At 40.7% G+C, this 288,358-nt stretch overlaps 24 protein-coding genes across 29 annotated transcripts in view; 17 read left to right on the top strand and 7 right to left on the bottom strand.

Moving 5' to 3' along the window:
- The window catches only part of vamp8 (vesicle-associated membrane protein 8 (endobrevin)), a 6,745-nt gene extending 6,250 nt beyond the window's left edge, over window positions 1–495 (bottom strand). The window contains exon 1 of the mRNA XM_079269669.1: window positions 330–495. Coding sequence (XP_079125795.1) covers window positions 330–344 — 15 coding nt within the window. The 5' untranslated portion in view covers window positions 345–495. The remainder of the gene's footprint in view (window positions 1–329) is intronic.
- An 859-nt stretch (window positions 496–1,354) lies between these two features.
- ncaph (non-SMC condensin I complex, subunit H) lies at window positions 1,355–13,410 on the bottom strand. Its single transcript, XM_079270071.1, has 18 exons — window positions 13,293–13,410; window positions 12,170–12,392; window positions 11,965–12,055; window positions 11,726–11,818; window positions 11,115–11,232; window positions 10,794–10,930; window positions 9,824–10,013; window positions 9,554–9,636; window positions 8,265–8,452; window positions 7,218–7,363; window positions 6,716–6,822; window positions 5,661–5,780; window positions 5,399–5,506; window positions 4,658–4,801; window positions 4,372–4,482; window positions 4,095–4,171; window positions 2,799–2,874; window positions 1,355–2,458 (listed from the first exon to the last, which is right to left on the bottom strand). The coding sequence occupies exons 2-18, from the start codon at window positions 12,385–12,387 to the stop codon at window positions 2,399–2,401; spliced, it is 2,067 nt and encodes a 688-aa protein (XP_079126197.1). The 5' UTR covers window positions 12,388–12,392; window positions 13,293–13,410; the 3' UTR covers window positions 1,355–2,398.
- A 30,977-nt stretch (window positions 13,411–44,387) lies between these two features.
- On the bottom strand, window positions 44,388–74,267 carry tacr1a (tachykinin receptor 1a; the record flags this gene model as incomplete). The annotated part of the gene is made up of 5 exons (XM_079269632.1): window positions 44,388–44,733; window positions 46,399–46,607; window positions 48,475–48,625; window positions 60,291–60,485; window positions 73,867–74,267. 5 exons carry the CDS (start codon window positions 74,265–74,267, stop codon window positions 44,388–44,390), a joined length of 1,302 nt encoding a protein of 433 aa, XP_079125758.1.
- Window positions 74,268–81,840: 7,573 nt separating this feature from the next.
- On the top strand, window positions 81,841–95,906 carry LOC306778923 (tetraspanin-15). The gene is made up of 8 exons (XM_079270663.1): window positions 81,841–82,148; window positions 88,142–88,327; window positions 89,112–89,186; window positions 89,318–89,413; window positions 90,979–91,095; window positions 92,524–92,574; window positions 94,037–94,153; window positions 94,707–95,906. The coding sequence occupies exons 1-8, from the start codon at window positions 82,050–82,052 to the stop codon at window positions 95,040–95,042; spliced, it is 1,077 nt and encodes a 358-aa protein (XP_079126789.1). The 5' UTR covers window positions 81,841–82,049; the 3' UTR covers window positions 95,043–95,906.
- Window positions 95,907–103,835: 7,929 nt separating this feature from the next.
- Window positions 103,836–118,192, top strand: slc4a5a (solute carrier family 4 member 5a; the record flags this gene model as incomplete). The annotated part of the gene is given in 21 exon segments (XM_079270740.1): window positions 103,836–103,857; window positions 104,868–104,993; window positions 106,063–106,215; window positions 106,683–106,732; window positions 106,736–106,787; window positions 106,970–107,025; window positions 108,284–108,373; window positions 109,349–109,503; window positions 109,844–109,894; window positions 109,896–109,955; window positions 110,684–110,858; window positions 111,779–111,912; window positions 112,275–112,546; window positions 114,273–114,334; window positions 115,130–115,315; window positions 116,157–116,270; window positions 116,889–116,957; window positions 117,301–117,444; window positions 117,448–117,510; window positions 117,607–117,740; window positions 118,177–118,192. Coding segments are annotated over 21 exon segments (2,184 nt in total).
- Window positions 118,193–119,673: 1,481 nt separating this feature from the next.
- On the bottom strand, window positions 119,674–123,325 carry ogfod2 (2-oxoglutarate and iron-dependent oxygenase domain containing 2). The gene is made up of 7 exons (XM_079269941.1): window positions 123,076–123,325; window positions 122,914–122,970; window positions 122,285–122,395; window positions 122,093–122,192; window positions 121,725–121,849; window positions 121,026–121,283; window positions 119,674–120,234 (listed from the first exon to the last, which is right to left on the bottom strand). Exons 1-7 carry the CDS (start codon window positions 123,208–123,210, stop codon window positions 119,968–119,970), a joined length of 1,053 nt encoding a protein of 350 aa, XP_079126067.1. The 5' UTR covers window positions 123,211–123,325; the 3' UTR covers window positions 119,674–119,967.
- Window positions 123,326–123,872: 547 nt separating this feature from the next.
- On the top strand, window positions 123,873–128,118 carry LOC306778501 (gypsy retrotransposon integrase-like protein 1). Its single transcript, XM_079270008.1, has 8 exons — window positions 123,873–124,221; window positions 124,663–124,856; window positions 124,946–125,057; window positions 125,158–125,296; window positions 125,389–125,443; window positions 125,535–125,792; window positions 125,872–125,988; window positions 127,511–128,118. The coding sequence occupies exons 1-8, from the start codon at window positions 124,053–124,055 to the stop codon at window positions 127,766–127,768; spliced, it is 1,302 nt and encodes a 433-aa protein (XP_079126134.1). The 5' UTR covers window positions 123,873–124,052; the 3' UTR covers window positions 127,769–128,118.
- Window positions 128,119–136,521: 8,403 nt separating this feature from the next.
- Window positions 136,522–138,383, top strand: LOC306778873 (uncharacterized protein). Its single transcript, XM_079270597.1, has 2 exons — window positions 136,522–136,751; window positions 136,889–138,383. The coding sequence occupies exons 1-2, from the start codon at window positions 136,580–136,582 to the stop codon at window positions 137,974–137,976; spliced, it is 1,260 nt and encodes a 419-aa protein (XP_079126723.1). The 5' UTR covers window positions 136,522–136,579; the 3' UTR covers window positions 137,977–138,383.
- A 4,999-nt stretch (window positions 138,384–143,382) lies between these two features.
- On the top strand, window positions 143,383–145,304 carry LOC306778874 (uncharacterized protein). The gene is made up of 2 exons (XM_079270598.1): window positions 143,383–143,613; window positions 143,719–145,304. The coding sequence occupies exons 1-2, from the start codon at window positions 143,409–143,411 to the stop codon at window positions 144,675–144,677; spliced, it is 1,164 nt and encodes a 387-aa protein (XP_079126724.1). The 5' UTR covers window positions 143,383–143,408; the 3' UTR covers window positions 144,678–145,304.
- Window positions 145,305–150,874: 5,570 nt separating this feature from the next.
- On the bottom strand, window positions 150,875–153,042 carry LOC306778871 (uncharacterized protein). The gene is made up of 2 exons (XM_079270595.1): window positions 152,820–153,042; window positions 150,875–152,669 (listed from the first exon to the last, which is right to left on the bottom strand). Exons 1-2 carry the CDS (start codon window positions 152,989–152,991, stop codon window positions 151,552–151,554), a joined length of 1,290 nt encoding a protein of 429 aa, XP_079126721.1. The 5' UTR covers window positions 152,992–153,042; the 3' UTR covers window positions 150,875–151,551.
- A 1,269-nt stretch (window positions 153,043–154,311) lies between these two features.
- On the bottom strand, window positions 154,312–156,468 carry LOC306778876 (uncharacterized protein). The gene is made up of 2 exons (XM_079270600.1): window positions 156,229–156,468; window positions 154,312–155,858 (listed from the first exon to the last, which is right to left on the bottom strand). The coding sequence occupies exons 1-2, from the start codon at window positions 156,392–156,394 to the stop codon at window positions 155,050–155,052; spliced, it is 975 nt and encodes a 324-aa protein (XP_079126726.1). The 5' UTR covers window positions 156,395–156,468; the 3' UTR covers window positions 154,312–155,049.
- A 95-nt stretch (window positions 156,469–156,563) lies between these two features.
- cenatac (centrosomal AT-AC splicing factor) lies at window positions 156,564–161,851 on the top strand. Its single transcript, XM_079270599.1, has 11 exons — window positions 156,564–156,792; window positions 157,059–157,225; window positions 157,503–157,601; window positions 157,673–157,739; window positions 157,916–157,978; window positions 158,360–158,427; window positions 158,555–158,669; window positions 158,782–158,809; window positions 159,225–159,320; window positions 159,530–159,662; window positions 160,096–161,851. The coding sequence occupies exons 1-11, from the start codon at window positions 156,676–156,678 to the stop codon at window positions 160,217–160,219; spliced, it is 1,077 nt and encodes a 358-aa protein (XP_079126725.1). The 5' UTR covers window positions 156,564–156,675; the 3' UTR covers window positions 160,220–161,851.
- Window positions 161,852–162,286: 435 nt separating this feature from the next.
- On the top strand, window positions 162,287–186,142 carry atosb (atos homolog b). Of its 6 annotated transcripts, none has more exons than XM_079270589.1 (11): window positions 162,287–162,596; window positions 171,383–171,565; window positions 176,649–176,835; window positions 177,057–177,270; window positions 178,031–179,386; window positions 181,950–182,008; window positions 182,396–182,495; window positions 183,106–183,264; window positions 184,174–184,242; window positions 184,434–184,639; window positions 184,810–186,142. In XM_079270589.1, the coding sequence occupies exons 5-11, from the start codon at window positions 178,199–178,201 to the stop codon at window positions 184,961–184,963; spliced, it is 1,935 nt and encodes a 644-aa protein (XP_079126715.1). In that variant the 5' UTR covers window positions 162,287–162,596; window positions 171,383–171,565; window positions 176,649–176,835; window positions 177,057–177,270; window positions 178,031–178,198; the 3' UTR covers window positions 184,964–186,142. The 6 variants fall into 6 exon arrangements, with proteins under 6 accessions (XP_079126715.1, XP_079126719.1, XP_079126714.1 ...); XM_079270590.1 differs by lacking the exon at window positions 162,287–162,596 and adding an exon at window positions 170,999–171,053; XM_079270593.1 differs by lacking the exon at window positions 171,383–171,565 and having other exon boundaries at window positions 183,106–183,216.
- Window positions 186,143–189,180: 3,038 nt separating this feature from the next.
- naaladl1 (N-acetylated alpha-linked acidic dipeptidase like 1) lies at window positions 189,181–261,328 on the bottom strand (the record flags this gene model as incomplete). Its single annotated transcript, XM_079270594.1, has 19 exons — window positions 189,181–189,358; window positions 190,217–190,309; window positions 190,411–190,498; window positions 190,916–191,089; window positions 191,313–191,394; window positions 193,322–193,415; window positions 193,912–194,003; window positions 194,136–194,203; window positions 194,351–194,414; window positions 194,669–194,754; window positions 194,831–194,950; window positions 195,046–195,131; window positions 195,303–195,407; window positions 195,504–195,597; window positions 195,818–196,010; window positions 258,527–258,646; window positions 259,984–260,105; window positions 260,601–260,773; window positions 261,129–261,328. The coding sequence occupies 19 exons, from the start codon at window positions 261,326–261,328 to the stop codon at window positions 189,181–189,183; spliced, it is 2,232 nt and encodes a 743-aa protein (XP_079126720.1).
- Window positions 197,364–200,042, top strand: LOC306778953 (uncharacterized protein; the record flags this gene model as incomplete). Its single annotated transcript, XM_079270694.1, has 3 exons — window positions 197,364–197,535; window positions 198,136–198,813; window positions 200,011–200,042. 3 exons carry the CDS (start codon window positions 197,364–197,366, stop codon window positions 200,040–200,042), a joined length of 882 nt encoding a protein of 293 aa, XP_079126820.1.
- Window positions 201,129–203,539, top strand: LOC306778952 (uncharacterized protein; the record flags this gene model as incomplete). The annotated part of the gene is made up of 3 exons (XM_079270693.1): window positions 201,129–201,300; window positions 201,801–202,226; window positions 203,508–203,539. The coding sequence occupies 3 exons, from the start codon at window positions 201,129–201,131 to the stop codon at window positions 203,537–203,539; spliced, it is 630 nt and encodes a 209-aa protein (XP_079126819.1).
- On the top strand, window positions 208,263–210,904 carry LOC306778951 (uncharacterized protein; the record flags this gene model as incomplete). The annotated part of the gene is made up of 3 exons (XM_079270692.1): window positions 208,263–208,481; window positions 209,082–209,507; window positions 210,873–210,904. Exons 1-3 carry the CDS (start codon window positions 208,310–208,312, stop codon window positions 210,902–210,904), a joined length of 630 nt encoding a protein of 209 aa, XP_079126818.1. The 5' UTR covers window positions 208,263–208,309.
- Window positions 222,937–225,613, top strand: LOC306778950 (uncharacterized protein; the record flags this gene model as incomplete). Its single annotated transcript, XM_079270691.1, has 3 exons — window positions 222,937–223,108; window positions 223,709–224,134; window positions 225,582–225,613. 3 exons carry the CDS (start codon window positions 222,937–222,939, stop codon window positions 225,611–225,613), a joined length of 630 nt encoding a protein of 209 aa, XP_079126817.1.
- On the top strand, window positions 226,640–229,202 carry LOC306778949 (uncharacterized protein; the record flags this gene model as incomplete). Its single annotated transcript, XM_079270690.1, has 3 exons — window positions 226,640–226,863; window positions 227,464–228,105; window positions 229,171–229,202. Exons 1-3 carry the CDS (start codon window positions 226,692–226,694, stop codon window positions 229,200–229,202), a joined length of 846 nt encoding a protein of 281 aa, XP_079126816.1. The 5' UTR covers window positions 226,640–226,691.
- LOC306778948 (uncharacterized protein) lies at window positions 230,228–231,347 on the top strand (the record flags this gene model as incomplete). Its single annotated transcript, XM_079270689.1, has 2 exons — window positions 230,228–230,446; window positions 230,947–231,347. Exons 1-2 carry the CDS (start codon window positions 230,275–230,277, stop codon window positions 231,345–231,347), a joined length of 573 nt encoding a protein of 190 aa, XP_079126815.1. The 5' UTR covers window positions 230,228–230,274.
- On the top strand, window positions 237,291–239,297 carry LOC306778947 (uncharacterized protein; the record flags this gene model as incomplete). Its single annotated transcript, XM_079270688.1, has 3 exons — window positions 237,291–237,462; window positions 238,063–238,488; window positions 239,266–239,297. 3 exons carry the CDS (start codon window positions 237,291–237,293, stop codon window positions 239,295–239,297), a joined length of 630 nt encoding a protein of 209 aa, XP_079126814.1.
- LOC306778945 (uncharacterized protein) lies at window positions 243,662–245,984 on the top strand (the record flags this gene model as incomplete). Its single annotated transcript, XM_079270687.1, has 3 exons — window positions 243,662–243,878; window positions 244,379–244,804; window positions 245,944–245,984. Exons 1-3 carry the CDS (start codon window positions 243,707–243,709, stop codon window positions 245,982–245,984), a joined length of 639 nt encoding a protein of 212 aa, XP_079126813.1. The 5' UTR covers window positions 243,662–243,706.
- Window positions 253,638–257,233, top strand: LOC306778944 (uncharacterized protein; the record flags this gene model as incomplete). The annotated part of the gene is made up of 3 exons (XM_079270686.1): window positions 253,638–253,854; window positions 254,455–254,880; window positions 257,226–257,233. Exons 1-3 carry the CDS (start codon window positions 253,683–253,685, stop codon window positions 257,231–257,233), a joined length of 606 nt encoding a protein of 201 aa, XP_079126812.1. The 5' UTR covers window positions 253,638–253,682.
- Window positions 261,329–263,617: 2,289 nt separating the features above from the next.
- erap1b (endoplasmic reticulum aminopeptidase 1b) lies at window positions 263,618–272,803 on the top strand. Its single transcript, XM_079269493.1, has 19 exons — window positions 263,618–263,898; window positions 264,327–264,842; window positions 265,295–265,433; window positions 265,665–265,799; window positions 265,951–266,071; window positions 266,595–266,749; window positions 266,982–267,095; window positions 267,414–267,545; window positions 267,736–267,867; window positions 268,166–268,249; window positions 268,565–268,722; window positions 269,093–269,172; window positions 269,288–269,471; window positions 269,600–269,756; window positions 270,790–270,974; window positions 271,142–271,303; window positions 271,418–271,558; window positions 271,870–271,951; window positions 272,331–272,803. The coding sequence occupies exons 2-19, from the start codon at window positions 264,352–264,354 to the stop codon at window positions 272,499–272,501; spliced, it is 2,823 nt and encodes a 940-aa protein (XP_079125619.1). The 5' UTR covers window positions 263,618–263,898; window positions 264,327–264,351; the 3' UTR covers window positions 272,502–272,803.
- Window positions 272,804–288,358: the final 15,555 nt, after the last annotated feature.

Raw genomic sequence — 288,358 nt, 5'->3', positions numbered from 1 at the left:
ATACCTGACGATATTTAACAGCGGATAAAAGTTGAATGTGAAGTATCTGACTTTAGTTTGAAAAAACACGAATCCCACCTGTGACCGTTTGGTTTCTGCAGTGTAATTAGGTCATTTTGTTAGCTCACTCCGGGACTTTTCTTTCTCAACAACAAAAAGTGAATTCATGTCAGTAACGTTAAGACTAGATGCAACAAAGCTACCGGTACTGCATTTGATCCGGATACACACCTGTTGCATGTCGTGTCTGACGTTAAACACGGTGACAACGGAGAGGCTTTCTAAACAATAAAAACAACAAAACACAAGCTTTGACTATCATCTCTTACCGGATCAAACTCCATCTTGTTGGAAACAAAGCCCTTTGACCACAACCCCGATGGATCAACTCTCCTTCAGTTGACGCTGTTATTTAAAAAACCTTAAACGCTTTTAGTAGATTTGAGAGTTAGATGCTCCAACAACACATCGAGTACGTTTCCTCCTCTGCTTAACTTCCTGGTTGTTGTTCAAACTGAATTCCTTCCCTTCGAGTGTCAAGTGGCTCAAATTACAACCAGTATTTTCCCGACCGTGCTTCTCAAAATAAAGCACGTGCCGTAACTTTGCAGTGTGACGACAGTGGTCGTGAAGAAGTTTGAGGTAAAAAGTTAAAAGTGAATACTTTTAAGGACCATATTTGTAAGTTGTTGAACCATATTTAACCGTGATATACAAATATACTGAAAACAGCAATAAATACATTTTTTACAAATATTTGCTTGAAATTTGTATGAAGTCCACAGAATGAAAGCTCTGACGAGTGCCGTTGATTCAGCATGTAAACATGTTATTTTATAATACATTTGTTTGATTATTATTTTAGTTTATAGTATATTTATTAACCTTATGCATTTTCTTACCGTCCACGTTGCACACAAGTTGCACGATGACAACAGTTTACTTTTATTTTGAAGGCCCTGTTGTTGTGCAACCCATGTGACGTCATGATCAGGATGGCGTCAAGGTGTTCATTCAAGGTGCTCATATGTTGGCTGCACATCTGATTACTGAATCATTAAGAGGGACCAATTATATCATCATCAATGTCAATAGTTATGAATCGTCATTGTTAAAAAAACTGAATTAAATTCCTCCGAATCAAATATATTCCTTCATGAACATCAGGTGTGTAGATATTATAGATTATATTACACAACTGGAATTTGAATTGACAGTTTATGGGACAGTGAGGTTTATTTAATAAGTCAGAAGAAATCAGAAGTGGGGATACATTTGTACATTTTAGAAATAAATATTGAAAATGTGAAACCACTCTTTCAATTTGAAACGAATTCACCAATTCAGACTCTATTGCTCCACAAAAATACTTGTTTTGCCACTAAATAACCAGATTTCTCAAAATCCCACGATTTTACAGCATAACTCTTATTTTCCATGGGATATATGCATCAGTGACATGTCTGCCAAATTGCCAGAAACTTGTTTCATCATGCACTCTCAGACCCAAAGTATCCTTTCTTCACAGGAATAGAACATTAAAAACTCTATAACTTCTTAATTGGCTTGTGAAAATCTGTCATTTCTCATGTTGCATTGCTGATGGCAGTTGTGCAACATTAGAATATATTGTAGTCAGACCATCGCAACTAATTCCTTAACACAATAAATCAGTATCGCTACATCAGCAGCATTGTTCCATGTCCCAGATCGCATTTGATTGGATAAAGACACCGCGCTCCACATAAGTAACTCGTAATGGTGATCAGCTGAGTGACTCCTCCCTGTCCTGCAGCTCCTTGACGTGCTGACATCATACCGAGTCCCACCCAGCCACACCAGCACCTGATCAACCGGTTTGGCCTCCATCTAAGGTGACGGCGGTGAGGCTTCAATACTGTTCATTACCTGCTGTCATGTTAAGACAACTATTGCAGGCTGCTCTGAATCACAAGCAGCTAAAATTAACAAAGCCATTAGAGCCATTTTGGGAGAACAATTTGCCTGGCAGGCATTGGCAAGTGTGCCAAAAATACTGTGTGTTGCATTGTTGAAAACACTAATTCTGGGGAGAGAAGGCATAATGACTGGGAATTAACTTCTACAGCATGTTTTAAAAAAATGGCTTTTATGTCATTTGACAATATACATTTGTTCAGTGGTTGAGCAGTGAAATTATCGACACACAGAGTACAGAATAATAGAAGAAGCAAATACTAGTGAAGGAATAGAGGCAGATTTGACTTTTAAACAGTTGCTATAAACCATATTTGCTACAAAATGAATAAAAACATCGCTACATCTAAACAAGCGAGTGATACAACAGTAGAGTAAACGGGACAAACAAGTCGAGAATGGCAGCAATTCTCCAAAGCAACATTTCATCCTGTATTTCTCCTCAGTGGCCTTGTCTGATGATTATATCGGACATGTCATCAACCTTCACCAGCTCCAAGTTCTGCAAAAGACAAAACATTTCCACATTGTACACTACAATAAACAGATATGCATACTTTACATGTTTTTCAAAAGATGGCCACAAGTCAAAAAAAAAGACCATTTCAGTAACTCCAATGTTTGTAAGACGAAGCAAAACTCCAGTGTGAATAAAACATGTACACATTTCCCCTTAAAATGTCACGCTCTCTTTCTACATTCTTAGTTTGAGGTATTTTATGTTACGTCGACAGGAAGAGTATACATTTAGACGGCGATGAACACTACTATGAGCAGCAGAATACACTGTAAACTGTTTCCTTTTTGCCTAATAAACACCAAGTAAAAAAAAATAAACTCACCTTTTCATTGGCAAGATGAAGCAGAGCAACAAAAGCCAGAGGCACCGACAGGTTCTGAGCCATCATGTTTGGCAATCTGGATCACCACAAAGAGAGAGAGCGAGAAAGGATAAAGAAAGACAGACAATACATTTTCCAGTCCATCGATCATGCTGTTCAAATCGAGTGCCTTTAATGAAATGGTACTTTTAAGTTCTGCTGCTAGCTGGTTCACAGTAGGGTTAACGTGATGCATATCCAACCAAGCTAAATGGCAAACCTTTCCCATTTAATCTTAACGGGATTTGAAAACTTTTCCCAGTTGTCATTTTGTGTGGGGCCGAACAACGGCCCTTTGCTGTGATATAGTCACACCATACCACGGCCTGAATGTAGCCATTTCTTTCATGAAGCAGTCATCAAGCATGGCAATAGGAACGATCTACACATATTCCAATTCAAATAGTATTTAAATGAATGAATAATAGGCCCTTGAGTCCCAAAACCTGTAAATGACAGAGCATTGTTGCACTTCTGGAACAGTGGTTGCTTTAGAACGTACACTAGCAGCTAGCATTTTTCCCCCCACCACAGGCTGGCATTACATTGACTTCATTATCGGGCTATTTATGTGTTAGCTGGAGGCGTGTCGCAAGGACAAATTGGCTCCACTTTCTGCGCTCCTCGAGTTTCGGTTACCAATAGCTCTGGAGAGAAGTTTCACACTGGTGACCAGTCGCGGTACTTGTCGGCAGTGGCTAGTGTTTTTCTGCAGAGTTCCTGCATATTCTGGGAAACACTGTCGAACCTCATTTCTACGTGGCGCTGCATTTCTTTCAGCAGGCGGAATGTTGTGTGGACACGGGCGCTGCTCAATCCACTCCTCCAGAGAACGTTTCCATTCTGAAGCCGGTTTGAGCACATTTCATCTGTAACCTGTTCTGTGATGTCGGGAGTGATCCAGTGGACCATGACAACACATTAGTCCAACATTTCTTTTTTTTTTCTCAGACAGGGACGTCACAGCAGTGGTATGCGGTTATGCGATAACGGCTATCGACCAATCAGATTGCTTGATTTGAGCTACCAGTTATATAATTATCAAACAAGTCGATGTAACCCTACAGATGAAAAACTGTCTCAGAATTTAGACACATACAAGATACTGTTTAAATCCACACTTCCATATCTAAGTAGAAGCCCCGATCAACGACATTAAAAATCTGTACACATATTTGCACGGCATTGTCTATTCAGTCATTATCATTGCTCATTAGTACCGCGCCATGACAGGCATGGTAGGTGGTCTGCTGGTACCTTTGAAGCAGCGTCTTTGTGGTCTGACTGAAGACTTTCTCCCCACACACTTCTTGTTTCTCCACAGTATCCTCCTTCTGTAGGGAACATTAAGGCAGAACTAAAAATACAGACTGGTACAAACACATACACACAGCTAAATCTCTGACTGGCTGAATGTCTACACTGCCCACCAAATGTGAGCAATGACCCAAGATTTGAGTTTCAAACCTAAAACTGATGAATTCATCATCGCATAGACCCGCTGACACATGGCCAGTCCATCAGTGTGATTTACCTCCGTAGATTTGTCCAGGCGTTCGGTCAGAAGAGTCCACATGTTGTTTTTGAGTCTCTTCATGTCCATTTTCTTTGCCGTCTTAGCATAGTTGATCTCAATCATGTTGACCTACAAAAGCAAGCAACAATGGAAGTACAAGTGTTTTAACTGCCAAGTTATAAATCGGTCAAATTCATGCGTAGTAAATATTGTTACACAAGCTTTTGAGCAGAGGGATGCTCGCTCTAAAAAAGGCCAAGACCAACCTACAGAATGACCTGCGCTAACATCTTGTGTTGCTCACCCTGTGTGGTTGAGGAACCAGATCATCCTCCCCGTAGGTTGAGATGCGCTCTTGGTCTTGTGAGGGCGGAGGTATACCGTCACCTGAAGGATGTGTATCGTCTGAACCGGCAAACCCTTCGCCATCATCGTCACTGTCGCCACCCTGAAGAGGAACATGACCAAAGACATGCCAGAGGGATAATCATTTGAGATTTATATTTTTTAATGAGAGTTCTCCAACTTTGGTTCCTCAGGAGATTGAAGTCCTCACATTTAGCAGATCCTACAGTACGGTGATAGCGTGCTAGACAGCTTTTTAAAGTCACTGTGAACATATTCAGTTATACTGATAATGGAAATTTACCAAAATAAACTATTTTTTATTGTGATCAGTGATGAAATCCTATAGCGCCCCATCCGTATGTGGGACAGGGGCTGATACATCACAGGGTTGACCACTGTAAACTGTCGTATGCACTAAAGATCCTCCCTGCTCACCAGCTCTTGAGATTAAGTTTGATCAGCTGGACTAGAGTTATTTACACAGATCACATTGCTCCTCCAAAACATCCTGTGAATCCACCAGGTATCTCACACAGACAGAACACACAGCGCCATGCTGTATACATCTTCATATCCTTTATACATCCATCATATTTAATAGCTAAATCACCCCACTGCTACTCTTTAGATAAAGAAAAGGCTAATAACATACAGTCAAATCAAAAAGCCAAAAACGAATCAAATCAAAAGTTCAGACCTGAAGACCTGGACAGAAGTTGGCTGTGTCGTTGGCGTTGTTGTAGTCGTAGTCTCCAATACCTTCTCCGAGCTCTCCAGACAGCCTCTTCTGGCCTTCTTGACTCAACTTGAGGAAAGAAAAAACAAACAAACCCAAACAAAGGATCATCATATATTTACGGATATATGGTGACTGTAGCATGTCTCAATTTAGTGAAAAGCTGATGAGCACAAGTGTTATGTGTATGTTGATAACGTTGAGCCGAGTGGTGCCGGCTCACCGAGCTGGAGGGTTTGAGGCTGAGCTGGGAGAGCATCTCTGGGGGAAACTGGAAGTCCGCTGGCAGAGTGGTTTTCTTATTGCTTGCACTGAGGGCAGACTTGCTGTTGGTGGTGGCAGCCTGCGGTGGGAGAGCACACAATGTTCAGTTCAGATATATTTATATGTTTCCTACACATTTTCAAGCTCTTAATTTGACCGTATTCAGAGATTTTGGTTAGATTTCATCTCAAACCCCTACAGGCAGGGATGCCATCTTTTAGCTGAATATATTATTTGCAGATTTTGTGCCATATTTCACTGACTTTAACTACGAGAGCTAAAACTGTAGTTGCATCATATCTGTTGTGGAGTTGTGTCAAGGCATCATCCAAGTGCCTGCGCTCAGAGAAGCGGACGTAGCCGTTCATGACGGATGATTTGAAACTACCAGAGAACCAGAGAAATTCAAAGATGTTGTCAGGTCCATTTCACAATCTGGTTTCATAGCTACAACTATCCCTACGGCTCCTTTGTCTACATCTACTCAAACAAGCTGGAGTAGTCAAACATCTCAGCTGAACTTGGTTAAGTCTTCCTACTGGTTCACCAACAACTAAGACCAGATTTCCTGAATGTCCGGCTGAGACATAAAAGGCTGAGAGAGCTGGAAACACCAGCTGCATCCAAATTACAACACCAAGAGTTGCCAAACATCTGCCGAAAGGAAACAATATCTGCCGACCGGCACCTCTAAAGCTCCCCAATTAGCACATTATATACGGTTTGTTGAATTGGTACAAAAAAAATATGATAATTAGTGAGATTTTGTTGCTTTTGGACGGAGCCGCCGGCTGTTTCCCAGTTTCCAGGTTCTAAGCCAAGATAAGCCGGCTGCTGGCTCTAGTTTTATATTTACTGTACAGATAGAAGTGGTATGATTCAAACGCTTTAAAAAAATAATAATATTCCTCCACATGTCGCACTATTCCTTTAATACTAAGCAATAAATGTCAGGCAACATTTATACCAGATGACACTCTTTAACTGGGGGAAAAAAGCAAAGAGGGTTCCTACTCTCGTGGTGCGGAAGTAGGTGTCAAAGTTGACATCATCATTGAAGTCGATTTCAAAGGTCTTCTTGGGCTTCCTTTTACGAGTCTCCTTGTCCGGCAAATGGTCCACTGTAGCAGATTTAGGAGATGAAAGCAGACAGATGAGAGGGATCAATGTTGTTGCACACATTCAGCAACCATAAGAACATCATCTGGGCCATTAGAGGAAAGGTGAAAGCCTAATTTATCCCTCAAATCACAAAAAATAACTCTGATGTAGATACATGCAGTCTATTATGCCCAATATAATGGTGCTACATTTATCAAATGAAATACAATAGGCAGACTATTGACCAAAAAAAGAAACAAAGCTCCACATAAAGACAGCAAAATAAGACATTTATTGTGAAATTCTTTCAGCACTAGGTCACAGATAATAATAAGTAACCTGTCTTGCTCATGGGCACTTACTTTGAGACCTCAATTGTCTCCAATTGTGTGTTTAAACCATGGTTTTCACTCACACTTGTGCTTTGGCTTGAACTGCCAGTAGCCGGGTCCAGCCCACGTGGCCATGGTCCTGGGGCTGAAGTAGGAATACTCCCTGGGCTGAGAGGACAGCTGCAGACACATGGTGTTGATGTCTCCCTCTCCGATGGGAATCACATCCCTGTACCACCGTCACACCAGCGTGAGAAACCATTCAAACCAGCGAGCACAGACACAAATCAGCCCTCTGCTAATAGAGCCGGCACGAGTGGGATTTTGACCCATTCAGCATGGCCTAATGAATTAAATACCTGGTGATAACAGGCAATGCAATTACTTCACCCTAGGGGTGTAACGGTACGCGTATTCGTATTGAACTGTTCGGTACGAGGCTCACGGTTCGGTACGCATGACGAAGCGAACAATATGTTTGAATTTAAAAAAAAAACTTTTTTAAACCTTTATTTAACCAGGTAGTCCCATTGAGATAAAAAAATCTCTTTTGCAAGATGTAAGTAACAATACAAGATGTAAGCAAGATGTAAGTAACAATACGACATAGCATTAAGGAGCAGTTTTAGTTTTTTATGCTTATGTGTTGCTAAGAAGACACCCCAGAAGATGGGTCACTCAGGTATAGTTCCATCATTGTTCAAAGTCAAAGAATAACTTCATGATGTTAGTTGTAATGAATAAATATATTTTAAAATCAAGTACATTCCTCTGGCATTTATAGTTTTCTACTGTACCGAAACGTACCGAACCGTGGCTCCACTGTATCGTACCGAACCGAACCGTGGCTCCACTGTATCGAACCGAACCGTGAATTTTGTGAACCGTTACACCCCTACTTAACCCCCATGAATACAATTCAAACTACCAAGCTTAAGTAGACATTCAGCAGCTATATAACCTAATAGAGGATTTTAGCTTATTCTAACACTAGGCGCATTGAAATATTCCAGAAAATAGAGCCATCTGTAGAAACATGAGCCTATAAAAATCATTTCATCAGAAGGTCTATGGTTAAAGGGTGAGTTCCTCTCAGCAGAAGACTGCTCTTCGATGACCCACTGTCTTACCTTCCTTTGCTGGAGCCGGAGGCCTCACAACCGTCCTTGTACTCCTTGGATCTCTCCTCACAGTCACCCACTCCCTCCTCATAGTCGGCATCAAAGTCAGGGCAGTCATCATCTTCAGGCTCGGGCTCAGCATTCACATCAAACACGTGTTCCCCCTGCTTGATTTTCTCCAAGAGCTGATTCATGGTCTGGAAGAAAATGGACAGTCTCCGTCAGCTGGGACCTGACTGTCTCTGTAAATAAGACTCGTGCAGTTGTTTTATGATCATATGGGTGTACGGTAGTGCATCCTAAGCCTAAATCAGTCATCACTTTAGTCTTCAGAGCATGTTGACATGCACATTTTGGTCTTTGTTGACAAACTTCTCCATAGCATGTCAGGGTCCCTGATTATATGTTCGCTCAATTTACCAATAGATCCACATCATACGGTCAAGCAGAGTGGATTTTAAAGAGCACCCTCTGGTGGACCACAAGGCAAACTACAAAGAGCTCGTCACACTTACAGACTGTACATTTTGAGTTGAACAGGTCCTAACAATTAGAATATTTAATTTGAATTCCAAATTGATAGTGACAGCTATCGTATGTACTGAAACAAAGACGTTGCCAAAACTCGTTAAAAAGATGCACCCGTTGTAGCAATAGGTCGACATTAAAAGGCTGTTATTTTGATAATATAACTGGATCAAATATCCAGCTGTAGGTTTCTAACAAGATTTCTGCAGGGTTCACAAGTTAATTTTAAGATGTTTTAAAATTTAGAATTATTTCTATATCACATTTTCAGTACTTAGTACTCAGTATTCGAAGGATATAATTAATTATATGGACGTGGATAAGCAGCATACATGGATGAATGGATAAACCAAATGAAAAATGATTAATTGTAGTCTTTGTTATTACGAGACGATGAGATTCCCAACTACTGTAGCTAGTAATAGACAGTATTTAACGGTCTGATGCTGCTGACTGAATTCCACAAAAAAGGATGGATTACCTCCTGCAGCACAATCCACTGACACAACAATCCACTGTTAGATTATAGGTGTTTAACATCTCCTCATAGTCTGCAAATATTTACATGAACATTTTGGATCCAGATATACATATAAACTGGTAACGTAAAGAGAATATAATAAAGGATCAAACGTTTCTGTATGGTTGGCACTGTTTTTTCCACCTCCAAGATGGCAAACTTTTAGGAGGAATTGATGGTTTTATTACCAATAAATCTGAAAGAATTCCATCAGAGGCATTTATGATATACGGTTCGGTGGTTCTCTGACCTGCTCAGGGTTCCAACTCGTGAAGGAGAAGTCCTGCAGCGAGGGGCAGATGGAGCTTTTCTCCTTGGAACACTGCAGTCCAGCTGGTAGAAACAAATGACAGAAAGATGCTCAGAATGAACAGCCTCAACACCAATAACACAGATAGAAGCCTACAATTTTGCCTACTGACAAATCTAGACTGAACTGTACAATTCAAAGTCAAGTTTGTAAACTACATTTACATTAATAGACATTTTTTGGGGCTGGTAAATTGTTTTGTTTTTTTACCAATGAACGGGGATGCAGGGACTGCCTGGGGAGGTGGAGGAGAGTATGAGGGTGTGGACTGCAGGAGGGTCATGTAGGAGGGAAACAGCAGCTCGCAGCGACTGTTCTCACTGAAGAGAACCGACAGGAAGACTCCGGCCGTGCTGCTCTCATCGAAAGACGAGGCCATCCGCTGAAACATGGGGTCCACCTGGGTGGGTTAGAAGGAAAGTTGATCAAGTTCACAGCCATTGATAACGGCACTAAAAAGATCTAAAATACTTAATGTGCTGAAACAGACTTCAAAGTGAAACGTCCTTTATTTATGGTAATGTCTTTTTGATATCCGAGCAGGAGGATCAGTTGGGAATGGAAATCATCTTCATCTTTAGATAAATATATCACGGCTCTTAAGATGATAGCTCAGTGACCCGTGTCTAATATTTATCTCAGTCATCAACTTATCAGTGAAATATTCAGTGGATATAAGGCGATTATGACATTATTATATTCTGTAACTGCAAGGTTGTTGCCTTGACTTACACTTAAGTGTGCTTTGTACACGAGTGCATACGAAACTTAGAGAGTATAGACCTCAGAAGAAGATAAACTGCCGCTAGTGATTTTTCTTGGGAATGTCGCCACAGACGCACTAATGCAAAGGCTTTCATCGGTGGGCTATATGATCAATCACCATTGTGTTGCATCAGTCAGTTATAGACAGAGACGCAACAGACTTATCAAAATGAAAATCTTCAGGATTATTTCTTGAACGGGAATTAAATGTAGTCCTGAGTTCCTCATAAGGTTCATGTGGATGGAGCAGCTTTCAAGGACATGAACGAATGAGATTTGTTTTTATTGAAATGCAATAGACTTAATGACACAGAAGATAGTAAATATCAATATAATGTTACATCCTGCCCAACAGCACAACTATCGTCCCGGGTGTCCATTGAATGAACACTGTTGTGTAAAGATAACACCATACCTCACACTTTCTCTCAGAATCCCCGCTATTGATGTTGCCAAGGTTCTGCTCTACTGTCCTCTTAGGAGGTCTCTTTCTCTTCGGCTGCTTGGCAGTCACTTCACTGTCATCTCCGTCCTCCTCCTTCGGACCATGGTCTGTATAATCACAAATAAAGAGAAATAAAGAGCAGACAACTTCAAATAGTGGAACAATGTGGGTAGACCACAATTTACAGTCTGTATAACAAAGCTAAAAACCCTTCATCTAGTTCCAGTGTAATCAAATGAAAATCCAACAAGTATGTATAGAAACAAAAAATCACATTGCCGAGGCTCTCACCTTCTCCTGGTTTGGTCTCAGCCCCCAGGCCGCCCAGCACCCTGTAGGCATCGGCATGAACAGCGTCCACCCTCACAGCATAGATCTTTGTACTGGCATCCAAAGTGCCAGCTGCCACCTATCAGAGGACAGACACACACACACACAGAATAGTCAGATCATGTTTATTGACAGTATATAGCCCAATATCGCAAATTTGCCGAAAGGGACAATGAATACATCATAGGCACTGCTGGTGAATTCTGATTATTCCACGGCACGGTTACCTTGAATGACACACTGCTCATATTTTCTTAACTCTATTTATATTTTTAATAATTACAACAATCCCTTCAGCGTTTTGTAACATTATGTCTGCAGCTGTCATTAGGTCAACTCATTTATCAAAATAAGTAAACATATTTTTCAGACAGCTTAGTTTCAGACTTGAATGCGCTACTTCACTGGACTCTGGACCCTTAAAGGGTAACATAAAACCTCTTCATGCCATTTATGTAGATCACTGTTTTTTCAAGGTAAATCACAGATTTAGAGAGAAAATGAATCCAAGATACATTTTTTGTTGAGATGACTACAAAGTCTGTGTGTGATATATAAAAAAAACATCAAACCTTGAAGTTTGTGAGCTCAGAATCCTTCTGTTTGAGAATATCAGCCATGTAATCAATCAGATGCAGACCAAATGCATTTTTGGTGGTGATTTTCTGCCAAAAAGAAGAACAAAAGAATTAGATATTTTCTTTCAGGTCGTAAGACACTCTACATATACACACACACACACACACACACACACACACACACACACACACACACACACACACACACACACACACACACACACAGTACTCACATTCTCAGTGGAGAGTTTTATACAGGTGGAGTAATGCTCTGAGATCTGTGCATTTGACAGCTTGGGCACGGCAGCAGGAGTCCCTCCAGCACTGCATAAAAATACATGATTTTATATATTTAAAGTCTCTCAAACACACCAAACTCTACATGACAGATGGTAATCAAAGTTGTGCTTAAAACACGCACACTTCTCTCCACCTTACCTATGAGATGCAGAGTCATTGAAGGAGGAGTCGGAGGCAGTTTGAAGATCAATGACTCTTGATCTTCTACGCCGACGTCGTTCTTGCTCATCGTCATTGCCGGGGAAGGCTGTCAGCAGTGGGGTGCTGCAGGCTGCAGGGGACAGACCCTTGTTCTTCATGGAGGATGACGTCCATCCTTGACGTATCCGGGAGACCGGTGTGGAGGCTGCACTCATCTTAGCTGGAGACACAGAAACACGATCACAGAGGCTACGTGCTGACACAGGTTTAAAATTCACCGTCAAGAGAACGAGAATCTGCATCTCACTTGTGCTGCATCATTTAGTTTGGAGGTATTAAAAAAGCTGGCATGACAATGCTCATTTTAACATACAAGTTGAGATGTAAATTTAGGATTTTTCAAGAGCAATATACAGTATTTTGAATGTGTGTATAAAATGTCTTGCAGTGAAGACCAGTCAGAAAAAGTGGAAACCATCCTTATTTTTCTGTTTCTATAATTTGACACCCTTCACTCCTCAGTGAGCTCACATACAGTAGTTGGTCATATCATGTAAACAAAAGGATATTGGTGGAAAATACAAAAGAGTCTCACATGAGAGGAATCAACAATGTCCGATGAAAACAGAAGAAATATGTATTTATACCACAGAAATATTATATTTGTTTTTTTTGAGAATTTGTTGTTTTGTGTGATCCATCCAAGTAACGTTACGTTCGCTAAATCCCGTCCTTTCTAAATGTACTTAAGTTACCGTTAGCGACAACTTAACGTTAGCTTGAACGACACACTCTCGCACGTAAACAAAAGGACTTCAGTGAAGTTATGACGTTAACTCGGCTAAACAGTGATTTACGTGAGGGCTAATATACTTTTTAAGAAAGCCAAATGTTGTCTTATCACAGCTAAGCTGTCTAAAACCATGTTCAACACGAACAAAACAACCCAAAAACAAACGTTGCCCAGCTCGATAAGCTGATGCCTACGCTAACTTTACGTGCCTAAACGCTAGCTCAGGTTAGCATTAGCTAGCTGATATGAACGTGTTTTCACCATCATTGTTGGCTAACTGACTTACACAAGCTCTACCACAAAACCTACTTAGTCCACTCAACGTACCTCGAAATGTCTACAATCCAATGTGGCTTTATTGTGGCTCGTTATTATCTGTAATACGGCATTCAGAGAACAGAGCAAGCTGTAGTTTTTCTTCCTGTTCAGCGTTTGAATTTTTGCGCCGAACGGTTTAAGGAACACAACCATACGTCATTACGTTAAACCACGTCATCACTACGCACGAGCTATATATACTTTATGGTGCTCACGAGCCAGAGGGAAAAACATTGTTTTACAAAACAGATACAATCAGAATTAGCACCCTAATAGTTTTGTTATAAGAAAGGTTTTGTAGTATTGTATTACTTTTTTTGCTCTTTGATATTGTGATTTTTGTCTTTTCATTTTATGATTCTGTTTTTTTCAAATTACACACATTTCATCAATCTGAGTTAGATTCTGCTCAGTATTTCGTACCACCCAATGCAATCTTTTTGTTTGCTGAATGTTGTAGCTTATTTGGCTTAAAATAAACACTTGCTTCTGCAGGCAGCGATGCGCATTGTTACTGCAGCTGTACTTACACAATTGGTGACATCAGTCATCGATAGCTCTCATAAACACGTCATGCAGAGATTGTATTTCTATGACACAATGGTGTAATCTGCGTGCACACTTCACCTTTCTTTTTGGCGCTCATGTTTTTGATTGCAATAAACTGGGTCATGATCACTGACAATCACATGAGCCCTGCTGTCTCAATGGTCTGTTCCAACACCAGCACAATTATCAGGACAGTTATGGGGAGTCAATGGGAAAACGTTGCTGAAACAGTGTTCCTTATAATCCTGCAAGATCAAGCAGGATAGTGCACTTGGGTGTGACTTAGTAAAACAAAACTGATATTGTAGTTCACAGTAGAACAAAACAGGCATCCCTTCCACCTCAGTCCCCTTTGTTCCATCAAAAATGCCACCGAGAAAAATAAAAAACACACTAATTCATACATTTCATGAATTATAAAAGAGTGGAAATCTGCAGATCGGATCCTCAAAATTGAGTTGTACAGTTAGTGCTTCTTTAAGTCCATGAAATTATGTTAATGATTATCAAACAAGTATCAGCTCCAGCTTCCCCCCCAGCCTCCGAATAGCCTAAGCTGTTACAGATAATTGATTATTATGCAAGTGGGAAAGATACATTTCTGAACCATGCCGAAATAATTACAGTCTGATATGTCTCGATAAAGCCCCGATTTATCTTGCTAATTAGGAATCAAACCTGATGAAATGTTTTTTCGGCCCATTGTTATACTGTGTATTTGCTCCTGTTTTCCCTGACAATAATTAATTCCATGACAAATATATTTTCCAACTGGAATATATGTTGAAAATAGAACAACGTGGACGAGTTGACAATAAAAGACCAATAGCTGCTCACTAGGTGGCAGTAAAAAACAAGGCTCTATTCTGGAAAGTTACAGTGCAACAGCACTGGTGTGGCATTTGGGTCTGTTGCAAATTCTCTGTTTGCTGTGAATTCAAATTTCATCACCCAGGACAAACTCTCAAATCTGACCCTGCTAATGTTTGCAAAAATAATAACTATCAAACCAAATGTGTTTTGACAGTGGACATCTTTGGGTCTACATTGAACTGCCCACTTCCCAAAGAGACCCGCTTGCTCCAGGTGCCATTATAGTCATTCTTCTTGATGAGCAACATTTTCTGAAGTAATAGAACTGTAAAGTCATTAGTCATGTGACAAAGTCTCAAGTCTCTCAGATCTTCTGTTCAAGTCATGTGTCTTCGCATATTCTACCTGCCATCTACATTTTTTTTGTAAAGTCCAGTACAACCAAGCAAGAGATTGATGAATGGCTCTGTTGAAAGCTCTTGGGCCTGAATTATGTATTCTATGACTAAACCCAAACCTCATTTGTATTCTGACACGAGTGTAAGCTTTACTGTGTATACACCCTGACCAGCAAGAGCAGAAACATATGCCTTTCATGCAGTAATATAGAATATACCATTCCCTCTTTCAATCTCCTGGTGGAAGACTGTTGTAATATTTGGCCATGGTTGTGCTTTTAACTGTAACACAGGCAAACCCTCTGTGGATGTGGATGCGTGCTGTGGAATCTTGCTTCCAAAGAGAAGCACTTCAGTGTGATATATAGTTATGCCATTAAAACCGAAATGAGAGAGTGTGTGTGTGTGATATGTGCAGGCCCTTGATTTAAACCACACATGAACACAAGAAAACGCATGCACATTTTCACGTCAGCGTGCAGCACTGCTAAACAAAGGAAAAGCATTCATCTCTTCAGCAGAAGCCTCCGCTTGTTTTAACCAGCCGTGGCCATGTGATTGATTTTCCCTGCCTGGTCATTGATGGGAGATGATGAGAATTATTAAACGACTCGTCTTTCTCTGCCTTCTCTGTCATCCTAATTCTTTTTACTGTACAGTTGTCAACACTGAATGTTTCTTGCGTGTTGTTTTTTTGAACAATAAATTCATGCCCTGTGGTTATGTCACATATATTTGAGTTGAACTCGTCTTTTCCACAAGCACACCCCCACTCAGTACTGTCACTGACACTGCACTCTTGTTAGCTCAGAGTTCGAGGGCGGGCTGAGGTCCAAGTCATTGAAGCAGATATACTGATATACTGTACCGCTCCAATGCTTTTAACGAAATTACAAAGCGGGGATGTGCTGTGATTGTGAATGGGAACACAGGGTTCTTAAAACAAGGGCAGACTGAAGCAGGAGACTGGGGTCAAAGAACAGAGTGTTGGCTCTTTGTTTTAACATGATGGGGTTGTCAGATGCGCTAGGGCCAGGAGAGGGAGTGTCACGGATAATATGATAATAAAAGCCAGATGGAATTGCAAAATATTTCTTGATTTTACTAAATATTCAGGTATTTGTATTCACTTTCCTCAAGTTTGTGGTAATAAAAGTCCAACTATTTGAACAAAATTCTTTTTTTACAAAGAATGGTGGAAATGGTGGATTTAAACATTGATTTTGATCTAGCAAACAATTTTTTGGAGCAGGGGTCTTGATGAGCCCATCCCTGATTTGTTTGTAATCAATAGTCTTCTTGAACAAGCAAGCAGGCTCCATTCTAGCATCAGCTCAGCTCGATTGGAAAAAGTCCGAGGTGCTACCAACAACTTTTGCTGGCGGAAAACCAAAAAAGAGTGAGTCGACGCTGTGGAAAAGCAGCAAGTGTGAAAGAGGTCGTTGTTAGCGGTAAACCTATGGAGAATTATCACTGTACTCTCCCAGCTCCACAGAGCAGACAGACACAACAGTTAGAGACCAGCTGGTGGACACTGTTGGGCATTTTATAAACAGATATTTCCCTCAGGACTCCAAATGAATGAGAATGCTCTGTGACTGCTGGATTTGTACATTTACTACACACATGTGACAAACTAAACTCAGAGTATTTCAGATGGTCTTCCTAGCACACCCCCACTGTACCATTTTCTCTATTTCACGTGTATTGCACTTAAGAGAGAGGCTGCTGATGCCTCTGGGAACGCTATGGCTCTCTGGGAGAGAGCTGCTCATTCCCTGAACTCCACTGTGTCTGTGGCTTACATTTTGTAACCTTTTCATCCGAAACAGCTGAGGCCCGGGATTGCCGAATAGCCAACTGAGGAAGGTTGGTTGACCTGCGGAGAGATAGAAATATGTGTAACAGAGAATTTTTTTTTTTTGAGCCATCATGTCTGTCACACATACACACTTACAGAGACCCACACTACTGACACATGGACACACATGGACTCAGTCAGATGTGAGGAAACACTCATATCTGTAATATATTTCCACATTAGTATTTATGCAGTGTTTACTTGGGAGGCAGCCTTAGTCCATAAAATATTAAATTACTTCTAGGAAATTCATAACATCCTTCAAATATTTTTTGCTGTATAATGATGGGGAAGTTGAAGACGTATTGAGCACGCGCTGTAATGTAATGACCCCCATAGAGCTTCATCACCAACATTTGAATAACCCAAGAGTGATACCATGAATACTGATGGCTCATATCAGGAAAGCAGGTGGCGGCAGTCAAAATATTGATTTGATTTGCACGATCTACTGATTAAATGTAAAAAGAGCCTTTACTGTCCAACCCATGATGCTGCTTTATGGATTCGCCCGCGGCTGATCACTCAGAACATCCTATCAGATCCTGTCTGACTTTCAGCGCGGTCGATTTTTAAGACTGATCTTTAAACCAGGCCATGCAACTTGGGTTTTATTGATGATATTATTTGTCACACATATTGTTGCACCTCCATCCTCGCTTATGCTTGAAATTGTGCCTGTACTTTGATGTTAACCATGAGAATCAGGCTTGTTCAATTTTTGCCTATAGTCACTCAGAAAACGAGACATTGAAAAAAGCTTCAAACATAAAATAAAATGAAGGCAAATGATATGTCGTATAGAAGTCTTCACATCAATGCAGTGTGTAATAGAGGGGAGGTTTAGTTCCCAGGCAACAGAGCAACATAAATAAAAGACCATTCATTTCCCATCAGAGGAGTAAGGAGGGAGAAGAAGAGGAGCCCCAGCCACTGTCTTGGATGTAATGATGCAGAGGCAGAGAGAGAGCAGTACAACAGCTCTGTGTGCAGCCTCTCACCAAAGGAACTGTTACAAGCCTGCTCAGGACTTTTATACCATTCATCTTTTTTTGCAATTTTCGGACTGGTTTTGTGGATTTCAAACTAGTCATGGTTAAACGTTGTGTAACAGTGATGAAAGGAGATATACGTTTCTAAAACATTACATTTCTACGTAAAAAACCTGTGGAGCTAACATTAGCAGAGTACGTTAGTTAGTACGCTGTTTAACTATGCTGACGTCTATGCTACACCAGGTATACTGAATATATACACATGCTGCTTTTGCTTTTAAATGATTGTAACAGTGAATGAAGACCTAACCAGCTTTATAGGAGCAATGTTGTTCCTTAATTTCATTGTCTTCTGTCTCGATCGCCAGGTGATGTGATGGTTCACCTTCACACTGTGATTTGAAGGCTTTAGCTTCTTCCTTTATACTTTTCTTATTCTGTTTTGCAACAGTTTGACATCCTGGACATTTCCAAAAATTAGATCATGTTTATATAGAGTGTGCGGTTCATGCAGTGTGGGCTACATCTAACTCTAACAGCTTAATGGAGTAGCAGTGGTGGGCGGGGCTTAGCAAAGGGTCAATTGTACAGGTGTGACTCCCAGCATGCTCTTTCCCATCATGGTTGTGATGTGCTAATATTTTGGCCCCTGAGGAACAGAGCAGACATTGTAATTTTCTGACAGATAGGATCGTGGGGAGGTGCTAAACTGCTTGTGTCCCCAGATCACAGCAATTAACTTAATGAATAAAATGTAATCCTAACTGATGGGCAAGATGATCCAGGTTGTAAAAACTTGCAATTTGTCTTTATATTACGACAGACATGGCTAATTTAAACAGATGATTGTTGCCTTCTATGTACCTCCCCAGGATCTCCTTCCCACATCACATCCATGACACATTTACTGTGTGTCCGTAAAAGACTGTATGAACCTCCACCCTGCCGCCTCCGTCAGTGTTTTTAATAGACTTTCCCCCCACTAGTCAGCTGACCTGGCGCTCCATGTGGGCCGCCTCCATCAGTGTTTAATAGGGTTTTTCCCCCACCTGGTCAGCAGACCTGGCGCTCCATGTGGACCCGCAGAGCCTCCTCTCATTAAGCAGAGGCCTGCAGAGCTGTGGCAATTAACTTCAGCATAATGACTGGCAGCGCTTTGGTGACATCTCAATTCGGGGGGTGGTGTGTGTGTGTGTGTGTTTGGAAGTTGTTCACCGCCTGACGCTCTTTGTAATACCCTAACAAGCAAACCGTTGTAGTCATATCCACCGGTGCAGTCAATACCATGGAGAGTAAACGGCACCATGATAACATCACTGGAGGTGTGCGGTGCTTTCTATTCAGCACTGAGATGAGAAATGTAGCTCAAGCGCAAGTTCAGTCAGGAAGACACTCACTAGTAATCTCTGTCTTTCCTCTCCTTGTAATTACTCTATCAGCTGATTGGGGGCGTGCACTTTTAAGTAACCAACCAGTTTCTGCACACCGGTTCCTCAAGCCAATCAGATCGTTGCTGTCAAACGTTAAATAGTGTTCTCCTCTCTGCTGCTGTCAGTTGTCATTTCAGCGAAGCAGATGCAACCCTCCTCCACCCCAGTCGCCTCCAGTCAGCGTCAGTCAGGCTCCTGATTCATCATCAGATTGCTCCTTTCACCACCACCACCAGTGTCTGGACTCCAGGGGGGTTAGGCCTGTTGGACCTCAGTATGCCTACCCTCGGTGATAGGAGTTCAGGATGGAGTCCAATCGCCAAAGACTTTGCACTTTGCATGTTTGATGCTTGTATAATAAATCATTGTTAACTTATGAAACAAGTCTCTCCTGATTGAAATACAGGGGAAAGTGGCTGCTCTGCCCTCCAGAGATCTGCTGAGTTTAAGCAGATGTGACATGTCCTGCAATGACTTGTGTGGTGGCAAAAAACAATTAAATAGTACCGAGTGAGTCCTATAATACTGAATACTGAAACAAGAAACATTGAGGAAAGAAGTTTGTCTTTCAAGCATTTATTCTCTGGCCAGAGAAGGCCTCACCGTCATACTGACTGCAACACAGTCCGCAGAGGATGAGCCAAGAGTTCAGTTTGTTTCCTGCTCTTAAACATCTCAGCAGACAGTAGGGGGGAACATCAGGTATTTACATTATAACAATTGACCCCTCCAGTCACCCCTTCATCTTCTGAGCCTTGTCACCCAAAGAGATCTTTCTTTATTACTATTGATTATCTCTGGGAATCTGCACACCCAAACATTCTCTGTTTAAACTGCAACCCCCATTTGGTTACTTCCCCTTATCAAAGCAAAGACAGAGATACCCCATATGGTCCTGTTACCACTCTAGGTACACAATCATATGTCACACATATAGTTCTGTTTGTGAGTAAGGCACATAAACTAAATCACAGTAGAAATGTACTAGCACAACTACATTTCCTATCACACTTGGCACACCTGGAGGAAAAGTTTCTTAATTTCTGTAAGTTGTTGCAAAGTGTAAACAATCATATTCCACAGCAAGAGGTGGCACAGAGGTTTGGGGTTTTTCACCCACAAGAACTTCCATGAACTTCCATTGATGAAATGTATAAATCAGCAAGCTCCTTCTAAAAACATATCTGAGAAACACCGTGGCAGGAGAGACTGTCTGGGCTGTTGATCCTGAGTACTGAAAATAAACACGTTCACAGTCTGCACTTGAAGTGAGTTGCATACGATTTTGCTCATCGATATGCTTAAATATGTGCGCATGTGTAACAGATACACATACACATATTGTTAAGATGATCGTGTATTTACAATTGATGTCATCTCACTCTGTTTGAGGAACCAATTTAGGAAATGAAAATCATTTTGCCAAGTTTGTGTGCCCCTAGCCCCCCACCCAGCTGCTCTGCTTTCACACTTTGTTTGCTGTTTTACTGATCCGTGGTACATTTGCATGCATTTCATCATCAAAGTGCAGCTGCCATCATTGCCAAGAGAAGAAGCTGGCAACATGCCCTCTGATAAAAAAAAGCAATGAGACATTTCATTAGTTCTATTTTCCTACAACACTCCTAATGTGCTTTCAGCTAACAATGCATACTAATGATGATGTCACAGCATCACCTGGACTTTCCTCTTGGAGTATTGATAGTATTCTGAGCACATGCAAACAGCACAACAGCTCAATGGACCTAAGCCCACCAAATACAGGTGCAATGTTAGGGACTGAATACAATTATCAGAGGGGAGGAGGTTTATACATATTTAATGGGGAATTGATCAATTTAGAACAATAAAGGTAAAAGGAAGCCGTCACCACAATTGATTATAGTGAGATTTTGTGATTATATTTAACTCATTTTTTTTTTGTTGACAAATTAGCTTAATAAAAGCCCACTTAATAGCTTTTGACAGAGCTTTCAACCGCATCTCACGGTTGTCATCAGAGCATGGTCTTGACTCAGTTACCGTCACATGACCGTACAAAACCTTTGTCTGGAATGGCTAAGGAGAACACTAAATTGGTGAAACTGCATGTACCCCGGAGAAGAGACGGAATAGCTGCTGTTTCCTGCACCGCTGAACAAGTGCCGTAACGGCTGAATAAACTGCGCCGGTTAAAGTTGAACTAACTGTCTGATATGTATAATTTCAAAACATATATATGTTCTGGGTCCGGATGCAATTGCGTCTGGGTCCGGACCGCGGTCCGCCAGTTGGGGACCCATGTCTTACATGAACGATTTCATCATCGACAGTCAATCATTATCGTTTTCATTGTGTTAAAAGTTTGTTCATTGCAGCCTGATGAATATTTTACTTTATTAGAATAATAACTTGATTTCAGCATTGCTCACATATTTATAAGCTTGATGGTCTTAGACTGACGCCACCACCGCTGCCAAAGCTCTCTGTAAATCTCATAAATCAGACTAACTGCTTGCAGATTAAATTAAAAGACTAACACGAAGGTCATTTGACTTTTCACATTCATGTATCTATAAATTTGTAAACAAATATTGTGTTTTGGTGGGTGTGCCATTTCTTATGAGAAAGTGTCTCATAATTATGACTTAGTTTCTCATAATTATCAAAGCTTTTCATGACCATGAAATAGCAATTCTTCAACAGTTTTCCATAATCATAATATACCAAAATATAATTATGAGGAAGTATCTCGTAATATATTGGTAATAGATCTGCGAAAAAAGGAGTCTATATTCAGCTATAAGTTACGGGAAGTCCAAAAAACTGGCAGGTAACAGGAAACAATCCAAAAAATGAGGAATGCTAAACACCAGGAGCATAGCTCAAATGTAGAAACAAGCATCTCGAGCAGACAACCACGCCCTAAAGCATAACCCTGATGCATTGTCTATTCTACTATAAATGGGACCATAATTTACAAAATAAACTTCATGTAATATTGAAGAAGACTTGAAACTAGAGATTGAGATCATACCTCGGGAATTTACTTTGAAAACAACGCGTAGACACATCTGCAAAGCAACGACGTAAGCTTTTCTTTAATCCTTTTTCGTCTTTGTTTTTGTAGAACACAATTGTGAGTGACAGGCAGACACAGTATGGAGAGCAGATTGGTCTCTAGCAAATAAACACACACTGACATGACTGAAATGATGCCGGCTAATTGATAGGATATCAATTTTATAAAGTGCTCAGAAGGAGCTCTTCAGCTTTGTTTGGAGCTGGCATGGTGCGCATGTGTGTGTGAGTGTGTGTGTGAGAGAGGGAAGTAGCACCTGCAAATCAAATGTGTAAAGCCACACAAACAAACACATGCTGATGTAAAGATGTAGAGAGATACATTTGCAGAACATAATATGCTCACTCTAATGGGTGGGCGCCTTCCTTGGTGCACATTTATTTTCTTCTCAATTAGCTTAATACATTTGTTTACGACTGAGGAATTTCATCAGTATTCAACTGCAATGTTTTGAAATGGTGAGAATAAGGCTTGTGTTTGCGAGACGTCGCACTCAATACCTTAATAGAAAACAGTTTAATTACTTCTGAACACCTATTGAATTACCATTAGTTGCATTTCTTGATTCATTTGAGTACATTTCCTGGCTGAGAAGACAAGGAAGCTGCAGCTGAGTCACAGCTATCCGAGTCCGGTGATCAATAAATGCAAAGGTTTGTTTACATCTTATATTTGTGAAAAATAAACATTCACCATCTGTTAATCACTTCTCACTTTCTAAATCAACTGAATTAATCCCAACCATCTCATCCATCTCAGTGTATTTCAGAGTGTGGTTCTCAGGGTTTGTTCTGTTTTCACAAAGCACAAAACCCCAAACTCATTTTCTGATAAGATAATATTTGTGTGCTGAAGCAAATCGGCACTTGATGTGTGGCTGATAAAATGGCAATAATAGGCACACAGACAAAAGACATTGGAGGGGCTTTTATCACTGACACTTATTTGATTTGGCAGGTTGAATTCTCATTCAAATCACACAACCAGTGTTGGCTGCCACCAGCAGGAGGGCTGGTCGAATCCATAAATTAACAAAATCATAACACTGAGCAATAACATCCTGTGCTTTGATGACAAAAGAGGTCAATGACTGTGGAAAACTCCTATGGAAAGAACATTCATCTGACTCAATCGTGTTGTCTCATTTTCAGCTGTTTATCTCTGCAACACTAGAAGAAGAATCATGACCGCTCCATTAGCAACAAGATCATTCATCTTACATTTTTACTTTATTTAAGACGGCTCAAAACTCTTTATTTCACAATACAATCGACGAGAGACACAACCTTTTGGCAATACAGATTGGGGCAAATACAATTATGAATATCATTATCATTATGACTTATAAGCACTAAATCTCACAGTGATTTTGGGTGGATTGAAAAAGAGGAAGAAACAAGATGGTACTTTTAAATCAATGCTAGACCTTTCAGATTATTTTTACATTTTTGAACAGTAAAAGCCTCTCATTGTAGAATTGGGACTGACACCTCCTGGTAAAAGAACACTCTGGCAGACAGCAATGCACACCGAATCCACGGAGACTTTAAGTTTGATCAGCATCTTTTCTTATTGGAACACAAAAGTTGCTCACCTCACTAAATGTCTTGTATACCTCCCCCTATCATCCAGTCAGCCAAGATGTGTGAAAATCATTTTTCAATTATTTTGCATGATTAGATCTCTTCTCATGACTGTCTGGGTCTATAAGGATAAAGGGAAGCCTATCATTTTTGACAGCCTCAGCAGCAAAATGAAGGGACCTGCTGAAGCCAAGGATTGGGGGGAAATAACGAGTGCTGTTAATACCGTGTCACCGGAGGGTCGTACTGTCCCTGAAATACAGCAGAAATAGTTCCATATGAAAAACACCTCACCACAGATCGATGACTGCTACAGGAGGGGATCAAAAATGTAAATAGTTTTGCTGTTTGAGATGTTCATATTGCCATTGTAGTGTTATACAATAGCATCAATAGCCTTTTTTAATTAATAGCAATGTCCTTGGCTATGTGAATAGCTGTTATCCTAAATCCCTCGTGCAAGCCACTTAGAAATGAATTGTTCATACAAGTGTTTCGGGCATGAGCTCTAATGTATGCTGTTGGGTTTCAATGGGGTCTTACTGTTCTCCAAAAAAGAACAAAAGTCGACGGGAAGAACTAAATATCTCCAGGAAATGCAGCATTGTAATGAGCTGGCAGGTTGACAAGGAGAGAAAAAGAAGGAGCCAAGCTGGAAGCCAACAACAAATGTGATGGAAAATAGCAATCATATCCTCACAAATTGTTCAGTGGAGCACCTGCTTTGTTCGTGTGGAAAAATAGTTGGGCTGAAAATCTGTCCACAAAAGGAAAATAATCAACAATGAAAAGGAAAATAATCAACAATGACAATGTCCTGCAGACGTCCTCGTCTTCACGTCTTCACGTCATGTGTTTGTGCACATAACTCTACCTTTGTCATACAAATCTGAATTGGGAATTCAGAAATGTGTTGTTTGTCTTCATGTGCTCTATCCTACTGTTAAGAGAGAATCTAGAATTTTTACAACTTCTTTTGTGCAAGATGTTGACATTTGTCACCTGGTGGCAAAATAGTCCGAAGTAACTGAAACAAATGAAACTGCTATAAATGAGAAACAATAAAAATCTTGTGTGTTAACATGGCTTTTTTTATTGTAAAAAGATGGGGATGTGCAAAAACCACAGCAGCTTCTGACAATAGTAAGAAAGAAAGAAAGAAAGAAAGAAAGACAGAGTAACTGCTGTCATGTCGGGCAAGACCCATTCCTGCTTTTTATTCAGAGCTTGTAGATGGAGTATGGAGGGATGCGGAGAAAACAAGGAAATTACATGAAAATGTATGAGTTGGCAGCCATGTGGCTTTCGTCTCCCGATCCCTCCGTTGTTCTTTTTTTTTAAGTTGGCTGCTTTGCTCTCTAAAGCTTAACCACAGACCTTATTTCACGCATCTAACCAAAGAAACATTTTTTAAAAACCATTGACTTCGAGACGAGGGAACCAGATGTACAACAACTGCAGTAAAAAAAACTACTTTCTGTGTTTTAGGATTCAACCCTGCAGCAATCTATGAAATGCCCTTTTGCCTTTGGAAGTACCGCTAGGTTACTAGATAAACAATACGTGGCACTAAGGCCGGCTAAATATGAAGGTGTGGAAGTCTCTTTAACGTCTCAAATATCCAGCAGCTACCAGACATAAACAAAAGAAGAATTTAGTGATGTACGCCTGGATAGTCACTGCTGGATTACTCCAGGCTGACAGTAGCACATTTTCAGCAGCACAGCTAAGTGCTTGTTCCAAGGCCAACGTAAAAATATTTATAACCGGAGATAAACAGCATTCTGTTCGGTTTACATCATAGCCTGGCTGACAAATCATCTGTTGTGGCATTATAATTCACGAACAACGAGAGAAATGTTTTTATGAGTGACACACTGTGAAATGAACGTTGACGCCTGGGCTTAGCTTCTTTTCCCTCCTTGACATGTGCATGATGGAGCCTAGATGTGTCGGTAGGAGGTACATGTGGAGGACGCTTACATGATTACAAAATAAAATTTTGTCTGAACAGAGCTCATCACACATGGACAGAGAGAACATATGGTTACTAACTGTAATAGGTGAAATTGTATGTTTCAGCTCCAAACTTTGAACTTCAAAACACAAAACTCCTGGTCTAACTTCATTCCGCAGACATGCTTTATACCACAGGCATCCCTGTGCCCTAAAAAATAGGTTCATAGAAAGCTAATTTGCATTTAAATTTAGTTTGAATCAACATAACAACAAAATATATATTTTGAACTTATCTGCAGACTGTTCACTGCCACTGCAAAATGCTGTGAATATATCAGTAGCATGATCACTGTCAAGGTGCCGTATTTCATTCGTTTTCTGTTTTCAGCTGCTGGCAGCAGGATTCATTTATTGCCATCTTCAGGCAACTCAATGCACTTTGTTTAGGCGAGAACGGTTGTGCTCTTGTTAAAAAGCCTCAACACCCACACAGGTGTTTTCAATTATTCTGGCTGATTAGAAATCTGTTCAGGTTGAAGGTGAGCCAGAGCTTTGATGGGAAGATCTGAGGTAACTAATTCCCATCGTCGTCTATCTCTAAGAATGACAGCGGTGTAACTTGTTCTGTCCTAACACAATGCTGTGAGGTCAGAGCAGGTTTACAGGTTTAAGGGTAACACACTGTTGGGATCTAAAGGAGCGTGTTTGGGTTATCAGCATTTAATAAACTGAATTCTTGACATCAATAGAATTATTGATGTATGTAACAATTATTAATGATTATTAATATAAACGGGGCACCACCCTGCAAACAGGGACCAATAACCAAACGATAAAACTAAGTCTCATAATTAGTAGTCACTCATAATGTCAATAGTCTGCGTATGACTATACATTCAGTGACAGTGAAGGTTTTTAAGTTCGAGCACAGGCTACTACATACAGTCTTATCAAATACATATGCACAAGTAATCACAGACGACTGCTCCTGAAAGTATAACAGAGTTTATTGAATCAAAATAATAAATGATCAAATCAATTAATATTGCAACCAACAAACGTTATCATACAATTTTATATGCCTAAACTAAAGAATGAATAAAATGGATGAGGGTGTATGTCTGTGTGTGTATGTGTATGTGTGTGTGTGGGTCTGTGGGTGAACAGGAAGGAGTCTTACAGCTACGCTAAAGACTACAAAGATGGCGGCGTCGAGTGACGCTGGCCAAAGGGGAGGGGCCTTAAGAACTACAGCTAGAAACTACAAAGATGGCGGAGTCGAGTGACCCGGACAAAATGGCAGAATGGGGCTGCTGTACGTAATTCACGTGTGCCGATGCAGCACGTGTGTGTGAGGCGCTCGTTTGAACGAGGTTCCCCAGGGGTAGAGCTAGGAGCTGTGTGTGTGTGTTACGTGAGAGGAGGAAAGAGAAAAAGGAGCGAGAACTCGAAGTGAATCACGCTTCGGCGTGCGATGTGGTAGGGAGCCTGCTTGCTGGTTCTATCATGCATAAATATACCGCTGTCGTCTTTGAACTGCCGGTAACTTATGCCGTGATAAACCACGCACCTCAGCTCACTCACCGAGTCGAGTTAATGAAAAGAGAACTTCCACACGGAGTGGAAGACAATGAATGAAAATAATCACAAAGAAACAGTCATAGCAGTTAATACACGAATACAGCGGAGCTTCTCTCGTCCGCGAGGAGTTGCGCCATATCTCAATATCACGCGACAGTAACTTAAAACACACAAAAACACGGGAATATCAACATATGAATGAATGACCTGAATTAAACTTAAGTTAATTTAAGATAAGCTATGCCCAAATGCCAAGAACCTTACTTGTAGATGCTTCGTTGCAACGTTGAAGTGTTCGTGAGCAAAGCGGTCCGTTTTCCTCGTCGGGAAGGGGGACAGGGGGGGAGCTTGCTTGCAGCGCGGCTGGTAGCGGGCGCTGTGTGTCGCACGGCTTTTGCTGGTGCGGCTTCGGTCCGTTGGCGTGGCTCTGGAGCAAACGCAGGTCCGATCTGTACTCGCTGCAGGGAGGACAGTTTAACTTCGGCTGAGACGACGTGGTCCGTAGGTCTCCCGGTAATCATCGGTCAGGAGAGGAGCGAGGCTTCGTCGGGCTCCTCTGTGCCGGTTTGTGCACAAAATAAAAATAAAAGCGGAGAACGGATCGCTGATGCGGGTTCGTCTCGCGGGCTGGTGGAGCCGTACTCAAAGTGGAACACTGTCGTTTCGTCCAGCAAAACGGCTCGTGACCTGACAGGGTTTGAGGGTTTGAGGGCCGTTGTTTCCTCGTGGCCAGCGTTGCGCTGGCGGGGAAAGTTGGTTTCTCTGTGGCCTGGACGGGGGGGGGGGGGTCCGGGCGAAGAGAGCGTGGTGTGCTCCCTGTTCGACGGAGGTCGAAGGGAAAAAGCATAGAAGTGTGAACTAAAAACAGTTTTATAGAACAGTGACTGAACCACAGGGGTCCTGGGGCCTCTTGGCCTTCGGCCAATGCGATTGGACCATAGGTTTTTGGGGGGAGGGGGAATTCACACCTGAGTGTGAGATTTCACCCAGAGGAGGCTTGTTCTCATCAAACTACAAGTCAGGATGAGACCTTTGCTTGAAAAAGCGAAGGCCTGATTCCCTTTGTCCACCGCACATATTGAAGCCATATGGTGAGACCCCAACAACACTTACACGTACACACACGACATTCAATCATTCAATTAATGTATTTTATTTCTGCTAACATTGCAAATAAACCAGCTGTACAGTTGTGGTTGAAATAAGGTCATGGAGGCGGGCAAGATCACCGTCACCAATCTGTCTGTGATCAGCGTCTCTTCTCCTCATCCGTAGACACCTCAAAGTCACATTTGTGCGCCCTCTCCCCCTGAACGCCGGACACCGTTGGTGCCGTTTCACTCGGAAACATATATTCAGTGCACATAATAAAGTATGTAATGAATACATGATGACGCTCAAAAGCCGATCTGTGGCTAAGTTTTCTTTAAGAGATGACAGCAAGCTGATCGTCAACATTGAGCTTTTTCTGCCCCTGGATCACAGAAAAGAAATGTAGCTCTCAGATTGCTGTATGTCTGATGACTTGCTGTGAAATCCTGCTGAAAAATAGAAAATACTGTCTGTGAGGAATCGCAAATACGCAAATATACTTAATGTTTCTCCCCACTCTGTTCCACTTGTGCTGCTCAGTACTTTCTCTGTAGTTAGCCTACAGGGTAGAACTTTCTGTAACACTTGCTGCCTTGGCCATGGCTCTGCCGCACATCTGCTCTAACTCTAGGAATGTGAGAAAAGATGGGATGACAGTAGGATTAACTTTGGCTACAAGGGAATTATTTATACACAAGTGGGACACACTTTTGCTCGCCCACATAATTCACAGGCTGGGTCTTCATCAGAAATCCTGGCATTAACATGGATCCGATCCCAAAGCCTTTTCCTGGATAGGTTTTCACAGCATGTGGACACAATGAAAGACAATTTATCAAACCTAGTTCTCACATCGTCTTCCCCCCACATCGGAGTTCCTCTCCCGAGGAGAGCAAAGGGAGGAGAGGAGGAAGACGGGACTGGAGAACAGCTGAGACCTGCTGGAACCTGTGAAATTACTGGTGATGAAAACCTCATATTTCCTCATTTTGCTGCTTCAAAATAAAAGCTTTTACATAACAAAATAACAGGATTCATTTGAAGAGATAAGGGTCTCAAGTTTAAGCTTGGCCTGCAGATCGTTCCAGAACTAAGGACGGAAGTGGAACATGCTTGTTTTGCCAATCTCTGTACTGATAGGAGGGACATTAAACTGAAGCCATTTGTGCGACCTATAAAAAATAACTGGGTACTTCACTTGTGAAGAATATATAGGAAATACAATAAAATGTGCTTAACCTATTTACTGCAGCTCATTTGACCACGAAATATATCTTATCACTATCCATCAGGCAGGTCGCAGTGACACTCAAATGTGGACACACATATGTGGACACAGCAGAGTTTCCATCTGGCGCATCAAATGACAAACGTCACATTGAAAAGACAAGTGTAACCACAGCAGATAGGACCAGCACATCTTTTTCAGTGATCCCGCCGAAACTGGACGTCAGGGTGTCAGCACCACCACTTCCTCTTGGCAGCTGTCAGGTTTTTTCGACTCAGCACGTCAATCTCCTCTGGTATTCGTGAAATTCCTCCTGTGACACATTCCAGCTGTCTGTCATAGCTGTTAAGAAGAGGATTGATATCTCAAATACACCCCGAAAATCGAGCCTGCACATACTGTACACAATGCCAATATCAGTCGTCTGAGAATTATTATTTTTTGCTGACTTTTTGGGGGTGTAACTACATAAATACAGGAAGAAAACTACATCTGTATCACTTCATTTACTATAAAAAAAAGATTTGATTAACTGTAGATTTAAATCATAAATTAATATCTTTCATTTCTTTGCAAATGAATCGATATAGGATTAGTTCTGTGCATATGCATTGGCTGTACTCAATAGATGTGTAAGTCATGGTTACATGACTGCATGTGTGGAAAGGGGCTGTAGAGCCTGAGAGCAACAGGAATAAAGGGTTTTGTGTGTGTTTTGGATCAGGTCCACTGCTAAAGAGCCTCACGTGTGTGACCTTCACATGCAGCAGAGAGCCAGTCATTGTTCACGATGTCTGCAGTCTGCATCTGCTCATACTGTTACACATAGAGGACTTTATCAAGTTTAACTTCAATACTTTTGCTGTTTGTATGTATAGTAGGTGTAGGTGTTTACATATCATACTCATTTTGGCATAGTTTACATACAGAATACTCATTTCCTTTAATGTCTTCTGTTAGAAAAATGAAGTTTTTTGGAAAATTGTCCAAATGGCCTCTCCTGATTCTCCTGTTGGAAAGGGGTTTCTGAGGATGTGGCAATCTGACAAACACTTTATATGACGCATACGGAGGTCTTGAGAGGCTCTTGTTTGTGCAGATATAAAGTGCATGGCTTTCTGTGTACCAGAGGAGTTTTTAAGTGCAAAAATACACAGTTTATGTTTAGAACGGCAAATGTAAAAGCACTTATGCACTGGCTGGTTGGAGCACTATTTTGTACCATCAACCACTTTGAGTTAGTATTTTCCTGCATCTGCCTGGATCTGGCACAGTATCTGCTGAGAAAAAATACCAACATGCTTGGGGAGTCTTCTTTGTCGTCATTTTCAGGGTGACTAACAAGTCTTGCTACATCAGAGGCCTGCTGTCCAAACTAATGACCACTTATTACCAGAATTACTGTGAGGAATACCCAAAATAAGATTCTCTCTCTCTCTCTCTCTCTCGCTCTCTCTCTCTCTCTCTCTCTCTCTGAGCACCTATTATCTGCTATTGGCTTCATAAACCCAGGCCTGTGCATTTGTCTCATCCCAGCCAGTAATCCCACCGTGTAATCCCTGGAACATGACAGCGGTGGGAGAGGGCCTCCTCTCAGACACTTTCTGCACTGACAACTGTAGTGCTGTGTTGAATTAGTCACAGCGGTAATCTGTCAGTAGGCATGAGCATTTCCATAAATCGACTGAAAGCTTTTGATTAAATTAATTGGCTTGCTTCAGTCACTGCACTTTTATGAATTTATAATTGCATCAAGGGACAGCTGCTGTTTGTCCCATTTCTTTACCAGCTTTTGTCATGGGTGATTTATTGCGTACAGTTGTTTCTATATTGAGGTTTTTAATGTTTGTTGTGTGTGATAAACAATAGATCATTGAGCGGTGCAGTGAGTGACTTCAAGGGTTTAGGTTTGTAAATGGACGGTCGGGACATGTCCCAACCAATATTTGATCTAACTGGTTCAAATTATCTTTTGGATTGAAGACATAGACATTTCTGATGTTTTCTAGCATTTGATTGGCGGTCTGAAATCTCATGTCACTACAAATATCCTACTTACGGGCAGACACAGAAGAGGCGAGAGCTGATCAGTGTGTTTCAGTTATTTTCACCTGTGAAAGGTTTTTAGAGCAGTGTGGCGTCTGTCCTCTGACCGGTGGCTCAGTGTCGCTGTCTCTTCGTCCCCTCTCGCTAATTTGAGCCACTCTTTGCTGTGTTTGGGACTCTCTCTCTATTCCAGGATGCTTCCCACTGAAACACATGGGGAAGGGGCTGTGAGCTGCATTTTATCACAGGTGGTGAAGTTACATTTGTGAAGACTGAGACACATAATGGGGAGATGTTTTATGGCTATATCCATCCATTTGCCCTGCAAAAATAGTAGAGCACATAACCCCCGTGAAACCACATTTCCCCTTGTCTCCAGTCTTTACACTAAGCTAACATAATTGACTGTTGCCTGACATGAGAGTGGTGGCAATCTAAGAATCCAACTCTCAAGAAAGAACACCAACAAGCGTATTTCCCCAAAATGTCGAGCTCTTCCTTTAAAGTCAACTATCCTTGGGTGGTATGAGCCTCACTCTACTTCAAGATGTTTTGCATGTTGCAAAATATGTTTCACTTCAACCGGGGGATTCAACACAAATTCAAAACCATTTCAAAACACTGTCACCAAGCTAGAAAAACTAAACCGGTGACACAATTTCTTTGCCCAACAGTTATGATATTTGGAGTCAGCCCGTTTGTATTGCCACCATGTTAATCACAGATGCTTCAGTAGTGTCAGTGAGCACACAGCAGTTTGTCCTCCTGACATTCAGCTCTATTCTCTATTGGCCCCGTCATCCCTCTCGGGAATTGCCTCTGTTATTTGTCACTATAGGCTCTGTACACTGAGCTGAAACTACTGCCTGCTAAGTTTTCAATGGTTGTCAAATCACAAATTGTTTTTCTTTAATTCCTTGAACAGCAGCAGTATGTAATTTACCCTTCACAGCATGAAAAGACACTGGACCTTCGTTCTAAAGGGAGCAAGGATGGGGGCTGTAAATTGGTAAATCGGTGGCTTGAGCCTTGTTGTGATCACTGGACCAGGGTATCACACCTGCTGCCCATCGGTTGCTGTATACTTAGGGACCTCTAGGGTGGCAGGTCCGGACTAATGTAGATCTCTGGTGCTCATGCTAATGCTGGTCTGTGTGTGATTAACTGAGGCCGGAGGTCAAGGACATCTAAAGCTACTTCTTCTTACGGTAGTGAGAAGAAGTAGCTTCATCGAGTGATACCAGATTAGAGAACGTTGCTATTAAAGAAGGCGTGTATTGTGAGAGTTTGTACGCTGTCACTGCCTGTCGGTGGAGAAAACTGTTAAGGCTTAAGACAGCAGCACAACCAAGAAGGACCCAAATACACAGTCTGATTTAGATGGGCAATGACGATATTTTAACTGAACAAAAGGTTTTACAGGTTCCCAAAGGCAGGCAGATTACAGGGAAGCACAACGCCATTCAGCAATGAAGACAAAGGGAGCACAGAGACAAAATACAAAAGAAAAGGAGGGTAATAAAGAGGGACAGGTGACAGCAGGGATAATTAGGAACAGATGAAACACATAAGGGAGGGAGAGACCATCACAAAGGTGGGAAAACCAGACCTGACAACTGGGGAGAGTGAACCTAAAAAATAAAACAGGAAACAGAAAAGTTCGAGGACTGTAACAAAACGGTCACAAAATCCTATTATACTGCAGGTTGTACAATCCTCCCACAGCAGACTCGAGACCACCAGCAATGTTGCAGTCAATGACCACTTAACCGCAACAGATTCTTGAACAAGACTGAGACCAACTCAAGCCAGTGTGAGACTGTATCAAGACCAAGACAATGCGAGTCCAACACTGACATACGTACGATCAAATGTGGAACATGCAAACCATAGGCACTCCTCAAGTTCATCTGAAGAATCCACATTCCCATAAAATCTTCTTTTTTTTATGAGCAATCACAGTAATGATGTTCACAAGTAAATCAGAAACTGATTAGTGTAGTGACAGCCGCTGGTTGACGGCTGATATCTAATAGAAATATTCATCAGTTGGAGAAATTAGCAAATCTGAACAAACATTTGTTGTAATCCTCCAGGTTGGGAAAAGTGTGCATGTGTGCATCCAGGGGAGCGGGGGTTGATGGTGGTGCTATAGCCTGTATGTGATTATGTCCTTGATGTACGAGGCGGCGATGCGTCTGACAGTGAAGTGAAATGATAGTCCTTCAACTTGTCTATGGAGAGACGCCTTCCAGGATTCAAGACTCCACTCAGCTCTCCACCACCTGCCTCCACTCTTACACACACGAAAGGGACACTCAGTCATGTCAACATACTTAATGCCGGCATTATTGTTGAGACATGCCGAATAATGTCACACATAAATGTGGATTCATATAGCCCACACACTCGCAATTGTAACACTAGTCTTGTGAGGACCGTCATTGACCACATGTGTCACAGTCTGGCACTGTGTCCAGATCCACTCAGACTGTATGTTTTCTGTGTTGGAGGTTTTATGTTTGCTGTCTATTTTCTTCCTGTGCTCCTGCACTGCCTTTGCCTCCTTTGTTCATCTACACACCTCCTCTGATTTATTTCTCTCACTCAAAAACTCGCACACAAAAACACGCAGGATCGCTATTGATCGCTATCGTCCTCCTGTGCACTAAAACCATTGAAGTCCTCTTCTTCAGTGTCTGAATTAAACAGCCTCAGAATTGCTTTGTTCGTGCTTGCAGTCCGTGTTTCGTCTGCACCCTCAAGTGTCACTTTGCTCCCGAGGCAAATCCGCCCTTGAGCTTGCGTTGTCCTCCTCATTGCGCTGTCCTCTTCATCTCGTAGTAGTCCAGCCTTTCGGAACCCGTTGGTGATGGTGGATTCTTTCACACTGCTCCGCGCTGTTAGGATCCACTGGAAGACTTGAGAAAAAGTTGCTCTTCTCATGCAGTGTGTCTACGTTGCTCATAGCTCTGAATAGCATTTACGGCTAACTGGCCAAAACGCAAAGGATGCAAGCGCAAACGCAAAAACGCAAAGGATGATGTGAACTTCAAGAGGCGCTTTCCTTTTATTCTGACGCTCCATTGACTCAATGAGCATTGGCGCCGCACTACAGACGCTCATACAGTTAGCAAACAATGATGACATTCTTAAGTGTGCCCATGCAGTTCGGCAGTGGAAGTACGGCGGAGTGCAACAGCTTGTCGAGGGCTTTAACCACCAGAGATCGTGAAACAAATTGACCTCCCAGATCTGTGTGCCATTTGTGAGTCGGCTAACAGCCCAATATTTGGTGGCCAGATATACACGACTTTGGAGGAGAAACCAAGCGTGTAACGTTACACCAGAGTCAGGAGCATACAGATATGTTATCTGTGGTCATGTACAGAATGTCAAATACCATGACATAGACTATGACATAGAGTTGTCATAGACTATATCCGCAGTGCTGGGCCCGGTGTGTGTGCCAACCAACTAGAAACACACACACACACACACTCACTCACTCCGGGCTGGCGCTGCAGAGCGCTCGTCTGAACAGCTCTTTTGGTTGACATGGGCAGTGAAGCTTCCGGTTAAATTAACATATAAATCAACCGATAGACCGAAATGCTTAACTGGTCAAAATGTTCTGGGTTTGTTGACATCCCATTACAGCCATGCCACCTCCACCCCAACATCCACTTGAGTCTACATTCTCCGTGTGAGGAATTGTATTACAGTATTGTCACTCAGTTTCCTTGTGGGGAGTGAATCTGTGCATCTTCTATATGCACATAATAATCTGTTCCTGACTGCCTTACTTTGCAATGCCATACAACTTAAGGCTGCCTATACTTCGGTGCAAAATTACTGCAGTGCAAAATAGACCAAAGGAGTTTCCACTCATTTTCATTTATTTTAATGATCTTCAGGAAAATGCACAGTAATGTATAACAAATTATTTGCAGTGGTCTCTTTGAATCAAATGGCACTTTTTAAAGACCGGTTGTCTGCATTATGGATTTGTTTAACAAAATCTCATTGTAAAGCTGTCATTTTTCGTCACATGGTTACCCTCTGTCAAACACATTTGACTTTACCTTCATATTACCTTGATTTACAACAGTTATGCTTTGGGTTTTGTACTTGATGTCCCAAAAATCCCCTCCTTCTGAGTAAAGTGTTTTATATGAAAGAAGGATAAAAGAGAAGATATGAAAAGAAGCACAGATGGTGCTACTTGGAGGTTAGGGTTCCTCTGACAGACTTCAGACATTTGCTCGCTGAATTTCTCTCTGCTCGTTTGGAATATGACAGGAACCGGATGTAGTGCACGGCTGAGCTTTCCAAAGGCTGACAGGAGACCTGCTTAATATGACCTTTTATTATAAATCATACATTGGCTGTGGTTTATTTCTCACACTACTGGAGGTCTGCCCTAAATAAAGCCAGTGGTCAGGTGAGGTTATTTCTTTATCATGTGTCTGCCCATCATTTCAGTCCGTAAAACCTGCAATAAAGGATCCTTCACCTTGATGAAATTAACTGCCGGCTTTCAGTGGAGACATTTACTCTCCCTCTGAACTCGGTTCTAGAGGCTTTTCTATGACGATAGCTTTATTCAAGACTAATACCTTTGGGTAAGGAAATGTCCAAATTCACTTATTTCAGCCAATTTACTGCAAATTACATTTATTTAAAATGTTGTAAAGATGCTTTGCATTAGATATTCGATTGTTTTTTTTCTGCTTTTTAGGTTTTCATTATTTTCTGAACCCATTAGATTCAATGTGTTTGAGATGTTTAATCCAGGAAAAGGAAAATTAAGTTATGCATCTATTTTTCTGAAAGTTAAATTATAGAAGTAACTCAGTGTCTTCCAATCGATCTGCTCTTAATTAAGGAATAGTTTCAGATTTTGGAAAATACGTTAATTTGTTTTCTTGCCTATAGTTGGATGAGAAGATGAAAACCGACATCATGTCCATACGGGAAATATGTAGCTGGATCCAGCAGCTTGTTAGCTTAGCTTAGCATTAAGAGTCAAGACTCAAGACGGGGAGGAGGGAGGCTAGCATGGTTCTGTCCAAAGCCAACAAATCCTTTTACCCTGCTTCCACTCTTAATGCTAAGCTAACCGTCTCCTGGCTCCAGCTTGATATTGAGTGTATAGACACCAGAGTGGAATCGATCCTCTCATCTAACTCTCCGCAAGAAAGCAAATATGTCTTTTTCCCAAAATGCCAAGAGTGCATTCATCGAAATATCATACTATTCCCATTAATCCAATTCAATACTTGTTTTTTTCAAATGGCCTTAAGCATTTTTATTCATGTAATTGTTTCATGAAGAGATCAAATATGATGTTGTCTTCACATGACAGGGAGTCTCTTGGTGTTATGACAGAAGGTTCCGATGCATGAAGGCAGCATAGCTGTGGTTTAATATGCATGCAGTGTGATCTCTCTGAAGGTCCAGTGCAGCACAGACCTGTTTTTATCTGACACCAGCAACACACTCAGCCTCTTGTTTTTTTGCCTGTTATCACACATGCACAAACACACACGCACACATGCACACACACACACACACACACACACACACACACCGAGCCTCCTGTCCCCGCTGCTTCTTCCTCGTCCTCCTCTCTCTCATCTCTGTGCACTCGTACCGCGGGTCAGGATACACAAAGGCAGAGTGAGCAGTAGCAGACACATATACAGAGTCAATTGTTGTCCGGTCTATTCTCTCTCTGAACATCATGGGAGCTGTGTGGCACTTTCTGTGCCAGATGCTTGCTTCCATCTTTTAGTCACAACTGTTGTTCATGTGGAGGACAAAAACAAACCACACACTCACTTGTGCTTGAAATAAATACTGTAATTTTCTTTAATCGAAGACATTAAAATTGATACCCAGATTTTGGCAACAATCACAGATAAAAACACCCAGTACAGTAAATGTGACTCCACAAATAGTCATTGACATTAGAGGTGCTAACAGATACACAGTCGACTCAGAGCAGTGAAAAGATACACAAGGTTTTTTTTTCTTTCTTCTTTTCAAATAGCGAAAGCATGATGGAAGTCTTGGAGCAACAGAGCCTTTAAAAATGCTGTCTCAACCTATATTTCTTTGAGGAATAAGTTAGCATGACAGAAACAAGCAAAACAGATACAACACAATATAACTCAGACGGGCACACATGGCTGTGTCTGATAACTACGTGTAGGTTTCAGATTTATATTTCTCACCCATGTACAGTATTCAGTCACCTATAAGATCAGACATTTATAATTTTTCACTTACTGCACAGTAGTCAGCTCTATACCCCTGCACATTGGACTTCAAATGAGAGTTTAAGTGCTGACTTTCAGCTTTAAGAGTATTTGAGGGATTAAAAGATAATCTTCTGGGAACAGTGGGAGTTGTAGCCCTGTACCCTTGGGGGTTAGGCATTCGAAAGGCTACAAGTTCTGCACGGTGGTTTGGATGTCAATGTAGTCTGAAATTAAAGCTGAGAGTCAGCATTTTAAAGGATACGGCTGTGATTAGATTTTTCTCATTGTCATCAAATCTCACAAAGACCAAAATCAACAATGCATTAACCCTTCTTGCAATACTTTCTGACTTCTCTAGAGTCGGTCAGCCCGGAGCCTTTTCACTTCGACTGAAGACATAAATCTTTCAAAAACATTTGGTTTAATTTTTTAAAAAGGCTTTACTAAAACAGTTGGGCACTGTAGCTTTAAGCCAACGTTATCCAAGCAGGAGTAAATAGTCAATGATAATCAACTGCAGATTAAGACAAACTTGGCGCTCTATTGAGTATTTCCAACCCAGTCGCCAGAATAAAATTCTGGCATTGTACGTTTCTGCAAACTACGGATACATTGAATCGCAACATTTCTGAACCAAAAATGTTTAACATCCTCATTTCTACATACCTGTAAATCAACGTTTTAATCGTTGTGCTTTTCGTGCTTCAAGACTGCATTCTTAACTACGTTAAGGTTTAGGCAACAATACACTTTGTTGGCTGTAGTAAAAGTTCATGCTTTGCGTTAAAATAAGTACATTACTTTTGGTTTCACACAGCACACCTGTTGTTTGACGCCTCCATGCACCAGCCCACCCCTCCTTCCCAGACGGACTCACGCGGACTATGACTAGAAATGGATTAGTGATAATAAAAAACAAACCCAATCCGTGAGCAAATACTTTCCTTTGTTAGTAATTGCACGCAGTTTCATGATATGGGAACATAGTGGGGGGCATTGTCATACTACGACGCATACAGGAACAATTCTGGGCTGATAGGTGATTTTGGCTCTGTGGTCACATTCAATATTGAGGGATGATGTAACCCATGTGTTAAACACATTTATCTGAGCACCACAAGCACCAAAAAGATTATTTGTATTATAAGATTTTGATCCATTAGGCATAATTGGAAAAGTCTTGGATCTTGTATAACAAGAACATGATTTCAGGCTGAATGAATAAAAAAATTCAGTCTGCTATCAGGCGAGGGATTTGTTAACAATAAGAAGAATATAGAATCTTGCCAGCCTCATCCTTTAACTTAAAGTCTTCGTTGAATGCACAGGAGTAGGCAAAACAAAACTGTCAGGGCATTTCATTTAAGACCTGACTCTCAACCTTCTGATTACATTTCGGACATAAATATCAAGAAAGCAATATATTAGGTTGGTTCTGTAAAAGCAATGTTATTTAGCTTTCAGACACAGCACGTTGAGAGAGAGGTATACGTCCATTTGTTTTGGAACAGGCACTAGTACTGTAAGAAGATGTCTCTACGTGGCAAACACTCCCATAGGTTAATTCATTTTACAACACAATACAGATACAGATATTTCTATGTCATGATTTAAGTTCTCTTTAAAGTTCATAATCAAAACATCACATTCAACAATGTAGTAGATTCACAGAAGAGACCACTGAAAAGGTTGTAATTTGTGCAAGACGAGGAAAGCGTTTTCACAAAGCAACGACACTGAGCATTCTTTACATTGATTATATATTGCAGAGGCTGTTCTTTGCTGCAGTTTAGTGTGTTTGTACTGGCAGGGTGCAGTTCTTTTGACCCCGCAAAGACAATTTCTCCTAATATACTAACACATATGACGTTATTTACTCTGGCTAAAGCATCACCCATGTGTGTACACAATCTTATAAATAACATTTATTTTCTCAATGAAGAGCACACGTGTGAGTAATATATCAGTACCCACGGCCCTGATGTGGTATTCTGTATATATTTCTCCCCATTTAATAACGAGACTCACATATATATGGGCGTGCGAGGTACGCTTCTGCGTGTTCGGCTGGTTGCCCTCTCCACTTCTATGCGGTAATTAGCATGATTGGAGAGCGAGGAATGGATCGAAACACAGGAAGAGATGGTGCTGATGAGGCTGTTCACCCCGCTGTGTAGCCTGCCTGGCGCCTCTCCTCAGCAACAAGCTGGCATCTTTTGTCTCCATCACTCCAGCTCTCACCAGCCACGGCTGTGTGTGTGTGTGTGTGTGTGTGTTTGAGAGGCAGAGAGCGGGAGCCTGCTGTATGCTCATTTGAAGAGCACTCAAACAAAGTTGATTACACATTCATTAAAGCCACAGGTTCTCATTCGCTCTCCACTTGACCAGTCCAAGTGATGGTAGGATGAGGGGACGTACTCTGCATTCAGGACACGGGGGATTATTCACGGATTGCTGGCTATGATTAGGGTACCGTGGTCAAATGAATAATAGATAAATAAAAAGACAATGAGGTGATATTAAAGTATTTTGGAGTCTAAGTTCACTCCACTTCTATATTCCTCTCACTAACTCAGCCAGCTGACTCTACATTATAATCGATACCACGGATATGTTGTGTCATATTATGTCTGTCATCTGCCCCTGTAATTAAATTTGACAGGCGTCGTTGAGATTCAAATTCAATATGATGTTTTAACATTGCACTGATGAATCACATCAAGATTAATTTCAGCTTGCAAGGTTGGTTTGTGTGACTGAATCAGATCCTCTGCCTTCGGGTTAAAAAACGGAAAGTGGTGCTCTACACTTACAGTAAACACACACACACACACACACACACACCCAAACATATTTGTATCGCTATCCTTGTGAGGATAGTGACACAAATATGAACTAATTTACATGCAGACAAGGAACATGTTATCCAACTCACTGACATCATCCAATCAGGGCAGGAGGCATCAAGGGTGCAGGTCTCGTTCATACTGTAATCGAATAACTCTGTTGTAATAACATCAAGGGCACTGCTCTTGTTCTCTCCCAGCTGACTCTCTTTGCGGCTCTGTGGTTGAATTGTAATGATCCTGAGAAGGTCGGCTGCCTTTGTAGATGCTCATCTAGATATACAATATCATTTTAGGCTGATTTGCATCTTTGGATGCTTCTGCCCAAAGAAGAAGAAGAACAGAGGAAAGCTATTGCTTGAAGGTCAAGTCATAGTGTGTCACTGCTGTTGCCAGGAGAAGCTACAGGTTCTCTTTTCCACACTTTTAAATAAATGAAAATAATTTGTGGTTATTTCGTGAAGAGATTTCTGTATTTTTATATACTTATACTTACTTATGTACTGAAATCAAGTTTTTATGGGCTTTAAACCACCAGTATTCTGTTAATCCACCGAGACGATGTGATGCTGTATATAACAGAAAGAACCAGAGTCATTAAATAGCATCTAATGATGAAACGATATAATCATTCATCATTCACGAATCATCAGGGCAAACCCATTATCTTACTATGTGTATAATAATTGCAGTGAAAGTTCTTATTCCCCAAATCTTCTTCGCTTCAAAGAGGAAGTCCCACACTATCACTCAACATGGTGTATGTTAAATTGTTGGCATGCCGCATCGAAGCCAGAGATCTATCATCCTAATGTTCTCGTCACTGAACTGATGACCCAAAAGCTCTGATGGATGTCTCACTTTCATATTCTAGCCTCTGTGGAAAAGTGGAATGTCATGTTGATGACAGGGCGTTTTCTTTTCATGCCGTCTGTTCTATGTCCATTTTACTTTTGCTCTGAATGTGACCTCCTGTTGTCCCTGCACCATGTTTGTACTTAAGCGTTAGCTGTGTGTCCATGTCGCCGAGACAAAGTTCTGTTAGCGTTATGCTTCGTATATTGTTTAGATTTCATTGCGATTCAAATACATTCATGTTGCTTCTCATGCGCTGCTCAGTTTCATGTCAGCTGACACTGGAATGTATAACAACAGCTTTTGAGAATAGACAAGGAGTCATGAGGTGACTGTAATGTGTGTGTGTGTGTGTGTGTGTCTGAACGTAGAATGATGGGTGACAACTCTCTGGTTGTGTGTGTATATCCATCTTTAAAAAGGGATTGAGTCAATATTTTTCTAAAACATTTCAAGACAAATGTGATTTTTCATTTAAATACTTTGCAAAGAGGGTTGCACCAGCAAGGCTAGATTTAAAAAAATGAATAAATCATGGTTTAGACTTTCAATCGTGTTGCAACTAACTTTAAAACTAGCTAATCTAAACCGTTCTTTTAACGACAGTTTAGTTTTTACTCTAAATTCAGCTGCACCAGAACTTTAATTAATCTCCAATTCAACATTTAATCCAGTATCAACTTTAACTTTACACTTAAAGAGGTTTATGGCTGCCTTTGTCAGATGATTGAGCAAAATAATTTCATCCTCTATTTTTGGCATTATTGCCCCAAACTTTGTAGATTGTTCTGGTAAGCCGAAAAATATTGAATTGCATCAAAATATGTAAATCTTGAGGATTTAGTAATTAAACTCACTCCAGGATATTTGTTGTAAAACTATTCAGGCTTCCATTAAACCGTTACAAACTATGCATGGAACCATGAAGTGATTATCATGATATGAGTTGAAACTAATGCAGCTATTTGCCACTCTAGTACAGAGACAAGCTTCATGTTTTCACTAAAAACCTCATGTCAAGCTTGCCAATTTTGTCAGTAGTCATATGTTTGTGTGTGTACTGATGTGGATGTGTGTATTTTCCACCATAGGAGGTTAAAACAGTTTGTCCTATTGGGCTTCCGTAGCCCCTGTTACCTAACCAACCTCTTCCTGGACCCCTGCAGAGTGTGTGGCGTCTCTGCTACCCTCGCCCTTTTACAGACAATACGCTGCGCAGCAAGGCACATCGCCTCACATTCGAGAGCTATGGCGAACAGGCTGCCTGTGCACATTCTAGGCTGCGACATCCACAAAGCCCTTTAAACCTGATACTAACATGCGTCTCGTGTGACTGGATGGACAGCATATAAAATACGAATATTTAAGAGAGGTGAAGATCTGATCACCTCAACTACGCGCAGAGGAGGTCAGACATGACTGTAGCCACATTACCAAACACAGAAATACCAAGAAAAAGCACACAAATGAAACAGGTGACAAGAAAATGCAATCCAGCCCCATCACATTAAGTCACAGAGTGCATGTTACTGCCAGGTGGAAGGGTAGAGCAGCTAATGAGTTATATGAACATTTCCCAGTTTGAAAGTGTGGCCTTGTATTCAGATCACGAACCAGTGTCATGTGTCTTATAAAGGTGGAGCGAGCAACACAGACAGGGAGCTGAGGCAACACTTCGTGAAACTGTATTGATTCTAATGGAAACTGGAACATTTTGTCTGCTCTCTATTGCAGATCGATCTCTAAGCTACACACCAGTGTTGCTCGGGTGCAGTGGTGTCACAGAAAACAAAATCTGGGATTGAGGTGTGAATGCCTCTTCAGCATTTGGACCTCTACGTTTCAGAGATGATGCTTTCAGTTGTTGAAGTCGATGTTTAGCTCGATGAAAGCTGAGCCAGGTGTTGCCTGCGTTTCAGGTGATTGCTGAACTTTTCAGCACGCCTGCAGGGGATCCTCCATTTCCTCCATTGTAGCGGTCTCCACACCCCGTCTCCTCGCAGAGAACACCTCTGTTAAAACGGAGGAGCCGTTGCGTTCACAGCATGCTGGTCTCATGTCATGGCGCCGCTCCAAAATAGACTATGCGAAGTCACACAGCATGTGTGACTGAGGATGTGTGAACCTTCACTCTGCTCTGAGAGAAGGCTGGTGTGACAAGCAGAGGCTCTGAAGATCGGAGGTGCTAGCTTATGCTTCAGTTTAGCCGTTGAACTGGAATGTGCTCATGTCATCAAAGTGCTCTTCGTCACTTTTTTTTTTGAGCAAACCTTTCTAATTGTTGATCATTGACAGCGAGCAGCATGAGTCCTTTTTACAAGGGTGTTGTGGGTGACGACAGCAATCAGTGAACAGCAACTTGAGAGTCTCACTTGCAAACGACCTAACACGATGTTCCAGTGAAATCACTAGAAATGCATTCATCAAAAACTTCACCACAGTCACTGGCAGACACACACTGTTCTTTTGCATGAACACACACACACAACCAACTCACTCTCTCTCCCTGCTGTCTGGCAAAATGCCACCTGCGTATGAAGTCTATTCCTGCAGGTTGTTACTCGAGTAGAAACTGGACGTCTCCGATACGGTTTTGGAGACGCTCCGGGACGATGACCCATTCGAGGTGAGGTCCATGGAGGAGTTATGTGGTCCGGCTCCCACCACAGCCCCACCCGGCCGTGGAGCCGCTATTGCCTTAACCTTGGGCTGCTCCATGTCATCCCCAACCTGGAGAACAGTGGACACGGTGGTCTCCATCCGGCTGGCCTTGTAAACACTTGACTGGGTCTGAAGGTAGCGAGTGGACTTGAGCTCCAGGCCTTGGTAAGAGCCTCGAGGGACACATGGGCAGAAGCGGAAAGCTTGTTTAAAACCAGCACGAAACCTGAGAAGCAAAGATTAGTCCTATTTAGTTTGGTTTAAGTGCACACAATTCAAAAATGGTATGAATGTAACAGCCTCGCTCCCCTACTGGGATGAAAATACAGAATTACCGACAGTTTGACAAAGGACTGATACAGTGTAGGTCTACAGTGGCTCATAGAGATGTAATGTAAAATCAGGTAAAGAGCAAAGACTGTGTAATTGTTTTGATTAACACTATATGTTGCATGTGACATTTAGTGACATTTATTCAAAGACTCATTTTACCAGCACTTGATGTTTAGCGTGCCATCAACCACAGAATGAAGAGATGATAGAAATAACTATGACTCAAGACGGGGGAAAAAGAAAAATGTCAATCGCTGAGAGCAGGGGAGAGATAAAAAGAGATTGCTTGAGAATGAGAGGAAAGGGCCATCATCGGTTACGCCTGAGAATATAAATCGACTGAGCCGATAGAGACAAAAGCCGGCCGTTATCTTAAACAGGATGATAACTAAACCTCAGCTCACTGCAGTCCAACCCATATATTTTCATTTTTAAATGTATTCATTCATCTGAATTCATTGACATTTTTGTTGACAGGCATTCTGCATATAACGCAACATGTTGACAGTAAATTTAATTCTTACCTTTTGTCTATCATCAGGGTGGTGTCTTACAAATGAATGACGGCTATCCATGTGTATGAAGAGATGGAGGATACTCAGATTTATAGTTAATGTATTACAAATGGAGATTGTTCTCCATTTCTAGATCTAAAGAGTATTTTGAAAAGTTGGTTCTAATGAATTATGCTTTGTATTTATGGTCATTTTTACATGTGTAACATCTGTGCAGGAAGTGTTGAGTTTTATTGAAGTATTGACAGTTTTAAGCAACAGTCTTAAAAGATACAGAAACCATATTAGATGCTTTTATGTCATCATGCCTGGATTACTGTAACAGCCTTTTTAGATGCCGAAATAGCAAAATTGTAGACCGACTTCAGACAGTACAGAACTCAGCTGTCAGGCTTGAACACATCACCCCAGGTTTAGCCTCTTTACACGGGCTTCCAGTACGTTTTGGAATAGTTTGCATGGTTCTTTTAGTTACTTACACAGGCCTTAATGGTCCGTGTCCTACATGTTTATCAAATCTTTCATCCCTGCACAACTATGCTCATGAGATCGTCAGGCAGCGGCCTTCGATCTGTTCCAGTCTCTCTGCTGAAGACTACGGCGGGCAGAGCTTCTGAAATAAGAGCCCCAAGGCACAGAAACACCCTGCAGAGGAAATAACGCAAGTTGAGTCAGTGGCTTCTTTTAAATCGAAGCTCTAAACATACTTTTATCTCACTGCCTTCCATGATTTCACCTGATTCTACTTTGAATCTGTTTTGCTATTTTGATTTGTATGTTGTTGTTTTTTTAACTTATATTCTGTTTTGATGGGTTTTTTATTTGTTTTTATGTGGAGCACTTTGTTACTTAGTTTTCATAAGTGCTCTATAAATAAAGATATTAACAGCAAACGTACAAAGTAATGAATTAGGGAGAACGGTATAATATAAGCCAGGCTCAAATGGAGGCATAGTTCTCTCTGCAGTTGAGGTGAATGTTTTTGAGATTTTCCAGGAAAAGAGTAATATGATACATATTTATGTGTGTAGGTGCTGACTGACCTGTCGTTGAGGCAGCAGTAGATGATGGGGTTGTACATGGTGGAGCTCATAGCCAGCCACATGATAGCCAGGTAAACCTGCTGGATAAACCTTTCCTGCCATGTTTTTTCAAATATGGCAGGAAAGACCTGGTGCAGCAGGAAGAAGACGTGGTAGGGCAGCCAGCAGATGGCAAACGTACACACCACCACGATCATCATCTTCACCACCTGTTGGACACATGACAACAGCGTTTCGTCTTCATTTTTGTTTCCATGTCCACAGCGGATTTCGTCAGTTTCCATGTACTCTTCAGACTAGATCAGAACGGATGAAGGGCCGGAGAGTTACAAGCTGGCCTCAAGTATTATATTATTTTTTTATCGCAAAAAGCCTTATCAAAACACCTCAGTACAATGATACTGTCATAAAAGGTTCAACGGGACACCTGCTCTGTAAATAATTCAAAATACATATAAAACCTGTCCAGGAAAACCATCAAACATAACAAAATTACAGCAGTTTTGGGATGAGGCATGCTGCACTGCATTGATTGTCTCCCCTGAGGACTTCTCTCCTTCTCCTTTCTGTAACGAGCCTCTCTGTTGCCTCCACAAGTGGCAACACATCTGTCAGTCCAGGAAAAGCTTTGAACTCTCTGCCCGTCAAAATGGAAATCGAATACTCACGGGCACATCATTTGCGCTGTCAATAACAGACAGTGCTTACTGGCAATGAATTGAAAATAATGTACATGGACAGACATAAAAGATCTGAGAGGCTGCCTCATTAGGAGGTGGACTGGTGTCCTGCACATGTAACATGATTAAGGGCTTTCTACAATCACAAACGAAGTCTGGAAAGTGTGAGTTATTGTATTTGAAAGACTGTTAAAAGACTAAGATTTCTGCCCACCACAGCGGCTGATAAACCAATCATAAATGTTCTTTCTCCAATGTACAAGTCTCCATCATGTGGTTGTATGGCCAGTAGGCGAGAAGAACACTAGGAGGCTACAGCCATGCAGGCTATGTGAGGCTGTTGGCATAGTGATGCTTTGGCTGCTAACAAGCACACGGTGAACAAGCTAACATAGTGGTGTTAAGCAAATATGTTTACCATGTTCACCTTCTTAGCATAAGCATGTTTTGCATGCAAGCTACACAGAATACAGCAAAGGGTGATGGGAATGTATCGCAGCTTTTTGTTCATAGAAATTAAACTTTTGGCCTGATGATGGTGGGAGATGACAAAAGAGAGGATCACCAAAATTATAATATAATTCATCCTGAGGGGGACATGATGGTTTGTACCAAATTACATGACAATCCGTCCAATAGTTGTTGAGATATTTCACTCAAAGCCACAAATGTCAACCTCATCACCAAAATCACTGGGATACATCCTCTGGGGAATATGCATGTCTGTAGAAAAATGAATTGCAATCCATTCAACAGTTATATTAGATGGATTAGATCTCTCATTCTGGAACAAATGCATACCAACTAGCCGACCCACTTTGCCATCCATAGAACTATGCTGCTAGCTTGGCTAAATTAATCAAAGCCATAAAGTAAAGGAGCGATCCAAAATACAGAAAACTAAAATGAAACAGAATGAAATTAGATACAATGCTCCAAAAATATCTTTCAAACTTAATTTTCACAGACTGACCTGCGGGGTCTGATCTCATCAGTGCAGAAACACAACGTGTGAGAGATTGTCATTTTATTTAGGGTGAGAAAAGCATGTCCCTGCAAGTGTCTTCATTGGAAGAGTATGCTATCAGGAGTAACAACACTGCAACTGTGAACACACCTGACAGGCATGGGCCATGAAAGATGACCGAAAACAGAAGATCAAGAGGCCGCGGTGGGCTGAAAAGACAACAGATAGGGCTGGAAAACCAGCAAAGAAGAGAGGGCTGTGTTTCAGGGTCATGGTGCTGCGATGATAATTTCATCACTGGAAAAATACAGGCAGACATCGACATTGCAGCCATGTCTTGTTGAGGGCTGCAGTGTACAAAAGGGCATATGATGTGGTTGGATTAATCTTATTAAACTAGTTTGTAATCCAAATACTGTGGCGGGTTACCTTGCGCTTGGCGATAAGCTGCTCCTTGTAGCGGTCAGAAGAGTCTCCGGGGATTTCGCTGGCCCAGAGAGTCAGTCCCACCACCAGATAAGCACAACCCATCACCAGCAGTGGAAGGAAATAGATCAGGATGGCCACGCACACATAGTACCTACAACAAGACATACATCCCATATCATAATTATATCAAATGCATATTTTTTGACTAAAGTACAGAGAGACTCAAGTTGAGCCTGCAGAAAAGGAGCCACCGTTACCGTGAATATAGTCCTAAACTGACATTTGAATAGAGCATCAGGCAATTAAAGATGTTCCAATACCATTTCTTACATCCAGATACCGATTACGATTCCTGAACCATAGTGTGTTGCCCGATATCGGGTATAGATCCTTTACCGGTGTGTTGTAAACAAAAACGAAATACATTTTGGAAGATTACATTTGAGCCCATCATGATGGTTTTAGTTTAAATTGTCCTTCCTCCAACACTCTTTTTTTATTGAATAGCGCTTGAACGCATCCTTATGTAACTCAATACATCCCCCGTTAACGTCAGCTGTTAGTTCTGACATTTAGCCAAGCAGGACTGCTGCCCACCGGCTGCTAACAGATAACGTTAACTAGCTGTCCCTATGCCGATTTTAACAGAGATTTGTTGTTCACAATGTAGCATTATCAAATACAAAATAGGGTGTACAAGAGTGTTTAACCACAGCTGCATAGTACTAGTTTGAATATGTGCAGTGCAATTCCGGCAGGACGTACGAATGGAGTAGAAAGTGAGCATAAATGAGCTAATAAATGGTATAACTTGACAAAAGTAGTGCACAGGGAACTTAACAGCTGCATGCTCCTCCAGAAATGATGCTGAGGCAAGCGATGACACTGACCAAAACAGGTGTATGAACTAAAATGTGCTAATTGGTCTGAAGAGCTTAGGGGAACTGCAGTCAAGTGATAATTATCTGTAGGTTGTCACTACGAGTGACCCCTTTCACATCACAAGTAGTTCTTTCATCCATCTTTAATATGAAACTATTTGTTATAGAGCTTTAAGAAAGGGTATGCTGATGTTGAGAATCCCAAAGATAAGTATCAAGGACACTGGTATCACCAGACAAAGGACTCAATAACAAGACCTGATACACGGAGAGGTTTCAATAAAAGGTCTTTCCTTGATGGCAGGGTCTGATACACAGGTACACTTTCCAAAATAAAAAAAAGCTACCAAATGTATCCAAAACAATAGGCAAATGTCAGTCAAAAGACACTGATGAATGATTAAATAAACACTGGGAAATAAATAAGGAATTAAAACAGATACGAGAAACTGGCACTGACAAAGGGGAGCAATGAAACGAGGGTGATAACGAGGGACAGGTGACAGCAGGGCTAACGAGGGACAGGTGAAAACAATCAGGGCGGGGCAGACAGTCACAAGAGCTGGAAACACACAAGGGCAGAAAGTAAAGAATCTGAAACAAGAAAGGTGAGTATACCAAAATAAAACATGAAATGACAACTGGAAATTAGGAAAACATAACCTAAGAGCAGAGCTGGACATGACAGTAAGTCCTGAGGGCAATGCCCAACATTCAGTTTCATGTTTATTTCAATGACGTTCCAGTGGGAGTTAACAGAAGGCTTATAAATTATTTTTTTTAATACCTGCCAATTCCCATTATCTCTAATGCAGCAAGTTTGAAAGGAAAACGTTACTAATTCGAGTCAAGGGAATCAATCATCCTTAGTGTGTTTGCTAAAGGACAGATAAATAGTTTTGCTTTGTGACATGATTAAAGATGTGCGGGGTATCAATTAGACTCCCGCTCTAATAACTGTCCAATGAATTTAAACCCTTATTGAAGTACTTAAATATGACAGGTTCAGTATTTTGCAAATGATTTGGTAATCTAAGACTGACACACCAGTTGATCCTGTTAAATCCTTGTCCAGTATGTGTGCAGGTTAATAGAGGTGTTGTGTTCTGTTTATATACGTGTGCGTGTGTGTGTGCATATTAATGACTGTTAAAATGTGGCAAATTGTATCACATCAGTATTTTAACCGTGTTCAGAGATGGAAGACCCCCTGACTCCAGCATCCACAGAGGGACAATCAGTTTTGCCTCTGCGGACACTGCAGATGAGACTCACGGGCCATTATCTACAATTATGTTAATTCCGTTTAATACCTGGGAACTTTCATCAGAGAAATAATCACACACTGAGAAACATACAGATACACTGTAAAGTAGATATGTTACCTGCTCAAGGGAGAACATAGTGTAGATATCAGAGTAATATCTAATGTCAAGGGTCTCAAGCGCTCCGTCATGTTAAGTCTTTATCTTAAAGACTTTTGATATTTTGATTTTGGAAGACACTAGTCTTACATGTCAAACCAAGCAGTACACTTTTAAAATAAATCATTCAATGCAACGAAAGCCAACGCTAAAATAAGGAGGTCTCCAATAGTTTTGGATTACTATCTGTTTGTGCTGGTGAAGTTACAATAAACACAGTGTGACAAAATAATACCATGGATCAATTTTCAGAAAGAAAATCAACAAATAATATAGCTCTTCAGCCCTCTCAGTGGGAAAGGACCAGTATTTTTGCTTTTTTAAGTATGCTTGCACTCAACACAATCTTTTCTTCTTTCATCCAAATCCAATTGATCTTAAGTGCTTATTAGATTAAGTGCTCTAGGAAGGCTTTGTTTGTCAGCTGAAGGAAAGTGCAATGACACGAATGCTGCGTTCCAGAAAACTCTGAACTCGAAACTGTCCGACCTCCTACGAGAAAAAGTACAATTGACCGCCACAGAATTCCTATGAATTTGGGCAAATTCATTGACCGCGACTTCACAAACAAGCCTTCGTCTGACGTCACACAACAGTAGAAGCGCATGTTGTAAATGGTAAACCATCAACTAAAAGGTAATTTAAAGTATATTTGTCTGTATTTAATGAAAATAATTAATAGCTATCACATAGTATGTTTTAGGAGCCAAGTCTACCACCTGTCTTTCCCAGGAGTGACCTGGTTGTAAGCCTAGGTTACCATACGCTACCTGTTGATATACGTGGTGTTAAGTAGAACTTCTACAGACTCGTTCTTCATTGTAGGATGAGTCCTTTTATTTTGCTTCATCGTGCATGAACGTAAACCAATCAAACACCATTTGGAGAAGGACAGCAAAAACTGTTACCGCAACAGCAGTCAAAACCCTTTGCCCTTCCTGTGTCACACACCTGACGACAACAGGGATTTCTTTACCTAAATACCTGAACCCAGGATATTAGTACAGCGCTACTCACTGTATGCACGGAGAACAACAGTTGATAACAGTTTTTTGGCTCTGACATAGAATGTATTATATGTTCTGCAAATTGATGTCAAAATGTCTTCTCTGCACAAAAAATGTATTGTAAAACATTAAACATGCCAAATAATGGGGAGACCGTCTGTAGAGTAAAATTCCGTGTCCACTAGCTTTCGTGGTCAGCAATGTTTTTTGTTAACGTTTGGTGTCTTGCACCTGGAATGCTTGGAAGTCAAAAGTTGGAAATTTCAACCAGCAAAAGTCCGACCTCCGAATTGTCTGGTACGCAGCATAACAACAGAGTGAGAGAGATGTAACCGTCTGTTCACTCCCACACATTCTTGAGAAGAGGACTAATCAGGGAAACAAAGTGAAACCACCTGTGTGGATGAACCAGGCTGTGCAGGAGCACGGATGATTACACATAAATGGAGAGTTTTTACGGTAATTGCATTGCATATACTCTACTGTTTCCACAGTTAGTATACAAGATATCAGGAACAATTTTTACTCACAGAAAATTATACGATATATGCTCCAATGAACATCAACTAAACTGTGGCTTTGGAATATTCCACTGTCTGCCTGACTCCACTGTTACACGTCACACAAACAAAGGTGTGACTCTATTTAAAAGTATTAACCAAAGCCAACACACACAGCAGCAGGTCACACAAGGAGCTGATAACATTTAGCACAAGGCTGGGGAAACCGGAAGCTGCCGCAATCTAATTAGCAGACACGGGGTTTGTATGCACACAAGTGACCATAGGAGTAATGAGCTTCCAAGAAGACTCTTGAGTAAATCCTTATGTCAATATGTGTGTCTAGAGTATGTGTGTTTGAGGGTGTTTCTCAAGAGTCATGATTGAATGGGATTGACAACATATTGTGCATTACGTCTGTTATTTGCTGAACACAAGCTCCATTTTTTTGGAAATGTTGAAGTAACCAGATTCAATTTAACTGGATTTGTTTGTCAGCGACGTGTTGACTTGGCTAACAGTTGTAACAGCCTGAAGACGGAGGAGAAGTGGAAGGCTTTATTAATATGTCTTGTAAAAACCAAAAGAACACGATGTCTCTCCAATCTGGGACATGTTAGATGAAGAAAAAGAAAAACATCAGCATTTCCAATCCCCTGCTAAAGCATGTGTGTTATTTCTCAGTTCTCAGGTGTCTTATTTTAGTCTAAAGCTGCTGCCATAAGCAAACTACTTCTTTCTTTCTTTGAAAGAAATCAGCCATGCCAGTGTGACTTGCCAGGATCAGGCTAGAGAAGGAGTGCACAGCCTCCCAATGAGTTTCAACCAACACGTCCTCATACCTAAACAACTGATAAGGTTTTTTTGCTAATATGTGTATATATATATACTTTATATATTCAAACATATAGAAATAGCTGACAAAATCAATCAAAACTACTCTGAAACTATGAAGGATAAAAATGACTAACATGACTAAAACTAATCAAAGGTTTTGTCTAAATAGCTGCCAAAATTGACACTGCCGAACAACAAATGTAAATACTTTTTTCCTATAGGTTTTCCTGTGCGGGCAGCTTGGTTTCAACACTTCTGATCAGCAACATCATTGCACACGACATTTCCTCAAACAAAAATGCTGGAAATGATACCAGATGACCATCTAAATGGCATATGCACTCTTTCTGAAGCGCTCGTTCTCATCAGTCCTCCAGACAGTGAATCATGAAAGTGTGAATCAGTCACAGTTGAAGGCTTCGTTTTCAGATCCTGGTGATTTACATGATTAAAGTGGCGTTTGTAGGCGGTAAGATGGTTGGCACCGCATCCAACGTCATATTAAAATAAGCAACCTCTGCTAGGATTTTGGCTCGACTGTGTATCAATTAACAATGGTGCTATAACAAAATCATTTCAGGAGCTAAAATGTGTTATTGAAGAGAGGGATTGGCACGCTTCTGTATCTACAACAAAAACAACTAACAAATATACCCCCCAAAAAATCTTGAGAATACATACAGTATTCCCCCTGGAAGTTTTCATGTTTTATTACTTAACATCTTAATGAATTAAATGTGACAAACAGAAAAAGACTTTAATTCAAACTGAAAATACATCTCTAGAAAGTGAGTAAGTTAATTACTATTAAAAATTCTAAATATGTGTTATTCATACAGAAGTATTCATTGTCTTTAATAGGACACACCTAAATCATCGCTGGTGTCGTCAAATAGTTTTAGAAGTCGCATAATTAGTTAAAAGGTGATCACGTGTGTATTGTTGAGGCATTTCACTTGATTGCATGAATGCAGCTGTGAAGGTTGTTGTTGTGACTAAATCTGCAACAAGCTACTTTGCAAAAAGTTGTACAATTATATCAGTCATTAAAATAGAAAGAGTATGTCCTCAAAAGCTGAGGATGAGTTGAAAAAGAGTCTGTGGTCTGAAGAGACCAGAATGTTGTCCCATCAAACTTAATGCCATATTTTGTGTAATTTATACAAAAATAGCTTAAAAATAACATATCCTCGAGTGGAGAGTTTTCCCCTTGACATTCAGTGGTTCAGAAAAAGCTAAATTAAATCTATTTTAATTATGTTTCATTACAATAACATATAAAAACTAAATAAAAATACTTTTTATATTGTTTTCTTCCAGTGCGTGACAAAATAAGTCAGCGTTCAATCAGTGTTAGTATATCTGGATGACAATGATTCCACAAGCACGAGGCTGCTCAAAGTGTGGTGGTATTTTGAGAACCCCTTTATAGTTTTGAAAATATGTCCTCTATTTCAGAGCAAAAGTAAGCATGGTGTGGAATTCTGACAGCTGAAACAAATGCGGCCAGAGATCCAAACTGTTATTTCCAGACCTCACAGCGACTTCTTAATATGGTTTGGTATTTTTTCACAATTTCACTTGTGTTTTTCATCTGGTGTTGGAGGTTGCTATGTGTGTGCACTACAACTGCAGCAAAATAACTAACAAAACAAAGCCAGTGTCTTGGGATTTTCTTGAGATTGACATTTGTCTGGCTTTAAATTCTCACAGTTGACCAGTTTGTTGGAAAAGATGAAAAACGTGTCTCTGCCAACATTTCTCGACACACATTCCCAAAAGTGTATAGATGTTTACTGTGCAGCTGCTCCAGCCATGAAAAGCTTGTAAAAAGGGAATTGATATTTGCTGATACATAATGCAGTACACAGGGTACTATTGTCTGTTCTTATGGCAGCAGGCATGTGTTTTTAAGTATTAATATTGGGGTTACTGGCAAGAATCTCGCTGCCGCGGTTGAACAGCCTACACACATAATGTAAATGTTCTCGGACTGGTTATGCATAAGCTCCTTTTTATAATTTCAATAAAATGACAAACATTCGCATTGCCTGAATTCTTTCATGTTTTAGAAAACCTAAAGCTGTGCCCGTATGTTTGCACATGTGCAATACCAATCAGGCAAGATGTACGGACTGGGTATTGAGTGACACATGTTTCTATATTGGATTGCATACCGGTACTATTAGTTAATACCCAATACAGCCTGAAATGCTGGATCGGCATTCCCGATATCGGTTTGGGAACAACTCTACTTTAAGGGCATTTTAAATAAAATACATTTTACACACATTGAACAAAATATATTATGTTCACAGTTAAATAGTTTTTTACGGATAAAGTTTTTTTTATTTATGTACATTTTTTGGTCTCCTTATAATGCTGCATGTGAATGAGACTTAAACAATGTGGCCACTAGTGGCAGTATGGAGCACTGCTTTTACACGTGGGTCCCTGTTTTGATTGGGAGTCTCTCATTGGACAGCCAAGACTTGCACGTTTATGTAGTACTACTGCGAGCGAGCTAATCAGATAGCTCAAAGATGTTTTTTCCTCTGCTGGTGTATGTCTGTTTGCATGTGTTTTCTCAATTTGCAGTGTGTTGAGCTCTCCAGGCCACCGTAGTTCTATGCACACAATTTCTTACATTACCAGTTTCTTCATTTCAAACAACTGCAGATGAAGAATTACCTTGTAAGAGTTCTCCCAGCAGACCCTTAGCTCCCACTGATGGATGACGCTTTAGGGAATGGAAGCTGTGTCACCTTTCTGTTACACAAGCTGACTCAATAAAACCTTGTTCAATATACACACTGACAAATTACACGCACAGTAACGCATTTGTGTATTTCTTGTGCTGCTGCCTCTTCTCTCCCCCAGCGGACTAACACGCTTCAAAAGTCTTTATTTCCTGGCTGTTGTGGGCGTGTGAACAAGCAAGTGTGAATATGAATACGAATGCAACAATTAGGAGTTGCTGAATGAGCTCATAAAATTAACTGGATCCAAATCTATTGTAAAGTATATGAGCATTAAAGTGTGGGTTATTTCAAGGAAATGCATAATTCAATTGCTCCTGCTTATTTAAACATGGAGGTGTTTGTGCATAATTAATGAGTGTGTGTGTGTGTGTGTGTGTGTGTGTGTGTGCGTGTGTTGGGAGGAAGGGCAGCTGTTCTGTTGACTTTGCCTGCCAGCCGAGGCAAAAGAATACTCGAGGTAACAGGACGCCTCGCTCCACGCTGCCTTACTGCCACTAATCTCAGGCGCATGTCGTGTGAAGCCCAATTTAGTGGAGAGAGATCAGAGACGAGGTGTGCTCAGACTGAGATTTCCTCTCTCTGCGTGAGTTGGAGTGTGTGTGTCTTTTGTCAGCGTCACATAGATCTATTTTGTGAGGTGTTCTTGTATTTATTTTCTTATGAGAAGTAAATAGTCTCAAGGATGAAAAGATGAGGATGATTCTGCAAATTGAGCACAATTTGTTAATTCTCGCTCATATGGGGTTGTGTGGTGTGTGTTTACTATTTGCAGTAGAACTTGGATCAAGGGTTTACCTTAGTGAAAGGTTAAAGGTTAGGAGGAGAGCACAGGATAAAGCTAAAAAAAAGATTGCCTGTCTATCTACCTTCCTGTCTGCACGCACTCTGCCCATGCACTAATTGCGCGTCCGCAAAGTATTCCACAAGCTGCCAGCTAGACAGCTGTGAGTACTAATGCTTATTATGCTTATTTTGGGGGCGTTGCGTTGGAGGGAGGCCTAAAGGAACGGGTTGTCAGTGTGGCCAACTTGCTGACTTTCTCGCTAGATTCTGAGACTTTTGGAGCTAGTGCTTCTCGCTACTTTCCACAGGAAAGAGTTGGCAACACTGTGCTGTGTTTTTCAATTGGATACTTTTTCAAGCCTAGCATACTTTTGCTAGATCCTTAAGATAAGTTTAGTGGATATTATAATCATGATTGCCAGGTAATTTGCAATGATCCACCTGCATGTTCCTCAAACCATGAGATGATTAATGCACCCCGACAGGAAGCAGAGTCAGAACTAAACATGGAGAAGCAGCGTTCAGTTTTTCTGCTCCACATATCTGGAACAAAGTCCCAGAAAGCTGCAGGTCTGCTGAGACCCTCAGCTCCTTTAAATCAAGATTGAAGACTTTACCGTTTGCTGCTGCCTTTAATTGAACCAGATTCAAGGATATTAATCAATTTCCTGCATTTTACGACTGTATTTTATTTCTTACACTGCTTTTTAGTGTTTTAATGAATGTTCTTAATTGTTTTTAAATCTCCTTTTCTTTTGCCTTATGTGTTGATGCTTTTAATGGCTTTATGTGAAGCACTTTGAATTACCTTGTTGTTGAAATGTGCTATACAAATAAACTTGCCTGGCCTTCAGTATAGAGACAGGTGCAAATGTGGGAGGAGGGCATGGGAGGGTTTCTGATCAGAAGCGTGTGTGTCTCTTTGTGCAGGGGTGATAATGTTATGGTGGTGTGAGTGGTGGCATAATAACAGTTATCTAAATAAGCGTGCATTCACAAACTGTCATCTATTAATACTCTCCCATGACACCTTACTCACTAATTCCCACCGACAGGAAAGGCAGGAAGTCATGCCATCAGACAGGGTGACTAATAGCGGCAGCGGGACAACGCGCGGCAAGAAAGACATGTGGGATCTGACCAGGGGTCAGCCTTAATCAGATGTGTCATTTGCTTCAGCAGCTGAGCTGAATGACTACTGCTTTCTCACTCAGCTCCAATGTGTCCCTTTATTACAGTTTCATTAAAAAAGTAATGACAGCAGCTGGCACCCCTTAATGAACATTGAAATTGCTGTTACGCTGTTCATACCAAACTATATTTCCATGGAGAAATGTGACCGAGGCAGTAGAAGGGGAAGGCAATAGCACGCTGGCAGCAGAGCAGGGTAAACGCTGTTGCTGATGAGATGTTGCCATCAGCAGAGCTGTGATCAGAGCCCTATGCTGTGTGTCTGAGTGCCTGCATATGTGCGTCATTGCGTGGGTGTTTTTCTGTGTTCGCTGAACTCCTCTTGTGTGCACATTTACGGGATGGTACCTGTGTTCGTGCCTTCATGTGTGTGTCGGCTAGTTATGCCAGTGGGATTACAAAAAGACAATATGGAAGAAATTGGAGTTACCGGGGTGGCGCAAAGTGTGAATAAATCACTGTCGTGTTTTTAAAGCAGCTTTAGAACTTTGTCTGGCACAGCAAGGTTTCAGCGTGTGCAAGGAGAAGATTAACGCCAGCATTTGCACAACCATACATTTCTCACGTTCTCTTTGAAAGTAGATCATGGGTGAGGGGAGATGGAATAGGTGCGCTTCGGCAGCAATGACAGCTTTAGCTATTTCCTCTGCACAAGGAAAAGACAGTGTTAAAATGATTTGCCACAAGGACTAGTCACTGGTATGATATGAATATGGATTTGGTTCTATTTTAGCAGCCCAAAGAAAGATGATATCTGGAGGAAAGGTGACCAGTCAACCCTGACTGTCACTGACCAGTCAGACCAGGTTTACATAGTGCCCGTAAATCGTTCTTTGTGCATGTTTTGATCTTCACTAACCTGCTGTATCACAGTACCGTAATTCAAATGGTGTCTGGCAAGCTTCTCGCCAAACCTCCATGGCACTCTGATTTTAAAATGATATGTCCTCAAAGGAGCCCATGGGAAAATGAATACTTAAGAGGCTTCCCGTCAATGTGCGTTAACGCGTTGCCTCCAGTCGTTTCAACGAGGGCAAGGCGGCAGAGGTGAAGCAGTTTCCATCAAGGCAGTACGGGGCATAAAGCGGTTGCCACCCATGTGAACTTGCACAGAGTTCACCAATGCCACAATCTTCTGTTTGTGGCATTGGTCAATCAAGTCAAGTCAAAAGTCAAAATGTGTAGCTTAGTGTAACTTCTGGATGTTTGAGCTTCACTGTGCAGAATAATGTATGTGCAGAATTTGAAACTAAGGCTTTTTATCGGGGGGAAGTTTCTCTGTTCTCACCTTAAATCTCTAAACTGTAAACCAAGGGATACATTGAGCTGTTGAATACACAGTAGATCATCAGACTTTGACCCTGCATGACTCTGGAACAGAAAAACCCTCCGTATGCCTCAGGAGTGACATCCCCTCACTGTCTATTACAGTTTAGAAATAGACTCTGGCTTAACTCACTAATTCTGCAGCAATTCAAAGGACTAACTATAAAATCAGGTCTGTATTCCCGACATACGGGGCTGCTTGAACAGGCTCTTTCTTTGAGAGAATCAAGACAAAGTTGCAAAGTCGCACGGCTGGCTTTCATAAAATCGTGGAATCAAAGGTACGAGTAAACATTCCTCCAAAACCGACCTTGAACTGTTGTGGTTTGATGAACAGCTAGGCCAGCTGGGCAAGCGCTCTGTTCTCAGGCGGCTCCTTTACATAAATCAAATTATGTTTTGGTGTTGGGAGACAAGGTTTGTGTGTTGAATACTGTCTGACTTGAGTTTTTTTATGCAGCTTAAAAGCCATGGATGCATGTTAGTGAGTTAACATGAGTGTGAAAAGCTGAATGCAGTGGGAATCATAGATCTCAGCTTTGACCTGAAGGGCTCTGATTTACAAAGAAGTGAAAAGAAAAGAAAGCACGGCTATATCCACTATTAGCACTAGAAATATACTGAAATCTCAGATTGAAGCTTTTCTGATAAAACGTTGAAAACTAACAGTCTATACAGCCTTTTTATTCCTTAAAGTGGCTTTATATATTAATTATGATTGACTCAATTGTCTATTGTTGTCCTGTTTTCATGTCGTGATATGTTTTGCTTTGTGAAGCACCTGGTAAACGGTTCTTGAAAAGCATGCATGTCTTCCAGTAGAATTACAAATTGAAAATGAATGGTGAAGGCTTCAATACAATCTAATTGTTCTTTTCTCCTTTCCAACTCGACTCGTTTGCCTTTCAGCAAAGGGAGAACACAAATCCCCTCTGATGTGCCTTCAATTTATTCACGACAAAGCACAAAAAGCTTCCGTGCTTTTTCGGCGCGCTCTCTAATTTACACTTAATACGAACAACATCCTCCCACATTTGCTATCAATTCAAAAGCAATTAATGGTGCTTGTTGACGATGTGAATAGCTGTTCCGCAGAGACACTCACATCTTTTTGAAGTCGCACACGGTGTATTCGGGCCAGTCAATGTAGCACACCACCCGGCCGGGGTACTGGTCCGTGTTGGAGTAGTAGTACTGAGGGAATGCCAGGAGCAGAGCCAGCAGCCAGATCACTCCCACCACCACCTTGGTCTCTGTGGAGGACATGCGCTGCTGCAGAGGGTGGATGATGGCCATGTACCTGCAGGGGAGAAGATACAGTGATGCTGAGCAACACCTGAGCCGCTTTTACCTAGTAAACCTCTGACATAACGCAGTTTGGATGATCACTTATTTACTGAATGATTGAGTCGCAGTTCATAGCTTGGCTTTGAAAGTAATATGCTGAACTGATAAAATACAATAATAGTCATCTGACATCTACACGTAGACCGATGAATAAAGCAATAATTTGACATTTTGGGAAATACGCTTATTAGCTGGTTAGCTCAGCCTAGCATAAAGACCAGAGGCAGGGAAAGGTAGCTCTGTCCAAAGAAACATTGCACCCGAACAAGAAATAGTCCTGCAAATAACTCGCCGCAAATCCATAAATGTCAATATGACGCACTGGTTTTTGTATGGATTAAATAAACAAGATATACATTCAGACACACACTGCTTTTGTTACCTTTGGACAGAGCCAGACTAACTATTTCCCCATGTTACCTCTCTTTCTTCTATGCTCAACAAACTAAGCGCTATATTTATCGAACAGACATGAAAGTGGTATTGTCCTTCTCAGCCAGACAACATTTCAAAACTATTGATCCATATGTTTTGGTGCTGTGGTGTAGCACACTGGATTTAACATTGAGTGTAAGGTTAAAGTGATTCAATGATGGTTGAAGGTGTTCACATCCATTTTGCGTGAACAGTTCTAAGATGATGCAGCAGGACCTCGTCTGAACTGAATTCAACATGCTTAACCGAATGAAGATCAGACTTTAAACAAAAATCCCCAAAAACAAGCAAGCGGTGAGGCTGTCTGCAGTGCAGGCCTGGCAGAGCGTTAGCAGTGACGTGTCTGTGACTCAGAGCCCTCAGGCCTTCATGGACTCCAAAGGATTTGACACCAAATATTAAATGTGATGACTTATTTATATTCATAATTACTAATGCAATAACTCTCTGTCCCCTAAAATGAAGGAACTATATATAAAAAGGGCCACAAATGTTACATTAATGTAAAGAACATGTTACGCTTAATAAATCATTTATTATGCACTTGCTTTTCGCAATCATTTGGAATGATTGCTCAGAAAATCTATTAAATGAAAATGTTAGAACTACAAACCATAGCTGCCCGTTGCAAAACATCTCTAACCAAATAAATTAGTTTTGTAGATGGTTGTGTTTGATTGTTTACCTAAAGGCAGACTGGAGGAGAGGATAAAGAGTCGTAGATTCAAATTAGAAAGATCCACTCGTCAGGGGTGTCCCCTCTCTCCAACTCTTTTCGCACTCTACATGGAACCCTTGGCACAAGCAATAAGAGAACGCTGCGATATAAAAGGAATTCTGATAAAAAATAAGGAACATAAGATAGCGTTATACGCTGATGATGTATTACTATACATCCGTGACCCAGATATCTGCCTTCCCAACCTTTTGGAACGCCTTGATAAATTCGGTACATATTCAGGATACAAATTAAATATGCAAAAAATATTACCATTTAATTACAATCCTTCACCTTTTTATAAAGCAAAAGATCCCCATTAACTGGTCACAAAAAGCAATTAAATACCTCGGAATTTGGTTAACTCACTGTACTAGTGATCTGTATAAAAAAAGCTATGAAATTGTAAACAAAAAAATTAAAGAAGATCTGAGTAATTGGTCAACACCGCTATTGAACCTAAGTGCGAGAATTGATATTATAAAGATGTCCATTTTACCTAGACTACTGTATTTATTTATGTCACTACCAGTTAAAATCCCAGCCAGACAATTCCAGGACTGGGACAGACAGATCTCCAGATTCATTTGGAACGGAAGGAAACCAAGGGTTAAATAGAGCACGTTAACCATTAGTAAGGAGGGAGGTGGTATGTCTCTCCCTAACCTTAGAGAGTATTTCCATTCCGCCCAATTAAAAATAATAGTTTTTTGGTGTGATAATGGTTACGAGGCTAAGTGGAAGGAGATGGAAAATGAATGCAAAGGTATTCCAGTACAAGCAATGATCGCAGACCACAAATGAATGGTCATTTATCGCGCCCAACTGAACCCCATTGTCTCATTCACCCTGCACACCTGGTTTGACGTTGTAAAGCAATTCAATTTGTGGACCCAGTTAAGAAAACTTAGATGGCTTGCATATGACACAGAATTTACACCAAATAGTATAGATTCTAGATTCAGGTACTGGACCAAACAAGGTATTCCTGCCTTCTGTACAATAATGGAGAAAAACACATTACACAGCTTCCAGATATTGAAGGAAAAATACAATTTAGAAAATTATGATTTCTTCAGATATTTACAGTTACGGCAGTACTTTTCAAAAGAAATTAAGAGACATGAGGTAAATATGGAACCGAATGAAATAATAAAATGAATAGTACGGGCATACATTGGCAGCTCCAAATCAGTCATTTCAAAACTTTACCAGTGAATCACAAAGGGCAGAGGAACTACCACAACATATATCAAGGAGAGATGGGAGAAAGAACTAGAGGATCAAATATCCAGTCAGCAATGGGAGAATATGTGTGAAACTGTGTTCACTACTTCCTGTTCAATGTATTGGCGTGAATTTAGCTGGAAGAACCTTGTTCGTTTCTTTATTACCCCTAAAATGAAGATATACTTAGCCTCAATAAACCATACATGCTGGAGAAATTGTGGGGAGGGTTGTGCAAATCACCACCATATCTTCTGGTGCTGCTCCAAGATACAAACATTCTGGCAAAACGCTTGGACAATTATGCAGCATATTCTTGGGCAGCAGATTTTATTCACATGCAAGTCACTTTATTTGGGTGATCTACCAGAAGGAATAACAGGAAACGACAGATACCTCCTGAAAATATTAACGGTAGCAGCAATAAAAGCTATTACTCGCAAGTGGCTACAAACCGACCCACCTTCAGTCGAAAATTGGATTGAAATCATGAAAGAAATTCACGATATGGAAAGACTGACTTTCCTACTGAGATTAAGGAAAGACGCATACATAGCAAGATGGACAAAATGGACCAAATATTTGTCAGAATAAGAACTTTGCTGGTGATTTGCCCTCCCTAACCTCACACAGGGTTTTTTTATTTGTTTTTTACTCTGTTCATTGCTGAAGCTGATATCTTTTAAGAAGACAGGTACTCGCTTCAAACAGGATGCTACTTTATCTGTGAAAATCTAGACCTTAACATAAATATTGCTGTGTATAGAACTCTTCCAATATATCATTTTGATATCTGATCCTGAAGTTATGGTTGACACGAGTGACGGACAATGTTGTTGGCATGCCGCATGGTTGTTTTGATGTATTTTGTTTTTTGTTTTTGTTTAATTTAATTATTTGTTTAAATGTATTTCCTCCTGGCCTTTTGCCAGGTGCATGAATTGCTAGTTTTATTTCTTACTTGTTTAGGATGTGTTTTTGTTTTTCTTGGCAAAAAAAAAAAAAACCTTAATAAAATATTGAAGTATAAGATGTATACGTAGAGATGGAGAATTCATTGTTAAGTGTGTGATCACAAGTTATTTAGGTCCTTGATAGGCAAAGTGTGAAAAATGCTCATTTGTGTAATGCTGATTAGAGTCATAAACTGAAAATAGAGTTTGTGAAGGGTAACTCAAACTTCACACTGAAACACAACCTGCAGCACATACACACACACTCGCCCACACACCTATGTCTGAAACATTTAAAAGGAATCGAACAACACAGTAAGCTTTGATTTGTCAAGTCATACTCCACTTTCTGGATAAAAGGTTTTTTTTGTGTGTTTTTTTTTATGGGGATGTGATCACAAACGTGTGCTCTCCTGAGAGTTGCATTGCAAAGAGTGTTATGAAGTATACTTCTACTCAAATGATTACCGTGTGCATTTTAGTAATCGCATCACATGTTCAATCAGACTCCTAATCAGAGAGTGCATGAATAACCTAAAATGACCGAGAACATCATTATCAAAACACTTGCTGGCAGAATCCAGTTCCTCAGTAAATACACAATGATTCAGGGTGTAAGGGGAAAACTAAAATGCATTACCTCTGTTCTTTTTTTAAATTTTTTTAAATCCTCTGCATAGATTTTTGACTGAAGTTTATTGCAGATTTGGTTGAATTGATTTATCTTCATTTAGATCTCTTAAGCATGGTTTGTTCTTCCGAATTACTCAATAACCTGGGAGCTATATTTATCAAGTAAAGTGCTGATTTGATTGAAAACAATTTTGTCAGAGACACATATCTTAATTATGCACTTCATGTGTTAAAAACATTGAAATTAAACATTGTAATGCCTGACTGTATTCAGTCTGGAAGCATGCACGGTATTCATTTCTACAGAGCATTAACATCAGTGTTATTATTTTTTTAAGCAAAGCTCTCGAGTGAAATGTCGGGTCTAATTAAAGGCTTAATTCTACTAATAACCCAAATGAATCTGCTAAATGGACGTCAACTCCCTCTAATTATATCAGAGACAAGAGGAGGCCTTTGAAATCAAACGCTCCCAGCGGTCTGCTGAAAATGGGCGTTCACAGCCGTGGCTTTACTTTGGCTCTGCTTCAAACAGCGCTGGCAGCCATGTGGCTTTTCTTCATGTAGGTGAGTCTTAGTCGGGCTGCTGATGTCAGAATCAAACACACACCTGCAGAGGACAGTACTCTGCTCGCTCCACAAGCTCAAATCAGCATCATCATCACCCCTGCTGGCTTGCAAGCACTGTGCTCAGATCCAATGCAACCTGGACACCTGACCAGACAAGCGTAAAGGTTTAGTTTTTAAAATGAGCAGTCAATCTGGCGTGATTGAAGACTGAAGATTATCAAGAATGACGAAAGAAGCTGGACTGTTCATATGGGTTTCATACGGAACACACCAGTCCGAAACAGACCTGTGCAAAACCTACCAGAACCTACCGGCAACAGCATGAAGTGCTAACAATTGACATGCAGCCACACTAAAGAGCAGAAATATAATAATGTATCAAGATCATTGTTATCCTAAACTAGCCAACTCACAAGCTTTCTGATCGACATCTGCGATGCACATTCAAACCCCATACCAATTATTCATTTTTATGTATTTGCCTGGAGAGACACCTCCAATTATCCACAAATGGCACCTAAATGGCCGTGGCAATGCAACAGTTCAATACAAACACCATGAGGCTGCTACACTGTTTTCCTGAAGAAAAGGAAGTCATTAAGAAGAAAGCTGCTACAGATGAAATTGCCTGCCTTCAAGCCTGCCAGTGATTTCTTTGTCCTTTTTTCCCAAATTGCATTTGAAAGTAGGCTTTGGTAATTTGATCACGAATTTGCTTCATCTGGATTATTGGCCTCTACGTTGTTGTTTTTTTGTTGTTTTGCAGAAGGTTACCTAAAACGTCCATCAGAGGATAAAGGTGGCAGAGCCTGGGGTGTGTGCGTGTGTGTGTGTACATATGTGTGTGGTAGGTAATTTGAAGGATTGTCACTGTTTCTATTATTGTCTACATGCATACATATGAATCCTTCAGCCGCCTCAGTCTCATCAAAAACCGGCAGACACCATGTCCTGTGCAAAACCAACATCCACCTGCATCCCCTCTTCCATGGTTGAGTGTGTATCCTATGTGTGTACGTGCACATAGAAATGCGAAGCAGTATGTGTCCACTGAGGCAGAAGATGAGCTCGCTTGTTGAGGTTAGCCTAATCTAGAAAATCCGATCCTCACAGCACTCGGGGAAACGTGCTGCAAAGTGACAAAAGCACAACCAAATAGAGAAATCACAAATCCAGAATACACAATACTGCAAGTTGCACAGTCATACAACCGGAATGACTATTTGATTAACTGATCATACCATATATTTTTTTTTATGTTTTTGTTTTTTAAGTTCCACCATTCTGATTTCATGACCAGATATGATGCACCACTATGTTAATTGGTAGGCTATTAATAATCAAAAGGCTAACACTAGGTTAACAGCAAATATCTGCAATATCTGAAAGTTGAAAAACTAAATGTGAGCTCATTTTGCATCTAGCGGTTAATTTGGCCTTCGTAACTTTATGACTCACAAATGACAAATATCCCAAACATGTCAATGTTGTCATTGTTGCATGCATACAGTGTATTTTCAAAATAAACTTCCAAATATGTTTACTGAGTTCTTAGGTCTAGTTGGTAACAAAAGCACTTGGTAAGGAAAAGTGCATTTGTTACGTCAAACAACTACTTTACATAACTGGTGTTAATAAAATAAGGAAGTTGCGTCAGTAAACTACGTTAAAATATGTTCATCCATCCATCCTCCCCTCCCGTCTAACCTAAGCAGACTGTCACACACCTTATACGTCAGTTGCGCTGAGCATTTATGCAGATTGGTTTACATTGGAGTTGGTTGAAAGCTTGGTGCGTCTCATCCAGACGGTAAAGGGTGCCCTCTCTCTTTGCAGTGTTTTTTTTGTAAATGCTGCGCCTGCGTTGTTAATTTGACGATGATGTTTGCATCATTTGCTGGTGTTTTACCTCTTTGTATGACACCGTACTTACAAAACAATTAAAACAACAAATAGGAATACCAAATGAAAGATAACATCAATTATAACAAAATCCACCAGCCAGCCAAGTGCCCTAAAGCAAGGCACTAACAGCTTCGAAGGCATCTGTCAAGCTCTAATCGGAGATGATTTTTCAGTGACAGGAGATGACAAGTGTTGATTGGAGTGTTGTTTGTTCACTAAGAGGTGACATAGCTCTGAGGCAGCTGTTCAAAATGATCTAAATGTGTGACGCTGCCTCTGATGGATGTGGATTTATAGAAGCACTGATGCTGTCTTTCAAAATCATCAGATCGGTAATAAACAGTGGGAATGTTTGATGCGTTCATGCTCGCTAGATATCCGAATGCAAAATGTGCTGTGTGTGCAGTGACCTGACCCGCAAATACACCAAAGAGATTCAGCATTAAAATACGAGGGACATTAGACCAGAGATACAGACACAACACAGACTCCACCTTCTACATGTTGATATCTAGCATAATCAAACTGAAACTGAGCTCATAGCCACAGACATCTATTACATATTTAGGAATAAAATGTGTCTTTTCACTCGCTTGTCTCTGTTTTTGCTAAAATATTATCTTAGAGTGCCAGCGAAGTTACCGTTGGTGTAGTGGTTTGATTTATATTCAGTGTTTACTTAATGCACCTTCTCAAACGCATGTTGGTAGTGATGGATTTAGAAGAGTGTGACTGCAGCCTGTAGCTCAGGGTTTAGTTTTGAAAGATGGTCTTTTGTTTTTAAGATTTAAAATATTTAACCATGCTCTCTGGCTGCATGGCTGGCAATGGTCAGTCGGCCTGCCACTTTGGTCCAGAAATATCATCAACATTGAGATGGATTGACATCCAAGGTATCCAGAAGATGTATCCCTCTGACTTTGGTGATCCCCCGACTTTAACACTGGCTCCACTATGACATTCGCAATTATTGTAAGCCATCTGTTATTTCAGCACCATGGACAGCGCCATCGATTTATCAATAGACGACACAATGAGAGCAGCTTCTGGCAGGCGCTGTGGGGCGTCTGGAATCACAAGCATTGTCCAGAGGCAGCTTCTGTATAACCCTAGCAATATGCAGTACACGGCGTAACTGTTTACCAGAGGGAAATCAAATTCCCTCACAGCATTTTGCTAAAATAATCTCAATAAAATAGAAGCTTGGGCAATACAGTACTTTACCTCAGACAGACTGCAAGAGGTAAATTATACCGACTCAATAGGTCAATAGGATTACGGTAGCTGACTCTCTGCATATGCAAATCTATTGAAACCTTTTATTGAAAACGTTTTGCAAATTTGCATCGCTGGCGGTATGAATAATTTTGATATAACATTTTTGCAGCCAAGTATTTAGCATTATCGTATTTGATGTGCACTGTCTCCTATAAATAAATAATAACCAAATCATTCAGACCATAGATCCACAAATAGATCAAACTGAATAAAAATACATGTGCCTATGATTTGTGATATAGGCTTCAGACCGATTAAAAGAGAACCTGAAGGACAACTTCACTCACAGTAATCCAAATCATTAAAATGTCTTCTTTCTCACACCGCTCTAATCCCTGTTTTATAGATGTAAACTTTTATGTAATTAAACTTCATCACAATTGTCATATACATACAGTATACGGCATTTAGGCGCAGAGGGCTGATGTGAAGCACCCAGGGAGCAAGTTGGGGTTCAGTGTCTCGCTCAAGGACACTTGTGATCAAAGGACGACCCACTCTACCCACTGAGCTACACGTAGACACACAACACAGTCCTTTTGAGAAGCGAAAACCTATTGTTCCCACTTTTCATGCTCAGATAACCAGAAAGAGAAAGGTGGGCAGAATAACTTCCCGTGACGATCCCTCTGGGGGGGAAAAAAAGACTTCAGAGGGAGTGGAGGAAGTGGAAATTGGATGAGGAAAGGTGAGAGAGCCGGAGAGGAGGCCACCGTGAGCTGTCGTTAATATGCTGTGCAGTAATGCTGCAATCCATTGTACTCGGAACTCAGATAAAAGTTCAATGGAACGGTAATTTAAGTCTGAATACCAGGTCGAAAATTCAGTTTGCCAACATAAACACACCTGACATCACAGCAACAATTACCTTCTCATCATCTTTTACTGTATGTCCTGTTTTATGGAGTGTTTATGTTGTGACAACATTGTAGCTGCCATTTCCATTTTTTTCAGTGATTTGTGCTTCTTCGCGAGCATGCGGCACCAGCCTCCTCGCGGTTACCACGAATCTTTGAAATTACTTAAATTCGATTTCTATTATTATTCCCCACAGGGTTCATTTAAAGATGGTTACTTTATACTTTTCTCTTTGCTGATGATGGCTGTGGTAATTGATGTAGATGCTTGTGAAGCTCAGAGTTTGCTGTGGGCGTCCATGTTTTCCATGCATGGTCCAGTCTCAAACAATCACTCTTTCATTTCTCAAAGTATTAGCTCCTCAGCTGTGTGAGGGGCAGCACGTAATAGCTCAGAAGCCAGAGGGAAGTGGTTGGCTGGCAGGTTGTGAATGAAAAACATTCTTATTTCTCTAAACAACTCCCACCGAAGTGCCCTTAAAGCACAGAGCACTTATCATTAGTCAGACACTGACAATCGGTGCAAAAAGCCAGATTTACTAAGGTGTTTCCCAGAATGCATTTCAGTAGCAACTTTCAGTTTTCCAGGTTGTGCCTGCTTTATCTTTAGCTGTTTAATTCATCAGGTAGAGCCTCCAATGGAACAGCGGGACATACAATAATAACAATGATTGATGATGACTATGATTATGTTGATGATAATAATAATAATAATCCATTACTATTAATAATTATTATGAATGCTTCATGAAAATGAAAGGAACCGATAATTTTTTTCACATGAACCCTTTCACAATGTACTTATCCTTTTGATTATTTGTTGAAAATATGAATCAGTGCATCATAATCATTTTCTGACACCTTTCACCATTCGGTTTACTACTACAGCAAATACTCCTTGAGCAGCAGCAGAAATACAATGTACATGCATCGTTTTTCTGTGAATCCCCCTTTTTTAGCACCGGAATTGCGGACCCCACCACTACAAATAGAAATAAAACAGAAAAAATGCAGACCATAGATAAAAATGAGGTCTGTTTTCATGAAAATCGTAAGGATTATAGTTTAAATAGTATAAATGAAAGTTTAAAGTTTGGGGCCAATTTTTCCCCTGCTGTCTCATCGAGCAGACTCCTCCAGAGCAGGCTGCCAGACTCTGTGGGTTGCTGCTTTCTTTATCTGTGATTATGTCAGTGTGTTTTATTTTAGCTTTCTTTTATGCTGACGTGTGTAAAATCTGGCATTTTTCAGTAGTTGTATGAGATGACACAACCTTCCCTTTTATGGTGATAAAACTGCAGCACTTTACTTTGTTTAGCTCCATCAAAGCCCCTTTGAAATTAAACAGGTGCCACCAGTGTTGCTGAAAAAAATGGAAATATCTTCAAAGTCTGATCTGATATCTTGTTTTATTATTTATTTTTGGGGGTCACTTGGTAATGTATATTTACAAAGTATTGGTTGGCCACGCCTCGCGAGATCACAAAATGGCGCGAGCCTCTAAAATGGCGAGAGAGATCGCGTTATCGACACGTGTCTGAGCAATTTAACTCCACCCGGAGACACATGTAGCTTAACGCTATATGTGTGTGGGTTAGTAGAAAACGAGAGAAAGCAATCAAAACAAAATAAATCCTCCAAAACAAAAGCAGATCCTCCCCACCGCGGTGGAATACGGAAGATTGCTATCTCATCACAGAAACGCGACTGACGATCTTGGACTCGCCCAACCACGTTTCTGACCTTTGAACCGATGAGACAACAACTTCCGGACCCACTAGCGGTGACTGATCTCAGAACATGATTGCGTAAACTGAGTAAAAGTCAAGTCGTTTGAGGACAAGTGCCAAGTAGAGTTTCTCTGACTTAAGTGGGACTCGAGCCAAAGTGGCAAACTCGCCTGTGGTTCTGACTCAGCACACTGGCATCGGCACCCTGATTGCACTGGTGATCTCTTGGTTGTGTGGCGTTCTTGCACTACACACAACCCACAGATTGCCAGTCCTGAGTGTAGCAATGATGGAGATGAATAAAAGCCTTATCAGCTGCAGCATCTCATCAGGGCTGATGGAGCACTGTGCTGCAAAAAAGTATGTCATGTCTAGCAACTAATGTGAGCTCTTCGGCTCTCACAGGAAGTAGTGATTGCAAATTAAGAATTGAAATACTAACTGCACCCTAAACAGCAGTGAGAGATAGCTCCGAGTATTATATCACAGTCGGTGAATCTTTGTTTTGTTCCTACAACATATTCACAGATGTATGTGCTGGAACGGTAGGAACAGTATCCGTATGTGTCACATGGATGCATTCATATCCAGAAACAGACACACTCACACAATGAATACAGATTAGAGATACACAAGCAAACACACATTGTAAATAAAACAGCATTCATGGCCACAGGTGTACAGGTACACACACACATACAATGTGTACTCGCACACAACCATACAGACAAAGATGCATGCACACGCACGAACACATGAAAATGCAATGGCTCACACCCCCATGCCCAGGCATTCACACATATTAACAAAGCAGCACCGGGTTTTTTATGCATCTAATTTCCATTCACCCTCGCCGACACAAGGAGATGTCACCACTGATCAATAGGGGTCATTCACACGTGAATGTTCATTGGGAGGGTTATTGCATGCACTGAGCTCCACAGAGCTTCCTTCAGCTTGTGACTATAAGAAGATAAAATACCGCCACTCATTCAATCGGTGATTTAGTTTATAACAGCAGTGGTTATGTCAAAGCAAGCGACTAGCATGCCTATTTGGAAATGAGTACTTCCCGCTATGTGTATTTCCCCGCGGTTGCAGCCAGTACTACTTGCTTGAGTGTGTTTTTACCCCGCGAGGAAATTTCCCCGCTGTAAAATTTGATACTAACTTATAAAACGAATAACGTTACCACCAGCAAAATACCTCCGCCGTTTAAATCGCTGCTCTACTTTATAACCACGGCAGTTCTGTCAAAGCAAGCGACTAATACGCCTATTTTGAAATGGCCGCCACCAAGTGTATTTCACCGATGTGTCTGACCGTGAATAACAGCGGTCTGGGTGTGTTTCTCAGGGCCCCAGGCTACCGCTAGCTTTCTTTACTTTCACTCTTTCTCTAACTGGGTTTGAAGGTGTTGGCAATTGTAGGTAAATGTTTCTAAATAATTGTAAAACTATTAATACCGCACAATAAAAGTCCTGCATTCAAATGTTTACTTCGAGTAAATAGTGAAAGAGGATTTGTTAATGCAACGCACTTAAATTGACTTAACTTCTGTTCAAGGTAGAGCTTTCATAATAAATAATGATGCATCATATTATAATTGTTACATTTTGTCAGTCAAATCTAAATCTGCAACATAACCATTTATTAACCAACATTTCTCAGTCAAGTGAATGTAGTAGGAGCAACGACATGGATGTGTGAAGTAACTGGCCACTGTATTAGTCAGTACCCACGGGAGTGCAGTGTTCCCAGTGTTCCCACATATACCACAGGCCAAGCATTCAGCATCTTCTGAACAGGCACGTTTTAATCAGGCACTGCTCTCGTCTTTTCCAAATGAATGAGCTGCGTTCTCACTCAAACTTAACAACACCAAAACTCTGTGTATTAGTATTTTTACATACTGTTGTAAAAGCTGTTATATTTACGTTAAAAAGATTACATAACAGAAAGTAACTTTACATTAGACTGCAATGTGCAACACTCTGGTATATCTAAAAATAAATAAAAATGCATAAATTCGACAGTGAGACACTGAGGTGACCTTAATGACAGACTTGGGCCCAGTGAGGAAAGGGTACATTATTGTAATGTAGGGGAGAGGGTTGTGTTTCATCGTTCTCGTCTCAGAGTGGTTTACGGCCCATCGCAGGATGGAGTCACTTTTAGTTCCACCTTACTCTCCATTCCTCAACCCCACAGAGGAAATCCATCCCAATGGAGGTGGAGAGTTTATGACCAGCCACATGAACAGATAGCTGCATATAATGGACATAACGGTAGAAAATTGCAGGGGTGGATCAGACATGCAAAAAGGTTATGTTGCAAGAGACGGCACACAGAACACTTGAAAAAATGGCCAACAAAATAAGCCCGTTGAATCATTTTGCAGCATTTCTGATTAATTTCTGTGACACATAGTTAGGCTATTGTAAGGTTGCACAATCCATGCCCTTATTCTTGTTGTAATAGGATCTTGGTTTATGCTAAATAAAAAAGAAATAAAAGATACAGATTAAAATGCTTCCTGTTTATCGTTTTTGTGATCATTTTTTAATGACTTACAAACTGTTACTGTTGGGAGAAAAACTGTTATGTTGAGCTGCATGTTGGTAAAGAGAAAAAAACTGCAAGGCAATATATTGGTGCACTTTGAAATAAAAGTTTCCTTTTTTTGTTTTGTTCAAAGAGCAGTTGACCTCAATAACCTTTTACCTAAAAATCGAAATAAATTCACAACCTGTTCCCCACCTGTACGAATTGATAATGAATCCTCCTAGATGTCAGTAGTTTTATTTCTAAAAATATTACTATGGACCTTATAAGATGGGTAAAAGGGAATTAGACAGCGATTTTCACAGCACTTAAATGTTTATTCGTCACCAGTAGAGCAATATTCCTGCATTTTGTTGTCAATCATGTCGGAGAATATGGTGAAGAACTTTGATCAGTCGTGAATTGATAATGTTGTATTTTAAACTAATTTCTTATATACTTTTGCAACACACTCGCAGCTTACCTGTCCAGAGCGATTGCGGTCATTGAGTAAATGCTGGCGAAGACAGCTGCGATCGGAAAGAAGTTGTGAAAGCGGCAGTAGTACAGTCCGAAATACCACTCATTGTGCACTGCGTATGTGAAGTTGATCACCGTGTTGAAGGCGGACATGGAGGCTTCAGCGAACGCCAGGTTCAGAAGAAAATAATTGGTGACGGTCCTCATGCGTTTATGCGCCATAATAATCCAGATCACTGTGATATTGCCTACCACGGACACAATAACTATACTGCTGTACGCAATAGCCCAGAGCACAATTCTCCAGACTGGCTGCACGAACTGGTTCCAGTTCGTGGTCCCGTTGGTTTCGTTGGAGCCGGTGGTCCAATCTGGCGCATTGGTGACATTGAAAAAATGATCCATTTTGCTGTTTAAGACCGAAAGTCACTTTAAAACCCACCAACTGGATACAAACATAACAAGAAAACTCCGGTGGCAAATGCAAAGTGACCAAAGTTTAAGAAAAGCACGACGGCTGCGCGCTCTGTTGAAATGTTCACTTAAAGACTTTTTCTTGGAAATAATAGATTCAGTATAAGTAACACATGTGGACGTTACGATTACACTTGACTATCTATTAGACTGCTGTTACTGTCACTTATCTCTGTGCGTAAAAACACGCAAAAACAATTCTGTGTTCCCTAAACTGGTCGGACATATCTGAGCTCTCTCTGCTCCGTCCTCTCCGCTCTCCGCTCTGTTCTCTGCTGCTTCTCTGCGCAAACTGAGCGGCTGCACACCACTTTTATGCAGCGAGCCGCTGCGCACCCGTCCAATAGGAAGTCTCTGTAATTATGATTATGCTATTTATTCCATCCGACTCAGACCGTACAGGGAAGCCAACAGGATAATCATGCCTAAATACCTCTCATCTGATTAAATTCGCTCATAATTGCTTTGTAGACAATAACAAATCCAACACAAGCAGGAGACTGAATGAACGAATTCGGGCACATGAGTAATAATGTGCCAATATCAATACAAATAGTGTCAAAGTTGTAACAATAATGGTTGTAGTTGTGTGGAGGCATCATTGATGACCATCACTTTGAATGGATTTAATCTCAAAATAAAATTGAAGCAACCCATTTTTTTTTCTGGATGTGGTGCGTAATGTGGTGAGGTGTCACACTGTCCCTGCCTTCCCACTCACCGCCCCCTCTTGTGGTCTCACAGTCTGGATGTGCACTTGGGGATGAGCTGCTTCATAGAACGTGAACATGCTGATGACAAAGATCAATAGTAGTATTGAAACATATACTTCACAGGTTCTTTACATATTTTCACAAACAACAAACGCTTAGTAAAAAATTGATTTTATTGATTCACACTGTAACAGAAATTCTTCATAAGAGGGCCAGTCTGGGATATTTTCTTCAGCAGACAGCACTTGTTCACAATATCAAACTTTATTCCATTTTTCCAGACTGCATTTGCAGGAGTCTTCCCAGAGGAGCAATGTGAGAGGATGAATGAGCTCATTAAGGGCTGCTTCCAGGCTTGCCTGGACTATTGAAGGCACAACAAGACTGGAAAGCAGAAAGTTGAATAGACCGTAACTCACAGCCCTCCGTTTTGTGATCGTGGAGTAGAGGACCTTTTAATCGCTGCAGGTTTTCGTGCTGTGAATCTGAAAGGTGCACATCATTGATATTTTTGCAGGAGGTTATGAATATTATAACCTACTGTTGCATTTTAAGTACCGTCTCACAGAGCCCCTGGCCTGGCTGTTAACGCTCACTCTTGGTGAAGCATATTGTTAACTGAATTACATTAGCAATTATAAGTTATTGGAACTAAACTTGAATTGAATGCATCTTTTTCTAACTACATAATAGAACTTCTGCCAGTTTTAAATTCTTGAAAGTCTGCAGTTTAGATTTACAATTTATTTTGTTGAACAAAAATTGTAATATGCTCTTTGTTTGCTTCAGGAAGATTTCCCCGTGAGGCTACAGCAGGTAGTCACTCACTCTGCAAGAATATCTTCATGTACATGCACGGGCTTCAACCCTATGTGGCTGTATTGCTTTAAGCCTGCTTTAGAAACAACGCAGAAAATAGGATTCTCTGGACATCCGGTGTCTTTCAGATGTGAACGAACTCTATCTATTTAAGCTGCTGATTACCAGAACAATTTTCTCATGAATATATGAATGGAGCTGCTACATTACCAGGTTCCACAACAACCAAGAGATACCATTCAGTTGGAGAGGGTCACGGTAAATTCACGACTGGAAATACAGCAGCCACACAATAATGCCACACAGAATTCATTGTCAGGCTCTTTTGGAATAATATTGGAAAAAGAACAGACAGTTTCTTTGTGATGCACTGAGGCCATCATTCACTGTGTCAAACTCACTAAGCGCAGAAAATCATGCAATTTACATCTTTGATACTTGACTATTTTCTTCCTCTCTCACAATTCCCGTAACTATTGCACTGCAGGCTACTCTTTTCATGCATGTTATTATTATTATTAAGATTTTATTTGTACAGGGACAGTTCACATTAATCGACAGCACACATTAATAAAAACATGACTGTAAATGTGACAGTGTTAGCTAAAAAAGCTAATTTTCAACCGTTGTCCCTGGGCACGGTGTTAGAAGCCGCTAAAAACATTTAAACATTTAAAAACTGTTTAAAAAGACAACAACACAAAAACAAGCAAACAGAGCTGTGCAATACAATCCTGCAGACACAGGATCAAACATGACAGACAAGCAGGCAGGCAGACAGACAGATAGACAGACAGACAGACAGGCAGACAGGCAGACAGGCAGACAGGCAGACAGGCAGACAGGCAGACAGGCAGACAGGCAGACAGGCAGACAGGCAGACAGGCAGGCTACATACGGACATGGCAGGCATGAGACTGTTAGTGCTGACACACCTGGTTGTTAATGAGCCAGGCTTTGAGGTTGTGTGTGAAGAACCTGTATGTGGTGCTCTGTCTTATGTGTGATGGGAGAGTGTTCCAGGTGACGGAAGCTGTGACAGAGTATGATAGCTGGCTGAACTTGCTTCTCCTGCCTGGGACCACTAGGTCCCCGCGAGCTGTTGCTCTGGTTAGTCTGCTATTGGTCTTTTGTGTTATGAAAGTGCTCAACGGGGGAGGTGCAAGGCCATTAAGAATTTTAAAGGTTAAATTTAAGGTTTAAATGTTAGTGCATGCTAGTGCATGCTAGTACCTAGTGTACCTCTTGTATGGGCCTTTTGTAGGTTGCCATCTTGACTAAGGCTCACTGGAAAAAGAAGAAGAAGCAATGCTATGTATTAGTATTGTGATTAAATGAAGGTTAAAAAAAGGCAGATATGCAGTCAGTTAGTTCATTTTTATCTCTGTCCAACACAAACAACTATTGGGTTGCTATGACATGTCAGGATTTTCAAGTCAGAATTACCCCTTAAAACACGTTGGTCTGTGACAACTCTAACAGCTGAATGTCCATGAACGTTTCTGTGAATTCATGGCCCCTAAAGTGACCAACAGATTTTCATATAATGATCAGGGCACAGGATTTATCACCTTTATTACCCCTTACGTTTAAATTTGCATCTGTGTGATAGCTTATTCACCACATTGTGGTTTGTAACAGTGGTTTTATCCTCTAATATCAAAAACTGGCTGGTCAACACATGTTCTCTTCTCTTCTGTAATTGTCTGCAAATGTCTGCTTTTCACATAATGCCTGATCTATGTCCTGCCCAGGTCAACAATTGCCCGATGACCCCAACAACATAATTTACCATAAAATGTTCTCCAAATATAATCCCATTATAGATGGTGTCCGGTTATGGTAATCATGTTCCTCTTGCATGAGGATGTTGCTTTTCTCTTGGGAGAAGCTTCGATCCACTCTGGACTGTCCTCTCCATCACAACTGTCAGAGCTCCATGGTGGAGTCTAAACTGCTTGGAAGGAGAAGCAAAAGAGGAGAGCGACGCCACACACGTTGATGAGATATTCTCCCTCATTTCAGCTGCATCCAAGTTGCAATGCATAGGTCTAGCCATGAAAACATCAGGTCGGTCACAATAACCTGTACGGCTGCTATCCATGCACCACGTGACATTGGGCCTCATGCAAGATGCAACATATGAACACATTTTCTGTTATTTGTGTTCAACGATTGGTTCTTATTTTGTAAATAAATAAATAATTTCTGATTCACGGTTTTCACATTTGTTTTCTCATTATTTCTTGTTTCACAACAATAATATCGATTGGATTGTGGGCAAAATAAATACTGTTGGTACTATTAAAAAAACCCTTTGATGATATCACGTGTGTTCAGCTTCTGAATGGCTTAAGAATTAAGACAAAATATAAGAGACATTTAATAGAATGTCGCTGCATGAGGCCCAATGATCCGCAGAGTCCTCTACATTTGAATTGCAGTGCATTGAAATATCTTACTTATAATTGAATTAGGCTATAAATGAACAGAGATGACTGTAATATAAAATTGAATATTAACTTTCTGACCACATCTCTTTCTGTGTCTAGATGTTTTTCCTCTAATAAAGCATGCATCGTGTCCCTTTTTCTCAAAGCGATTCAGTTTGAACTGTTCGTATATTTAGATTGTTGCTTCAATTCAAGGTAACGTCAAAACAAGACTAGTCTACGGCCATGCGAACGGCTCTGTGAGGCTCTACTTGGGAACAGTGGCACTTTGCCCTAACATCTCCATGCTATCATTCTTACTGTGACAATGCTAACCTGCAGATATCATTTTTACAATGTTTACAATCTAGATTTAGTGTGTAAGCATGCCAAAATCTTGAATTAGCACAAAACACAAAGTACAGCTGAGGCTGATGGGAATGCCAATAGTTTAACAGTTATACAGAAAAACCAAAGTATTGGACACATTTAAATGTTGACATTTTGCTCCTTCTTCAGGTACTGAAACTACTGAAAAAAACATTATAGTTAGTCTATTTTTCAAGTTAGTAAGTCAAATAAAAGCAATTTTCTTGTTACCTTCCAAAAGCTGTCACCACTACTGTGACTGATACTGAGCATCCCCTCATGGCTGCTGCTGGGGCTCTCTCATCAACTGTTGTGATGGGAAAGGGGAGTTGTATGAGTCTCAGGTGATAGCAACAGGCTGTCACATGCAGTGAAAGGGAATCACCACTGTATAGGAGCAGTAAAATATACGGCAGCATGATCAATGACCCTACACGTCAAACTATGATGCTCTAGGTAGCCCTCTGGCATCAATTTCCGCTCGTAACATGCAGACACTTTCTTTCCAGAATAAAAACAAGTAGGAGTAACGTTATACCTGTAAAAGAGTCAACACTGACTTTTTACTTCACACGGGACACACACTGCGCTCCTGGGGGAAAGCTCTGTGTTTGTTTGACGCATACATCGATGGTCACATCGTTCAGGTTCATAAATTATGATTTTACATGTGAACCACTAACAATGCTGCCATATTTGCGAGTTGGGATTGAGAACAGGCTGTTTCAGTTCATGGTCTAACTCTAGACCACCAGGTTGCCCCATGTACAAATAAATAATAACTAAAGACCCATGTATTTCTGAACTCTGGCCTCTACACTTTGAAAGGATTATTGTATTTCACAAATAAACAAGATTCACTGGAGACTTGTTTGCAGTGCTACCTCTGGATGTTTGATCCTAATCTCCTTTTGGTGTAAATTGCAGCAATAGGTTGCTTGATATCTCTTTATTACGGTATGAGCTCACATTTAGCATTCATGCATCATCTAGCTGAACCAAACTATAAGCTGCTAGCTATGTCCAATCTATCAGTATTAATAAACAATCCTAAAACAGGTGGTAGCAAGTTTTGTTCACTCGTCGATCTTATGAAAGGATTTTGTTAACTGGTGTTAACAACCTGCTGTTTTCCATTAAATTAGTCTGACTTCAGTTATTTAAAGACAGGATTGTATGTCAAACTGTTTTGTTTTGTTCGCACATAAAAACACAATTCTAATGACAGGCTCTTTTAGGGCCCTCCCCATGTTGGGGCAATAGTACAATTGACTCTCTATTATCCTCACTACAACATCCCTGACTGGAGACACCAATAAGAGGAAAGTGATTCTCACGGGTCTAACTGATTCTGCCCTGATTCTAGCTTGAATGTACATTCTTGCAACAAAGTGAGCTCTGACCTGTGAGTCCCTGGCACATATTCTTGAATGTATCAGTTGCACGGGTTTCATGAGAGTCAGATCATATATTTGAATAAATCCTTGTCCAGTATGTGTGCAGGTTAATAGAGGTGTTGTGTTCTGTTTATATACGTCTGTGTGTGTGTGTGTGTGTGTGTGTGTGTGTGTGTGTGTGTGTGTGTGTGTGTGTGTGTGTGTGTGTGTGTGTGTGTGTGTGTGTGTGTGTGTGGGTGGGTGGTTTGGAGTATGGAAAGGGGCTGGCAGAGGAAGTGCTGGATTCAGATGACTTAACACAAGAAATGAGCTGGGTTACTGAATTTAAACTCAATTCAGTCCATGCAAACTGTCTCCCCGGCTGACCGATGATCCTGAGGGACTGAGAGACATTAAAACATTTCTGAATTCCAAATGTTATTTCTGACCTTTCGATTGATTGTCTTTCAGTAGCTTGGCCTAAATGTTTCCCTACTTCTCACTGAACATTTAAACTCAATTATGTGTGAAAGATGTGAGACTCTTTGATGAGCTGCTGACAACCTGGCCCTAAAAATGTGCAGGGATGAGAGATATAATTCCTTCAACAAATATCAATGAACATGCTGATGAGTGAGAGAAGCCTTCAGAAAGATTGAGGTTTATGGACTTTGCAGAGCAGTGCATGATCGTTAATTATTTTCTTTGTCCACTTATTCTTGTTGATGATCATGGGACTAGATGCAATCCTCGGATGCACTGGAGTAGCACGACCCCTCCATATCAGGGCAGAGTAGTCCAATAGGCCAGAGGCCGTCAGGTCAGCCACAGAACAGATGACAGGAGACATAATAAGTGAGGATATTTACACAGAAAGAGGATAACGTTGGTTGAAGGACTTCAGTAATTTGTCAACTGCAACCTGATGACTCATGGCTCGTGCTTCTCCCTGTCTACACGATGGAGTGTAGACAGGAGATGAGGTTGCACATCACCTGAAATTTAAACTATGCACCACAGCTATGTCAATGCACCTCTCTCCAGGACTGAGCAAGTCAGGAGGAAGTGAAACTACTGATTCCAATAGAAATTAAAATTAAAAAAAACTTCTAAAGATGGGAAACTCAAACACTGTTGGGACAGTATGGACAGCTTTGCAAGTGTGTAAACCAATTTGTGAATGCATCAGTAATGTCACAAGCATGCCAAATATATCCAACCGGTCTGCAGCAACAACTGATGCAACCTGAAGCAAGGGGGGATTAGCTGTGCACTGAGTCTGTTAATTAATGCATTATAGCTCGTAGTTACTAATTTATCTGCTTGTATTTCTCAAAAACATGTTTTTCTGTCTTTTAGGTATGTTTTAACTTATGCGCATATTCTTGTCACATTCACTTTTTTTCAAGTCGGTTCACATGACGGGTAAAGTAATGCAACAAGGATTGAATTACTTTTAACAAGCCTCATTGATTATATATCTGTAACCATGTTGTTACTAGTATGACCCAGTTTCTTTAGAGTGGTCATTACATTTTCATCCTGTTTCTTAGTTTTTCTGAGGTAAATGAGGTTCTGACCTCAATGTCTTCTTTTTAACATTTTAATTGGTTTATCTTTTTATCATTTTTATATCTCACAAGCAACAAACATTGACAAATATTAACACATTATAGTTTAAACACAAATAATGTTACAAATTAACCGGAGCAGCTAAATCTAATTCAATAACGAGGATGCTTTTACTGCCCCTTTAAGAATGAAGTCAAAACAAAGCGTGTACCCTGGACGCGGCCGTACGGAAGTGGTTTTGTTTCAGTGGCTACAACACTAACTTACGTGAGAAATGAGGGCCGCTACATATATAAAATTCAGTTAGCTCTCTTAAACCCCTTTTTTAAATTTCATTAACGACATTAGATGTTTATTTGTCATTATTTTGATATTGCCTGAAGTAAACGAGGGATAGCTAACGTTTAGCTAGCTCGTTAGCTAGCTTCACTGATGTCAGCAGCCATGCCGTCCTACTCTGAATTGAGGAAAACCAACCACTTCTACTACTTCATCAAATTTACCTTAAATGTCTACTCAATGCTCTTCTCGGTAAGTATCCTGTACATTTATAAACATCCGCATTCTTTGAGTTTGAGCTTGTCTGCTAATTGTAGTGGACGTGAACCACCCACTAGCGTCAGTGAGTCATCGCTCAGAACCTGATGAAAAACACTCGTGTTTAAACGTTATCTGCCCCAGACACATAACACACCTGTTAGAGCATAAACGCAGGCATATTCAGAGTCTATATGATCTGCTGTACAAATCGGCATGTACCCTGAACCAGGATAACGACACATTGGAGAACAATTTCAATCTAAAACACGGATTCACCTAAAATCCTGTCGGACTTCCGCCTATTAACGTTACAGCGTGAAACGGGGTATAACTGGGTTTTTAATGGCATAAATTGCCCTGTGTTGACATTGGCGCATTCCGTATTTACCAGGAGACTATATTGATTAAAACACAAGTCATTCATTTTGTTAACAACATTGTGTTTTTGTTGTTGAGTAACGTCACATAAAGTTGACGTATTTTCTGAAGGGATCTGGTTTGACGTTCTGTGGATGCTAGCTAGCTGGTGAACGATTAGCTTGCAGGATAGACATTAGCGCCACAGAATTACAATCTGTTGACCAAAACGGGATTTTTGGGCAATCCTAATAAACAAGACACTAATATGTAGCATGTGGTATCTATCCACGGCGATCTCTGGCTAGCAAACAGCACGGTGGTGCAGGGCGTTGTATCCACATAAAGCAGGGGAGTCAAACTCATTTTCACTCTGGGCCACATCAGCATCACGGTCGCCCTCAAAGGGCCGGTTGTAACTGTATAACTGTAACTTCTCCTAACATGTTAAATAACTCTCTCTGCATTTGATTATTGTTTATTCAAGTGTAAACATATTGTACATGCAGTTATATAAATGAAAAATGATATTTAAACACATTTCTGTTATTATAACATAAATCATTTTAATTGAGGGTTAAGAAACCCACATGACTCTATCAAAGATCAAACTATTAAAGAAAATAACAAAGACAAATATCAAACACAAGTTATTACATTAACTTTGTTCAAAGCTGTTTGTGTCACCTCTCTGCATCACTAATGTTCCTCCCTGTCGTCGTCCTGTGCATGGCAACTACATCCAAGAGCTCCTCACTGAGAGTCAGGTCTGATGAACATGGATAGATGCTCTGTATCCGTGTTGTCTGTGCTTTCATCAACAGTTCATTAGAAACACAAGTACCTGCTCGTCTCTTAGCTAGCTGTGTTGTTAGATTGCTGCTAGTTCATGAACTCGGTCTGCGATGGTGTTTCTTCACAAACTGACATTTGTAAAAGTCTGTATCTGGTCGGAGCTCTGCTCGCATACCTTTAGCATGCACTGGGCTGTAGCTGTGTAAATATATTCTGCTGTGATTGCAGTCTGCCTTTTAATTCTTGGACAGTTTGATGTTTTTCTTGGAGGCTAAATTTAGCTCCGTGTTTGGTGTCAAAATGCCGACGTGAATTGTATCCTTCATCACCGACACTGCCTCATAACACAGAAGACAGACCCCTTGTTCTCCTTGAAGCACAAACATGTATTCGCTTTCCCAGCTTTCATTACATTTTCTTCCCTCTGCGTCAATTTTTCTCTTCGTGGACATTTTGGGATTATTTGTCGATCTTTTTCAATCGTTGGAAAACCTCTTTTCGGGCTGTTGCCTCTCCTGTCCACCTGTTGTGATCATTTTAATGTCGGTACACAGACAACACGCTATCACATAATTTCAACTTTCTATCTCATAATTTCGACCATGGGGATACTTTCATTTCCAAGTCTAACTTTTAATTATTTTTCCAAAAAATAAATAAAATAAATCTTTTTTTTAAATTTTAATTTTTGTTTTGCAGGTGGATTCGCGGGCCACATAAAATGACGTGGCGGGCCGGATTCGGCCCGCGGGCCTTGAGTTTGACACATGTGACTTAAAGGGACGCTGCTGTGGGTAAATAGTAGTGCCGACAGAAAATAGGAGCGATGTGAAAGTCTCTTTTGTTGCTCATTCAACCAATCCATGTTCATTTAAATAATTTAAAATAAATCATAACAGTAAATAATATATTAATTATTACATACTATGCCTCCCTATTTTAAATGTTATCTTCCTAACCGTGTTGGTAAAGTTAAATTATTCCAAACTCAGTTTAAATATCTGTTCACAGTATTCTGGTTTGTTTGGAATAAGGTCAGCGGACAAACAATCAGTAACTTTTCACAGCTGACCACTGATTTATTTTGATGGTAACACAAGTCTGTGGCAGATGAACAAATCCAAATATATACATTTCAGCTAAATAAGCATCAACCTTTTAGGGTTTCAGTATTTCCCACACGTCATAACACAGTTTTCTTTTATTAATTAAGCCACACTTATCTAAGAATACACAAGTAAATCTATTTGGGTAACTTTGGTTGTGGTTGGAGAGTTTTTCTATGCACCAGGTAGGGTTGAGCAATATAAATATCAAGTTGATATTATGATACGACACTAGATATTGTCTAAGATTTAGAATATCGTAATAAGGTTTAAGTCTTGTCTTTTCCAGGTGTTAAAGGCTGCATTCCAGGAAAGGGATGTTATTCTCTGAACTTCCCGAAGCTGTTCCCACCTTATTCCACTTAGTCATTATGTCCACATAACTGAAATCACATGGTGTAAATATTTTGTCAAAAATATCGGGATATTTGATTTTCTCCATATCGCCCAACCCAGCCACCAGGCACATTGGCAGCTAAATCGATTAGCTGCCCAGAGCCAGAACTTTGATCAATGTGTTTTTTTTTTCTTTATGTGTATTGTTTAATTTAGGGTCCAACAGACGCTACATTGCTGGACAAGCCTTGCCATGCCATTGATAAGTAAAGATGAGTCATCCTCAGCCGTCATGGGCCCACTTAACTCCTTTGTTTTATTCCTCCATCTCACCACTACATCACTTTTATCGCCGGGAAAATTCGCGCAATAATGTTAACTTTGCACCCCCACCAATCAGCCTGACTGCGTGTGTCATATATATATATATATATATATATATATATATATATATATATATATATCTCCATGTCATATATAAAACTCTCCATATGTATATATGTATGTATATATATATATATATATATATATAGCATATAAAAGCAAATTATGAATGTGACTCCAGAACCTCAGTAGTTTGATATCATTAGCACTCCAGAGTCTCTTTAATATGATCTGTCGCTCCCCTCTAATATCTCTGCCGCTTGCTGCTGTGATTCAGGCCAGTGAGGCCCATCTTAATGACCTTAAAGCTGCAGATCCTCATCCAGTGGAACTTGAATAGGTCTGGTTGATGTTATTTTCTCTCTTTTTGTTTTGCTCAAGGTTAGTTACACTCGTACCACATCATACTACAAACACTATTTTTTACGACACATTGTATTCATTTAATGATTACCAGCTCCAAAAGCCATCCTGACTCTAAAGTAGGCTTACGCACTCATAGAAGACCAGCTTCATTGGTCAGTATCTCAAATTAGTTAACAAACTCATGTCTTACACCTCAATGGCAGCTAAAATATTCAGACATAATAATAGATTCCCAACTCACATTTCAAAACACAAGTAAAAAAATAGCTGTCAAAAGAACCTATGCTTTCTTTATTACCATCAACCTGCCACCGACTAAAAATGAGCCTGTATGGCTAAATCTGGCACATTTACACCCATGGATTCAAGTGCTCATGTTGCTTAATGTCTGTTGTTCCCTCTTAAATTTAGCTACATAAACAAACAGGTTTAGGTTTGACTTTTTGCAGTAAATAGAGTTGAAGTAGACAGACCCCACTCTTCAGGCAGATTGCCTCTGCGTCCAAGTGAAAATCAATAGCAGGAAAGCAAGCGCTGTTTGTAACTTCTCTTTTTGTAGCACCTGCATCAGTTGAATTTAAACCGGAGGACAACACTCTCTCCATTTGACTCATTTGTCTACATGTACTCTGATTGTTTACAGTCTTCAGTGTCTTTAGACATACGGCTCATTTTCATGTACGGTAATGCTCTTTACAGCGATTCGCTGTGGGACACTGATCCAGCACACTCACCAGCTAGATCTAAGTACATGTAATCATGTACTTATGTACAACGTTGAGGTTTCTCTATTTTACCTTTCTGCCAGTTCACCGCCTGGACACAACCGAGGTGCTCTTGAGCAAGGCAACTCTTAACCGCTCGGGGGCTTTGCTCTATCTCGCCACCTGCATGTCTACGACTCTTCTTTATCCTTCTACTCCACTCTTTGTACTCTTTACTCAACTGCATTTGTCTGACAGCTATAACTACGTTACTGATGAACATTTCTACATTTAAAACAAACGTATAAAACAATACAATGTTAAAGATTAGACCAGTGATTCAGTCTTTTTCAGATGTCTATGGGCAGCTTCCAGTTCCACCAGAGTGATTCCTCCTCTTAACTTACCAGATGGTTTTGTTTAAATAACTGTTTTAAGGCCCCAAGAGGTCAATTATCTGATATTTCTAAAAAAAAGAAAAGAAGCAAAGATCAGCAAAAGGTCTCCAAAAGATATGAATACATATATATGTGTCGCAGATCTTGATCTCCTCTTTTCTTGCCCCTTTAACCCTCACAACCCCCCAACATTTATCTGCTGACTCGCAATCTTTCTATATTTTGTGCCCTTAATCGTCAAATGTTGCAGCCTTAACCCAACATGATGTGAACACTCTGTACATCTTCAGCACACGCTGGGGTTTGTGTACCAGGAACAAAACATCTCAACCTGTATGTTTAGTAAATACATCTTTTCTGCCTCATACGTCACCTACTTTAGACTTTTCTGTGGAGCACTATGATGTGGCAAGAACGACCCTGGGAGCAACGCTAGACAGGAGCGCATTGGCTGTAACAACAGGGCATGGTCATTCATATCGCATAATGTAGACCCAAATATCTGAACAGAACATTTCCTGACGTGTGTTATGGCTGCAACGATTGAACTGTAATTTAAATTGAATCAAAGAATGACGAATGAAAGTAGGCCAGCTGACGTACGGATGTCATTGCCTTCCTCGTCAGGTTGGTGGTGGTGTTAAACCGAACTGACTATCAATCACTAATTACTGTTGATTTGCTCTTATTTTTCAATAGAACTAGCTAAATCCTCTTGCTGTCTTTAAAGCCTTGTTCTCTGTTACTGCGTCATAGTTTTCTTGCGCATCCAATCGGGTGTTTTGAACTCATCTTGTATGAATTTCCTGCCATGGCCTTTCTTATTTTAATATGACACGTTCAGTATCGGGCTTTGAACTACAGGGCTGGACCCGAATATTTGACTATTCGGATATACGATAGAGGTGTTCGCTTTTCAATTGTGGTATTTGGGTAATCGTCTGGATTACAAAAATGCATAAAATATTCCAAATCTTTTGGAAAATGTTTCTTATTCAACAACGAATACAAATACAAACAACAATACTGTAAAATAACAGAATTGTTTTCCTCCTCTGGTTGCAGAAAGAAGTCTGATTGTATAGAAGTCTGAGAAAACTTCTCACTTGACTTATTAGCTCTGTGAACATGAGTTTATGGTCTGAATCGCTAGTTTCAAGTCTTCGTCAAAACAGCATGATGTTCCTTTCGTAAATCACGGTCCATTTAGAGTAAAAAAGATGTTTCCTCTTAGAACTTTAACCCTTTCACTCTGTGTTTTCAGTTCATGGAAGTTAATCGTAAAATGTTGGTCTCCTAAAAATTTCTTTTTCAGCGTTGCTCGAGTCAACAACCGGACAACCTCTGGTTGTTAAAGAAAACAAAAAACAATTGGCCAAAAACCAAGGTGTCGGCGGCCATAATGTCAAACTTGAGGCTTCAAAACCGCAGTGCACGAGAATGAATAAAGCCCTCTAGTTCAAAAAGCTGAACACTACTTCAAACTGAGGATTGTCACGGTGTTTATCTCATGAACCCCCCCCCCCCTCTCCCTACAGCTGATGGGTCTTTGTGTGCTGTGTGTGGGGTTGTATGCCGAAGTGGAAAGGCAGAAGAATAGAACCCTGGAGGGCCTCTTCCTGGCCCCTGCTGTGGTGCTCATCCTGCTGGGCCTGGTGATGTTCACCGTGTCGGTGGTGGGCATGGTTGGATCGCTCAGGGACAACAAGAACCTGCTGCACATGGTAGGGATGATAGAGGAGGAGGAGGGGATGTGGCCATGAGCACATGTCTTTTAATGTTTGTTGTACATGACATGAGATATATATATATATATATATGTGTGTGTGTGCAAATGTTTATTGGTAGCATTTTAATTGTCAGTTTACAGTTTGCATTGTCAGCTGAGTTACAAAATCAGGGATGTAATGAGGAATAAAATAGGAAATTACACATACAAGGGTACAACTTCAAATGTATGTGTGTAAACATATACGTATTTGTGTACATGTGTATGTAAATATACAAATTGCACACTCAAAGCTGAGACATGTATACTGTGATCAAAGTCTGCCCGGCAGCAGCAGTTCATAAAACATTTAAATCCGTGACCACTTCGAATTCACCTCCAATGCAAAACGCACAGCTGTTGGTTTTCACCAATAATAGAAAAAAGAGCTCAGTGTGCAGGGATATATTATTGTAGTTGCTATGCAACTATCTAATTGGCTTTAGCTAAATAAACTGAACTGAGGAAAGGGGGATTAAAAATTCACCATAGAAAAGGAAGTTAGTGGTGTTTCTACTCAGGCTTTGATGAAGAGGACGAGAAGCGTGTCATACTGAGGAAGCCCTCGAGTTAATGCTCCGCTCTGAGGAACATGGACCTGATGCTCCTTCATGTCTGCTTGTCTTGTTAGCATTTTTAGTGTTTGTCAGCAAAAATCCATAAATAATCCAATAAATCAAACAACCCAATACATATTTCCTGCGGATGCTCTATGAATTAGTTCTTTCCTCTCTCCGCAGTTCCTCTGTGTTCTCTGTGTGCTGCTGCTCCTGCAGGCGATCGGGCTCACCATGGCTCTCATCTTTGAAAACAAGGTAAACGTCACATTCTCTCGCGTGCTGTACATTCTCATGTATTATCAGCCTCTGGCCATAGTGAGGTCACTGCTCCTTCACTGTACTGTCTGACTGGCAGCACCTCTCCTCTGTGTTTCCGCTTCATCTAGACCTCTGCCTTGGTCCAGAGCAGTATACGAGAAGGAATTAAGCACTACTACGATGATCTGGACTTCAAAAACATCTTGGACTACATGCAGGAAAAGGTGGTTTGATATTTTATCGAGAAAGTATGAACAGAATTGCAGTATTGTTCTGAAAAGTGTGGCTTTTTTTGATATTGTTGCAATAAGTAGATGCAGGATAAAAAGATCTCCAGGTTGATTCTCTCACAAGAATTCCTTGTGCATTATTCAGAGCTTTAATAATGATACATTTGTTTCTTAGTAGAAGTCAGATGGTCACACAGCTTTTGTTTTCCTGCATTGTAATCCAGCTGGTTCAGCGCCAAGCTGGTCATTTCATCAAAACACGACATGACTTTCAGTATTGTCTTTATTTTCAGAAAGACTGTGGGAATAGTCGGTCTGCTTTGTCATATTTTTGTGACCATTGCGGCGTGATTCCCATTTGAAAAAGCCTTTAAGCGCGCGCATGCACACACATATACATACACACACACACACACACACACACACACACACACACACACACACACATACACACACACACACACACATACCGGCCCCTTCAAACCCTCCTGGTACTGTTTTGGCAGTTTCTCTAGTGGGCGAACAAGTAACACGACCTACAGTGAGATTATCTGAATCCAGCTACATGAAGCACAACAATGAATCGTTTTTTTTTAAAATAATTATTGTTTTTGCTTTTCTGAAAACAGACTAAAACATCTGAAGGAGTCGTTTAGAGCAGCGAAAAGATAACGGGGTGTTTGTTCGTCTACATTGATGGACGGGGTATTTATTGCAAACAATAGTGGGGGGAAAAATTTGGCAAAGATTTAGTTTGTGGCAGTATGCAGCTATTAAATCGATGAACAAGCGAATAATGGAAAATGCTTCAGTGGGTATTTTAGAAATATCATGTTCTCTCTGAGACACATATTTTATCTGAGCAATAACAGAAGAACTGACATCAGTTTTGGCTCCACTGAAGTGTAAACCGTACGTGCTCCGTTTCTTTGAAACTCTCGACAAATTAATTGGCTGTAATGGACATTTAACCTTTGACTGTGAGCTCAGAAAAGTGTCTCTTGTCTCGCAACTGCCATTCTCACAGTTTGCCTTTCTGTATCCGGGAATACTCGCTGTTCTTTCATCACCTACAGAGAGGGCATCACGTCCCGCTCCCTGCCTTGTGTCCTCCTTTCTTTTGCTTCTTTTCCCACTGCTTGTAAAAATGTCTTATTTGCGCAGCCAGTGTGGTTCCTGGCAGCATGCGGCGGAGGTCAGGCGATGACAGAGATAGAGATGTCCTTCATCGTCTGGGAAAGGTCTCAACACGTTGGACACTTAAACCCAGTACTTCAAAATGATAGCCGTTAATTGATTGTCAGAAACTCTGCAGTCTTCACGTGAGCACCCGTTTAGCACTGCAGACATTTATTTTAATTTGCTGTAGGACTTGGATGTAGAGAGGGATAATGTTGTCTTGATAAGAAGGCAACATTGTGAGGGATCTCCGTGTGGATAGAACCCCAGAAGCTGTAACTCAGCGGGTTGTTTTAGTTTAAGAGATGTTCGAGAACTTTTTGTTTTGATAGCGTGCTTTGTTCCTAATTGCCTTGTCTGAATACTGTGTTGTCTTCCAGTTTTCATGTTGTGGAGGGGATGAGTATAAGGACTGGGGAGTCAACCAGTACCATTTCTGCAACGGTACTGGTCCATTAGCCTGTGGGGTTCCATATACCTGTTGTGTCCGCCGCAAGGTGAGTGCTGGCAACACAAACACACACACACACACCAAACAGACAAAAACACACATAAAATCACATAAAACATCCGCAGCATCTGCTACTTCCTGCTTTCACACCTTTTATTTCAGTACAGTTGGTCCAGATCAAGAAAAAAAAGCGTACGTTTTAGTTCTGCTGTAGTCTGGTTGATGGTCACACCGACTCGATACAAATAAACCGTGAGGATCGACCATAACGTCAGTGACTGACCGGTAACTCACTACTGATTGGTCAGTTTTGACCACTGTCATCTTGCAGCGTTGGCAGAACATAAACCCCCGTTGGGAAATAATAATCCCTGAGACATGCAGCACATTACAGCACCACATGTGTTTATTTGAATTCTCCGGTGTCACAAGGTGCTCCCTAATAAATCATTTATTATGGGCTTGGGAAACCAGGAATCTGATTACCGGCTTTCACACCGGCCTAATTGAAGTGAAGCAAACGGGAAACACGCACCAGAGTTGGTTTAAACTGCACGTTAGGTGAGAAATACCCCAAAAAACTACAATTCAAGCTTGGATACAGTATTTTATAGGAAACTCATGGCGTTGATGCTTCTGGAATGAAACACTGATTATAACACAACATAAACTAAAACTATAATGGACATTTTTTCCACTCGCATGCCGGTAACATGACACGTAATCGGTCATCTGGAATGTTTGGTTGCTTGGAAGACTATACGGTGTTCACGGAATAGACTGTAAATAGACATGATTTCTTTGCTGACGGCACATTTCAGAAGAACCAATTCAGCCACTTGATTAGCAATTATTGATACCATGTCATCTGGTATCAGAGTATCGCTGATGTTGCAGCCATCTTGTTCAATAATCCTCGTCCCTGCTGACAGATGGCACAGATCCAAAAAAACATGCACTGAGTTAGTGAAGTCTCCGGCTTTACCAAGGCATCGTTCACTGTATGAGGAAAGCATCTCTCTCGTATATATGTGGCCTTTAGGAAAGCTCTCTCTTTAAATTCCCCTGTGGCCCCCTCCACCCTCTGTGACCGGTATCACTCCTGTCCCTCGGCTCAAAACACTGATACTGTCTCTGGAAGCAGCGGAGCTGTGCTGCAGAAACTTAATGACAGATTCATCCAATACTCTCTCTCACACTCACACACACACACACACACACACACACACACACACCAGAGAGATAGGAGTTGATTACGGAAGCTGAACACTGGCTAGGTTTCTGCTGTTATCAGTCCCTACCTGTCAGGGCTGCAGCCATTTTGCAAACACTTAAGTTCACGCTCTGGCTGACAGTGGACAGGAACACCTCTTTTTGAGGAGCACAGCTCCCTCTTCTGTCCCCATGGTTTTGTCTCTTGTCCTCTTAGCTCAGTTAAGGTCTCTGACTTTGTCAATCTTCAATCTTTGCACAGGTAGGAGAGGTCGTCAACACTTTATGTGGCTACAAGACTCTGGATAATGAGGTAAGAGTTATTATAGACACATTTTAACATTGGTTGTAAGTATCATGACTCTTAACACGGCATGTCTGGCTCACACTGGACCACTTTAGAAACCGTTTATTTGTTAACATGTCAAAACCACCTTGAAAATGTCTGCTGTCACAATTTTAGTGAAGGTCCCACTTTTCTTTCAACATAGAGCTGCAGCAATTAGTCGGTTAATTGAGGAAATAATTATTTAATCAAATTGAGATGTTGCTGTTTATGGGTTTAGTAATGGGCAAAATGGATCAAATCTAATAATGTGGAAATGATCTTATATTGTTATTTTTAATTCATAAACCCTTTTTAGATCAAGTCACCAGATGGAAATGCATGTTGTTTTGCTAATCCAGTCAGTCGTTGATGAAAAATCCCATAAAAAGTGTCTCATATAAAAAAAGTAATTAAATATATTTATCAATACTCTGGAACTAATATACTTCATGCTGGTCAAATAAAATAAACAAACATTGTTGCTAAACACAAAGAACCCTTGTTAAAGCATAGGAAAGAATTCACTTACCGTATTGGCCAGATGTTTTTCCTGAGATGCCATCAATCCAAGTAGAAGAGTGACCTCATCTCTGAAGCCTTTTCTCTTGTAAAACATGAAATACTTCCATCAAAGCACAACGTAAATCCCCCATTTACAGCTACTCTCTCACACACACACACACACACACACACAAACAAACACACACACTCCGGCTCTTTAAATGGTCATAAGGATTTCTTTCACTCGGTTTTCTGAGCATCATTACATTCTGTGACACTAATTCTTGGCAGCTTTTTTTTTTGTTTTGCAGTAAAGCAGTTGGAGGACGCTTTCCACTCATTATCCACATGCTGTTGGAACGCACTACATACTCAATTTTATGTCGTACATAATATGAATCGTATGTTTAGTATGCGGTTTTGAACAGAGCCTCCGCTGGTACTCTCTCCATTCAACAATAATAGTTGATCACGCGAATACGCAATTGTTTAATATAATACACATCCCTGTAGTATGTCATTTTTTTAAATTCGTGATTGTAAAAGAGTGTACAGGATTTTGGGCAAATTTGATAAAAACAAATTAAGTTCTGCTAGCTTATTGTCTTTTAAGAAGGATTTGCTTTGGGCTCTATGATTTAATTGTATCCCTCTAAGAACTTTATTTTTTAATGTCATGACTTGTCTTTTACAATCATGGTGTGCTGTTTGTTGCAAGCAGTCTGTAATGCTACATTTCTCTGTCTTTCCATCCTCCAGCATCTAGTTTTTACAGCCAACAGCTGAAATTGAAATACCTTCTGCTGTGTGTGACAGCTTTGGAGTGTTAGAACTCCACCGATGCAGCTTGCGAGTTTACTTCCCTTCTTTTAGAGGTAGTGACTGTTCAGTTTTAGCTTGAAACTGAAACTTTCCTCTTGTTGTCTTCCTCTGGTCTGTGCATCAGCGTGAAACCCTGCATGAGGTGATCTATGTGCGGGGCTGCATCCATGCAGTCAACCTCTGGATGAGTGACAACATTGGAATAACTGTTGCACTCTGCTGCGCAATTGGACTTCCCCAGGTAATTTAAAAGTCACAGCACCGACTCGCTGACACTGGAGTTGGTTTGAAGCCCTTTTTCCAACCAAACGCACCGCTTCAAATTAACCATGATATCTGAACTGTAAACTCCTCACTTCCTGTGACATTTAAATATTTCTCACATCAACACGGCCTGGCAAATTCATTCACACACTGCCAGAAGCAAAAGCTGAATTGATTTTGCTTTTCAAAAACTTGCTTCCGTGGCTCATTTTGTTGACAGTTTTATGCCATTTGATGAATTAGAATTTGTCTGCTACACAATGTCTGTAAATCTTCTCATCCATGTATTTAGACTTGTCGCAGCAACCTCAGAGAGAAGTCATTACAACAATTACTCTTCTAGAGCAACTGCATAAATAAATACCATTGGCTCTTTCCTGCTTCGGTATAAATTGTAGCTTATACATTTTGTCTAAAAATAGTTAATAGTGCCCTCACTAGTGAGAAAAATCTATTTATAAAGTTGCTGACTTTATTTTTCCAAACCCCGAGATGCTTTTGTACTAACGAGGTCCAACGTCTCCCTGCAGCTGCTGGGCATCATGCTGAGCTGCGTCTTCTGGAACCTGCTGGTGGACATGAGCGAGTCGACCGACATGGTGGACTTCAAGCTGAAGAAGGCAGAGGTCGAGTACAGCGAGCTGGACCTGGCCGGTGCCGGCTGGTGTATGTGTCTGCCGAGGGACGGCGGCTACCTGCCCGTCCCCGTCGTTGAGCCCGATCTCGACCCCATCGATGTTCACATGCAAAGGCTCAAGAAGCAGGCGCCTCTCACTCACTCTCAGCTCCGAGAACTGCAGCAGTCCAGATCGGCCACCGGGCTGGACGAGGTAGATATCGGCCGGAAGCAGAAAAGGGAACACTAGTTGGTCTTTTTGCCCTTTCTTGCCTTTCGGGTTTGGCCTTTTTGTTTTTCTGTCGTTGTGATCATTGCATTTGTTGAAGTTGTGTTGCACTACTTAATGGTTGAACCTGTCCGTCATTGGATCAAGAGAAAGTCGGTGAGCTAAAGGGATGAAAAGTACTTTGGCACTTTGTTGGTGAATCTGTTTTCCAACAAAACTTGAAGGAACAACATTGGCTTTTTAAAAAAAAAAACACATTTCTTTTGTCTTTGTGGCGGTTGATATTCAATGATTCGTGGTATTATGTTGCATTTAATTTATTAAAATTGTTTAGCCTTTGACATTGAGCTATGTCTCATGTGCTAAAGCTTACCTCAGGCTGTTTTGAAGAATAGCCCAGTGGTCAGAGGACAGTACTATTTGGTGTGTAAATTAATTGTAGCTTGAAAAGATGTTTTTCAGTGTCCGAGGAATAGCCGAGTATGTCTTGCGTGTAGCGTCTGTGACGGATGTGTACAGTTTGTGTATTATTTCTTTTTACTATGGTTTTGATTTGATTTCGTGCAGTCAGTGTACATTGTAAGACTGGTAGTTGTGGAATAACATGGGATGCATGTTTTGTACTGTATATAAAGTGAATTTAAAAAAATTAAAAATTCTCAGTTTACATGTTAGGTGGGGGGGGGGGGCTTCAGTCTATTCCATTTTTAAACTAAACTTTTTATTCCATCTTTTAATGGAACAACTAAAGGGATTATCCAGACTACAAATCCAGTGAAAATCTACTCTTGACGGTTTTTGTACCTGAGTTATGCACTGTTTTGAGCTTCCCCCTAGCTCCTGCCTTGTATCAACACTACTGTTCTTGTCAATAAAGCTGAATTTGTCGACTGATTTTTTTTTTTTAGTGCTGAGTTGCTTTGCATACAAACACGATGAAGCTGCAATAAATTTCAACTGCAAACTGAAACATCTTGTCTCCAGAGAGGATTATATGTCATTCAGTGTTACTCACCAGAACGCATCGTGTGAGGTCAAAAATGTTTTATTTTCTTCCAGCCTGTAGCGGCTTCTCTACAATATAAGCGGGTGATTATTATAACCAAATTTATTTTCTTTATTTAAAATCCAGATTACCTTCCAATTGACATTTGTATATTAAGTAGATGAATGCAGAGCGTTTAAACTGACAGGATGTGATCCAGCTTTGGACTTCACCGTTAATGGTTTGACATTTTGAGAAATGTGTTCATTCGCTTTCTAGACGAGAGTTAGACGAGAAGACTTAAGTTTCTTGACCAGGACCAGTCGCCAGGCAACCAATGGAGATTTTGACTGGCGTTAAATAGTCAAAATTAATTTGTGTTTTCCTGACCACTGTTCTTTGACCTCCATGGAACAACTGCCATAAGCTCACGGAAAGATGTGAAGGAGAATTCATCATTTTGGAGCAGAACCGCGGGCCAGAGATGCAATGGTGAACGTTGTTGACGTGGATTTGGGTAATTAAGCGTCTTCACTAAAACCTTTCTCAGTAAATCATTTTGGAACCTAATTAATGACGTGCATCTTAGCTTCAGCACTGTTCTCTCAAAAAAGGTCAAACGAAGTGGTAAGCAGTGACAAAAATATGTAAAATAAATTAGTTTCTTTGACAAAAGCTGATTTCTCCTTCCTCTTCCCCCCGTTTCACTCACTGCCTCCTTATAGACCTCTATCTGGATGAGACCGGCCATGTTCATTCAATTCACCAACAGCACATGAATGTACGCAGCTCGCTCTCTCTCTCTCTCCTGCAGGTCATCTCTCCTCATTCACTCTTCACCTCTCTTCCTCCCTCATCATGATGATCAAGAGGCAGCAGGTGGATTAATTATGGCAAGGAGAGGAACTGCATCAGCCATAAAAGATAAAAGAAACCACCACTCAACGGCCTGACAGCAGGATGTGCGCACATCCAAACAAGCCGTGATTATGATAAGGTGGACATGAATTGTTGATACAATCAGGAGAGGAGAAAAACACACATCCACACAGTTCCCACACCCTTATCTGTCAGGGAACAGGTTCCAGTATTTGGAGGCGCACTATCCATATTGCTTGCTGCACATATATTGAGCTCAGATAATAACACACAATGTCCAGGATTCTTGTAGATTTGCTGAAATTACAGCACACACAGCAGCACACACTGTCAACAACCTACAGCCATACGGCGGAGAGAGCTGATGAACAGCAGAGCTACAGAGAGATTATATCATTTTGTTTTTGATCATCATAACATTGCTATCATTCAAAGGAGTTGAGCTGTTGTGATGAGAATGTGTTTAAACAATTAAGTATCAAAAATAAAAGAACTGCAAAAAGGGTTAAAGGTTTGAGACAAAAAAGCTCTGTGGCGGTGATCTGACACTCAAAGGAACCACTACATAGAGAGCATACCCAGCTTTATTTCTAATGATGGATTTATTGGTGCTCCGTGGGATGTTCAAAGTGTATTTTATATTCCAACCCTAATGTGAATTTCTCCAGAACTTTGTCCTTGACCTGTTTGGAGCGCTCCTTGGTCTCCGTGGTGCCTCTTGCTTGGTGGTGTTGCGGACTCTGGGAGCTTTAAGAACAGGTGTATACTGAGATCGTCTGATGCCCACAGGTGAACTTTATCGAACTAATTATTTGACTTCTGAAGGTAATTTGTTGCACCAGATTACATTTAGGGTCTTCATATCAAATGGGGTGTATACATTTGCAAGTACCACTTTTCAGTTGTAAAATTATTCAACATTTTTCAAATTTCTTTTTTTCCATTTCACCTCACCAATGTTGATGGTTTTGACTCGGTCCATTACATTAAAAAGCAAACAACAATCCATTTAAATTACAGGTTTTAATAAAACTAAATAGGAAAAAACAACAAGGTGGGTGAATACTATAGCAAGGCACTTCAGTAAATGTACTTAGTTACTTTGCACCGCTGGTTAAAACAGTGCAATGCCTCATAATGGCTACTAGGGGTCAGACTGTGGGGGAACAAATACAGTAATTCAATGAAGGCCTATCAAAGTGACACTCATCAGAGGGTTCTAAAATCTCTTCGATCTCAATTTTGTAATGTGATATGTGAGATTCTGCAAAACATATATATATTTTTTCCCCTAATCCTATTTGAATACCTTTTCTCCTTTTCTGAAACACATATTAATGTCACGAGCATCAATCCCTGGCACGAGGTATCTCCAGCTCTCTCTTTTAACATTTGCAGGATGGACAAGTGTCCACGCCTGTGTGCACCGTTGATTGAATTCCCTACGTATCTGGCAACTGTAACAGGGACAGCTTGACCAAACAATCTGCAGTCAATTTCACACTAAACGCTCCATGTGCTGCAGGCTACCAACACAGATTTGAGACTTTTACCAGAAGCTTCTCCCTCAAGGGTATGAAGACTAAAGATGTAGTGCAAGGTGACACAGGGGCTTCTCATCAGACGTAAACCCTCCGTCTCATCCTCCTACTTTACCGCTTTAGTTTAATCGCTAATCACAGCCGCACCTCTATGGATCTGCAGTCCCACTCCATTACGTTTTAAAAGACTACCTTTAATAGCCTCTCTCTAGTGTTCTCCGCTCTATGATTTTGCACAATGTGAGGAGAAGCAGCGGGTTTATGATCGAAACAATCGACTGAGCAAGCTTCAATTTATTTGTTGCTAAGAGCTGGGAGGGTTTTTGGAGCAAAAGTCATTTGCCATTTTGAAAGAGTAAAGTGTCCCCCTCTCAGTACTAACTCAGTTGGAAATCATCTGTCTCCTGTGTTTGATAGATTCAAGAGTTATGTTGTTATTGTAATTGACTTTCTGTTCGTTGAAGCTATATTTTTACTCAACATGTCCTCTCTCTTCCGCCATTACTGATTTTCTCCCAGACGGCCTTTTGACAACAGAGAGAAAGGGTGTGAGTTGATAGAGTTGAGTATATGACTATATCTTACATTTAAAGCAATGAGCTTGTTTATATTATAATTGTGGCACTACCCTAAGGTTAATACTAGAGCCCAGTATCTCCTGTTTACTAGACAGGAACTTTAACAAACTAAGCTAGCACGTCCATGAATATCTTTTACTCTGATGGTAAAGCTCGAATAACATCAAAGACATGTCTGGTCTGAAATGGTGAGGATGTTAAAGATTGATTAATTAACAATCAGGCACTGTTTGGCATTGAAAATGTTTTTTCGGAAGGAAATGGATTTGTTAAACTCCAACAATTCACACATTGAGTTTTAATCTGTCTGTATCATCGTTTTTTTGTTTACAAGAAAGCTCCACAGGGCATGCTCACAATTTCACCATGCTGCTGCAGTGATGTAGATGTGTACTCCAGGACCCTGTGACATCACTGTTGGGTGTGTTTCGGGCAAACAGCCTTAAAAGAGGATTCACAGAGCCATACCGCATCACATCATCGGGGTACAACACATGCGCGGTAAAAGCACTTGCCGAAAGGATCACTAGTTGGCGCACGATCATAGAACATGAGGATGATTGATTCGTTACACTGGGGCATCTGCATGGAGGGTGTCAATGGAAGCCTTTGGTTGAGAATTGCAATTCATGCTAAAAAACAGGTGGCCCGCGCAGCTGCTCCCAGGCGCTAGGAGACTACAGCCGGGAGGAGAGCAGATGGCCGCTCTGGAGACGGAGATACAAGGGTTTGCACTGGTTGAATTATTGGTTTGTGGCCGTCAGTCCTCTGAGTTCCACATTTTGACCATTACCATCTTGGATTTTGGCCCAGTGACATCTTGTTTTTTTGCAACCAATCAAGTGACCATATTTGGGCTGCGGAGGAGTGACGCTGTGATGGAGATGTTGTATTGGGCTATGACAGCGACCTGTCAATCACAAGGTAGCCACGCCCTTAGGCATATTCTGCTTTATGGTCTATTTTATTCTAAATGGGACCATAATTAACAAAATCGACATCATGCTGTATTGAAGAAGACTTGGAACTAGTGATTGAGACAATAAACTCATAAATGAAAAAAAGAAGATTTTAGATGAAGAGCTCACTATGTGAGATTCTTTTGGACAGATGATGGGCAAATAATGTTACTCGGATATTCATTGATCGTTAGGCACTGCTGGGATTTGAACCCAGGATCCCTTGCTTTCAAAACAGGTGCTTTGAACCACTAAGCCACAGCACCTCATACAGTAGTGCTCCCTATTGCAAGAAGACAAGGAGGCTTTACAGATGTGAAAAAAACTTGAGTTTGCAAATGTAATTTGTGGAAGTAAATGGATTTGACATGTTTGTTAAACTCAAGAATCCACAAACTGAGTTTTAGTGAGTAAAACTGAAAACATAACTTTTGTTGTTCACAGGAAAACCTGGACGCCTTTAAGTTCTCACCATGCTGCAGTGATGTACAGGTGTACTCCAGGACCCCTGACATCACTGCTGGGTGTCGTTTTAGATGCATGTGCTTTGATTTGAAAGCTCAAACCAGATCAAACTGATCTTTCTACAAAGCAAGGAATCTCAGTCAGTATATGTACGTCCTTTGCTTCGCTGGAGAATCATCTGGTTTTTTTCCATGACCCAGAGTGAATTTGACTGCCAGTATCCGCTACTTGGGTGTATTTCACCGGCGTTTCCGACTTTTGGGTGTGTTTTATTTGTTGTAATCACGCATTTTTAGCCAACAAATGCTGAGACCAGATCTCTATAGATATCAGGGTGTGGGATAGATTCAGTCTCAGAACACGGGTATAGTGAGGAATGTGTGCTCACTTATGGATGGATTGAAGACCTGGACCTTGATGCCATCCATAAGTGAACCCACATTCCATGCATTTTTAATGTTTTCTGAGATAGTGTTGGTTCTGCAAATACGTGCTAAATCGTTGCTTCACGTTGTTCTATTCTGATATAGGTCACTGCAAGCCAGGCAGACATTAAGGCACAGCCGATGAATGCAGACACACCCAGTTCTGCTTGGTAAGTATGTGGTTTATCTAATATAGATAGACATACACAAACACAAACACACACACAGCCACAGCAACACCGGCATAAGCACTGTAAAAAGTGGCTCTTTTTAATTCAGCCGTGCTCATCTACTTTCATTGTGGACTGAAAGCTTTTTGGCTTTCTTTAGGTATTTTCATATCCGGTAAATACCAACAGTTCTTATCCAGGAATGTCATTTTTGCAAAAGCTTTGTTACCATCCAACTATGGAGCTGAAAAACGTTTGGAAAAAGCCTGATGTAAAATTTATGATAGGATATTGAAAACGGTGATCCGGTGATCAGATAAAGTCTCACAGTGTGTTTTTACAAGCAACAGCCTGTAATTCTTTATCACTTCTTTCATGCTATATATTAACCTGCTGGTACAGTATTGAGAGTTTTTCCATTGGTGGTTGGTGTCAACCGTATTGTGAAACAACTTTGTGCCCGGAGCCCTCTGCTGAGTCCGAGTTCTGATCATTATTGAACCAGCCATGAGAGAGAGACAGAAATAGAAAGGAGCGTTCCTCTTTGCTGAGTGTGTACCATTCGATAGTTGAAGCTCCAGTGGCATGTTTTCCTTGATGCGACCCAGCGAGCAGCAAAGGCCTTTTCTGCTTTCACTCATTCCAGCTGACAATTAATCCAGGTAGGTTGTCTTACCCTTTTGTCCTATTGTCCCATACTGTTTTGTTATGTTTTGTTTTCCTCTCTCTGCACCATTGATTGCTTGTCTTTCTGAGCTCTCTGGTCTGAGTGGTGCTTTTTCATTTTCTCCGCCTGTTGAGTCGGAGAGGACATTTCAATTCTCAACTTTACCTTCCTTAGCGCTAAATGAAAGTTTCTGTCTGTGATGGAATGGGGAAACAAATATAGACACTTTGGAGAATTGTGGACTCTCGAATATCAACTTCAGACTGATATTCCACTTAAACATATATGTCTGAGGCCTGACTGTGTCAAGTTGAAAGTATCAATCAATTATTTTCATCAATAAGAGTTGGGTGTGATAGTTTAATGTTTGATGGTTTGGTTCCCCTGTTTAAAAACATGCAGTGGCATGTGACCATTCTGTTAAGTTTTTCTGAAACAGTTTCATATGACCACATTGTCTTATGTGGATACAAGTTAATTAAACAGACTTTTAAAAATGCTTTGAGGAGTTGATGAGGCATACAGTAATTTCTTTAAACTTACTGAAGCATTAATGAGCACCACTTAACCTAATAACTGTAATCTCTCTCACTTTATCTCCACATACACACACACACACGCGCGCACACACAAATCCCTCAAAAGTTTTAGGCCTTGTGCAGCTGGTTAAAACTGCTAAGTGCTATCTCTGATGTGTGTGTGTGTGTGTGTGTGTGTGTGTGTGTGTGTGTGTGTGTGTGTGTGTGTGTGTGTGTGTGTGTGTGTGTCTGTGTGTTCACATCTAGAGCGCTGTACGTGTAAGGAGTTCACATACATTTATGCTTGTTTATTGTGCATGAATGTTGTGATTTGCAGAAATCTGGATATGATTGATGTTTCCACGTGTGCATGTTTATGCGTGAGTGCGTGTTAGTGCGTGTGCATATCTCTATCAAGCGGTGTGGGGGTTTTGGAGGCAGGGCGAGCCCATCGATCAGGTCGTGAGAGGGGCTGCCTGCAGCTCTCGCTGCAGCTGCCCACTGGGTGTGAAGGACACTGATGTGACAGCACTAATTACAGAGGCAGGAAGCCAGCGCTACAAACATTCACAGCAGCAGCTCAACCGGGCTCTGCTGGACTAAACCCATCCTCCACCAGTCACTTTGCACATCTCATCCCTCTGGGATGGATTGCATTTTAAGAGAGTCATTGCAAAAAAGAGACAGGCCAAGTGAAAAGAAGCACAGGTTTGACTTATGGGATGTAGAAACCAGAAATACTTACTAAATACAGGGCAAACTCAGTGGTGAGGCTCAAGTGAATTCCTTTGCAATTTTAAAACGGAAGAAACCTCGGTAACAAATACACAGTCAATTTTATTTTATTATGTGGTGTTACTTCTAGTATTGTACAATTTTGGAACCATTTAAGCTCATTAAGTGATTGGGATGGATTTCTCTAGGTATAAAAGTAAATTGTATATTATAACAGCAGATGTTTGTGCACTCCGAGAACTTTCTAGTTCAGTGACGGACCAAGAATGACCACTTCACTTTGCTTTACAGTGCTATATTAAAGCTCATTTAGACTTACAGCCAGAGACACAAAAATACCCCAAATGATGTCTGAAGGCAATTGAATGGAAGCACATTAACCGCACCAGCTTTATAGACGGTCATAATATGTCAGACCTGTCTGTTAGCTTGTGTTGAAGCCCTTTCCACGAGCAGGCAAATTTGTTTTAAAGCTTTAAATATATTCAACACGATTCTCACGTTTCACATCTAAAAGACATATAGGCAAATTCCAAATGGCATTTTGCTTACAATTACAGTAGCGTAGTGTAGATAACGCTGTGAAAGTATGCTCTCTCTAACCTGTCACCAGCAGGAACAGGGTGGCCTTAAACTTTGCTGGTGGCGTTCAATGTGTGAATCGTTTCCACGAGCGATAAGTTACCATCACATTTGTTTTCCATTGATTATGGCCTCTCTTTTAATTATTTCCCCAATGATCTGCACTGTAACGCAACATGCAAACATGCAGGTCATTGAAAAAGAGCTGCTGCTGGAGGGTTCTATGTCAGAAATTGTATTGATGACGCACACACACACACACACACACACATGCAGAAATGACAACACTAATATACAGTGTGACATGAAAATGGAAACACAAGGTGTTGCAGGTAAACACACACATATGAGCATATATTGCCACTGTGCATTCTAGAGCAAACACTCGTGGTTCTCAACCTATTTCGTGTCAAGGACCTCTGATTGATACACATTAGGTCACAGACCCCATTAGATTTCACTTCAGGGACCTCCAACTGAAAAGATTTTGGTTGTTGGATCTGATTAAGACCCGATTTCTAGAGTTGCCAACAACAGTTGAGGAGATAACCTTGGAGGAATGATCAGAATAGTCACTTTTATGACTCTTAGTCACACTGGGCTCACTAGTTAAATCATCTAATAGTGAAAGTAAGCTATTATCTAGTGTGTGTGCACATACTGTATGTGTGTGCCCTCTGTTACAGTAATAGAAACAGGAAATGACGCCATTACGCCCACTTTGTCTCTTATTATTATCATGAGACAGTTGATTCATCACACTAACTTATATAGTTTCGAATTTGTTCTGAGAGTTTGTGTGGGTGAATGCTGTAAATGGACTAAAAATGAGGAGTGAAGATTGACATGAGATTGTGTGGTTTTGTATGAGTCTGTATTTTGGGGGGGTTTGGGAGTTGCATATCCTTGTTTGTGTGTTTTCTGTCTTCCCACTGAACAGCAGGCTCTGTTCTTTTTCCAAACATCCAATACTGGTTTGCGTCTCCCCATTGTTTCGTTATTTCACATGGGGTTTAGTGTGCAATTAGTTTTTAGAGCGACACTCTAATTGCCTGCAGATGATCAAACTCACAGAATCCAGGTTTGTTTTTGCAAAACAGGGATTTTAGGAGCCAAATGGTAAGTCGAAGGAAAGCTGCTGCCCTGAGTGATTCTAAATAGACTTGATTTGCTTTTATCTGTCAATGAGCAGACATGGTGTGAAACATAATACATTCAGAGTTTGTTAAAGTTGTTGACAACACTTCTCTGAGTATGAGGAATGAATGAATGATCTAATTAAACAATCTGCCAGTGTTACTCGCAACTATTTGTATTACAGTGTTATTCGCTACCACCTTAGGAGAAAGGTGGAGTAAACCACACGTGTCCACGCTGTCCCTGCAGAGTCTTTTTGAGCTCAGGACGTGTCTCCAGACAGGAACGGTGCTGCTGGACCTGGAAGGCTACTCACTACCGCAGATAATTGGTGAGACATTCCCCCACTGAGTGGTCATTTTTGGCCAGATACATTTCTGGGCATACACAATGTCAGCTTGTAGCTTAATGTTAGCTAATATCTTGTTGGCAAACCAAACCCTCCCCTAGTTGAGTGGTGAGCTGCACAGAGCCCATGAGTGCAATGTAGCAAGGTGTTGTCTGCTCTGGATTGTACCTCTACAACTACAAGGTCTATTTGAATCATATTGGAACAAAATAAAGGGTCCAATTGTGAGAATTCTGCAGAGGTGCAAGCATATATGTTACTGTATTCTATATGAAACTGTGTTTTACTGCATTCACAACCAATTTAAGGCAAACCCTCATAGCATTCTAATGATAGTTGAATCTAAATAGTAGGTATTAGGTACATGGTTTGCTACTGTATGCATATTCCTCCCATAACAACCTTTTAACTTTGCCTATTGACATTTGCATGACACAGCCGCCAACTCATGCTTTTCCCACTTTCCCCACACTACTCACCACATGCCGGAGTGGAGGCTGCAGATGCATTAGTATGGAGTGGTCAATAAATCAATTCGATAAACAATAGAACATGAAACAATGACAGCAGTTACAGGGTTTCCTAGTTTGCAGCTCCATATAACATATTTGTATATGCATACACATCGATGTTGTTGCTTATACCTCAATTTCCCGTTGACGTTACTCGGTCAAGATCGGTAGATTACCTTTAGACCACCTCCTAAGGTTACCTTTGGCTCTGTAGTCTTGTGGTTAAATCCAGATGCTCAAACTCTTGCAGTCTGATACTATCACAGGATGTTGTATAAGCTGTGTGTATATATTAAAGGACATTTGCATGCCGTTTGCATGTTAAAAGCTTGCACTCAGTTGTGAACTGCTCTACACTGTGTTAAATTAAGGCCAATAACTTACTTTACACAGGACCAGCAGCACTGTATACATGTGTATACTCTCAACATAGACAGAAATGTATGCTATGGAATACAATGTGTGAATGCGTGAAATTGGGAACACTGGATCCCAATGCCAATTTTCCTCATGTGCACTTTGAATGTGTCCATTTCCAGATGACATCATTGAGAGGCAGATAGAGGAAGGCATGATATCTCCTGAACTAAGAGATCAAATCAGCTTTGTCCTGCTGAGGAAACATCGACACCAGACCAAGAAGCCAATCCACCGCGCGCTAGCCGACATTGGCAAGTCCGGCTCCTCCTCCAGTGAGTGTCCAGTTCTATAGCTTTTGGAAATGATCTAACAGAAAGAAATACATTATGGTACCACCATTTCCATGATTGATAATACTAAATACAATGTTGGACAGCATGTACTACAACATGCCATCACATAAAATGACACTGTGTCCCTGATGTATAGCAATTTATTTTCTTTATCAACGATTACTCCACTCTACTCCCATGTAGAATTTTGCAGCCTCTGATACATTTTCTATGCATATATTGGACTCACTTAGCAAATGAATGAATGTACTCCTGCAGTCAACAGGGCTCATATCCTCCACAAGGGATGTATTAATGTTTGATGAGTTAATTACCGCTGTAGCATTTCCTCATCTCATCCGGGCAGGACACCTACTGCTAGACAAATCATAAAGCATCACCCCCCACCCCTCTGTTACTGTTTGTGTCTGTTTCTGTTTCCCTTCTCTTGCCGGATCGTGATGTAGGGCCCCGAGGTGGTGCAGGGACAGGTCCAGGGCCAATAGCTAACTTTAATTGATCCACAGAGGACCTCCGAATGAAACAGCAAGCTGCCAACTATGGCCGCCTGCGTGAGTGTGTGTCTATAAGTTCACAATTTGTGGTTTGCATGCATTCTGTGCATTATGGTTGGATGCATCTCTGTCTCTCTTACTCTGTCTGTTGTTTTTAAGGTTTAACAACATTTGGTTAGGTTTTGATTCATGTAAACACAGGGTTAAATAAAATATATAATTGTTATTTTGAACTCTAGGTCACGCCCAGAGTAGGAGTATGAATGATATTGCAAATACTCCAAGCACAGACGAGGTGAAGACTTTAATCTGCTGTATATACTTCATCAGTTTGTACCATACTAACACATTAGAGAGTGATATTGACTGAGGTAATAAACAATCATTTAGCTTAACAACCTCAAAATCAACATTTCCTCAAAGCAAGTGTGTTTTACATTTGCAGGGTTTTGGCTTTATCATTAAATTCATGTTTTATCGTCTATAATAGCAAAATGTCTATTTGCATCAAAGCTCTGGAGTCTATACTCATTTTCCACTTTGACTGCAGAGATTACCAATCTCATGTCTCAGTAAGGCGTTATGTAATGTTGAATTGATGTTTTACCAGAGTGCCGAGAACCAGCTCAGTCGTAAGTGTCATCAATCTTTCATTGCTGTTGCTGGTGAAGGTGACAGCTAGGGATAGAGGAAGCATGCAAGCACATAACTCACTCATTTGTGGGGCTGATGCAATAATGTGGCTTAAACCCAGTGACACATGCTATGACCGATGCAAGGACGTGCTGTTATTGCTTGGATTAGGCTGCCAAGCTTTTGAACAGACAGGTCAAGACTAAGTGTCCTTCACAGCGATGACTAATGTTCAAAAACGAACGAATGAAAATGTGTTATTTGTTGGTGCAACTATGGCGACGAGCACTGGTTGTCCAGTTCCAAGTAACCCAGTCATGAGTGGTTGTTTGGATGTTCAAATTGTATTTACAGGCCTACAGCAGGTCACATGTGACAATGGACGTGTGTGTGTGTGTGTGTGTGTGTGTGTGTGTGTGTGTGTGTGTGTGTGTGTGTGTGTGTGTGTGTGTGTGTGTGTGTGTGTGTGTGTGTGTGTGTGTGTGTGTGTGTGTGTGTGTGTGCGCGAGCGTCAATATTGAACTGGCACCTGGAAAAACATGGATCTCTTTGTCCAGTCCGCGTGCTTGGGCTTCACATGTAGCCACAGATTTGGGCTGTGTGTTATTGGCAAAGATCTTCATCACTGAGTGTTATTGTGCTGCCATCCAATATCCTGCCACACCTTGACATGCAATCAGACAGGTCAGGTTAGCTTGCCGACCCTCTTTCAGTCTTGTTCTGCCTCTCTGATTAATGCTGTTCAATGCTCGTGAAATATCACAGGGTTGTTGTCTTGCAAATTTCTGCCGATTTAACGACAGAATCCCAGAATCACTGCCAGGTTTAGAGAAACGGTTCGATGATAAAGATGACGCTTTAATGATCAATGTGGGGACAGCCAGTCATTGCAGCCGCTAATATACGGCTGCAACTAATAGTTAATTGTAGCCTACTATCGATTTATTGGCCTATTGTCTTCTTGCGTTTTTTTTTTCGGCCGAGCCATAGCACCCCTAATGGTGGATGACGTAAGTCCATGATATGCCTTATTTATTAGACAGCACATGCTGACACTGTATCTGTCTCACAAAACGTGTTGGACGAGAACGTGTCATTTACTGAACTGGAGGTGAAACTAAAATGTATGTGCCATGTGTTTGAATTGCATCTGGAAGTGATGATGGTTTTTAAGCATCAGTTAGGAGCAGGGCTTCTCTTGGGATAATGAGTCACCCATGGCTTGTTAATGGTAGTCTGTATTTGAATAACAGATGCAAGTAGTAAATAAATAATAGGCTGTTATTTTAGATTGCCACAGTTCTGCACATAAATTGTATGTTTACCTGCCACAATCAAACACCGACTGTAAGGTTAGTGGTTAGGGATCTCGGGTTCATCCCAGTTGTAATCTGGCATCCTAATAGGAGTTCAAATGAACTCGCTAAGCTAAGGACATGGTGTACCTGCTTAACATTGTCATTGGGATCATGTTGGCATGTTGACAGTCGCTTTTAGCTCAATTACAGCCTCACAGAGCCGCCTTTGTTTGTTGCTTTAACATGGACGTACACTAATGCCTCCTCGTCTATCCAATGACAAAATGCCCACTGGGTTTGTTTCTGTGCTTACTTCATCTGTATGTGCCCGCAAAATAGCTAGCTGAAAAAGTGGCAGGAAACCAAAGATTGCAAGACTTTAATTGTAAAAACATTTACCGCATTAAATAGTTTCATTCAGCGCCCACGTAATCATTTAACATACAGTAACACTGACATTGTCTGAATCCCTATGCAGTTATTAGCTTGATTTAAGTCATTCTAGAAACTCAGCAGCAAAGACTCCAACACAAGGTAGCCCCAAGGTACCACATACCACTCTTGGGGGGGGGGGGGAGAATATAACTGTTTTCCTAGTTATTAGAGCAGTCCATAGACAGATTAATATCACCGTGATATAAGCTGAATAAAATGGTGAAGTCCTTTCTCTATCTCTCCATCTCCCAGCTCTTCAGTGATGTAGCTTACAAGGCCAGAGATCGTGAGGACCTCATCGCAGGCATAGATGAGTTTTTGGATGAGGTGATTGTGCTGCCGCCTGGAGAATGGGATCCCAAAATTCAGATTGAGCCGCCCAAGAAAGTCACCTCGGCTGACAAAAGGTTGGAGTTTTTCAATCCACATCCGCAATGCACATTGAGCTCTCAGCTTTTTTGTCTGTCGCACAATGAGCTATATGCTTACAACGTCAAACCTTCACTAAAATCAACTTGTTTTGTCAAAGATTTAGACGGTAGCTAAATATATTGATTCCTGAATGAAGCTTTATGCAGGGTGCAATAACACCTTTGAGTCAGCAAGCACCAGCCAAAGCTTGCAGGGGTGAAAAGCCTCTAAAACAGCACTGATAACATCAGGGAGTAGCCCGTTAATAATCACACATGAATACATTGATACTCTCCATATTTACTCCCATCTGTGTTGTATATATCTTTTCTGCAGAAAGTCAGTGTTTTCCGTAAACGAGCTGGGGCAGGTCAACGGTACAGCTGGAGGAGGAGGAGGAGATGCCACCGCACCATGAGCTCGGAGAGGAGCTGGCATTCACTGGACGGTAGGTAGTTCAGGTCACGTGGTAAGCTGCTGAGAGGTTTGGATTAAGCTTAACCTGACTCTGGCATATGGAAATTCAATTTGAACGTCAATTCATTCAAATTTGGGAAAGTGTAAAAATGATTTGGGTACAAATTCCACTCACCAAAAGAGGCAGATGCTCCTTAATATGCGCTTTTAAAATTTTTAATTTACTTTTATTTAACCAGATAGGTAGAAGCGAACTCAGAGACTATCGTTTTAAATGAGTTCTTGAAGGAGGGTAACGGAATGAGGTTTAGCTTATTTTGCAAACTCGTTCCAGTCGCTTGAAGCAGCAAACTGGAACGAGAAGCGGCTGAAGGCGGTGCAGACTTTTGGAATGACCGTGTTGATTAAGTTGATAGAGTGTAAATTGCCCTTATAGCCCTGAAGGATTGCCAGTGCAATGTGCTTTTGGACGCCTTTGCTTTACGCCAGAGGTGTTTTTGGCGGATCAGCTTAGACAGTTCAGTGATAAACCAGGGGAGGAAGCGGTTCTTGATTCAGATTTGTTTTTTTTGAAGGAGCGTGTCTGTTCAAAATGGATGCAAAGAATAATCTTGGGTCAGTGCAGCAGTGATGGACTACCAGTTTCAGTGCTGTGCCTAAAACAGAACCAATAAACCAAATGTGATTTTATCCGGATCGAATTCAGTGACACTTTTTTATTAAGCATCCTAACCAGTGTGTTTTTTCCATGTACGTTAGCTTCTGTGGTGGTCTGTACCGGGACATAAAGCGGAAATTGCCATGGCTGCCTCATGATATCTATGATGGTTTCCACTATCAGTCCATCTCCGCCGTGTTCTTCATCAACTTGGGCTGCATCACCAACGCCATCACCTTCGGTGGTCTGCTGGGAGATGCTACCGACAACTACCAGGTAAAATAGAACGAGAGCGCCAAACTCAAGAAAGTGATTTATGTAAACTTGGTTTATGGATTCGATTTGCACTTCTGACACAAAGGGTTCTATACACGATGGCAGGCTATGTTTCTAAGGCTTTACATCATAGCATAATTCAGCCAGGCCGGTCATTTCCCTCTGCTTCCAGTTGTTGTGCTAAGCTATTTAGCTGCTCCACAGCTGCATATTTATTGCACCAAGAAAGCAAATAAGCATATTTTACAAAATACTATACACTGCTAGCTTGACATACGTTTTTCTGTTTTAAAATTGTATTTGTGCTGAATTAAAACTATATTTTCAGCATTTCAGTCATCTGAATGTGTTTGCATATTTGAACAAGTGAGAAAAACTACAAGACAATATCATCATTCAATCTAAACTTCTCAGTCATAAAACAGTGATACTGTTGACTCTCTAATATGAACTTCCCCTTGCCAGAGAGTGTCTGGCTTCATAAATATGCCTCAGGCTGCACTGCACTGTGAAGTCAGAGTATTTTTAGCTCATTATGGTTTTGCATCACGTCTCCTTTTTCCTATTCCTGCCTCAATACCTTTGCACCAATACAAGCATTGACAAACTCATGCACACACACACACAGGGATCATTTCAGGTAAGTGCTTTGACTGGCACTCGTTCCCTCCTCTCACTGTCAAGTTGAAATAAACCATCTTGTTTAATGTCTGATGCAATAACACACCGCAGTCACTTCCGCGTCACGTCCTCCAACACACACACACACACCACAACCTTTTTTTTTTTCAAATCAGTCCCAACTCTCCCAGCTATTTTCGGTGGCACTTTCATTTCCCACCAACTTGATCTGTGAGTCTCATTCCACAATAATGTGTATATTAACTCCCCCCGTTCCCTTTGTCTTTCCCTTCCGGCAGGGTGTGATGGAGAGTTTCTTGGGAACAGCTCTGGCTGGCACTGTCTTCTGTCTCTTCAGCGGTCAGCCCCTCATCATCCTCAGTTCCACTGGACCCATCCTCATATTTGAAAAGCTCCTTTTTGAATTCAGCAAGTGAGCTTCTTGAGAGCCAAATGATCTTGCAGTAGACAGACAAAGTGGGAGTACCGTACCTGACACCACTCATATTGTAATTTAGAGGATTATTATATAATCCCATTATGAAGAAAAAACACGACTGAATCTCCTGCTCTACACTATGACCCCTCTTCTTGATAATGATACATATGTACCGGTTTTCAAAGTCTATACACTTGGAATAGGTTGCTGCATTTGTTATATTTTTCCGTATGTTCATGTTACCGATACATATGATATATGTGCAGAAGACTATTGGATATGTTTGTGTTGGTTGTATACATGATTTCCCTTCATCAATGCATTCACCATGCTTCTCTGACCTCTCACTGCCAAAGGAACAACAGCATAGACTACATGGAGCTCCGTCTGTGGATCGGCATGCACTCCTGCCTGCAGTGTTTCATCCTGGTAGCTACAGATGCCAGTTACATCATTAAATACATGACACGCTTCACCGAGGAGGGCTTCTCAAGCCTCATCTCCTTCATCTTCATCTCTGATGCCATCAACAAGATGGTGGGCTCCTTCAAATATTACCCCATCAACGCTGACTTTAAGCCTGACTACGTCACCACCTACAAGTGCGAATGCCTGGCTCCAGACCTGAGTGAGTTCACCCCTTGGCTCAGGGAGGTGCAGGGGGCTTATCCACAAGGTGGCAGTGTGGCTACAAGTGGCTCTTTTTGGGCTCAGTAGACTGATTAACTAATGTATTTGTTTTGTAGGAACCGAGCATGTTATTGAACATCACTATAAAATACAAGATAAAAACCTGCCGGAGTTAGCAAGAATGCTAATTTACATCCGAGGCAGGCAGATTGTAAAGGAGACTAAAAACGCCTGTATTCACTTTACCAAACCTTTGGTTGTGGAGAACGTCTTTCCCACTTTTCATGAGCGACACTTTCTCATCTGAGTATAGAGTCAGAAAGTCCACAAAAGACAGATGGGATGGGAGGATTGGATGGGTCAAACAAACATGGGACTTTCAGTCAGAAGCCCCGTGTGAAACCAAGTCAGTCGAGTTGGGAGTGAGAATGTTTTGTCATGATATTAAAGCCAGTTATCGGAGAGCGTTGAAAAAAACTGTTCATTTTGAAGCTGCACTAAACCGGTTTTTATCTTAAATGTTTATCATATCAGCCTAAGTATGAATGTAGTGCTGCATGTAAGAAGAAAGTCCAGTTCTCATTAGTAAAGGGTGGTAGCCTTCCTTTTCCAAATCAAATGATGCTGCCAATTACGTACTAATTACTACCAACCATTTTCTAGAGCGGTTTGTGAGTTAATGTCCTGCCATACCTCTACACTATAATACTAACTTGAAGAGTAATTTGAGATCCATCACAGTGAGGAAAATTTGCTGCAATGTATATTTTTCCTTTAATTGGGTTGAAACAGCAGAAGCTGCTTTGTAAACTGTCCCTTCGTGTGCATTCGGCAGCAGAACAGCAAACTGTTAACAAAATTGACAAACGTCTTTTTCCCAATTATTCATGTTTACTCATTGCTCTGGATATGAGTACATCATCCAACAGGTGCCTCTTGAATCCATTTTAGGAAGCTAATGGTGATGTCAGATTAAAGAAAAATAGAAATTCATAGTTTTTCTAGTGTAAGTACAACTACATTTTTGCATTTATCTGTTGTTACTGTTGGCCAGGACAATACACTGTATTGACTGCTTTAACTTACACAGATATACAATGTTGTCTTGTATACCGACTAATAAGTAACACAAAATTGCAGTAGAGAAATGTCAAGTATATGTTTAAACTAGTGTAGAAAGAGTTTCCCCATTACAGAGTTTGTCCACCAGAGAACTCTCACTAAGCTTATTTTTCAACTATAAAATGTACCGTTCAGCACATACCTTTAATAACCAAATAGAAGGTGTCCTTTTAAGAAAACATTGTTTATGTGTTTGTGTAAAAAGATACATTCTGAACTTGAACTATTTCTCTTGGGCTTGCGTGGCTTCATGGTAATCTAATTTAAATGAGATTCCTTCATTGTACCAATTCACAGATGTTATGTAATCTGTTGACTGTCTTTGAAAATGGCAGTGATTTGCAGTCATTTTTGCAAACATTGATTTCTGTAACTGACTTGTCTCTTGTTTGTTTTCGTCATGCACAAATAATTTGGCTACCGTCTCTTGGAGGTGAGTACCTCTTTGTTTGTCTGCATGAGCCTCGAGTGCTCTCTGCAATGCCCAGACGCTGGATTCTCATTGTGTTTTGTCTTTTTTTTGTTTCCCTCCTCACCCCGCTTCCTTTGATGTCTCATTACCTCCCTGTTTCTGCCTGTCTCTCTCTCCCATTCATAAAAAGTGGCTGCAATGATCTTCAATGGTTTAGTTCCAAATCCAGATAACAGCTCTAGTGTCTCTGGAGTAAGCACTTGTTTTCATTCCCTTTTCATTTTGTTGGCTCTATATACAACCATGTCTCCTTCAAAAATATGTTCCCATACAACTAAACTGCACCCTCAATTACGAAAACATTTTCTCCTCCACGGAACAGTTGCCGTTTTAAATCGTTTCAAACATGTGGTAAACAAACAATGCAAAACAAAAAAAACATACAAAACTATTTCGTTAGTTTAGTCAAAAAACATCATAGTTTGGCTTAAAATGCTTACTAAGTTTAAACAAAACTAAAAACCGCAACAAAAGTTGGTTATGTTTAGGCAACACAAGTTCTTCATTCACACAGGGCACAAAAGTCTTCTGGGTTAAAGACCGCTGTCTTGTGGTCCATCCATCACTCCGACCTCGTCCTTACTAATTTAAAATGTATTTGTGATTCGTCCAAAATAAACGACAAAATATGTTTCCCTCAAAACGCAAATCACAATGCAGTTTTCCCAGAATGAATTACTGGGGCTGTATTTAAGCCCATATGATAGCAATGTTAGAAAAGACTAAAGAGCTACCTGTTTTGTTTACAGCCAAACCAAGTATTATCAACTGTGTCTGACAAAGAAGTCGCTTTATTCTCCTCTTTCTCGCCTTTGTTTGTTTCTTTCATCGAACCCATCGTCTCGTCTCGCTCTGGATTACAACTTCACATCTATGATGACAATTTTTTACTCCGTCTGTTTCCTTTTTTTCTCTACGTCTGTGTCAAAACACTTCACTCTTCTTCATCCTCTCCTGTCTCCCCACCACTGCCAACCACCACCCCAGTTGAATGTGACAGGTTTGGACCAGCTGAGCAAGAAGGAGTGTCTTAAGTACGGAGGCTCTCTGGTGGGAAAGACCTGCAAGTTCGTCCCTGATCTGGCCCTCATGTCCTTCGTCCTCTTCTTCGGCACCTATTCCATGACTGTCACCCGCAAGAAGTTCAAGTTCAGTCGCTACTTCCCCACCAAGGTGACGATATGATCTGTCAGTCTATCTGTGTATTTTCTAAAATGAATAAAACATATATATATTACAACATATTTGCAGAATAAGTCAGATGAGTCTAGTTTAAATTATACTGGACTCATCGCCTCATCGCACTTGAGTGGAATTGGACTTGAGTGAAATTGGACTCACTAAATCCTCTCAACAAACGGTGTCAGGCTGCCTGTTCCGCTCTATTTGTGGCCAAATTTATTCACAAAAAACTTATCAAAATAAAATTCAGAGCTTCAAGTCCTATTGTCAAAAATCTAGTTTGACTCACCAGACGATGGTAATTGCTTTAATGAAATACAAAAAAGCTAGGGTGCTTTAATCCTCTCCGAGAATGTCAATAAACAAAATCAAGAAATCCAAAATGAAAATAACCATCTAATTTCTCAGTAAACTGGCAAGTCTTCAACCACAAAGCCAGCGCTTCGATCCCCGAGTCCTACCGTCAGAAGGTCTGTCCTTAAGCGAGACACTGAACCTCAGGTTGCTCCCCCAGCACTTCAAAGCAGCCTACTGCTCCTAAAAAGGCGTACGACTCCTAATTGACGAATTGTCCCTTTTGATAGTTCATGTACTGTTGTTGATTGTACAGCCGTGTTGATACAATACCCTCAGACCCAAAATGGCACTGCTGCTGACATCTGTCCTGTTTCTGATCTCTAACAGACAACGGATGGTCAAACAGACAAACACAAGGATGATACTTTGACTCAAGTGAAGCAAGCACCAGCTCAGCTTTTTATATATCAGCCTGTGTCTCTCTGCTAAGAAACGTTTATTTTTCTACTTTTGTTTTTTCTCCGTCTGTTGTCAGTTGAGGAAACTCATCAGTGACTTCTCTATCATCATGGCCATCATGACGTTCGTGGGGCTTGATATGTTGTTGGGACTCAAAACTCCCAAGCTAATCGTCCCCACAGAATTTAAGGTACCTATTTTCAAACTATTTTCAAAATAAGAGTCAATTTGTTGATAAATTAGCTGTATGAATTAGCTGCTCTCACAAAGTTTTTGACAGCACAAACTGAAGCAAATCATTGTCATGTATTTATTTCAGTTAACAAACAAGTGCTTTCCCAGACTGGATGGTGATTAATACCACCAGATCTTATTTTGGGGCTTCATGGCGAAGAGGGTGAATACGTGCTGCCACCAATTTATAGTTTTATATTTTTTAGATATCATCGAAAAAAATTAAATTTCCCTTTACCAATTTTGACAATTTTTTTGTAGGTCTATGACATAAAATCCCCAAAAAAACGTTCAAATTGAAAAACAAATTACTTAGAAAAATGATCCTGGCAAAAGACAACAACAATAACACCTGTTTAATGAATCATGTTTTTTTTAAGGAACTTTGAAATATTATCCCGCAAAATCTTTTTTTTTTCACCTGTTCTTAAGTCATTAACACATGAGAGAAAACAACTTAGTTCAGACTTCTTACTTATGTAACACACATCACTGCCAATCGTGTGAGCAATCTAGAAACCTGTCTGAATCGTGACTGTAATAACATGTGTGCTGGCCTTCTTGCAGCTTGTAGTTCATCCCCATGCCTGTGCTGTACGGTGTCTTCCTCTACATGGGCGTAGCTTCCCTCAGTGGAATCCAGGTAGGCCTACACTGTGTGGCAGCTGTTGATGTTGTTTATCATAATAAATTGAGTTATTGTGGCTGGACATCTCACTTATTGCATTTCTGACAGCAGGCGGGAAGTGGCTTATTAAAGCTGCCAAGTAAACAAACAAGCAGGCAGGCAGACGGGATCCTTGTTGTGTCCTTACACACATCAGAGAAAGCAGAATTACAAGGGCGATGAAAAAAGGATTTGTTTTAAGCTCCCAAATTTTGTAAATGTGCAAATGTGGAATGGATAAAGAAGAGATATCAACCCCTGGGCTGAATACATAAACTGTACCTGTACTCTCAGTGTATCTCTGTGTTGAACCCTTCAGATTCTGGGTCTGTTGGTCGTCCGAAAGATGCTGGACATGGTCTTCTCCCAGCACGACCTGGCTTGGCTAGACGACCTCCTTCCTGGGAAAGAGAAGAAGAAGAAGAAGAAGAAGAAGAAGAAGAAGAAGAAGAAGGATGACGATTAGAAGAAGGGGAAGGGGAAGGACAAGGAGAAGAAGAAGTCCAAACCAGACGACAGTGAGGAGGAGGTGAGGAACAAGAGCTTCTGCTGCCCCCTGCAGTAAGAGATGGATCATGACACAAGTTTCTGATGATTCGGCTCTCTATTTTGTGTTTGCTTGCAGGACAAGTGTCACGTCTCCTCCAACCACTCAGCCAGCCAAGATTCAGACTTGGATCGCAGGTACTGTGTCCTTAAACTGCACATCCCCTACAAAGATCTTGTCTCTCCTGATGTTGCACAGTCTCAGTGGGGAGCGTACTGCCAGGATGCTGCTACACACAGTGGTCTTCAACACACACACACACACGTGTGCAAGGGAAACGTTTGTCATACAGAGTAAATATGCACAGATTAAAGGGTCAGTTCACACAAATTCCCAAAAGAAAAAAAGGTGCACAGTAAATCTAGTTGTAGTTATATCTCAGTCAACCAACTGGCACTAAAAGAGCAATCAGAGCACTGATGATTTGAGTACATTACCATGGTTAAAGGGCTGCTTTAGTGCTTTAGATGAGTGTAGTACGTGAGTCTAGCAGCAATCTCCAGTTGTTGTTTACTTCCAAATCAATCACTTATTTTATGACAAGCCATCTAATAATACAATGCCCTTGTTACTTTCATATTCCTTCATTCATTCTTTGTCTGGTTTTAAGAATACATTTTGTAATTCTTCATTGATGTGTGTTGTTAGTTTTGAAGTTTTCTGAAAGGCAGTGACTTTGAGGTTAAGTATAGTTTGCTCTGTGTCACAAAGCCATTGGTCAGGGTCCTTTTTTTGGATTCACATATATATGAAATTGAATTAGATGAATAAAAATAATGTGTGGTATATTCAGCCTGTTGTGTAGTACATGGAAAGGATTTAGCTTGTCTATGTATATATAATAAATCAGTCTGTGATGCTCACACCTGCATGTGAAATGTAGCCTGTAGCTTTTTTGTTGCTCTCTGAACTACCTTCACCTGGAGCTGCAGCAGTTTCAATGGAGATGTTTGCATTGAAAAAGCAGCTGGTGAGGCTGTTTCTGGCAACTTTTTCTCAATCAGCTGAACATTAACCACAAATACTTAGGCCTAGTTTGACCCTGTTTCTTTCACTTTGTGGGAGATTCTGAATTTCTAAATTGTGCTTTCTGTCTGCATTGCTTAGAAAGAGGCATGGTTTGGATTTGACTGTGTAATTTATTATTGATTCATTTGTTTTGCAAGATGTTGTCAACTGTGGATTAAGATGAAGAAGATGTTGCCATGTGATTCTCTTTTATGCATTTATACTTTGCCGTAAATGCATTTCTTTCACCAAAATCCATCTGTTTTGAAACAGTTTAAAAATAAAACAAAGAAGATATCGCCTTCAAATGAGGTTCTGCATTCAGTCATGTTACAACATGTAGTGACGTAAACAGTGTAAATGGTGTACGGTTGAACACAAATTAACTTAGAGGGAAACTTCAAATTCTTGATGGATGTCAGACTCAAAGTGAAATCTGTAGTTTTGTTTTGTGAACTATTGAAGATTTATATATAAAAAAACAGGATTTGCTCATTTAATAAAGTGTACCGGTAGTCATTTAGTGAAGGTACTGTAGGTTCCATTTTTCTTTTGTCACTATTTACATCACATTGTCTTGATAATATAAGGGTCCATTTACTTTTGGCACCAGAACTTCCTCAGTTCCAGTGTACATAAAGTTCATGAGGTAGAAATGGACTACTAAACTACTCTCAGCTCCATTGCCGTATTAAACGCGTCTCTCTTGTAGTGAAGGTTTACAAAGGGCCACAACAAACGGATTCCCGTGTTCACGGTATAAATTCTTTCCCTGCCTTAAAGTCACCGGTCCCAGTCTTAACCACGCGGTAACCCGTGTCTTGTGGTGTGACGTCACTTTGGCCCTGCGGACACTTGCGAAGCTCACGGATACTGCAAGCATAAATCAAGCTGAAGGAAACGGAGCATTGAGTGTGTAAAGTAGGCCGAACTCAAACATCAATTGAAACTAATTGTCCGAACCCAGCCAGGTCGGGTATCCACACTTTAGTACAGATACAAACAAAACGGGGCCCGATTCTTAAAAACATTGTGAATGCCTCAGCAATCCCTGGCCTCATGTACAGATTTGGGGAGTTTGGTAATGAAAGAGATACATTCAGAGTGGTGTATCCCTAATTTTTAATTCTTTGGCACAACATATAGTACAATCATACTGTTTATAAAGACGGGGGTTTGATAATATTGGAGTAATATTTGAGACAATAAAGTCACAAAATAGGACTCTACACCAAACGTCCGAAACACAGAATTTGAGTACCGTTATTAATAGTACAAATAATAAATGTGATTATTATTATAATTTGGAATACACTCAAAATGTGTAGTTTACTCTACAACGACAAACGTAAATCATTTTCAAAATCGTTGAAAATTTAAAGTGGCTTATTTCCAATCCTACAGCGGCTTCAGTAAAAGCTGATAGCAGCGTCACGTCAACACACATGAAGGGTTCAGCAGAGCATCGGAGTGTTTGGTGAACCCGTCAGCGAAGCCCTCCCCTTCCGCCAGCGTCGGCCTCCGGTTGCACATGGGGCACAGTTTGTTGCGTTCCTGTGAGGCTCTCATCCAGATGATGAGGTTCCAGCGCTGGCCAGAGGAGATGGGCAGGGCCCCGTGCATGTGTTGGCCCCGGTGGAGGAGGCCCTCGGTCACCCTGTGTTGAACCTCTGAACACTCCATCTCACTTAAAGGCACCTGCAGGGGGCATACAACCGCTAACTTTAGACATGATTTAGCTGTTTTGTCATCAAATGACATCAAAAATTGTCCCACCATTACGGCTGTTATAATACATTTAAAATATTAGGTTGTTTAGTTTTAATGAGATGCAATTACAGTAGCTCTAAACTGCCAGAAAACTTTACTCCGGCTTTCTTATCTTAGAGACTACGTTCACAACTTGTCACTACCGTAGGACATACTTCTGTGATCTTTCCAAACATGAACCTTTTCTTAAAGGCAATTCCTCTAAGAGAAAAAACTAAAGGATTCAAAATGCACAAAGAAACAACTTTTGCATCATAATAAAATCTCAACTACAGGAAAATCTTTTCAGAACTCACTGTTGAAAGACTGTCAGTATAATCTTTTAAAGTGTTTGTTGTTGTAATACTCGTTTTGGCCACAAGAGGCCAAGATGCCCCAAAAGCATTCATGTTTTGTTCCAGGTGATTTTAAATTTACATAACTTGCTAACACACAATATCATTAAGTTACTTGTGTTTAGAGTGCATTGAGAAATCAATAAGCATTTTTTTAAGGAACATATAAAGTTTATCCTGCAAAACCTTTCTTCACCTGCTTTTAAATCATAAACACATGAAGAGAAAACTATTAAGATCAGACTTAGAAAATGAAAACCAGAATTTTTTTTTTCTCACTTGCCTTTTAGAGCTTGAGCATAGATAACCTCGTGGTGGTTGTATGTGTGGTAATATCAGTAATAACAGCAGCAGTAGTCATAGTATCATAGTACAGTATTATACCTGTCTCATATCACCAAAATAAAGGTTGCCCTCTGTGAAGACCCTGCCCAGGGAAACATTAAGGGTGACCTCTGCATTGTCGTAATGGTAGCTCAGGTCCAGGTCTTCATTCATGTCATATTTAACAACAAAGGCCTTGTGGCTGTCCAGACAGCGTCCCCCACAGTCCGGGTACAGCAGGGAGGTGAGCGGATGCAGGTAGAGCTCACGGAAGGGTGTGATGAAGCCCTCGTCAAAACCCAGTTCATTCAGGAGGATCTGGAGGAGAGAAAATGAGACGAATATCATGAATATTAGAACCGATAACTTGTTTTATTTCCTGACCTTCTTACGACCACACATATTTAAGTTAGACCTCTTTCATGGCTTCAACTTTTTAGATCTTCCTAATTTAAGGTTTCCGCTGCAACGCTCCATCTTGGCTAAAAAAAGATATAATGCACTGAATATTTAAATGTTACTGTGAAATAACCTTTGAATTTCCCTGAATTATTTAGACAATCTATCAAAAGTTCCTGCAAGTACCTGCTTGGAATACACCTCTCATGTTTTACAGAGTTCTACATATTTCATGGCTGAGGGACCACTATAGGCCAAGGATCCAAATGTCATGGCAGAATAAAGATGAAATGTGAATGACTGAGTGAGGTTAATTGGTACTTTTTCAGGGGTTTCTGCCTGTAGAAACACATACATTACCCCATAATGGTTCATGGTGTTGGGTCTTCCTTTAGGGGCGGAGGACTGCTCAAAGTGCTCCAGCTCCTCCATCAGCTCCTCACAGAAGCGTTTCTCAAACACAGGGAAACGATAAACCCTTGCAGCTTCAACAGACAGACGGGAATCTCTTAAATGTGCACCATGTGGCATTTTAGTACATCAATATATTGTTATCTAACTGGGATGATGTGGTGCAATCAATATAAACAAATGAGAGCAGTCCTCATTGTCCTGAGTCAAAGTTGAGGACCATTCTTACGTCTAATATGAGGTGTCTCTATGGCATTATGGGTACTCTTTGATGTCAACCCAAAACTGAGAGGAAATGAAAACACCCCCCAGCTAACCTGCCTCTTCCTCCAACATGTCTCCGAGACCTTCTTCACTGATGTTGCTGCTTCGACAACACTCAACAATCTGCTTGAACTTTGGTGCGAGGAAGGACTCCTGAGGAGAGGTGGTGTGCAAAGCGTGTCTCAGCAAGGTGTTGTTAACACATTATTAATGAAGCTATTAGCAGTGGCTGATGCAGAAGGTACCTGCAGATGGTAGACATGAGGATGAAGAGGCTGGTACATGTCTTTAATAGCAACGGCTCTCTCAGCAGAAGTCACACTTAGACGCCTCCGCCTGTCCACTTCCTGTGAAATCTAAATGGAGTAGTCATACAGTCAAAGGCAGCGTTGGTAATCTAAAAATGTTCAAAACATTTTTGATATTTGTTTTTTTTTTTTAATTCTCATTAAATCCTGAACTTGTCTTGTTCTGTAAGACCAACAGTAAACAGTCAACCCAGAGATACTAGGTTAAGAAAACAAATCACATTTGACTCACATTGAAGAGACAAAAACGAGAGAATTTAGAGCATTTTATTTAGAAAAATAACTCAAACAATTATTAAGTGTCATCACAAAAAAAGGATGATCAAATATTCAGATGAATTCTCTGTTGATCAATTTATCAATTCATCAAATTGTTGGAGCTCCGTGGGGGCGTTTTTCAAATGTATGTGGGTTAATAAAGTCAGTGAAATGTTTGAGCTTTATTTCACACCTAAAATGAAGCGAACCAACCAAATGTAAATCATGTCAGTACTTTATTAAAAGTTTGTTGGTATTGTTACACACAAACAGACACAGAGTTCAAACACACAAACACTCTTCCTCACCTTGTTGAGCACATCCTCGAACTGTTGGTCCGTCACGCAGCCAAGCCTCCGAAGTATCTGTGCAGCATTAAACGCAACAATACACACAATAGAGTTCACAAACCGGACATTTCACTCACAATATATATTTTTGTTTTAAAAACGTAACTAAAATCCACTCACGGATTGGTAGTCCAGTCTGAACTGCTGCTCGGATGAAAAGCGGACATGGAGCTTGTAGTCCTCCAGGAAAACATTATCAGTGGTGAAACAGTTGCAGGTGTAAAACCGGCGACTTCCGTCTTCCTTGTTTGTCATTACTACCAGTTTGAAAAAGGAAACGCTTCAATCAAACACATAGACGTGTAATAAACGTAGTAATACCATCAAGACAGTCTGTTTACTGACAAGCTACACGGCTGATGCTGTGTTAACGCTAGTTACACAGCAGCAACACACACACATAACACTTCCGGTTCGAAGTCTTTAATGATAAAAGTGTAATTTCCTCAAACCTTAAATTGACTAACGTTGCACACCTTCTTTTTTTTGCTGAATAAATATAGTAGCCATTAACATTGTACTTTGTATTTGTATCTTCCGTGTACTTGTACTGATGTTGGTATTGACAAACTGGCAGCTGCGTTTACAAACTGTGACCACTAGACGGCAGACTCGCACTATTTTTACTATTTTACTATATTTAAAAAAATAAAAGAAAAACGCAACGCAATGAATACACCACGGCAACTTTTGAGGGATTGACGGCAGGTAATCAAAAATACACATTTTCCAAAAAGATACGCATTCCAATGTCCGGTGGCAGTATTCATAATGAGAGATATTTCCCATATAACTTGAAAACTAGACATTTCTTTAATCGACTGGCAGGAAGTACCAGTCGTTGGCCAAAAGGGGGCGCTAGTTATACAAATGGATACCAAACACATAAATACAAACGTAGAAGAAGAGAACGAACACAGGCACAAGCTTTGTCGCTTCATTCCGAGTGTTTTTGTTGAGGATTATTTGCTATTTGTCTTCGATAGGAGTAGCTAGCACTGCTGCTAAATATGCCGATTGGCAGTTAGCATATGTTTTTAGTTTATTGAGAATACAGACGTTGTGCATTGTACTGCTTTGTAAAGTCTAAAGCGGAAATGTTAAGCGTGGAGTCGTTGCAAGTGGCTGAGGAGGAGGTGGTTGAATCCAGCTGCAATAAACTCGGTGATATTTACACTTTTGTGGCGAAAGGCTGCTTTCCTCAGACGATGAATCCCTTACGAAAGAAGAATCTAAAAAGATACGCCCAGAAATTTACGATCGATGGTGAGGTTAATTTTAAAAACCTTAAAAACAATGAGAATGCCCTGCTTTCATCACGCACTTCCATTTTTAAAAACCCTGCAAATTTCAAATCAAGGACATAACTTATAATTGTATCAAATGCATCTGTAGAAATTATTAACTAAAATCTGCACTCATAAACCGGCTCTAGTACTTGTTCGGGTAACTTGTGCTTTGTTGGAAGATAATTTATAGGAATAACAATCGAACTACTTATAAAACACCACATTTTCTGAAGATAAGTGGCGTTTGGTAAATAATGCCAAACTGATAGACTATGTTGTATCTGTATGTCGACCATCAAGATAAGCAAGACAACATTAAATACTAAGTATGGTGGGACGTTGTCTCCATTCTCCACAAGTCAGAATAACACAAGTGATTCACAGCATGTCCCACTTTTAATTCGTTTCTACATTCAAGAGGGAAAGCTGTACTATGTGGGACCGAAGAAAGAAGAGAAGAGGGAGGTGGTGATAGAGGCGGAGAGGAAGAGGCAGGTTTTTCTCGACTGCCACTTCAATGACATCGGTCATCACCTGGGCCAAAAGAAGACCGTCCACAGGATCCAGAGCAAGTACTACTGGCTGGGGATCATCAAGGACGTAGTGGATTGGGTACTCGCATCTTTATGACTGCATTTCTATGCGAACATCAATGAGACGTGATGATAGTAAAGTTGAACCTTCTGCGATAACTGTTTCAGATAAAAGTCTGTGAGACCTGTCAGCACACAGAGAGGAATAAAAACCTGGCAAGGATTGTTCGGCCTATAAAAGTGGACGCACCTTGGGATATTGTTGGGATTGACATAACAGGTTTCAGCCTCAATTCATTTGATCACATTTTTTTTATATTCTGTATCATTTCTTTCCACACGTTGAGACCTGCTGCCTGTTTTTCTCTTCTCTTAACCAGGGCCTTTCCCAGAGACGCAGCAAGGCAACACCAGTGTTACAGTCCTCATTGATTATTTTAGTAAATGGCCAGAAGCTTTTCCAGTGCAAAAGACAGATGCTCTCTCTGTTGCGAAATGTATTTCCAAATGCATATACAGGTAGAAGCATTTCACAAAATCTTCAATATTCATCTTTAGGTTGAAACAAAGTCAACCTGCAATATAACATATTCTGATCTTTGTTCAATCAGGTTTGGTGCCCCTAAAGTAATAGTGTGTACACAGAATGCTGACTTCTGTGATGAGGTGAGATAGAATACACTGATCAATTAAAGGATTAGATATTGTAACACTGTCGTGGACCAGTTTTATCAGTGCCTGTATTGGTGTTTTCTAGGTGACAAAGCTGCTGTGCGGGAGGTGGAGCATTGTGCAGAAGGTGTCTCCTCTGGATCAACCTCAGCTCAACCCGCTCCACGACTGCACGAGTCCTTTACTGAAGGAAGCCATTTTGCAGATGGTAACTGAGAAGCAGGCGGAATGGGATGACTTCCTGGACCCGGTGCTGTTTCTCTTCAGGACGTCCACCAACCCTACGACCAAGTTCAGCCCTTACTCCCTCATGTTCAACAGGAAAGCTAATTTACCAAACGAGGTAGGGCTCCATTGTCAAGAAAAACAAATCTAACTCTGTGGTTTGTTTTTGCATACTAATTTGACTTCCTTTGCTCCAGACTACTTTGAGCCTGCTCGGTTATGACGACCAAGAGCAGGATATGTATTCCACGAAGGAGAAGGCCTCGGCATATATGACCATAATGCAGGAGCAGCAGAACTCTGTGAAGCAGCTGGTAATTGTTTTGTCTTACTCGATTACAATGGATGTTGCTGGTGGAGCTAGTTCTTTGTTTATCTGATTGTCACATGCACATCATCCGCTGCTTTCTGGGTTTTGACACAAAACCCACAAATGGGGGTTGGGGGTATACAGACTGCATGTAACAAGTAAACGTAGTCCCCCATTAGTTTGTGGACTGACGTTTTACAGCCTCGAGTTTGAGATTTTGTCCGTCACCATCTTGATTTTTATCTGTTGCCATCTTGGTTTTTTGCGACCTAAAGTGACACAAGACAGTGGAGCAAAGTACAACTCAACGCTCAATAAAGCATCTATAGGCGTCCAAAACGGTGACATTTTACTTCCATGAATTGAAAACACACAGTGAAAGGCTTAAAGATGAAAGAAGAAAACACAGACAACACCCAGATCAAATAACGCCATGGTAGCGACCTGTCAATCACAAGGTAGTCACGCCCTAAAGTATACCCTGCTTCATTGTCTTATTTTACTCTAAATGGGACCATGAATTACAAAATGAACATCATACTGCATCGAAGAAGACTTGAAACTATAGCGATTTAGGCCATAAACTCAAGTTTACAATATTTACTGAGGTAATATATATCAAATGAGAATTTTCTCATAGATTTCTAAAAATCTCATTTGGCGTGTCTGGGCCTTTAGGTTTGCAGCTGGTGACCTGTCTGAGACCCTTCTGTGAACTGTTGTTGAAGTTCCTTCGAATACATTCTCTAAACTTGCTAAACCTGTATTTAGTCTCTTACAACCTCTCCCTGTCCCCACTCCTGTCATTATTAAATGACTTACATTTATAATTATTATAACTGGTACAAAGTTCATACTGGTTGTTGGAGCTATTTATTTGATATTGTATTTTGTTATTTCATTTATAAGTAGTATTGTTTAATTATTGTAGATGTTTCATATGTTAAGATTATTTTTCTCTTTAATAGTAATTTGTTTGTTTCTATTATTTTTTGGGTAATTACTGTGGGCACCTGTTGCTATTTAAACGAGTAGCAAGGTAGGACCAGCATGCACCGGGGTGGGCGTATAGTTTTTACCAGCTACACAGGACAGGAGAGACAGCACGACAGGAGTTTGTTAATTAGTTTGTTTTCTTGTTTTATTTGCTTTATTTAATAAATACACCAAAATTGAATCCTGCTTGGACATTTGACTCTCTTCTGGCTGCGTAAAGATACCGACCACGGTGCATCAGTGGCGTTTGATTATTATTTGTTTAAGTTTGATTTAGCCGACAAATGGCCACTACACTGGTATTACCCATGTGTTATGCAACAACAAACTTGTCAAAACAATATTTACAAATGAACACATTTATGGGATTCATTTTTAAACTCATAAACATAACTGGCTGTGTGTAGCATATGGTAGATGTGGAGAGAAACGATTCAGCTCAGATGTTTTATATTTATTTTGTCCTTTTTTTTAAACTCGAAAAGACTAACATTCTATTTGGTGTCTGAATGTGTTTCTTCCACTTCCAGGTGATCGCCAATATGAACGCTGCCTACAAACAAGAGAAGAAGAAGAACACCAAGCGGAGAACACATAACATGCGCTCGATGACTTTTAAAATCGCAGATCCTCTTTTCTGTGCAGGAGACTCGCCCTCCCCGAAAAAACTGAAAGACGGTATATATTTATCTTTTCCTGTTGAGACGGTGCTGGCCACCGAGCAAAGCAGCTCGGAGGACATGAAGACTGAGTTAGAATACCACTTAGCTGAGTCTGACGTCCACTGAGGAGGACTGGGAAGAGAATTGTAGAGTGGACAGATCAGTGGAGCATGACGATCACGAGCTGCCTGAAGTCTTGGACACACGATGGAAATCCAGATGTCGGTGAAATGAGTTTGATGCTTATTGCTGCTAACCGAACGTCCGTTGGTTGATATTTCACTGGTGTTTATAACCAGAATACACTGAGCAAAGAAATTGCTGTGAACATTGACACACATTAATTGTTGAGCTTTTACCTGATTTCCCTACAAACATTGTTTCCCATAAAAATGATGTTAACTTATTTATTTTCTATCTGTGTCATACAATAGATTTTTAAGGTGCAATACTTTAAAATAGAAGTATTGTTTGATTGGCGTGGCCTTGGTGTATAGTCATTACCTGATGGGGAATCAGATATTGCTTATGAGGATTTGTTAAATAAATGAGTCGGATGCATTTGCAATAGTGGAGTTTCATTTTCCAAATGTTGGCTAAAATTGTAGTTTCTTTACTTTGGTTTCAATTATTTTTTTGAAAAGTAAAAAAAAAAAAAGTCATAGTGAAGTATGTCCAAAGAAGTCAAAAGAAAAAAATAGTATAACATGTTGAAAATAATTAATTAAAAAGGCATGTTAAACTATGACTTTTTTTTTCTTTTTATAACTTTTTTTAAGACACACCACAGCATATTTAAAGTCATAGTATAATACATTGAAAAAAGTAAATTCATAACATATTATGTTGAAAAAGTTATAAACAAGTCATAGTATAGGTTGTCAAAAAGTCATAGAAGAGAATTTCCCCAAAAAGTTATAGAAAAAAGTCAAAAAGTTCATGGCATAGCATATTGAAAATAAGTCATGAAAGTCATAGTATGTAGAAAAAAGTGTCCTAAAAAAAGTGATCGTATAGTATTGTAAAAAAAAAAGGTGTAAAAGAGTAATCGTCATAAAAAAAGTAAAAGTCATAACATAGTATGTCAGAAAATGCTTCAAATGAGTCACATATGACTGTCGAAAAAAGTCTGTCGAAATAAAGTAATAAAAAAGTCAGCATATCGACTAAAGTCACAGTATTGTACAACAAAAAAAAGTCATGGTATAGCATGTCATTAAAAAGTCAGTTTCGTAGTCAAAAATGTAATCCTATATGTTCAAAAAGGTAATGAAAAATGTATGTACAGGGTATTGAAAAGGGTAATAGAAATGTTTATCTAAAACAGTCAAAGAAATCATACAGTATGTCACAAAAGTCAATGTATTGTAAGTCAAAAGAACTTAGCGCATGTGGAAAAACTTTTAAAAGTCATACTATAACAAAGTCATGATATAGCATATCGAACAAAGTATAGCAAATCGAAAAGAAGAAAAAACATTGCAGTATAGTATGTCAAAACAAAGTCATAGTTTAGTGTCGAAAAAAAGTCATAAAGGGTCATAATAAAGAATGTCGAAAAAAGTCATAATGTAGTATGTTGAAAAAAGTCATTCATATGGAATAATAGGTCTGAAAAGGTCATAGAAGAGTATGTTACAAACTACAATTTATGATTTAGGGTCGCACATAAAAAGTGTATTATGACATTTTTTTATGAAACACTACTAGAAAAAGTTATGAGCTTTTTTCCCCCTCCCCACCAGCGATGAGTCCAATGAGGGTGATGTCATCTACAAACGTCATGAGCTTGAAGAACTGGTGACTGGAGGTGCAGCTGTAGGTGTAGAGGGAGAAGAATGCAGCATTGAGGGGAACCGCGGTGCTGATTATCTGAGAGCGTTTCCCCAGCTTCACGTGCTGCTTCCTGTCGGACCGGTCTGCGTTCCACTTGCAGGTGTAGCACAGACAGGTGCAGCTGGGAGAGCTTGTTCTGCTCAGTGGGGGAAGTGCTTCAATCCACAAAGGAAATGTGGAACTCTTTAACAATATGTTTTTTGTTACTTCGCATATATTGATTTTGCGTTAAATATAATTTAAGAAAAAAGTCGGAAGCAATCAGACTGTTTTAGTAGAAATACCAGTGTAATGGTGTATTCAAAATTATAATTAAAAGAACGTAAGTACAAACAAATGATTAACAAAACGTTTATTCATGAACACATCATAATTTCCCTTTATGTCTCTTGGCATGTAGGGCAGCAACAAAAGTCTTCCACTCAGTTGAGTATTTGAGAAGGTTTGTCAATGAGCTGCTGAAGAAATAGTCAGTTGTTAAAAAAAACATCATCGAATACGAGCAGCGCGGGTTGTTGGATATTGTTTGGAAACCTGAAATAAAGTTACACAGAATAGGTGTGTAAAATATGAATGGCCTTTTATTAACTAACAAGGAGAATATGACTCATAGGATCGATTTAAATACAAATTACTTTTACTAAGCAGCTTTTCTTTTACCCTTTTTACTGCAGAATATCTGTTACTTTTACAGCTTTGTGTGTTGTATGATATAGTACAATGTACTTTTTGTTGTTTTGGGTTTCAGAGGTGCCGCACAAACACAAACTGTAGATGAAGTTCTACATAGTGATCAACAAATCAGCCGAAAATGTCGTGATTGATCAGTGTTCAAATGGACGATGGCAACAAAATGTAGTTTTTTGATCTCATGTTATAAAGCTTAGTAAGGTGATGATTTAAGACGACCAGAATCACTCTGAAGTCTAAACATTTTATGAAATGGTGTTCATCAAGGCTGCAAAAATGCTATTTGCTCATTATAACTTCAGTAACACAGACCTATTGTGCACAGGTACGTTCGCCTTTCACACTTTAAATAACATTTTTGCAAAACCTGCGGAATACGATTGTGTGGAGTGTTTGAATTGGCAAGGCATGAAAGAATGCAGACAAATAGGCTCGTTTTTGAACCCATACAAGTGAGGACCCACATAAATGCAGCACTCATGCTTGAAAAAAACAAAGCATGAACAGGATAAACCACCAACATACTCGCTAAAATGAATACACTTTTGTTACAGCAATTTCTTTGTTTATGAAGTATCTCCCATCAAGAAGAGATCACACTGTCTTTATTTAAGGAAATAGTGCAACCTCCACAAAGACATCAAGTTTTGTTAAACTAACCTTTTTTTAATATCCTGAATATTACTGTTACTCACATTTCTGTTTGCAACAATATGTCTTTGACACAATCATTATCTCCCAAATCTTTCAATAATCGTTGCTGCACAATGAGCTCGTAGTTCCTACAAATGTTAGACCTGTTAAATCAGGGGTCTTCAACGTTTTTCAGGCCAAGGACCCCCAAACTGATAGAGAGATGGAGCAGGGACCCCCGACTATATATATTGTATACAATTGTGTTTTATATTAAATGGGCCAAGTGCCATGTATAAACATACCTCTTTATTGTGCATTCAGTACTAAGCTATTCAAATAATACAGGTTCATATATTCATGTTTTCATTTTAAACAGGTACAGTTGTGGCAAAATGACGAGATGAGATGGCAAACTGGGGTTGCAATCCAGCGGGTAGTGTTTTAATAAGATCAAGCCAACATCAACAAGTTCAGTATATTGAAAATGACTCCCAAGTACTGCTTTTCACAGATCACTCTTACAGTCAAAATTCACGCCCCCTTTTGCTACATTCCACCAATCAAACCTGTCTGTTGAATCAAGGATCAGGACACATCTGGACTCCTAATTAGGGTATGTTCTTATTTTGTTCTGGGCACACAGAACACAGCTCCATGTACGGAAATGTTTTGGTACACTTGAGAGATTAATTACTTTTTGTCTGGCCCTGATAGTCATTTTCCAAAAACGATGCTGAGAACCAGAATAACACGTTATGTAACTTGTGTTCAGTTCAATTCAAAGTTCAATTCAAAGTTCAATTCAAAGTTATATGATGATTTTCTTCTATATAATGAGTAGGGTGGCCGTGCCACTGCCATATATAAACATACCTTGTCAGCTGATACCAATGCCAATATCAACATTGTCTGTCAATTGCATGATAATCATGCACACAAGCTATTCAAATAGATGTTTTCATTTTAAACGTGGAAACGAAAAATGAGTGGTCTATTAGTACCACTGCCATCCATAAAGATACCCGTCATCTTTCATACAATACTGAACTATTAAAATAATGGACAGATTCATGTTTAGAGAATTTTTTTTTCTAATCAACCAAAAATTTCGCGGACCCCCTGTTGAAGACCTCTGTGTTAAATGAATAATAGTTGTAATAAAAATATGTTTGAATACTCAAATGACTGGGTTTTTGGACTGATATTTAGGCTGAGACCCCTCTTTCTACTGTTGTTGGGTCCCTCGTGTTGTTATCCTGTCGAAAAGTATTTTCTTTTACAGCATTGAACTTTATTTTATGTTTCTTATGTATTCTGTGATTGGTTCCATTTGATATGTTTGTTTTGGGTTTTAGAAGTGACACTAACCACAAATTGTAGATGCTATGGTGCTGTGGTGCTCTCAATAAATTTTGCTCACAATAAAAAAAATGGAATTCCAGTCATTCAGACTGGTCTTTCCAAATTGATGGATTGGACGATTATGTTCAGGACAAGCAGCAGGAACCCAAGTGTTAGAAGTGCATCAACAAAATGCTGTCATTTGATCTCCAGTTTGTATACCAGTTTAATAAAAACACGGGGCCATACTATTACAATTCGGCATTTTTTTAACAAACCAATTACAACTACCAACATTCATACTCTCAATGACCTTAATGCATTGTCACATATTGTCAAATAACTAAAAATAAAGGCTAAAAAGGCGAGTTGTGGCAGCTGCCAGCTGAGCTCGCAACAGGAATGCGTCCGCTAGCTGCCACTCCCATTTTGAGCCAGCTCCTCTATCCACGGTAGGAAGATAATTGTGTAACACGTTGCGGATGTAGACAAAATAAGAGCTTGTAGCATTAACCCCACCTCGTATGCATTTAACGTTAGCTGGAGAGGGTGTTGTAGTCAGTCGTTGCGTCGGTAAATATATTTCATTGGTAAACTAAGCAATGATGTCTTCAGTTGAATATTTCAGAGAGTTTATCAACCAGCGACTGTCTGCTGCTGCTGAAGAAATATTCGGAGTTTTTGCAAAAACTATCGTCGAGTACGAGGAAGAGATCAACCGTCAGCGCGGATTGTTGGATATCGCTTTTAAACCTGTAATACCATTACACAGGATAGGTGAGTAACACAAGTATTTAAATAACACACAAAGGGGTATTCGATTGATATATAATCGATCTCGGCGCTACTGCATGTTTGTTTGTTTTGTTCCTTTAACATCAGAATAGTACTCTTCACCTTTTGCTCTCTGTCCCTCCAGAGCTCCCACAGCAACATGTCTGTAAGGAGGAGGAGGTTCTCTCGGACCAGCAGCTCTGTATTCAGGAGAGGAACTCCAGTCTGGACCAAGAGGACCCAGATCCTCCACAGATCAAAGAGGAACAGGAGGAACCCTGCACCAGTCAGGAGGGAGAGCAGCTTGAGCTGAAGCAGGAGTACGAGACCTTCATGTTGACTCCTACTTATGAGGAAAGTGACTACTGTGATGTTGAGACTCAGAGTGTGGTGGGGGACAAGTTTCTGAGTTACATTTCAGTTAAAAGCGCTGTAGAACCTGATCCAAACAATGACCACCAGGTCAGAAATGCAGAGCCAAAACAAAAGGAAAGACATCCCCAAAGCAACAGTTGCACGAACATTGTAGATAATGTGAGAACCCACACAGGTCAGACATCGTCATTGAATGATAATGTAAAAATCAACACAGATGAGAATCCGTATACTTGTGAAATATGTGGGAATGGTTTCAAATGGACCGAGCACCTAACACTCCACATGAAAAAGCACACTGGGGAGAAGCCATACGTTTGCAGGACCTGCGGGATACGATTCAGTGACGTTTCGGTTTTGGAAGGGCACCTGAGACTCCACAGAAGTGAGAAGACGTACACTTGTGAAACATGTGGGAAAGATTTCAGCCGTAACGGTAACTTTAAACTCCACATGAGAACGCACACAGGGGAGAAGCCGTACCATTGCAAGTTCTGCGGGAAAAGATTCAGTGACATGTCTGCTTTGAAAGGGCACGTTAGAATCCACACAGGCGAGAAGCCATATACTTGCGAAACGTGTGGGAAAGGATTCCGTCAGACATCAACGTTGAGGAGCCACATGAGCATCCACACAGGTGAGAAGCCATATACTTGCAAAACCTGTGGCAAGTATTTCAGACTAATTGGTCTCCTGAGATTACACATAAAAAGAATCCACCATGGTGGTAAACTGTGATTAAATGTACACAATTTGTACTGTGGAGAAGAGGTCACATGATCTTAGTGACAATAAGCAGTAGATTGTCAACAATGCCGTATAGTTTTGTTGAACTAACCAGTTTTTTTTGTACTGCATTACTCGTGTTTTTTGTTTGCAACCGTATTTCTTTAAAACACTAATAATATCCCAAATCTTTAAAAAATGTTTTCTGCACAGTGAGTACATATAACAAATATGAAATATATCGTTTTTTAAAGAGAGGAAATATCCCCTCTCTCTATTATTTGGTCACTTACGTCATCATCCTGCCAACTGGAGTATCTTCTTTTCTGACTGCAGTATGTCCGTTCATTTTATATTTATATGTATTTTTTGGAAGAGTTGTTTAACTTGATATGATTTTTGGTTTTTAGGGGCTTTAGAGATGACACACACATTGTATATGGTGCGCTAGATGGCGTTCTGCTGTTATTTGATCTCATGTATGTGTTCTAACAATAAAGCTTTGTGAGGTGAGGACGTAAGAAAACCGGATTAATCCTTATGTCTGAAGTTATAAGCACGTTCTTTACATCAAGGCCGCAGATGTGTGTGAGTGACATCAAAAGAAAAAGGCGTCACAGTGAAGGACAGTTCACTGTGTTATGCAAGAGGCGTTTTTCATTGAAGGAGAAGTATTATTTGACACTGATTAAAGTTAGCATTAAGTTTAATAATCAACACACTTAGGATTCAACAGTTTCACCTGATATTGGTAGGGTTAGCTCACCTCCCAACCCTTGTACATCAATGTATTGATTTTGTTTAAAGTTTTTTTTCTTCAATATGCTGACTTGCCCATATTATTGAAAAGTATCGTAAAAAAATACATCAATTTGGTCTAATGTAGAACACATACTTTGCTTTTAATTGATAATTAATCAATTCTAACGGAGTGCTTCTATCTTTACCGGCACAGCTTTTCCAGCCTTTACGGCACTCGTTCACCGGTCAAGGAAACACACAGACCAATTGCATGCGTTGTAAATCATATACGTGTATTGTATAGGCATCGCAACTCCAGTGACATTTGCACACACACGGGAGAGAACGTGAGTCAGAGAAGTTATTTCACATGGTCTCTAAAGAGAAATGTGAACAAAGAGACCCGAGAGACCAGAGTGACCAGAATCTTAACAATGTACAGACTGGTATATCTTCATTCTAATATATGCCCAGAGACTGGAGTGAGTTTAGAAGCGGTAATGTAAAGTGCCACCATGAGACAAAGCACACATCTTTTGAGCAAACGTACCTACTCAAATGCGAAATGAAGGTACAACAAATAAACCATCTAAGAGCCCAAAATGATCAGAATCCTAGCACATTAATTCACTGCCCAACAATGATGTTGACAGAGAGGAATAGAGCTGAAACAAGTGGTTTCAATAACTACAGATAAAGTCCCTCCACACAAATTTCTCTTTTTAAAAGATCTAAATAATATGGATATCGTGGCTTTTTTGATTGACCACTTCACACCTCACAATTGAAAGCTGCAGGGCAAAGACAATTCAGTTAAATTCATTTTTCTAAAACTAAGTACTTTATTTTAAGAGTCACATTTTTCAAAAGCTTACTGATATGTATTTTATTTTTTAATTCAGCCTACATTTTACTTGAAATAAGACATTTATTTATGATTTGAGTATATATTATTTATAATCAATCCAGTTCAATTTGAAATCTGACAAATATTATTTAGATATTATTCAATTGAACTTTCTTTGTCAGATGTTGACCACATACAGACGTCAATACAACTGTTGGTTACTTCAATATACATGGGACTGAATCATAGAGCACGGTAAGACATTATTTGGTGTTCCCGACCTTTACCTTTGGATGAGGAAATTCTGTCTAACTGAATACCCCTGCTGTATAGCTTTTAGCCCAATTAAGTGTAGGTGCTCAGTAAACTTTGAGGTTTAAGCAACAAACCAATAATTGCATTTATTGAAATCCGGTTTTGTGTGATAATATAACTTTTGGGGGTTTTCTTGAAATGGACAGTGATACAAATAAGATAGTATGTAATTATAGCCCTGACTTGGGCCATTCTAAATAATGATTAATTCAACGTTAGTTTCTTAAAGTATATTTTGTTAATAGCCTAATAATTACTTACTTTTACCGAACTAACATTTTGAATACACTGTTCAAAATGCTTGTTATTTTTACTAAAATAATCATATTGCATATTTATTTTTGTACTAACTTCGAGGAAACAAAAACTCAGCTTTCATTGAAAAGTACCACATTTCATTGTGAATTGAAGCGAGGTAGATGTCCATCATTCCCACTGATGTTAAATGGACGAGTTGTGAATAAAATGCCAACAGTTCAAAGCGGAAGAAAAAGGTCGCGCACTTCGACTGTCGGAGCTTTAACAGTGTGACATCCGGCGGAAGTAAATAACGCAAGAGCCAGCAGCGTGAACTGTTTACGCGTGTGTAACTAGTTAATAAAGGACTCCGTTGAAACCCTGGTGCAGATACTTGTTTCACTTGTACTTAAATAACAATGTTGTCAGTTCAGTATTTGAGAGAGTTTGTCAACGAGCGACTATCTGCTGCTGCTGAAGAAATATTCGGAATTTTTGAAAAAACTATTGTTGAGTACGAGGAAGAGATCGACCGTCAGAGCAGACTGTTGAATATCGTTTGGAAACCGGAGATAAAGTTGCACAGGATAGGTGAGTAAACATGTAATGGTCTTTAATTATTATTATTATTATTACTCAAGAAGGATTCATGTTTATGTCTCTGCTCAGGGGTTCGTTTTTCTGTCATCACAGTCGTATCCTATTTCCTTTGTTCTCTGTCCCTCCAGAGCTCCCACAGCAACATGTCTGTAAGGAGGAGGAGGTTCTCTCTGACCAGCAGCTCTGTATTCAGGAGAGGAACTCCAGTCTGGACCAAGAGGACCCAGATCCTCCACAGATCAAAGAGGAACAGGAGGAACCCTGCACCAGTCAGGAGGGAGAGCAGCTTGAGCTGAAGCAGGAGACTGAGACCTTCATGTTGACTCCTACTTATGAGGAAAGTAACTACACTGAACCAGAACCAACAAGAGACCAAGAGACTCCAAACCTCAATCCTGATGACACCATCAACTTACCTGTTATAAGCTCTGTGGTATCAGGACCAGAAAGTGACCACCAGCTCCTCTCCAACAACTCTCATACAGCTGAGAGCCAAGATCACAAACGAGCCAGAAAGAGAAACTCAAGATTTTTTCAATGTGACTCGTGTGAGAAGGCTTTTCAGTTTAAGTCAAAGTTGCAGAGACACATGATGATACACACAGGTGAAAAGCCATTTACTTGCGACACGTGTGGGAAAAGGTTCACTCGGACAGCATCATTGCATGCTCATCAGAGAATCCACACAGGGGAGAAGCCGTTTTCTTGCAAAACATGCGGGAAAGGTTTTAAATGGCGTAGAAGCTTCAAAATCCACATGAAATGTCACTCGGATGGCAAACCACGGAGGCATACTTTCAAGACCTGTGACAATATATTAATTAAGACATCATCATTGAACGGTCACGTAAGCGTCCACACAGGCGAGAAGCCGTATTCTTGCAACATCTGTGGGAAAATGTTCAGTAATAAATCATTGTTAACAACTCATGTAAGCATCCACACGGGCGAGAAGCTGTTTTCTTGCAAAATATGTGGGCGAGATTTCAGACTCGTTCAGACCTTGAGGGCCCACATTACAATCCACACGGGTGAAAGGCCGCATTCTTGCAACACATGCGGGAAAGGATTCAGTCGGGGATCACAACTGAAGGCCCATATGAGAATTCATACAGGTGAGAAGCCATTTTCTTGCAAAATATGTGGAACACATTTCAGATATGATACTGGCTTGCTGGCCCACAATAAAAGAGTCCACACTGGCGAGAAGTCATAATAACGATGACACCTTTTGGGGAAAGATTCTGCAGCGTCTTTGAATTGCAAAGAGTGCAAACAGGCCCCCATGTAAGTGAGGAGCCACATGAATTAAGCATTTCTGGGAAAGTGTTTCAATATCATTGACTTATTACTGAATAAACACTCGAGTGATGTTGGGCCACTTATGTTTTCATCCTGCTCGCCACTTGTATATACACAAAAAAAAGTATTCCATATTGTTATGTAATTTGTGATTGATTCAACATGATATGTTTTATAAGGTGACAAATTGCAGACCCTGTGCTGTGTGATTGTGAATGTTTTTAATTAATGTCAATGTATTTTATTGTAAAACCTACACTATCAACCAGCTATTTTAACATGAAACAGAGGCAACCATGGAAACTCAGGATCAACTGTAAATGCACAGCGAAAAACAAATAAATAAATACACAAGTATGTTTTTTTTACATGTTGTTTTGCTTATACTTGATTACATTTGATGTGTACTTTTATGTCTATTACATTACCTTCACAGCTATAGTTATTTTGGTGATTGATATTACAAAAAAATCCTAGTTAGCTTATTTGATATGATGCCTTGTTAAAATATCAGTGTTTAAAATTTGATGAGAGCCAAAATCAGAAAGAAGGCAAGTATGAAGAGCTGGAACCAACAGAAATACTCACGCAGGTGAAATGTTTTTCCAATGTGACCCTTTCAAATGTAGGCCCTTATTTCAGAGACACCCCGGACGGTCCCAGTTTGGTTTAGGGGAAGAAAGAGAAGTGATGTTAACTTAAACTAGAAAATGCATTTCCTGCTGAAAATGCGTTGGAATGCTGAAAGCTGAAATTAATCTCAAAAACATTGCTGAAAATAGATATCCAATTTTTAAAAAAATTGCAAAAAGCTGAATAATTCAAAAAGTTGAAAGATTACAAATATGAAGTTATATCACCCCTCTCCTGAAAGAGCTGAACATTTTGATATTCTAACGGTTCCTGTAGCTTAAAAGAATTCCAGTAGTAGTGGAAGTATTATTCGCAGTATAAGTATGAGTAGCATTTGAATAAGTACTAGTTGTAGCAGTAGTGATATTTGTAGTAGCAGAAGTAGTAGAAGTTGTCGTCGAAGTATTTGTAATTAGAAGAAGTAGTAGAAGTAGTAGTATCAGCAGTCGTACTAATAGCTGTAGTAGTATTAGTACTGGTAGTAGCAGGGATAGCAGTATTAGCAGTTGTGGTATCAATAGTAGTGGTAGTGGTAGTAATAGCAGTAGTGGTAGTAATAATATTTATGGTAGCAGTAATAGCAGTAGCAGTAGTAGTAATAGTAGTAATAGTAGCAACAGCAAAAGTTGAAGTAGTAGTAGTAGTAGTAGTAATACTAGAAATATTAGCAGTCGTAGTAGTTGTCGCAGTATTAGTAAGAGCATTCATTTTTTCAACAAAAAATCCTAATTTTGAGTACAATGTTTAAATACAGTTAATCCATGAGGCTTTTATTTTGAAAGGGTGGGGCTGGGTGGGGGAGGGAGGGGGAGAGGAGACATAATCATAATGTTTGACACACACATAAACAGAAGTTATTAAATGACAGGCTTCATCACAAGCAGTTCAGTTAGAATTCACTCTCTGGGGCTTTTATTTTCAAATGGGGTGTGTGTGTGTGGGGGGGGGGGGGTGGGTGGAGGAGGGGGGAAAGACCTCTAAAGATCCCTAAGACCTGAATGACTGTATGAGAGAGAGACACAGAGAGAGAGAGGGAGAGAGAGAGGAGTATATGTGCGCATGTGTCTGTAAGTCTGTGTTTATCAACATCACTAATTGGCTCAATCGCGAACACCTGTGTGCCTGAAGCCATTTCATGGAGATAAAACAGGGAAACACCTCTCAAACAAATCATCAAAACTCCCATAACCGTAGCTCCTATTGCTCCGATATTAATAATTGAGAGGGAGGATGAGTTGAAGAACAGATCCTGTAAAAATGTGTCTGTAGTGTAAAAAATGTGGCTTAACTGGCGATCTAGAAATGGGGTACCGTGTTCTGTGGAAGATGTTTTTGAAGCAAAATTTAACATTGGTCTCTATTAGTGGTGTCACGGATCGATCCGTGATCCGTTCGGATCAGGCCTCACGGTTCGGATCACTCGTGAACCGCGGATCAATCGAGTAATTTTTTTTTTTTTTACAGTGTAATCATCATAGTGTGTAATAAAGTTCTACTGCTGCTGTTCCTTTTCAAGTAACAAGTCCCCGAATATCAATGCAGAGTGTCAGTGAACAGATATAAAGCAGTAGTGTGTTCACGTGAACGGAGCAGCTTAGAAGCATTTAAGGGTATCAACATACCTCATGTTGCACTTAAACTTAACAGAATTCTTGAATGTATTATTTTTATTTATTTATTTCATTTTGTTTCAAATTGAACATCTTCAATATTTTTGTTTTCATGTAAGACTATCGCCCAAAGTTCTTTGCTTTAAGTGTTCTTGAAGTTCTTTCATTAATAAATGGAAAGCAAAGTTATATTTGTTTCCTCCCCTTTTCTTTGTTGACCCGAAAAATGATACGAACCGTGACTCCTGAACCGTGATCCGAACCGAACCGTGAGGTTTGTGATCCGTGACACCCCTGGTCTCTATGGAGCAGAACGTTGGTTTTCCTCTCAATTAACGGCTTAACAGCATTCCAACAATTATACGAGCACTAGGAGAATTCAGCATACAGAACTGCAGAGCAGACTATCTAATGGCCTCTGCTATTTGCTTACAAATAAAGGAATATTATATTTTTGAGTATAGAGCCTAACAGTAAGGTGGATGCAGTTGTATCAGCCTAATGCACACACGACAGGTGTTTAAAGTCCAGATTGTCATCCTTTACAGGCCACAATGTTAAATCCAAGATGTTGCCTGGCATTGCAATTATGTTTACCTGGTCTGTGTGTCATTGATACAATGCTACGATTGTTTTTTGAGAATAACAAAAGGTGTGGTTCCCAAAAAGATGACACACTTTTAGGCGAGCCAGGAAGTTGGCATTCACTGGATCCCTCCCTGCACAAGAAGACAATGGATTTTTACCAGAAAGTAAAACGCCTAAAACGTTTTTAACAAACTACATTCTTGTTGCATGAGTATACACAAGGAAGCGAACTAGTCGGCGTGATGACATTCCTTTGTTTCATTTAGCCACTTGACAGAAACCGCATCTTTAAGACTCAAGAGGCTTCAAAATTCATGAGAAGGGTATTTATTTTATATCATAGAAAAAAAGGGTAGCATTTCTTAAGCTTGTATTAACCAAAGATTTTATTTCATGTAACCAAAAATAGATGAAAACAAAAACACTGACTTTGAGACAAGGGAACTGAAAGTGCATGAAGCCACGAAGGGCTTTTACCCTGCTTCGTCTCACATGATTCAGAAGATCTCTGCAAAGTGATTGTCGCACCCCAGGTTCAGTAAGCTGTGCAATGTCACAGAACACGACGTCTTGTCTGACTTTTGTATTTTAAAATGGGTTGCAGGAACTTGATAGAAGATTTGACTGTGTCTCAACAGCTTGTGCAGTGTTAGTCTTTTTTTTATTAAACAGTGCGAGTCAGAGCTCTCTCTTCTATACTTAATTGATCGATATATTGCTTTAATATCTGATATATTGCTCAACGATGTGTGTCAAATTCAATCATACAGGTATCACTCCGCTGACACACTACTTATTCTGTTAATAAGGTTTACTAACCATTGAATTTGTTGTTTTTTAAAATGCCACCTGTCAAAAAAACTATGCATTATCTTTCCAAATACAAAACAATTTTGTCTCTGTCGATTTTAAAAGTGCACAGAAAGTGTTTGAACTGGTATGAGTCACTATCGGATTCAATAATCGGGAGTCGGGAGTCCTGCTGGTTCTCATCAGGGAGTGATGTACACAAGGTGATCCCAAGGTGAACCCAAACAACTGCAATTAACTGTAATTAACGGTAATTAAGTGAGTGGAAGGACAGAAAACCAGCAGTAGTCAGGGACAGTTTTGAAAGCTGCTTTCTACTCGTTTAATCTCAGAAACAGAAGCTCAGCCGATCCACACAAAAATACAGTTTTATCATCATTGCATTTGTTGCAAACTACAACTTTTAAACCTTAACCCTTTGGATTGATTTTCATCAGACGTTGTTTTGCTGCTTTTTCAATTAGTAGACACATGGCAGGGAAGTGCAGTTTCTTAGTATTGATTTTCTCATCATTTACACAGAATGGATGCTGATACAGACAACAGATTACAATTATACGAGCACTAGGAGAATTCAGCATACAGAACTGCAGAGCAGACTATCTAATGGCCTCTGCTAGTTGCTTACAAATAAAGGAATATTATATTTTTGAGTATAGAGCCTAACAGTAAGGTGGATGCAGTTGTATCAGCCTAATGCACACACGACAGGTGTTTAAAGTCCAGATTGTCATCCTTTACAGGCCACAATGTTAAATCCAAGATGTTGCCTGGCATTGCAATTATGTTTACCTGGTCTGTGTGTCATTGATACAATGCTACGATTGTTTTTTGAGAATAACAAAAGGTGTGGTTCCCAAAAAGATGACACACTTTTAGGCGAGCCAGGAAGTTGGCATCCACTGGATCCCTCCCTGTACAAGAAGACAATGGATTTTTACCAGAAAGTAAAACGCCTAAAACGTTTTTAACAAACTACATTCTTGTTGCATGAGTATACACAAGGAAGCGAACAAATCGGCGTGATGACATTCTTTTGTTTCATTTAGCTTTTATTTTGAAATGGGGTGTGGGGGAGATCCCATTCAAAAATAAAGTTGCTAAAAGCTTAATAATTCAAAAAGTTTAAAGGTTAGAAATAGAAAAAGTCATAGCAGAGATGAGCTGAAGGAGCTGAACATTTTGATAGTTGAACGGTTTCTGTAGCTTAAAAAATGAGAAGAAGAAGCGTTGCGACGAAAAACAGGGGGGGACGGAAGAAATAGAGGAATAAAGAAACAGGATAACAATAGTTGGAATGCTTAACAGCATTCCAACAATAAAGAAACAGGATAACAACAGTTGGAATGCTTAACAGCATTCCAACAATAAAGAAACAGGATAACAACAGTTGGAATGCTTAACAGCATTCCAACAATAAGCAAAACAGGATTGACATAAATATCAGTAATACGTGTTGTAGAGCATGAAGGGAAAGGCAGAGGAGCGAGCTGGATGTTTGACTTTTTTGAGAGACGCACTGGCCTCATAAAAAGGATAAATATGATGTATAATAGAAAGAAAGAAGAGGGCGTAGTAACTGTCTAGTTCCAGCAGGGGGCATCAATACTGTATAGCGGACTCCGTAAAAGCCGGTAAAGACATAGAAGAAGAAAAACAAGGCGGTAAACAACACAACCGCTATTGTTTTTAGCTCTATGGATGTATGGTATTAACTGAGATATGTAACGAAGACACAATGTCTTCAGTTGAGTATTTGAGAGAGTTTGTCAACGACCGACTATCTGCTGCTGCTGAAGAAATATTTGGCGTTTTTAAAAATGCGATCGTTGAGTACGAGGAAGTGATCGACCGTCAGCGCAGAATGTTGGATATCGCTTGGAAACCTGTAATACAGTTAGACAGGATAGGTTTGTACAACAAATAAGATATTCATTGTTTAAATGCTCGTATGTCCCCATTTTCCCTTCACCATCACAGTCGTCTCCTATTCATGTTGCTCTCTGTCCCTCCAGAGCTCCCACAGCAACATGTCTGTAAGGAGGAGGAGGTTCTCTCTGACCAGCAGCTCTGTATTCAGGAGAGGAACTCCAGTCTGGACCAAGAGGACCCAGATCCTCCACAGATCAAAGAGGAACAGGAGGAACTCTGCACCAGTCAGGAGGGAGAGCAGCTTGAGCTGAAGCAGGAGACTGAGACCTTCGCCTTGACTCTTACTTATGAGGACAGTGACCACAGTGAAGATGAGACTCCAAACCTCAACCCTGATGACACTATCGACTTACCCGTTATAAGCTCTGTGGTATCAGGACCAGAAAGTGACCACCAGCTCCTCTCCAACAACTCTCATACAGCTGAGAGCCAAGATCACAAACGAGCCAAGAAGAGAGACTCTGGATCAACTAAACATGCAGAGCCGAAAGTTAAGAAAAGACGTTGCAAAAGGAAAAATCTCACAAAGAGTCAATCTGACCCGACTCCGTCAAAGAGTGACAGTAATACTCACACGGGTAAGACGCTTATTCATTGTGACACGTGTGACAAAGCTTTTAAGTATCAGTCACAATTGCAGAGGCATCTGACCGTACACACGGGGGAAAGGTCTGATTCGTGTAACACTTTAAAATGTCACACATGTGAAAAAGAATTTATCTACCCGTCAAGCTTGATCATTCACCTGAGAACTCACTCGGGTGAGAAACCATTTTGTTGCAGAACGTGTGGGAATAGATTCAGTCACAAATCAGCACTGAACTCTCATCTAACAATCCACACAGGTGAGAAACCGTTTTCTTGTAAGATATGCGGCAGAGCTTTCAGACTTGATGGTAACTTGAGAGTCCACACGAGAATCCACACCGGCGAGAAGGCATTTTCTTGCAACGTCTGTGGGAAGAGATTCAGTAAGTCATTATCATTGAACACACATAAAATAATCCACACAGGTGAGAAGGCACTTTCTCACAAAACATGACGACAAACAAACGAAGCAGATTCCACGAGGCGTAGGTATAGGCCCAGTGGCTGCTTGGTCCACATGAGAAGAGCCCACTGGTGAGAAGCAGTCACCTCTGCAGTGAACGTGTGGGAGACAATTCAGTTCTCGTGGTTCATGATCAAACATGTTTTTTTCCAATTGAAAAGAGGTCACGTGTTGTTATTGTAATGAAGTAGGAGATTATGAACAATGCCATCAAGTTTTGTTGAACTAATCTTGTTTTTTTTCCTTCATATTACTTGTTTTTGTCAGAAACAATACTTCTGTAAAAAGATCTCCCTCATCTTTGTTGCACAATGAGTGCGTAGTTCTTACAAATGTTTGACCTGTTGAATTATTATCTTTTTACAATGTTTATACAGCAGCCCAGCTATATGAGTTGATTGTGAACTCTGTTGAATCTGAGGAAGTCTCTCTCTCTCTTGTGGTGTTGGGTCACTTTATGTTGCCTTCTTGTCAACTAGTCTTTTCTCTTTTTTCGTCTGCAACATGGTAAAGCTCTTTCAACATTCAGTAGCAGAGATAGAAATGATAGAGAGCATACAAATGAGATTCTAAGCAGACATACTGTATCCACAATCAGGGTTTCCACACGTCCTTGAACACCTGAAAATATCTGAAAAAGTTGACCACTTTCCCAGTCATTGAAAATAAAATGTCCTGGAAAATCTTGTGTCTACTGGAAAATTACTTCAACGTTATCTTATGTTCCTTTAGCTGAGAATGAATTACAAGGATATCCATCAGAGCTCCACGAAATGGATAACATTGCCATCTTAAAGAGAAAAGTTACGTTCAGGATCATATTTCAGTTCAAATGGTAGTTTATGGACGAGAGTATTGAACTGGCTGCTCTCGGTTATGTTGTGGAAGCGCTATCAACAACCCCTCAAGTCACACACGAAATAGCACATGCAGGTTGGATTACATTACTATTTAAGTAGCCAGAATAACACATAATCTAGATTACATTATCATTCAAATGTACATATTAGTCACTGCTGGTTTGTAAATGTGGTAGTTTTTTGTTATTATAGTACTCTATGAAAAATGTGTCAGTTTCTGAGCACACAGGAGATGGTTGCATAGAGAAGTTATAGTCATAAACTCCACATATTTTAAATCAGACGTCCACAGAGAGGAACATATTAGGTCACATGAGGAACTATACAGAACTTCATTTATACTTTTACGGTTAAGAATGTTTTTACATAAGAATTATTTTGAAGGCACATGCACCAAGTATTAAAGCACCAAGTTACTGCTCTGTGATTATCTGTCCCTCCGGACAGTCCCAGTTTGTTTAGGGGAAGAAAGAAAAGTGATGTTAACTGAAATAAGCAAAACGGGATTGACAGAAATATCAGTAATAAGTGTTGTAGAGCATGAAGGGAAAAGCAGAGGAGCGAGATGGATGTTTGACTTTTTTGAGAGACGCACTGGCCTCATAAAAAGGATAAATATGATGTATAATAGAAAGAAAGAAGAGGGCGTAGTACCTGACTAGTTCCAGCAGGGGGCAGCAATACAGTATAGCGGACTCAATACAATCCCAGTGAGGAAACAGAAGAAGAAGGAAAACAAGGAGGTAAACGACACATCTGCGATTGTTTTCAGCTCTGTGGATGAATGGTATGAGCTGAGATGTGACATTTCAGTTGCAGTGGTTTTTAACTCAGCAACAATGTCGTCAGTTGACTATTTAAGAGAGTTTGTCAACGAGCGACTATCTGCTGCTGCTGAAGAAATATTCAGAGTTTTTAAAAATGCGATCGTTGAGTACGAGGACGAGATCGACCGTCAGAGCAGACTGTTGGATATCGTTTGGAAACCTGTAATACAGTTACCCAGGATAGGTGAGTACAGCTTGTTGTTTTAACAACACAAAGTATTCACAATTGTTGAAATGCTTGCATATCTGGACTTTTCCTTCATCATCACAGTCGTATCCTATTCATGTTGCTCTCTGTCCCTCCAGAGCTCCCACAGCAACATGTCTGTAAGGAGGAGGAGGTTCTCTCTGACCAGCAGCTCTGTATTCAGGAGAGGAACTCCAGTCTGGACCAAGAGGACCCAGATCCTCCACAGATCAAAGAGGAACAGGAGGAACCCTGCACCAGTCAGGAGGGAGAGCAGCTTGAGCTGAAGCAGGAGACTGAGACCTTCATGTTGACTCCTATTCATGAGGAAAGTGACCAGACTGAAGCTCAGACTCCAAACCTCAACCCTGATGACACTATCAACTTACCCGTTATAAGCTCTGTGGTATCAGGACCAGAAAGTGACCACCAGCTCCTCTCCAACAACTCTCATACAGCTGAGAGCCAAGATCACAAACGAGCCAAGAAGGGAGACTCTGGATCAACTAAACATGCAGAGCCGAAAGTTCAGAAAAGACGTTGCAAAAGGAAGAGTCTCAGTCAATCTGACCCGACTACATCAAAGAGTGACAGTAATACTCACACGGGTAAAAAGACTCTCCAATGTGCCATGTGTAACAAACGGTTTGAGTATCAGTCACATTTGCAGAGGCATCTGATAGTACACACAGGTGAATGGCCTCATTCATGTAAGACTTTTAAATGTGACGCGTGTAAAAAGGAATTTATCTGTCCGTCAAGCTTGATCATTCACCTGAGAACTCACTCGGGTGAGAAACCGTATTCTTGCAAAACGTGTGGTAATAGATTCAGTCAGAAATCATCACTGAACTCTCATATAAGAATCCATACAGGTGAGAAACCACATTCTTGCAAAATATGTGGCAAAGATTTCAGACGTAATGGTGACTTGACAGTCCACATGAGAATCCACACCGGTGAGAAGCCATTTACTTGCCTCTTATGTGGGAAAACGTTCAGACTTAGTGGTGACATGGCAGTACACATGAGAAGACCCCACAACGGTTTAAAGCTGTAACTTTGCAAAATCTGCAGGAAAAAGTATTTTAATGTGTCAGATAAGGGACGAAGACGACAGGCGAGTAGCCTTGTATTTGACCAAGAGCCTTGTATTTAAACCCCCGAGGATCAACAAACAGAAGAAACCATCGACTCCCGTGGAGACGTGTTCACTAACTGAATGAAATACACTTTTGCAATAACTACATCTCTGTAACAATGTAAAATGTTTTAAATAATGTTGAGATGACCATATCTTCATCAAAAGTATCCCTTTATTCAACTATATTACTGACATTTCTGTTAGCAAACAGTGTTTTATTTCAACAATTGTAATCTAAAGCAAGGAAACGTGTTACTTTCACAGTGGTTGCTGTTAATGGTGTGATCTTGTTGGTTGCGATGAATGTCAATTCACGAGGTGTGTCGGTTCACTTAGTGTAATATTCAACAAGAACTCAAGATGCATGTACCTCAAGTAGTGTTTGACAGTTCTATATGAAGCCTCCTACACATTGTTGCAAGAATGGATTATATGAGTGGGTTGTTGACTCTAGTGGTGTTGGGTGACCTGTGTTGTCATCCTGTCAACTAGTATTGTCTTTTCTGTTTGCAGCATGCCATTTTATTTTACATGTTGATATGTTGCTTTTTTTTGCAATTGGTTCAACTTGATATATGTTTTGTTTTAGGGGACTTTAGAGATGACAAACACACAAATTGTCGATGTTGTTCTACATCTGCTGTTATTTGATCTCATGTATGTATTCTAATAAAGTTGCATACGGTGTTGATGTAACAGTACCAGATTCATTGTAGTCGGAACAACAAAAGGACCACAAACAACTTTCTTCATTTGTTAGAAAGATTTGTGTTTTCATGATCAGAACTTCTATTATGGAAACAATAAAAGTCAGAGGGAACTGGAGAGACGAAACACTTATTTATATATATATATATATATATATATATATATATATATATATATATATATATATATATATATATAGAGGGAGAGACGAAACACTTTTTACATCATTTATCACCATTTCATTCAGTCACGTGAAGCTGTTCATTCCTGATTGTCGGGTTTGATGAGTTGTATCATTTGAGAGAAGCAAATCGTATTCTGGGTTATTTAATATCGACGTCACAATCTGAATTTCAAAACGTACAGACGCAAATAATTCATAAATAAGACGATCGCATTCCGCCGGTAGAAATGGATCCTGTGCTTATAAACAGAACACAGGACACCGTTTGTTAACAGACTACAGAGAGAAACACCTCTACAGTAGTGATCACTGTGCGTCTTTATTAGTTATTAGTATTATTAGTTACTATTAAGTACAGTGATCATGTATGACAGTCACACACTTATCAAAAGTCTCTCCAGCTGTTAAAGCCGACTGACAGCTGATCCAGCTGTGATCAGCTGATCCTCCGTCATCAGAAACAGACGTCGCTTCACGTGACGTGAATAAAGTTAAACAGGCTAGGTGAGTAAAACGTATATGGTAAAACAACAACAACAGGGCAATATGACCTGTAAATGAATAAAGGATCCTCATGGTTTAAATACACATTTTTCTAACATCACAGTCTTATCCTATTTATGTTGCTCTCTGTCCATCCAGAGCTCCCACAGCAACATGTCTGTAAGGAGGAGGAGGTTCTCTCTGACCAGCAGCTCTGTATTCAGGAGAGGAACTCTGGACCAAGAGGACCCAGATCCTCCACAGATCAAAGAGGAACTCTGTAACTGCATGTATGATGTGGCAATATCTTATTGTAAAGTTTCCCTTCATGTACAGTACAGCGTGTGAGTTTACAGTCGGGGCTTTCAATGGTTGTGGGTTTTGCCAAATGTCTATTTATGTATGTTGGGATCACTTTTAGTTTAAAGTTTAATATGGTCTTAAAATCGATGTACAGCTTGTAATATTTGATAGTTCTATGAATCCACTTGCACATCTTTGCAAGAGGTCAGATTTATATTTGAGAGTGAATGACGCACTTTTTTATAGGATACGAGATGTCGTGAATGTGCCTTCTTTTTGCTATTTTTATACACTTCCCGTCCATTTAAGACGACCAGAATCACTCTGAAGTCTAAACATTTTATGAAATGGTGTTCATCAAGGCTGCAGATGCGTGTGACTGACAAGGAAAGAAAAAGTAGTCATATGGAAATAAAGTTCACTTTATTTACTTGAGGAAGTAACTTAAGTTACTTTGTTGATTAAGATTTTTCTTACATACAATAACTTGTAGTGAGCTTATTAAATAGTATTCCTTGTTTAGATATCAGTATGTGAACCAAAATGAAATAGGTCCAACTTGACTATTGCAACAAAAATGCTATTTGCTCATTATAACTTCAGTAACACAGACCTATTGTGCACAGGTACGTTCGCCTTTCACACTTTAAATAACATTTTTGCTTAATTACCTGAATGTCATGTCACACAACCCCCTCCAGCACATTCCTCAAACCTGATCACAGACACTCAAACACACTACTTGGTTCAAACTCTTACACGTAAATACACTGTATCACAACATATCCATAATTAGGAGCGCTTTAAAACTTAAACCCCTCACATAATGTTAACTTTAATACTTGAGTAAATACATTTTTCCACTTACACGTTTTAAGCGTAACAATGGGTCATCGGCCCAGGAGGGGCTTATTTGGTTTCAGCCAATCAGATTGAGCTGATCGATATGTAATGTGAGACTTTTCAGAGACTTTGGGGGAAAAAGGAGATGTGAATCCCCAAAGAGACTCAGACGTCCTCGGTAACATGGGGCAGACATACCAGTCTGTCGTGTGGTGCGGACGGAGCCTCACTTTCATTGTGTGTATATATATATGTACATTTTGTTAGTAATAGTGTGTTCAGTTTGCAACTGTTTAGCTTCTGTAGTTATTACATATCTTTTGTTTTGATTATAACCTGCATCAGCTGTCTTTTTTGGCCCTGCCTTGCCGAAGGACGACACAGCACATGGGGCGGGCCGGTCTTTCTCTTTGTTCAAACCCCAACAATTACCAAATAGTCCTTTAGCTTTAGGACCTCCAGCATGATATCCATAAAATGTAAACCCAGACAAATAGTTAACTCTTTTCTTTTTAACACATAGAGCTGCCCTTACAAAGTACGTACCATTGCATCTTGTGTTGACACAAACTTGTGCTTCAGGTCAAGCTTAACATAGATAATTATATAGTAATAACTCAATGAGTCCCAGTTCTACTTACTTGAATATATACATGTATTACAACACAAATCTGGCCAGAAAAGATCTTGGTACAACATGCATAGAAACAGTCATATCAACATCTTTAAGTAACAGGACATTCACACAGCTTTATATCTCACATCATACAGAATATAATCACACATATCTACAAGGTCCTCATATTAGACAACAAGAGCCTGTTCACATAATGCATGCCGAGTGTGAACGACGTAGGCCTTTCACAATACCAAACAGATACATGTTATCATATAAACTTATATGACATTCACATATATTCTTTTTAAAAATTTTCCACAAGTCACCGTATATCAAATAGAACAATCACAATGCATACTGCTACTAACAGCAATATCAGTTATACTATACCATGAAGGAAATTAAAAAAAAATGATGCCGTTGCTGTTAATGTATTACTTAACTAAAATAATTGTTGTGACCCCCTTTTTTCATGTGAAATGTTCTACATAGTTATACAAATTATGCCATTGCAAAAGTGTATTGATTTTACTAAGAGAACACTCAGGCGGAATTGATGGTTTGTCCTGTTTATTGATTGTTTTATCAGGAATGACTTTTCCCTCATGTTCTGCATTAATGTGGCTCTTTGTTTGTGTGGGTTTAAATAGAAGCCTTTCTTTTATGCCTTTTTCAATTCAAACTATATTTCCCCACAGATGTTGCCGTTATGACTTCTCACCTGTATGGACTCTTTTGTGAGTCTTCAGTTGTGATGTCCAACTAAATTTTTCCCCACATGATTTGCAAGAATACGGTTTCTCACCCGTGTGGACTCTTGAATGAGCCTTCAATAGTGTCGTCCAACTGAAACTTTTCCCACATGTGTTGCAAGAATACGGTTTCTCACCTGTGTGGCTTCTTATGTGACTGATCAATAATGATTTCCGATTGAATTTTTTCCCACAGGTTTTGCAAGAATGCGGTTTCTCACCGGTATGGATTCTAAAATGAGAACTCAAAAGTGATGACCGACTGAAGACTTTACCACATGTTTTGCATGAAAACGGTTTCTCACCCGTGTGTATTTTTACATGTCCATTCAATGTTGACATCTGACTGAATACCTTCCCACAGGTGAGGCAAGAATATGGTCTCTCACCTGTGTGTGTTCTCATATGAGAGTTTAACGTTGATGTCCGACTAAATCTTTTTCCACACGTGTTACACGAATGTGGCTTCTCACCTGTGTGGGTGCTCAGGTGTCTCTTCAGTGTTGACTTATACTTAAAATGTTTTCCACATGTGTCGCATTGCAAGAACTCTTTACCTGTGCTTGTATTACAGTTAATTGTTGACATAGTGGGGTTGCGCACATTATTACTTTGACTGTTGCTTTTGTGATGCATTTGTTTAGGCCCTCCATTTTTTGTTGATTCAGAGTCTTCACGTTTGCCTCCTTTCTGATCTTGGCTTTCAGCTTCATGAGAGTTGTGTGAGAGGAGCTGGTGGTCATTGTTTGGTTCCGGTACTACAGCGCTTTCAACTGAAATGTAGCCCAGAGATGTTTCCTGTACCAGACTCTGGGTTTCATCAGTACACAAGTACAGAAATTCATCTTCACTGGGGTTTCTTTCCTCATCAATAGGAGTCAACATGAAGGTCTCAGTCTCCTGCTTCAGCTCAAGCTGCTCTCCCTCCTGACTGGTGCAGGGTTCCTCCTGTTCCTCTTTGATCTGTGGAGGATCTGGGTCCTCTTGGTCCAGACTGGAGTTCCTCTCCTGAATACAGAGCTGCTGGTCAGAGAGAACCTCCTCCTCCTTACAGACATGTTGCTGTGGGAGCTCTGGAGGGAGAGAACAAAAGAAATAGGATAAGACTGTGATGATAGAAAAATGTACTTCTGAATAAATAAATACGTTTCTATTTAAACCACCAGGATCATATATGAGTCACGTTCATTTGTCTTTTGAAGGACCATTTCAATTTAACAAACCTATCCTGTATAACTTAATGTCAGGTTTCCAGACGATATCCAACAGTCTGCGCTGACGCTCGATCTCGTCCTCGTACGCAACGATATTTTTCACAAAAACTCCGAATATTTCTTCAGCAGCAGCAGATAGTCGCTCGTTGACAAACTCTCTGAAATACTCAACTGAAGACATTGTTGTTTAATTACAAATGATATAATTAGCTGCGCAACGACTACGCGCATGTATTGTTTAGTTCCGCTGGATGTTACACTGTCAAGTTCCGGCAGTGGAACGAATGCGTGAACAATCGTTCCGCTTGTAATTGTTGGCCCTTTTAAAGAAAATGTTTTTAGCATTAGCCATGGCTGTAACGAGTTGTTCCAGTATCATCTGTGTTGACATCTGTCATCTCACTGAAGTTAATGTCCGATCAAAACGTGAAAGCTAAAATTACTGGACAATGTGTAAAATACTTGGAATGGAGTCTCAATTTTGAACAGGGCCTAAATGTTGTAGTTTAACAGCAAACGGGAAACCGTTCTGTATTATATGAATATTTAATAGTCTATTTTGTAACCTCTGAACACATTCTAAATGGAATATGTTTACGTTGTTGTACTACAATGTTTAGTTCCGTAGCTGTCCTGGATCCAAATACTTCTGCTGCTGCTGAACCCACTCTTTATTGTCAGTCATGCTCATCTGCACCCGTTTGAAAGAATGTGTTTAACCTGTATGTTCTTGTTGTTCTATGAGTTCTTAATGTGGATTTCAGGCATAAGATGTCCTCCCCTGGGTGGATTCCTGGGTGTGTCTAAATTATAGTACGTTGCAAGTAATTCAGTGAATGTTTTCAGGGTAAGGGTGTGCGTTAGTGTGACTGAGCATGAAGGGTTATCTGTCTAGTCTCTCGATCTGTCCCGGGTGTACGGGTCCCTGCCTTCGCCCAATGTCATCTGGGAACAGCTCCATCCCATAAACCATAACAACTGAGTCCTCTCTCGGGTTTGCGAGTGCAAAGCTACTTGCCTGTATGCATCTTAAATGCCTTGTCAAATGAGACACATGGAATACTCTTCTCTCTAGTGTGGGATAGTGAGAAAGACTTTCAGGTCCCCACACCACTGTGGTCCCGGGTTTTGCAGGTGCACTGCTTCTCACTTGTAATTCTTCTGTGCTTTTTCAAGTCTAGCATCCGACAGTCTCCTTCCCCACATGCGTTGCAGTTATACAGCTTTACACCTGTGTGGGTTCTCATGTGGACTTTCAAGTCACTCTTACACCTGAACTTTATCCCACATACGTTTTTAACTGTGCACATATTCTAGTGAATCTGACATACATTGTTACTGTGACTTTTGTGATGTCTTTCTTTGGTTCTGGCTCTGCATTTCTAGTTGATCCTTAGTTTAGGTGAAATTGTGTGAACAGACCGAATGGAATCTGAAGAAGCAACGGGAGACTCGATGTCTTGGGCAGAAGTTTACTTTTCAAAGAGAATAGAGTCCGGTAACACATTTGATACAGAGAGTGTGGTAACAAGTACATCGACACCCTCAATTCTGAAGCATTTTTCCTGGAGTCTTTAAACTGACGGTTTGTACAAAAATAGGAGGTGCCCAATAAGATGATTTCTACACTAAGTTGCAAGTGTGGGCAGCTGCTGCAATGTTGTAAAATGAAGACGTCAGCATATCTAATCAGTGGTCAGGATGTACAGATCAAAGGCAGAACAGTCAATCCCTGTGTCTGGAGACTCTGTAGAGATGTCTGAGGCGTCTAGCTCCACTTTACTCATATTTGTTACTTTGCTTACGGTACTTGGTATGTCTTGCTGCTGTAACATACAAATTTCCCCCTGGGGATGAATAAAGTACATATCTATCTATCTATATTTTCTGTTTTATAAATAATTAAAACTGTACATTTACTGACAAAAACACAAGATGGTAGACTTGTGAAAACTGGATGTTTATGACATTTGGTAAATGCTCATAGTAGTTACTGTACATGTATCCAATAAAAGCATATGATCAAAGCTGGTTTCATGAACATTAGCATGAGCTTCCTTCCGCTGATATCGAAGACTGTGATTGTTCTGACAAATGCTGTTGCTCCAACATACTTCAATGTTAACACAAAGACATACCTATTGGAAAAGGGTGTAGTTATCTCTATTCTTCAGTTATCAGCTTTATGCTGAACTGAAACAACCTGTTCAATATGTTTCATAGGTAAACACGTTCTCTCCTATATGGGTTTGACTACACCTGAAACCTCTGTGCTGCAGTGATGTAGCTTTTCTCCTGTGTGAGTTTTCATGTGGTCTTTCAAGTTACTACTCGATCGAAAATCTCTCCCACATGTTTTACAAGTGTATGGTTTCTGACCCGAGTGAGTTCTCATGTGGAGTGTTAAGCAATTAGTCCACCTGAAACCTTTCCCACATGTTTTGCAAGTATATGGCTTCTCAGCTGTGTGGACTCTTACATGAGTGTGCAACATGGATGCCTGCTTGAATCTTTTTCCACAGATGCTGCAATAATACGGCTTCTCACCTGTATGGACGCTCTGGTGTCTCTGCAATTTGGACATGCAGTTAAAATCTTTCCCACACGTGTCACATTTTAAAGACTTTTTACCTGTGTGCTTATTACAGTTATTTCTTATTTTGTCTCCATGCTTGCCTCCTTCCGGATGAGCTACGTGAGAGTTACGTTGGAGGATCTGCATGTAGCAGTTTGGTTCTGATACCACAGACTGGTTAATTATGGTGACTGCCGACTGTTTTTCTGCTACATTTAGAGTGTCATCAGGATTCAAGTACAGAGTCTGAGCTTCACCATGGTCACTGTTTTCATAAGTAGGAGTCAACATGAAGGTCTCAGTCTCCTGCTTCAGCTGCTCTCCCTCCTGACTGGTGCAGGGTTCCTCCTGTTCCTCTTTGATCTGTGGAGGATCTGGGTCCTCTTGGTCCAGACTGGAGTTCCTCTCCTGAATACAGAGCTGCTGGTCCGTGAGAACCTCCTCCTCCTTACAGATATTTGGTTGTGGAAACTCTATAGAAATAAATGACATAAGTAGATTACTAATGTAATGTAAAAAGTTGAAACCATTATGAAAACGAATTTGTTCAGACTGCACTTTGGCCCAGAAAACAAAAATAATAAAATATATACTTGCACTTTTCCGGATGGTACCCACATGGTCTAGTGCACTTATTCTAAGTCACGTTGGATAAAAGCGTCAGCTAAATAAATGTAATGTAATGTCTGAACCAATAGAGAAGTTTTGATTTTAATTCATTGAGGATTTACAGACCTATCTACTAGTATGCCTTTATATCTGCAAATTATTAAAACTGGAAGTATATGCATGTATTACTCCTGTTTTGTGTTATTAAAACAATTAAGTTTCAATGTTACACACCTTTCTCGAGTGACGGGGGTTTCCAAACGTTATCCAGCAGTCCGCGCTGACGATCGATCTCTTCCTCATACTCCACTATAGTTTTTTCAAAAACTACGAATATTTCTTCAGCAGCAGCAGTCAGTCGCTCGACGACAAACTTCCTCAAACATTGGATTGTAGACATTTCTAATCAAATAAACTATTCAGATAATTCTTGCTGGAACGCAGCGTAGACCAAACACACCGATAAACACTTTCTCAAATGATTCATTAGCCTGAGAGTCGGAACAGTTTAACAATAGTACCACATCCGGTCTGCTTCCGGGGGGGGGGGGGGGCATTTGAGACGGCATTACTTCCTGTAGCAAGTTAGAAGTGCTTTTTAGTTTTGCCGCTGTAGATGGATTTGGAATGAAGCATCATTTCAGATTAAGCATATTTTAGTTTTTTTTACAAACAGTCTAAATGGGTGCATATTATTGTGCTGTATGCAAGCAAACAACATTCACCGGGAAGGGACATAACTTCGGGAAAAACCACCAAAGCAGACTTAGAGTGGTTCTCCTTAAATTCTTAGAAAAGGTAAGTAACGTTAGTTAGGTTATTGTGAGTTTATTCCTAAGGATATAAAGCTATAACAATTTGAGTATTCGTGCTCATTTATCTTCCACCTTGCTGCACTTGACTTATTAATAACGTGCTAACGTTAGCCCTGAAGCTAACGTTGGACTAACACCGATTCCTAGCTTTTGGTTTTCATGGTTCATAGCTTCTGCTAGCGAACAACATCAATTTTAGTTACTGTAACATGTATGTTTACTGTATTCGTTTCATCCATTGTGTCCTAGGTGAAAGAAGCTCGCCGAACACTTAAAAAACCTCAAGTAGAGAAGTTTGATTGCACCCAGCAGAATAAGACATTCTGGTGCTACTGCTGTGGGCGTGATGTTGAAAGAAATGTGACAGACGGGAACATGACTGTGCTGTATGGAGGCTTGTTGGAACACATGGCCACGTACGTTTTGTTTAAATTACTTTTATTTAGTTTAATTTATTTCTCACTGATGCCCTGCTTCACAGGGCACCCAGGGGTTTAAATAGTATCCTCAGCAAACGGAAGCGCTATATAAGTTGTTTGTTATTGTGACTGCACATGTATCCCACAAATGTTCAAAGTGGGAAAGCTCAGCAAGACATTTACTCATTTATATTGGCTGCCATATTTATTTAAAAAAAAAGTTTGACTTGAGACTTAATGAGTATTTGTGATGAACGCATTTTCTTGATTTTAGCCCAGAACACAGGAAGAATACTCACAAGTTCTGGTGGGAGAATAAGGCAGACCCCAAGTTTAGAGACAAAGTCATCATCACAGAGGAGGAAACTGAGAGGTAGGCTTAGTGCACCACAAATCTATTTTAGTAAAGATTTTTTGCAAGGTTAAGTGTTTGTTTTTGTTTAGGTTTAAAGCTGAGGTGGAGAAAGCATTGGAATCGTTTGTGGAGGAAGAGGATGAATTCTTAAAACAGGTAATGCAAAATCACTCGATTATCACTTTACCGGTAACTTAGTAAGACTAAGAGTTTACTCTCATGCTACGGATAAAAAAAAATATCTAAAGGAGTGTTTTTTTTTTTTTTAACCAGACTGGAAATCTGCCTGTAGTAATCAGTTGTTTGTCTTGTTGTTCTTTTCATGGCTGCAGCAAGCTGATAAAATCCGGTCCCAGGAAAAGCATCGTCAGGAGGTCTTTCAGTCTCTTTTAGAGGTTTGTTTTCCAAGGATGCAGTGGCAGTATCCATCACTGTGACTGTTGTTGTTATGATGAAATGATTTTGAGTAACATCAATGATAGGAAATGGCTAAATTACTGTAACTACCAAGCTAGTTAACCAATGATCCTCTGGGGTTCCTGTTTAACTCTTAACATTGTGGCCGGTGAAAATCTTATTTGGTGGTTTAGAGAGAGAGAAACTTTCCTCATCAGGTTATAGTATAAATCCTAAAAAGCTTTTTATTTCCGAGTTGATGTTAACATTGTGGCCAAAGTAGTGTGTGAGGGTTGTGATGATAAAAGCTGAGATGAAGCATGATTGGTGCTCCGACTTCCTCTGTGAACCACTGTTGGCTTTTCCTGAATCAATATCAGCGTGACGCAGAGCCGGAATTGTTCAACGGACCCAACGGCACAGACGTGTCTGCTGAGGATGCTGTCAGGTAACACTGTGTCCACCTATGACATTTTGTCCTTTTTTTTCCTCTTTTTTTTTGCGTCGTATCATCATCGATAGCACTTGAGATTGCTTTTGTTGTTTTGGAACTCATCTTGTTGTCTCGGGAACAGCTCTCAGTTTACGCCTCAGGGGTCTGACCGTCAGGCCGGGAGCAGCTTTGTCGAGTCAATGGTCAAAGCACCGCGGGCCGCAGCAGGACATGGCCTGACTTTCATAGGCCACCAGGTAGACGGACAGCTCTCATTGCGAAAGTGTTCAAGTTAAATAATGAATTGTTTTTGTTTTTTTTCACACAAATGCAATCACCTCAGTTAATCACTTGGTTTCTCTGTTACAGGATTCAAACACTGGAAATGTACATACAGGTACAGTGATGCATGGATTCATTTAATGGTGAAGTATCTGCAGAATACAGGGGTGGGGGGGTTGACAAATCAACAGGAAATGTATATGAGTTGGGTGATATAACTATTATTATGTATACATATTTATATATAAATATAAATATGTTAGTACTTTTATTTTGTATTTATTTCAACTCTTTATTTTCTTGCGCATTGATATAGACTAAATATTTACTAAATTGAATGAAGTTTAGCTCTAAAAGTTCATTCCATCTGTTTTCCAGATCAGTCTCTCGTCTGGTTTTGTTGGGTTTGTTGGATGTATATTTAGTGTTTATAGAAATATCTCAGCTTGTGTCTCTAACAGTTCTGAGCTCTGTTCACCTGTTGCGTGCGATTTGATGAAGAATAAGCATAAAGCCATTGTGTGTCGTAGGTGCCTTGCCTCCTTGGCTCCAGCAGGATCCTCTGGAGGGAACCTCTGCAGCACATCCAGAGATCGGTCCATCGCTCCAAGAATTCCTCAAACAGAGTAGGAATCACACACGCGCACACATTTCTAAGTGTGTTATTTAAATTGGCTGTCAGCTGAGCAGTTTGCTCAAATAAATGTTCGAGCCTTGATGATGGTTTCTATGAGCAATTATGTATTATTGGTTGTGTATGTACATTAAAGGACAAATCAATAAAACTTTATTAAGTATTGGAGTATAATTCAAATGGCCTCGTATGCTTTGGCAGAGGAGCAAGAGAAGCTGAAGAAACTTCCACCGAACAGAGTGGGCGCCAACTTTGATCACAGCTCACACACAGACGCCAACTGGCTTCCCTCCTTTGGTCGAGTGTGGAACAGTGGCCGGCGCTGGCAGTCCAGGTGAGATCTCGACACACTACACTACACCTGCGACTAATTTGCAACGATTAGAAAGCAAGACTCCTCTCACTCCGTCCCTTTTTACACACATATACGTCTTAAGTTTAGGTTTGATACCCTGTGTCCGAATACATGACTCATTTGCGAGCGGAGATGGGTCAACCTGTTATTCTTAGAATGTAAAATATATTTGTCGAGTAACTACCAGCCACTTTGGTAGGTGATCATCAGTGTGCATATAAATATATTGCAGCAACATGGGGTACGATAGTTAATTCAAAATGACAAAAGTGACGGCGGTTTATGATCTGTAAAGGCTCATTTTCATCTGGTGTCCCTGGCTAAATGTTAAAAAGTCCCATAATGGTCATTTTCCAGCTCAGTAGATAAACTTAACTGGTATTTACATTCAAATGAGACTTCTTTCAAACAGACACCAATTCAGACAGGAGGAAGGACAGACGAACAGACGGAGGAGGAAGAAGAAGGATCACGGCACAGAGGGGGCAAAGAAAGCCAAAACGACTGAACAGCTGACAAATTCTGACAGCACTTAAAACTGATTTTGTTGTGTGAGAACTGAATGAAGGGATGTATATAGTTTACAAGATGTAAATGAGATTTTGTACTGTTTCTGAGGAGTTGCACTCTGTAGAAATGCCCAGGCTGACTAGACACCCTACTGTAGTTCCTAACCAAACAGTAGTGTTTGCTAATGGCACATTGTATGTAACCTTATGTATAACATAATTGGGAAAGTATGCAGTATAGATATTAACTTAGTGTGTCAGGCATTGATGCTTGGATGTATTTCTTAATTGCATTTTGTATAAAAAATGCATGGTCCAACTTCACGACAGATCATTTATCAATTTAAATGTGTACACTCACTCCACACTCAAAGATTTAAACCAAATTGGTGTTCACTCTCAGTTGGTCACTGACGTGCTCCGTTTAATCAGCTTTAAATCAGTGACTCCAATCAAAGGTACGACAGACAGACAGAGAGAGAGAGAGATTTTTATGATTCAGTATTTGTTTATTATGATCAGTAAGTTACTAGTTTGACTACAGCTTTTTGAGACGATAACATGACTGTTCTGCCAAGCGAACAGCAGGGGGCGCCAGCCCCTGGAGTAACAGAGGCTGTGTGATAACACTTTACAAGAAGGCAGGCTGTTGAGGCCAACATTTAGATCACAACTTTGATAATACATTTACTGTTTTTACCATTTGAAGGATATTCGTCCGTATGGGGCAAAGAAAGATGGCATCATTGAATAAGTGTTTTTAGTTTGGTCTCTGCCCCAAATTCTGACCTATCAATGCTACTCTGCAAACAATCCTAAATTGCACTACACATCATTAGAGCAGCAGTTATTGTGTAGTGCTTGTGTTTTAGTTTTGCAGAGAACTTGTACAACCAAATGAAGCGCTTTCATTTCCCCTTTCAGATCATGTCAGAGTATGCAAATGTTTGCCACTTTGAGACAAGATGTGACAGGACAGCGTTAATAAAACTTATTTTGTGTCAATAGAATCAGCGTTGTAGGAGCAGTGCTCTCTAAAAATAGATAGCTCCACCTGTTTTCCAATCCTTCATTATATAAATAAAGAAGTGAGTGTCAGTGGTGTGTAGGGACGCTGACACTCCTCAGGCCATTTCTTGTTGGGTAAAATATTCGTTTAACTTGACGTCTCAAGCTAATTTGAAGTGCCACCTCATAATTTCACCCATGTTACATTGGGCAGTGGCCATATTAAGCCTTACCTTCAAATCCAACTTTGGGCTGCATGCATGCTCTACTACTCTCTTAAATTGATCCATGAATGAATTACTTTTATAATGCAGAATAAGCGATCAAGAATAACAAATACACAGAGGTCCTTTTGCGATGACTATTACTGTTTGCACAGCGTTTTGTATCGCAACAGAGGAACATCAGCACAAAGAGCGAGGTGGCCAAGAGCAGTGAATGTAGTACATATTCCACTCCTGAGCTCACAATCGGCCTTTCTCTCATCAGTTAAGACCTCCTCGTCGCCGTGGTAAGGTATAATCAGGCCCCAGTGTGCTCTGGGTAGATGGGCGTGGAGCTCTGTGCAGCTGCAAGGCAATCTGGGTATACAACGTGTCGCCGATCTATTCTTAGCTATGTGACAACGCGGCTATGGCTGATTCACTACGAACTGAAAATAAATGGGGTTACCATCTGTACGCAATAAACCGTAATTACCAGATGTTGATGTCAGTGCTGTATGACTGTATAAAGTATTTGCTTTGACATCAGATCATGGTTGTATTTTTCTGTAAAATATTAGGATATTTTGACAGTCGGAGCTCCAGAACAACAGTCACCCTTTGCACTAAAGAATGGGAGGTTAGAAAAAAGCACGTGTACTGGGCGTTTCTTGAATTATTTCATAATCCAATCACGGAGCAGCACTTTTGAATATATCTGCATGTTTTAAAGAAGGCATAATCCCTGGATGGTGATTGGTTAAGAAGTAAAATAAGTGTCCAATCGCTTAAATGACAGGCGCTCAGCTGGCCGTGAAGCCCCGCCTCCTATATATTAACCAGCAAACCCCGGAAACGTTGTCGTTTAAAGGGACAGGAGACATTTCAGGCAAAGGTTGAAACAACGAAAACAGCTGCGAGCAACACAAAAAGCCAGAGAGGAAGGGACGTGGTCAGCCAACAAGCGAGCTATGTGGCAAGAAAGAGTGGGAGGGTGAGAATCAATCTGTACGATTATTTTAATACTCCAAGACACCCAGCTAAGGTTGCTAACGGATTTTAGCATCGAAGTCGATTTTTGCTGCCTGGAATGCGACAACGCAGCAGTCAGCACGAGAGATAACAGAAAGGCCGAACTCCCAAACGACTTTGCCAGGCTGTGTTCCTCCTCCGGAGTCTACTTTTATTGTTAGGTGAGTAGGCTTCAAGATCTTGAAATGTGGCTTGCTAGCTTATCTCTTCATCTCCTGCATTGTGTGTACTTTAATGATTAATGGAAATATGGGGGGAAAAGGGTGTCGGTTTGTTTTATGATTCTTGAAGCGTGCAGTTAAATGTCAGCAGCTAGTTAACTCTGAACGTGCAGGTTGTCACAGTCATCAGTAAAGGATGATAGGAATCCAGCCTAATCCAGTTGATGACCTGACAGTAGCTTGCAGGGGGCGTTCCCTGCTTTGTCTGCCTTGCTCAGTCTTTCTTTATGTGTGTGTGTGTGTGCGCGCGCGTGCATGCAGTCTGCGGTGGATAGAGACAAAGTGATAGAGACCTAATGTATTTATGACACCATAGGTTTGTGTGTAATCAAAATGCATGTGTAAATTGATTATTACAAGTGCACACTCATGCCCTCCTGGCACTGTGCATATGGGCTGTGCAACAGGGAGGGATCAACCAGATATATTTATATCTATGTTTAAATATATATCTGTAAGATTGTGTCTATAACTCAGGGGATGAAGGGATGATGATCACTGTTACAGGAGAGGGGATGGCACTGAGTGCAGTGGGCGTAGTTCCCTTGGATTGCATTTGGGAGTTGCATTGCATCAGGCAGTGAAGGGAGCATTGATGTTGGCACTAAAGCCTGGTTACAGTGTATGTCAAATATATAAAGAGTTAGCGTAGAGTCAGTTATTACAGTGTTATTATGCTGATCTGCAGTGCACTGCCTCCCATTATCCCAAGAAGCAGGGCAGGATGGCATTGACATACACATTAGGCACAAGTGTACTCCGTCACACTCACCCTACAGCACACGAGCATATGGGAATCCATTAGTTGTCTCACATGCATGTAAATAGAAGATTTTGTCACACATCCCACACGCATTGCCGCAGCAAATCCATCTGCAATAACTCCACATTTTTCTCTCTCTCTCTTGCTTGTCCTTGCGTTGCTCTGACAGCCACCCCCTGCCTCTCTGTCTGGGAGAAACCAGTGGGCTTTGTCCTCAGCTGAGTGTGACGTCACACAGATCTTTGCTATAATCAACCATGAAGGCGAGGTGCATTATGTTTCGCTGGCCTGGGTCTGGGCTTGTCCCATGAAGGATCACTTTGTGGCTTAAGTTTCCAAATGCCAAAACACACTAGGGAAAACAAAAAAAGAAAAACAAATGAATTCAGTCTATTTGGGTTCGACAAAGAAGCCTAGAAAAGCCTCTCACATCAAAAGAAGGGAGGGAGTGATCAACAATTTATTTTCTGGCATGGAAGGCAAACACCACTAATCCCCAGCCACGACTGGTCTGTTTGCTTACTTCAAAATATAAAACTACTAATATAATCACCCTTCAGCAAATATATTGTGTACTTCTATGCTTCCTGTCCAGCCAGGTACATTGAGTTAAGCAGGAGTGTGGTCATGAGCAGCCGCGTGTTTTCTCATGGTAATATATGGAGCGATGAGTACCTAGTTAGGCTGTTTAGAAGAGTATTATAGTCAACATGACGCTATAACTTGTGGCGTGTAACACTGTAAGAGCCCAGTTTCTTCTGATTCTATGAAAATAGATTAGGCCCAGACTAACAATGTTACAGCCTTTGGCCTGTATTTGGCTCTTCCTACCTTGCTTGTAGTTCAACTAGTCTCCTGTTTTATTTAGTTAATCAGATAACCAGGGACATTGAGGATTTCAAGTTAAGGGACACCATTCAGCCTGTGGTCCTTTGAGCACCGAACCAATGTTTGAAGGGAATATACCTTCCATACCTCTGATGGCTCTCTGACTGAGTGCTTATGGTTCACGGTTGCAATTCTACTTTTTAGTGTCTGTGCTCTGTATGTGTGGAAAGTTGTGGTGGCTATTAAATGCTTTGAGCTGATGAAGGCTTGTTGTCAGCCCTCAAAACGTGTCTCTGCAGGATTTGATGTCCGAGATTACAGATGACTATGTGGGTTAGATCCAGTACTCCACACTGCTCTGGGCTATATTGATCCCTCGTGTGTGTGTGCATGCACGTAATGTACTTGCATCCTCATGAGAGCTAAATTGTCTCTCTTACATAAAGAGCTATTTAGCCATTAAGTGTTCGTTTTAAGGGTAAGATAACAAACAGCAAATCATGACATGTTTTTATTAATTCATAACCTTAACTCATCACAAAGAACCAGTGTTGACTGGTCGACTCACAGACTGTCTCTCCTGTCCTAGAATAAAATAAAACAAAAATGTTTTGCCTCTACTAATGCAGGTTTCCCTTCTATGTATCAATATAAACCTTGTCCATCTACCAGTGTTGCTTAAAAATACGGATCCTCCTATTCACATGCCCCTTTATGTGCTCAATCCATTGTTTGTCGCCCATTTGTTTTAAGATTGTAACGTCCATCACACAGATTAAAGGCAGTATATGGCACTACGAGATGTTTATAAAAGTTTTACATTCCGTCCATAACCTCGTGACCCCCTCAGTGGTCCCGGTCCTGGGTTTGTGGAGTGCCTAAATGGCAGAACTGAAAACAATGAATGACAAAGGAAAGCGTGAGCCACAAACTCATAATTAGAAAATCTATGAATCAACTATTCTACTCTACTATTTCATTTTTCTCATGTTTCATTAATGGTAGAAAATCCAGCATCAACTCTTTTGGGAGACAATCTGGAATTTCCACTTATGTCAAGTGCGCCATCTTTGTTCTGGGTGTTTTGGTGGCTCCATGGATCGGAGCAGCCTGCTCAACTTTATTTAAACACAGCTGACAATACAAGTCCAGGGAGAGAGAGGAGGATGGCAAGGCGACGGTACCACCTGCTGAATAAATCAACATGGTTTGACATTACACCCTGAGAGACAAGGCGCTGTGATGTCCACTTCTGTACAGTGTGGGTATGTGAGTGATTTATCTCTGGCCGTGTTTAACTTCGCCAGCTGGATTTGCTGTACAACCTCAGGATTTGTGAAATGATGACTGGCATTTTTCACTCTGTTCTTTCTGATTAAACAACTAATTGACTATTAAAGAAAATGATTGCCAGCTTAACCGATACTGAAAATGATTGTTAGTTGCAGCCTGAAGGGATTTGTTCAAGCTTCTCAAAAAAAGAGAGGATTAGCATTTTTTTTAACTATTTGATATCATCTTAAAGTGAATATATTTGGATTCAGGACTGCTGGTTGGCAAAATAAACTATTTGAAAAAATCACCTAGGGCTCTGGGAACTTTTGTTTTTCAAATAATTGACAGATTAATCAATGATTTCTTGCAGCCTTAGTTGGAGGCAGTGTCACAGTGACCAAACTGACCTGTGAGCCATTTGTCTGTTGAAATGGTTTCCATACAACCCCAAAATCAATTAGTAGAAGGCAGATGTATTTCTGTGCATCATATAGGTCAACACAGAGCTTATCGAGCTAAGATCTGTTCCCTCTCTGCCCCTCTGCCACTCTCTCTCTCGTCCTTGTCTTGTCCCCCTGTCCGTTACTCTCCAGTGCGTTGTCATTACTCTCATTTCCCTCGCCGAACATCAAAGCCCTCTCATCTATTTCTGCTGCTTTTATTCACTCCGTCTTGTAGAAGCTGAGTATGTGTGACAGGCCCGGGCCTTTGCATTTGTCACTTAAATTGACTTTTAAGCAAAATGACCGGTCTTGTGCGTCTCATCAGAGCCAGGAAACAGCTGAGCCGGAGCGTTTTTGTCCAAACTGCTCTGATATGAGACCTTGGCAAGATCCCTTTCGTTTGTGGCCTAATGTAACAAGCAGAGAACTCCGTCAGTGTCATGACACGGTAGAGAAGCAGTCACCAGATGGGCTGAGGAAATGACCCTTCATACAATGTCAAATTATGACCAATGCACTGTGGTGACCTGCTATCTCACACGATTATTCTCACAGTGTGATCAACTAGTCATCCAGCATCATTGTATGTGTATCATCAAGGTGAAGAGGAATAGTTTTATTGTTATCGTGATAAGGGAAATATCAGGCTGTCTGTGCTTTTCATAATGATCAATGGTGCATTTTGGAAGACAAGATATACCAATTGTGACAGTTATAGCCTATAAATGGTAGTTTGTATGTGCTGCTTGGATTGGACGTTTGCTAAATCAAAGAGTCAGTATCATATTTTAGTGCATAAAAGCGTGTCGATACATTGGCTTTCATACAAAGAGAAACACACTCGTAATCGACCGCTGCTCAACTTATTTAGGTTACTTGTGTTTCATTAAGGTGCTTATGTAATGTAGTTGCCGATTCACATAGTCCCCCCCCCCCCCCCCCACATAGGCCTCAAACACAGAGCAGCAACTCTTGTGGTACCAACGCTTCTCATGAATAACTGCTGCTTAACGAGCACAGGCCTGTGTGTATGTTTTGGACTGATCTCAGGATTAAACCGAGCCAGACCTCTCTCTGCCCTTCACCCTGTAACACCCCCCACCCAGACCGACATGGATGAGCCGCTCTCTGTGTATGTGTGGGTCTATAAACATTGCATGTGCAAGCGCGTGTTTTAGTTTCGGTAAACACTTGTGCTTAAGCTCGTTGTAAAGTAGGCCGGTGCTTTGTCTCCTCCACTCATTCTGCTGTTGTGAAATGATCGCGCCTACAAATGTCGAAACAAGTGAGTGGTCTCTAACTGCTATTGTAATCTTCTCCACCATAGTAACAAATCGTCGGTTGTGTCGGCTGGTTCAATAGTGAAAACATGCCCTGCTTAGGTATTGGTGAGCTACATGGCAAAGAAAGGGATCTTTTCATTTCAATGCCCAGATGGCAGGGTGGACCTCATTCAGCCGCTACCAGTCTGAGTGGTGCAGCACCCCCATGCTGTGCGAGTTCCCCAAGCATGAAAAAGAGAAGAAAAAAAAGGAATTTGTGGACAGAAAAAAAGGCCCAGAGAAGAGGCGAGAGGAAGAAACACAGAGAGTGAGGTAAAAAAAGACAGACAGCTGAATTCAGGGTGAGAGAGTGAGGAGTGAGAGAGAGGGGGGGAGAGAGAGCGAGATGGAGCTTTATTTCCTGTCCTCCATGAATAGGCAACATATTTCTCTGGAACATTCCATCCTCAGAGCTGGCCCGGCCTGTCACCAAGACTCAGTGTGCCACACTCCTCCCCATCTCTGCATTTCTTCCCATTGCACTCTGTATCTCTCCTTTCTCCTTGTGCATATCAACCATTACTTAAATGTTTCTACCCTTTTACGCCCATTTTCCCGCAGCAAAAGTGAGCTAACCATAAAAGGTTTAGTCCGAAGATATTCAAAAGAAAGAAGTAGTTCGTGCGAGGTGTAGATCAGTAAATATATATCAAAGTTTGTGGCTCTTTGTGATGGATTGGTGTTGAAAGATACCTGGATTGAATTTGATTACACCAAACTTTAATCATCTCTGTGAGGAAATGTCATACCAGCAGCTGGATGCTCAAAACAATAACTTGCAGAATCTAGTCATGAACGGTGGGAATGATTGCAGAAGTGGATTGAGAGGCCTATTTAATAATGGAAAACAGAAGTTATTTGAGGACTGCTTTATTTGGACAGTCCGGTGTTTAAATTGGACTACAAAAAAGTCTGTGTTCATTAATGTCTATTTGATGCGTGTGTTCAATTTAAACCCCAATTCCTAAATTTAACCCTAACCCATTATATCAATTGACACTTCTAGTCACTTGGTAGTAAGTTGGGCTGTAAAGTTCAATGATTATACGTTGATATCTTATTATCAGCAGGCAGCTGGTCAAACATGCCCTTCCAGAGAGAGTTTATCTCACAGGATTGTTCCAGCGCTCTAGAAATGTAAACATAAAGCACTCTGGGTGGGAAACAACCTGCAGGAACTCTGATGATGGTATAGTCGTGGGTGTGGTTATGTGGTCAAGCTGGCAGGTAAGCATGTTATTCAGAGGTCCCGTTCTACTTTGTGTTGCCTGCAGAAATAAAGTTGGTAAGACACACTGACACTCATGTTACAGTAAAACCAGACACATTACATCACAAAATTCTAACGGATTTGAGCCAGCAAGTCAACTAATCCGTGCTTCAATACCGTTGTAGATATTAGCTGTGAACTTTTCTTCTGCACACTGGAGCTTTGTTGATGTCCACGGTTTGGCTGCTGCCTGCTCTCATCCCTCAGAGATGTACACTTCTTAGATATAGGTCTCCATGTGTGTACTGCTAACCTCAGTACATGTCAACAGACACGGACACCAACACACGCAGGGGTCCATTCCTCTTTAAACATGTTCAGTATTACCTAACCCCCCCCCCTTCAGTCACATAAACACACTTTCCTTTCCCACCCTTCCTCCACCTCACCTCTTCCTCTCCTCCTTTTGTTCTCTCCCTCCCTGAGGAGGAGGGTGAATTAGACTGTTTTTGATTTTTTTACACCGTGACGAAATGGTTTACTCAAGGAAGTTTTGGGCTCGTCCCGATCGAAGCTCTTCAGTTCTTGAAGGCTGAGACTTTTTATTGCTGGTTGTAACCCCCCCCCCCCCCCCCCAAAAAAATAAAAACAGCTGGTGTCACTTTGAGAGGCTCTGACAAACTAGATATGTGTGTGTGTGTGTGTGTGTGTGTGCGTGTGTGTGTGTGTGTCTGTGTGTCTGTGTGTAACGCAGCGTAAGATCATAAAGAAGACACACCCGTTTTTTCCCCCTAAATATGGAAAGCAACATGGGCTCTTAAAGGGACAGAAGTGTGTTCGAGCATGCTGAAAAACAAACTCCTAAATAACAGTGCTGCTGAAGAGCAGAATAACCCCATCATTACTGTTTTTACAGTCATCTTGCCTCATTTTAATCTGCCGCTATTACTCTGTTTATTTTTCTCTGTCTATTTTGATGTATTCTATGCTTTCTACCTTCCCCTGTCCCCACATCTCTATATTTGGAGGTACCTAGCAAAAGCCGAGTATTGTTTTACAAACTTCAATAGTTCATAATCAACGTGACAGATTGTGATATATAACAAGAACGTTTTCTTTATTCCATGAGTACGAGGAATTGCACTTATTTTGTGATAACTCAACTAATGTTAAGAGTGTTTGAATTACACAACTATTCAAGTGACATCACTTTAAATCAGCCCAAATCACACGTCAAACTTCTGCACAACATACAACACCATCTATTCTTAGACCCTTGATTTGGCTGAGGTAAAGCTCCACAAAACTAAAGGCACGTTCTCTTCATCTTTCTGTATGAGGGAGATAACAAAGCAGCAGCAACTGGTTCTGGAAACGGACACAGGGTGATGGAAAAGTGAGCAGGAGATAGACGTAGATGAGGAGTCGGGGAAAGACAGTGACTGAGACATGTGAGACAAACGTGTTTGATAGCTCTCTGAGTCTTTATGTCTCGACAAGTCAACCCTGGTTCCTGAAATAAGGATAAAGCATAATCAGGTAGGTGTGTGTTTGTGTCTGTAACTAGAGGGACGGCCAGTTAAGTGCTAAAAATCTGGTCTTGACAGCTTCAGGTGTGTTTTGTGCACAGTGCTTTAACTTGTGTAATCTCCACCCACAGTGTGTGTGTGTGTGTATGTGTGTGTGTGTGGTGAGGGCTTGACACACACTGTGTGTACTTTAACCACATCACTCCTTCAGAAATAGTTTTTGCCCAGTCAACATGCCGTTCCTTATTAGCTCACAGCTGGCAAAATACACACACACACACACACACACACACACACACACACACACACGGCTGAGGGTTGCTCCTGGTACACAGCTGATAAACTTTTTCACATGCACTTCATTCTCTATCTGCACTGTAGCAGCAGATAAGCGCTTGTGCTTGTGAAGAAGCTGTGTACTATTCCATGCTACACACAGTGTGTCTTTGTGTGTGTGAGCGAACAAGATGGCAAATGGGTTACACAGACATTTGCATCTTTATTTACTGAGGCTTTCACCTCCTTTTATTAAATGTACTTTAATGAACACAAAACCACACGGGGGGGGGGGGGGGCTGGCAGTGGCACACTATGGGAAGAGATTACACGAGTTAAACACTGCACGCACAACATGCTTGAAGCTGTCAATGACACAAACGTAACACACTAACACGGAGAAGTTTGAGGAAATTGCTCTTTGGTCTCGTTCTCTACTTCTGCAGAACAGGCAAAGCAGGAGCAGTTGGGCTGGGTCTTACTTCCCCACGCCCCCCCCCCCCCCCCCCCCTCCCTTTCACTCCCTCCCCCTGGCCAATCAGGAACTCAGCCACTACAGCTGACCCCCCTTTTCTCTAGCCAATCAGCTGTCAGCACCCCCCCCCCTACTTTCCCCTGTATGCCTTCACTGCTGAGTGAGCAAAGCATGCCTCGCTCTATCAGCTGAGAGGAAACGACAGAAAGAAAACATAAGCTGAGAGAGAGAGAGAGGGTTGAAAGGAGGGGCCTGTGAATTGATAGAGGAAGAGAGGTGAGGAAGAGGAGGAATGGGAGGAGAGGAAAGAGGGAACACGAGCGTGTGAGGTGGGTTTTGCATTCAAAGATATTTTGGAGGGGCGCAAATGAGAGAAAAGAAGGCAGGGGGGACTGGAGAGAGAAAAGGAACGGGAGGGAGAGAGTGAGGGGTGAGAGTTGTTGATGAGTTTTCGATATGTGTGTGACCGAGGGTGGAGAGAGGTAGACAGGAAGAAAACAACAGAGAGAGAGAGAGAGAGACTGTCGGGCCTCCTCAATCTCAAAACAAGCAGAGGGAAGCAGAACAACCTCACTTATCTCTCTTTCTCAACACCACCTATTCAGGAGGAAGGAAGCAAAGCGTCAACAAACCGCATAGTCGACAGCAACAGCAGCCTGACCCAGTGGAAATAGAAACCAGAGGAGGACAGAAAGAAAAAGGCAGCAGAGTTACCCATCCAGCCCCCAAACTAAACACAGGAAGGAGAGAGAGTGAGACAGCTAGATAAACCCCATCTTCATAAGAGGGTGAGTGTCACAAGTTCTCCTGCTGTCAAGCCAAGTGTAATAATGTTCCTCCTGTCATATTGTCAGCTGGGCTCGGGTGACTCAATGTCTCCTAAAATGGCCACATGAAAGGCCGACAGACAGACAGACAGACAGACAGAGGGAGGGACGGAGAGACAGAAAGGGACCCCTTGTCAAACAGCGGTCTCAGCAAATATGTCACTGAGCCGGCTGAGTTTAGACTGCCATGCCTCTCCAGCCTGAGTACTGTATGTGTGTTTGGCTTAACACTCTCTCACTCAGAGGTTTATCAGTTTCAGTCAACTTGAGCTGTCTCCTGTCACTTTCGGCTCTTTCATTGATGCTTCCTGTCTTTGTGTTATTCTGATGACACTCTCACTCACTCACTCACTCACTCACTCACTCACTCACTCACTCACTCACTCACTCACTCACTCACTCACACGCGCACATGCACACAGTCATCCCATCCCCTTCTTCACACTGACATCCGATTGTCATACTCTAGATGGCTGCTCTAATTGAATCAACAGGTGATTGTTTGCAGGAGCACTGAGCAACTTGTGTGTTTGTGTGGCTGCATGTTTATCGTTCTCCAGACACAGCACAGGCCTGGGAGTAGCTTGGGTGGGTTCTGCTAAAAGTTGATGAGGCATTTGGGAGGCTGCTAACTTTCGTGCTGACGTTATCACACCTCTCTGTTGAAGGCTGGGAGTGAAGGGTGGACTGACGACATGAGGAGGGCAGAGTGTAGCTAGAGACAAGGCTGTTTACAAAATGAAAAAAAAATTCAAGATGATGAGCTTATGTCACTGATTGAAGAAAAGTAATTACAATGTATTACATGGTGGAGAATTACCGGTAATCCCTTCCAGGTGCCAAGCCTTCTCTCTTATAAGGGGGTAGTTGGGCAAAAACTTATAAGAAAGATTTACTGTCAGGTTTGCGTGCTGATAGATAAGATGGCATCTAATCAGCCAGGACATTTGTTTTATAGTTTGACAGCATCTTGCCATTTTTAAACATATAGTTGTGTTCATATGTGTATAGGCTGAAAAATATAAACACAAGCACAGGCGAACAACCTCGTGGCATCGCATCAGTGCACAGTGTTTCTCTGAAGACTGTCTGCCTCTGTATGGAAGAATTAAAACATGAAATATTAGTGTCCATTGTATGTAACCTAGTTGTGAGCAATTATCCAGCCCGGCAATTAAGGATCTAGAATTATTCACATTTCAATTCCCTAAAGGGTGGGAAACTCCAGAGCCACTTGTTTTACTTTATTTGTTAGTGTTTAAGATACAGTACCACATACCTAAATACAGTATAATATAATACCAACAACATCTTGTATTATAATGAAAGAATAGAATCTCTATCTGCACTGTATATATCTAGACTAGTAAGGGAGCCAGTCCTTCAGACAACTGTAAACAGAGCAGCTGTTCTTCTCCCACAAACAATTTATTTGCAGCCACTGTCAAAGAGCATTTAATATAAAATCAGAATTATGCAGTGGATGTATTTGTTGCACTTCTTATGAAGATTGGAAACAAAGTTAAGCGTCGTGGCTCTTAAGTTGATGTATCAGCTAAATTGAGTATTTCTTTAATCCCTTAAAGAAAAAAAGTGTTGAATGTTGTCTGCTTTTGTTTGTGTGTTTGTGTGTTTGTGTCTGGTCTTCAATCCTACATTTCACTGAGAGCTGGCTTCAAGGCCGGAGCTGTCGCCTTACCTCCTGTTGAAATGTTTGTGTATACTACTGTGTGTGTGTAAGTGTGTTTCATTCCATACATGTGCAACTTTTCAAAGTTAACAGGGAGCAGCAGGGTCCCGGTCTCATGATGATGAAATTCAAATGCATGTCGTCCTCCTGATGTTCGACTTAAGACTTTTGGTGTTTGCCCAATTGACCACATCCTTCACCGGCCTGAACCAACACACGGCAGACTTGCAAATATTTCAACACACCTCAAGAACACGACCATCTCCTGAACAAAATGTTTGAGCTCCACTACATGCATGTTTCAGGTCAAAGGTATTGAACCCTCAGTCATTAAACATGATGCCCTTGTGAGTTTTAGCTCTCGTTTTAGTCCACAGTAACATTTAGTAGTCAGGTCAAGTTGGAAAAAGACTGCAAAATAAATTTACAAGTAAATTACCTTTGTGAAATCTTGATAAAAATGGTGTTTCCCCTTATTTTCTGCTGTGGATACAAGCAGTTAATGAATACATAAATTACTGTCTTTTGGAAATGGAAAATCATTTTTTACGTCAATGTTTCTATAAACGTGACTCAGTCTATTCTCATTTGTATCCTGATCTAGGCCCGGGTCCTGCTGGTTTATGTACTACTGAATATTCAATAACACTTTAGAGCTCTACCTTCCCCTGCTCTATGCCTTAGTGGTATAAGTGTAACAAAGACAACATACCCAAAGTGTCAGGTAAAAATGGAAAGAAAAGGAAAAAGATACAATTCATAGACTCCAGAAAATGGAAAAAAAGAAAGAGCTCTCTCTCTCTCTCTCGCGCTCGCTCTCTCTCACTCGCGCTCGCTCTCTCTCGCTCGCTCGCTCTCTCTCGCTCTCTCTCGCTCGCTCTCTCTCTCTGAATGGGTGGTTCCCTCTTGTCAGGCATTTCTCATTCCTTTGTCTGTCATCACACCATTTCTACTCTTGCCCCGTCTCATTCTGATTGATTGCTTGCTGGTCCGCTTTCAGAGATGCTGTAGATATTACATGAGATTGTGCCTGGTCTGCCAGTAATGGTGAAATCTTAATGCTTCATGTCAGAAAATGTAACGATTTTCATGTGTAAACGTTTTATCCACTCATATTGGTTCACTGAAGTGGCAAAGTATTTTTGCAGTAGTTTTATAGAAAGAGCAGGTGTTTTTTTCATACCCTTGACGTTAAGCACACAGTACGGTTATGCAGTACAGGTTATGCATTTCACACAGATCAGATTGTACACGTAGATCAGAGGTGTCTATGGGAACATTACCTAAGGGGGCAGGTGTGAGGGTATTGCAAGTGATATGCAGTAGTATCAGTTCACAAGTATGAGCTGGCACACATGCGCAGCATCCTGAAGCCTGTCTTCGGGTGAGGCCAGAGTCTCCCCCCCCCTCTGTTGGCTCCTGGATCAAACCTGAAAAGGGCTGGGAAGCTGCTGCCAGCCTCCTGCTCAACTCGTTCAAAACAAGGTCAGAAATCAAGTGGGAACTAGCACAGAGCCTTTGGGTTCTCCCAGGCAGTTATGACATACACAGTGACTATTAATACTCAATGCTGACTCTTCTCCCATTCATTCCCCATCCCCCACACAGTGTCCGCCCCTGGGCGCTCACTGTAGAGACTCCACCTGAATTCAGGGGGGTATAAAACAAGACGAGGTGATTCCTTATGTTGTGTTGATATACAGGAGTAGAATAATCAGTCTGCCCAAGCTGGGTTTTCCTTGTGACTGTGTGTGTGACTGCATTGGGACCATATGTCATGTGAGTAATTACATGGGACAAAGGCTTCACTCCTGACATCAACCCCATACGAGTCTTTGTCTGCAGTGATAGGTAAGCATCTTACCTGATAATATACTGCAGTTAAGTATAATCAGGTTATAATGTAAAGGGGGGAGGGTCAATCTCTCTCTACTTACTCTTTTATGTCCCTCTGTCTGGATCCCTCTCATTCTTGTGTCATCTTTGACGAATGATCCCTCCCGTGTTGTTGAAGTTGAAGACTCCCGACAGAATAGAGAATTTGGTAAAAGAAAGATCTGAAACGCATTACATGCTCATTTAAACCCAGTTTTTCAGCAAAGTGATTGAAACATCTGCTGCAGGTCACCTAGAGTGCAGCTAGGTAAGTAATGCAGTGGCTAGTTTAAGCATTACATATCTGTATAGGAATTCTGGGGGTTTTATTCAACATCCCTTACAGTTGCATCAGTGGATTAATTTCAGGTGTGTTCCAGTTTAGTGGAAAATACCTATGAACAACTCTCGTTGTCTTCCTTTTTTCTCACCATTTCTTTCCTCTTGCTTGATCTTCAGGCGAGTGTCATCACTTCTGTCTAAATGATGAATCTCGTCATACTAGAAAGTGAAGTCACAGGCTGCTGTGATGTAGGTCTGACTGGGAACCAACTTTCTCTTCTCTACTGCTTCATGTGGATGCCAGCGGGGTGTTAGTAAGATCAACCTTCTTGGTTATTTTAAAAACTACTTCAATTGTCCCAATTTACATTTCAAGCTTTGGATGAAGTCAATCAATTTATTTGTTGCCTGCTTTAGGTTAACAAAACACAGGCCTTTTATCTCAGTGTGTTAGGATATTTGGCTGGCTGTACACACCTCATGGACGACAGCCATTTTGATGGCTATTTTCTTGGAGGAGCATCTTTGCCAGTCTCCCCCTAACCACCCCCCCCCCCCTCTCTGTAGCTCTGCTTCTCTTTCTCCCTCTTTGTGGTCGAGCACAAAGGAGCCGTTATCCTTGGGCTACTGGTTGCCACGGTGACGGCTCACTGTGACGACACCACCCACCCAACATTCCCAAGTTCTGGTCCTAGTGGGTCGGGCTACGGCCCGCTCCACTTTGCCGAGCACCATTTGGTGCCGAACTGGAAACATCAACTCTCTGTTCCACGAGTGGCTCCTTCATTTTTGATCATCCACCCAAAGTGTTTTGGGTTTTTGGACTGAACATTTGACATGAAAGAGAATGAGAGTAATATTATTTCTCCCTCAAGTCAGTCAGCCTTGTACTTAAATGGTTAGAGACTTATTAGAGATTATTTGATTGATTTGTCCTGTTCTTCTCAAGTTCAGTAACAGACTTAAATAGTGACTTCCTAACTTGCCCTGCTTGCACAATACGTGTGTCTTTGTCTACTACGGTGCATGTTTGTTCAAGTATGCGCAGGTATGAGGACGCATGTGTGTTTCTGTGGCTCTCTTTGATGTACTTTTGAATGTGTGTGAGTTTTCAGGATGGATAGTCTCATCTTAATGACTGTTAGTGGTGAAGTCCAATAAACCAACTGCTATTCTACATGTTCTACATTTCCTCAGGGACTCTGGAGGGAATGACCCTGTCATGATGCCACAGACGTGCCACACCCCACGCCCAGGGGACGAAGGAGGGCGTGTCTGGCTATCAGCCAACCACAGAAGGAGCCCCAATAGAGTTCTTTCCAATTCCAGTTCAGAGAGATTTCTCCTCAAGAGCTTTCTGCATTACTGACACTCTGCCCACGTGGTACGTTTGAGCCTTCAGGCCTTATCCTTATTGAACGAACAAACATAATGCAATTAATATGTATTGACGAACTGGTTGTGTTACCAAGTTGCTTGTAAAATTAATCCAAACTTATTCTTGGAAATGCATCCAAGGTATGCATCCATATATAGATATATAGATGTTATACCTATACCATGGTGTAGGTTCATTATATTTTCAACCTCTTTATTCCTCCCCAGGTTGTAGTTTTTGTGCTCACCTCCTTCACTCCTGCTTCTGGTGGAGTCCTCACTGTTTCCTGATTACCTATCTTGGGATGTTGGCGGCGTTTGATGGCAGCTGTCATGGAGATAAACGGATTTCTTTAGCAGACCATTTTATACACAACCTCCAGATGTTGTGCCAGATGCAGGTTGTCCACACGGGCAGAATTGGACAAGGACGGGCACAGAGGTGAGCTGCTGATCTCGAGCATTGTCTCAATCTATTCATTCAATTACAAGGGAGACAAATTAGGTTTATGCCTTGCCTAAATTGCATTATGTATAGTGGCCCAATAATGAGCTGTTCATACTGTTTTAAAGCTGAAAAATCCAGAGTCTTGCATAGATTGTATATTCAATCAAACTATGTCTAAATATATTAGCATCTGATTTCCCCTCTGATTTTGTGGCAAAACTTTTTTCTCAGTGCAGAAAAGGTTTAAAACCTACACATTGTTCGGATAACACGAGACAGAGTAAAGTCATGGCATCATAGTCATTTGATCTGAAGTGTCGGGGCGGGGTGTCAAAACCAACAATCGGAGGCACAGCATTCCTTTTCAGTGATGATAAAGACAGCAGCAAAAAGGGATTCAACACACAAGCTGTAATTATTCTTTTATCATATAGTCCTGCAGTCTTCCTGAAGTATAAATAAGATGGGACAACTGGCTGAAGTGTCATTATCAAGTATGACACTTCAGCGCAGTGATGTGCAAGGTTTTAAAAATGGTTATGGTGGATTTGTTGATGCGATTCATGCTGTTTCTCTATGGCAGTCAGTCGGTACTCTTCTATGTGAACTGTAAATGACCGGAAAAACCTGCATGCCCATTGCGTTCTTTCCTTTGAATTTTATTAAGCTATTTTATGTTTCCATCACTCATACAGTCATTATAGATTTCTTCATTGAAATCTCCCCTGAATTGTAAGTATTTTGTTCCTTTTAGGTGCTGTGCGGCTCAGCTTCCTCCTTCACACTGCTTGACAACATCCCAACAGGAAGTGTAGGACTTCCTATTCCTGTGTAACATCTTCCTCTGCCTACTGGCACTTGTGAGGACCTACTTGACCCGGTTGCAAGCTAGTCAAGACTCTTATCCTCCAGCAGAGAAACCATGCGGCACATTCACGTGGAGTTAGCCCACAAAAAGGCTCCATTGGAGCTTCCAGCCCAGGAGGGGGACCTGCCTCCACCTACAGCCCCAACACAGGGCCTAGACCCTGGTGTCAGACCGGGGGCGCCCAGGCACTTTGGCCAGGAGGAGTTGCGCCTCCAAAAGGTCTACCAGCTCTCCATTTTCTCCCAGTTAGGGGGATTTTCTACATCCACAGAAACCCACACTGATACCCAACAGAGGCCTGTCCGGTTGGGCGTGAAAAGGGGGCTAGAGGAGCCACAATTGACTCATAAGCGCCCCCACTTGGGGGACTTCACAGACAATGAGGCATTGGAGGGAGGGGTGCTTTGTGGGCCAGCCCCAGCTCAAGGTGTTGGGTTGGGGTTAGCGACGGGCCCTGGTGGGCCTGGTTCTGTATGCTCTTGCACACAGATAGAGCACAGAGACTCTGAGGGGGGACTGTCACCCAGGTCCCCACCCCTCTCACCAAGCCACAACCCCTCCCGACGCCCAACTCAGCACAATCACAACAGGCCCATTCCTGATGTATTTGCTCCACTCTCACCTAAATCACCCCCAATGTGTGACCCGCATGGACATCTCTCTGACCAGGGCCATTCCCTCTGTAGCTCAGCCAGGACTGAGCCACCTAACGGGGGCCACACACCCACCTACTCGCTAGGTGGCCCTGCAAGTGAGAGCTGTGGCAACGGCTTATCTGGAGGCCAGCCCAGCCCTCACTTATATGAAATGGCCATGTATGAGACTCCCAACCCTGCTAGTCCCACCAGCCCTCCAGGCCCCTTCTCCCCACCACACCACACAGAACTGCAGGAGCCAGGGGAGGCCACCGAATGGGAAGTTGGACTTGAATCTTCCCCACCTGAGCGAAGTGCCACCCAGGCTGCCTCCTCATCCTCCAATGGCCTGGCTTCCTGGGAGAAAACTCCAAGCAGTAATGGCCACCGTCTGTCCTCTGGAGGCCACTGGCCAGCCAAAAAGCGTCTGTTGTCCCCGAGCGACACAGGGGAGTCCTGCTCAGAAGACGAGGGACCCTCCACATCCAAGAGAAGCAGGCTGTCATTGTTGGCTCCGGGACTTGGCCCGGCCTCATGTCGCAGCACTGATGCTAAAGCTGCCCCTTACTGGAACCACCTGCTGCCCTCTGCATGGGACCGGCCTAAGGTCAGTACACCCACATACTCATTTTCTTTTGAGTAATTTAACATTTAACGGCTCATAAAGTAAAGAATTTCTCAAGTGATTCAGTCTATTGGGGACTTGTGTGCAGTGTCTTTTTTTTCATCAGACTAATTTGTACATCGGCAGTATCAAGAGGTATGCAGAATGTCTGTACTTGAACGCACCAGTTTGAATGTTATCTGTTCAACTGATGGTTGCTGTAAAACAAATAATTAATGTTGAAGTGGAAGAGGTATTCAGATCCTTTTCTGAAGTCAGGGTAGCAATACCACAGTATAACAAATGTAAATCCTGTGTAATCCTACACCCAAGCGTTGTACCACATATGGACAGAGGCGTGCTGGAGACATATTTCAGGGTGCGAAAAGAGACAACCAAAGCCAATAGGGCAAAAAACAGACGTATGTCCAATAGGGACAGTTTTTTTTTTTATTGGAATGTTCGCTGAAAACGGCCCTGACCAGAAAACAACTCGGTACAGTGATCATGTACAGACACAAATGGAGAGGCGAAAGGAAACCATACGAGGAGAGAAGACGCGAGGAGATATGTTTTAACAGACATGAGACGTCCTTTCCTCTGAAGCGTCACGTGAAGCGACGTCGGTTTCTGATGATTGAGGCCGACTGACAGCTGATCAGCTGTGATCAACTGTCAGTCGGCCTCAGTGCGTAGATATGACGTAGCCAGCACACGGAGCCTTGTTTACGTTTTTAACCAATGATATAGGGCTAGAACCTAACCTAAGCCGATCAGATATTTATTTGACAACGCTTTTAACCAATCATTTGTTAGACTGCGTTCCAGCAAAATATTCTATCGCTCGGTTCTTTAGGCCCAGTGGAACTCCAAAAAGGAGGACAAATACGCGTCCGGCGCCGGACGCTGGACAGGGCATTGAAAATCCGGACTGTCCGGCCTAAATCTGGACGTCTGGTCACCCTAGTAGCACCCTTTGGTGTACGAGTAGCTACTTCACAAGCTAGCTTAGCACACGATGTACAGTCGTAAACTGATAAGTTGCAGTCAAAGAAGATGCATAATTTAACATTACTCAGTACATTTAGTGACAGAAAGACAGTTAGCTCAGAGACGGTGCAAACGTCTTCAATATGAAACAAAATATTACTCTGATTGTAATATTTGTTATATCATAATGTACTTGAATGAAGCAAGTTAGAGTTGAGGAATACATTTTTTAATTTTTTTAAATAAAGCTTTAGGTGACTTTATGGCAACATAATACAAAAAATCAGCATGTGCACATTTGCATGCAAATATCATTCTTTTAGACCAAAAAACATTTGTACTACTCTATGCAGAGGCTTTGAATACAGAACAAGGAATGGCCGTTCAAAGTCAGTGGTTGATGGTAAGACATCAGTGAGCCTTGACAGTCCTGGAAAAGAGGCAAAGTCATAAATAAAAAGAAACTAAGAGAACGAGTAAATGGGGAAAGAGTGAAGTGATGGAAGGCTCATTATCACGCCATGCTGGAACAGGCCGAGTAGCTCGAGAATAAAGCCCATTGAGAGAGGGTCCATTGTTCCCCCACATGAGTGTGCTGTGTCTCTCATACACACACACACACACACACACACACACACACACACACACACACACACACACACACACACACACACACACACACACACACACACACACACAGATCCTGCTTAAAAAATGGTTCTGGAAGTTAATTGACCATTTTTTAACAGTGGGGGGCCAGAGAGAGCTTTGAGTGTGTGTTTGTGGGATGGGAGTATGCTAATAGTGACCATAGGTTTCACTAGTTAGGTTTCATACAGCGGTGTGCCCATTGGGACTAGAGGTGTTGAGAGTATGTGTGTGGGAAGCACAGAGAGAAACGGATGTAAGGAAGACTTGTGGACACAAATTACGACCGGAGAGGAAAGTGAAAGGAATAGAAGCAAGCCTAAACGGTCACAGGTGATATTTCAGTAAATACAGGTTAGGAAAAAGATATTTAAGAGGCACAGAAAGGGGAGACGGGAGGATATTCTATAATGCCATCTGTGGTTTTGGTCGAGTGTGACGATGAGACGACAAGCTGACAAAGAGCTCCAAGCTCTGTAGAGAGCCAGTGTAACCACAGGTTGGCTAATACCAATAAGCTAACCATGAGTGAAAGGTTTGCTGTGGGCAAATGGCTAGCAGGTAGCATAGGTTTGGGTACTGACGAGCCTTCTGACAGTTGGGTGGCCTTTACGATGAACAGCAGCCTGGAAATGGGGAATATTTATGCGTGTGATGCCACAACCAAAAGTCAGTGCTCAGTAAGTAAGAGGACAACTGAAATATACTATTACACATAGAAATTACTCTCACAGAAACACAATAACACTAAGTCCATTTGGTCTTTATTTTAGTATTGTATTTTATATGTATTTATGAACTTTAGTTCTTTAGCATTTCAAGCCAGGTACTTATTTGTGAATAGCTAAGGGCTGACATGAATCTGAATTTTCAAAAAGGAAAAAACCACTCATAATTTGTCATTTATTTTTTTGTCCTCTTTGTACAGACCCCCACAGACTGTACAAGGTCAGGAAGACGGCTTAAAAGTGGGCTGCGGCTGAAAAGGTGAGTGCTTCATTATATTTCCAGCAAAGTTATACAGTTCAATTACAAATAACAACATTAAAAAGACATGCTTTCTAAAACGGGATTAAGAAAACGGTATTTAAACTTCATCATGTGCATGCTTAAAGTTCAAGAACATGCACAGGTGTATACATGAGATACCTTCAATGTCAGTTAGATTGACTGCAGCAAAGTCAACACAGGGAAAGAAGCTGGGAGTTAGCGTAGGTTGTATGTTATTCTAAATTTCAGGTTTTGTTTTTTGTCTGTTCTTGAATACTCAGACACACTCGAAGGCACATGACATGTTGGTCGAGACAAAATGAATGTAATCTTAACCACCACTAACCAACGGTCTGTTTTGTGTGTTTTTGTGGTCATATTCAGTCGGCAGCTGCGCAGCGGCAGACACACAGACAGCGGCCGCTCCACACGTTCCAGTTGGCCCTCATCATCCATCAGCAGATCCCTACTTGGCAACTTTGAGGTACACATTATTTGAATAACTTCAGGAGTAGCAAGCATAGATTATAAGAAGTGGACATGTCAACGTGACGCCACCAATTGGTTTGTAGACTGCCGTTTTCAAGCCTCGTGTTCAGCATTTAGGCGTCACCATCTTGGTTTCTGGCAGTCGCCATCTTGGCTTTTTGTAACCAGAAGTGACATGAGAGGGTGGAGCTAATCGCAGGATTATAAGGACTAAAAGTACCGGTACATGTAGAAAATAAGCTAATGACATGGTGAAGATATTTATGATACTTGCCTTACTCCTTTGTGTAGATCATTTTAGGACAGAGGATCATAATATATTGGCATTAAAAACAGTTATACAACAATAACTAAGATTATAATAATGTTAGTTTACAATTTCATGCTTTTAAATGAGCCTCTTCTTGGCTCACATTGTTGTTGGCCAGCAGATGCATATTCTATTACTATGTTGAACACTCCTGGTGTTTTTCAAATTCTTTGGCCAAAAATGACTGAGTGCTGCAGTAAATACTCAAGTATTTAATGAAACTTGTGTTTTGCAATATAAAGAGTTTTAAAAGGCTCCTGTTAACGACTATATACTCTCTTCTCTTGTGTTCCAGGAGTCCATCCTGAAGGGACGATTCTCCCCGTCAGGACGGATCGAGGGCTTCACAGCCGAGATCGGTGCTAGTGGCTCTTATTGTCCACAGCACGTCACCCTGCCGGTGCAGGTTACATACTACGACATCTCAGAGCACAGCGCACCCTCACCCTTCCTGGTGTGTGTGTGTGTGTGTGTGTGTGTGCGTGTGCGTGTGTGTGTTGGTGTGTGTGCATGTGTGTGTGTTTGCGTGTGTGTGCGCGCGCAGGACGTTGTGTAACTGGTACACAAACAATAAACCAAACACAAAAACAACACTGTATTGCACACGGCAGGTAGTGTGTTTGCTAGTACAATAATGACCTCATTGGAAGAAAAATGATGCAAAATCAGAAGTTGGAACAACTTTCCAAAACACTAACAGATATAGAATCGGCTTCAACAAGGTTGATGTTGGCTTGCCTCTTCAAAACCAGATGTAAAAAAATATGTGCTGTGTTTTTCCTCTCCTACATATATCATGAAGCCTTTTTTTCACATCAGAACTGAATACTATATATTCATCAGATACAGAACCATATAACATAAGATCGACAAGTACTTAGCAAGGTACAACCTGCATTAATATGTAAACAACTTTAGTCCTGCTTATAAGAAGTCTTAAACTGTTGTTACACTGGACCATTTGAAAACCTCTGTTTTCACTTCCTCACCTTCAAGCCTCATGTTGACTTTGAGTTGTTGTGTATGAAGTTTTCTTCAATATAGTATGTAGCTGTCTGTGTAACCACAGCATGATGGAGTTATTTTAGAATTAGTCTGCTTCCATATAGGATTTTTTGTTTTTTCTGTGCATTTAGTGGTTTTGATAAGGAATTTAGATTTAGATGCATAACCTGATGTGTTTTATGTGGATCAAACCAAACATTTAAATTACTATTGTAATACTGCTGGTTGCTCATTCCTTCTACACTTAGATCCTGAAGTTGACGGCTATTCAAATGTACAAAATAATGCGTTATTGTGCAATTACACAGTGATTGAAGAAATGTAATCAGTGCTGTGTCTCTGTCTCTCTCCCTCACAGGGGGTGATATCTCTCGAGCCTCTTGGAAAGAAAGGATACAGCATACCCAAAGCAGGGACCATTCAAGTGGTCAGTTAGTCTTTTCTTTCCTCATCTCATTCTTTGCTCGGATAAACCCATGTTGCCTTTATCTCATTTTGTGTTACCACAATGTTTAATATGATGTGACAAATAACCTCTTGTACTTCACTTAAAACCACTGCCAGCTGTCTTATTTTTGCTGTTTAAAATGCTGACCTTTGTCTGACATCTGTTCTCAGACCTTATTTAATCCCAACAAAACTGTGGTGAAGATGTTCCTGGTGACCTACAACTTCGGCGACATGCCCGTTAATCACATGACCTTCCTGCGCCATCGTATCTTCTTGGTGCCTGTAGAGGACGGGGTTGAGGGGAAGGACGAGGCGTCTCCAGGGGACAGAGTGCTAGACAGGAAGAAGATTCTCTGCTACCTGATGCATCTCAGGTATGACGTGTTCAAGCGTTTGCATTGCTTTTTATACCTGACGTTTCATTAACCCTTGACTTAAAATTACTAGCCTGTGTCGAGATGTCTGGAAAAGTACCATTAGATTACACTAACAGCATGAAAGTCATAGTAACATGTTTTTTTTATTTTGGTTCTGGCTTTCTCAGATTCCAGAGCTCCAAATCTGGGAAGATCTACTTGCACAATGATATCCGGCTGCTATTCTCCCGCAAATCCATCGAAGTGGACACAGGGATCCCTTATGAGCTGAAATCTTTCACCGAGGTGCCAAGAAACCCTAAATACTCCCCCCGCGTGTGACCCCAGCTTGGCCCTTTGAACCTCCCCAAAGCCAATGCAGCCCGTCCTGTGCTTCCTAAAGAGGAGGGAGGGAAACAGACAGACTGCTAGAATGATGGACACAAAACTTGATAAGACTTGATGAGACACGCCACATGCACACAAGACACACATGCACATATGATGGTGTTGTAGTAAATGTGCTCCTTTTTATGCTTTTATTCTCCATTGAAAATTCCGACAGTCAAATTGGGGATATAAAATGTCACTATCAAACATGGCATTCCGTGTAACTTCCATTCATTGAAAATGAAAACGAATTTCAGCATTGCAGTTCAGAACACATGCAGTCAAAAGCAGGACTTTTACTACACTTTCATCTGTACAAAACAAGAAATGCACAAACGCCGACACACACACGCACAGCACATACTACACACACGTCACAGCTGAAACACTTTTGGTGGTGACTCTCTGAGTTCAGTGTTAACATGCATGCCTTGTGACTTAAACACCTGCATTTTCCTCTAGTGCCGTATCACACTGTCCTTCACTCTGCCTGCAGCTCCAACCGCCTCATCGGACCAATAATTGAAATTTGGCAAAAGGCCACAAACAAAAAGCATGTCCCTGATTGTGAGGTGAAGAAAATGATCACCCCGTCCCCCACTTCTCCCCCCCACTCGCACACTTTCTGACCAGCAGAGAGGAGATGAGCAGAGACACAAACACGAGTGAAAGCGAAGGCTGAAATGGAATCGGCCATCTTGATCGGATGTCTTATCATTCGACATATGATCTAAAACACTGACATGATTTGACCAAACTCAGGACACTTGTTTAAGAATACATTTCTCTTCTTACCATGTCACATATCATGGTCATCAGACCACTGTGTGCACTTCAAGTTAGGAGGGTCGATCCATGTCATGAAAAACAGGGGAATCCAGTTAATTTTATGTAGTCAGACTGAGGGACACTGTGCTGTTTTCTTTTTTCAATTGTTTCCTTTTTTTTAGATTCTGTTCAGAACAGTCTGATGTTGAGACAGAAAATGAAAAAAATAAAAATGAACAAGCTGTAGTATTTTTAATTTATGTTTTCGCAAATGTCTTAATAAGCAATATGCTGCACAAAGTAGAGTGTTTTTTTCAGCCGGACGAGCTTTCTCTCTGGAGGGGGGAACAGAGAAAGTGGAGAATTAGAAATGGGAGGAGGGAGGGATGATGTGGGAGGGAAGGGTGGTGGGGTATTTAATATGGGAAAAAGTCTATGTATATTTAAAAGAATAAACTCTGCGACTGGCGAGTAGCACCTGTCTTTGTTGTTGTTGTTTTTGATTGACAAACATCGTGAAAATCCTAATTCTTACCTACACTTCCCAGAATGCAATTTAAAAGTGTCTTCAATTAGAACATCTGTGCCTAATAAAGGTATTTTAAACTCCACACCCCCAGTATCCAATGCAGACTTTCTGTTATATATTTGACTAAAACGTCTCAAGCCTGATGACACCACTATGACAGCAAAAGGTTTATTTTTTCTTCAACTTGACAAAGCTCCTTCAAAGCCTCAGAAACCGTATACAACTGTTTTAACAGGCTGAGTAGTACTAACCTTGACAAGTAAACTGAACTTCATATGTTAAATCGGTGGTTTGCTCCTAATCCAGAGTCTTCCTTAGAACAGTTAGTATCTTATTTAAAACTAAGTCCATCAAATACTTATGTGTCAACAGGCTATTCTATTTCCACCCGACTTGAGACAAACCTGAGATATGTGTTGTACTTCAATATTTTAGTTCCAATTTGAGAATTATCTGCGATGAAAAGCATCATCAATAACAAGATCAGTTCACAAGAAAGTAATGTCTTATCAAGCTGAAATAAGTTGCTTATTTACAGTACACCTTTTTGATAAAAGCAAGTTGGAGACATAAAGTCAGGCCATTGTTCATTACTACAAACAGACCTAGGATTCTGGTACCACATACAACACACTAAAATAAAGCAGCTGGTCACAAAAGGAAGCCTGAGAACTGTCAGCTCAATTTCTATTCTTGCAGATTGTTTGGAAATCTGCCAGAGAGGAACCGTTAAGCTATAAAGTGCTTCCTCCCCCGGCTTCTACTGCCCCACTGAAACTGCTCAGTGGCAATGAACAGACAGACTTTGGTTGTTCTGGGCAGTTCTGCAAAATATAAATGTCAAACTGTGTGAGTGTCAAATACAGCACTTCTGAAAAAAGAGTCCATCCTCTAAATATCCCCCAGCTAAAAATACAGAGGAACATCTATATATGTCTCACACCAACAAAATGGCCAGTCATTCCTGTAATGCACTAAAATATGGATTACAGCTTGGTCCTGAACTAATGGGGTCATTGTAGTTTGTGTAACATCCAAAAGATGGTTTCCAGGATGTTTTTTTTAACATACAGTGGGTAGATACAATCACAAAAAAAACAATCTCATGAAAACTGAAAAGGCCGCTAAATGCGGATTTAATAACATTACTGCTTGTCAACTGGTATCTGCAGCACATGTCTTTGTCTCTAGAGCTCTGTTAAATGACTTGTGTTGCTTTGAATGCATATGTCAATGCTTCTAAATGGCATTTGCCTGCATTTCACCAACCTTTGTAACATTGTTTATAGTTTAAGAAGAACTAAAGGTGCCCATCTTTTTTTTAGGAGAATAAAGGTTAAAGGATAAAAATAAATCAACCCACCCGTTATTATTTAATACAAACCAGTGATACCTCCAAGTTGTGTTCCTGCAGTGGCTGGAAGGGCTCAGATTGGTGTGACTAACACTAAACTTTAACCAGAGAGGAGGTGGCTGGATAAAACCAACAGACCTGCGTTAGGAGAGCCTGAACAGGAAAGAAAGATGAGAAGAACCCATGTAGTTGGATAAGGTTTTCATACTCTCTCTGTAGCTTTTTTTCTCTCTTCCTTTACACTTCTTCATTTGGCCGACACATGACTATTGTCCAGGCTTAACAGTATTATTTTCATTATTTTGGTGAGATGGATCTGTGAAAGGAATTACCTTTTCCAGATTGCCAATTTGACTAGGTTTCTAGCCACTACTGTCACTCAGTTGTTGTTTTTTGTGATATTGATAAAGGTAATCCCAAATCCTGACTAGGTCCATAGGATTGCCTCAAAGCATTTTCTGACCCCAGGTGGCAGGAGCCAGTATTGCAGCTGCACATCCGGGCCTGGAAAACATGCAAGAAGAACACTTACCTGTACATATAAAAGTGCCAATTGCCAGATATCCTTGACAAATGTAGCAAATAAGCATTCATCCCAATATGACTAACCTTTGCAACAATCTTTATCCTTCTGTATGCTCAATATGTTCCTTGGAGGATGGTCTTGATCGATTAAATGTATAAAGGATCATAAACACAGTACATTTGCATTGCATCATTCTGCTATTATAGCTCTGCAGTGCCTGTCTGCTTTCCTCATTCCCAGACAGTCTGATGGCTCGGGGGTATGTCTGTTTACTACTCCTGTCAGATATAATAGTTTGGCACACATAGATGATGTAAATGTCTGAATAAATAGCAAGTCATCATCCATCATTGAATGTGACTCATTCTTGCTCAAGCAAAAATGTGCTGTTTGATCTTTGAAATGTAAAAAAAAAAAATCTTTGTCAAGACCCTCTACATGTTAATTGTGAAAAAGTAGGTTTTTACCATGAGAACAGAAAAACTTTCCAACATAACCAAAAATTGAAGTGATGGTCGTTTATTTTCTTTATAAATACATGACAAGATAAGATCATGTATTGTACTGTGTCTTTACTGAGGTGGATATTTTAATCTCGTATGCCATTCGTGACCATTTTCTTAATTATTGTTCTTGTTGTAATTACTGTTTGCATACTGTGGAAAGTAGTATCTGCAGGAAAAACAGGTACATTAAATCTGTAGTGTAAGCACATTTGGTCGGTGTACACATGAAAATAAAACTGTATTAACAGTGGTTCATCTGAAATGAAGAGCCGCAATAAGATTTAAAAAAGATTTATCATTTCAAAATATTTCAACACACCATTCCTGTCACTGTTTATTGGTTCCTAAATGCCCTCACTTTATATCATCCATAGTCCCATCATGGCCGAGCTGATCAGTGCTCATTGGCTGCAGGTCTGTCTTTTTTTAAATTTTTAATTCCCATAGCGAGTATACAGCTCCTCACTCCTCCTTCCTCCTCTTCGTCTATATGACGTCAACCAGTGTGTGGGCAGCGCCCTCGATGGCCTGCCTCAGGACTGACAGGTGGTAGTGCACTTTGTCCCAGTCGCTGGTCTGTCCTGATAACTCAGCGTTGGCATAGGCGTCAGCCAGACCTGGGAAGGTTGGCTTGCCGGCACTACTTGAGGCCCAGATAACATGCCTGCGTGAATTACAGGGAAATAAAAGGTGACAAAACAATGACAGGCAACTGAACAATTGAGATGAGCTAAGTCATAATGAGGCGGTTAATCACTCTAATTATCCCGATCATGGCATGAGGAGAGGAGTGGAGTGTAAGAGGAAGTCACTTAGAGGAAAAAAGACAGAAAAGATTTTGAAAAAGAAACTGAGCTCTACAAACCCTCAACAATGCGGCATGTGTGATGAATAAAATTAAGTTTATTGTATTGAATAAATGCTCTGCAGGTGTATTTGTAACAACACTGAGAATCAGTGATGCAAGCAGCTCTGTCAGACTTTTTTCAGGCACAGCCATTTGAGCATGCTCACAATAAGGATTTAAAGCACATGCTATTTACTTGGACCCTTTTGTATTGTGTCTCCGGGATCATTACTCTCTGGCTGCCCTGCCTGTCTCACCAGCTTGTTACCATAACCCTGAGCTGCCACACCAGCCACACTCTCATCTGCCTTCCCTTCTCAGCTCAGCCCATGGTTCCCACAAGACATCCTCCATTTACTCCACACACTGTGTTTGGGTCCACCCTTTACTGACATTGTGGTAAAAAAGTTGACTTGAGAAGCCCTGCAGAAGCACTTTCTGTTAACCGTTTTGAGTCAGAAGGTTTACTTAAAACAGTGCCTTTTACCAGGGTAATAAAGAATAAGTATAGTCGGCCTTTACTGGGCCCTTATTCCTGCTACTGTCATGTACCTTGTGGCCATCAAGTACAGCGCACTCTGCAAACTACACAGCTTCTTTAGATTTTGCATGCAGCACCAGAAACCAACATGCCCTCCCTAGGGCTTTAAGACTGACACATCATCATCATCTGACCTGTATGCATATTTATCTGGGAAGGCCAGAGGGTCCAAGAAGGCTCGGTCCAGCAGCATGAGCTGGTCGTTGATCCTCCTGACCTTCAGTGGTCTAAGAGAAGAGAGACAGAGAGAAAGGTGGTGGTGGTGGCCTGCCATTCGTTTCTATGTGGACGGCAAAGGAGATAATTATATGTATGTTTGTGCTCTTACGTTTCATTTGCCAGGTCGGAACTGCGAATCACCTGGTCCAAATGAGTAGCTGCACTGCGAAAGCTGGCCACTGCGTTTTTTAGTGGTTCTGAAACAAGACACAGATCAGCTGTGCAGCCTCTCGGCAAAGACTTCACCCTCTCCAATCCTCTGTGACTGCTAGCAGGAGAAACCGATGCTGCTTCTGCTGTTTGTTCTATTCTTAAGTGCAGCCTGCAGACAGTGGTTTTAGCACTTGTGTCTTTAGGTTTTTCCTCAGACATCGACCGTTTTGGTTCATGTCAGAAACATTGTCCACCTCAGGTCCAAAAATTAGAGGTAATCCAGTAAGTCAAATGATTAAGCCAGCGACCTTGGCTCTATTAGAAATACTGGAGTCTTGTCTTCACATTTTAAAACGTGAAACCCAGACGAAATTAATTTACCTTCACAGCATTTGTATTGGTGTGTGTTCTGCAATATTCCCCTGCCATCACTCAATCATCTCTAACTGTCCTGTGCTTACCCATGGAGATATTCTTAGCTTGCAGTTGTTGCTGATATAGGGTGACTGCTGTGTTGAGGTAGTCCTCCAGAATCTCTGCGTAGTCACTGCAGTTTAATGGCAACACCAGGCTGTCAGCCAGACGGATCAGGATGTTTCCTGCTGTCCTGGCAATGGCCTGGTGACTGACGAACCCTGAGAGGAGGAAGTGCTAGCATGTGATGTTATACAACATAAATTGTTGGCAAATGTTTTACTATCTTTCCTTGTTGTCAAATTTGACAACATACGATGGAAAAACCAAGTAGAAACGGTTTGGCTGAGAAATACAAGGCTTTTTGTGAAATACGCCACATTTTTTAATGATATAACATAAAATAAAGCATAATCTGTACTGAGACAGAAAAAAAATGCTCACCAGGATCAATGAACTTTGAAGCGTAGTCAAAGGTGTCGTATGCCGTGTGGTACGCTGGGTATATCCGAGCATTAGTTTTACTCTGTATGAAGAAAAATAACCATAAATCCGGTTGCCATGGAGGAGGATTGTGTCTTGGAACCAATGAAGAGTTCAATTCATGTCAGCATAAAGATAATAAACACGGCTTTTATTTGCGGCCACAGCATTGCACCACAGATTTTAGACATTTGTTGTGCTTGTTGCTACTGTCTTCCATAGCCTGCATATTTAGGGGGGAAAACTGTAATACAGGTTATTAGAATTGTTACCATACAAGGTGTTACATCCAGTCCTCTAGATTGGGTTCCGTTTTAATCGTTTCCACTTTTCAGTTATTATTTCTTGTCTTACTTTTGTATACTCACCTCTCTTCTTGTTTCAGAAATCTTCCCTTCCTGCCCTCGTGTGTTTCCCAACTGTGTGATTGCTGTTGTGGAAATGTATCATTATATTTTTCCATGTTTATGTTAACATTCCCTAGCTTGCTACAACAGAGAGTTACTTGGAACTCACAATGTTTTAACCTTTCTGATTAATTAATGATAAACCATTTTGGGTAATATGTGCTGATGTTTCGATAAATTATAAATACTTTAATGGCCATAGGAATGGCCAAAGGGGGAATTGTTGTGGAAATTTATCATATGGTTCTTTTAGTTGTATCGCTTAAACCCTCTTCCCACGAAAAGGCTGGGAACCTGGCCTTGGTGGGTGCAGCGGCCAACAACATCTGCGAGGGGGAGGGTGAAGGGAGAGGAGACGAGATAACGCGCATATATACTCTGTTTTGTCTTTTCATTGTGGTTAGACCTCCGAACCATCCGTGGGGAAAGAGCTCTATCCATTCAGCTGAATTTTGATTGAAGTGTTTGTTCATTAAATATGTTTTTATGATACTTTAAATCAGGGGTGTCAAACATACGGCCCGCGGGCCGGACCCGGCCCGCCACGTCATTTTATGTGGCCCGCGAATCCGCCAGCAAAAAAAAAAAAAAAATTTTTTTTTTTTTTTTTTTTTACAAAAATTTAAAGTTAGATGTGAAAATAAAAATATCCCCATGGTCGAAATTATGAGATAGAAAGTCGAAGTGATGAGATGGCATGTTGTCTGTGTGCCGACATTAAAACTATCACAACAGGTAGACAGGAGATGCAACAGCCCATAAAGAGGATTTCCAACAAGTTTCTCAACATGCGTACTTCTCTGTACTGAAACGTCATCAGTCTCAGCCCAAGTACTGTTCCAATTCAAAGTTCACATCGAGCCAAGCACGGCCCTAATGCCCGGATGTGGCTCGCTCTGCCCATTTTACCCGGGATGCATCGGAGGTGACTTGTCTGTACTTGGGACAGCCAAATATCCCAGAATGCATTTTGCACCAGCAACAGGAAACAATGGCGGAGGAGAAATCACACAACTGGAAGTACGTGTTGTGGAAGTCACAGATATCCCGGGAAACTAAACTAACTATGTTAGGAGTACCGTAGTTACATTTACACCGTCTTACATTTACAACCGGCCCTTTGAGGGCGACCGTGATGCTGATGTGGCCCCAGAGTGAAAATGAGTTTGACACCCCTGCTTTAAATGATTGTTTCTCACAGAGAGGTTAAAAATACTTTTCTTCCACCACAATTGCCACCCGATTAATTTCACCTGCCTCATTAGTTTGCCTCATTCTAGTTCCCAGTGTATTTCTCTAGGTTTAGACCCTGTTTCTGTATTTGTTTTTACTTAGTTTTTGCTGACTACTTTTGATATCTTTGCCTGTTTTTTTAACAAAACACCTGTGTACCGAACCCTGCCTTAAGTTATGCTTTTAGATTCACCGCCTTGTGTCCAGAGTCTGCTTTTTAGTCCTTTGTCTGTTGGCTTCAGTCTGATACAAGGTTTCTAACCTTGTAACTTACGTACAACACTGACAAAAATGTAATACAGTAAGTCAAAGGCAGCGAGTCTTGCATACCCTGTCGTATGTGTACGACATGTCCATGGAAGTGATTCCCAGGTAATGGACAAAGGCAGCGTAATCACTCCCTGCTCCTGACAAGTATCCCATCCTGTCAAATAAAGACAAGAAACATCTTGTAAACATTATTCATTTTCAATGCAATGATTTGTTGAGTGTTTAAAAAGAAAAAAAACTAAAGAATGTGGGTTCATCTGATGAGGTGCTGCCTGTTCAGAAATAACAGGCAAGAATATTGTATCCCATGCATTCTGTTGTTGCTGAGAATGCATGCTCCTGTTCAGCTGCAAACAATTAGATCCACAAGTTCACAATTATGCAGTCACACTATGCCTTTGTTGGCCAATCAGCGGCCTAGTTACCTCTGATTAGGCTCTCTACTAAAGAGACAGTCAAGGTGGGTTCACATTTCTCAATCACTCTGATCCAGGATTTTAACAGTTAACCAGCTAACCTTGTTGTTTCAAATGTCCAACCACAAGTCAAAACCTATCCACTAAAGATTATGGATGAAGCAGCTTGGACTAGATCAACAACGGGTGAAATGCACTGGGTGGGAAAATTAGAGAGGTGTAACTGTTCATTACCTGGGAATGGGTCCATGGGCCGAGCTTGTCCTGTTGGCATATCGAATCCAGTTGTCGTACACAGATGTGGAGTCCAGTCCAGGTGCATCGACCTAGGGAACAAACACACTTTCATGTGACAGGTTCCTGGTGTGTGCACAATTGTTTTGTTTTCATTTTCAAGTTAAAATGCTGGAGATAAACTAACGAACACATACATTTTTGTTTTTGTTGAAAGCGCTCACCTGTTTTGTGGCTTTGAAGATGACGTTCTGTAGTGATGGCATCCCAGAAGCCCTGAGAGTGGCGTTGGCTGCGGAGTGGAAGATTTTGAAAATAATACATGTCTGTCAAATAGATAGCGTCAAGAACATTCCTACAAACATCTGAAGGCTGAAAAATAATTCATCAATCACGCAAAATTATATATTTACTCCTAAGTACAGCAGGGGTTTCTTACCAAAAACAGCTATATCCACATTGATGTAAGCAACAGTTCGCTCACTGAGCTTGGTGAAGTATTGCTGGAGAAAAGACAAGATCACGGTCATATTTGTCACTAGCAGTACTTAAAGCAAATCCAAATAATGGAATAATGGTACATTTTGTGTTACAGTAAACAACCCAGAAAAATGACATATTTGTTATACAGGAATGCCCATCTAAAGTTTGCTGACGTTAGCCACCATTAGCTACCGGTCATACCAGGCCAAGAGAGGTTGTAAAAGCAAAACTATTGGTCATGAACATATTCCTTGGTGGATTAATGGCAAATTACCTCCGTGTATTCTGCAGACCCAATAAGGCCAAACTCCTCCGCTCCCCAGCTTCCAAAGATAATGGACCTGCGAGGCCTCCATTTGCCTAAAATCAAGAGAAATTCAAATTTGATCCAGCACTATAAACAAAACAATTTGTCTTTCATTCAGACTGCCCTCACCCTGCTTCACCATCCTGCCCAGCACTCTGGTCAATTCCAGCATGACCGACGTCCCACTGCTCGGGTCGATGGCACCGTGAACCCAACTGTCCCTGTGGTTCCCATAGATCACATACCTGTCTGTGGACACGGACACAAGCACACACACAGCAGAAAAATGACAAGCTGCCAATACGTAGATTATATAAAATGGCTTTTTTGGTCACAAGTCTCACCTGGCTCGACACTGCCTCTGATAACTCCCATCACATTGGAGGAGTTCTTCACCTCTTCATAGTTGAAGATGTCCAGTTTCACATCACTGGAAAAGAGGTTCAAATTCAGAAGTATCAGCAACAAGGAATGAAGACAAAATGATGTCTCACTGCAACACTGCTGTTTCATCTCCAACAGGAGATTCTATTTTGAAAAAAAACTGATTTTACTCGGAGCTGGACAAGTCTAGTATGCCATTGAAAATGATGTTGGCGACCTGTTGTTGAAAACAGATGTTGGTTTGAACCCCGGACCGCCAAAGTTGTAGGTACAGTTGAATGCTCCCTGCCATGGAGCTGGAGCTGCTGTTCCATCTAGCTCACTGAAAGGACCAATCGAAAAACAAGTCAGAATGAGTTCATAACCAACCCATTTTAGAATGTATTAATCCCACAAGCAGATTTGTCTCATCGCAAACCAGATTAGCCTGTAGGCATCCTCAAATCCGATTGGTTGAATTGGAATGGGAGGGATCCCTTTGATGTTCTCGACTGGAATTCTGTAGGTTTCCTCTGCAAAATAATTTATAATTTTTAAAAGAATTTATAGAAAACTTCAATGTTAAAATAAAAATATAAATGACCGGATTGTATCTTTGTATGGATCTTGGAAGCTGTTGTAAAAGTCCCTGCCTGGATTGTACTGGAGTCGAAGTGCAGCAGTAGTAGAATAAACACACAATAAAAAAGAAAAGCACCATTGTGCACCATTTTTACACAAATCACTGGTTACCTTTGGCAGCCAGGTAGGGTGTGAGCATGTCTCCATATTGAGTGTTAAAAGAACCTCTCTCCACACCAGAAGGCGGCATGTACCAGGAGTGAGGATACGTCTCATTGGTGTCTGACATGACACCATCGTTGATGTCCAAAGGGTCTGTGTAGACAAGCACCCCAATGACTCCGTAGGGTGCTGCATTGATGGCCTGCATGAGACACACATGGCATTTTATTAACAACTCAATTTTATTAACATGATTCATTGATTTTACACCTTGCAATAAGCTTATTTTAACAGCCATTCCACCTGGAAGCGTTGCAGTGCTATAATTACCCAACCTTATTTTTGTGCTCACTATTTATGCATATTTGTGTTCAGAGTTGACTCTTCTGGGCCTTTGCTGGCAAAAAAAACAAACCTGTAGCTGATAGGAAGTGGCTCAAACCATGGGGATGCATACTTATATGGTGTCGATTGCTGATATGCGCACTATACACTTTACAGTCTGTAAAGAGGAGGAGGTTCTCTCTGACCAGCAGATCTGTATTCAGCAGATCCAGTCTGGACCAAGAGGACCCAGATTCTTGTGAGGGTGTTTTATACTTTAATTGCTCTTTGGCTGATAGTAATTTGGTACAATTACTGTAATTTTGCATGCATGAGTATTCCTTCACAGTGTCATTGATATGTTTACCTACCTGTGTAAAGTTCCTCCATCTCTGCTAATTCTTTTATTTCTAATTTTAAATGATTGCCTTTATAAGTAACTCAAAAAGACATCAGTTGGTGCAGAGAGAAAAACGACAACATTTCCTGTGAAAACATTAAAGAAGCAAGACATGTGTACAAGAACAACCTAAAAAAAGTAACTTGGCTTCCACAGTCAGAACTTAACAGAGTGACATCCAGCGGAAGTAAACAACAATCTGTATGAAAACAAGTGAGACATAGTAGAGTCATTTCGGTTTTTAGGAGTATACTTTGAGAGCAGATTAACATGGAAAGACCACATTAACAATGTTAGTGATAAGTGTAAAAAAGAAATGCCATTGTGTCTTCGCAGAAAACACCTGTTGGTTAATTATTGGATAAATCTGAGAGGTCATGAAGATAATCATCCAACTAAAAAAGTATTACAGGCATGTTAGGAAAGAGATAAAGTACCAAAGACAAGTTTTGGCTGATAGGAGAAGCAACAGCAAGAATAAGTCCCTGATATAGAGCTTTGCCCTACTGTCATTTGGCCAATAACTCCTGTGTGGTTGTTAAAAGAACCAGAGGTGGTCATAGAGTTGCTGGAAATTAACAAACTTTTTGCGAGCAACGTGACTGATGGGGAAAGTTTAGTAGTTGGGAACATAGAAACTGACTGAAACCAAGAGATGGCAGTAATGCAAAAAAAAGGATGCAAGCCGCCGTTAAACACCACAGAAGAAGAAAATGGAGAAGTAAACAACACAGCCGCTTGCAGCTTAAGCTGCTCGCACGTGTGGAGTTGGCTGGAAAACGATATCGTCGTCGTTGCGGAGGTAATTATTCCATTTGAGAGTAAACAACAATGTCTTCAGTTGAGTATTTCAGAGAGTTTGTCAACGAGCGACTATCTGCTGCTGCTGAAGAAATATTTGGAGTTTTTGAAAAAACTATCGTCGAGTACCAGGAAGAGATCAACCGTCAGAGCAGACTGTTGGATAACGTTTGGAAACCTGTAATAAAGTTACACAGGATAGGTTTGTACAACTTCATCATTTTAATACCACTAAACAGAGGAATGCCACTTCATCCAAATTGTTTAAATGTGTGCTGGTATTAATTAATCAATGCTGCATTCACGTGGATTCAGGCAGATGGTAGACAGCAAACCAGGTCTTGTTAGATGAGAACAGGTTGGTAACATCAGGTGAGGCAGACAGAAAATACCGGAAACGGTACACTCGTCGTCCAAAGTTTTAGAAAACAGTTTCCCCTTTTTGTCATTATGTAATAATATATATTTGGTCCAACTATTTAGTGACTACTGTTTTATTTAATTATTCACAGACTGTAACGTTACACAGTTAGAAAATGGTGCTTTCTCTTCATAATCTATTGCAAACTTAAGCAACTATCTCCAGTGTGAGGGAGCTACGTAACATTTGGTTGCAAATCTATTTATTCCAATACAGATCCCGGTATTCTCTTCCGGGTTCACCTAATTTTACCGTCCTGTCCTCGTCCACTGTCATGATATCCGGTGTGCTGTATGTGTGGTTTCATGTGAATGAACTGTTTGCATTTTCTTCTTTACCATCACAGTCTTATCCTATTCATGTTGCTCTCTGTCCCTCCAGAGCTCCCACAGCAACATGTCTGTAAGGAGGAGGAGGTTCTCTCTGACCAGCAGCTCTGTATTCAGGAGAGGAACTCCAGTCTGGACCAAGAGGACCCAGATCCTCCACAGATCAAAGAGGAACAGGAGGAACCCTGCACCAGTCAGGAGGGAGAGCAGCTTGAGCTGAAGCAGGAGACTGAGACCTTCATGTTGACTCCTATTCATGAGGAAAGTAACCCCACTGAACCAGAACCAACAAGAGACCACCAGCTGCTCTCCAACAACTCTCATGTAGCTGAGAGCCAAGATCAGAAAGGAAGCGAGCATGAAGACTCAGAATCAACTAGCGATTCAGAGCCAGAACCAAAGAAAAGACAACAGAAAAGCAGAAGTCACTGTAACGATATTAACAACTTGTTAAAGACTTACAGTGATCCTCAAACAGGTAAAGCACTTTTCCAATGTGATACGTGTGGAGAAGCTTTCAAGTTCAGGTCGCATTTCGACAAACACCTGAGAACCCACTCAGATGAGAAGTCACATTCTTGCAGCTTCTGTGAGAAAAGATTCAGTAAGATATCCTCATTGAAGGCTCATGAAAAAATCCACACAAGTGACACGCTGCATTCTTGCAAAACATGTGGAAAAGATTTTGGACGTAGTAGTAACTTGATGGTTCACATGAGAACACACACAGGTGAGAAGCCGCATTCTTGCAAAACATGTGGAAAAGATTTCGGACAAAGTGGTCACCTGATTTCCCACATGAGAACACACACAGGTGAGAAGCCGCATTCTTGCAAAACATGTGGAAAAGATTTTCGACGTAGTAGTAACTTGATGGTTCACATGAGAACACACACAGGTGAGAAGCCGCATTCTTGCAAAACATGTGGAAAAGATTTCGGACAAAGTAGTAACTTGATGGTTCACATGAGAACACACACAGGTGAGAAGCCGCATTCTTGCAAAACATGTGGAAAAGATTTCGGACAAAGTGGACACCTGATTTCCCACATGAGAACACACACAGGTGAGAAGCCGCATTCTTGCAACACATGTGGAAAAGATTTCGTACAAAGTGGACACCTGATTACCCACATGAGAACACACACAGGTGAGAAGCCGTATTGTTGCAAAACATGTGGAAAAGATTTTCGACGTAGTAGTGACTTGAAGACCCACATGAGAACACACACAGGTGAGAAGCCGTATTCTTGCAAAACATGTGGAAACGAGTTCAGATACAGAGGTGCCATGTTGGTCCACATGAAAACACACACAGGTGAGAAGCCGTTTTCTTGCAAAACATGTGGAAAAGATTTTCGACGTAGTACTCACTTGATTTTCCACATGAGAACACACACAGGTGAGAAGCCGCATTCTTGCAAAACATGTGGAAAAGATTTTGGACAAAGGAGTAACTTGATGGTTCACATGAGAACACACACAGGTGAGAAGCCGTTTTCTTGCAAAACATGTGGAAAAGATTTTGGATGTAGGAGTTACTTGAAGTCCCACATGAGAACACACACAGGTGAGAAGCCGTATTCTTGCAAAACATGTGGAAAAGATTTTGGACAAAGAGGTGTCATGTTGGTTCACATGAGAATACACACAGGTGAGAAGCCGTATTCTTGCAAAACATGTGGACAAGAATTCAGATACAGATGTGCCATGTTGGTTCACATGAGAAGAGCCCACACTGGGGAGGAGCCGTAACTCTGAAAGACCTGCGGGAAGACATACTGTGATTGCCATCAATTGGCAAGGCATAAAAGATTGCATACAGACAAGTAGCCGTGTATTTGCAAAATACATGGGAGATAATTCAGTTCTTGAGTTCAGAGTTCCTGCAAATGTTTGACCAATTAGATTTTTCTTTTGTTTTTAGAATGTATTGACTTCAGTAATCTGAGTAGATAGTGAACAGTGATGTTTAGGCCGAGAGCCTCTCTGTATTGGTGAGTCAGTCATTTTGTCATCAGTACAATAGACAACTTTTCTTTTTTGTCTACGTTTCATTTATTTTATATTATTTATGTATCTTGTAATCGCATCAACTTGATGAAATTGTTTTGGATTTTAGAGGTGTCACACAAACACAAATTGTAGATGGTGTGCTACATGGTGCTGTGAAAGAATCAGCCTCAGCAATAGTAAGGAACAGTGAATGAACAGTGAGGATCAGGGCTCAAAGGGAAGTGACCAACAAAATGCTCTTTTTTTGATCTCATGTTTGTATTCTAACAAAGCGTTGGGAGGTGATGATGTAAGAATACCAGATTCACACTGAGGTCTAAAGCTTTACGTATATTCTGTTCATCAAGGCTGCACATGAAATATTGAACATAAAAAAATAAAAATCAATTTGAAGGTATTTGTACTTTGATTCTGCCTACTTTCATTTTATGTTACATATACTTTACAGGCGTATATTGTACTTTTTATTCCACGACTATTTGGCAACTACAGTTATTTGCTGATTAAGATTTTTATAAACCAAAATGTATAGTGCATTAAATATGATCTCTTGTTAAATGTGTCAGTGTGAACTTAGTACAAATGAAATAACTACCATAACTATCTGCATTAACAATATAACACTTATATATAAAAAACATTTGAATAACACTTCCACTCAATCAACAAACCAGTTAATGTTCCTGCAGCCCTTGTATCTATAGGCACATAGCTTTGACTTTTCTCTAATGGTGAGAATTACAGGCTTTCACGTGTTTATCACGTTTTCCCTTTTATACAACACAGGGCTGGTGGGTAGAATATAATAAATATGGTGTTTCAAACCCCCGTGCAGTAGGGGGCGGTGTGCTCCTGCTATCAGTTTGAAATCCACTATTCAAACGACTCAAACCGAGAGAAGAAGGAGAACTCTGCTCTAATCTCACTCAGCGGAAGTAAACAACACACGCTTTACCTGTATGCGCGTGCAGGGATAGCCGACAGTGGTGTGTTCGCGCAGATGCATATTTAATTTGTTTTTACGCAACAATGTCTTCAGTTGAGTATTTGAGAGAGTTTATCAACGAGCGACTATCTGCTGCTGCTGAAGAAATATTCGGAGTTTTTAAAAATGCCATTGTTGAGTACGAGGACGAGATCAACCGTCAGAGCAGACTGTTGGATATCGTTTGGAAACCTGTAATAAAGTTACACAGGATAGGTTTGTACAACTTCATCATTTTAATACCACTAAACAGAGGAATGCCACTTCATCCAAATTGTTTAAATGTGTGCTGGTATTAATTAATCAATGCTGCATTCACGTGGATTCAGGCAGATGGTAGACAGCAAACCAGGTCTTTCTGTCATGATGGAATGAGATATATTTCTTACGACTATTTAGTGACTATTGTTTTATTTAATAATTCACAGACCGTAGTGTTACATAGCTAAAAAAATGCTTTCTCTTAATAATATATTGCAAACTTAAGCAACTATCTCCAGTGTGAGGGAGCTACGTAACATTCGGTTGCAAATCTATTTATTCCAATACAGATCCCGGTATTCTCTTCCGGGTTCACCTAATTTTACCGTCCTGTCCTCGTCCACTGTCATGATATCCGGTGTGCTGTATGTGTGGTTTCATGTGAATGAACTGTTTGCATTTTCTTCTTTACCATCACAGTCTTATCCTATTCATGTTGCTCTCTGTCCCTCCAGAGCTCCCACAGCAACATGTCTGTAAGGAGGAGGAGGTTCTCTCTGACCAGCAGCTCTGTATTCAGGAGAGGAACTCCAGTCTGGACCAAGAGGACCCAGATCCTCCACAGATCAAAGAGGAACAGGAGAAACCCTGCACCAGTCAGGAGGGAGAGCAGCTTGAACTGAAGCAGGAGACTGAGACCTTCATGTTGACTCCTATTCATGAGGAAAGTAACCCCACTGAACCAGAACCAACAAGAGACCACCAGCTGCTCTCCAACAACTCTCATGTAGCTGAGAGCCAAGATCAGAAAGGAAGCGAGCATGAAGACTCAGAATCAACTCGCGATTCAGAGCCAGAACCAAAGAAAAGACAACAGAAAAGCAGAAGTCACTGTAACGATATTAACAACTTGTTAAAGACTTCCAGTGATCCTCAAACAGGTAAAGCACTTTTCCAATGTGACACGTGTGGAGAAGCTTTCAAGTTCAGGTCGCATTTCGACAAACACCTGAGAACCCACTCAGATGAGAAGTCACATTCTTGCAGCTTCTGTGAGAAAAGATTCAGTAAGATATCCTCATTGAAGGCTCATGAAAAAATCCACACAAGTGACAAGCTGCATTCTTGCAAAACATGTGGAAAAGATTTTGGACGTAGTAGTGACTTGAAGTCCCACATGAGAACACACACAGGTGAGAAGCCGCATTCTTGCAAAACATGTGGAAAAGATTTTGGACGTAGTAGTAACTTGATTGTCCACATGAGAACACACACAGGTGAGAAGCCGTATTCTTGCAAAACATGTGGAAAAGATTTTGGACGTAGTAGTTACTTGAAGGCCCACATGAGAACACACACAGGTGAGAAGCCGTTTTCTTGCAAAACATGTGGAAAAGATTTTGGATGTAGGAGTTACTTGAAGTCCCACATGAGAACACACACAGGTGAGAAGCCGTTTTCTTGCAAAACATGTGGAAAAGATTTTGGACGTAGTAGTGACTTGAAGACCCACATGAGAACACACACAGGTGAGAAGCCGTATTCTTGCAAAACATGTGGAAACGAGTTCAGATACAGAGATGCCATGTTGGTCCACATGAAAACACACACAGGTGAGAAGCCGTATTGTTGCAAAACATGTGGAAAAGATTTTGGACGTAGTAGTGACTTGATGGTTCACATGAGAACACACACAGGTGAGAAGCCGTTTTCTTGCAAAACATGTGGAAAAGATTTTCGACGTAGTACTCACTTGATTTTCCACATGAGAACACACACAGGTGAGAAGCCGCATTCTTGCAAAACATGTGGAAAAGATTTCGGACAAAGTGGTCACCTGATTTCCCACATGAGAACACACACAGGTGAGAAGCCGCATTCTTGCAAAACATGTGGAAAAGATTTTCGACGTAGTAGTAACTTGATGGTTCACATGAGAACACACACAGGTGAGAAGCCGTATTCTTGCAAAACATGTGGAAAAGAATTCAGATACAGATGTGTCATGTTGGTTCACATGAGAAGAGCCCACACTGGGGAGGAGCCGTAACTCTGAAAGACCTGCGGGAAGACATACTGTGATTGCCATCAATTGGCAAAGCATAAAAGATTGCATACAGACAAGTAGCCGTGTATTTGCAAAATACATGGGAGACAATTCAGTTCTTGAGTTCAGAGTTCCTGCAAATGTTTGACCAATTAGATTTTTCTTTTGTTTTTAGAATGTATTGACTTCAGTAATCTGAGTAGATAGTGAACAGTGATGTTTAGGCCGAGAGCCTCTCTGTATTGGTGAGTCAGTCATTTTGTCATCAGTACAATAGACAACTTTTCTTTTTTGTCTACGTTTCATTCATTTTATATTTTTTATGTGTCTTGTAATAGCATCAACTTGATGAAATTGTTTTGGATTTTAGAGGTGGCACACAAACACAAATTGTAGATGGTGTGCTACATGGTGCTGTGAAAGAATCAGCCTCAGCAATAGTAAGGAACAGTGAATGAACAGTGAGGATCAGGGCTCAAAGGGAAGTGACCAACAAAATGCTCTTTTTTTGATCTCATGTTTGTATTCTAACAAAGCGTTGGGAGGTGATGATGTAAGAATACCAGATTCACACTGAGGTCTAAAGCTTTACGTATATTCTGTTCATCAAGGCTGCACATGAAATATTGAACATAAAAATCATTTTGAAGGTATTTGTACTTTGATTCTGCCTACTTTCATTTTATGTTACATATACTTTACAGGCGTATATTGTACTTTTTATTCCACGACTATTTGGCAACTACAGTTATTTGCTGATTAAGATTTTTATAAACCAAAATGTATAGTGCATTAAATATGATCTCTTGTTAAATGTGTCAGTGTGAACTTAGTAAAAAATGAAATAACTACCATAACTATCTGCATGAACAATATAACACTTATATATAAAAAAACATTTGAATAACACTTCCACTCAATCAACAAACCAGTTAATGTTCCTGCAGCCCTTGTATCTATAGGCACATAGCTTTGACTTTTCTCTAATGGTGAGAATTACAGGCTTTCACGTGTTTATCACGTTTCCCTTTTATACAACACAGGGCTGGTGGGTAGAATATAATAAATATGGTGTTTCAAACCCCCGTGCAGTAGGGGGCGGTGTGCTCCTGCTATCAGTTTGAAATCCACTATTCAAACGACTCAAACCGAGAGAAGAAGGAGAACTCTGCTCTAATCTCACTCAGCGGAAGTAAACAACACACGCCTTACCTGTATGCGCGTGCAGGGATAGCCGACAGTGGTGTGTTCGCGCAGATGCATATTTAATTTGTTTTTACGCAACAATGTCTTCAGTTGAGTATTTGAGAGAGTTTATCAACCATCGACTATCTGCTACTGCTGAAGAAATATTCGGAGTTTTTAAAAATGCCATTGTTGAGTACGAGGACGAGATCAACCGTCAGAGCAGACTGTTGGATATCGTTTGGAAACCTGTAATAAAGTTACACAGGATAGGTTTGTAGAACTTCATCATTTTAATACCACTAAACAGAGGAATGCCACTTCATCCATTGTTTAAATGTAATTGTTTAAATGTGTGCTGGTATTAATTAATCAATGCTGCATTCACGTGGATTCAGGCAGATGGTAGACAGCAAACCAGGTCTTGTTAGATGAGAACAGGTTGGTAACATCAGGTGAGGCAGACAGAAAATACCGGAAACGGTACACTCGTCGTCCAAAGTTTTAGAAAAAAGTTTCCCCTTTTTGTCATTAGATAATAATATATATTTGGTCCAACTATTTAGTGACTACTGTTTAATTTAATTATTCACAGACTGTAACGTTACACAGTTAGAAAATGGTGCTTTCTCTTCATAATCTATTGCAAACTTAAGCAACTATCTCCAGTGTGAGGGAGCTACGTAACATTCGGTTGCAAATCTATTTATTCCAATACAGATCCCGGTATTCTCTTCCGGGTTCACCTAATTTTACCGTCCTGTCCTCGTCCACTGTCATGATATCCGGTGTGCTGTATGTGTGGTTTCATGTGAATGAACTGTTTGCATTTTCTTCTTTACCATCACAGTCTTATCCTATTCATGTTGCTCTCTGTCCCTCCAGAGCTCCCACAGCAACATGTCTGTAAGGAGGAGGAGGTTCTCTCTGACCAGCAGCTCTGTATTCAGGAGAGGAACTCCAGTCTGGACCAAGAGGACCCAGATCCTCCACAGATCAAAGAGGAACAGGAGGAACCCTGCACCAGTCAGGAGGGAGAGCAGCTTGAGCTGAAGCAGGAGACTGAGACCTTCATGTTGACTCCTATTCATGAGGAAAGTAACCCCACTGAACCAGAACCAACAAGAGACCACCAGCTGCTCTCCAACAACTCTCATGTAGCTGAGAGCCAAGATCAGAAAGGAAGCGAGCATGAAGACTCAGAATCAACTCGCGATTCAGAGCCAGAACCAAAGAAAAGACAACAGAAAAGCAGAAGTCACTGTAACGATATTAACAACTTGTTAAAGACTTCCAGTGATCCTCAAACAGGTAAAGCACTTTTCCAATGTGACACGTGTGGAGAAGCTTTTAAGTTCAGGTCGCATTTCGACAAACACCTGAGAACCCACTCAGATGAGAAGTCACATTCTTGCAGCTTCTGTGAGAAAAGATTCGGTAAGATATCCTCATTGAAGGCTCATGAAAAAATCCACACAAGTGACAAGCTGCATTCTTGCAAAACATGTGGAAAAGATTTTGGATGTAGTAGTAACTTGATGGTCCACATGAGAACACACACAGGTGAGAAGCCGTATTCTTGCAAAACATGTGGAAAAGATTTTGGACGTAGTAGTAACTTGATTGTCCACATGAGAACACACACAGGTGAGAAGCCGTATTCTTGCAAAACATGTGGAAAAGATTTTGGACGTAGTAGTGACTTGAAGACCCACATGAGAACACACACAGGTGAGAAGCCGTATTCTTGCAAAACATGTGGAAACGAGTTCAGATACAGAGGTGCCATGTTGGTCCACATGAAAACACACAGGTGAGAAGCCGTATTGTTGCAAAACATGTGGAAAAGATTTTGGACGTAGTAGTGACTTGATGGTTCACATGAGAACACACACAGGTGAGAAGCCGTTTTCTTGCAAAACATGTGGAAAAGATTTTGGACAAAGGAGTAACTTGATGGTTCACATGAGAACACACACAGGTGAGAAGCCGTATTCTTGCAAAACATGTGGAAAAGATTTTGGACAAAGAGGTGACATGTTGGTTCACATGAGAACACACACAGGTGAGAAGCCGTATTCTTGCAAAACATGTGGAAAAGATTTTGGACAAAGAGGTGTCATGTTGGTTCACATGAGAACACACACAGGTGAGAAGCCGCATTCTTGCAAAACATGTGGAAAAGATTTCGTACAAAGTGGACACCTGATTACCCACATGAGAACACACACAGGTGAGAAGCCGTATTCTTGCAAAACATGTGGAAAAGATTTTGGACAAAGAGGTGACATGTTGGTTCACATGAGAACACACACAGGTGAGAAGCCGTATTCTTGCAAAACATGTGGAAAATATTTTGGACAAAGAGGTGTCATGTTGGTTCACATGAGAACACACACAGGTGAGAAGCCGTATTCTTGCAAAACATGTGGACAAGAATTCAGATACAGAGGTGCCATGTTGGTTCACATGAGAAGAGCCCACACTGGGGAGGAGCCGTAACGCTGAAAGACCTGCGGGAAGACATACTGTGATTGCCATCAATTGGCAAAGCATAAAAGATTGCATACAGACAAGTAGCCGTGTATTTGCAAAATACATGGGAGACAATTCAGTTCTTGAGTTCATAGTTCCTGCAAATGTTTGACCAATTAGATTTTTCTTTTGTTTTTAGAATGTATTGACTTCAGTAATCTGAGTAGATAGTGAACAGTGATGTTTAGGCCGAGAGCCTCTCTGTATTGGTGAGTCAGTCATTTTGTCATCAGTACAATAGACAACTTTTCTTTTTTGTCTACGTTTCATTTATTTAATATTTTTTATGTGTCTTGTAATCGCATCAACTTGATGAAATTGTTTTGGATTTTAGAGGTGGCACACAAACACAAATTGTAGATGGTGTGCTACATGGTGCTGTGAAAGAATCAGCCTCAGCAATAGTAAGGAACAGTGAATGAACAGTGAGGATCAGGGCTCAAAGGGAAGTGACCAACAAAATGCTCTTTTTTTTATCTCATGTTTGTATTCTAACAAAGCGTTGGGAGGTGATGATGTAAGAATACCAGATTCACACTAAGGTCTAAAACTTTACGTATATTCTGTTCATCAAGGCTGCACATGAAATATTGAACATAAAAAAATAAAAATCAATTTGAAGGTATTTGTACTTTGATTCTGCCTACTTTCATTTTATGTTACATATACTTTACAGGCGTATATTGTACTTTTTATTCCACGACTATTTGGCAGCTACAGTTATTTGCTGATTAAGATTTTTATAAACCAAAATGTATAGTGCATTAAATATGATCTCTTGTTAAATGTGTCATTGTGAACTTAGTACAAATGAAATAACTACCATAACTATCTGCATGAACAATATAACACTTATATATAAAAAACATTTGAATAACACTTCCACTCAATCAACAAACCAGTTAATGTTCCTGCAGCCCTTGTATCTATAGGCACATAGCTTTGACTTTTCTCTAATGGTGAGAATTACAGGCTTTCACGTGTTTATCACGTTTTCCCTTTTATACAACACAGGGCTGGTGGGTAGAATATAATAAATATGGTGTTTCAAACCCCCGTGCAGTAGGGGGCGGTGTGCTCCTGCTATCAGTTTGAAATCCACTATTCAAACGACTCAAACCGAGAGAAGAAGGAGAACTCTGCTCTAATCTCACTCAGCGGAAGTAAACAACACACGCCTTACCTGTATGCGCGTGCAGGGATAGCCGACAGTGGTGTGTTCGCGCAGATGCATATTTAATTTGTTTTTACGCAACAATGTCTTCAGTTGAGTATTTGAGAGAGTTTATCAACCAGCGACTATCTGCTGCTGCTGAAGAAATATTCGGAGTTTTTAAAAATGCCATTGTTGAGTACGAGGACGAGATCAACCGTCAGAGCAGACTGTTGGATAACGTTTGGAAACCTGTAATAAAGTTACACAGGATAGGTTTGTACAACTTCATCATTTTAATACCACTAAACAGAGGAATGCCACTTCATCCAAATTGTTTAAATGTGTGCTGGTATTAATTAATCAATGCTGCATTCACGTGGATTCAGGCAGATGGTAGACAGCAAACCAGGTCTTGTTAGATGAGAACAGGTTGGTAACATCAGGTGAGGCAGACAGAAAATACCGGAAACGGTACACTCGTCGTCCAAAGTTTTAGAAAAAAGTTTCCCCTTTTTGTCATTATGTAATAATATATATTTGGTCCAACTATTTAGTGACTACTGTTTTATTTAATTATTCACAGACTGTAACGTTACACAGTTAGAAAATGGTGCTTTCTCTTCATAATCTATTGCAAACTTAAGCAACTATCTCCAGTGTGAGGGAGCTACGTAACATTCGGTTGCAAATCTATTTATTCCAATACAGATCCCGGTATTCTCTTCCGGGTTCACCTAATTTTACCGTCCTGTCCTCGTCCACTGTCATGATATCTGGTGTGCTGTATGTGTGGTTTCATGTGAATGAACTGTTTGCATTTTCTTCTTTACCATCACAGTCTTATCCTATTCATGTTGCTCTCTGTCCCTCCAGAGCTCCCACAGCAACATGTCTGTAAGGAGGAGGAGGTTCTCTCTGACCAGCAGCTCTGTATTCAGGAGAGGAACTCCAGTCTGGACCAAGAGGACCCAGATCCTCCACAGATCAAAGAGGAACAGGAGGAACCCTGCACCAGTCAGGAGGGAGAGCAGCTTGAGCTGAAGCAGGAGACTGAGACCTTCATGTTGACTCCTATTCATGAGGAAAGTAACCCCACTGAACCAGAACCAACAAGAGACCACCAGCTGCTCTCCAACAACTCTCATGTAGCTGAGAGCCAAGATCAGAAAGGAAGCGAGCATGAAGACTCAGAATCAACTCGCGATTCAGAGCCAGAACCAAAGAAAAGACAACAGAAAAGCAGAAGTCACTGTAATGATATTGACAACTTGTTAAAGACTTACAGTGATCCTCAAACAGGTAAAGCACTTTTCCAATGTGACACGTGTGGAGAAGCTTTCAAGTTCAGGTCGCATTTCGACAAACACCTGAGAACCCACTCAGATGAGAAGTCACATTCTTGCAGCTTCTGTGAGAAAAGATTCGGTAAGATATCCTCATTGAAGGCTCATGAAAAAATCCACACAAGTGACAAGCTGCATTCTTGCAAAACATGTGGAAAAGATTTTGGATGTAGTAGTAACTTGATTGTCCACATGAGAACACACACAGGTGAGAAGCCATATTCTTGCAAAACATGTGGAAAAGATTTTGGACGTAGTAGTTACTTGAAGTCCCACATGAGAACACACACAGGTGAGAAGCCGTTTTCTTGCAAAACATGTGGAAAAGATTTTGGACGTAGTAGTGACTTGAAGACCCACATGAGAACACACACAGGTGAGAAGCCGTATTCTTGCAAAACATGTGGAAACGAGTTCAGATACAGAGGTGCCATGTTGGTCCACATGAAAACACACACAGGTGAGAAGCCGTATTGTTGCAAAACATGTGGAAAAGATTTTGGACGTAGTAGTGACTTGATGGTTCACATGAGAACACACACAGGTGAGAAGCCGCATTCTTGCAAAACATGTGGAAAAGATTTCGGACAAAGTGGTCACCTGATTTCCCACATGAGAACACACACAGGTGAGAAGCCGCATTCTTGCAAAACATGTGGAAAAGATTTTCGACAAAGGAGTAACTTGATGGTTCACATGAGAACACACACAGGTGAGAAGCCATTTTCTTGCAAAACATGTGGAAAAGATTTTGGATGTAGGAGTTACTTGAAGTCCCACATGAGAACACACACAGGTGAGAAGCCGTTTTCTTGCAAAACATGTGGAAAAGATTTTGGATGTAGGAGTTACTTGAAGTCCCACATGAGAACACACACAGGTGAGAAGCCGTATTGTTGCAAAACATGTGGAAAAGAGTTCAGATACAGAGGTGCCATGTTGGTCCACATGAAAACACACACAGGTGAGAAGCCGTATTGTTGCAAAACATGTGGAAAAGATTTTGGACGTAGTAGTAACTTGATGGTTCACATGAGAACACACACAGGTGAGAAGCCGTATTCTTGCAAAACATGTGGACAAGAATTCAGATACAGATGTGTCATGTTGGTTCACATGAGAAGAGCCCACACTGGGGAGGAGCCGTAACGCTGAAAGACCTGCGGGAAGACATACTGTGATTGCCATCAATTGGCAAAGCATAAAAGATTGCATACAGACAAGTAGCCGTGTATTTGCAAAATACATGGGAGACAATTCAGTTCTTGAGTTCATAGTTCCTGCAAATGTTTGACCAATTAGATTTTTCTTTTGTTTTTAGAATGTATTGACTTCAGTAATCTGAGTAGATAGTGAACAGTGATGTTTAGGCCGAGAGCCTCTCTGTATTGGTGAGTCAGTCATTTTGTCATCAGTACAATAGACAACTTTTCTTTTTTGTCTACGTTTCATTTATTTAATATTTTTTATGTGTCTTGTAATCGCATCAACTTGATGAAATTGTTTTGGATTTTAGAGGTGGCACACAAACACAAATTGTAGATGGTGTGCTACATGGTGCTGTGAAAGAATCAGCCTCAGCAATAGTAAGGAACAGTGAATGAACAGTGAGGATCAGGGCTCAAAGGGAAGTGACCAACAAAATGCTCTTTTTGATCTCATGTTTTTATTCTAACAATAAAGCGTTGGGAGGTGATGATGTAAGAATACCAGATTCACACTGAGGTCTAAAGCTTTACGTATATTCTGTTCATCAAGGCTGCACATGAAATATTGAACATAAAAAAATAAAAATCAATTTGAAGGTATTTGTACTTTGATTCTGCCTACTTTCATTTTATGTTACATATACTTTACAGGCGTATATTGTACTTTTTATTCCACGACTATTTGGCAGTTACAGTTATTTGCTGATTAAGATTTTTATAAACCAATGTATAGTGCATTAAATATGATCTCTTGTTAAATGTGTCAGTGTGAACTTAGTACAAATGAAATAACTACCATAACTATCTGCATGAACAATATAACACTTATATATAAAAAACATTTGAATAACACTTCCACTCAATCAACAAACCAGTTAATGTTCCTACAGCCCTTGTATCTATAGGCACATAGCTTTGACTTTTCTCTAATGGTGAGAATTACAGGCTTTCACGTGTTTATCACGTTTTCCCTTTTATACAACACAGGGCTGGTGGGTAGAATATAATAAATATGGTGTTTCAAACCCCCGTGCAGTAGGGGGCGGTGTGCTCCTGCTATCAGTTTGAAATCCACTATTCAAACCGAGAGAAGAAGGAGAACTCTGCTCTAATCTCACTCAGCGGAAGTAAACAACACACGCCTTACCTGTATGCGCGTGCAGGGATAGCCGACAGTGGTGTGTTCGCGCAGATGCATATTTAATTTGTTTTTACGCAACAATGTCTTCAGTTGAGTATTTGAGAGAGTTTATCAACCAGCGACTATCTGCTGCTGCTGAAGAAATATTCGGAGTTTTTAAAAATGCCATTGTTGAGTACGAGGACGAGATCAACCGTCAGAGCAGACTGTTGGATAACGTTTGGAAACCTGTAATAAAGTTACACAGGATAGGTTTGTACAACTTCATCATTTTAATACCACTAAACAGAGGAATGCCACTTCATCCAAATTGTTTAAATGTGTGCTGGTATTAATTAATCAATGCTGCATTCACGTGGATTCAGGCAGATGGTAGACAGCAAACCAGGTCTTGTTAGATGAGAACAGGTTGGTAACATCAGGTGAGGCAGACAGAAAATACCGGAAACGGTACACTCGTCGTCCAAAGTTTTAGAAAAAAGTTTCCCCTTTTTGTCATTATGTAATAATATATATTTGGTCCAACTATTTAGTGACTACTGTTTTATTTAATTATTCACAGACTGTAACGTTACACAGTTAGAAAATGGTGCTTTCTCTTCATAATCTATTGCAAACTTAAGCAACTATCTCCAGTGTGAGGGAGCTACGTAACATTCGGTTGCAAATCTATTTATTCCAATACAGATCCCGGTATTCTCTTCCGAGTTCACCTAATTTTACCGTCCTGTCCTCGTCCACTGTCATGATATCTGGTGTGCTGTATGTGTGGTTTCATGTGAATGAACTGTTTGCATTTTCTTCTTTACCATCACAGTCTTATCCTATTCATGTTGCTCTCTGTCCCTCCAGAGCTCCCACAGCAACATGTCTGTAAGGAGGAGGAGGTTCTCTCTGACCAGCAGCTCTGTATTCAGGAGAGGAACTCCAGTCTGGACCAAGAGGACCCAGATCCTCCACAGATCAAAGAGGAACAGGAGGAACCCTGCACCAGTCAGGAGGGAGAGCAGCTTGAGCTGAAGCAGGAGACTGAGACCTTCATGTTGACTCCTATTCATGAGGAAAGTAACCCCACTGAACCAGAACCAACAAGAGACCACCAGCTGCTCTCCAACAACTCTCATGTAGCTGAGAGCCAAGATCAGAAAGGAAGCGAGCATGAAGACTCAGAATCAACTCGCGATTCAGAGCCAGAACCAAAGAAAAGACAACAGAAAAGCAGAAGTCACTGTAATGATATTGACAACTTGTTAAAGACTTACAGTGATCCTCAAACAGGTAAAGCACTTTTCCAATGTGACACGTGTGGAGAAGCTTTCAAGTTCAGGTCGCATTTCGACAAACACCTGAGAACCCACTCAGATGAGAAGTCACATTCTTGCAGCTTCTGTGAGAAAAGATTCGGTAAGATATCCTCATTGAAGGCTCATGAAAAAATCCACACAAGTGACAAGCTGCATTCTTGCAAAACATGTGGAAAAGATTTTGGATGTAGTAGTAACTTGATTGTCCACATGAGAACACACACAGGTGAGAAGCCGTATTCTTGCAAAACATGTGGAAAAGATTTTGGACGTAGTAGTTACTTGAAGTCCCACATGAGAACACACACAGGTGAGAAGCCGTTTTCTTGCAAAACATGTGGAAAAGATTTTGGATGTAGGAGTTACTTGAAGTCCCACATGAGAACACACACAGGTGAGAAGCCGTTTTCTTGCAAAACATGTGGAAAAGATTTTGGACGTAGTAGTGACTTGAAGACCCACATGAGAACACACACAGGTGAGAAGCCGTATTCTTGCAAAACATGTGGAAACGAGTTCAGATACAGAGGTGCCATGTTGGTCCACATGAAAACACACACAGGTGAGAAGCCGTATTGTTGCAAAACATGTGGAAAAGATTTTGGACGTAGTAGTGACTTGATGGTTCACATGAGAACACACACAGGTGAGAAGCCGTTTTCTTGCAAAACATGTGGAAAAGATTTTCGACGTAGTACTCACTTGATTTTCCACATGAGAACACACACAGGTGAGAAGCCGCATTCTTGCAAAACATGTGGAAAAGATTTCGGACAAAGTGGTCACCTGATTTCCCACATGAGAACACACACAGGTGAGAAGCCGCATTCTTGCAAAACATGTGGAAAAGATTTTCGACGTAGTAGTAACTTGATGGTTCACATGAGAACACACACAGGTGAGAAGCCGCATTCTTGCAAAACATGTGGAAAAGATTTTGGACAAAGGAGTAACTTGATGGTTCACATGAGAACACACACAGGTGAGAAGCCATTTTCTTGCAAAACATGTGGAAAAGATTTTGGATGTAGGAGTTACTTGAAGTCCCACATGAGAACACACACAGGTGAGAAGCCGTTTTCTTGCAAAACATGTGGAAAAGATTTTGGATGTAGGAGTTACTTGAAGTCCCACATGAGAACACACACAGGTGAGAAGCCGTATTGTTGCAAAACATGTGGAAAAGAGTTCAGATACAGAGGTGCCATGTTGGTCCACATGAAAACACACACAGGTGAGAAGCCGTATTGTTGCAAAACATGTGGAAAAGATTTTGGACGTAGTAGTAACTTGATGGTTCACATGAGAACACACACAGGTGAGAAGCCGTATTCTTGCAAAACATGTGGACAAGAATTCAGATACAGATGTGTCATGTTGGTTCACATGAGAAGAGCCCACACTGGGGAGGAGCCGTAACTCTGAAAGACCTGCGGGAAGACATACTGTGATTGCCATCAATTGGCAAGGCATAAAAGATTGCATACAGACAAGTAGCCGTGTATTTGCAAAATACATGGGAGACAATTCAGTTCTTGAGTTCAGAGTTCCTGCAAATGTTTGACCAATTAGATTTTTCTTTTGTTTTTAGAATGTATTGACTTCAGTAATCTCAGTAGATAGTGAACAGTGATGTTTAGGCCGAGAGCCTCTCTGTATTGGTGAGTCAGTCATTTTGTCATCAGTACAATAGACAACTTTTCTTTTTTGTCTACGTTTCATTTATTTTATATTTTTTATGTATCTTGTAATCGCATCAACTTGATGAAATTGTTTTGGATTTTAGAGGTGTCACACAAACACAAATTGTAGATGGTGTGCTACATGGTGCTGTGAAAGAATCAGCCTCAGCAATAGTAAGGAACAGTGAATGAACAGTGAGGATCAGGGCTCAAAGGGAAGTGACCAACAAAATGCTCTTTTTTTGATCTCATGTTTGTATTCTAACAAAGCGTTGGGAGGTGATGATGTAAGAATACCAGATTCACACTGAGGTCTAAAGCTTTACGTATATTCTGTTCATCAAGGCTGCACATGAAATATTGAACATAAAAAAATAAAAATCAATTTGAAGGTATTTGTACTTTGATTCTGCCTACTTTCATTTTATGTTACATATACTTTACAGGCGTATATTGTACTTTTTATTCCACGACTATTTGGCAGCTACAGTTATTTGCTGATTAAGATTTTTATAAACCAAAATGTATAGTGCATTAAATATGATCTCTTGTTAAATGTGTCAGTGTGAACTTAGTACAAATGAAATAACTACCATAACTATCTGCATGAACAATATAACACTTATATATAAAAAAACATTTGAATAACACTTCCACTCAATCAACAAACCAGTTAATGTTCCTGCAGCCCTTGTATCTATAGGCACATAGCTTTGACTTTTCTCTAATGGTGAGAATTACAGGCTTTCACGTGTTTATCACGTTTTCCCTTTTATACAACACAGCGCTGGTGGGTAGAATATAATAAATATGGTGTTTCAAACCCCCGTGCAGTAGGGGGCGGTGTGCTCCTGCTATCAGTTTGAAATCCACTATTCAAACCGAGAGAAGAAAGACAACTCCGCTCTAATCTCACTCAGCGGAAGTAAACAACACACGCCTTACCTGTATGCACGTGCAGGGATAGCCGACAGTGGTGTGTTCGCGCAGATGCATATTTAATTTGTTTTTACGCAACAATGTCTTCAGTTGAGTATTTGAGAGAGTTTATCAACCAGCGACTATCTGCTGCTGCTGAAGAAATATTCGGAGTTTTTAAAAATGCCATTGTTGAGTACGAGGACGAGATCAACGGACGAGGACAACGGTTGAAAATTAGCTTTTTTAGCTAACACTGTCACATTTACAGTCATGTTTTTATTAATGTGTGCTGTCGATTAATGTGAACTGTCCCTGTACAAATAAAATCTTAACCGTCAGAGCAGACTGTTGGATAACGTTTGGAAACCTGTAATAAAGTTACACAGGATAGGTTTGTACAACTTCATCATTTTAATACCACTAAACAGAGGAATGCCACTTCATCCAAATTGTTTAAATGTGTGCTGGTATTAATTAATCAATGCTGCATTCACGTGGATTCAGGCAGATGGTAGACAGCAAACCAGGTCTTGTTAGATGAGAACAGGTTGGTAACATCAGGTGAGGCAGACAGAAAATACCGGAAACGGTACACTCGTCGTCCAAAGTTTTAGAAAAAAGTTTCCCCTTTTTGTCATTATGTAATAATATATATTTGGTCCAACTATTTAGTGACTACTGTTTTATTTAATTATTCACAGACTGTAACGTTACACGGTTAGAAAATGGTGCTTTCTCTTCATAATCTATTGCAAACTTAAGCAACTATCTCCAGTGTGAGGGAGCTACGTAACATTCGGTTGCAAATCTATTTATTCCAATACAGATCCCGGTATTCTCTTCCGGGTTCACCTAATTTTACCGTCCTGTCCTCGTCCACTGTCATGATATCCGGTGTGCTGTATGTGTGGTTTCATGTGAATGAACTGTTTGCATTTTCTTCTTTACCATCGCAGTCTTATCCTATTCATGTTGCTCTCTGTCCCTCCAGAGCTCCCACAGCAACATGTCTGTAAGGAGGAGGAGGTTCTCTCTGACCAGCAGCTCTGTATTCAGGAGAGGAACTCCAGTCTAGACCAAGAGGACCCAGATCCTCCACAGATCAAAGAGGAACAGGAGGAACCCTGCACCAGTCAGGAGGGAGAGCAGCTTGAACTGAAGCAGGAGACTGAGACCTTCATGTTGACTCCTATTCATGAGGAAAGTATCCCCACTGAACCAGAACCAACAAGAGACCACCAGCTGCTCTCCAACAACTCTCATGTAGCTGAGAGCCAAGATCAGAAAGGAAGCGAGCATGAAGACTCAGAATCAACTAGCGATTCAGAGCCAGAACCAAAGAAAAGACAACAGAAAAGCAGAAGTCACTGTAACGATATTAACAACTTGTTAAAGACTTCCAGTGATCCTCAAACAGGTAAAGCACTTTTCCAATGTGACACGTGTGGAGAAGCTTTCAAGTTCAGGTCGCATTTCGACAAACACCTGAGAACCCACTCAGATGAGAAGTCACATTCTTGCAGCTTCTGTGAGAAAAGATTCAGTAAGATATCCTCATTGAAGGCTCATGAAAAAATCCACACAAGTGACAAGCTGTATTCTTGCAAAACATGTGGAAAAGATTTTGGACGTAGTACTCACTTGATTTTCCACATGAGAACACACACAGGTGAGAAGCCGCATTCTTGCAAAACATGTGGAAAAGATTTCGGACAAAGTGGTCACCTGATTTCCCACATGAGAACACACACAGGTGAGAAGCCGCATTCTTGCAAAACATGTGGGAAAGATTTTCGACGTAGTAGTAACTTGATGGTTCACATGAGAACACACACAGGTGAGAAGCCGCATTCTTGCAAAACATGTGGAAAAGATTTCGGACAAAGTAGTAACTTGATGGTTCACATGAGAACACACACAGGTGAGAAGCCGCATTCTTGCAAAACATGTGGAAAAGATTTTCGATGTCGTACTCACTTGAAGACCCACATGAGAACACACACAGGTGAGAAGCCGTATTGTTGCAAAACATGTGGAAAAGATTTTGGACGTAGTAGTGACTTGATGGTTCACATGAGAACACACACAGGTGAGAAGCCGTATTCTTGCAAAACATGTGGAAAAGATTTTGGACAAAGGAGTAACTTGATGGTTCACATGAGAACACACACAGGTGAGAAGCCGTATTCTTGCAAAACATGTGGAAAAGATTTTGGACAAAGAGGTGTCATGTTGGTTCACATGAGAACACACACAGGTGAGAAGCCGTATTCTTGCAAAACATGTGGACAAGAATTCAGATACAGAGGTGCCATGTTGGTTCACATGAGAAGAGCCCACACTGGGGAGGAGCCGTAACTCTGAAAGACCTGCGGGAAGACATACTGTGATTGCCATCAATTGGCAAGGCATAAAAGATTGCATACAGACAAGTAGCCGTGTATTTGCAAAATACATGGGAGACAATTCAGTTCTTGAGTTCAGAGTTCCTGCAAATGTTTGACCAATTCGATTTTTCTTTTGTTTTTAGAATGTATTGACTTCAGTAATCTGAGTAGATAGTGAACAGTGATGTTTAGGCCGAGAGCCTCTCTGTATTGGTGAGTCAGTCATTTTGTCATCAGTACAATAGACAACTTTTCTTTTTTGTCTACGTTTCATTTATTTTATATTTTTTATGTATCTTGTAATCGCATCAACTTGATGAAATTGTTTTGGATTTTAGAGGTGTCACACAAACACAAATTGTAGATGGTGTGCTACATGGTGCTGTGAAAGAATCAGCCTCAGCAATAGTAAGGAACAGTGAATGAACAGTGAGGATCAGGGCTCAAAGGGAAGTGACCAACAAAATGCTCTTTTTTTGATCTCATGTTTGTATTCTAACAAAGCGTTGGGAGGTGATGATGTAAGAATACCAGATTCACACTGAGGTCTAAAGCTTTACGTATATTCTGTTCATCAAGGCTGCACATGAAATATTGAACATAAAAAAATAAAAATCAATTTGAAGGTATTTGTACTTTGATTCTGCCTACTTTCATTTTATGTTACATATACTTTACAGGCGTATATTGTACTTTTTATTCCACTACTATTTGGCAACTACAGTTATTTGCTGATTAAGATTTTTATAAACCAAAAAGTATCGTGCATTAAATATGATCTCTTGTTAAATGTGTCATTGTGAACTTAGTAAAAAATGAAATAACTACCATAACTATCTGCATGAACAATATAACACTTATATATAAAAAACATTTGAATAACACTTCCACTCAATCAACAAACCAGTTAATGTTCCTGCAGCCCTTGTATCTATAGGCACATAGCTTTGACTTTTCTCTAATGGTGAGAATTACAGGCTTTCACGTGTTTATCACGTTTTCCCTTTTATACAACACAGGGCTGGTGGGTAGAATATAATAAATATGGTGTTTCAAACCCCCGTGCAGTAGGGGGCGGTGTGCTCCTGCTATCAGTTTGAAATCCACTATTCAAACGATTCAAACCGAGAGAAGAAGGAGAACTCTGCTCTAATCTCACTCAGCGGAAGTAAACAACACACGCCTTACCTGTATGCACGTGCAGGGATAGCCGACAGTGGTGTGTTCGCGCAGATGCATATTTAATTTGTTTTTACGCAACAATGTCTTCAGTTGAGTATTTGAGAGAGTTTATCAACCAGCGACTATCTGCTGCTGCTGAAGAAATATTCGGAGTTTTTAAAAATGCCATTGTTGAGTACGAGGACGAGATCAACCGTCAGAGCAGACTGTTGGATAACGTTTGGAAACCTGTAATAAAGTTACACAGGATAGGTTTGTACAACTTCATCATTTTAATACCACTAAACAGAGGAATGCCACTTCATCCAAATTGTTTAAATGTGTGCTGGTATTAATTAATCAATGCTGCATTCACGTGGATTCAGGCAGATGGTAGACAGCAAACCAGGTCTTTCTGTCATGATGGAATGAGATATATTTCTTACGACTATTTAGTGACTATTGTTTTATTTAATAATTCACAGACCGTAGTGTTACATAGCTAAAAAAATGCTTTCTCTTAATAATATATTGCAAACTTAAGCAACTATCTCCAGTGTGAGGGAGCTACGTAACATTCGGTTGCAAATCTATTTATTCCAATACAGATCCCGGTATTCTCTTCCGGGTTCACCTAATTTTACCGTCCTGTCCTCGTCCACTGTCATGATATCCGGTGTGCTGTATGTGTGGTTTCATGTGAATGAACTGTTTGCATTTTCTTCTTTACCATCGCAGTCTTATCCTATTCATGTTGCTCTCTGTCCCTCCAGAGCTCCCACAGCAACATGTCTGTAAGGAGGAGGAGGTTCTCTCTGACCAGCAGCTCTGTATTCAGGAGAGGAACTCCAGTCTGGACCAAGAGGACCCAGATCCTCCACGGATCAAAGAGGAACAGGAGGAACCCTGCACCAGTCAGGAGGGAGAGCAGCTTGAACTGAAGCAGGAGACTGAGACCTTCATGTTGACTCCTATTCATGAGGAAAGTATCCCCACTGAACCAGAACCAACAAGAGACCACCAGCTGCTCTCCAACAACTCTCATGTAGCTGAGAGCCAAGATCAGAAAGGAAGCGAGCATGAAGACTCAGAATCAACTAGCGATTCAGAGCCAGAACCAAAGAAAAGACAACAGAAAAGCAGAAGTCACTGTAACGATATTAACAACTTGTTAAAGACTTACAGTGATCCTCAAACAGGTAAAGCACTTTTCCAATGTGACACGTGTGGAGAAGCTTTCAAGTTCAGGTCGCATTTCGACAAACACCTGAGAACCCACTCAGATGAGAAGTCACATTCTTGCAGCTTCTGTGAGAAAAGATTCAGTAAGATATCCTCATTGAAGGCTCATGAAAAAATCCACACAAGTGACAAGCTGCATTCTTGCAAAACATGTGGAAAAGATTTTGGACGTAGTAGTTACTTGAAGGCCCACATGAGAACACACACAGGTGAGAAGCCGTTTTCTTGCAAAACATGTGGAAAAGATTTTCGACGTAGTACTCACTTGATTTTCCACATGAGAACACACACAGGTGAGAAGCCGCATTCTTGCAAAACATGTGGAAAAGATTTCGGACAAAGTGGTCACCTGATTTCCCACATGAGAACACACACAGGTGAGAAGCCGTTTTCTTGCAAAACATGTGGAAAAGATTTTGGACGTAGTAGTGACTTGATGGTTCACATGAGAACACACACAGGTGAGAAGCCATATTCTTGCAAAACATGTGGAAAAGATTTTGGACGTAGTAGTTACTTGAAGGCCCACATGAGAACACACACAGGTGAGAAGCCGTTTTCTTGCAAAACATGTGGAAAAGATTTTGGACGTAGTAGTGACTTGATGGTTCACATGAGAACACACACGGGTGAGAAGCCGCATTCTTGCAAAACATGTGGAAAAGATTTCGGACAAAGTGGTCACCTGATTTCCCACATGAGAACACACACAGGTGAGAAGCCGCATTCTTGCAAAACATGTGGAAAAGATTTTCGACGTAGTAGTAACTTGATGGTTCACATGAGAACACACACAGGTGAGAAGCCGCATTCTTGCAAAACATGTGGAAAAGATTTTGGACAAAGAGGTGACATGTTGGTTCACATGAGAACACACACAGGTGAGAAGCCGTATTCTTGCAAAACATGTGGAAAAGATTTTGGACAAAGAGGTGTCATGTTGGTTCACATGAGAACACACACAGGTGAGAAGCCGTATTCTTGCAAAACATGTGGACAAGAATTCAGATACAGATGTGTCATGTTGGTTCACATGAGAAGAGCCCACACTGGGGAGGAGCCGTAACTCTGAAAGACCTGCGGGAAGACATACTGTGATTGCCATCAATTGGCAAGGCATAAAAGATTGCATACAGACAAGTAGCCGTGTATTTGCAAAATACATGGGAGACAATTCAGTTCTTGAGTTCAGAGTTCCTGCAAATGTTTGACCAATTCGATTTTTCTTTTGTTTTTAGAATGTATTGACTTCAGTAATCTGAGTAGATAGTGAACAGTGATGTTTAGGCCGAGAGCCTCTCTGTATTGGTGAGTCAGTCATTTTGTCATCAGTACAATAGACAACTTTTCTTTTTTGTCTACGTTTCATTCATTTTATATTTTTTATGTGTCTTGTAATAGCATCAACTTGATGAAATTGTTTTGGATTTTAGAGGTGGCACACAAACACAAATTGTAGATGGTGTGCTACATGGTGCTGTGAAAGAATCAGCCTCAGCAATAGTAAGGAACAGTGAATGAACAGTGAGGATCAGGGCTCAAAGGGAAGTGACCAACAAAATGCTCTTTTTTTGATCTCATGTTTGTATTCTAACAAAGCGTTGGGAGGTGATGATGTAAGAATACCAGATTCACACTGAGGTCTAAAGCTTTACGTATATTCTGTTCATCAAGGCTGCACATGAAATATTGAACATAAAAATCATTTTGAAGGTATTTGTACTTTGATTCTGCCTACTTTCATTTTATGTTACATATACTTTACAGGTGTATATTGTACTTTTTATTCCACGACTATTTGGCAGCTACAGTTATTTGCTGATTAAGATTTTTATAAACCAAAATGTATAGTGCATTAAATATGATCTCTTGTTAAATGTGTCAGTGTGAACTTAGTACAAATGAAATAACTACCATAACTATCTGCATGAACAATATAACACTTATATATAAAAAACATTTGAATAACACTTCCACTCAATCAACAAACCAGTTAATGTTCCTGCAGCCCTTGTATCTATAGGCACATAGCTTTGACTTTTCTCTAATGGTGAGAATTACAGGCTTTCACGTGTTTATCACGTTTTCCCTTTTATACAACACAGCGCTGGTGGGTAGAATATAATAAATATGGTGTTTCAAACCCCCGTGCAGTAGGGGGCGGTGTGCTCCGGCTATCAGTTTGAAATCCACTATTCAAACCGAGAGAAGAAGGAGAACTCTGCTCTAATCTCACTCAGCGGAAGTAAACAACACACGCCTTACCTGTATGCGCGTGCAGGGGTAGCCGACAGTGGTGTGTTCGCGCAGATGCATATTTAATTTGTTTTTACGCAACAATGTCTTCAGTTGAGTATTTGAGAGAGTTTATCAACCAGCGACTATCTGCTGCTGCTGAAGAAATATTCGGAGTTTTTAAAAATGCCATTGTTGAGTACGAGGACGAGATCAACCGTCAGCGCAGACTGTTGGATAACGTTTGGAAACCTGTAATAAAGTTACACAGGATAGGTTTGTACAACTTCATCATTTTAACACCACTAAACAGAGGAATGCCACTTCATCCAAATTGTTTAAATGTGTGCTGGTATTAATTAATCAATGCTGCATTCACGTGGATTCAGGCAGATGGTAGACAGCAAACCAGGTCTTGTTAGATGAGAACAGGTTGGTAACATCAGGTGAGGCAGACAGAAAATACCGGAAACGGTACACTCGTCGTCCAAAGTTTTAGAAAAAAGTTTCCCCTTTTTGTCATTATGTAATAATATATATTTGGTCCAACTATTTAGTGACTACTGTTTAATTTAATTATTCACAGACTGTAACGTTACACAGTTAGAAAATGGTGCTTTCTCTTCATAATCTATTGCAAACTTAAGCAACTATCTCCAGTGTGAGGGAGCTACGTAACATTCGGTTGCAAATCTATTTATTCCAATACAGATCCCGGTATTCTCTTCCGGGTTCACCTAATTTTACCGTCCTTTCCTCGTCCACTGTCATGATATCTGGTGTGCTGTATGTGTGGTTTCATGTGAATGAACTGTTTGCATTTTCTTCTTTACCATCACAGTCTTATCCTATTCATGTTGCTCTCTGTCCCTCCAGAGCTCCCACAGCAACATGTCTGTAAGGAGGAGGAGGTTCTCTCTGACCAGCAGCTCTGTATTCAGGAGAGGAACTCCAGTCTGGACCAAGAGGACCCAGATCCTCCACAGATCAAAGAGGAACAGGAGGAACCCTGCACCAGTCAGGAGGGAGAGCAGCTTGAACTGAAGAAGGAGACTGAGACCTTCATGTTGACTCCTATTCATGAGGAAAGTAACCCCACTGAACCAGAACCAACAAGAGACCACCAGCTGCTCTCCAACAACTCTCATGTAGCTGAGAGCCAAGATCAGAAAGGAAGCGAGCATGAAGACTCAGAATCAACTAGCGATTCAGAGCCAGAACCAAAGAAAAGACAACAGAAAAGCAGAAGTCACTGTAACGATATTAACAACTTGTTAAAGACTTCCAGTGATCCTCAAACAGGTAAAGCACTTTTCCAATGTGACACGTGTGGAGAAGCTTTCAAGTTCAGGTCGCATTTCGACAAACACCTGAGAACCCACTCAGATGAGAAGTCACATTCTTGCAGCTTCTGTGAGAAAAGATTTGGTAAGATATCCTCATTGAAGGCTCATGAAAAAATCCACACAAGTGACAAGCTGCATTCTTGCAAAACATGTGGAAAAGATTTTGGACGTAGTAGTAACTTGATGGTCCACATGAGAACACACACAGGTGAGAAGCCGTTTTCTTGCAAAACATGTGGAAAAGATTTTCGACGTCATAGTCACTTGATTTCCCACATGCGAACACACACAGGTGAGAAGCCGCATTCTTGCAAAACATGTGGAAAAGATTTTCGACGTAGTACTCACTTGATTTTCCACATGAGAACACACACAGGTGAGAAGCCGCATTCTTGCAAAACATGTGGAAAAGATTTCGGACAAAGTGGTCACCTGATTTCCCACATGAGAACACACACAGGTGAGAAGCCGCATTCTTGCAAAACATGTGGAAAAGATTTTCGACGTAGTAGTAACTTGATGGTTCACATGAGAACACACACAGGTGAGAAGCCGCATTCTTGCAAAACATGTGGAAAAGATTTCGGACAAAGTAGTATCTTGATGGTTCACATGAGAACACACACAGGTGAGAAGCCGCATTCTTGCAAAACATGTGGAAAAGATTTCGGACAAAGTGGACACCTGATTTCCCACATGAGAACACACACAGGTGAGAAGCCGTTTTCTTGCAAAACATGTGGAAAAGATTTTGGATGTAGGAGTTACTTGAAGTCCCACATGAGAACACACACAGGTGAGAAGCCGTATTCTTGCAAAACATGTGGAAAAGAGTTCAGATACAGAGGTGCCATGTTGGTCCACATGAAAACACACAGGTGAGAAGCCGTATTGTTGCAAAACATGTGGAAAAGATTTTGGACGTAGTAGTGACTTGATGGTTCACATGAGAACACACACAGGTGAGAAGCCGTATTCTTGCAAAACATGTGGAAAAGATTTTGGACAAAGAGGTGACATGTTGGTTCACATGAGAACACACACAGGTGAGAAGCCGTATTCTTGCAAAACATGTGGAAAAGATTTTGGACAAAGAGGTGTCATGTTGGTTCACATGAGAACACACACAGGTGAGAAGCCGTATTCTTGCAAAACATGTGGACAAGAATTCAGATACAGATGTGTCATGTTGGTTCACATGAGAAGAGCCCACACTGGGGAGGAGCCGTAACTCTGAAAGACCTGCGGGAAGACATACTGTGATTGCCATCAATTGGCAAGGCATAAAAGATTGCATACAGACAAGTAGCCGTGTATTTGCAAAATACATGGGAGACAATTCAGTTCTTGAGTTCAGAGTTCCTGCAAATGTTTGACCAATTCGATTTTTCTTTTGTTTTTAGAATGTATTGACTTCAGTAATCTGAGTAGATAGTGAACAGTGATGTTTAGGCCGAGAGCCTCTCTGTATTGGTGAGTCAGTCATTTTGTCATCAGTACAATAGACAACTTTTCTTTTTTGTCTACGTTTCATTCATTTAATATTTTTTATGTATCTTGTAATCGCATCAACTTGATGAAATTGATTTGGATTTTAGAGGTGGCACACAAACACAAATTGTAGATGGTGTGCTACATGGTGCTGTGAAAGAATCAGCCTCAGCAATAGTAAGGAACAGTGAATGAACAGTGAGGATCAGGGCTCAAAGGGAAGTGACCAACAAAATGCTCTTTTTTTTGATCTCATGTTTGTATTCTAACAAAGCGTTGGGAGGTGATGATGTAAGAATACCAGATTCACACTGAGGTCTAAAGCTTTACGTATATTCTGTTCATCAAGGCTGCACATGAAATATTGAACATAAAAAAATAAAAATCAATTTGAAGGTATTTGTACTTTGATTCTGCCTACTTTCATTTTATGTTACATATACTTTACAGGCGTATATTGTACTTTTTATTCCACTACTATTTGGCAACTACAGTTATTTGCTGATTAAGATTTTTATAAACCAAAATGTATAGTGCATTAAATATGATCTCTTGTTAAATGTGTCATTGTGAACTTAGTACAAATGAAATAACTACCATAACTATCTGCATGAACAATATAACACTTATATATAAAAAACATTTGAATAACACTTCCACTCAATCAACAAACCAGTTAATGTTCCTGCAGCCCTTGTATCTATAGGCACATAGCTTTGACTTTTCTCTAATGGTGAGAATTACAGGCTTTCACGTGTTTATCACGTTTTCCCTTTTATACAACACAGGGCTGGTGGGTAGAATATAATAAATATGGTGTTTCAAACCCCCGTGCAGTAGGGGGCGGTGTGCTCCGGCTATCAGTTTGAAATCCACTATTCAAACCGAGAGAAGAAGGAGAACTCTGCTCTAATCTCACTCAGCGGAAGTAAACAACACACGCCTTACCTGTATGCGCGTGCAGGGATAGCCGACAGTGGTGTGTTCGCGCAGATGCATATTTAATTTGTTTTTACGCAACAATGTCTTCAGTTGAGTATTTGAGAGAGTTTATCAACCAGCGACTATCTGCTGCTGCTGAAGAAATATTCGGAGTTTTTAAAAATGCCATTGTTGAGTACGAGGACGAGATCAACCGTCAGAGCAGACTGTTGGATAACGTTTGGAAACCTGTAATAAAGTTACACAGGATAGGTTTGTACAACTTCATCATTTTAATACCACTAAACAGAGGAATGCCACTTCATCCAAATTGTTTAAATGTGTGCTGGTATTAATTAATCAATGCTGCATTCACGTGGATTCAGGCAGATGGTAGACAGCAAACCAGGTCTTGTTAGATGAGAACAGGTTGGTAACATCAGGTGAGGCAGACAGAAAATACCGGAAACGGTACACTCGTCGTCCAAAGTTTTAGAAAAAAGTTTCCCCTTTTTGTCATTATGTAATAATATATATTTGGTCCAACTATTTAGTGACTACTGTTTTATTTAATTATTCACAGACTGTAACGTTACACAGTTAGAAAATGGTGCTTTCTCTTCATAATCTATTGCAAACTTAAGCAACTATCTCCAGTGTGAGGGAGCTACGTAACATTCGGTTGCAAATCTATTTATTCCAATACAGATCCCGGTATTCTCTTCCGGGTTCACCTAATTTTACCGTCCTGTCCTCGTCCACTGTCATGATATCTGGTGTGCTGTATGTGTGGTTTCATGTGAATGAACTGTTTGCATTTTCTTCTTTACCATCACAGTCTTATCCTATTCATGTTGCTCTCTGTCCCTCCAGAGCTCCCACAGCAACATGTCTGTAAGGAGGAGGAGGTTCTCTCTGACCAGCAGCTCTGTATTCAGGAGAGGAACTCCAGTCTGGACCAAGAGGACCCAGATCCTCCACAGATCAAAGAGGAACAGGAGGAACCCTGCACCAGTCAGGAGGGAGAGCAGCTTGAACTGAAGCAGGAGACTGAGACCTTCATGTTGACTCCTATTCATGAGGAAAGTAACCCCACTGAACCAGAACCAACAAGAGACCACCAGCTGCTCTCCAACAACTCTCATGTAGCTGAGAGCCAAGATCAGAAAGGAAGCGAGCATGAAGACTCAGAATCAACTAGCGATTCAGAGCCAGAACCAAAGAAAAGACAACAGAAAAGCAGAAGTCACTGTAACGATATTAACAACTTGTTAAAGACTTCCAGTGATCCTCAAACAGGTAAAGCACTTTTCCAATGTGACACGTGTGGAGAAGCTTTCAAGTTCAGGTCGCATTTCGACAAACACCTGAGAACCCACTCAGATGAGAAGTCACATTCTTGCAGCTTCTGTGAGAAAAGATTCAGTAAGATATCCTCATTGAAGGCTCATGAAAAAATCCACACAAGTGACAAGCTGCATTCTTGCAAAACATGTGGAAAAGATTTTGGATGTAGTAGTAACTTGATGGTCCACATGAGAACACACACAGGTGAGAAGCCGTATTCTTGCAAAACATGTGGAAAAGATTTTGGACGTAGTAGTAACTTGATTGTCCACATGAGAACACACACAGGTGAGAAGCCGTATTCTTGCAAAACATGTGGAAAAGATTTTGGACGTAGTAGTGACTTGAAGACCCACATGAGAACACACACAGGTGAGAAGCCGTTTTCTTGCAAAACATGTGGAAAAGATTTTGGACGTAGTAGTGACTTGAAGTCCCACATGAGAACACACACAGGTGAGAAGCCGTTTTCTTGCAACACATGTGGAAAAGATTTTGGACGTAGTAGTGACTTGAAGACCCACATGAGAACACACACAGGTGAGAAGCCGTATTCTTGCAAAACATGTGGAAAAGAGTTCAGATACAGAGGTGCCATGTTGGTCCACATGAAAACACACACAGGTGAGAAGCCGTATTGTTGCAAAACATGTGGAAAAGATTTTGGACGTAGTAGTGACTTGATGGTTCACATGAGAACACACACAGGTGAGAAGCCGTTTTCTTGCAAAACATGTGGAAAAGATTTTGGACAAAGGAGTAACTTGATGGTTCACATGAGAACACACACAGGTGAGAAGCCGTATTCTTGCAAAACATGTGGAAAAGATTTTGGACAAAGAGGTGACATGTTGGTTCACATGAGAACACACACAGGTGAGAAGCCGTATTCTTGCAAAACATGTGGAAAAGATTTTGGACAAAGAGGTGTCATGTTGGTTCACATGAGAACACACACAGGTGAGAAGCCGTATTCTTGCAAAACATGTGGACAAGAATTCAGATACAGAGGTGCCATGTTGGTTCACATGAGAAGAGCCCACACTGGGGAGGAGCCGTAACTCTGAAAGACCTGCGGGAAGACATACTGTGATTGCCATCAATTGGCAAGGCATAAAAGATTGCATACAGACAAGTAGCCGTGTATTTGCAAAATACATGGGAGATAATTCAGTTCTTGAGTTCATAGTTCCTGCAAATGTTTGACCAATTAGATTTTTCTTTTGTTTTTAGAATGTATTGACTTCAGTAATCTGAGTAGATAGTGAACAGTGATGTTTAGGCCGAGAGCCTCTCTGTATTGGTGAGTCAGTCATTTTGTCATCAGTACAATAGACAACTTTTCTTTTTTGTCTACGTTTCATTTATTTTTCTGTATCTTGTAATCGTATCAACTTGATGAAATTGTTTTGGATTTTAGAGGTGTCACACAAACACAAATTGTAGATGGTGTGCTACATGGTGCTGTGAAAGAATCAGCCTCAGCAATAGTAAGGAACAGTGAATGAACAGTGAGGATCAGGGCTCAAAGGGAAGTGACCAACAAAATGCTCTTTTTTTTGATCTCATGTTTGTATTCTAACAAAGCGTTGGGAGGTGATGATGTAAGAATACCAGATTCACACTGAGGTCTAAAGCTTTACGTATATTCTGTTCATCAAGGCTGCACATGAAATATTGAACATAAAAAAATAAAAATCAATTTGAAGGTATTTGTACTTTGATTCTGCCTACTTTCATTTTATGTTACATATACTTTACAGGCGTATATTGTACTTTTTATTCCACTACTATTTGGCAACTACAGTTATTTGCTGATTAAGATTTTTATAAACCAAAATGTATAGTGCATTAAATATGATCTCTTGTTAAATGTGTCAGTGTGAACTTAGTAAAAAATGAAATAACTACCATAACTATCTGAATGAACAATATAACACTTATATATAAAAAAACATTTGAATAACACTTCCACTCAATCAACAAATCAGTTAATGTTCCTGCAGCCCTTGTATCTATAGGCACATAGCTTTGACTTTTCTCTAATGGTGAGAATTACAGGCTTTCACGTGTTTATCACGTTTTCCCTTTTATACAACACAGGGCTGGTGGGTAGAATATAATAAATATGGTGTTTCAAACCCCCGTGCAGTAGGGGGCGGTGTGCTCCTGCTATCAGTTTGAAATCCACTATTCAAACCGAGAGAAGAAGGAGAACTCTGCTCTAATCTCACTCAGCGGAAGTAAACAACACACGCATTACCTGTATGCGCGTGCAGGGATAGCCGACAGTGGTGTGTTCGCGCAGATGCATATTTAATTTGTTTTTACGCAACAATGTCTTCAGTTGAGTATTTGAGAGAGTTTATCAACCAGCGACTATCTGCTGCTGCTGAAGAAATATTCGGAGTTTTTAAAAATGCCATTGTTGAGTACGAGGACGAGATCAACCGTCAGAGCAGACTGTTGGATAACGTTTGGAAACCTGTAATAAAGTTACACAGGATAGGTTTGTACAACTTCATCATTTTAATACCACTAAACAGAGGAATGCCACTTCATCCAAATTGTTTAAATGTGTGCTGGTATTAATTAATCAATGCTGCATTCACGTGGATTCAGGCAGATGGTAGACAGCAAACCAGGTCTTTCTGTCATGATGGAATGAGATATATTTCTTACGACTATTTAGTGACTATTGTTTTATTTAATAATTCACAGACCGTAGTGTTACATAGCTAAAAAAATGCTTTCTCTTAATAATATATTGCAAACTTAAGCAACTATCTCCAGTGTGAGGGAGCTACGTAACATTCGGTTGCAAATCTATTTATTCCAATACAGATCCCGGTATTCTCTTCCGGGTTCACCTAATTTTACCGTCCTGTCCTCGTCCACTGTCATGATATCTGGTGTGCTGTATGTGTGGTTTCATGTGAATGAACTGTTTGCATTTTCTTCTTTACCATCACAGTCTTATCCTATTCATGTTGCTCTCTGTCCCTCCAGAGCTCCCACAGCAACATGTCTGTAAGGAGGAGGAGGTTCTCTCTGACCAGCAGCTCTGTATTCAGGAGAGGAACTCCAGTCTGGACCAAGAGGACCCAGATCCTCCACAGATCAAAGAGGAACAGGAGGAACCCTGCACCAGTCAGGAGGGAGAGCAGCTTGAGCTGAAGCAGGAGACTGAGACCTTCATGTTGACTCCTATTCATGAGGAAAGTAACCCCACTGAACCAGAACCAACAAGAGACCACCAGCTGCTCTCCAACAACTCTCATGTAGCTGAGAGCCAAGATCAGAAAGGAAGCGAGCATGAAGACTCAGAATCAACTCGCGATTCAGAGCCAGAACCAAAGAAAAGACAACAGAAAAGCAGAAGTCATGTAATGATATTGACAACTTGTTAAAGACTTACAGTGATCCTCAAACAGGTAAAGCACTTTTCCAATGTGACACGTGTGGAGAAGCTTTCAAGTTCAGGTCGCATTTCGACAAACACCTGAGAACCCACTCAGATGAGAAGTCACATTCTTGCAGCTTCTGTGAGAAAAGATTCGGTAAGATATCCTCATTGAAGGCTCATGAAAAAATCCACACAAGTGACAAGCTGCATTCTTGCAAAACATGTGGAAAAGATTTTGGATGTAGTAGTAACTTGATGGTCCACATGAGAACACACACAGGTGAGAAGCCGTATTCTTGCAAAACATGTGGAAAAGATTTTGGACGTAGTAGTAACTTGATTGTCCACATGAGAACACACACAGGTGAGAAGCCATATTCTTGCAAAACATGTGGAAAAGATTTTGGACGTAGTAGTTACTTGAAGGCCCACATGAGAACACACACAGGTGAGAAGCCGTTTTCTTGCAAAACATGTGGAAAAGATTTTGGATGTAGGAGTTACTTGAAGTCCCACATGAGAACACACACAGGTGAGAAGCCGTTTTCTTGCAAAACATGTGGAAAAGATTTTCGACGTAGTACTCACTTGATTTTCCACATGAGAACACACACAGGTGAGAAGCCGCATTCTTGCAAAACATGTGGAAAAGATTTTCGACGTAGTAGTAACTTGATGGTTCACATGAGAACACACACAGGTGAGAAGCCGCATTCTTGCAAAACATGTGGAAAAGATTTTGGACAAAGGAGTAACTTGATGGTTCACATGAGAACACACACAGGTGAGAAGCCATTTTCTTGCAAAACATGTGGAAAAGATTTTGGATGTAGGAGTTACTTGAAGTCCCACATGAGAACACACACAGGTGAGAAGCCGTATTGTTGCAAAACATGTGGAAAAGAGTTCAGATACAGAGGTGCCATGTTGGTCCACATGAAAACACACACAGGTGAGAAGCCGTATTGTTGCAAAACATGTGGAAAAGATTTTGGACGTAGTAGTAACTTGATGGTTCACATGAGAACACACACAGGTGAGAAGCCGTATTCTTGCAAAACATGTGGACAAGAATTCAGATACAGATGTGTCATGTTGGTTCACATGAGAAGAGCCCACACTGGGGAGGAGCCGTAACTCTGAAAGACCTGCGGGAAGACATACTGTGATTGCCATCAATTGGCAAGGCATAAAAGATTGCATACAGACAAGTAGCCGTGTATTTGCAAAATACATGGGAGACAATTCAGTTCTTGAGTTCAGAGTTCCTGCAAATGTTTGACCAATTAGATTTTTCTTTTGTTTTTAGAATGTATTGACTTCAGTAATCTGAGTAGATAGTGAACAGTGATGTTTAGGCCGAGAGCCTCTCTGTATTGGTGAGTCAGTCATTTTGTCATCAGTACAATAGACAACTTTTCTTTTTTGTCTACGTTTCATTTATTTTATATTTTTTATGTATCTTGTAATCGCATCAACTTGATGAAATTGTTTTGGATTTTAGAGGTGGCACACAAACACAAATTGTAGATGGTGTGCTACATGGTGCTGTGAAAGAATCAGCCTCAGCAATAGTAAGGAACAGTGAATGAACAGTGAGGATCAGGGCTCAAAGGGAAGTGACCAACAAAATGCTCTTTTTTTTTATCTCATGTTTGTATTCTAACAAAGCGTTGGGAGGTGATGATGTAAGAATACCAGATTCACACTGAGGTCTAAAGCTTTACGTATATTCTGTTCATCAAGGCTGCACATGAAATATTGAACATAAAAAAATAAAAATCAATTTGAAGGTATTTGTACTTTGATTCTGCCTACTTTCATTTTATGTTACATATACTTTACAGGCGTATATTGTACTTTTTATTCCACTACTATTTGGCAACTACAGTTATTTGCTGATTAAGATTTTTATAAACCAAAATGTATAGTGCATTAAATATGATCTCTTGTTAAATGTGTCAGTGTGAACTTAGTACAAATGAAATAACTACCATAACTATCTGCATGAACAATATAACACTTATATATAAAAAACATTTGAATAACACTTCCACTCAATCAACAAACCAGTTAATGTTCCTGCAGCCCTTGTATCTATAGGCACATAGCTTTGACTTTTCTCTAATGGTGAGAATTACAGGCTTTCACGTGTTTATCACGTTTTCCCTTTTATACAACACAGGGCTGGTGGGTAGAATATAATAAATATGGTGTTTCAAACCCCCGTGCAGTAGGGGGCGGTGTGCTCCTGCTATCAGTTTGAAATCCACTATTCAAACGACTCAAACCGAGAGAATAAGGAGAACTCTGCTCTAATCTCACTCAGCGGAAGTAAACAACACACGCCTTACCTGTATGCACGTGCAGGGATAGCCGACTGGTGTGTTCGCGCAGATGCATATTTAATTTGTTTTTACGCAACAATGTCTTCAGTTGAGTATTTGAGAGAGTTTATCAACCAGCGACTATCTGCTGCTGCTGAAGAAATATTCGGAGTTTTTAAAAATGCCATTGTTGAGTACGAGGACGAGATCAACCGTCAGAGCAGACTGTTGGATAACGTTTGGAAACCTGTAATAAAGTTACACAGGATAGGTTTGTACAACTTCATCATTTTAATACCACTAAACAGAGGAATGCCACTTCATCCAAATTGTTTAAATGTGTGCTGGTATTAATTAATCAATGCTGCATTCACGTGGATTCAGGCAGATGGTAGACAGCAAACCAGGTCTTGTTAGATGAGAACAGGTTGGTAACATCAGGTGAGGCAGACAGAAAATACCGGAAACGGTACACTCGTCGTCCAAAGTTTTAGAAAAAAGTTTCCCCTTTTTGTCATTATGTAATAATATATATTTGGTCCAACTATTTAGTGACTACTGTTTTATTTAATTATTCACAGACTGTAATGTTACACAGTTAGAAAATGGTGCTTTCTCTTCATAATCTATTGCAAACTTAAGCAAACTTAAGCAACTATCTCCAGTGTGAGGGAGCTACGTAACATTCGGTTGCAAATCTATTTATTCCAATACAGATCCCGGTATTCTCTTCCGGGTTCACCTAATTTTACCGTCCTGTCCTCGTCCACTGTCATGATATCTGGTGTGCTGTATGTGTGGTTTCATGTGAATGAACTGTTTGCATTTTCTTCTTTACCATCACAGTCTTATCCTATTCATGTTGCTCTCTGTCCCTCCAGAGCTCCCACAGCAACATGTCTGTAAGGAGGAGGAGGTTCTCTCTGACCAGCAGCTCTGTATTCAGGAGAGGAACTCCAGTCTGGACCAAGAGGACCCAGATCCTCCACAGATCAAAGAGGAACAGGAGGAACCCTGCACCAGTCAGGAGGGAGATCAGCTTGAGCTGAAGCAGGAGACTGAGACCTTCATGTTGACTCCTACTGATGAGGAAAGAAACCCCACTGAACCAGAACCAACAAGAGACCACCAGCTGCTCTCCAACAACTCTCATGTAGCTGAGAGCCAAGATCAGAAAGGAAGCGAGCATGAAGACTCAGAATCAACTAGCGATTCAGAGCCAGAACCAAAGAAAAGACAACAGAAAAGCAGAAGTCACTGTAACGATATTAACAACTTGTTAAAGACTTACAGTGATCCTCAAACAGGTAAAGCACTTTTCCAATGTGACACGTGTGGAGAAGCTTTCAAGTTCAGGTCGCATTTCGACAAACACCTGAGAACCCACTCAGATGAGAAGTCACATTCTTGCAGCTTCTGTGAGAAAAGATTCAGTAAGATATCCTCATTGAAGGCTCATGAAAAAATCCACACAAGTGACAAGCTGCATTCTTGCAAAACATGTGGAAAAGATTTTGGACGTAGTAGTAACTTGATGGTCCACATGAGAACACACACAGGTGAGAAGCCGTTTTCTTGCAAAACATGTGGAAAAGATTTTCGACGTCATAGTCACTTGATTTCCCACATGCGAACACACACAGGTGAGAAGCCGCATTCTTGCAAAACATGTGGAAAAGATTTTCGACGTAGTACTCACTTGATTTCCCACATGAGAACACACACAGGTGAGAAGCCGCATTCTTGCAAAACGTGTGGGAAAGATTTTCGACGTAGTAGTAACTTGATGGTTCACATGAGAACACACACAGGTGAGAAGCCGCATTCTTGCAAAACATGTGGAAAAGATTTTCGATGTCGTACTCACTTGAAGACCCACATGAGAACACACACAGGTGAGAAGCCGTTTTCTTGCAAAACATGTGGAAAAGACTTCAGATACAGAGGTGCCATGTTGGTCCACATGAAAACACACACAGGTGAGAAGCCGTATTGTTGCAAAACATGTGGAAAAGATTTTGGACGTAGTAGTGACTTGATGGTTCACATGAGAACACACACAGGTGAGAAGCCGTATTCTTGCAAAACATGTGGAAAAGATTTTGGACAAAGGAGTAACTTGATGGTTCACATGAGAACACACACAGGTGAGAAGCCGTATTCTTGCAAAACATGTGGAAAAGATTTTGGACAAAGAGGTGTCATGTTGGTTCACATGAGAACACACACAGGTGAGAAGCCGTATTCTTGCAAAACATGTGGACAAGAATTCAGATACAGAGGTGCCATGTTGGTTCACATGAGAAGAGCCCACACTGGGGAGGAGCCGTAACTCTGAAAGACCTGCGGGAAGACATACTGTGATTGCCATCAATTGGCAAGGCATAAAAGATTGCATACAGACAAGTAGCCGTGTATTTGCAAAATACATGGGAGACAATTCAGTTCTTGAGTTCAGAGTGCCTGCAAATGTTTGACCAATTAGATTTTTCTTTTGTTTTTAGAATGTATTGACTTCAGTAATCTGAGTAGATAGTGAACAGTGATGTTTAGGCCGAGAGCCTCTCTGTATTGGTGAGTCAGTCATTTTGTCATCAGTACAATAGACAACTTTTCTTTTTTGTCTACGTTTCATTTATTTTATATTTTTTATGTGTCTTGTAATCGCATCAACTTGATGAAATTGTTTTGGATTTTAGAGGTGGCACACAAACACAAATTGTAGATGGTGTGCTACATGGTGCTGTGAAAGAATCAGCCTCAGCAATAGTAAGGAACAGTGAATGAACAGTGAGGATCAGGGCTCAAAGGGAAGTGACCAACAAAATGCTCTTTTTTTGATCTCATGTTTGTATTCTAACAAAGCGTTGGGAGGTGATGATGTAAGAATACCAGATTCACACTGAGGTCTAAAGCTTTACGTATATTCTGTTCATCAAGGCTGCACATGAAATATTGAACATAAAAAAATAAAAATCAATTTGAAGGTATTTGTACTTTGATTCTGCCTACTTTCATTTTATGTTACATATACTTTACAGGCGTATATTGTACTTTTTATTCCACTACTATTTGGCAACTACAGTTATTTGCTGATTAAGATTTTTATAAACCAAAATGTATAGTGCATTAAATATGATCTCTTGTTAAATGTGTCAGTGTGAACTTAGTACAAATGAAATAACTACCATAACTATCTGCATGAACAATATAACACTTATATATAAAAAACATTTGAATAACACTTCCACTCAATCAACAAACCAGTTAATGTTCCTGCAGCCCTTGTATCTATAGGCACATAGCTTTGACTTTTCTCTAATGGTGAGAATTACAGGCTTTCACGTGTTTATCACGTTTTCCCTTTTATACAACACAGGGCTGGTGGGTAGAATATAATAAATATGGTGTTTCAAACCCCCGTGCAGTAGGGGGCGGTGTGCTCCTGCTATCAGTTTGAAATCCACTATTCAAACGATTCAAACCGAGAGAAGAAGGAGAACTCTGCTCTAATCTCACTCAGCGGAAGTAAACAACACACGCCTTACCTGTATGCGCGTGCAGGGATAGCCGACTGGTGTGTTCGCGCAGATGCATATTTAATTTGTTTTTACGCAACAATGTCTTCAGTTGAGTATTTGAGAGAGTTTATCAACCAGCGACTATCTGCTGCTGCTGAAGAAATATTCGGAGTTTTTAAAAATGCCATTGTTGAGTACGAGGACGAGATCAACCGTCAGCGCAGACTGTTGGATAACGTTTGGAAACCTGTAATAAAGTTACACAGGATAGGTTTGTACAACTTCATCATTTTAATACCACTAAACAGAGGAATGCCACTTCATCCAAATTGTTTAAATGTGTGCTGGTATTAATTAATCAATGCTGCATTCACGTGGATTCAGGCAGATGGTAGACAGCAAACCAGGTCTTGTTAGATGAGAACAGGTTGGTAACATCAGGTGAGGCAGACAGAAAATACCGGAAACGGTACACTCGTCGTCCAAAGTTTTAGAAAAAAGTTTCCCCTTTTTGTCATTATGTAATAATATATATTTGGTCCAACTATTTAGTGACTACTGTTTTATTTAATTATTCACAGACTGTAACGTTACACAGTTAGAAAATGGTGCTTTCTCTTCATAATCTATTGCAAACTTAAGCAACTATCTCCAGTGTGAGGGAGCTACGTAACATTCGGTTGCAAATCTATTTATTCCAATACAGATCCCGGTATTCTCTTCCGGGTTCACCTAATTTTACCGTCCTGTCCTCGTCCACTGTCATGATATCTGGTGTGCTGTATGTGTGGTTTCATGTGAATGAACTGTTTGCATTTTCTTCTTTACCATCACAGTCTTATCCTATTCATGTTGCTCTCTGTCCCTCCAGAGCTCCCACAGCAACATGTCTGTAAGGAGGAGGAGGTTCTCTCTGACCAGCAGCTCTGTATTCAGGAGAGGAACTCCAGTCTGGACCAAGAGGACCCAGATCCTCCACAGATCAAAGAGGAACAGGAGGAACCCTGCACCAGTCAGGAGGGAGAGCAGCTTGAGCTGAAGCAGGAGACTGAGACCTTCATGTTGACTCCTATTCATGAGGAAAGAAACCCCACTGAACCAGAACCAACAAGAGACCACCAGCTGCTCTCCAACAACTCTCATGTAGCTGAGAGCCAAGATCAGAAAGGAAGCGAGCATGAAGACTCAGAATCAACTCGCGATTCAGAGCCAGAACCAAAGAAAAGACAACAGAAAAGCAGAAGTCACTGTAACGATATTAACAACTTGTTAAAGACTTCCAGTGATCCTCAAACAGGTAAAGCACTTTTCCAATGTGACACGTGTGGAGAAGCTTTCAAGTTCAGGTCGCATTTCGACAAACACCTGAGAACCCACTCAGATGAGAAGTCACATTCTTGCAGCTTCTGTGAGAAAAGATTCAGTAAGATATCCTCATTGAAGGCTCATGAAAAAATACACACAAGTGACAAGCTGCATTCTTGCAAAACATGTGGAAAAGATTTTGGACGTAGTAGTGACTTGATGGTCCACATGAGAACACACACAGGTGAGAAGCCGTTTTCTTGCAAAACATGTGGAAAAGATTTTGGACGTCATAGTCACTTGATGGTCCACATGAGAACACACACAGGTGAGAAGCCGCATTCTTGCAAAACATGTGGAAAAGATTTTGGACAAAGTAGTAACTTGATGGTCCACATGATAACACACACAGGTGAGAAGCCGTATTCTTGCAAAACATGTGGAAAAGATTTTGGACATAGTGGTCACTTGATGGTCCACATGAGAATACACACAGGTGAGAAGCCGTATTCTTGCAAAACATGTGGACAAGAATTCAGATACAGAGGTGTCATGTTGGTTCACATGAGAAGAGCCCACACTGGGGAGGAGCCGTAACTCTGAAAGACCTGCGGGAAGACATACTGTGATTGCCATCAATTGGCAAGGCATAAAAGATTGCATACAGACAAGTAGCCGTGTATTTGCAAAATACATGGGAGACAATTCAGTTCTTGAGTTCAGAGTGCCTGCAAATGTTTGACCAATTAGATTTTTCTTTTGTTTTTAGAATGTATTGACTTCAGTAATCTGAGTAGATAGTGAACAGTGATGTTTAGGCCGAGAGCCTCTCTGTATTGGTGAGTCAGTCATTTTGTCATCAGTACAATAGACAACTTTTCTTTTTTGTCTACGTTTCATTTATTTAATATTTTTTATGTGTCTTGTAATCGCATCAACTTGATGAAATTGTTTTGGATTTTAGAGGTGTCACACAAACACAAATTGTAGATGGTGTGCTACATGGTGCTGTGAAAGAATCAGCCTCAGCAATAGTAAGGAACAGTGAATGAACAGTGAGGATCAGGGCTCAAAGGGAAGTGACCAACAAAATGCTCTTTTTTTGATCTCATGTTTGTATTCTAACAAAGCGTTGGGAGGTGATGATGTAAGAATACCAGATTCACACTGAGGTCTAAAGCTTTACGTATATTCTGTTCATCAAGGCTGCACATGAAATATTGAACATAAAAGAATAAAAATCAATTTGAATGTATTTGTACTTTGATTCTGCCTACTTTCATTTTATGTTACATATACTTTACAGGCGTATATTGTACTTTTTATTCCACTACTATTTGGCAACTACAGTTATTTGCTGATTAAGATTTTTATAAACCAAAATGTATAGTGCATTAAATATGATCTCTTGTTAAATGTGTCATTGTGAACTTAGTACAAATGAAATAACTACCATAACTATCTGCATGAACAATATAACACTTATATATAAAAAAGATTTGAATAACACTTCCACTCAATCAACAAACCAGTTAATGTTCCTGCAGCCCTTGTATCTATAGGCACATAGCTTTGACTTTTCTCTAATGGTGAGAATTACAGGCTTTCACGTGTTTATCACGTTTTCCCTTTTATACAACACAGGGCTGGTGGGTAGAATATAATAAATATGGTGTTTCAAACCCCCGTGCAGTAGGGGGCGGTGTGCTCCTGCTATCAGTTTGAAATCCACTATTCAAACGATTCAAACCGAGAGAAGAAGGAGAACTCTGCTCTAATCTCACTCAGCGGAAGTAAACAACACACGCCTTACCTGTATGCACGTGCAGGGATAGCCGACAGTGGTGTGTTCGCGCAGATGCATATTTAATTTGTTTTTACGCAACAATGTCTTCAGTTGAGTATTTGAGAGAGTTTATCAACCAGCGACTATCTGCTGCTGCTGAAGAAATATTCGGAGTTTTTAAAAATGCCATTGTTGAGTACGAGGACGAGATCAACCGTCAGAGCAGACTGTTGGATAACGTTTGGAAACCTGTAATAAAGTTACACAGGATAGGTTTGTACAACTTCATCATTTTAATACCACTAAACAGAGGAATGCCACTTCATCCAAATTGTTTAAATGTGTGCTGGTATTAATTAATCAATGCTGCATTCACGTGGATTCAGGCAGATGGTAGACAGCAAACCAGGTCTTTCTGTCATGATGGAATGAGATATATTTCTTACGACTATTTAGTGACTATTGTTTTATTTAATAATTCACAGACTGTAGTGTTACATAGCTAAAAAAATGCTTTCTCTTAATAATATATTGCAAACTTAAGCAACTATCTCCAGTGTGAGGGAGCTACGTAACATTCGGTTGCAAATCTATTTATTCCAATACAGATCCCGGTATTCTCTTCCGGGTTCACCTAATTTTACCGTCCTGTCCTCGTCCACTGTCATGATATCCGGTGTGCTGTATGTGTGGTTTCATGTGAATGAACTGTTTTAATTTTCTTCTTTACCATCACAGTCTTATCCTATTCATGTTGCTCTCTGTCCCTCCAGAGCTCCCACAGCAACATGTCTGTAAGGAGGAGGAGGTTCTCTCTGACCAGCAGCTCTGTATTCAGGAGAGGAACTCCAGTCTGGACCAAGAGGACCCAGATCCTCCACAGATCAAAGAGGAACAGGAGGAACCCTGCACCAGTCAGGAGGGAGAGCAGCTTGAGCTGAAGCAGGAGACTGAGACCTTCATGTTGACTCCTATTCATGAGGAAAGTAACCCCACTGAACCAGAACCAACAAGAGACCACCAGCTGCTCTCCAACAACTCTCATGTAGCTGAGAGCCAAGATCAGAAAGGAAGCGAGCATGAAGACTCAGAATCAACTAGCGATTCAGAGCCAGAACCAAAGAAAAGACAACAGAAAAGCAGAAGTCACTGTAACGATATTAACAACTTGTTAAAGACTTACAGTGATCCTCAAACAGGTAAAGCACTTTTCCAATGTGACACGTGTGGAGAAGCTTTTAAGTTCAGGTCGCATTTCGACAAACACCTGAGAACCCACTCAGATGAGAAGTCACATTCTTGCAGCTTCTGTGAGAAAAGATTCAGTAAGATATCCTCATTGAAGGCTCATGAAAAAATCCACACAAGTGACAAGCTGCATTCTTGCAAAACATGTGGAAAAGATTTTGGACGTAGTAGTGACTTGATGGTCCACATGAGAACACACACAGGTGAGAAGCCGTATTCTTGCAAAACATGTGGAAAAGATTTTGGACGTAGTAGTGACTTGAAGACCCACATGAGAACACACACAGGTGAGAAGCCGTATTCTTGCAAAACATGTGGAAAAGATTTTGGACAAAGTAGTAACTTGAAGTCCCACATGAGAACACACACAGGTGAGAAGCCGCATTCTTGCAAAACATGTGGAAAAGATTTTGGACGTAGTAGTTACTTGAAGTCCCACATGAGAACACACACAGGTGAGAAGCCGCATTCTTGCAAAACATGTGGAAAAGATTTTGGACAAAGTAGTAACTTGATGGTCCACATGAGAACACACACAGGTGAGAAGCCGCATTCTTGCAAAACATGTGGAAAAGATTTTGGACGTAGTAGTGACATGATGGTCCACATGAGAACACACACAGGTGAGAAGCCGTATTCTTGCAAAACATGTGGAAAAGATTTTGGACATAGTAGTCAGTTGATGGTCCACATGAGAATACACACAGGTGAGAAGCCGTATTCTTGCAAAACATGTGGAAAAGATTTTGGACATAGTGGTCACTTGATGGTCCACATGAGAATACACACAGGTGAGAAGCCGTATTCTTGCAAAACATGTGGACAAGAATTCAGATACAGAGGTGCCATGTTGGTTCACATGAGAAGAGCCCACACTGGGGAGGAGCCGTAACTCTGAAAGACCTGCGGGAAGACATACTGTGATTGCCATCAATTGGCAAGGCATAAAAGGTTGCATACAGACAAGTAGCCGTGTATTTGCAAAATACATGGGAGACAATTCAGTTCTTGAGTTCAGAGTTCCTGCAAATGTTTGACCAATTAGATTTTTCTTTTGTTTTTAGAATGTATTGACTTCAGTAATCTGAGTAGATAGTGAACAGTGATGTTTAGGCCGAGAGCCTCTCTGTATTGGTGAGTCAGTCATTTTGTCATCAGTACAATAGACAACTTTTCTTTTTTGTCTACGTTTCATTTATTTTATATTTTTTATGTATCTTGTAATCGCATCAACTTGATGAAATTGTTTTGGATTTTAGAGGTGTCACACAAACACAAATTGTAGATGGTGTGCTACATGGTGCTGTGAAAGAATCAGCCTCAGCAATAGTAAGGAACAGTGAATGAACAGTGAGGATCAGGGCTCAAAGGGAAGTGACCAACAAAATGCTCTTTTTTTTTGATCTCATGTTTGTATTCTAACAAAGCGTTGGGAGGTGATGATGTAAGAATACCAGATTCACACTGAGGTCTAAAGCTTTACGTATATTCTGTTCATCAAGGCTGCACATGAAATATTGAACATAAAAATCATTTTGAAGGTATTTGTACTTTGATTCTGCCTACTTTCATTTTATGTTACATATACTTTACAGGCGTATATTGTACTTTTTATTCCACGACTATTTGGCAACTACAGTTATTTGCTGATTAAGATTTTTATAAACCAAAATGTATAGTGCATTAAATATGATCTCTTGTTAAATGTGTCAGTGTGAACTTAGTACAAATGAAATAACTACCATAACTATCTGCATGAACAATATAACACTTATATATAAAAAACATTTGAATAACACTTCCACTCAATCAACAAACCAGTTAATGTTCCTGCAGCCCTTGTATCTATAGGCACATAGCTTTGACTTTTCTCTAATGGTGAGAATTACAGGCTTTCACGTGTTTATCACGTTTTCCCTTTTATACAACACAGGGCTGGTGGGTAGAATATAATAAATATGGTGTTTCAAACCCCCGTGCAGTAGGGGGCGGTGTGCTCCTGCTATCAGTTTGAAATCCACTATTCAAACGATTCAAACCGAGAGAAGAAGGAGAACTCTGCTCTAATCTCACTCAGCGGAAGTAAACAACACACGTTTTACCTGTATGCACGTGCAGGGATAGCCGACAGTGGTGTGTTCGCGCAGATGCATATTTAATTTGTTTTTACGCAACAATGTCTTCAGTTGAGTATTTGAGAGAGTTTATCAACCAGCGACTATCTGCTGCTGCTGAAGAAATATTCGGAGTTTTTAAAAATGCCATTGTTGAGTACGAGGACGAGATCAACCGTCAGAGCAGACTGTTGGATAACGTTTGGAAACCTGTAATAAAGTTACACAGGATAGGTTTGTACAACTTCATCATTTTAATACCACTAAACAGAGGAATGCCACTTCATCCAAATTGTTTAAATGTGTGCTGGTATTAATTAATCAATGCTGCATTCACGTGGATTCAGGCAGATGGTAGACAGCAAACCAGGTCTTTCTGTCATGATGGAATGAGATATATTTCTTACGACTATTTAGTGACTATTGTTTTATTTAATAATTCACAGACCGTAGTGTTACATAGCTAAAAAAATGCTTTCTCTTAATAATATATTGCAAACTTAAGCAACTATCTCCAGTGTGAGGGAGCTACGTAACATTCGGTTGCAAATCTATTTATTCCAATACAGATCCCGGTATTCTCTTCCGGGTTCACCTAATTTTACCGTCCTGTCCTCGTCCACTGTCATGATATCTGGTGTGCTGTATGTGTGGTTTCATGTGAATGAACTGTTTGCATTTTCTTCTTTACCATCACAGTCTTATCCTATTCATGTTGCTCTCTGTCCCTCCAGAGCTCCCACAGCAACATGTCTGTAAGGAGGAGGAGGTTCTCTCTGACCAGCAGCTCTGTATTCAGGAGAGGAACTCCAGTCTGGACCAAGAGGACCCAGATCCTCCACAGATCAAAGAGGAACAGGAGGAACCCTGCACCAGTCAGGAGGGAGAGCAGCTTGAGCTGAAGCAGGAGACTGAGACCTTCATGTTGACTCCTATTCATGAGGAAAGTAACCCCACTGAACCAGAACCAACAAGAGACCACCAGCTGCTCTCCAACAACTCTCATGTAGCTGAGAGCCAAGATCAGAAAGGAAGCGAGCATGAAGACTCAGAATCAACTCGCGATTCAGAGCCAGAACCAAAGAAAAGACAACAGAAAAGCAGAAGTCACTGTAACGATATTGACAACTTGTTAAAGACTTACAGTGATCCTCAAACAGGTAAAGCACTTTTCCAATGTGACACGTGTGGAGAAGCTTTTAAGTTCAGGTCGCATTTCGACAAACACCTGAGAACCCACTCAGATGAGAAGTCACATTCTTGCAGCTTCTGTGAGAAAAGATTCGGTAAGATATCCTCATTGAAGGCTCATGAAATAATCCACACAAGTGACAAGCTGCATTCTTGCAAAACATGTGGAAAAGATTTTGGATGTAGGAGTTACTTGAAGTCCCACATGAGAACACACACAGGTGAGAAGCCGTATTCTTGCAAAACATGTGGAAAAGATTTTGGATGTAGGAGTTACTTGAAGTCCCACATGAGAACACACACAGGTGAGAAGCCGTATTCTTGCAAAACATGTGGAAAAGACTTCAGATACAGAGGTGCCATGTTGGTCCACATGAGAACACACACAGGTGAGAAGCCGTATTCTTGCAAAACATGTGGAAAAGATTTTGGACAAAGGAGTAACTTGATGGTTCACATGAGAACACACACAGGTGAGAAGCCGTATTCTTGCAAAACATGTGGACAAGAATTCAGATACAGATGTGTCATGTTGGTTCACATGAGAAGAGCCCACACTGGGGAGGAGCCGTAACTCTGAAAGACCTGCAGGAAGACATACTGTGATTGCCATCAATTGGCAAGGCATAAAAGATTGCATACAGACAAGTAGCCGTGTATTTGCAAAATACATGGGAGACAATTCAGTTCTTGAGTTCAGAGTTCCTGCAAATGTTTGACCAATTAGATTTTTCTTTTGTTTTTAGAATGTATTGACTTCAGTAATCTGAGTAGATAGTGAACAGTGATGTTTAGGCCGAGAGCCTCTCTGTATTGGTGAGTCAGTCATTTTGTCATCAGTACAATAGACAACTTTTCTTTTTTGTCTACGTTTCATTTATTTTATATTTTTTATGTATCTTGTAATCGCATCAACTTGATGAAATTGTTTTGGATTTTAGAGGTGTCACACAAACACAAATTGTAGATGGTGTGCTACATGGTGCTGTGAAAGAATCAGCCTCAGCAATAGTAAGGAACAGTGAATGAACAGTGAGGATCAGGGCTCAAAGGGAAGTGACCAACAAAATGCTCTTTTTGTTGATCTCATGTTTGTATTCTAACAAAGCGTTGGGAGGTGATGATGTAAGAATACCAGATTCACACTGAGGTCTAAAGCTTTACGTATATTCTGTTCATCAAGGCTGCACATGAAATATTGAACATAAAAATCATTTTGAAGGTATTTGTACTTTGATTCTGCCTACTTTCATTTTATGTTACATATACTTTACAGGCGTATATTGTACTTTTTATTCCACGACTATTTGGCAACTACAGTTATTTGCTGATTAAGATTTTTATAAACCAAAATGTATAGTGCATTAAATATGATCTCTTGTTAAATGTGTCAGTGTGAACTTAGTACAAATGAAATAACTACCATAACTATCTGCATGAACAATATAACACTTATATATAAAAAACATTTGAATAACACTTCCACTCAATCAACAAACCAGTTAATGTTCCTGCAGCCCTTGTATCTATAGGCACATAGCTTTGACTTTTCTCTAATGGTGAGAATTACAGGCTTTCACGTGTTTATCACGTTTTCCCTTTTATACAACACAGGGCTGGTGGGTAGAATATAATAAATATGGTGTTTCAAACCCCCGTGCAGTAGGGGGCGGTGTGCTCCTGCTATCAGTTTGAAATCCACTATTCAAACGATTCAAACCGAGAGAAGAAGGAGAACTCTGCTCTAATCTCACTCAGCGGAAGTAAACAACACACGCCTTACCTGTATGCACGTGCAGGGATAGCCGACAGTGGTGTGTTCGCGCAGATGCATATTTAATTTGTTTTTACGCAACAATGTCTTCAGTTGAGTATTTGAGAGAGTTTATCAACCAGCGACTATCTGCTGCTGCTGAAGAAATATTCGGAGTTTTTAAAAATGCCATTGTTGAGTACGAGGACGAGATCAACCGTCAGAGCAGACTGTTGGATAACGTTTGGAAACCTGTAATAAAGTTACACAGGATAGGTTTGTACAACTCCATCATTTTAATACCACTAAACAGAGGAATGCCACTTCATCCAAATTGTTTAAATGTGTGCTGGTATTAATTAATCAATGCTGCATTCACGTGGATTCAGGCAGATGGTAGACAGCAAACCAGGTCTTTCTGTCATGATGGAATGAGATATATTTCTTACGACTATTTAGTGACTATTGTTTTATTTAATAATTCACAGACCGTAGTGTTACATAGCTAAAAAAATGCTTTCTCTTAATAATATATTGCAAACTTAAGCAACTATCTCCAGTGTGAGGGAGCTACGTAACATTCGGTTGCAAATCTATTTATTCCAATACAGATCCCGGTATTCTCTTCCGGGTTCACCTAATTTTACCGTCCTGTCCTCGTCCACTGTCATGATATCTGGTGTGCTGTATGTGTGGTTTCATGTGAATGAACTGTTTGCATTTTCTTCTTTACCATCACAGTCTTATCCTATTCATGTTGCTCTCTGTCCCTCCAGAGCTCCCACAGCAACATGTCTGTAAGGAGGAGGAGGTTCTCTCTGACCAGCAGCTCTGTATTCAGGAGAGGAACTCCAGTCTGGACCAAGAGGACCCAGATCCTCCACAGATCAAAGAGGAACAGGAGTAACCCTGCACCAGTCAGGAGGGAGAGCAGCTTGAACTGAAGCAGGAGACTGAGACCTTCATGTTGACTCCTATTCATGAGGAAAGTAACCCCACTGAACCAGAACCAACAAGAGACCACCAGCTGCTCTCCAACAACTCTCATGTAGCTGAGAGCCAAGATCAGAAAGGAAGCGAGCATGAAGACTCAGAATCAACTAGCGATTCAGAGCCAGAACCAAAGAAAAGACAACAGAAAAGCAGAAGTCACTGTAACGATATTAACAACTTGTTAAAGACTTCCAGTGATCCTCAAACAGGTAAAGCACTTTTCCAATGTGACACGTGTGGAGAAGCTTTCAAGTTCAGGTCGCATTTCGACAAACACCTGAGAACCCACTCAGATGAGAAGTCACATTCTTGCAGCTTCTGTGAGAAAAGATTCGGTAAGATATCCTCATTGAAGGCTCATGAAAAAATCCACACAAGTGACAAGCTGCATTCTTGCAAAACATGTGGAAAAGATTTTGGATGTAGTAGTAACTTGATTGTCCACATGAGAACACACACAGGTGAGAAGCCGTATTCTTGCAAAACATGTGGAAAAGATTTTGGACGTAGTAGTAACTTGATTGTCCACATGAGAACACACACAGGTGAGAAGCCATATTCTTGCAAAACATGTGGAAAAGATTTTGGACGTAGTAGTTACTTGAAGTCCCACATGAGAACACACACAGGTGAGAAGCCGTTTTCTTGCAAAACATGTGGAAAAGATTTTGGATGTAGGAGTTACTTGAAGTCCCACATGAGAACACACACAGGTGAGAAGCCGTTTTCTTGCAAAACATGTGGAAAAGATTTTGGATGTAGGAGTTACTTGAAGACCCACATGAGAACACACACAGGTGAGAAGCCGTATTCTTGCAAAACATGTGGAAACGAGTTCAGATACAGAGGTGCCATGTTGGTCCACATGAAAACACACACAGGTGAGAAGCCGTATTGTTGCAAAACATGTGGAAAAGATTTTGGACGTAGTAGTGACTTGATGGTTCACATGAGAACACACACAGGTGAGAAGCCGTTTTCTTGCAAAACATGTGGAAAAGATTTTCGACGTAGTACTCACTTGATTTTCCACATGAGAACACACACAGGTGAGAAGCCGTATTCTTGCAAAACATGTGGACAAGAATTCAGATACAGATGTGCCATGTTGGTTCACATGAGAAGAGCCCACACTGGGGAGGAGCCGTAACTCTGAAAGACCTGCGGGAAGACATACTGTGATTGCCATCAATTGGCAAGGCATAAAAGATTGCATACAGACAAGTAGCCGTGTATTTGCAAAATACATGGGAGACAATTCAGTTCTTGAGTTCAGAGTTCCTGCAAATGTTTGACCAATTAGATTTTTCTTTTGTTTTTAGAATGTATTGACTTCAGTAATCTGAGTAGATAGTGAACAGTGATGTTTAGGCCGAGAGCCTCTCTGTATTGGTGAGTCAGTCATTTTGTCATCAGTACAATAGACAACTTTTCTTTTTTGTCTACGTTTCATTCATTTTATATTTTTTATGTGTCTTGTAATAGCATCAACTTGATGAAATTGTTTTGGATTTTAGAGGTGTCACACAAACACAAATTGTAGATGGTGTGCTACATGGTGCTGTGAAAGAATCAGCCTCAGCAATAGTAAGGAACAGTGAATGAACAGTGAGGATCAGGGCTCAAAGGGAAGTGACCAACAAAATGCTCTTTTTGATCTCATGTTTGTATTCTAACAAAGCGTTGGGAGGTGATGATGTAAGAATACCAGATTCACACTGAGGTCTAAAGCTTTACGTATATTCTGTTCATCAAGGCTGCACATGAAATATTGAACATAAAAAAATAAAAATCAATTTGAAGGTATTTGTACTTTGATTCTGCCTACTTTCATTTTATGTTACATATACTTTACAGGCGTATATTGTACTTTTTATTCCACGACTATTTGGCAGCTACAGTTATTTGCTGATTAAGATTTTTATAAACCAAAATGTATAGTGCATTAAATATGATCTCTTGTTAAATGTGTCAGTGTGAACTTAGTACAAATTAAATAACTACCATAACTATCTGCATGAACAATATAACACTTATATATAAAAAAACATTTGAATAACACTTCCACTCAATCAACAAACCAGTTAATGTTCCTGCAGCCCTTGTATCTATAGGCACATAGCTTTGACTTTTCTCTAATGGTGAGAATTACAGGCTTTCACGTGTTTATCACGTTTTCCCTTTTATACAACACAGGGCTGGTGGGTAGAATATAATAAATATGGTGTTTCAAACCCCCGTGCAGTAGGGGGCGGTGTGCTCCTGCTATCAGTTTGAAATCCACTATTCAAACCGAGAGAAGAAGGAGAACTCTGCTCTAATCTCACTCAGCGGAAGTAAACAACACACGCCTTACCTGTATGCGCGTGCAGGGATAGCCGACAGTGGTGTGTTCGCGCAGATGCATATTTAATTTGTTTTTACGCAACAATGTCTTCAGTTGAGTATTTGAGAGAGTTTATCAACCAGCGACTATCTGCTGCTGCTGAAGAAATATTCGGAGTTTTTAAAAATGCCATTGTTGAGTACGAGGACGAGATCAACCGTCAGAGCAGACTGTTGGATAACGTTTGGAAACCTGTAATAAAGTTACACAGGATAGGTTTGTACAACTTCATCATTTTAATACCACTAAACAGAGGAATGCCACTTCATCCAAATTGTTTAAATGTGTGCTGGTATTAATTAATCAATGCTGCATTCACGTGGATTCAGGCAGATGGTAGACAGCAAACCAGGTCTTGTTAGATGAGAACAGGTTGGTAACATCAGGTGAGGCAGACAGAAAATACCGGAAACGGTACACTCGTCGTCCAAAGTTTTAGAAAAAAGTTTCCCCTTTTTGTCATTATGTAATAATATATATTTGGTCCAACTATTTAGTGACTACTGTTTAATTTAATTATTCACAGACTGTAACGTTACACAGTTAGAAAATGGTGCTTTCTCTTCATAATCTATTGCAAACTTAAGCAACTATCTCCAGTGTGAGGGAGCTACGTAACATTCGGTTGCAAATCTATTTATTCCAATACAGATCCCGGTATTCTCTTCCGGGTTCACCTAATTTTACCGTCCTTTCCTCGTCCACTGTCATGATATCTGGTGTGCTGTATGTGTGGTTTCATGTGAATGAACTGTTTGCATTTTCTTCTTTACCATCACAGTCTTATCCTATTCATGTTGCTCTCTGTCCCTCCAGAGCTCCCACAGCAACATGTCTGTAAGGAGGAGGAGGTTCTCTCTGACCAGCAGCTCTGTATTCAGGAGAGGAACTCCAGTCTGGACCAAGAGGACCCAGATCCTCCACAGATCAAAGAGGAACAGGAGGAACCCTGCACCAGTCAGGAGGGAGAGCAGCTTGAACTGAAGCAGGAGACTGAGACCTTCATGTTGACTCCTATTCATGAGGAAAGTAACCCCACTGAACCAGAACCAACAAGAGACCACCAGCTGCTCTCCAACAACTCTCATGTAGCTGAGAGCCAAGATCAGAAAGGAAGCGAGCATGAAGACTCAGAATCAACTAGCGATTCAGAGCCAGAACCAAAGAAAAGACAACAGAAAAGCAGAAGTCACTGTAACGATATTAACAACTTGTTAAAGACTTCCAGTGATCCTCAAACAGGTAAAGCACTTTTCCAATGTGACACGTGTGGAGAAGCTTTCAAGTTCAGGTCGCATTTCGACAAACACCTGAGAACCCACTCAGATGAGAAGTCACATTCTTGCAGCTTCTGTGAGAAAAGATTCAGTAAGATATCCTCATTGAAGGCTCATGAAAAAATCCACACAAGTGACAAGCTGCATTCTTGCAAAACATGTGGAAAAGATTTTGGATGTAGTAGTAACTTGATGGTCCACATGAGAACACACACAGGTGAGAAGCCGTTTTCTTGCAAAACATGTGGAAAAGATTTTCGACGTCATAGTCACTTGATTTCCCACATGCGAACACACACAGGTGAGAAGCCGCATTCTTGCAAAACATGTGGAAAAGATTTTCGACGTAGTACTCACTTGATTTTCCACATGAGAACACACACAGGTGAGAAGCCGCATTCTTGCAAAACATGTGGAAAAGATTTCGGACAAAGTGGTCACCTGATTTCCCACATGAGAACACACACAGGTGAGAAGCCGCATTCTTGCAAAACATGTGGAAAAGATTTTCGACGTAGTAGTAACTTGATGGTTCACATGAGAACACACACAGGTGAGAAGCCGCATTCTTGCAAAACATGTGGAAAAGATTTCGGACAAAGTGGACACCTGATTTCCCACATGAGAACACACACAGGTGAGAAGCCGTTTTCTTGCAAAACATGTGGAAAAGATTTTGGATGTAGGAGTTACTTGAAGTCCCACATGAGAACACACACAGGTGAGAAGCCGTATTCTTGCAAAACATGTGGAAAAGAGTTCAGATACAGAGGTGCCATGTTGGTCCACATGAAAACACACAGGTGAGAAGCCGTATTGTTGCAAAACATGTGGAAAAGATTTTGGACGTAGTAGTGACTTGATGGTTCACATGAGAACACACACAGGTGAGAAGCCGTATTCTTGCAAAACATGTGGAAAAGATTTTGGACAAAGAGGTGACATGTTGGTTCACATGAGAACACACACAGGTGAGAAGCCGTATTCTTGCAAAACATGTGGAAAAGATTTTGGACAAAGAGGTGTCATGTTGGTTCACATGAGAACACACACAGGTGAGAAGCCGTATTCTTGCAAAACATGTGGACAAGAATTCAGATACAGATGTGTCATGTTGGTTCACATGAGAAGAGCCCACACTGGGGAGGAGCCGTAACTCTGAAAGACCTGCGGGAAGACATACTGTGATTGCCATCAATTGGCAAGGCATAAAAGATTGCATACAGACAAGTAGCCGTGTATTTGCAAAATACATGGGAGACAATTCAGTTCTTGAGTTCAGAGTTCCTGCAAATGTTTGACCAATTAGATTTTTCTTTTGTTTTTAGAATGTATTGACTTCAGTAATCTGAGTAGATAGTGAACAGTGATGTTTAGGCCGAGAGCATCTCTGTATTGGTGAGTCAGTCATTTTGTCATCAGTACAATAGACAACTTTTCTTTTTTGTCTACGTTTCATTCATTTAATATTTTTTATGTATCTTGTAATCGCATCAACTTGATGAAATTGTTTTGGATTTTAGAGGTGGCACACAAACACAAATTGTAGATGGTGTGCTACATGGTGCTGTGAAAGAATCAGCCTCAGCAATAGTAAGGAACAGTGAATGAACAGTGAGGATCAGGGCTCAAAGGGAAGTGACCAACAAAATGCTCTTTTTTTTAATCTCATGTTTGTATTCTAACAAAGCGTTGGGAGGTGATGATGTAAGAATACCAGATTCACATTGAGGTCTAAAGCTTTACGTATATTCTGTTCATCAAGGCTGCACATGAAATATTGAACATAAAAAAATAAAAATCAATTTGAAGGTATTTGTACTTTGATTCTGCCTACTTTCATTTTATGTTACATATACTTTACAGGCGTATATTGTACTTTTTATTCCACTACTATTTGGCAACTACAGTTATTTGCTGATTAAGATTTTTATAAACCAAAATGTATAGTGCATTAAATATGATCTCTTGTTAAATGTGTCAGTGTGAACTTAGTACAAATGAAATAACTACCATAACTATCTGCATGAACAATATAACACTTATATATAAAAAACATTTGAATAACACTTCCACTCAATCAACAAACCAGTTAATGTTCCTGCAGCCCTTGTATCTATAGGCACATAGCTTTGACTTTTCTCTAATGGTGAGAATTACAGGCTTTCACGTGTTTATCACGTTTTCCCTTTTATACAACACAGGGCTGGTGGGTAGAATATAATAAATATGGTGTTTAAAACCCCCGTGCAGTAGGGGGCGGTGTGCTCCTGCTATCAGTTTGAAATCCACTATTCAAACCGAGAGAAGAAAGACAACTCCGCTCTAATCTCACTCAGCGGAAGTAAACAACACACGCCTTACCTGTATGCACGTGCAGGGATAGCCGACAGTGGTGTGTTCGCGCAGATGCATATTTAATTTGTTTTTACGCAACAATGTCTTCAGTTGAGTATTTGAGAGAGTTTATCAACCAGCGACTATCTGCTGCTGCTGAAGAAATATTCGGAGTTTTTAAAAATGCCATTGTTGAGTACGAGGACGAGATCAACCGTCAGAGCAGACTGTTGGATAACGTTTGGAAACCTGTAATAAAGTTACACAGGATAGGTTTGTACAACTTCATCATTTTAATACCACTAAACAGAGGAATGCCACTTCATCCAAATTGTTTAAATGTGTGCTGGTATTAATTAATCAATGCTGCATTCACGTGGATTCAGGCAGATGGTAGACAGCAAACCAGGTCTTGTTAGATGAGAACAGGTTGGTAACATCAGGTGAGGCAGACAGAAAATACCGGAAACGGTACACTCGTCGTCCAAAGTTTTAGAAAAAAGTTTCCCCTTTTTGTCATTATGTAATAATATATATTTGGTCCAACTATTTAGTGACTACTGTTTTATTTAATTATTCACAGACTGTAACGTTACACAGTTAGAAAATGGTGCTTTCTCTTCATAATCTATTGCAAACTTAAACAACTATCTCCAGTGTGAGGGAGCTACTTAACATTCGGTTGCAAATCTATTTATTCCAATACAGATCCCGGTATTCTCTTCCGGGTTCACCTAATTTTACCGTCCTGTCCTCGTCCACTGTCATGATATCTGGTGTGCTGTATGTGTGGTTTCATGTGAATGAACTGTTTGCATTTTCTTCTTTACCATCACAGTCTTATCCTATTCATGTTGCTCTCTGTCCCTCCAGAGCTCCCACAGCAACATGTCTGTAAGGAGGAGGAGGTTCTCTCTGACCAGCAGCTCTGTATTCAGGAGAGGAACTCCAGTCTGGACCAAGAGGACCCAGATCCTCCACAGATCAAAGAGGAACAGGAGGAACCCTGCACCAGTCAGGAGGGAGAGCAGCTTGAGCTGAAGCAGGAGACTGAGACCTTCATGTTGACTCCTATTCATGAGGAAAGTAACCCCACTGAACCAGAACCAACAAGAGACCACCAGCTGCTCTCCAACAACTCTCATGTAGCTGAGAGCCAAGATCAGAAAGGAAGCGAGCATGAAGACTCAGAATCAACTCGCGATTCAGAGCCAGAACCAAAGAAAAGACAACAGAAAAGCAGAAGTCACTGTAACGATATTAACAACTTGTTAAAGACTTACAGTGATCCTCAAACAGGTAAAGCACTTTTCCAATGTGACACGTGTGGAGAAGCTTTTAAGTTCAGGTCGCATTTCGACAAACACCTGAGAACCCACTCAGATGAGAAGTCACATTCTTGCAGCTTCTGTGAGAAAAGATTCAGTAAGATATCCTCATTGAAGGCTCATGAAAAAATCCACACAAGTGACACGCTGCATTCTTGCAAAACATGTGGAAAAGATTTTGGATGTAGTAGTAACTTGATGGTCCACATGAGAACACACACAGGTGAGAAGCCGTATTCTTGCAAAACATGTGGAAAAGATTTTGGACGTAGTAGTGACTTGAAGTCCCACATGAGAACACACACAGGTGAGAAGCCGTATTCTTGCAAAACATGTGGAAAAGATTTTGGACGTAGTAGTTACTTGAAGTCCCACATGAGAACACACACAGGTGAGAAGCCGTTTTCTTGCAAAACATGTGGAAAAGATTTTGGACGTCATAGTCACTTGAAGTCCCACATGAGAACACACACAGGTGAGAAGCCGCATTCTTGCAAAACATGTGGAAAAGATTTTGGACGTAGTAGTGACTTGAAGACCCACATGAGAACACACACAGGTGAGAAGCCGCATTCTTGCAAAACATGTGGAAAAGATTTTGGACAAAGTAGTAACTTGATGGTCCACATGAGAACACACACAGGTGAGAAGCCGTATTCTTGCAAAACATGTGGAAAAGATTTTGGACGTAGTAGTCACTTGATGGTCCACATGAGAACACACACAGGTGAGAAGCCGTATTCTTGCAAAACATGTGGAAAAGATTTTGGACATAGTAGTCACTTGATGGTCCACATGAGAACACACACAGGTGAGAAGCCGTTTTCTTGCAAAACATGTGGAAAAGATTTTGGACGTCATAGTCACTTGATGGTCCACATGAGAACACACACAGGTGAGAAGCCGTATTCTTGCAAAACATGTGGAAAAGATTTTGGACGTCATAGTCACTTGATGGTCCACATGAGAACACACACAGGTGAGAAGCCGTATTCTTGCAAAACATGTGGAAAAGATTTTGGACATAGTAGTCACTTGATGGTCCACATGAGAATACACACAGGTGAGAAGCCGTATTCTTGCAAAACATGTGGACAAGAATTCAGATACAGAGGTGCCATGTTGGTTCACATGAGAAGAGCCCACACTGGGGAGGAGCCGTAACTCTGAAAGACCTGCAGGAAGACATACTGTGATTGCCATCAATTGGCAAGGCATAAAAGATTGCATTCAGACAAGTAGCCGTGTATTTGCAAAATACATGGGAGACAAAGAACTCACAGAAGTGATGAGCCACGTAGTTGCAGGACTTGAAGGAAAAGTTTTGACTCAAATCACATACTTGAGAAAAACAGAGGATCAATCTACAAAAGGAAAAAATCTTGTTGCACAGTGAGTTCGTAGTTCTTGCAAATGATTCCATACCATTTGTTTTACAATGGTTACGCACCACCTTTGAGTGGATTGTGAACTCTGATGTTTAGGGTGAGAAACTCCGTTTTGTTGTCATCCTGCCAACGAGAGTCTCTTCTTTTTTGTTTGCATGTCATTTCATTTCTATGTATTTTGCTATTGCATCAACTTGATATGATTTTTGTTGTTTTCCCTTTAAGAGGTTGCACACTAACACTAGTTGTAGATGATGTACTCCATGGTGTTGTCAAATCAGCCTTAGCAGTAGTAATGAACACAATGATCAGTACCCAAAGGGCCGTGGGCAACAAAATGCTGTTTTGTGATCTAACGTTTGTATTCTAACAATACAGCTTCGTAAGGTTGTCATGTAAGAATATTAAACTCACCCTGAAAAAAAGTTATAAGCGAATTCTATTCATCAAGGCTGCAGATGGGTGAGACAGATGTCAAGTGTGAACATAGTTATAGTGTAGAACAGTTATTTTTAGTGTTAAGTTAAAGCTTGAAAGAGGTCTTTGAATGTCAGCTCACTGGCTGTATAGATGTAGGACTTAATATCGTTTGTGCCTCATGTTGAACTATATGTTAAACAAGCAGTGGTGGAATGTAACAGTTCTCAAGTATGTAACACTGTCCTCGGATGTTCAAGATTGTGTGAAAAAACACATCCAATAAAGAATGTTTTGAGGTATTCCTTTCCTTTCATTTAACAAATAGGTTGACTTAATACGCATTTGCAAATGTGAACCCTGTTTATTGCCGTACAACTCAGACAGACAGGGGCTCTCTGTTCATTTGGGTATTATATTTTATTAAGAGTAAATTTCCCTAAACTATTCGGCAGGATCCCAACAGACAGACATTCTTTCACACTATCTTACCCTGTGCTCCGCTTGACAGGAACATAAAACAAGTAAAAGTTGTAGAAGATTGAATATTTGACTTAAGTTAATGTGATTCAGCTCAATACTGAAGGAGGAGCAATGTAGATTCCGTCCTGGCCGTGAGCAGTGGACCAGCCCTTTGTGGGAGTTTGCTCATACAGTCTTCATGAGTTTTGTTGGCTTCCACCAGGGTTGTGACCTTTGTCTGCAATTCCGTTTGATTTCAAAGACAGGACCTCAAGTTAGATAGATAGAAAGATATAAACTTTCTTCATCCCCAGGGGGAAATTTGTTTGTAGCAGCAGCAATTTACAGAGTAAAATATAATGTATGGAATGCACAATATATACAGTACAATAAAATAACAGCAGATATTGAATTGAAGGAATAGATGAATATAAAATCGAATAAAAAATAGGAATGCACACTATATACCATGAATAGAGTGTTACTAATTAAATTAAAGTTGAGACGATGGGAGGAGAGTGTCCAGTTTGTGGACCCCAAAACTGCAACTTTGCTCCTTGCAGGCGATGTGATTCTGTTGGCTCCTATCTGAGGGTACTGAGGAAAATGGTGGATTGCCCACACCGGGTTGGGAGTGAGTCACTGCCCCAAGCGAGGGAGTTCAAGCATCTCCTGGTCTTGTTCAAGAGTGAGGGTAAATAGAGCATGAGAGAGACATTTTGGTGCTGCGTCAGCAGAGATGCGTGTGTTTTACTGGACCGTTGTGGTGAAGAAGGAGCAGAGCTGGGAACACCGCAGGGTTCTCAAGGAAGAGCTGGAAAATGTTGCATGGGGAGAGGGACACCTGGAATACTTAGCCTGCTGCCCGCAACCCCAATCCAAAATAAGTGGATGAAAATAGATGGATGGCAGGATGTCTTAAAAGATTAACAATTTACTTGCAGGAATTCATTACACAGATAATCTGAGGCTGTTGCATGTGCTTCTTCATTTGGAGTCATTGTAAACTTTGTATAAAGAAACTCATTTTGAATGTTGCTGACATAAAATTAAAGTATGCATTAAAAATATATTGTTTTTTTTGTTTTCAGTTAGTTTTCACAGTCACATTGCTTTAATGAAAAATCCAAGTAGGGCTAGTTTTGTTAAATTAGTCAAATTTCTGTCCTCCGCACCATTTATTATCTCAATAAAAGCTGTCATTCAAAGACTAGAGGTGTTCACTGCAAGCACTCAAAGCTCATTCAAATGTAGCTGCCACTTTTAGGACAGACGTCTCTCCGGGACGGATTGTCTCTGACTATCTCTATAAACACAACCAAACATGAAAAAGGATAATAAGTCACTCACTTTAGCAGCTCTTCCTGCGCCGCCATATCTGGTGATTGCGATGGTTCCTCTCAGGTCCACTGTCTTGTTCAACAGCTGGTAGTCACTTGGTTTGCCCTGGTTGGCGTAAACCAGTTTCCCCTAAAACCATCAGAAAAACAAATACTGGTAAATAGAAGCAACGCAAGTGATGGCGAAGTGACGCCAGGATTAGGGCATCTTTTCATGACAAGTTCAGATCCTCACAGCTGAATCAGGATTTGGCAGAGGGAATATTAAATACATATAGACAATATTTTAAAGAAAGGCTGTATTTACACACTATATACAGGCCAACAATATATTTATAAATATTACCCACATTTTCTCACAAATCCATTCCAAATCATCATGCAACTTCCTGAAAATCCTTTTACTGAGCTCTTATTAATGTCCAAATATAATGCTGAAAGACAGTTGTATAATACTGACTCACAGACTTTATTTTCTTCCTCATCGCTGCCTCTTCTTTCATTACAAGTCTTATTATGGCCCCTCTTCTCGTAAAATAGATGGTCACAGATAGTAACAACCAGTCGTCACTCTCAACAGATGGGCTCTTGTTGGCTTATCAACGCAGTACATCATAAAGTGTAATGTTATCAGTACTTCAAAAAGGTTTTAGCCTGATGATGCCATATCTGATAGGAAATGCAGTTCAGTTCATATCTGACTTTGACTATAAAAGTGAAACAGCTAAAACAATTACTCCAAGTTTTTATTTCTCTTATGCTTTTCCCTATTTTCCTTTTTACGGTTTGTATAGAAATATATAAACTGAACCTTTCCCCAAACTCCAGATCTACATTTGTTGCAACACCACTTAACTGTGATTTTTTTTACAGCAGGATAAATGTCTCTTATCTTCCTCTGTTAGAGCGATTGTTATGTGTGAGCCAGGGATTTGACAATCATGTGATTTTTATAGTGTCTGTAAGTTACTTCCCTGAAATGATGTATGACTCAGTTAAAGCGGAAGTCCCATAAACACATGTCTGTAGTTTTATCTGACCATCCATCTGTTCATCCATCTACTTTATCTGTGCAATAAAATACTTTCCTGACCCCAAGTAAGTGATTTTTGAAATGTACGCAGTGCTGAGGTTAAAATGACTTTACAACAGGACACCCAGGCAGCATTGGCACATACTGGGGACTTTTCTATTCGTCCCATTAAAACATTCATTGTAGGAGATGGGCGCACCAGCATAAAAACAATAAAACCTCAACCTCTTGATACATTTGGAGTATTTGTAAGTGAAATTATATTTTATATAGGTATTTTCATGATTTACATGCCTATATGCCAGTACTTGCGGTGCTCTGCTTAGTGCTAACCAGTTAATAACAACAAAGCAGCTCCTTTAGACATACTGAAGGATCAGGGATCGAAAGGATCTTTGAACAGAATTGCAGACACGCGGGGTGTAGCTTCTTACCTGTGGCTGGCCAGCAGGGGAGTATGCAGCGTATGGCTGAACCACATCAGGATCATCTTGGTCCGATGTATAACTTTTCTCCTTTTCCCTCGCAGTGTACAGCACAGTATCAGAGGAGCTCACTGAAATGAACAACTCATGGTGAATGCTCTGCCAGGACAGTCAGTGAAACTCAGCGGGTCACTGGCAGAATGAAAACCTCCTCAATGTTAGACACCAAACAATGATTAGTTACAGTAAAGTTGGACTGGGTATGGAATGTAATGTTATTTAAAAAAATAAATATATATATGTATATATATATTGTTTTCCAGAAGATTTAAATTTCTCCACTCTGTGATGTCACACATTATATGCAGTGCATTACACACCCATTATAAACTCTGAAAATGTCTGAAAACGGCATGTAATGTAAACTGTGATAACGCAAAAACTCTAGTTATCAAAAAGCTGACTAATATTTGAATAGTTCAAAGTCTTGTAACCCGTTTGAATAAAGTCTGCAGCTGAAAGTATGCATGAGGAGTAACATTTCAAAATAGATTTGCATTGAAAAGCTTTTTAAAAAAGAGGAAGAAACTAATGAAGGTGAATGTTTTGATGTTTTAATGACTCACCTACAGTGACCATGTTGGGGTTCTTGGGGTCAGGGAAAGACAGGTAGACCATGTACTCCTCTCTCCAGGCCTGGTCCAGACCCGTTTCGGGGTCCTGCCATCTCTTCAGCATAAACTGCACAGTCTGCTCGTCTCCAGCTGTTGTGGCCATATGGGGCACTTTGGTCAACTCCCTGTGGTGGTGGATGAACATAAAGAAAGGTTTGCAGCTGTAATGTTTTGGATAATTCACTGTCTAAAACCTGAAAGGACCATGAGGAACTTCAAGTTGTTCCTTGGGGAAACCACAAAGGGATCAAATGACCTGTTGTTTCTTAAGAAACCTTTTAGGAATATGCTAAAGCATATGTGGAAAAACCTCTTCAGTCTTCAGGGGTTTTTTTTGACAGAATTTCAACGTAAAAACCAAATAGCAAAAGCTGCTTGAATACAGGTTGAAATCTTTTCATAACCACCTCTTTTTCTTCCCCTTTTGTTTTGACTTTCTGTTGACAAAATCTGTATCAATGGGATCATTCACCAACTCACCGGAGGTTTTCCTGAATCTGTTTGTTGTCCACCTCGGACAAAAACATCTGAACGAGGCTCTCGTCCACATCCTTCGCCACATCAGTCACCCAGGACGGTGCGGAGCCGTTGCTCTTAGTGATGCCATAGTGGCCGATTAGGAGACCCGCGGTCAGTACGGCAGCACCACACAGAATCCCAATCAACACTTGCTTTATCATTCTCCCCCCCTGGAATTAGGTCTTCCTTCTTTGAACCTGAAACTTGTTCCAGACAGTGAGCTTTCTCCAAAGTTCAAGAATATTGTGGTGTTGCTTATGTAAGAAAAGATCCTCGCATCTGACTTCCAAATGATCACTGCAACACCAGAGCAGCTGCTGAAGTGACCTCCCATAAGAAAGGTTGTAAAGTTGACTCATTATTGTTTGCAGATGGGATGGACTTTGTCCCTTTGTGGATGTGTGCAAGTACTCTGAGTGTGCTAGACATATTTAGATTTGTGTTGATATTCAGCAGTGCATCATTTGTGTTTTATTCTGTATATACCACATACACAATATTTATGGGTGGAATATGACTTACTCTTTCTAGTTCAACATTTAACCTGTGTGACAATAACAGATCATGTATGAAGTTAAATGGTCAAAAATGTATTTCATTTTATATTTTATTTAAATGTCACAGCACTATGTAAAATGAGTAATGACAATCATCAGTAATTCCAGTTGCAAAATCACCATGGCAACACATCCAAAAGCTTGAACCTGCTCCAGCGCAGGCTCAGTGAAGGGAGCTGGATAAACTGGTCACTCCCCCGGAAAAAATGGCAGCTCCTGTCATATACGGTAGTCTAATGCGCTTGCGCATATACTGGGGGTTATACGGGAGTTCATGAAATGCATGTAAAGTGAGACACACGGTGATCCATTAAAACCAGCTGAGCAAACTAACTGACTAACCGAGCACTGACTGTCCCACAGACTGGATGCAGCCTTGCGCTGTTGTGCGAGTGCTACCTTGTTGTACAGTGTCGGCGATGCGGAGAACATGGGGAAAGCCGCTGCATGCAGCGCTGTTCGTAAAGTTTATTTGGCGTTTAATAAACTTATGGATGTGTTCATTACATTATGGCACATATTGTACTGACTCACCATTCTGAATTGTGTGTGTGCTTAGTGTGTACTTGCTCCCATGTCCTCTTGATGGCTGGTTGCATACATGAGGTTAAAGCACTCATAATGATATGACAGTGTTATTAGGACAGCAGCAGATCATTATTGTAGAACATGATGAAGGTGGACTCATGATGAGAATAGAGAGAATCACACACTATTTCTTTTCACTGCTTCAATTGATTGAATGTCTGATTATGAATAATACACATACTGATCCGCCCATTAACAGATTCTCACACACACATATTCAAACTAGTTCTATATGGTAATCTACACATACATGTATATACACATATATAGTAGGCTACATGATACATAAGGGCATACAGTACATATATCCTCATATTAATTCGTATCAGTTAGATACGCTTTGGGCTTGTTTTTATCTACTTATTCTGAAAGAGTTGAGATAATTATTTTCGCTATAAGATCTCATTGGATGATGCATTCATGAAGCCTACTGCCAGCAGCACATTAAAGACATATAATCTGATTGATTGGGGTGATGAGGCATTAAAATCAGCTGATATATTTTCCCAACACTTACGCATTTAACTCGTCTGTGATATTTTGCCGTGCTTCCTGTCTCGCCCTCGCAGCGGTGGCGCTGTTATATTTTTGCCGGATAGTTCATGAATCTATAGTGCTTCTATATTCAGCAATATAGGGTTTATAGCTTGCTATGTTGTTATGTATTCAAATTGAATTTAGACTGTTAACCTTTTTAACTCACATTCTTCTGTAAATTTATTGTAAAATTTAATTAAATTGTATTTTCTTTTCACTGTGTCACGATGGGCTTCACCATGTAAATGTAATTCTCAAACGATCCGCTTGTATCTTTAATACAAGTTCCATTTCATATGACTTGGCTTTAGGGTTTGAGGAAAGAAAAGAGTCGTTTTAAAGCCGGGGGAGTTGTTTATTTAAAACTTTATCAGTCAGTAAATATGCTTTGGATACAGAGTAGTTAATGTATCAGTGTGTTTCACTGATGCTCACTGACGATAAGTCAAAATGGGACCGTTAAAAAAAATGTATATCTGACAGTTCTGTCAATTCAGCTTAACTCAATTAATTTCAGTCAGTTCCATAAAATGTATTTATATTTGAGGGACGACTATCATCAGACATAAAATTACTGGAAGCCAAAAGAAACAGAAATGACCGTTCATCAAAGCAATGGCACCCTCTGGTGGTGAAAGTCATTATTGCAGACCACAACGAGACGGAACTTCCTGTTCACAGAAGACGTTTCCTTCTATTTCCTACTGTAACATATGGTCACTCTTGTTTCGGCACCTTGTAATAACCACGATGGAGTGATACAGTAATGCTACTTTTGCTTGACCGTTGCTTGGTGGCTTACATGGTGAAAAGCGTGCCTGTGTGTTTTTGACTCGTACTTCCTGGACTGGAAGGAGAATAAGATCAAAAGACGTACTGAAATACAAACATGTCGAATTTAAGCTCGTGTCACCACAGCTGCAGGAAATGATATCGAACTGACGTTTCCCGTGGTTTCCTCCCAGAATGCAATTCCTCCACCTGTTTCACTTTCACTCTTGAATTACTTCATACATGCTCGGCTAATACTGCGTGCTGAACAAGACACGGTAAGTAGACATTTAATGACATACTTTACACAAATGATTAATATTATAACAGACGATATAACAGCCCCCGTATTAGTAACATAAGAGGGTTTACTGCAATAGGGACTCGTGGCCTTAAATGAATTGAGGTGTTTGTGATATCGAAAGTATTGCACTTCCAGTCCAGTCATGGTTGTGCGTAATCATTATTCACTGTTTGTTTGCGTAGTAGCAGTAATATTAACTGTGCAGCTATCACTGAGTTTTTAGAAAAGTCAGACAGATAATAAGAATGTAATGCTAAATCTGTCAATGGACAGTTAAATCCTAGCCTATCAGCGTCCACAGGTCCTTAGAAAGCAAGATTTGTTATTTAAATACAATTTGAAAATGCACATTAAAACTGGAGTACCTCTGAACACAACACTTTTATGATGTTTGTATTACAGGTGAGAGGATTTCCTGGCCGTCACCATGTTAGCAGCACCTCTCCTGCTGCTGCTGTTCGTTCCCTTTCCTCCCTCCTCAGGAGCACAGCTACCAAATCAGGGCCAAGCCAAGGATGCCCCCATGGCCACCAACGGCCAGCCATTCCCCTGGGACCGCATGAGGCTTCCTAAAACCATCTACCCCTTCCACTATGACCTGAGCATCCACCCCAACCTGACCACCCTCGACTTCACAGGAGTTGTTCGCATCCAGCTGGATGTGCACGAGGACACCAGCACCATCGTTCTCCACGCCAAACAGATGCGGATATCCAATGTGTGGCTCCTTGCACCTGAAGGCGCGAGGCCTCTCCAGGTGTTGGAGTGTCCTCGTTTCCATCAGCTCGCCCTGCTGTCGGACTCGGTGCTGAGCAAAGGTAGGAGGTATGAAGTTCAGCTGGAGTTTGCTGCCAACTTTTCTGACAGCTTCCATGGTTTCTACAAGAGCAGCTACCGCACCAGCAGTGGGGAAGTCCGGTAAGAGCATGAATAACTTATTTTTCTATGTCACTATTAAAGGAGCCGCATGTAGCATTTAAACGTCGCTGAATCAGCAGCACATTCATTTGGGATATAAAAGTAGACACAGCAAATCAAGAACATAAGTGACCGCACGATTGGCAGCGTTTACTGACAGCTTTTTACTGGATATTACGGGATACTGCTGATGGGATGCAGCAGTTTGTCCAGACAGATATGCAACTGGAAACACAAGGGTTGATGGGAAATGTAGTCTTAATTTGAGAAACGGCAGTAGCAGTAGACGAGAGAGAGGTTATCAGTGATGTTACTGAAGGTAATTCTACCAAATTACAAACTAATTTGCCAATGATGACTTCATTGATTTAAGAAATGTTACATACAGCAGCTTTAATTATCTATTCATCTTCTTAAAGCATGCTATAACATATGTTTATTTACATGATTAGGGTTGTGGCATCCACGCAATTTGAAGCCACCTTTGCTCGTGCAGCCTTCCCCTGTTTTGATGAGCCCGCCTTCAAAGCCAACTTCACCATACGGATTGTACGAGAGCCCCGCCACATTGCCATATCCAACATGCCCAAGGTACACATCAATCATTTAGATTTAAGAACAAGGATTCCAAATAAGAACTGGTTGACAGAATTGAGTTATGCCTTCATCTTTTCCTGTCAACGAAATTAAATGAATGCACTACACAGTAAAGAAGCATTACAATTTAGAAACGGATACTTATTCACCGTACTGTCTGCAATTGACCTCTTGACTTCTCCTTTCTCTTCTCCATTTCTATCTCTGCAAACCGGTGTTTCTCAGGTAAAGACTGTGGAGTTGCCGGGCGGTTTGCTCGAGGATCACTTCGACGTCACTGTAAGAATGAGTACTTACCTGGTGGCCTACATTGTGAACGACTTCCTGTCTGTGAGCAAGACCACCCAGCATGGTGTCAAGGTGAGGCGGATGAAGGCCGTCATTAGGTTCTCTCGCTCAGAAAATTCATGTCGAAGTATTTGTAACCTTTTTAAATTCGCAGTATTTTGGAGAGACATGTTCATACACATTTTAAAATGTCTTGTAACAAACGTTCTGTGACGACCATTAGATCTCTGTCTACGCTGTACCTGAGAAGATTGACCAGACGGCCTTTGCGCTGGATGCTGCTGTGAAGCTGTTGGACTTCTACGACGACTATTTTGATATTCCTTACCCACTTCCCAAACAGGGTCAGTGTTTACTTCGTAAAAAAACAAGTTGCCTCAGCTTAAACGACTCTCTGATCACCATTGAAAACAGTGTGTCAAAAGAAGACGTCTGTGTCTGTTTGTGATCTCTCATTTGTCTGTGGAAATCGGTTGTTTGCACAGTGGCACGGTTTTCCCTTTGTACAGACATCCAGATTCACATCTTATCTCATGTTTGGTGTGAGGTCCCTTTCACTAAACATCCCTTAAATGTTGGCATTTAACAGTTCAAGGGCTCTGCGCCCTGAGCAGATAAAACGTGTCCGCTCTTGAATCCACTCAGAAGATGTAGGAAAGTACACATATTTCATTAGACTATCGCAAATACAAGTATGAATCTGAAAATGAGCATAATGAACAGCGATATGTAAAAAAAGAAGCGTTCATTCTAAAATGAATGATTTGTGTTCGTACATATTTCAGAAGATAGTTGAAGAGACGCAGACATGTGACGTGAGTGTACCGTATGTCGTTGCTATTATGTGCTCGATGTTGTACCCTGCAGACCTGGCTGCTATCCCTGACTTCCAGTCGGGTGCGATGGAGAACTGGGGGCTGACCACCTACAGAGAGACGGGCCTCCTCTTTGACCCAGACAAGTCCTCCGCTTCAGATAAACTGGGTATCACCAAGGTCATCGCCCATGAGCTTGCCCACCAGGTAGCTGGCCTGCAGTGACTAACCGGTTCATCGTTCACAGTTCATCATTCTGTACGAAGCTGCCAACGTTGGGAAGTTACGCAGAAAAATTGCCTCGCTTTTTATAAGGGCGCGATTGCAGTTTGGAAGCCGCTGTGTCGTAGTAGTTACACGTCTAAAAGTAAAGATGCATTTGTCTGTTTTAATACTGGTGCTGCACATGAAATTGATCCATGTTGTTCCTCCTGTCCAGTGGTTTGGTAACCTGGTGACGATGGAGTGGTGGAATGACCTGTGGCTCAATGAGGGTTTCGCCAAGTTCATGGAGTTTATTTCCCTCGACATCACCTACCCAGAGCTGCAAGTGGTGAGAGCCGAGGGAACTGCCTTTCATTTTCCTGTCTGCTATGCAGTACAGTGCATCCTTCTTTTTCACATCTCTCTATTTCTGTCTCTTCAAGTTATATTCCTAAAGGAAGATATTGATTGAACAGTGTATTCTAAAAGTATAGTACTGTGCATTCGCTGAATAACTCTCATGTCATCAGAGTTTTGATGGATATGGCTACGACATTCGTGGAGTGTTTTTAAGATTTTGTCCCAAGTCGGACCTGAACTTATTTTTTATCTCCGATTAATCTCCACCCTCCACTCTCACATTTTCTCTCTCCTCTCTTTCTCCCAGGGCGACGTCTTCTTAGGGAAATGCTTTGAGGCCATGGAGGTCGACTCCCTCAGCTCATCCCACCCAGTCTCCACCGACGTGGAAACCCCCACTCAGATCCAGGAGATGTTCGACGACGTTTCATATGACAAGGTCCGCCTCATTCGGTCAGAGGACCAACCATATTGGAACTGTGCGAACAATTACACAGGCATACATCATGCGGTTGAAACAAAAACATAAATATTCAGGTCTAATAACATCTAAAAGTACTTGATCACACAAGATAAAGTATTTGAATTGTTCACTTTTAGCATGTATGTTTGTTTGTTTTCTCTTCCAGGGAGCATGTATTCTGAATATGCTGCGGGACTTCCTGACTCCTGAGGCTTTTGAGGTTGGCATCATCCGATACCTCAAGCGCTACAGCTACCAAAACACAGTCAACAGCCACCTGTGGGAGAGCCTGACTAATGTGAGTGATGTGTGTGTGTGTGAGAGAGAGAGTATACTATGGGTAAGTGGTTGAGGGATGCATTTACATTAGAGCTTAAAATAAGTGTTGTTGCATGTCTTTCAGCTCTGCATACAAATATTTTTGGGGTACAAATTAGCCATCCATTATTCCTGCTCATGTCACCCTGCAGTATCAGTAGTACGGTTGTAGACGTGTCATTTGGGACCTGGTGTGTTTGGGATTGGATGCTGAATGTGTGTGCCCGTGTTGGCACTGTTATGACTCTCTGCTAACGCTTTCCGCTCTTCCCCATCAGATCTGCAACTCGGATGTTCTGGACGAAGGCCGAATTAAACACAAAGAATTCTGCTCCAAGCGCGACCTCCAGTCTGGAGCTTCTGTAAGTTTTCATGCTTTGTAGCAAGAACCAGGTTCAACAAAGCACTCTTACTGAGCAAACAGATTCTGTAATTACAATTACATTAAGCTCAGCAAGCATTATTATTCAAAGTGGAATTTTACGCAGACAATTTTTATGGTTCTCAGCAGAAATCTTCTTTTATATTCAACATACATGACACTTTGCTACTGACTGCATTTTTCTGTATTTCAAAAATGCTTCGATAGTACTCTCATGTAGCTGTTCCATAAATCTGTCACTGTTTAAGATGTTCAGTCATTTATTGTGTATCTACGTGTGTGTGTGTGTGTGTAGAAATGGTACTCCGGTGATGAGCTGGATGTCAAGGCCATCATGGACACCTGGACGCTGCAGGAGGGCTTCCCTCTGGTCACTGTGGAGGTCAGAGGTCGGGAGGTCAGGCTCAGTCAGGAGCGCTACCTGAAGTCAGATGACCACTCCCTCACTGAAGGGTAAAATGTCCAATTAGTTAAGATTAAGAGTGCTGTGGTAGATGACACCAGTGCACAGCATCAGTCAAGCTGCTCTTCCTGCGTTAACAGTATATTTTACAGCCACTGTGTCTTTCTCTATGCTACCACCAGATTGTGACGAAGAAAGGACTTTTCAAACGGTTCAAATGCAAAAATCCATCAATTTGTTGCCGAATTGCAATATCATGGAACTATTGACTTCCAAAAAAGCAAACTGTATTTTTGAAAGAACGATGTAGCCTCAACGTGATGCAGCGTTCGAGGCATGCAATGAAGTGAAGTGTATATTTTCAGTAATTGTTACATTTTATTCCCATTTTTTTCTAAAATGATCATTGTGTGTTGCTAGATTCCTGTGGCAGATCCCACTGACCTACATGACCAGCGCCTCCAACACCATCCACCGCTTCCTGCTTAAGACAAAGGCCGGTGAGTCGTGTGTTGTGATGACCCTGATCTTCATATTGCTATATTTCTATCCTTTATCCAAATAGTGTTCATAGTCCTTCACTTCAAAGCTCGTCTTTACTCCTCCTCCATGCAGATGTCCTGTACCTGCCGGAGGAGGCGGACTGGGTGAAGTTCAATGTGGACATGAGCGGCTACTACATGGTCCACTACGCAGGCGAAGGGTGGAACTCCCTTATCAAACTGCTGCAGCACAATCACACAGCCCTGAGCAGCAACGATCGCGCCAGCCTCATCCACAATGTCTTCCAGCTGGTCAGGTCTGTTTAAAGATCGGATAATAACCGCTGAACCTGCGGTTTATCCTTCATCGTGTGAATTTAGACATTCCTCAAATTATATGTTTTCCAAAGTGGACAAAACTGAAGCCTTTCCTGTGTGTTTGCAGTATAGGGAAGGTGAGGCTGGACACAGCTCTGCAGCTGTCTCTGTACCTGTCCAAGGAGACTGAGATCATGGCTGTGACTCAGGGCTTCAGTGAGCTCGTACCTCTCTACAAACTGATGGAGAAGAGGGACATGGCTGCCGTGGAGAACCAGATGAAGGTTAGTAAAGGCAGCAGTGATGAATCCAAAATGTCAATTAAAACTCCCCCGAGAGCAAGGCAGTAAGTAAGAAAAATCTAGACTAAGAAATGTCTTCTTCCATTTAAAGATGCCCTGTGGAGTTTTCTTATAAACAAACAAAAGTTATGTTTACATTCGGTGTTACTCATTACAACCCAGTGTGTGTGTCCTTGAGGTCTAACGAACATGTTGAATGTATTTCAGTCCTCGTATAACATTTGCAAATGTAATTCTTTTTAGGTATTTTAAATACTGTATTGTTTGCATCCGTGTTTGCTAGCTTGCAGTTTTCTTCTTCATTGCCTTTGCTGGTAAATTGCTGCGTTTCTTAGCGCGTTAAGAAGCTTAGCGCTACCTGTGGAATAGTTTGAAAGCATTGGCAGGAATGTGCATGTGGGTCCTCGTGCACGAGACAAACAAAAAAAGGGACCCACTCATGAACAAGCTGCTACTAGAGGTCAGAAACTCCACAAGGAACCTTTAAAACTGCCAGTGCTTCTGTGTAGCTAGAAAATGATACACACTGAGTCATGGTTCCTTGCATAAGCACTAGAAAAGCCTGGAAAACAACAGACTGCACATGTTGTATTAGCAGAGTGCTCCTTGTAACTCCTGGGAGTTCAAACAAAGTGAATTTCCCCCCAGAATGCAACACAAGTCCAAGAAACATACAGTTGAAACTGAAGTTATTTTCTCTTTAAGTTATTTTAGTTTGCCTTTTAATATAAAATGTTTAAGAACTGATGTAGGGCTGTTTCTGACATTTGCTTCCATCATATCTTTGATTAATTCATCAATCATTTTGTCTGTAAAATGTCCGAAATACAGTGCCCATCACGAGTTAACAGATCTTAAACTCATGTCCTCGTGGTACTTGATTGCTCTAACCCACAGTCAAATACAACCAAATGTATTCAATTCACAAAATGCACAATCACATTTGTGATTCATAAATGCCATAATCAAGATTGAAAATAGACAGATTTATATACTGACTGCATGTGTTTCTCAGGACTACATTGTTGATCTGTTCCGGGGGCTGATTGATCGTCAGGAGTGGACTGACTCAGGATCAGTGTCTGAGCGAGTGCTGAGGAGCTACCTGCTGATGTTTGCCTGCGTCAGGAACTACGCTCCTTGTGTGACGAAGGCAACCCAGCTCTTCAACAGGTGGAGGGACTCCAACGGCACCATGAGGTGAGTGGTCATGACACATCAACTGTTTCCTTTGGATATTTGTTTACGATTCTTCCTAACAAATACTGACTGTGTTCCGAGCTGAGCTTTTAGCATTCATAAGCACTTGTATGTAGAGATTACAGTTCGGTTTGTTGTTACTGAACTGGACGTCTTCCCTGTTTCAGCCTCCCTGTTGACATCACCATGGCTGTGTTTTTGATTGGAGCTCGAACACCAGAGGGGTGGGACTTCCTGTTTGAGCAGTACCGCCGTTCGCTGCAAATGTCTGTAAAGAGCCGCATGAAGTCTGCAATGACCATCAGCTCACTGCAGGACAAGCTCAAGTGGTGCGTGTATTATTTTTGTTTCCCTTTCTTTTTATCCTCCAACCATCTTCTTCTCTGCTCCCTCCCACTGTTTCTATTTCTTTAAGCTTCCTTTACCCTTATTTCTGTCCACAGGATGATGGAGCAGAGCCTCCACGGTGAGGTGATGAAGACTCATGACCTCCCGGGCGTGGTCGTCTCTGTCAGCAAGAACCCCCGTGGCTACAAACTGGCCTGGGACTTCCTCCGAGCCAACTGGCACACTTTGATCAAGAAGTTAGTCAGCCCATCATGCGTACACTATACATGCCTCTCTAAGCTTTGCAACTATCTGTAATCAAAGAATTCTTAAAGTTGCAGTTTAAAATTACTTTGTGTAGATAGTTAAATTTAATTGTAAGTATTTTTGGTTTCGTGTTTTTGCTAGCCTGTCATTTTACGTGATATAAATACAGTCAATAAAAAGTTTTGCTTTTGTTGGTATTGTAGTTTAAATCTGTAGAGCCTTAGAATCCATTGTTTTTGTTTGTCTTGTAGTTGTGTTTTCTGAACTTTGAACTCTGTCTCTGTTTGCTTCGATGCCGTAGATTTGACTTGGGCTCTAGCACCATATCCCACATGGTGATTGAAGTGACCAACCAGTATTCTACCAGGGAGATGTTGGATGAGGTAAGGAAGGCTGTGATACTTATATCTGTCTAAAGAAAGTGTGTGCTGTTGCCCCAATAACCACGCTTGGGTTTATGTCCCACATGTTGTCTTTGTCTTCTTCTTTTGTTTGCTGTAACTTTGTTCCTAATTTAACAAGAAATTAAAAGAAAAACTTAGCCATGAAAAGCAGTTTGTAAGCTGATCTGTTCAGCAATGGTTGTAAGATCAACTTGTTTTGTATTTAACATTGTGGCTACTTTCAACAGTAAAGGAGCGTTGTAATGTGATTACAGTCTGACTCGACTAACTTTGGTGCTCTAGGCTTTCAGCTCATTCATTAGATAAATGCAGATTCTTCAAAGTGTTGTGTTTTTAAGTCTAGCTACTCTGTGCTCAGGTGAGAAGCTTCTTTGGCTCTCTGACTGAGGAGTCGGGCTCAGAGATGAGATGTATCCGGCAGGCCTACGAGACCATCGAGGAGAACATCCGCTGGATAGACACCAACCTTCCTCTGCTGCAGGCCTGGCTGGACAAACACAGCCACAGAGCCGTGCATGAAGATTTATAGCTCCAGAGGAAACAACAAAAGTCTAGGTTGGACAATTATGTTGCTAAAGGCGGAAATAACAAGAGGTGTGGATGCAACTCGCGAGATTGAATCACAAATTTCAACGTTGATTTTAACACCAGTGACTCCAGACGCAGCCTCCCCAAATTTAAAGATAAAAAACAAACCGTTGGTGATGTGTAATCTTAGTACATATTCTTAATCACCCCAAACCTGACTAACCTGACATGGCACTTACGTGTCAACAATTAGGACTTATTTGTGACTTGCAAAACAATTACATTCTGCCACCTCTGTTAACTACAACCTAAAAGTGTTGTTCAATGGGGGGGGGGGGGGGGGGGTGTTCCTCAGGTTAAAAAGATCTAAGTTATTGTTGCGGGGGGTGGGAGGGGGGGGGGGATGTGTGTGTGCAGTGGGGAAGTGGGCAAGTTTTTACCTGAACTTCTAAGATGCTCAAAGATGAATTTAGTGTTTCCTGTGTAAAGTCTCTCTTTTTCCATTTCTGCTGCATTATCATTGCAGAAAGCAACAACTTAATATTGTTCAGTGTCAAAAAGTAAATGTTGCACAAAAGAAATGCACTGAACATTTTCTTTCCTCAAATATTAAGGGTACCACACCACTCCTTTTATAAAAAAATTTTGCCACACTTTTCAAAATTCACAAACGACAAAAGAAAGTGCTTGATAAGGAATGTGTTGTTTCAAATTTGGTTTATTTAACACATTTCATGCCTTATTTTGATAAAACTGTCAAATCTTCTGGAGAACAGGATTCATAGCAATTCTGTTATTTTGTAAGGACAACGTGTTAATTCAATAAAATACTGTACAGATATTGTATTTGAGTGTTTTTTTGTATCTTTATAATACTTGTATTACTTGCATGTTAAGCCCTGGGAGTTATGTGGCCGTAACCTTTGTACCTCTTCACTCCTCTGATCAGCAGGTCAAACACAAGATTACATTTCGAGGTTTGTTTTACACCCGTGTCTCTACTCAGTCACACAAACACTCACACAATACAAAACCCATCGTAACTTGAGCAGGTGGCTGAACAACTTGCGGAGCATTTGTCTTGCAAACGAAACTCCACTCATTTTAAAGCATCGACATCACTTAACTTGTCGAGGGGAGTACTCTTCGACCTGTGACAACTGTTGCATAATGTGCCTTGTTGCTCAGGAGAAGTCTCTGAAAATATCTTCTGATGATGTCACAGTGATGTCATCAGGGGTTATCTCGGCTTGGGTTGGAAGACTTCAATTTTTTTACAGAGTCAGTTTGACAAACGGGTGGAGTTTGTAAGACATGGGTGTGAAGTTGCATTAAGGGAAATGTAGCATGAAAAAAAAGGGTTCTTTAACTCGTTTAACTAGTTTTGTTGATACTTTTACACCTCTGCCTCAGGCTTTAGCAAGTGTCCCTACTTCATGGAAGTGCAGTGTTAAACCGCCAGACTACTCCTTTAAACCTGATCCAAACACGAGTTAAATGAAAGAAACAAAGCTCAAATGTTGTCACACAATATCCCATGAATTCATGCTTTAACCTTGATTCAGCAAAGTGTGTCAAGCTTTTTTCCCCACAAGTTGGCATGAGCACTAACAATTCTCACATCTGGGTTCACACGCACACACGGCTCAAACCCCTGTTTCTAAGGTAACTTACCTCTCAGCTCAGGCCTTGTGGAGAAAGGTAGCTGTTACTTTAAATCCTCTAATGCTGCCATAAATTCTTCTGACGGACCTTTAGCACAAACTAATAAAACACAATGTCAAACTAATTCATATATATGAGCATATATTCATTCACATAACACTTGTGTATGAGCTTAAACATTTTGTTGATATAACAAAGACCGCTTTAATTTCTGAAGGTGTTTCAGGGGCTGATATACTGTACATGCTGGGCTTTGCACTCACTCCAGTGCAAGTACACACACACACACACACACACACACCGCCCCCTCATCAAACTGCACTCCGCTCCAGTGAGTTTTCCCTCCCAGTCGTACACCTGAGGAGAGCCTTCTCTGGACTGGAGGTAAGATTTTGTCTTTCTACTTCTGCTTCCCGTTTATGGAATCCACAGCTCAATGACTGAAGACTAATCAAATTGAGTCGTTATTCTAAATGAAGATATTAGGAGCCGTTTTATTTGTTGAGCCAGTAGCCTATTTACAGACTTGGCCCCTGTTCCAGTGTGCTCACTGCTCGTCTTGTTGTGAATTTTGACCTCACCTACCTCTGGTGGTTTTTGTGGTCTTTTGTTTGCTTGGTTTGGATTAATAATCTACTCGGCATATACAAGTGGTAATGTTCGACCACCTGCATTATGGATGATTTTCGTTTCCCTATAAATACAGATTCAACATCCTGTTGAGGACTTAATCCACACTCACAGTTTAGGTGAAGAAATGTGAAAGTTCAGTCAATTTAGTTTAACATGTTTCTCTTTCTTTGTGCTAATGCAATATTATCAATAATAATGACAATATCAAAACCTGTGATAGACTTTAACCACAGAGCCACACAGCTCCGTATTAGTTCCACTTCACTTGAGAGGAACTCTACAGAGTGCCAGCAGTTACAAGTTGTTATTAGTGACTTGGTTGAACTGTAGCGGTAACTGAGGCAGACCCGCTTAAATTTAGTCTCAGCGTCAGACTCATGGGGACACGTACAAACTGTGTCTGGAACACCTTTTGAGGTGTGTGTCTGATACATATCATGCACAGTGATTGACTTGTGATTCATGGGTGTGCTAAGATCTGATGACTAATATGATGTGACAGCATAATGCCACTGATTGTCAGCCAGAGATCAGTATAATTCCGTTCCTGTCCTGTGAAAACAATACATCTGTTAGACATCAACGTTTCATGACCCAAGAACAGTCCTCTTTTCAGCTTGTGACAATACATTACCAGCCAATCCAATGGGGCTTTAAATGGTCTATGTCGCTAAAGGAGAGGAGAATCTTCTCAAGTCAGCTTATCTGAAGTATTCTGACAGATCAAAATGAGATCACATGTTACACTTTGATACTGATGCATCTGACCTTCCCAAACCTCAATATTCCTGTTGATCACCTGACAGGTTTCCAAGCAAATTGGAACAAATGTGATCATCTGATCTTTGCGTGATGATACCAACCAGCGCGGGGAGGCTGAACGATTGTAAACTATATGAGGGGACTGCAGGTCAAACTGTTTTCCAGTGAAAGATGTCCCTCTATAAATGTGTTATCTCTCCACCGACAAGACAGGCAATAAAATAGCCGTGGTTCATGGTGTCGTAGACAAAACATTTATGGGTCTTAAGTTCAAAGTATATTTTTCTGTTGACCCAGCAAGAGAAAAACAAGACAAGCATGTTTAAAGTCTATGAAGTTAGGCAGCTACAGAAAGAATACATTTTAGATAAACAAACGGGAATTCGTAATAGCTCTGACCACGTTCGTGTGTGCTTCCACATGCGCATACATGGTTCATGAGTTGTGGGAGAGGACGTGGCTTAAGTAAAGAGGGCAGGGCTTACACACACCAATGACAGTTCGGCAGTGGTGAATCATTTAGAAGTTATGTGCCTCTATGTTATCGGCCACTCTCACTGCCAGACCCCCTTTTTGCCAATGGGCATGAACACAAACACACCTCCACACACACACACACACACACACACACACACACACACACACACACACACACACACACACACACACACACACACACACACACACACACACACAAATGACTGACTGACTAAAAAGTGTGTAATTGATGGCAAAATCAATATGCAATGTTTTGCTTGTCTCCTATTCAGGTTCGTAGTGTGTTTTTCTGACTCCGTTTCCATTCTGGTCCATCAGGAGTTTATCCACAGAGCTCTAATAATGTCATTTAGCAGCATTCCCATTCTGGAGTAAGACACAATTCCTTTTCTCGATACATTTCTTTGGTGATTAATTCAACCCTTATTTTGTTGACATTGCCTTTACTTCTTCATCTGATGGTCCCACAGACCCCAAATCTGTGAGATAGATATTTGAAAAATATAAGTAAAAATCTTGCCTTTTTTCATCTTATCTTCTTACTTCTTTAAAACAGAAATGTATTGTGCTAACTCTGCTCTTTATCACAAACTGAGCTTGCCCAATCGATGAAGGTGAAAACATTTGGAAATGAACATTTATTGTATTTAGCCTTGGGTCTCTGAGATCCCAATACATACCGTTTGTGTGTGTGTGTGACACTGGTACAAACATTTCCCTTTTTCTCCCCCTCCCTCTGTCCTGCACTCATCTCCCGGTTTTCATCCCCTCTCACCCATCTCCTCCTCCTCCTCCTCCTCCTCCTCCTCCTCCTCCTCTTCAAGGATCTTCCTGGGCATCCTGGGCTTCGCCCTCTCCATCATGTTCTGCACGACCTTCTGCAAGGCGTGCAGCCGCTTAAGAGAGGAGCAGATAGACAGGGAGGCGTGGAGACGCAGTGAGCAGGAAATGCGCCCTCCTCCAATATATTTCATCCCCTTCCATGGAAGCATGTCACAGCAGGACAGCGAAGACCACCCCCGGGTGCCTCGATACAGCCAGGAGCTCCACACACCACCACGATATAGCAATGCCGCCTTCTGTGGGCCCCCACCTTCCTATAATGAGGTGATTCTAAAACAAAAGCACTCAATGACAAAGAAAAGTGTGTCCCATTTTGATTGTGCCTTCAGCACTTCCTGTCTCTGAGACCCTAAATTCACTGCAAACGTAATGCCTAACATCGACTTCAATGTGTATTCATTTAGATTTGGACTTTGCATTTCTTTCTGTGTATTTCAGGTGGGATTGAAGCCTGACGATCTCCCCCCTGCTTACACAGAGGACAACGTTCCGGTGTATCCCATCAGACCTCCACCTCACACAGACATGGTTCAGCCCCAAACGCAGTCCCAACCCTAAGCCAGGACCATCACACTGTGCCTCTACTGACGTTATGGACAGTCTCGATCATTGAACTGCCTCATGGACTTGAGTGAGCTGGCACTGGCGTAAACAATGTTTCAAAGATTATTTTCATTGTGAGCTTTCTTTTTTGTTTTTTTGTGATAATGAATGTGATGATGGCACAGACGGGATACAAGCTGCAGAAATGGCACTCGGTTTAAAGGTAATTCAATGAGGACAGCACATTCTCTGAGCCACTCGAACAGATTTCACTCACATGTATAGTGGTTGTTAAAATGAGATCGGTGTGCATCGTTATGCTTTTGGTCCTGTTTGTTTGCATGTCTGTCTGTTTCCTTTTAATCAGCAGGATCTCAAAAATCACTTTAAAAGTATTCATGAAATACGTGTAAATTCAGGTGTAAATGTGAATCCAATGGGGCCACTGTGTGGCCATTTATAAAAAACTATGTTTCGGCTCATGTCTCCTGAATCACGAGGAGTGTCGTGTTTCCTCCTGGATTCCGTTTTCCAACATGTAATACTAACTGCACAGAGTTTCTAAAATGTTTCACTACTTCTATCACTTTTTCCAATCTTTACAAAGATTATTATATATTTGGATGCAATGCAAATGCAGAACCAGTTGTCAATATCCTGTTGTTGTGGCCTATTTGACAATTTATAATGATATACATGTAATATATATATATATATATGATTAATAAGTATTAATAGCTTTCTGTGCAAATCCTATGAATCCTATTTGATAGCATTTTGACGACGGGTGGCCCAAAAACATGACCGAATTGAAATGGCCATAACTCAGTGTTCATGAGTCACTTGATTCTTTTGGCACAATTTGTATCAAATATTCATAGAGAGAATTCATACATCATGAACACTATCATCTACTCAGGATTCATGTCTATTTCTATGTGTATTTTAATGCAGATCTTGATCCACATGCTGATTTAAAAACATCTAAATGTTTTCTTGCATCAAAATTACAACTTGAGAAGATTGTTCAGTCTCGGGGAGATGCTCTCCGAGTTCTTTGTAGTTTATATGTTGTGCTTACAATACTGAACTGAGAAGCAGCCTTGAGATGAAAACCAGAGACTCTCTGGATGAATGAATTATTTTGACATCGAGCAATTGTTTTCAGTGACTGAATGAGGCATTCAAATCAAATCGGAACAACTTTCAGAACGACTTGATGGTCCAAAGCAACAGCTTGTTATGAGGTCATCAAAATTGACTTGAAGTTGGCTGTAGATCTTAATATGATAAAATATGTTAAAAGTTATGTTAAGGGTATTTACCTGAAATCTGAAAGCAGTATTTTAAGGTCAGAGGTATGCTGTATATCTTCAGTCTTTCCCAAATGACAAGTACTGATGAGAAACTACTGAGCTCTGAAAACAAGGGAGCTGCGCTTTTTGTGACATTTCTGGAGACTTTGCTCAAAGGACCGAATTAATCAATGACTGTACTGTAAATGAATTGTGCTAATCAGCAAATGGCAAATAAGAAATGTTTAAATCTCAGGACCACATGTGAATTATATAAATATAGTAGCTGGTCTACCAACAGATCCCTGAATAAAATGACAAAACATTTGTGTCACTCCAAAGATATGTCTGCAATATCAAAGAAAAATGAGTTCGAACTATTGGCTGATTAAATCTACCTTTGTACCTTTGTGTCTATATATTTAATGTTATACCATATGTAAATGTAAGCTGTTCATAATGATATTACCGTTCATGTTTTATGTCAACATCCTTACATCTATGTGCAGTTTTTGTCTTTCTTATGCACCCACAATCTTTATATACTGCTAAAAGTTACAAGGAAAAGCCTTTAAACTGGTAGTTGGAGATAATAAATCTGAGATATACTAGAACGGGCATTTTTTCTTACTTACTGCATTCAAAGACATCATTAATGCCACTGAGATGGTTGGAACACTTTCCGTTTTGCAAACACACATTTATAGGTTTGCGATAACTCCAAATCTCATGTAGTTTCAAAGTGTATGGTTCAAATGTAATCGCTAACTAATCTAGCTATTAAATTCTAGAAATCCACTCTTAACCTTTCATATATTCAGAGTAACTGCAGCAGTGGTTCAGTGGATCACACAGGATGGCCAGATGTCTACGATCACTGACACCAGTCTGGACAGGCTGACAGACAGCCACACATGGCCCAATGTGTATCACAGACATGTCACAACTCTAATCCTATATATTATGTCAAGAGGGCTTAAACGAGATCTTTTCTCTCTGTTTTACAGCAACTGGATGTGGAGTCGTATTCCAGCCTCCATTAGGGAAACCCCTCTCCTCTTAGATCTCCTTACTACGCTGTGCTATCGCTCACCCGGCGCAGGTGGCATACATACATGCATGTGTAAGTCTGTGTGGATGCAGAATCCCAGAATAGCCTTCTTCCAGTTCTCATTTTAGAGTCAAGAGTGTAATTTTATGACAACAACTGCATAGCCATAGGCCTGCAAAAGTACAAGGTACCGTTGCATGGTGCAAATTAAACACTAGAGGGCAGTGCAACTGTGTAGTCTGGTGTCCACTGTTTGTTGTTATATTAATTGTATAGTTCTAGCCGCACAATTCACAACCAAACTAAAGCTGGTAGGTAAAACTAGAGCGTTTTGCCAAACCACACATCCTGGGCCAGTCTGTGATTGCCGTCCGTCAAAAGCTCATCATGCTGTCTCATGTGTTGACGGAAACAATATTCCACTATGCATGTCTATAGAACAGGAATGCTTATAGCCTCCACTATTCCATTCTTTGCATTTCACAGCTTCTAGAGTCATTTAACAGCTTGGTGATTTCAATACCAAAAGGTGTTTTTGGAAATATGTGAGAGGTTATCAGTGGGAAAATATGATTCAGAGAGTTAATGGTGCACGTAAGTAATATAAGCTTAATTGAGGGGAGGAAGTCCAAGGTTCAATTGAATCAGAATAAATAAGATGTTTATTGCCAAGTAGGTTGAAACTCATGCAAGGAATTTGTCTTCATGTTTGGTGCATAGAATAAAAATTAACAATCAAAATATGATATATGAATATAAAATACTATAAGATGTGCTAACTTTAACCTGTATGCTAGACCTCTTTTGATCATGTTTTTAATTAGCTGTTTTCCCCATTTTTTTGAATAAGTGTAATGTTTGTATTTTGAAATATCTGCAAGTTAAAGAGTACAAACCGAAGAGTCATCTCATGTTTGTAAAGCAGCAAACAGGAGGGCAGCATGTCGCCATCCTATTGGACAACGGCGTCATTCTCTGTAATCAAAGCTTTCATCTGTATCACCTGATGCTCCACCTGCGTACCCCCCCCCCCCCTCTCTCTCTCGCTCTCTCTCGTTGGTGGACCATCCTGTGGTCCTAAAGTACAACTTTAGAGTCTTTACAATCTCAAGTGTTTTACACCAGAAGTATTGTGGAATGCATGGACATGTCCTAAATCAAACAGGCTTATAAGACAACATCTGAGCTCTTTGCTGATATGTGGTGATAATTGATCAAAAACAATAAATTCTGATTATTTTGTTCATGGCTGTTCACTCTGTATATGCTTTGAAAGAAGACAGAATGCGTTGATCAGCTTTTATAGTTCCCAGCAAGATCTTGTCTTTTGAATTAGCAGCAGACAGATATGTGCATGAAGGGGGACATCTTTTCTGCAACAACAACTCGACTGTTAAACCATGGCCTCCACCTCTCTCTCTTCCCCCTTCTCCATCTGACTCCGTCTATTCTTATTTCCTCCACTCATTCTCACTCAGTACCCTCTTGCATGAGGTTGATTTTATGGCTCCGTCTCGTTTTCTCATCCTCTCTCCTGACACTTGCATCAATTCTTCCCCCATCTCCTCCGTCAGTCCCCCCTCCGTGTGCGCAGGTGAAGGAGCCAAATCGGTTAAATGTATAGAAGGAATCAAGTTACCATCCAGATTATTCTGTTCTCCTTAGACAGCATTTCACAGTCTGATGGTTAAGGCCAAAATGAAACAGTTGATATTCCTTAACTCCGCTCAAATAATCCCTAAAGTCAACTGCTTGCTCCGAAGGACCCTTTCAAAATTCTGGGTCATTCTGACAGTTTAGTTAACCACTCAAACAAAATGAATTACTTGGAATCACATTTGAACTTTTCTGTCATTTGGCAGGATTTGTTATGGTGTCTGGTCTGGACTACAATTTTAAACGTTTGTTGATAATACATGGCCAGTTTGTACATTTGTATTAATGACCATTAACACGTGGGCAGTTTAAGCAGTCAGTCTGTCCACTAAACTACAAAAAAATAAAAATCTAGTCATCAGTGTTTATTCAACTAAAAGTTTATTTTGGATGTGGCGATCTTGAGAAAAGTTACTGTCTGAGTAAGTGAGTCTGGATCGTGCTGCTCTGGAAGAGACATGTGGGATCCTGGAATAGCTTTAGAGGAAGAACACCCCCTGAGGGCAGCACATGCAGAGAGAAGCAGAGACAATATCAAAAGGAATGGATGGGATGTTTGTTTGTGTCTGTGCATGGGAGCATGTCGGTCAAAGAAAAGAGAGCTTGCTAAAGGTATGTGTTTGCATGTCTGTTCTCTGCGGAGTGATTCGCTGAGCACAGTTGCTTTTATTACCAGGATGACCCATCTCTCTGCCTACCTTCCTCCCATTCTCTTAATCCAACCCTCCCCCACCGCTCTGCGATATGAATACATACTGGTGAGCCCCTGGCATTCCTTTGTCCAATGACGTTCTCTCAGAGTCTTTCCCTGCACTGCTATCTTTGTCTGGCCTTCATCACCACCGGGGCTGTGCATCTTTATTAGCAAACTCGAAACCGTCTGTACACGCGTGCTCTTTCAGTCTGTATCTGTTTGGCTAAACCACAAACGTGTCAGGGGGAAAAATCACATGCGAATGTGACGGGGCCTCAGGATGGGGAAAATGAGAGGGAACCAACAACGCCACCTGGAGAATTACACCCCAGGAAATACAAGCTTAAGACCCAGAAGATATTGTTTTGAGAATTGTTAAGCCACACAGATTTGTTACTAATATGAAACATAAGTGTTCTGCAAAAAGGTTTTATCTAAGGAATCAAAGAAAATCATCCAATTTGCAGGGACGGGAAGGTCAGGGGAGGTAAGAATATGAATTGACAAATGAAAATGACTGGAACCAAGAAGGGATTTTAAATAATTATTTTAACCTAAAAAGGCTCTACTAAAAACTCTGAAACTACATCACGACCGAATATTCTAAAATGTCTTATCCAACATAAGTAAACATAACATAAACTAAGCAAAATTGGTGACAAACAATGCCACTCTACTTCACCTTAAGAAAAAGTGAACTAATACCAAAAAAATAAATAAAAAGACAGGATTCAGGAATGTCAGGAGTCCCCAGGAGTTCCTCTGTCAGTAGGTCAGAGGTCAATCGATCTCATCTTACAAGGGTCACAGATCGCAGAAGGGGAATACCGTCATGTGAATTATTATCATTATAATAAGTTTGCTGGATTCCTTTTCCAAGTGAAACCCAGCTTTACAGTGTAGACTGCTTCAAAAATATTCTCCTCATATTCTCTTCAAACAGCAACCAATGCTGACAGTATTATGCTTAGATATATTTGCAATAAACAACATATAACATATAATAATAACTTGAAGTAGTAAACTTGAAGTAGTAAAGTTCATGTTATTTATGCTTCCTCAAGTACTCTCTATTCTAACTCCTGTTTCTAAAAGTTATATGTAAATTAGGTTTGCTTGCTGGCGTGTTAATGTTATTTGCTTACCTGCACAGCTGAACTTTGAGACTTTATGTACTCCCCTCTGGCCTCATCCAAAAAATACCAATTGAGAACAAAATAAACACAAAACACAATCATAAAAAGATTGAAAAATATCAGAAAGAACACCAAATAAAAGTCAGCATATTCATCCCCACTGAGTGAAAAGACAGAAGATATTTTCTCTAGCGTGTACAAATTGTGTTAAAAGTATCTATAAACATGTTAATATGTATGTATTGATGTATAGTCTGCCTAGTAGTGGTTAAATGCATCTTTAAGGAAAATATGTCTGAAAACCCCAAACCGGAAAATAGTTATTAAGGTAGTATTTGTTTGACTGTGCGTGTGTGTGTGTGTGTGTGTGTGTTTGCACTGATGGGCCAGTGTTGGTAACCATGGAGCTGACCTGGGGAGGGGTGTTTGTTGACGAACAACATTCCAGTGTTCCCCTGATGTGTGTGTGTGTGTGTGTGTGTGTGTGTGTGGGTGTGTGCGTGCGTGTGTGTGAAAACCCAGTTCAGCACAGGTAAACATCATGCGTCTATTTAAAGTCGATGATTCTTCACTGACCAGCTGATGGACAACGTTTCTGAGCGTTTGCTGTGTTGCCAGCAGTCTTCAGGAGAAGACTCCTCAGTATTATTCTGCCTGGATACGACACAGAACGTCCCAGAGAGGACACATACATTTTTGAGGAACATCTTATGTCTGACGCTGGAACAAAAGGTGTTCTTCTTTTCCTGCATATTTGAAAAAAAAAAAAAAAATTCAAATCAATTCAGGACCTGACCGTCTACACTGTTATTTGCAAGATATGTGCGGCCATTAAATAATGTAATCGCAAACAACGCAATTATGCATAACTATGCCGACTGGGTGTGCCTTGCCTGTTTTTTTTAACGTGAAACCAAAACAAGTTGAAAGCTGGGGGAGGGGAGGTTTGTCCATAGGAGCACATCTTCATCATCGCCCAGAAGATGATATCAGATGTTTGACTGTGTTTAACTCCGGCACCGGTGGGGCATTCGTCCAAACACAATTAACTCAGTTTCACTTCTTCCCTCAGTGACACCACTGCTTTGTACTCACAGTCGATTGTGATGTGGCTCACCGTCTCTTAAACGTTAAAACACTAAAACCTCCTGCGCGCCCCAAAGGTCAGTAAACGTTGCTCAACTGAATGTGTTTGAATAAACAGCAAACCCTTCGGCTATATGACCTGACAAACCAGCTTAACCCACTCTGCTCAGCAGCAACACATTCTTATGTGACACATTTGCTCAAGGTGCAGAAAGATATAGCCAATGTCTTGAAGTCGGACCTGAACTAAACATAGAAATGGAAATAGTGTCAACACAGAAAAACTTGACTGGTCAACTCTCACTGAAGAGGACGTCTTAGTGTATTCTGCTCGTACAGACCAGTCCTTCAGTCATATTCATCTAGCTAGAGATGCAGCTATGTGGACTGACGTTAACTGTAAGGATGTGGTGCATAGGAGAGATCTCTGCTTCATGTACAATGATATAGTAAGTGCTCTGTATAAAGACAGCAAGCCCTACTACAAGCATCATCATAAGACCCATAACATCAAACCTGGCTGGAACGAGTATGTAGCTGAGTATCATGCTGAAGCCTGTGAAGCCTTCAAATCATGGGCTCCAGCTGGTAGACCCAGACAAGGGCCAGTGCTTGAGTACAAGAAGCTCACCAATGCACGATATAAGTATGCCATTCGCTTCATTTGCAAGAATGATCAAGCCATAAGGGCTGACTCCATGGCCAAGAAGCTGCTAAGCAACAACCTAGTTGATTTTTGGAAAGAAGTGAGAGCTCTTAACTGTAAAACATCTTTACCATGCACTATAGATGGAATCTCAGGAACAGACAACATTGCTGAGTTATGGCGACAGCATTATAGCACCTTATTCAACTGCATCAAAAGTGATTTGCACAGCGTGGACAGTTCTGAGAGTAATGAGTCAATGGCAATTACATCATATGAGGTGCACCAAGCTATCAACAAACTGTCTGAAGGCAAAGCAAGTGGTTTGGACCATATTACTGCTGAACACCTTAAATATGCTAGTCCGAGGTTAGCTCCTCTCCTCGCTATTTGTTTTTGTCAAAAGTCCTGGAAAGAATTCTGCTGGACAGAATACAGGACTTCATCACCTCCACAGATAACCAGTTCGGCTTCAAAGCCAAACATGGCACTGACTTGTGTATATATGCCTTAAAGGAAATTGTAAACAAATACAGAGGTCAAAACTCATCACTTCTCATGTGTTTTATTGATACCTCCAAAGCTTTTGATCGTGTTAATCATAGTAAATTATTTTTTAAACTGAGCCAAAGAGGTGTCCCCACATACATTGTGAGAATTCTGGCTTACTGGTATGCACACCAGAGTATGCAAGTAAAATGGGGTAAAAGTGTGTCAGCCCCATTTGGGGTTTGCAATGGTGTCAGACAAGTTCTGTTTAATCTGTATATTGATGATCTGTCCAAGCAACTGAAAGCCTGTAATACTGGTGCATGATGGGTAATACTCTGGTTAATCACATCATGTGTGCAGATGATCTGGTGATCTTTAGTCCTTCTAGCGCTGGTCTTCAGCAGCTCCTCACTATATGTACTGTGTACGGTGTGGAACATGACATCAAATACAACGCCAGTAAGAGTGCTGTCCTGATCTGTAGAACTAAAGAGGACAAATGTCTAAACTTCCCTGACTTCAAATTGTCTGGCAATAATCTTGGTGTCTGTAGTGAAGTAAAATATCTTGGTCATTTTTTAACAGAACACATGTCTGATGATAACGACATTTCCAGGCAATGTTGTATGATGTATGCACAAGCAAACAGTCTCTCACGCAAGTTTGTTCTGTGTACAGATGGAATGAAGATGTCTCTGTTCAGAGCATATTGTACTCCACTCTACTGCACACTTGTGGTCAAACTACAAAAAAAAGAGTTTACAGAGACTTCAAGTCGCGTACAATGACGCCATGAGAATACTTTTAAAGAGACAAAGATAGAGTAGTGCTAGTGAAATGTTTGTGGCTGCACGAGTCAACACTTTCCAAACAGTTTTAAGAAATCTCATGTACAAATTCATCTGTCGACTGAATGACTCTGTAAATGGGATCATACTTGTTTTAACCAACATAAGGTTTAGCACCACACGCTACCAGTCCCAGCTGTGGCGACATTGGTACAGCTGTCTCTTTGTAAGGCATTGCTAGGCCTATGCACTTTTATTGTTTGTGTCTGTCTTTTTATGTATCTGTCTGTATGGACCCCGAGTCTGAAATAAAGTCTATCTATCTATCTATCTATCTATCTATCTATCTATCTATCTATCTATCTATCTATCTATCTATCTATCTATCTATCCATCCATCCATCCATCCATCTATCTATCTATCTATCTATCTATCTATCTATCTATCTATCTATCTATCTATCTATCTATCTATCTATCTATCTATCTATCTATCTATCTATCTATCTATCTATCTATCTATCTATCTATCTATCCATCCATCCATCCATCCATCCATCCATCCATCCATCCATCCATCTATCTATCTATCTATCTATCTATCTATCCATCTATCTATCTATCTATCTATCTATCTATCTATCTATCTATCTATCTATCTATCTATCTATCTATCTATCTATCTATCTATCTGTCTATCTGTCTATCTATCTATCTATCTATCTATCTATCTATCTATCTATCTATCTATCTATCTATCTATCTATCTATCTATCTATCTATCTATCTATCTATCTATCTATCTATCTATCTATCTATCTATCTATCTATCTAAACACTGAAAACACATGGTTGGTATTTGCAGATTTTAGCCACATTTCAACTCTTTCAATAATCAGATATGTTACTTGATGAAACCTTTTGAAAACATACAGAATTATCTGAATATAAACTTAATTGTTTCTTCTCATTTATTAACAGAACAGTTAACATGATAATGTGCTGCAAACTTCCTTCGTGTGTTCTACCATCCGAACTCACAATAAATGATTTCATCTCGTTTTCGTATCGCAACTATTTCTGCATTGCCCCGGCTGATTAAATCAGAAGAATTATAGCCATTCAAGAAATACCACACTGGTGAGACATCGACGGTTGGAGAGGCGAGGCTGCCATGATATTACAGATAGTTAGAATACCTCTCTGATAGACCTATTTTTGGCCAATGAGTGCACTGATTATAGCCGATGACAGTGCTCTGTTGAAAATTGTATCTAAATAGTAAAATGCATCCCACCACATCAATCAGTGATGAGTTATTGACTACTAAATATACAACTTATCATCAACATTTGAAAGTGAAAAAACCCCCAATATTTCCACTGTTTCTTGTTGGTTTTCTCTCAGGAAATTGAGAGTCAGTGTGGTGGCTTAACAGTATGTTCTGTATTTTACAAAACTGAAACAAAAACAGAGAATAAAATAATTTAAAAAAAGATGAATTGCCATGTGTCTCAAACGTCACAAATTCCAAATGGTCCAACACTTTTACTTAACATACCTCAAAAACGAATGACCACATTTCCATGAGCGTGACAGCATGTGGAAATGCTATGTTAGCACTGAGCTCACAAAGTCCAGCTAAGACCCTTAGCGTGCCCTAAAAAAATCCCAAACCCATATGATTTAGGTGAGATCACAGCTCATCCTTCGCCACAACCAGCAGGCCATTTTGTTGTTGCGACTAGTGGTATCCAGAAGGCAACTGAGATTGAACTCTCTCCATTCAATATGAACTTTTCCATAATGAAAAGACGAATCCCTAAAGCCGTTAACCAACTCAAACCAACTGTACGACGTCTCTAAATCCCCAATAAGAGACTGTGACGATCCCAGTAACGCATGTAGGCTTCATGCTTTCTTTCTCTTTATTCCCCAGAGAAGACACATACAATGACAACTATTCTCTGGCTTCAGGGTTTTAATGAATTCAAAAAAAGTTGACAGAAGCACGTTGTTTTGTGTGGAAGAGTAGCTCTTTGTGTGTTTTCCTCTTTGTTAGTTTTCTCT

Source organism: Melanostigma gelatinosum (assembly GCF_949748355.1).
Source record: "Melanostigma gelatinosum genome assembly, chromosome: 6".
Lineage (NCBI taxonomy): Eukaryota > Metazoa > Chordata > Actinopteri > Perciformes > Zoarcidae > Melanostigma > Melanostigma gelatinosum.
The sequence above is the reverse complement of the archived record's forward strand: the minus strand, read 5'-3'. Positions and strand labels throughout refer to the sequence as shown.

What these genes read in the sequence shown, in the direction of transcription:
- cenatac (XM_079270599.1), top strand. Translation starts at nt 156,676, where the DNA reads ATGGGTGCATATTATTGTGCTGTATGCAAGCAAACAACATTCACCGGG. An exon ending in AGGATGAATTCTTAAAACAG is followed by an intron (nt 157,740 to 157,915) that starts GTAATGCAAAAT and finishes TCATGGCTGCAG; the next exon opens with CAAGCTGATAAAATCCGGTC. An exon ending in CCAAGAATTCCTCAAACAGA is followed by an intron (nt 159,321 to 159,529) that starts GTAGGAATCACA and finishes ATGCTTTGGCAG; the next exon opens with AGGAGCAAGAGAAGCTGAAG.
- LOC306778501 (XM_079270008.1), top strand. Translation starts at nt 124,053, where the DNA reads ATGTTAAGCGTGGAGTCGTTGCAAGTGGCTGAGGAGGAGGTGGTTGAA. An exon ending in TCAAGGACGTAGTGGATTGG is followed by an intron (nt 124,857 to 124,945) that starts GTACTCGCATCT and finishes TAACTGTTTCAG; the next exon opens with ATAAAAGTCTGTGAGACCTG. An exon ending in AGAACTCTGTGAAGCAGCTG is followed by an intron (nt 125,989 to 127,510) that starts GTAATTGTTTTG and finishes TTCCACTTCCAG; the next exon opens with GTGATCGCCAATATGAACGC.
- ncaph (XM_079270071.1), bottom strand. Translation starts at nt 12,387, where the DNA reads ATGAGTGCAGCCTCCACACCGGTCTCCCGGATACGTCAAGGATGGACG. An exon ending in CCCTGCATCCCCGTTCATTG is followed by an intron (nt 9,637 to 9,823) that starts GTAAAAAAACAA and finishes TGTTTCTACCAG; the next exon opens with CTGGACTGCAGTGTTCCAAG. An exon ending in GCCTGGACAAATCTACGGAG is followed by an intron (nt 4,172 to 4,371) that starts GTAAATCACACT and finishes TGTTCCCTACAG; the next exon opens with AAGGAGGATACTGTGGAGAA.
- ogfod2 (XM_079269941.1), bottom strand. Translation starts at nt 123,210, where the DNA reads ATGACAAACAAGGAAGACGGAAGTCGCCGGTTTTACACCTGCAACTGT. An exon ending in TCGAGGATGTGCTCAACAAG is followed by an intron (nt 122,396 to 122,913) that starts GTGAGGAAGAGT and finishes TACTCCATTTAG; the next exon opens with ATTTCACAGGAAGTGGACAG. An exon ending in CATGTTGGAGGAAGAGGCAG is followed by an intron (nt 121,850 to 122,092) that starts GTTAGCTGGGGG and finishes TGTCTGTTGAAG; the next exon opens with CTGCAAGGGTTTATCGTTTC.
- LOC306778876 (XM_079270600.1), bottom strand. Translation starts at nt 156,394, where the DNA reads ATGTCTACAATCCAATGTTTGAGGAAGTTTGTCGTCGAGCGACTGACT. An exon ending in ACCCCCGTCACTCGAGAAAG is followed by an intron (nt 155,859 to 156,228) that starts GTGTGTAACATT and finishes TTATTTCTATAG; the next exon opens with AGTTTCCACAACCAAATATC.
- LOC306778871 (XM_079270595.1), bottom strand. Translation starts at nt 152,991, where the DNA reads ATGTCTTCAGTTGAGTATTTCAGAGAGTTTGTCAACGAGCGACTATCT. An exon ending in CATTAAGTTATACAGGATAG is followed by an intron (nt 152,670 to 152,819) that starts GTTTGTTAAATT and finishes CTCTCCCTCCAG; the next exon opens with AGCTCCCACAGCAACATGTC.
- LOC306778873 (XM_079270597.1), top strand. Translation starts at nt 136,580, where the DNA reads ATGTTGTCAGTTCAGTATTTGAGAGAGTTTGTCAACGAGCGACTATCT. An exon ending in GATAAAGTTGCACAGGATAG is followed by an intron (nt 136,752 to 136,888) that starts GTGAGTAAACAT and finishes CTGTCCCTCCAG; the next exon opens with AGCTCCCACAGCAACATGTC.
- erap1b (XM_079269493.1), top strand. Translation starts at nt 264,352, where the DNA reads ATGTTAGCAGCACCTCTCCTGCTGCTGCTGTTCGTTCCCTTTCCTCCC. An exon ending in CCATATCCAACATGCCCAAG is followed by an intron (nt 265,434 to 265,664) that starts GTACACATCAAT and finishes GGTGTTTCTCAG; the next exon opens with GTAAAGACTGTGGAGTTGCC. An exon ending in GACTCCAACGGCACCATGAG is followed by an intron (nt 270,975 to 271,141) that starts GTGAGTGGTCAT and finishes TCCCTGTTTCAG; the next exon opens with CCTCCCTGTTGACATCACCA.
- LOC306778874 (XM_079270598.1), top strand. Translation starts at nt 143,409, where the DNA reads ATGGTATTAACTGAGATATGTAACGAAGACACAATGTCTTCAGTTGAG. An exon ending in AATACAGTTAGACAGGATAG is followed by an intron (nt 143,614 to 143,718) that starts GTTTGTACAACA and finishes CTGTCCCTCCAG; the next exon opens with AGCTCCCACAGCAACATGTC.
- atosb (XM_079270588.1), top strand. Translation starts at nt 178,199, where the DNA reads ATGCGGCACATTCACGTGGAGTTAGCCCACAAAAAGGCTCCATTGGAG. An exon ending in AGTGGGCTGCGGCTGAAAAG is followed by an intron (nt 182,009 to 182,395) that starts GTGAGTGCTTCA and finishes GGTCATATTCAG; the next exon opens with TCGGCAGCTGCGCAGCGGCA. An exon ending in AAGCAGGGACCATTCAAGTG is followed by an intron (nt 184,243 to 184,433) that starts GTCAGTTAGTCT and finishes ATCTGTTCTCAG; the next exon opens with ACCTTATTTAATCCCAACAA.
- LOC306778923 (XM_079270663.1), top strand. Translation starts at nt 82,050, where the DNA reads ATGTCAGCAGCCATGCCGTCCTACTCTGAATTGAGGAAAACCAACCAC. An exon ending in CCTGTTGTGTCCGCCGCAAG is followed by an intron (nt 91,096 to 92,523) that starts GTGAGTGCTGGC and finishes ATCTTTGCACAG; the next exon opens with GTAGGAGAGGTCGTCAACAC. An exon ending in GCGCAATTGGACTTCCCCAG is followed by an intron (nt 94,154 to 94,706) that starts GTAATTTAAAAG and finishes GTCTCCCTGCAG; the next exon opens with CTGCTGGGCATCATGCTGAG.